This window comes from Bubalus kerabau, chromosome 10 (assembly GCF_029407905.1).
Source record: "Bubalus kerabau isolate K-KA32 ecotype Philippines breed swamp buffalo chromosome 10, PCC_UOA_SB_1v2, whole genome shotgun sequence".
NCBI classification, from domain to species: Eukaryota; Metazoa; Chordata; class Mammalia; order Artiodactyla; family Bovidae; genus Bubalus; species Bubalus kerabau.
This window is the reverse complement of record NC_073633.1, coordinates 15,635,905-15,879,697: the sequence shown is the minus strand read 5'-3', so window position 1 is coordinate 15,879,697 and position 243,793 is coordinate 15,635,905. Positions and strand designations below refer to the sequence as shown.

The 243,793-nt window shown below is 38.7% G+C and overlaps 5 protein-coding genes and 1 long non-coding RNA gene across 12 annotated transcripts; 3 read left to right on the top strand and 3 right to left on the bottom strand.

The window, feature by feature from the left end:
- Positions 1-1,764: 1,764 nt before the first annotated feature.
- On the bottom strand, positions 1,765-55,480 carry ERO1A (endoplasmic reticulum oxidoreductase 1 alpha). 2 transcript variants are annotated; one of them, XM_055536702.1, is made up of 15 exons: positions 54,939-55,477; positions 45,312-45,431; positions 44,424-44,507; positions 37,280-37,318; positions 31,777-31,853; positions 31,612-31,685; positions 23,587-23,707; positions 21,428-21,474; positions 12,824-12,850; positions 12,612-12,704; positions 11,502-11,748; positions 10,948-11,017; positions 6,543-6,629; positions 6,326-6,459; positions 1,765-5,104 (listed from the first exon to the last, which is right to left on the bottom strand). In XM_055536702.1, exons 1-15 carry the CDS (start codon positions 55,050-55,052, stop codon positions 5,044-5,046), a joined length of 1,395 nt encoding a protein of 464 aa, XP_055392677.1. In that variant the 5' UTR covers positions 55,053-55,477; the 3' UTR covers positions 1,765-5,043. The 2 variants fall into 2 exon arrangements, with proteins under 2 accessions (XP_055392677.1, XP_055392678.1); XM_055536703.1 differs by lacking the exon at positions 37,280-37,318 and having other exon boundaries at positions 54,939-55,480.
- A 3,059-nt stretch (positions 55,481-58,539) lies between these two features.
- On the bottom strand, positions 58,540-62,832 carry LOC129620396 (uncharacterized). The gene is made up of 4 exons (XR_008698511.1): positions 61,989-62,832; positions 61,662-61,833; positions 60,042-61,530; positions 58,540-59,378 (listed from the first exon to the last, which is right to left on the bottom strand). It is a non-coding gene; the product is annotated as an uncharacterized LOC129620396 (long non-coding RNA).
- Positions 62,833-67,324: 4,492 nt separating this feature from the next.
- Positions 67,325-92,311, top strand: PSMC6 (proteasome 26S subunit, ATPase 6). 3 transcript variants are annotated; one of them, XM_055536693.1, is made up of 14 exons: positions 67,341-67,510; positions 68,486-68,565; positions 68,657-68,696; positions 68,945-68,997; positions 71,882-71,949; positions 72,194-72,308; positions 77,239-77,326; positions 78,612-78,673; positions 78,756-78,879; positions 79,238-79,299; positions 80,720-80,840; positions 80,985-81,065; positions 88,140-88,211; positions 91,800-92,311. In XM_055536693.1, the coding sequence occupies exons 1-14, from the start codon at positions 67,384-67,386 to the stop codon at positions 91,916-91,918; spliced, it is 1,212 nt and encodes a 403-aa protein (XP_055392668.1). In that variant the 5' UTR covers positions 67,341-67,383; the 3' UTR covers positions 91,919-92,311. The 3 variants fall into 3 exon arrangements, with proteins under 3 accessions (XP_055392667.1, XP_055392668.1, XP_055392669.1); XM_055536692.1 differs by lacking the exons at positions 88,140-88,211; positions 91,800-92,311 and adding an exon at positions 84,910-85,388 and having other exon boundaries at positions 67,325-67,510; XM_055536694.1 differs by lacking the exon at positions 80,985-81,065.
- A 1,912-nt stretch (positions 92,312-94,223) lies between these two features.
- STYX (serine/threonine/tyrosine interacting protein) lies at positions 94,224-145,499 on the top strand. Of its 3 annotated transcripts, XM_055536687.1 has the most exons (11): positions 94,227-94,604; positions 109,571-109,603; positions 114,627-114,680; positions 118,239-118,336; positions 124,881-124,941; positions 125,335-125,371; positions 125,804-125,843; positions 125,936-125,986; positions 127,667-127,739; positions 139,225-139,318; positions 141,927-145,499. In XM_055536687.1, the coding sequence occupies exons 1-11, from the start codon at positions 94,548-94,550 to the stop codon at positions 141,998-142,000; spliced, it is 672 nt and encodes a 223-aa protein (XP_055392662.1). In that variant the 5' UTR covers positions 94,227-94,547; the 3' UTR covers positions 142,001-145,499. The 3 variants fall into 3 exon arrangements, with proteins under 3 accessions (XP_055392663.1, XP_055392664.1, XP_055392662.1); XM_055536688.1 differs by lacking the exon at positions 109,571-109,603 and having other exon boundaries at positions 94,224-94,604; XM_055536689.1 differs by lacking the exon at positions 125,936-125,986 and having other exon boundaries at positions 94,225-94,604.
- Positions 145,500-147,811: 2,312 nt separating this feature from the next.
- Positions 147,812-159,775, bottom strand: GNPNAT1 (glucosamine-phosphate N-acetyltransferase 1). 2 transcript variants are annotated; one of them, XM_055536690.1, is made up of 6 exons: positions 159,636-159,775; positions 154,418-154,585; positions 153,384-153,446; positions 152,097-152,224; positions 149,475-149,536; positions 147,812-148,173 (listed from the first exon to the last, which is right to left on the bottom strand). In XM_055536690.1, the coding sequence occupies exons 2-6, from the start codon at positions 154,569-154,571 to the stop codon at positions 148,026-148,028; spliced, it is 555 nt and encodes a 184-aa protein (XP_055392665.1). In that variant the 5' UTR covers positions 154,572-154,585; positions 159,636-159,775; the 3' UTR covers positions 147,812-148,025. The 2 variants fall into 2 exon arrangements, with proteins under 2 accessions (XP_055392665.1, XP_055392666.1); XM_055536691.1 differs by having other exon boundaries at positions 159,546-159,685.
- Positions 159,443-194,430, top strand: LOC129620734 (uncharacterized). The gene is made up of 4 exons (XM_055536469.1): positions 159,443-159,532; positions 159,565-160,116; positions 185,679-185,712; positions 194,265-194,430. The coding sequence occupies exons 1-4, from the start codon at positions 159,443-159,445 to the stop codon at positions 194,282-194,284; spliced, it is 696 nt and encodes a 231-aa protein (XP_055392444.1). The 3' UTR covers positions 194,285-194,430.
- Positions 194,431-243,793: the final 49,363 nt, after the last annotated feature.

Sequence of the window (243,793 nt, the reverse complement as noted above, 5' to 3'; positions counted from 1 at the left end):
TCTGGTCTTGAAAGAAGGAGTTGTTTATCAAATCAAAGGGCTATCGATCCCCTGTTCATCCTGCACTGAAGCACATGATGACAATTTCAAACCTTCTTTTTGGTTCACTAACTAGAAAAGAGAATTTCATTGCTTAAGTGTGTAATTCTACAGTGATTAGCAGTACTTGTTTTTATTGTTTCATTTGGACGGTCATTAATTTTGAAACTCTTGCCACTCATTATAGCTGGTAGTAGTTTTATGAAAGATGTAATTTATAGCTAAAGTGGCTTTTTTTTAAGCATAGCTGCCTTTTTTATTGTTTAAGTGTTTCTCAGCTATAAAATCAGTGTCAAACTGGTTATAAAAGTATAGCTGTGGCCAATGAATGTATTTATTTGTTTCACTAAGTTGTAACAAAACACTACTGTTAAAAATAAAAGTGTTTGTGCTTTTATTTGGAGGTCGGGTTTTCTTAATCTCTTTTAACAGACTACACCCGTTGAGTTTCTGTCATGTAAGGATAAGAAGCCTACCATAGGAAAGAGAAAAATACGTAGAGTTACAAATGACAGTTTACTTTAAGTGAGCTTGTCATTACAGATATTCCTTGGCTTGTCCTAAGTGAAAATGCATTGAATACAGCTGGCCTAGAACATTACAGCTTAGACTAGCCTTCCCTAAACATGCTCAAAACACTTATATTAAACTGCAGTTGGGCACAACCATCTAACACGAAACCTGTTTTGTAACAGAGTGTTGAATATCATGTAGAATTTATTGAACACTGTACTGAAAGTGAAAAACGAAATGGCTGTATTCGGTACAGAATGGTTGGGTATGGGTTGTGTACCCTTGTGACTGCGTGGCTGAGCGGGTGCTGTGGTGCTGCCATGCCCCAAATCATGAGAGAGGTCCGTACTGCATATCATTAGCCTGGGGGGAGAAACCAAAATTCAAAAGTGGAAGTACAGTTTCTATCAAATGTGTATTGCTTTTGCACTGTTGTCAAGTTGAAAAATCTAAAGTCGAACTATTGTATATGTGGATAACTGTACGTACTGAACATTGAGATAACCATGTACGACATTAGCTGTACACTAATTAGTATTACACACTAATTTGATATGAAATACCATACTTTAAAATACCAATGTTATTAGATAGTATGTGCGTAAGTGCTAAGTTGCTTCAGTTATGTCTGACTCTGTGACCCTATGGACTACAGCCTGCCAGTCTCCTCTGTCCATGGGGTTCTCCAGGCAAGAATACTGGAGTAGGTTACTGTGCCCTCCTCTAGGGGATCTTCCTGAGCCAGGGATTGAACGTGCGTCTCTTACGTCTACCTGCATTGGCAGGTGGGTTCTTTACCACTAGCGCCACCTGGGAAGCACCACCTGGGAAGACCATATTAGATAGTACATGTTTATTGAAACATTAAGCTAAGAAAAATCCTTGTGTGAAAGAACTTACAACACCTCTCTCCTTCCCCTTAGATTCTTAAACAGGTAGAAATTTATCTAGCTCATAATTCTGGGCAGCTTTTCTTTGATTATTCAAGAAATTCTTCAGTAATACTTTCCCCTGAAAAAAGAGTTCTTACCATTTTTTCCATAATAGGCCCCTTTCATAACTTGCCAAAACCACACCAAATTTCTAATATAGTTTCAGAAGCTTTATTGATCACCTAAAGTCCAGAAATCCTTGGGCGCCTATTGATTTACTGTGAAGAATATTTGGAGTGAAGGTATGATCACTAGCAATAATAAAGTTGTCGTTTTAAAAGCAGTTTATTCAACAAACATTTAATAAGTGTTCATATGCCAGAAACTATGCTGTGGAGATGCAAACATGGATGAAGTCCCTTTTCCTGCTCTTAAGGAGCTCACATTCTAGAAAGGAGACTTTACAAACAAAAACAATACAGTACAATAAGTGACGTGGTAGAGGTAGGTTGTAATTAGAGTGGTGACACAGAAGAACTTAGACGATCCTCCTTGGGTGGAGCAAGGGCGGATTCACAGAAGTGACCGCTGTGCTGGGCCTGCAAGGGTACATAGACATTTCCCAGGTGGGGAAGGATGGCTAGGGCACTTGATAGAGAACAGCAGGCACCAAGGTGTGGAGGCCTGACGATGCTGCATCTGAAGAATTCCAAGTCTGTTTTAGCAGAACATGAGGTTGGGGGAAACAGAAAGACCCCTATCAGAGTACTTTGTTCACCAAGGAAAGAGGTTTGGTTTCCTCCTAAAGGTTCATGAATTCACTGTGTGTTAAGCAGGGAGTAACATTGTGAGAGTGCTTCTAGAAAGCCCACTTTGGTAACACTGTGAAGCAAAAGAGAGGAGACAGGTTGGGTGCAAGGAAAAAGGTTTGTACTTTAGGGAAGAGCAATGAAAATGGAAAGACAGTGATATATCAGAGATACGGAAATAAAATCCATAGAGATTAGACACTGGCTGGACAGGGGAGTGGGAGGTTAGCCTAGAGAATGTAGATGATGATGGTTCTAAAATTAACCAAAGGAAGGAGCATAGGCATAAGAGTAGGTTTGGGGCAGAATAACTTTTTAAGATACACACAGGTGTCTGTGGGACAACCAAGTGAAGATGCATAGAAGGAAGATGGTCTGAGAAGTTTGGGCTAAAGGTACGGATTTAAGAGATCACTGAATTGGAAGGACTCAAGAGTGAGAAGTGGTGGTGCTGAAGACAGCAGGAATAAAAGCCTAAGGAATAACTTAAAGAATACATGAAAAGAGGCACTCAGAAGTGAGGGAAATACAAGAAACCTAGTGGAAAACAGATTTTTAAAGAAGGAGCTGTCAACAGTGTCAAATGCAGAAAAAAAGTCAAGTAAGAAATGGCTTGTGAACCAAACCATAGATTTAGAATTGGGATTTAGACTTCAAAAGACAAGATTGCTAGCTACTAAGAAAAAAAGCCAAATTTCAGTTAAGGGAGCAAGTGGAGGGGGACAAAGTGAAGGCAGGAATATTCTTTCCAAAAGTTTGGCTGTTAAAAAAAGAGAGAGAGTAGGGGCATAAGATGAGAGTTAGAGAGTTACACAGGCAAAATAATTTTAAAATAAATTTAAACCCCTCTACCAAATTTTCAGAGTACCACAAATGTCTTTACACTTCTATATTTGGTGCTCATTTCATAGTCTTTTGAGTCTCTAAGAATACTGACTTTATAGTAGGTTAAATATCTTTCTTTTCCTGCCCTATTCAAATTAGGGGGGAAAGGAAATAGGACATATATTATTAAACTTAGTTCTGTGATAATTAACTTAAATATATTGAATACATTTTCATACATTCACTCAAAAAATATTTATTGGATACCTACTATGTGCTTGACACTGTATCAGGCCGTAGGGACATAAAGAACAAAAAGTATACAGTAGTGTTAAGTAGCATTTCTAAGCCATTATATAAATAAACCCTGCTTTATTAATAATGTTACATCTCAACCTGATACACCTGCTAAGACATACAGAAAGAGCCCATAACTTTGAGGTATGCACTTCCTTTTTTCCTACAATTACCATGTGCTATAAATTCCTAAACCCCTTCAAATATTTTTATCATTGAAGATCTTTCCTTAATGAAGACTTCTAAAAATTACAGTTTAGTTATGGGGAGAAGAAAGAAATAAATATCACGTGCAAAACCCCAAAATTTTATGCCTATAACTATACAGCATAAAAAGGGTAACAAAGTTCAAAAAAGAATTTTAGATTGGAACTCAAAATGATTCCTTATTCTAAGGCTTATAGTAGTATATAGTTGCAGATATTTTTCCTGAAAAAAAAAATCATTGAAACATTATTCATATTACACATGGTTCAAAGGACATGATGCCTATAACTGACTCTTCAAGAGAAAAAAATAGTATATGCGTGTATATATACCGAGATAGCATGAGCGAGAAAGCAAATATGAACAATTAAGGAATCTGGTAAAAGAGTTCTTTGTACTGATACTATCCTGGAAACATTTCTATAAATTTGAAATTATATAAAAATAAAAAGTTTCCCCAAATTTTTACTCAGAATCAGGGAAAGTACTATGAGAATAAATATATAAATCTATTCAACTTTTCACACTGTTTAGAAACCCCTTACACCCTTGAATTATCATTGTATCTTTCTACACACCAAAATAAGCCAATCAAAATAGCAAAATAATTCTAAAAGTGATTTGTTTCATACCAATGTATTATAGGGTTGCCAAATAAAACACAGGACTCCCAGGTAAATCTGAATTTTAAAGGAGGAATAATTTTTGGTATATGTTTGTCCCATATTACATGCAACATACTTATATTAAAAAACTGTTGTATATCTGAAATTCAAATTTAACTAGGCATTCTGTATTTTTTTTTTTTTTTGGATTTCCCTGGTGGCTCAGACGGTAAAGCGTTTGCCTACAGTGCGGGAGACCTGGGTTTGATCCCTGGGTCAGGGAGATCCTCTGGAGAAGGAAATGGCAACCCACTCCAGTACTCTTGGCCTGGAAAATGCCATGGACAGAGGAGCATAGTAGGATACAGTCCATGGGATCGCAAAGAGTTGGACATGACCGAGCGACTTCACTTCACTTCACTTCTGTATTTTTATTTACTAAATCTGTTCACCTTAAATGTTGAACATTTAGGCTATTAATAATGGGTCATAACATTCTCTTATAAACACTTTTCACATTGGCCATATTTTAATTTATATTATGTCTTCTTACACAAAATTCTAGTTTGAGAGACTTAAAACATCATTTACTTAGATTTACCATATGTGAATTTGATAATCCTGATGATTTTACTTAATATTAAACATTAAAGGTATACCACATTATCAAAGTTTTACTTTTACTCACAATAATATTACACATAGATTTAACACAATTTAAAAAATTGTTATTTAAAACAACATAATTCCCTTTTACAAAAGCAGCTTTATATAAAACATTTGACTTAAGACTGTCATTGCTATTTATGCCTTTGAATGAAATTCCATTCTTTGGCCTCCACTGTCCAGAAACAGGCACTTTTCAGCTTGCTTTCGTTAATGAATATTTTGTAACAAGTTCCTGAAGTTTTCTAATTCTTTCACACTTGTTGAAATTCTGTAAACAAAATAAATTTCACTCAGAAACTATTTTAGATAACTTTTCTCTACAAGTTATTCACTTTGCATTTTCAGAACACAGAAAAAAATGTTAATTTATTTTAGCAAACATAAAGGTGCATAAAACATTTAATCTGTTTTGATGCACTTTTGTTCTTAATTTGACATATTAAAACTAAGATAACATTCCCCAGAAATCAGTTATTTTTAATTAGTCACAACTAAATATTAAAGTTTCAAAGTACAAAATTATAAAGTGCTTAAGTATTGTATTTTTAAGTATTCATAAGTATATTCATATGCTTATTATTTAAAGTATATAAGTATATACTTTATACCTAGATATAAAGTATAGGTATATACTTTATAAAGTACATAGCATTAAAATATGTATTCTAAGTATGCATAAGTATATGAACACTTAAACTAATCAATTTACCATATTTATTAAATATACAAAGAATCAAAGCCTTTGGACTACAAAGAGTGAGAACAGTAAACGTGTGACCAAATTGTTTTCACTAACTTTTAGTTTGTTATTTTAAGTATACTTTAGCTCTGTTCTCCACCATGAAAAAAGTAGCAAAATACTCAAATATAACTGTCAAGCTTTCGTGTACTAAAGAATGATTTTGAAGGTCAATTATTAAATCAATTTTTTAAGTGAAGAAATATAGTCTTTAGAAAATGTTAGTTTTTTTGTTTTGTTTTTTTTTTAATAAATCTCTGCATCCTTTAGGTATGATAGGCCAGGAGGAAATGCATCTGTACTTAAATTTTATAATGTAAGTTCCTAATTTTAAGCTTATTTTCTAATCATTTTGATGAAAATTATTTTTAAAAACATGATTAGCCTTTTTACACAATGGCAAATTCACAAATTTTATATGTATACCTACATTACACAACATGATTTTTTCTAGGACCTTCAAAAAAACATTTGGATAGCACATAGATTAGAAAAAGTTTACAAATTCTGTAAGATGAATACTGAAGCACTCAGTGAATTAATAATGATTACAAGAGTCAAGAGGTGATAATAAAGAATATCATCTAATGATTGCATGTATCTACAAAGTTAAAGTATTTCATAAGATCACAGAATTCTGTAGTGAGATAATTTCACTAAACAGGATATTTCTTACCCAGTTTTATCTGAGATCATATGTGTTGCATTAGACGTACTTGGCTAGCAAAAAAAATTTTGGTGCAAACTAACCTTCCAAATGCATTAAATAATGATACTATTTCTTGTCTGGTTAGATGGAATTCATAACTGGGTCCACTTTCTGGCATATTTGCAATAAGTTTCTCAGAAAACAAGATCTTCAGAGCAGTGCCCAAACCCTGAGTCTATAATAGAAATAAGAAAAAAAGAAAAATCAGAAAATTCCTTGTGCAGAGAAAGAAAACAGTATTGAGCTTGATATGCTTACCTGAAGCTTTCCCCACAGTCGACATTTCAAACAACCAACACAATCCATGATTCTTGAAATATTTCTAAAATGCAGTCGAAAATCCTCCTAAAAATAATTTAAAATTTTATTAAGATGTAGTCTATGGTCAAATACTAAGTATCTCTGAGTGCCTTCTATGTGCCTCACTGTATGCAAAGCACTGGAGAGCACCAAAGAAGGGAAGAAAACTGAAGTCAGTGTACACGGAACACCTCCTACACACCAGAATCTTTACACATACAATTGTATTTCACCTTCACCACAAATGCAAAAGTGAAAGTCACTCAGTCGTGTCTGACTCTTTGCAATGCCATCGACTATACAGTGCATGGAATTCTCCAGGCCAGATTACTGGAATGGGTAGCCTTTCCCTTCTCCAGGGGATCCTTCCAACCCAGGGATCGAACCCAGGTGTCCCGCGTTGCTGGCAGATTCTTTACCAGCTAAGCCACCAGGGAAGCCCAAGGTGTTATTACAATCTACACCTAATGAATTAAAAACATAAGGTCCAGAGAAGCTAGGTAACTTGCCCAAATTCCCATATCTAGTAAATAGCAAATCTAAACCCCAGGACTGCCTGCCTCCAAAACGAGACTATCTGTAAATATATACAAAGTAAATGAGTTGAAATGTTCTATTGTATGTGATTATTAACCACATGTCAATATCAGGAGAGGGGGCAGAGGTTGTATGACATCATTTACCAAAAAAGAAAAAAAGAAAGGGAGAAAGGAATAAATAATGGAAGGAGCAACAAGTAAAAACCTTTGGTTTCATAATAGTTAAATGAAAGCCCTTCTCTCTGGTATTAGGAAAAACAACCAGATCTTTTACCATTTATTATTATCATTCATACTTTATTATCATACAAAAATCTACAGAATAGAGTGAAATCCATGTACCCTCCACCAAATTTCAGAGAGAAACTCATTAAACTCATCCAAAAACAGTACGTCTTTAAGGGGTAAGGAAGAAAGAAAGGAAGCCAAGAACATATCCTTCTTTCACACCAGTGGAAATTATTAATTAATTCTCCAATGACTCCCCTGTCCTGAATTTATAGTGGAATCCCAGGCTTACAGTACTTGAAGCAGGAAATCTGACATACATTTCAGATGAAACATTCATTATATCAAATGGCCTATAATTTGATAATAATTTTGTTTGCTTGTTTTTATTGTGCTAAACCACACACTGAGCTCAATCAGAAGAGAACATAAGCAAAGATCTAAAAATGGGAATAAATCAGCAAAGACTAGAACCTACTATTCAAAGCAGACCTCAGTTCACTCTGGAGACAAGTCTTTCCCCAGATGCATCATTCAGCCTGAGACTGAAACAGTCAACAGATTGTAAAAGATTTATAATGAGGTCCCAGGTCTTATATCTTATTAATTTAATACAAAGCCCAAATTATTAATATTAAACGTTACCATATGTTAGCAATATTCTATATCGTGTATTTCTATACCCTTTAGAATAAGTAAGAGGTAATTCCAATTTTCAATTTTTAAAAAATATTTACCCAGAAATGTTACTCTAAGTAGATTTTTGGTGATTTGAGGTTTCCTTTAAACTTGTATTTCAACTTCAAATTAAAGAAAACTCACACTTTTAACAAGAACAACAGAAACAGAGCACTAAAATTACTCTGAAGTTGATGTTCCCATCCTATGAGGTGCTGACCTCTGGAGTATTTATAGTTAGTGTAAAAGTCTATAAAATCCCTGAGTAGACAAGTATTTGTATATAGACAGAACAAATAGCTCACATGTACACACTATAAATTTCCAAATGGATATAAATGTTATGGTCAATAAAACACAGCTTTTACTTTACAAGTATCAATAAATGCATGGTGGATTTTGGCAGTTATATTTTCACTAATAAAACACTATTATCATGTGGAAAGGCGTGAAAGCTCTTGACTTATACTTTTAAAGCTTGGAAGCCTCTAAACAATGGGCATGCTTTTGTACAGTGTCTAAACTCAGTATCTGAATCTGTGTTCACTAATTCAATACTTGAATGTGGCAGCTCTTGAGTCTTTGTATGACATATATGAAGAATAAATGTGGTTGCTTAACAAGAGTCAAACTAACATTGTAAAATTAAAACCAAGCACAAATGCTTAAATGAATGTAATATAAAAGAACCAAATTAATAAGCTAGAAATTTACTAGACTAGAACAAAGAGAAAATCCTTATGACTTCCACAAATAACAATCCATGTCCAATAACCTGAGTATATTCTAAAATTAACTCAGATTAGAAAAATGTATTATCCTTAAACAGACCCTAAATCACTTACAAATTCTCCTTGTTAATACACATAGTTTTAAGATCAATACTAAAAATTACAGTCAGTGAGGAGAATGATCAAACATTCTGTGGTTAAACACTGTGATCTATATTCAATGAAACCAATTGGCTAAAACACAATTCTCATCCAATTCTCAGATGTTTTATAAGCCTTCAAGTGAGATCGTATTCTGTGTTGAGGTGAACACTCAACACTTCTCTTTCATACAAGTCCTCTACTTACAACCATACACTGATAGAGTGTAAAGGAGACAAGAGATATTAAAATAAGCTTATGTGACTGTTCAAATCCGTGATGTTCCCTATAAACTACAATTTCAAAAAAAAGTTAGTATCAGTATCAACAAGTTTCCTTGGTGTTTTATTCTTTTCTTGTAAAAGGACTCAGAAAAATTATGTGTGAAATTTCATAGGATATCAAAGCTGAGTATTTCAGAGTTTTGATAAAATTAAAACAATGTGAGAAATATTTCTAATCTTCACAATATAAAACAAGTAGATGTCAAAACATTCTCTCCATAAACCAGCAAGTGTACTAAAAATAAGACAGATATCAAAAATAGTAGGGGGAAAAAAGTCATTACAGCATCTTCCCCCTCACTTCTAAGTTCCTGGAAGCTGTTTGGGAGGTTATATAAGCACTGAGGTATGTATTTCTAGCAAGAATGCTTTAAGTAGGAGGTAGATGGGCAGTCAAAAATAACTATTATCTAACAGCAAAAAAAACAAGAGTGCAAAAAGTATTTTGTTTGCAAGCTATAAAAAATAAGGTTCTTTCAATATCAAAAGAAAAACAAAATTAGAAACGAAGGTAGACTGTCATAAATATTCTGATGACACCAGATCAAGCCCACTTCTACTGAGGACCACCTGCTTTACTTACCTATACCTTTATAATTGAGAACAATAATATAATTTTATTTAAGTCTTCAAAGTGAAAGTGAAAGTCGCTCAGTCATGTCCAACCTTTTGCAACCCCATGGACTGTACAGTCCATGGAATTCTCCAGGCCAGAAGACTAGAGTGGGTAGCCTTTCCCTTCTCCAAGGGATCTTCCCAAGCCAGGGATCGAACCCAGGTCTCCCACATTGCAGGCAGATTTTTTACCAGCTGAGCCACAAGGGAAGCCCTTCTAAGTCTTCAAAAAGACTTAGAAATCCCTTGAGGATGGAAGACATCTCTCCCTTTAATGACAAAAATCACACTCTACACACAATGAGCATTTAATAAATCTTTTCAGTGAAATTTCTTATTTGTTGTATTTTGAGGCAAATAGGCACAAAGATGGTCTTGCCTGGAGTCATACCTCCATTAAGAGGCAAGACAAAGACCAGAACCCGTCCTGTGCGAGCTCAGGTCTTCTGTTCTTCCCAGGACTGCATGCTGACGGACCTGAATGCCTTTGTGTGTGCAGTCACTCACTGTGTCCGACTTGTCGTGACCCCATGGACTGTAGCCCACCAGGCTCCTCTGTCCATGGGATTTTCCAGGCAAGAATACTGGAGTGGGTCGCCATTTCCTTCTCCAGGGGAATCTTCCCAACCCAGGAATCGAACCCGTGTCTCCTGAATTGTCAGGCAGATTCTTTACCACTGAGCCACCTAAGAAGCCCTAGATGCCTTTAGTTCCCAGGGAATGATATGAATGACAAAGCAACACTATGCCCGCTCCCCCTAAAGAGCATCGTATAATTTAGCCAAAACTATTTTCAGAATTCTCTCCAGCAGAAGACAGTTTCTGCTTCTCCAGCTCTAGATCCCTTTCCTTTCATTCGTAAGCTCTATTTACTACACGAGAGAATCAGTGTGAAATGAAACCCTTCTGTAAAGAGTACATTCACACACACATTTCCGTTGTTATGTTGAAAACAACAGACTAAATCTTAAGTTGGACCTGCTTTTGGACTTCCTCTTATTCTTGAGGAAAAGAAAGATTATGACTCTGATTTTTTCTTATAATTTCAAGAAGTATATTTGGATTTACTGTCAAGAATAAAAACATGGCCTTATAGTCATATCTGCATGTGAGTTTACATTTAAAAATTAAAGTATAAAATTATTACCTTTAGTTTGTTTGCTTCTTTTTTATTCCCAGCAAAAAATGAATTCTCATCAAAATGCAAAGGAAATGACCTGCATTAAATAAAACATATTCTCTGAATAAAACAAAAAAAATAATCATTTTCATGTATTATAAAATATTAAAAGTCCTGCTAATACAACATTTTGCTGGTCAGTGATGAATAATACAACAGAGTAGAACAGATAGTAAAAATCAAAATTCTGATGCCCCCAACGAATTCTTATCCTCAATATACAAGCTAACTGTATAACATTAGGGCCCAAAACCAACCTGTTCAACTAAATATAAAAATAATGCAAGTATCAAATACCAAAAGAATGGTTCTTAAAACTAAAAATATGCACCTCTTAGTACAAAATCAAAATGAAAATAAAACCAAAACTCAATTTTAAAAGACCTATGAGCAAAATTAGCTTTTAATTATTTTTTAGATAATTTTCCTTTAAGTTGATTACTTAAGAATTTAATTTTGGATATCACTTGTCACTCTACTTATTAATATATAAGTTGTATGAGTTGTAATACACAATTTACTTGATTTCATGAAGTATTTCCAGAAGTAACATTTTGTTTTCTGCATCCTGATCTTTATTTCCAGTGAAGAGTTGAAAATCTGGGCGCTCAAAGAATGGAACCACTTTAGATAAAGCCCTTAATTCTATTAAGTAGAGAAAATACAAGTTCTTAAGCCTTCGTGGACCTTCTCCTTCAGTTAATATTCCATCAAATCGCTGTTGAAATTCTGTAATGTTGTGTCCCCATTTTTTTTCCAACCACGTATCTGAGAAGAAAGAATTAAATATTAAAAAGCGAATTTTAAAATTAAGTTTCATTGTACTTATATTAGGTTATTTATGCTTGAAGAAGCTGATTTTATTTTATATTTTAAAATGTATAATCAATACAACCATGAAAACTGCTTTACATAATTGAGCCTTTAACAGTTTCATATTAATATTTTATCTTCTAGAACCCATACTTAAAAGGAAAATAAACTCAATTACTTTACTGAGAAACCAGGACTAATCCAATCAAATTTCTGAATATAAATATATTCATAAAACCAAGATACAGAAGTCAAAGATGACTATCTGAAATTACTAATGAGTTTGAAGTCCTAATTAAAGTTAATATGATTTTGTTTCTAAGAAGTAAGAGATACTTTAATTCTAGAATAAACATGTTACTGATGAAAATCCAACATGCTCTCATTTTTCAACAGCCTTGTAAAGCATGAAAAGCAGCAAAAAAAAAAAAAAAAACAAAAACTCTTTTACCCATTAAACTGCAGGCCTGAAGCTGACATGCAAACATAAGGATTCAGATACAGTAGTGTCTAATGAAAACAACTTTGCTCTTAGCAGCTATTTCAATTCCCACAACAAAACAAAAGAACATTTCCAAAGTGATGTGTATGAGTTTGAACAGCTTCTTAAAAGAAAGTGAAGACTGCTAAGAAAAGGCTGAACTTTTCCTGATAATGTCCACAGTTCCCACATTCCTGATTACTGCCACCTAGGAATTAATTTTTCCTGCCTAATATTCAACAGGGCCAATCTTTTCCCATCCAGGTGAACACCAAGAACATTTTAAGAATATTCTAAATTAAGTGTGGTAAAGTGAATAAAAGTGACTATCATATACCTTGTAGAAGATACCGTGCACTCAAATGCACATTAATGCTTGCATGGAGGCCAGATATAAGTCTGTAAAATGCTCTTTTCTCTACGCAGAGACCTACAAAAGGTAATGTGGAAATAGAAATTTCATATGTGAAACTTGTAAGATATAAAATTAATTTTATGTGTATTTTAAAATGAAAAAAAAATTAACTTTGTTTAAAAGTGTCCAATTACCTTCTAGCCAACTGTAAAAAGTATTCTCTGAAATTAAAAGAAAAATAAGTCACAAGATTATAAAACTGCCAAAATATACATTTTTCAAAAGTTTTAAAATATTATAGCAAATTTGTGCCAAACAGCAATTTAAAGGTCCCAGTCTTGTTTGCAAAGGAGAAATGTTCTTGGTATGGATTCACTTTAAGCGCCACTCAGTTGCTCAGTCTTTAGAAGGCTTTAGCATTGCCTTAGGCGGCCCTAGCCTTATAACTTTCTGGATAAAGTGTTTTATATGAGGTCAAAACACAGAAATTAAATAGTAAACCTATATATGGAAAAATACTTAGCCTTAATAACAATTCATGTTATAAAAATTAAGAATACATTATATACTTTTTAAAATGAGAGAAGTCAAAATTATAAAATTTGAAGTATATTATTAGTCTATAGCTGATAGTATTTTATGCCATGCAATATTTCAAAAGAACAATTTAAGGAAATGTAACAAAAACCAAATATCACTAATATTCTATGATCTACAGCAATCACTGTTCATATACTTAGACCTGATAATTGCTCTTAGAATTATGCTCTAAAGAAATAACTCAAAATGGAGGTGGCGGGATAATACGTAGAAAGATGATTATGTTCTACATAATTTTTAAAACCTGAAATAACTAAAATGCACAGCAAGGCCTGGGCTAACATGATAGAATACTATGTACCAGTTACCATGACTGAATAATATAAGACTTAAAATGCCAAGCGTGTGGAACACAGATGATGCATGGAAAGGTTTGTTTGAAATAATATGTAAAAAGGCATAAGAAACATTATACCTATGTGAACATTCTATGTCTATATCTACTAGAGAGGACAAACATTGTACTATCTGGTCCTTTTCACCAAAGTTGTTTACAGTAATATTAATAATGAACCAAACAAGCATAAAAGTAATGGAAGAAATGACAAATAGAATAAACATGCATTTATATATTTACAGATTACATAAAAATTTAAAACATTTGTGTCAGAAAACTTTATAAACACAAGCAAAATGCAAACAAACTGAGTAAAATGTATGTTGCAAATGCAACAAAGGATAATATCTTAAGTGTATAAAAAGTTCATACACGAAATAAAAATGCCAAAGCACCCATTAAAAAGGGCGAGTAATATGAACAGAGAATCCATAAAGGAAAAACACAAATGGTAATAGCAGATAAAAATTGTTCTGTCACACTAATAATAAAAATGCAAATTAAGCATATCTTGTACAACACAGGGAACAAAGCAAATATTTTTAAATAACTATAACTAGAATACAACCTTTAAAAATCCTGACTCACTATGTTGTACACCTGAAACATATAATACTATACATCAACTATACCTTCATTAAAAAATAAGTTAAAATGCAAATTAAAACTGTAAAGACAGAACTTTAAAGAAGAAATATGAACTTAATTTAGAAAAGAGTCAGGTAAAACTAGATGGCACAATGACTGGAAGGGGTGTAAATTATTAGCACACCCTTTCAATGACAAAAAGGATCTTCTGGTCATATGTATCAAGAGCCTAAAATGTCCTTATCCTTTGATCCAGTAAATCCATTTCTAGAAATCTGGGTTGTTATGGATGAATGTTTGTGTCCCCCCCTAAAATTCATATGTAGAAGCCCTAAACTCCCCCTTTCTCCCCCCACCATATGATGGTATTTGGAAGTGGGTGTTTGGGAGATAACGAGGATAAGATGAGGTCATGAGGGTGGGGTCACCATGATGGAATCAGTATCTTTACAGCTATCTGTAAGCCTGGAAGAGGGCCCTCCCCAAGAACCAAATCTGCTGGCACCTTGATCGTGGACTTCCCAGCCTCCAGAACTCTGAGAAAATCAATGTCATTTATTTTAGCCACCTAGTTTATGGTATTTTGTTAGAGCAGCCTGAGCTGATGAGGACACAGACTGAGAAAGCAAGTTGACATGCTAATAATAATATATAAAATCCTAATCTATATATTACAAAAATATTAGTATAAACATGAAAATAATAATAATTATCAAAATGTTAGCAGAGAAGAAGTATGAAGTAGTTAAAAGCATAGACCCTGAATCAAACTGCCTGATTTGAATCCCAAATTCTGCTACTTACAAATCATATGGTTTTAGCTGAGTTGCTGAACCTTTCTGGGATTCATTTTCTGTCTATAAAAATGGAAATAAAAATCCTAAAAAAATGTCCTGGAATTGTTGGAAGGATTAAATAAACTCATATTTGCAAATTACTTTGAAAAGTACTGGCATGTCTTCTTAGCCATTATTAATGTCAATTATTTTGGGGTTGTGGGATTACAAGTAATTTGTTTCCTTATTGGGAACCTCTATGTTTTGGGTTTTGTTTTTTTTTTTTTAAGTTAGGACCTAGTCTTCCAAAGGAATTTTCATTTAGTTTTATAGTCCTGAAGTAGATTGTCTGTGAATATGATCCAGTTAGATAATCGCCTAATATGTCAGCTTTCATATTTTACCAGAATGAACACTTAAAATTACACTCATAAATAAGATGTTTTCTCTAAGGATAGCCTCTACAGGTTAACCATCTTTACTTTCATAATGAGACAGGTTAAGATCTTGAAATGGTATTAAAAAACTGAAATAGCTTCTTTTTTCTTTTTTTTATTTTAAAATGTTTATTTTATTAAATTTTTAAAAATAAACCCTTGTGTTGAGGGCTGACTTTCAGTAGATAGCAGTGAGGCAGCTGCTCTGCTACATACGAAACCCTGACCCAGAAGCAGGTCATCTACCAATGGTTCAGCCCCAGGTTCCCCATGAATGTGTGGTGCATGATGGGTGAGGGGGCGGCCGCCTTTCTGGCCATGCCCCATGGCCCAGGAGGAAGGGCGCTCTGCACTGGTGAAATAGCTTCTTTTAATGTAGCCAGAATATAGCACAGAACTGGGAACACCCAAGGTGGAATAAAGTTATTCATAACTGGAAATTATAGGATCACCACTAACAGTAACAAAATATGAGACACCTTTGCAAAAATAATCATACACTAAAGAATTTCTCTTCCAAATAGTATAGTTATGATTCAGTATTTTATTTAGCTGCTACCATTACTATACAATAAAATATAATAATAAAAGAAAAAGTTATAAGACTTTAAGATTCTGTTATCTAAAGCAACCTGTAAAAATAATGCTCAGAAGACAGAGAATATGGTGGGCTTCCCTGGCTCAATGGTAAAGAACCCACCTGCCACTGCAGGAGACATGGGTTGGATCCCTGGTAGGGAAAGATCCCACATGCCACAGAGCAACTAAGCCCGTGCACCAAACTACTGAACCCACGTTCTAGAGCCCAGGAGCCACAAGAGAAGCCACGGCAATGAGAAGCCCATGAACCACAGTTAGAGAGTAGGCCCTGCTTCCTGCAACTTGAGAAAAGCCTGCATGGCAACAAAGATCCAGCACAGCCAAAAATAAATAAATAAATAAATTTTTTAAAAAAGAAGAGAATTTAGAGTGAGAGAAAAGTGATCCTTTACATTTTAACAATCTCATCTAGCTCGAGTAAAACTACGTACTGCTGAGTCTTCTCATATTGCTAAACACATGGCCTTAAGGAATAACAAAAATCATTTCAATCTTATTCATAAAGCAAAAATACTCTCAAAAAGACACAGTAAATCTAAAATATGTTAAAACTTGGGGCACTACAATAATTTAAAGCGCTGGCAATGATATCTACACCCAAGAATCAGCACAGGCTTGGAAGACAGTAGATCAACGCTCTGATCATACCTCAGTTCAGTTCCGTTCAGTCGCTCAGTCATGTCCGACTCTTTGCTACCCCATGGACTGCAGCATACCAGGCCTCCCTGTCCATCACCAATTCCCAGAGTTTACCCAAACTCATGTCCATTGAGTTGGTGATACCATCCAACCATCTCATCCTCTGTTGTCCCCTTCTCCTCCTGCCTTCAATCTTTCCCAGCATCAGGGTCTTTTCAAAGGAGTCAGCTCTTCACATCAGGTGGCCAAAGTATTGGAGTTTCAGCTTCAACATCAGTCCTTCCAATGAACACTCAGGACTGTTCTCCTTTAGAATGGACTGGTTGGATCTCCTTGCAGTCCAAGGGACTCTCAAGAGTCTTCTCCAACATCACAGTTCAAAAGCATCAATTCTTCAGCACTCAGCTTTCTTTATAGTGCAACTCTCACATCCATACATGACCACTGGAAAAACCTCAGCCTTGACTAGATGGACCTTTGTTGGCAAAGTAATGTCTCTGCTTTTTAATATGCTGTCTAGATTGGTCATAACTTTCCTTCCAAGGAGTAAATGTCTTTTAATTTCATGGCTACAGTCACCATCTGCAGTGATTTTGGAGGCCAAAAAAATAAAATCAGCCACTGTTTCCATTGTTTCCCCATCTATTTGCCATGAAGTGATGGGATCAGAAGCCATGATCTTAGTTTTTTGAATGTTGAGCTTTAAGTCAACTTTTTCACTCTCCTCTTTCACTTTCATCAAGAGGCTCTTTAGTTCTTCTACACTTTCGCCATAAGGGTGGTGTCATCTGCATTAATGAGGTTACTGATATTTCTCCCGACAATCTTCATTCCAGCTGGTGCTTCATGCAGCCCAGCGTTTCTCATGATGTACTCTGCATATAAGTTAAATAAGCAGGGTGACAATATACAGCCTTGACATACTCCTTTTCCTATTTGGAACCAGTCTGTTGTTCCATGTCCAGTTCTAACTGTTGCTTTCTGACCTGCATACAGATTTCTCAAGAGGCAGGTCAGGTGGTCTGGTATTCCCATCTCTTGAAGAATTTTCCACAATTTATTGAGATCCAAACAGTCAAAGGCTTTGGCATAGTCAATAAAGCAGAAATAGATGTTTTTCTGGAACTCTCTTGCTTTTTCCATGATCCAGCGGATGTTGGCAATTTGATCTCTGGTTCCTCTGCCTTTTCGAAAACCAGCTTGAACATCTGGAAGTTTACAGTTCACATATTGCTGAAGCCTGGCTTGGAGAATTTTGAGCATTACTTTACTAGCATGTGAGATGAGTGCAATTGTGTGGTAGTTTGAGCATTCTTTGGCATTGCCTTTCTTTGGGATTGGAATGAAAACTGACCTTTTCCAGTCCTGTGGCCACTGCTGAGTTTTCCAAATTTGCTGGCATATTGAGTGCAGCACTTTCACAGCATTACCTTTTAGGATTTGAAATAGCTCAACTGGGATTCCATCACCTCCACTAGCTTTGTTTGTAGTGATGCTTCCTAAGGCCCACTTGACTTCACATTCCAGGATGTCTTGCTCTAGGTGAGTAATCACACCATCGTGATTATCTGGGTCGTGAAGATCTTTTTTCTATAGTTCTTCTGTGTATTCTTGCCACCTCTTCTTAATATCCTCTTCTGCTGTTAGGTCCATACCATTTCTGTCCTTTATTGAGCCCATCTTTGCATGAAATGTTCCCTTGGTATCTCTCATTTTCTTGAAGATATCTCTAGTCTTTCCCATTCTATTGTTTCCTCAGTGATCATGCCTAGAACCTTCCTATGGGTGACCCAGCAGATCCCAGATTCAGTCAATAAAGAAGAAATTTTCCCTGACAGAGGCCAGGAAATGCCTCACTTTCACACACACAAAATGTATGAGTGAATTATCGGAGTCTGAGGCAGCCTGTCTCTACTGTCTGATCCCAGGCACAGAGAGTCATTTTTCCTTTAACCTATGCTGTCCCTGTCAGCATCTTAGATAAACAAATAAAAAGTAACTTCTCAAGTCTCATGTGTGGGAAGAAAAAAGAAGTTTGCCCACAAACCTCTGAATATAAGCAAATTCATATCAGTCATGTATGATAAAGAAATTATACTTACCTTCACTTTTACCTGAAAAAAGAAAACAAAAGTTATATTATTGAAAACTCCTTCCAGATGCCCCTTTTAAAATGCTACACTTCCATTACTTTTAGTCCATCAGTTCACCCACACAGATACCATCTGAGAGTGATATGCTTGTGAATGCAACTCTTTCTGGTCATAAAAGGAATTACGCCTAATTTAACTAAATGGCCTCATTTCCAAGAGCCTGGATAGAGTAGTTTCAGCTTGTTCAAGATTTAATATGGGCTGACAGGAAAGAGAAATGTAATCTATCATCTAAGAGTACTCTTAAACATCTCAAGGACTCACAGTTATTTGGCTGTCAGAGCCTTTTTACTTATTTATTTATCCTATAGCTATAAGTCAGTGTCTGCTAAGGATCTGTGTTTTTGCTTCAAAACTCGCAGAACTGACATTATAAAAATTTACCTTATTCAGCAATATTTTTAAAGACTATGTGTAAGATCCAAATATGCACAGTCCAGCAGTTTGTATGCAGCTGCTCATTAAGTGCTGACAGACTGCCTTCATTTTGCCACTTTTATTTAATGCCATCATTTATTCAAGTACCAGATGCTCATTGCAAATATGTTATAAAGATATGACAAAGACAAAATAAAAAATATCATTCATAACTCCCTGTGCCCAAAGATAAATACCATTTACATTTTGGTAAGTGTCTTTTTTCTTTGTACACAGGATAGTGAGATATCATACTAATTATATTTTTATAAAAAAATATATTAATACATACTGTCTAATACCTGCTTCTCCTAAATGTGCTATTGATCACCACTGATATAAACGAAAACAAAATTTTCAGCAACATTAAGAATGGCTATATTCCACTATATAAAAATACCATAACTCATTTAACCAGTTCCCTGATGATAAATACTGATGTTGTTCCCATTTATCTTTAAAATAAGCAAAGGTGGTTAATTAACTTATCAGATCATAATGTGACTGACTTCACTTAAGAGTGAAGATCATCTCTTGCCTAGGAATTTGCATCTCATCTGATATTAAATCAATAGTTTCTACTGAGTACCATATGTGACTTCATAAGCCGTGTTTAAAGACATTCTTTCATTTCTAACCTAAGAATGACTAGTCTGCCAACATTTATGGAATGATGCAATCTCACTGCTTTCCAGAAGTAAATTTCTGTTTGTTGACTCTATAAGATCAGCAGTTTTTCAAATAAATTTTAAAAATGAAAACCATTCCACATTTGCTAAAAGTACATCAAAGAATTCATCAGTAAGCATATACTCAGAAAACACGGATATGTATTTCCTAGGGAAAAAGCCTGAAATCACACACTTAAAATGGTTTATTCAACAAACTATTCTGCCTATTATAGACTGGAAAGGTTTGTGACTTTCAATTTTACGTCCCCTCTGCACCTATTCAGTGCCTGCTGCTGCTGCTGCTAAGTCGCTTCTGTCGTGTCCGACTCTATGCGACCCTATAGACAGCAGCCCACCAGGCTCCCCTGTCCCTGGGATTCTCCCAGGCAAGACCACTGGAGTGGGTTGCCATTTCCTTCTCCAGTGCATGAAAGTGAAAAGTGAAAGTGAAGTCGCTCAGTTGTGTCTGACTCTTAGTGACCCCATGGACTGCAGCCCACCAGGCATCCTCCATCCATGGGATTTTCCAGGCAAGAGTACTGGAGTGGGGTGCCACTGCCTTCTCCAGTGCCTAACACATAGTAAATAGTGGATAATCATTTGTTGAAGGAACAAGTGATTTTCACTACTGTAGACAAGACCATTAAATGAGGAGGGCGATTTTCATTGATCATTTAACTATTCCATCTATTATGTTTCAGGCTCTTTACTAAGGGATGAAACCTAGAAATGCTACTCATATGTCCAAAGTACTAGGGAAGATTAACAGATACATGGTGGTGGTGCTGGTGGTTTAGTCACTCAGCCGTGTCTGACTTTTTGCAACCCCACGGACTGCAGCCCACCAGGCTCCTCTGTCTATTGGATTTCCCAGGCAAGAATACTGGAGCGGGCAGCCATTTCCTTCTCCAGGGGATCTTTCGACCCAGGGACTGAACCCGAGTCTCCTGCTTGGCAGGCGGATTCTTTACCACCGAACCACCTGGGAAGCCAATAGATACATAAATAGTAGTAAAATAATGCTAGCAAATGGAAAGAGCTGAAAGAGGAACAAAATAATACATAAGATCATTTTATGAGGAGAGAAAGATTACTGCCAGTTAGGGGAGATCAGAGAAATTGATGGGGTGGGCAAGGAAGCATTTAAGCCAGACCCTGAGTATAAGCAGAAAATGAAAAATGTTAATGAAATATAAAGTCAACTGAATTTGAAATCAGACTCCCAAGATATACAATAATTTCAAGTTTTAGGAAGAAGTGAGGCAGAAGTTTTTTGGATATTCATTGAACTAAAAGATGAGTAAAAATAACTGAAAGCCTGAACACACACATTCTGCAAAAATATATAAAAAATGTATAATTTAAACTTCATCCTATGATAGTCTAAATTCATTACGAAAATATTCCTTACTAAAGGGTAAATATTTTCAACACCAATTTCTCTGCAAGAATGAGTCATAACTTCTGTGAAAACAGGAATATATGATCTCAAACACTCCTGCCAATCCTTATCTTGCCTCCTCCTTCCTTCTAACCAAAGTTCACTAGCTGATAAATAACAGTGCAAATAAATTACTCACCTTGACCAGAAGCCAAAGGATTTAAAGGTCTTTTAATTGTCTGTGGCCTAGAAACAAAAAATTACAGTATAAAATATAAATATGTTACCCTTCATGCTATAATTAGTCAAGTAAAAGTGAAATTACCTCAGAAAGTTTTTTACTAATTATGTGCATGCACGTGTGCTCAGTCACTTCCGTCGTGTCCGAATCTTTGCAACCCCAGGGACAGGCTCCTCTGCCCACGGGATTCTCCAGGCAAGAATACTGGAGTGGGTTGCCATGTCCTCCTCCAGGGGATCTTCCTGTCCCAGGAATTGAACCGCATCTCTTATGTCTTCTGCATTGGTTAATAACTATATCTAAAATCAAGCTATTTTACTGATTTTATAAAATATTTCTTTTTTCTAACTGCTATAAGGGAGGATGGTTATTTGTTTTAGTGATAAAGTTTCTGATCGTTTCCCACTGTAGCAGCCAAAAAGTCATTTCATAATCATTTCTTCAAACAAAGGAAGATAAAAAACACCAGTCAAGCTCTTCTCCCAGTTACTAACATATTTTTATATATGTTATATACATGTGTGTGTCATAAAATATACTCATTTCAAAGACAAGCAGGAAAAAAAGGCAAATACTCAACACAAGCACTAAAATAAAAAGGGATAAAAACAGTTGTGGTTAGACTATTTTCCACTTTGATAATTTTAAGTCTATCAATTTGCTCTGTGGCCATCAAGTTTGTTATAATTTTAACAAAGATGGTTTTTAATAAGTTTTAGTAAGTTTAGAATAAGTTTTAACAAGTATTTAATAAGAAAAAAGAGAATAATGTCACTAAAATGTTTTTAAATCCCAAACTAAATTCATTAGTATCACTACTAGAGTATAGGGATCATTTTAATATTCTTTATTTATTTTACAATTGCACAACTTGAGACACTTTGAGAACAGAACACGTAAGCTATATTTTAACATAATTTTAGTGCCTCCTACACTGTTTATATTTTAGAAATATTATGCGGACAATGATATAAATCAATTAGGAAACAATAACTAATAACTAATACAAAATCTAACAAATACTTTAGTTGGGCTCTATTTTAGTTTATATTAAAAAATTAGGAAAAAACTCTAAAATAAGTCAATAAATTCTATAAATCAAACATTCCTAATAAGAGTCAAGAAAATTTAAATGAAACACATGGCAGAAATGAGTAAATAATGAAAACTCTCCACTTTCTAAATTGCAGAAATTCTGCAAGTCAAAAAAAGAAACTGCTGATCTCAAATGCTTATATTTTACACAAAAAGTAAAAAGTATTTTTGCCACACTTGGGAACCCCAGAAAATTTCCCAGAACTATCCCCACCTCTGAGATAGCATAACACCCATGTGCACACACATGTCCCTTCCAAAACCCAATAAGTACCCTGTTTACAGCCTAGAGGCCTACAAGTGGGTAAACTTGAAGCATGTCTCAGTCTCCCACTGTTCCAACTGACAGCTTCCACTGTAGTCAGTAGGAGGACAAAGAGGGTTCTTCCACTTACTATGTCTTTGGCACTAGACAAATCACTTAACCTTCCCAAGTGTCAGTTTCTCCATCTGTAAACAGTGATGACTAAACACCAAGTTGTTACAAGGACTAAGGAGGAAAGGCTTACAACATATTTAACACAACGGCACATCATGAGTGCTCAGATAGTACTTATTTATAATAAGTAATATTTTTCTCTGAAAAGAACGTAACTTTAATTTGAAAGCAGGTAAAATAACCACAGCAACAAAAAAAGAGGAGTATAGAGCACCAAAAAGAATATGCAGCTATATACCCTAATTTATTCCCTGCACTAACTATATCATCTCTCTGGCTCTAGGTTAGCTCACCTGAGATTCTATAACCCACTTAAGGAACATTTGAGAAATGCCTACAACACTCACATAAAAGTCTAATACTATTCTAAGTCTTTTAAAAAAGAAAGAAGTATTTGTTGACATGCATGTCTACATGTTTCCCCAGAGGGAAACTGGATTAATGAATGAATATGTTACTATGTCCAAATACATCCTTTAATAAAGTGAATTTGATTTGTAATTTTAAGTCATTATGATTCTGTTTGTTTATAAAGAGAAATGAGCACATCTTTCAGGAATTTTGAAAGGAAAATGACACATACTTAAAACAGTTTTCTTCATAGATGACATTCCATATCTTCCAAGCATCTGGTCCCTTGTAACCCGTGTAGCGCTCAGGATTAAGGAGCAAATCGACATATTCAGCATCAGGAGACTGTATATCTGTAAAACAAAATGTTTTATAATAATCTTTCTTTTTTTTCAGTTACCTTAAAAAGCTAGTATGACAGACTGTATTGCATTGATTCTAAGGCACTACAAATGTTAACAATGCATTTGGGACTTAAAAACACCTTTTAAGGAGAAAAATACAAGGGAAAAGAAGAAGGAAGAAAAACATCCACATTAAATTACACACCAGTGGCAAAAGCATCCTGCTTTTACAAAGGAAAAAAAAAAGAAATATGTGAATTACAGAATTTCACTTTCATGCATTGGAGGAGGAAATGGCAACCCACTCCAGTGTTCTTGCCTGGAGAATCCCGGGTCGCACAGAGTCGGACACTACTGAAGCGACTTAGCAGCAGCAGCAGCAGCAGCAGTAATTCGATTCCAGTAAGCTATCCAGGCAAAGAATATATGTACATTTCCCATCACATTAACCACAAGCAGTTCATAAGTAACTGAGGTAAGTGAAGACGTATTAGTACCACACAGTTTGTTACCAAATACTTCCTTTTTACATGACCACTACAAAGCTGTCCCAAAGGTATAATCCTAAATATGCAAAAAATTATAAGCAGGATGATATTTGTATCAGTATTATTTATAAAAGGGAAAATTAGAAGCATCCTAAATGTCCAACAGAGCAAAGCACAGGCTCTGGAGCCAGAGTACCTGGATGAGAAGACTGGATGGCATCATCGACCCAATGGACATGAGCTTGGACAAACTCTAGGGGCCAGGGACAGGCAAGTTTGGTATGATGTAGTCCATGGGGTTGCAAAGAGTTGGACACAACTGAGTGGCAGAACAACAAACGACCTACTACTTATTGACCTTGAAACCCTGAGCAAGTCATATAAATTCTCTATGCCTCGGTGTCCTCATTTGTAAAATGGGGATAATACTCATAGTGTTACTGTGAGACTTAAAGAAGTTTAAAGATGCAGAGTGCTTAGAACAATAATAAGAATAAAATAAATATTAACTAGTGGTATTAGAAGATCCTCTGGAGAAGGAAATGGCAACCCACGCCAGTATTCTTGCCTGGAGAATTCCATAGACAGAGGAGTCTGGTGGGCTATAGTCCACAGGGTCACCAACAGTTGGACACAACCAAGCAACTAACACTTCCATTTCCATTTCCACTGGTATTATGATATATAATAGACCACTTTACAATCAAGAGAACTATTAAGTACAAAGGCAACCTAATAAGATGAAAAGATAAGCACTACAGAAAAGATAATTATAGATATATATGAAAACCACACCAAAATTGGTGGGATATTGGTTTCTCATATGTTCTATAAATTTGTATAATGTATTAAAACTTTAAAATGAAACCAAAAAAATATGACCCCTAGTCCTCCAGTTGCCTTATGGAATTAGTTAATAATACAGTAATAACTAATCTATAAAGCCTAACAGCATGAACTAACAAAGAATGAGGAAGGGAGTGAAAATGGCCTCAAAGCAACCAAAGTGGATGACAAAAATCTGAGCCGAAAGGTGCTTACATGACAATCCATCGAGCTCTCTACAGTATCTACTTCTCATTTTAAAAATTAAGATAAAAAATAAATAAATAAATAAAAAATTAAGATAAACGAAGCTTGGTTATTTTTAACCCAATTCACAGTTCATTAGAGTCATAAATTAGAAGGAAATTTGCTTCTGGAAACAGCACAGTGATAGCACCTAGAAATAACTGAGAGTTCAAGGTAAAAGTAGCAATTAAAATAACTAGAAATAAAAATAAAAACTTTAAAAACAAATCTGTATGGAATCACCTAGTTTAGGAACAGATAACTCTGTTCATCTCAATTATTAATAGTACTATAGAGATTGCTTCAGTATAGCAAATTATAATAAATTTATAAAAAATAACACTGGCTTTCAAAATATATAAATAATACTCAGCATTTAGTATTTTAAGACAGAAAACAAACCACCAAAGAATGATTAAATTTTTAATATTCTGCCTCATTAGAGATAAACATTAGCTGACTCATAATTTTACTTATGACATACTTCATCTCTCTCCAACTTCATTTTATAAATTTATTATAACCATATTTTGCCAGATGACAAAAACTCAAATTTCTAATTAAGATTAGATGTCAACTACAAGAAAAAAACTATTAAAAATACAAACACATGGAGGCTAAACAACACGCTTCTGAATAACCAACAAATCACAGAAGAAATAAAAAAAGAAATCAAAATATGCAAAGAAACGAATGAAAATGAAAACACAACAACCCAAAACCTATGGGACTCAGTAAAAACAGTGCTAAGGGGAAGGTTCATGATAATACAAGCTTACCTCAAAAAACAAGAGAAAAATCAAATAAATAACCTAACTCGACACCTAAAGCAACTAGAAAAAGAAGACATGAAGAACCCCAGGGTTAGTAGAAGGAAAGAAATCATAAAAATTAGGGCAGAAATAAATGAAAAAGAAACAAAGGAGACCACAGCAAAAATCAACAAAGCTAAAAGCTGGTTCTTTGAGAAGATAAATAAAATAGACAAACCATTAGCCAGACTCATCAAGAAAAAAAAGGGAGAAGAATCAAATCAAGAAAATTAGAAATGAAAATGGAGAGATCACAACAGACAACACAGAAATACAAAGGATCATAACAGATTACTGTCAGCAACTACATGCCAATAAAATGGACAACGTGGAAGAAGTGGACAAATTCTTAGAAAAGTACAACTTTCCAAAACTGAACCAGGAAGAAATAGAAAATCTTAACAGACCCATCACAAGCACGGAAATCGAAACTGTAATCAGAAATCTTCCAACAAACAAAAGCCCAGGACCAGATGGGTTCACAGCTGAATTCTACCAAAAATTTAGAGAAGAGCTAACACCTATCCTACTCAAACTCTTCCAGAAAATTGCAGAGGAAGGTAAACTTCCAAACTCATTCTATGAGGCCACCATCACCCTAATACCAAAACCAGACAAAGATGCCACAAAAAAAGGAAACTACAGGCCAATATCACTGACGAACATAGATGCAAAAATCCTTAACAAAATTCTAGCAAACAGAATTCAACAACATATTAAAAGATCATACATCATGACCAAGTGAACTTTATCCCAGGGATGCAAGGTTTCTTTAATATCTGCAGATCAATCAATGTGATACACCACGTTAACAAATTGAAAGATGAAAACCGTATCTCAATAGATGCAGAGAAAGCCTTTGACAAAATTCAACATCCATTTATGATAAAAACTCTCCAGAAAGCAGGAATAGAAGGAATATACCTCTACATAATAAAAGCCATATATGATAAACCCACAGCAAACATTATCCTCAATGGTGAAAAATTGAAAGCATTTCCCCTAAAGTCAAGAACAAGACAAGGGTGCCCACTCTCACCACTACTATTCAACATAGTTTTGGAAGTTCTAGCCACAGCAATCAGAGCAGAAAAAGAAATAAAAGGAATCCAGACTGGAAAAGAAGTAAAACTCTCATTGTTTGCAGATGACAAGATCCTCTACATAGAAAACCCTAAAGATTCCACCAGAAAATTACTAGAGCTAATTAGTGAATATAGTAAAGTTTCAGGATATAAAATTAACACACAGAAATCCCTTGCATTCCTATACACGAACAATGAGAAACCAGAAAGAGAAATTAAGGAAACAATTCCATTCACCATTGCAATGAAAAGAATAAAATACTTAGGAATAAATCTACCTAAAGAAACAAAAGACCTATATATAGAAAAATATAAAACACTGATGAAAGAAATTAAAGATGACACAAATAGATGGAGAAAAATACTATGTTCATGAATTGGAAGAATCAAGAATCAATCTTGATTCATGAATCAAGAATCAATCAATATAGTGAAAATGAGTATACTACCCAAAGCAATCTATAGATTCAATGCAATCTATCAAGCTACCAACGGTATTTTTCAGAGAACTAGAACAAATAATTTCACAATTTGTATGGAAATACAAAAAACCTCAAATAGCCAAAGCAATCTTCAGAAAGAAGAATGGAACTGGGGGAATCAACCTGCCTGACTTCAGACTATACTACAAAGACAGTACTATCAAGTCAGTATGGTACTGGCACAAACAGAAATATAGATTGATGGAACAAAATAGAAAGCCCAGAGATAAATCCATGCACCTATGAACACCTTATCTTTGACAAAGGAGGAAAGAATATACAATGAAGAAAAGACAATCTCTTTAACAAGTGGTGCTGGGAAAACTGGTCAACCACTTGTAAAAGAATGAAACTAGAACACTTTATAATGCCATACAAAAAAATAAACTCAAAATGGATTAAAGATCTAAATGTAAGAAGAAACTATAAAACTCCTAGAGGAAAACATAGGCAAAACATTCTCTGACATAAATCACAGCAGGATCCTCTATGACCCACCTCACAGAGTAATGGAAATAAAAGCAAAAATAAACAAATGGGACCTAATTAAACCTAAAAGCTTTTGCACAACAAAGGAAACTATAAGCAATGTGAAAAGACAGCCTTCAGAATGGGAGAAAATAATAGCAAACAAAGCAACTGACAAAGAATTAATCTCAAAAATCTACAAGCAGCTCCTGCAGCTCAATTCCAGAAAAATAAATGACCCAATCAAAAAATGGGCCAAAGAATTAAACAGACATTTCTCTAAAGAAGACATACAGATGGCTAACGAACACATGAAAAAGATGTTCAACATCACTCATTATCAGAGAAATGCAAATCAAAACCACACTGAGGTACCATCTCATGCCAGTCAGAATGGCTGCTATCAAAAAATTGCTATCTCTACAAACAATAAATGCTGGAGAGGGTGCAGAGAAAAAGGAATTCTCTTACACTGTTGGTGGAAATGCAAACTAGTACAGCCACTATGGAGAACAGTGTGGAGATTCCTTTAAAAACTGGAAATAGAACTGCCATACGACCCAGCAATCCCACTGCTGGGCATATACACCGAGGAAACCAGAGTTAAAAGAGACACGTGTACCCCAATGTTCATCACAGCACTGTTCACAATAGCCAGGACATGGAAGCAACCTAGATGTCCATCAGCAGAAGAATGGATAAGAAAGCTGTGGTACATATACACAATGGAATATTACTCAGCCATTAAAAAGAACGCATTTGAATCAGTAAAATGAGGTGGATGAAACTGGAGCCTATTATACAGAGTGAAGTAAATCAGAAAGAAAAACACCAATACAGTATACTAACGCATATATATTGAATTTAGAAAGATGGTAACAATGACCCTGTATGTGAGACAGCAAAAGAGACACAGATGTAAAGAACAGTCTTTTGGACTCTGTGGGAGAAGGTGAGGGTGGGATGATTTGAGAGAATACCATTGAAACATGTATATTATCATATGTGAAACCGATTGCCAGTCCAGGTTCAATGCATGAGACAGGGTGCTCAGGGCTGGTGCACTGGGATGACCCTGAGGGATGGGATGGGGAGGGTGGTGGGAGGGGGATTCGGGATGGGGAACACATGTACACCCATGGCTTATTCATGTCAATGTATGGCAAAAATCACTACAATATTGTAAAGTAATTAGCCTCCAATTAAAATAATTAATTAAAAAATAAATAAAATACTGAAAGGCTATAAACCAACTAAAAAAAAAACAAGTCCTAAGTAAGACAAATGCTTACCTTATAGACTTGTTATAAGAAAAATAAAAATAATATATGAAAAAAAAAAGATTTACGAAATACCTATCCTCTACCTACCATTACATACATTATTTATTTCTTATAAAGCTGTCCTTTTTTAAAAAATACATTCACCCTCCTGTAAGAGAAGAAACAAAAACATGTGGACAAGTTATTCAGCCAAGATAACAGAACTCCATCATATACAGAGTGAATTACTGATTTGTGACACAAAAGTAAGCATGTAGCTTTAAAAGGACACTTTGGTAAAGGCATTCTCATTCTTTCTCTAATACTGCAGGCCTAATAAAAATATAAGTTGCCATGTTACAAGGTGAATTTTATCTCACATAGCAATGTTTAGGCCAAAGAATCCTTGCAGAAAAGATGGCAAAATTAGGGTTGGGAGAGCATTTTATCATCCTTTCCTTATTGGCCTAACTACTAGGTATAAGTCCACAGTTCTTTACCCAACACCCTTGGGCCCAAATGTGATTTGAAATTCAGAACTCTTCAGATTTTAGAACAGTAATATAGTACATGCAACATATGTTGAATATTATTCCAGCAGAGATTGGGGCAGCAACCTTTAAACAAACACATAAATATTTCTGTAGTTAAAAAAACATGAATATTCATACTGAGTGAATCTGCACTAAATTTAAGGAGAAAAATAGTCATTTTTCAAAGTTTCAGATTTGGGAATTAGAAACAATGGATTACAGACATGTATCTGCTAAAATGTGGTCATGGTTTTCATTAAGTAAAGTTTATGTACTTTTTTTCCCCAAAATAAAGCCACAAATTAAATACGAGTACTTTCCCTTTTTCTTTTCCCTTTTCTGGGGAGGGGGGTGTTTCAGATTCATCTTTTGCTTATAATTAAAATGATCTATATCATTCTTTTCACTGATTTTTTTTAAAAAATCATTAGTCTGTTCCAAAAGAAATAAAGAAGGATATAAAAACTCAACTCAGTTTAATTTTGTTTAGCCAATTAAAATGCTAACAAGTAAACTTACAAAAAAGGAGATACTAAAAAAAAAAATGGAAGACTGGGAGAATCTATAAATCTAATTTAAAAATCCATAAATCAAATGTTTCTAATGCATTATAGGACTCCCAGATTTTAATCATAGCAGAGCTCTGGCTTGGTTTTATTTAAATGTCACAGACATAACTCATGGTTCATTATTTTCTTTCCAAAAAACAACACAAATCATCATTAAGGAAAATATTTAACAATCCAAGGTCAGTATAACAAAGCAGGTTATACAAAGTACCTGTATATATTACAAAAGTTAAATATATATATTACTAAGTACACAGAACTGCAAACTCAGGAGGTGATTTTTTTTTTTCCAGAAACTGGGTTTTCTTTTTAAATTGTTTTATTGTGGTAAAATATACGCAACATGAAATTTGCCATTTTAACCATGTTTAAGACTACAATTCAGTGGCATTAATTATATTCACAATGTTGTGCAACCATCATCACTGTTTCCAAACTTTCCTATGATTTCAGAGACTGAAACCATTAAGCAATAACTCCCACTCTCCTTCCTGCTAACGCCTGGTAACTCAAAACCACTTCCTGCCTGTATCCGTTTGCCTATTCTAGGTATATCATGTAAGTGGGGTCATAGGACAGTTGTCCTTTTGCAGCTTGCTTATTTCATTTAGCCTAATGTTTTCAGTGGTATCCATATTGCAGCATGTATCAGAACGTCCTTTCTTTTTATGGCTAAATAGCATTCCATTGCGGAGAAGGCAACAGCACCCCACTTCAGTACTCTTGCCTGGAGAATCCCAGGGACGGGAGAGCCTGGTGGGCTGCCGTCTATGGGGTTGCACAGAGACGGACACGACTGAAGTGACTTAGCAGCAGCAGCAGCAGCAGCATTCCACTGTATGTGTATACTACACCGTGTTTATACAGTCATCTGCTGATGGATACTTGGGTTGTTTCCACCTTTTTGGCTGTTGTGAATAAGGCTGCTGTGAACAGGTTGTACAAGTATCTGCTTTACTGTTTTCAATCTTTTGGGGGTAAATGCTAAGGAGTTGACGGTTAAGTCACATGGTAATTCTGTGTTTAGCTTTTTGAGGAACTCCCAAATTGTTAGAAACTGAGGATTTTTTTCTTTAAATTATTTCAAAAGAATATTTTTCCTTAGGTACAATCTTAGCATGCATAGTATAAAAAATGTTATACCATCAACTTCACAGAAGTTGTCTGAGGAATCATCATGCTTGGTCCACTGAAGAACAGCCTTCTGTGTTTCCTCACTTTAAACAAAGAAAATGGAGTTACTCTCTTTCTTAAGTTAACATTTCACCTGAAAAAGTATAAAATACTACTGCAAATAAAACACCAAACCTCAGAGATTCATCCACAGCTCCAAGTCGTTCAGCTTGCTCACATTCTTCAATGAGATTATTGGCTTCTTCAGAATACTAGAACAAAAGGGAAAGAAAGAATTCAATTAATTGTATTTAAAAAATTTTTAAGAAGGCTGTCGAAGGAATTTGAGGTTCTTTTAGAGCTAGCATCATTCCCTTGGTTTCAAAACTTTACAAGAAAAAAAAAAATAAGCCTCACATTCCTCCTGCAGCTAAACTATAAGTAAAAGGCTTTGTTCTTTGTTTTGTTGGAGAACACAATTTACTATTATGTTTACAAAATACAGAATAATTTATAGTCCAACAACTATCAAAATGTCCACTAAGAAAATCTTTGAGGTTAAATAAATCAGTTGGCAAGGAGTCATGGGGCAGTGTTCCACTTTTCTAATGACCTAATTGTGAGCATCAGTTTTCTTTTCCATAAAATAAGTGGTTGGGCTAGATCATGTGCATCTACGATCTATTTCAACTCTAAATACCAGGATTCTAAAAATGCCCTGGAGGCTACCAAGTCTTATAAAAAGTACTCCAATATTTTTAGGTACTTAAAGTACATTCTTTAACAACCATATTTCTTTGCAAAGTCAAAGTCACGATACGTATTCTGCTTGCTGTGTACAAGGGAAGTAATATGGATCATGAGACTTCACAACACACCAGGCATCACTACCATACAGCTAGAAGATGACATTGGAAACAGGAGACCACAAATTCAATCACTCAACAAATATAAACTGAGTGCCTGTTATGTCCTTATTGTAAGGATGATCGTACAAATGACTGTCCAGACAAGGACTCTTTTGAGGATAAAAGTGAACACTGAAATAACTGAAATGACATAACTGTTTGAAATGATTTGTTTCATCTCATTGGTCGACCTAAAGACAATTCAACTCAAAAACTACTTTCAAAAATAAAATTATTTTTGTACATAATTAGGACTTCTCTGGTGGCTCAGTGGTAAAGCATCTGCCTGCAAATGCAGGAGACATGGGTTCGATCCCTGGGTTGGGAAGATCCCCTGGAGAAGGAAATGGCAACCCACTCCAGTATTCTTGCCCAGGCAATATCATGGACAGAGGAGTCTGGAGGGCTGCAATCCTTGGTGTTGCAAACAGTCAGACACAACTGAGCATGTGCTCACACATACATAATTAAGTATAAATGGGTAAAGGCATATGATGTATAACTCTTAAATGGTTTAAAAAACTCTATGTATTTAAGCATGCTAAGACAGTTGAGGCAAAATATTAAAAATTAGTGAATGTTTATAAAAAATGTACAAAATGTCTTTATATTAATCTTGCAACTTTTCAATAAGTTAAAAATTATTTCAAAATAAAAAAGTTAAAAATACTTAGCAAAAAGTAAACAAAATTTGTTCAAAAGATAACATACACTTATGTATTTTAATATACCTATCTATATTTAAGCAAAAGTTGTTTATTATTGATTACCTGAATATTAAAATGTAAGTTAAAGAAAATAACTATTCCTAGCTCCTATTTAATAACTTAGTTAGCTTTGTAAGTCACACCTGTCTCAAAACTATGTCAGTGGCATTTTTTCTGGAGAAAAATAATTTTTCTAAGATGCTTATTATTTTCAATGTTTTACAAAATTGCCCACAATCTTCTTCAAAGTTAATTTTAAGGTTAATTTGAAATCATCCCTACTTTCAACTGACTCTTCTCTGAAGATACAGTTTTTAATTGAGAAGACTTCCCTTCTGGTTCAGCTGGTGAGGAGTCTGCCTGCAATGCAGGAGACCCAGGTTCCATCCTTAAGTTGGGAAGATACCCTGGAGAAGGAAATGGCAACCCACTCCAGTATTCTTGCCTGGAAAATCCCCATGGACAGAGGAGCCTGGTAGGCTGCAGTTCATGGGGTTGCGAAGAGTTGGACATGACTGAGCCACTTTCACTTTAACTGAGAAAAATATTACTTCTACAGGTAAATATATGAAAATATTTTAGCCCACATATTTTCACAGTTCTATTCTTTGCCTCTAAGTACATCTCTTTAATAAATAAGACAAAAATCATCAAATAAATTATCTTCATTTTTAAATTATTTTAAATGTTTTGCAAATAGAAATGAAATTGTAAGCTTTCTTAATTTAAATCCATTTCAGGTCAGAATTTGGGCCTCCCTCATAGCTCAGAATATAAACTTATCCAGTTAAAAGCAAGAGTTCATCAAGAGGAGACTCTTCCCACAAGGGGAGAGTCTCCAAAACACAATTGTAAAATTTTAGAATTTAATCTAGTATACCATTTAAGCTATCTTCACTTAATATGTAAAGTTCTTTCCTACTTTTCATATCAATGAATATCCAGGTCTTTGTTTACAAGCTTTGTTATAATAAGTACAACTTGCTGAAGCTTCAAAAGCTGAAATTTGTTTTGTTCTTTTCTTTAAGCAGTCCACCAATAGATACTTTGAATAATGATTCTCTACTGATTTTGAAAATGCAACCAACATTTGGAGGGCTCATTTATTTAAAAATGATCAATATCAATGAAGGATTCTTGGACTATTAATAGCTCTTCAAAGGCTCAAGCATTTATAAAATTGGACTGATGATGGAGAGCAAAGTCCACTACCATGCTGAAGTAATATTTTATTCAGTATAAGCTTCATCCCCAAAACTTCATAGTCATTACTTAGTGTATATATAAATACAAAATCTTATTTTGTTTTTCAGCTGCTCAGTCATGTCCAACTCTGTTACCCCATGTACTGCAGCACACTAGGCTTCCCTGTCCTTCAGCATCTCCTATATATTTTGACAAATATATATATTTTGACAATAGTAATTGTCAAATAGATAGAAGTAGTAACTTCTACCTTAAGTAATAACATATCACAGCATGTCAGGATACAATTATGAATTATGTATGTACCTCAACCAATTACAATTCTGATTTAGTTAAGATTTCTTGATTTAGTAAGGACATTTCTTGATTTACCAGGACATCGTTTCTTTTTCCTTAATATTTTATTATCTGGCTGTGCCAGGTCTTAGTTGTGACGTGTGGGATCTTTAGTTGTGGCTTGCAACTCTTAGTTGCAGGGTGTGGGATCTAGTTCCCTGACTAGGGATCGAACCCAGGCCCCCTGCATTGGGAGCATGGAGTCTTAGCCACTGGACTGCCAGGGAAGCAGGACACTGTTTCATCAAAATTTAATATGTGTATCATCCCCACAAAACAAATACTTCATCTTCAACTTTGAACTTTAAATGAATTTATACTAACATTCAGTGACAAATGCTTTTCTTCAACAGAATGAACTTCTGAAAATTTTACTTTGAGCATCAACTGAATGAAAATAATCAAAAATTTCTGGGACTTCCCTGGTGGCACATTGGATAAGAATCCACCTGCCAATGCAGAGGACACAGGTTCAATCTCTCATCTGGGAAGATCACAAATGCCTCAGAGCAACTAAAGCCTGTATGCCACAACTGCTGAGCCCGCACTCTAGAGAAGCCCATGCAAAGCAACAAAGACCCAGCACAACCAAAAATAAATAATTTTTTTTTAAATTCTGGAATTAAAATTATTATTTGAAACAGCTGATGACGGCATCATTTAATTACACGCAAAGCTCTGCACTGGAGCCAACACATTAATAGCTATGACTTCATTCTTTGTGTATGAATATAAAATGCAGAATCAAAAATGATCAAAATTAGCTTAAATCTAACACGGAAAAAGTGCAGAACAGTCATTGCCTCTGGGGAAGGAGTATGGATTGACTGGGATCGGGTATGAAATAACTTTCTAGGGTAATAGCAATGTTCTGTATTGAAACAGAAGCCTAAGTTACAAAGGTGTATGCATTTAACAAATGCACACTTAAGATGTGTGCACTTCACTGTATATCAATTTTATTAAATGTACATGTAAGCAAATATTAGACTCTACTCAGTGATATACTTCTAGTTATATATATTTAGTTACTGACATATAGTGAGGGCTATGTGTACTGACGCTTACAACTTATTTGAAATATATCCAAAAAATAAAATGTTTTAATGGATGGCTAGAAGGATGAACAGATAGACAGATATGCAGTAAAGTGAGTTTATGAAAATGTTAATAGTAGAATCTAGGTGATTAGTATGACAGTATTCACAGGAAAATTCCTTCAAGTTGGCTGTATGTATGAAAATTTTCATAATAAAATATCATAAAATTTTAATTTAAAAGTTAGTCTAAATGGAAAATCACACATCCCAAAATGATATGTAAATGTATCGTCTGCAGCTGCACATGTTAAGCTGTCTTAGACACACTCTTCTTAAAACAACCACTAACTTACAAAGTAGATGCTCAGGCTTTGTCAGCAGATCTGTGTGTTTTGATTTTCATATGATCAGTGATACTTCCATGGTTCTTATGGATGGTAAACAATAACCCTTGTGTGAGTTATACATCGTCATCAACTGCTGTGAGAAGTGGAAATTCAGTACTTCATTTTTCATTAAACATGTACTTTCTTTTTCCTCTTTTAGTTCTTTCAGCCAAAAGGATTCACTGTAAAATTTTAAAAGTACTAAATAATAATAAGTGCTTGATTTGCACCATGCAATGAAGGATAAAGCCACTATAAAATAGGACTACTCTCTCTATGCAGGACTACTCATCCTCTGCTTCTCATACATATTTCTCATAAACTGAATCTATAATTTCCCAGGTTTTTCACTGACCAGTCAAATAGCACTTTAGGAGCTTAGGACATATAACAGGTATGACGCATACCAAGTGAAATGTGTGGAATATGTGTGAATCCTATTTGAAATTGACTATTAAGAGCTTCCAGGTGTCTCAGTGGGTTAAGAATCTGCCTGCAATGCAGGAGACGCAGGATATGCAGGTTTGATCCCTGGGTCAGGAAGATCCCCTGGAAGAGGGCACAGCAAACCTCGCCAGAAAACCCAGTGGACAGGGGAGCCTAGCAGGCTACAGTCCATAGGGTCGCAGAGTTGGACTGAAGCGACTGGGCTCACATGCACATACATTAAGGTATTTACGAAACAAGAGAGACTGGAACCCTGACTTTGGTTATGTAGGGTTTTTAAAGTATCATCTGTCTTAGAGATGCATACAAAGTATTTGTAAACAAAATGATTTATCTCAGACTGGCTTTAAAATAATTGGGAGAACGGAGTGGAAGGGATAGATGAAACAAGATTGACCGTATATACTGGTAATGCCTTAAGCTGGGTGACGCGTACACAATTTGGGGTTCCCCCCTACTTTTTTCTTTTAAGCTTTAATTTAAAAAAAAAAAAAAAAAAAAAAGGTAAAGAAAATGGAGGAAAAAAGAATTAGATCCGCTGAGTACACATAACTTTCAAGGAGTATCACTGTACGGGGGAGCAGAGAAGTGAGGTTTTAGTTGGTAGGGGAAGTGAGTTTTTTTAGTTTTGCCCAATACTAGACACATTAATAAGTATATATACAAACCTTGTAGCTTGCAGACTTAATTCCATCAGGAACTTCATCCTGAAAAAAATTTTAAAATGCTTTTAGATGACAGTTATTCTATCTTCTGAAAAAATATTTTATAGTTCTATGATTTATAAGAAGAATTCACAGAACAAATGACTAAAGTTAACAGGCTAATATTTAACTGAGAACAGTTAGGCAGTCTTTATATTATTTCTTAAAAATAAACAAAAAATTCAATAAGTCATGCTGTGGATTGATTACACATATTAGAGCATGGAAATATAAAAACAGAATCTTGGCCATTATTCTTCTTAATGCTCAAACTGTCCCACATTTGACCACTAGGAGACCAAGTGCTGGCCTGTGTCTTTTCTATGTGGCCTGTGTCTTCAGCTGCACTGGTGTCTTTTATATGTTTTCCCAGTAATCTTTTTTAAAAAAAAAATTTCTATTTATTTGGCTGTGCCAGATGTTAGTTGCTGGCATGCTGGATTGTTGTTTCAGCATGCAGGAACCTTAGTTGCCACATGCAGGATCCAGTTCCCCAACCAGGGAACCAAACCCAGGTCCCCTGCATTGGGAGCAAGAAATCTCAGCCACTGGACCACGGGGAAGTCCCTACCCCAGTAATCTTTAACAGCACTTTTTGTTTCTGTTATGACAAAATACTCCAGGCTCCTATATATTTCTTGTTCCAGTCTAGGAATCAACCGTTTTTTAAGGAACTCTAGTTCTTTTCAGAGGAAAATGGTACTAGTTTTTAGTTCTGTGTTGACCACTGCATAACACAGGATCTATCTGCCTATTCTCAATGATGCTGTAAGTAGAGATAATGACGTATGTAGGAGAGTGCTGTAAATTGCAGGGTCCTATTCCAATGCTAAATATATTCAGTGCAGTCCTGAAATAGATTCCAAAGGGAAAGACCCACACAGAGATGAACACTTTGTTGAGTACTCGTCTAGACTTTGAGATCAATGTATAGTCTTTTTCTATGACCAGATATTTAGATGGCTTCTAATTTTTTTATATAATAAACCAGGTCAAATTTATAGGTTGATTTCAGCAGAACTGACATTTTTACAATATTTAGTACTGCTTTATGGTCATCTTTGGACATCTATCCAATTATAAGTGAAAATCTTTGTAGAATTGCTAGGTCAAAGGATACGTACTATTTTTATTGGCTACATCTTTCTAATTAATCTCCAAAAGACTTATACACCAGAGTGTTCATTTCTTACTCCTGGACTAACGCTGATTATTGTTTTTCTTTTTCACATTGGCCAATTAATAATGGAAGTGAAAGAACATTGTTCTGATTAACTGTAAAGGTAATAAATAACTCTCGGAGAGAGTCCAGCCTCCATGGGCACACAATATGCCTCATTCAAATATTCTCTGGAATTGGGTGCAAATCAAAAGATGGGCATTTTAAAGCCCCATTGTTGTGTTGCGTTAGTCACTCAGTCGTGTCCAACTCTTTGCGACCCCATGGAATTCTCTAGGCAAGAATACCGGAATGGGTTGCCATTGCCTTCTCCATTGAAGCCCTGTATGAAGAACAGAATTTCAATTTTTTTATTATTTTTCTATCTCCACTGTGTCCCAACGTATAACCTGAACCAAGTATATACATGAACTGAAAAAAGAAATCAAAGTGTTGACAAAAAGAAGCTGGTCTTGGTTCCTCATTTAGCTCAAAAAGGTATTAACATCAGCAAACCTTCTGTAGTAGTGAGTTAGCCATGTTTAACCTTGTACATGTATTGCACATGTGATAATTGCACTGTACTCATGATGCAATGTCCTTTTTTTTTTTTCTTCTTTTGGCCACACCATGTGGTTTGTGGGATGTTAGTTACCCAACCAGGGGTTGAACCCGGGCCCTTAGCAGTGAAAGTATGAAGTCCTAACCATTGGACAGCCAGGGAATTCCTGCAATGTCTTTTTAAGATACACAATGAAGAATATAATAGTGAGATGTCAAGATTTCAGTAATGTACAATATAAAACGCTAGATGAGACATCTGATTATTTAGGCTGAAGCAAGTATTTCAAAGTATTTGAAATTATTTCTAATCACTCTTTAGTTGTGATAGACTGCCCTACTCAGGAACTATTAGAACTGAGACCAGGCTTGTCCTAAGAGGAATTAAAATGGCTCATTCCCTTGTTGTCATTTGGAGTGGAGCTCCTTGGTGTCTCTCTCCTCTACCCTCCCTTTCCTCTGCTCCTTGTGTGTACACCTTCAGCATATCTATTATTGGCTTATCATATCTGTATTGAAATGATCACTTAGTGTTTCTCTTCCAGTACTTCGTCATGACAAGTGCTCATCTTACATGCCCAGGTCCAGGTACATAGTAGACTCTCAAAAATATTCATTATTGAATAAAATTACATTCAATTGCTAATTGCTGGTCCTTCACCAGTTTCCACTCCATCTCATCTTTCACTCCCTACTCTCCACAATACTACCAATAATCTTTCTGAGTCTTCGGTCTAATTATGGCACTCCTCTGCTACACTAAAATATAAGAATATTTTTGGAGTGAATAAATATTTTCTGTTGTTGTTGTTGTTTAGTTGCTAAGTCATATCCAACTCTTTTGCTATTCCATGGACTGTAGCCCACCAGGTTTCTCTGTCCATGGGATTTCCCAGGCAAGAATACTGGAGTGGGTTGCCATTTCCTTCTCAAGGGGAACTTCCCAAGCCAGGAATAGAACCTACATCTCCTGCATTGGCAGGCAGACTCTACCACTGCACCACCAAGGAAGCCCAAATATCTTTAAAAAAAAAAAAAAAAAGACTTCTCTCCATCAAGAACCCAGTTCAGAAAAAAAAAGAGGGGGGAGGGTATTGGCATGAAAGGCACTTGACACCAGTTCTGCAGAAGGTGAAATAAGTAGGTTCTCTCAGTACAAATTGGTAGCTTTCACCGAATTATTTTATTTTAGCATTTCTGTGGACTCAAGTCAGATAATAAACATCTTACGGTTTAGCTTCTTAAATGCTCAACTTGGCTGTTTTCTCTAGGATTTACAGTGAAATGGATTTCATCTGTCAGTCTGTCAACCTGGGGATCAATAAGCTATCCCTTTATGCGACGTGTCTCTCAGATTGTCCTGCCCTCTCCAATCTTCTTCTGAAGGTGGCAACCCCTAGTTCTACACTGTGTTAAAATAATTACAAGTAACGCTGTTGCAAGATGAGATTCAAATTTGCAATAATTGCCAAACTGCTTGTTCTGACTAATGTTAATAATAGCCCATTTAATGGGCAAGTGCAATTAAATGTCTTTAATAAGAATCCACCATAGTTTTAGCATTTTAAAAAGCCATATAAAAAAAGTACTTGGTAAATGTGAATTTCCTCAAATACTTTTCCTATTACTAAATATAAATACTAGAATTAATGAAATAAAATGAAATGTTTAAATTGATATCATTTTAATGATATGCTCATGTTTTAAATTATAGCGACATAAGGTATTTCCTAAGTTAACCCTTGACTTTTCAAAATGCTGTCTATGAGGATTAAAATAACTAAAAACTTGCTTTTCATTCAGCTAATGATAAAATACTCATAAATAACACTTTACATTTGCCTTATTCCTCATACTAGACATGTATATATATCAATATTTACATGTATACAAATAAGCTGCTCAAACAACACTATCACTTCACATCCATTAGGATGGCTATTATCAAAAAAACAAACAAACAAACAACAACAAAAAAAAAAACAGATAAAACAGCAAGTGTTAGCAATTTTAGTGAAGTCATTCAGTCATGTCTGACTCTTTGTGATCCCATGGACTATAGCCTGCCAGGCTCTTCCGTTCACAGGATTTTCCAGGCAAGAATACTGGAGTGGGTTGCCATTTCCTTCTCCAGGAGATCTTCCTGACCCAGGGATCGAACCTGGGTCTCCTGCACGGCAGGCAGACTCTTTAACGTCTGAGCCATCAAGGAAGCCCCTGTGTTAGCAAAGATGTGGAGAAACTGGAACCCTTGTACACTGCAAGTGAGAAAGCAAAAATGGCACAGTCAGCATCAGTTCAGTCCAGTCGCTCAGTAGTGTCTGACTCTTTGCGATCCCTGGACTAAAGTACACCAGGCCTCCCTGTCCATCACCAACTCCCAGAGCCCACTCAAACTCATGTCCAACATGTCGGTGATGCCATCCAACCATCTCATCCTCTTTCGACCCCTTCTCCTCCCGCCTTCAATCTTTCCCAGCATTAGGGTCTTTTCCAATGAGTCAGTTCTTTGCATCAGGTGGCCAAAGTATTGGAGTTTCAGCTTCAGCATCAGTCCTTCTAATGAATATTCAGGACTGATTTCCTTTAGGATTGACTGGCTGGATCTCCTTGCATTCCAAAGGACTCTCAAGAGTCTTCTCCAACACCACAGTTCAAAAGCATCAATTCTGCAGCACTCAGCTTTCTTTACAGTCCAACTCTCACATCCATATGTAACTACCAGGAAAACCATAGCTTTGACTAGATGGACCTTTGTTACATCTACTACTGTGGGCAAGAATCCCTTAGAAGAAATGGAATAGCCCTCAGTCAACAAAAGAGTCCAAAATGCAGTACTTGGATGCAATCTCAAAAGAGACAGAATGATCTCTGTTTGTTTTCAAGGCAAATCATTCAATATCACAGCAATCCAAGTCTCTGCCCCAACCAGTAATGCTGAAGAAGCTGAAGTTGACAGTTCTATGAAGACCTATGAGACCTTCTAGAACTAACACCCAAGAAAGATGTCCTTTTTATTCTAGGGGACTGAAATGCAAAAGTAGGAAGTCAACAGATGCCTGGAGTAACAGGCAAATTTGGCCTTGGAGTACAAAATGAAGCAGGGCATAGGCTAACAGAGTTTTGCCAAGAGAACCCACTGGTCATAGCAAACACCCTCTTCCAACAACACGAGAGAATACTCTACACATGGACATCACCAGAGGGTCAATATCAAAATCAGATTGATTATATTCTTTGCAGCCAAAGATGGAGAAGCTCTATACAGTCAACAAAAACAAAACCAAGAACTACCTGTGGCTCAGATCATGAACTCCTTATTGCCAAATTCAGAAGATAGCATGGTGTTGCTCAAAAAATTGAACTAAGAATTACCAAATGATCCAGAAATTCTATTTCTAGGTATATACCCCAAAGAACTGAAAGTAGAGATTCAAACATAATTTGTACATCCATGTTCATAGCAGTATTATTCACAAGAGCCAGAAGGCGAAAACAACCCAAAAGTCAATCAACAGGTGAATGAATAAACCAAATGTAGTACACACATACAGTGTAATATTATTCAGTCTTTAAAAGAGATAAAAATCTAGTTCGTGCTCCAATATAGATAACCTGGAAAATATGCTAAGTGAAATCAGCCAGACACAAAAGAACAAATATTATAAAGATTCCCCTTATATATGAAGTACCTAGAGTAGTCAAATCCATGGAGAAGGAAAGTAAAATAGTGCCTTTCCATGGCTGAAGGGAGGGAGGAATAGGAATTTATTGTTTAATGAGCGTGAAGTTTCAGTTTAGAAAGATTAAAAAGTTCTAGAGATGGATGGTGGTGATGGCTGTATAACAGGGTGAGTGTATTTAATGCCAGTGAACTGTGCACTTAGAAATGGCTAAAATAAAATGGTAAACTTTATGTTATATATATTTTATCTCAACAAAAGAAAGTAAAATAAAAATATGTACTTTTAAAGGAAAAAAAATGCTTTCATTGAAAAGGATAAAATTCTCTGCTTTCAGAGTAGAATATTTCAAATTTTAACGCTCTCAGAACTCCTAAGCAAAGCCAGTGGTTTTGTTCAAATCCCTGCCAAGGAGGAAAATGAATACATCCTCAGAAAAGGGGAAAGACTGCATTTGTACCTCAATAAATTTCACTTTTTTAATACTACATACATAACTTTAGTTAAGACATAAGAAAAACAAATAATAAACCAAAAGGGACTTCCCTGGTGGTCCACTGGTTAAGAATCTACCTGCTAACACAGGAGACAGGGGTTCGATTCTTAGTCTGGGAAGATCCCACATGCCATGGAGCAGCTAACCTGTGCACTCCAACTACCGAGCTTATAGAGCCCACGAGCCTCAACTACTGAGCCTGAGTTCTGCAACTACTGAACTAGTGCGCCGAGAGCCTGTGCTCCACAACGAGCAGCCACCACATCGAGAGGCCTGTGTGCCACAATGAAAGTAGCCTCCACTTGCTACAACTAGAGAAAGTCTGCACAGCAACAAAGGCCCAGTACAGCCAATAAAAAATAAATAAAAATATCAAGCCAAAAGAACAATAGCTTTTACTACTCTCAGTAATAAATCAACAGATTATATTACCCATAAAACCTAAATTCTACTATTATGAAGACAGAATAATTCAAAATAGGCTTTATAGTCATAAGTTTAGAGTTTTAGTATGTTGATTTTAAACAACGTTATATGGTGATTGCAGCCATGAAATTAAAAGACGCTTACTCCTTGGAAGGAAAGTTATGACCAACCTAGACAGCATATTCAAAAGCAGAGACATTACTTTGCCAACAAAGGTCCATCTAGTCAAGGCTATGGTTTTTCCTGTGGTCATGTACGGATGTGAGAGTTGGACTATGAAGAAGGCTGAGCGCCGAAGAATTGATGCTTTTGAACTGTGGTGTTGGAGAAGACTCTTGAGAGTCCCTTGGACTGCAAGGAGATCCAACCAGTCCATTCTAAAGGAGATCAGTCCTGGGTGTTCATTGGAAGGACTGATGCTAAAGCTGAAACTCCAATACTTTGGCCACCTCATGCGAAGAGTTGACTCATTGGAAAAGACCCTGATGCTGGGAGGGATTGGGGGCAGGAGGAGAAGGGGACGACAGAGGATGAGATGGCTGGATGGCGTGACTGACTCGATGGACGTGAGTCTGAGTGAACTCCAGGAGTTGGTGATGGACAGGGAGGCCTGGTGTGATGCAATTCATGGGGTCACGAAGAGTCAGACACAACTGAGTGAACTGAACTGAATTGATATTTAACCTAAGGATTCAAATATTATTTTAGTTATATTGGACCCTTTCAAAAATTGCAATTATTCCAAAAAACATGACAGCTCTTAAATGTATAGACTGTTCTTACTGAGTGACAAGGCTTGACGGCACAATCCCTTCTTCCACACTGGTTGATATCATTCCAGAAAGGACATGGCCTTTTCAGGTTTACCTGCAAAATAAAATTAGAGAAAAGTTATAAAAATAAGAATCTCAAGATTGTAACAGACAGATGTTGAATTATGATACAATAACCTGGTCATGTTTTCAGTTGCAATTATTCTACTTCATCCATTTACCAGTTGTCAAGTTTCAGTGATGGTATAAACATGTAGCTGCTCTAAGCAAATTGGTAGACTTGGTCATAAAGACAAAATATGCTACTAAACAGTTCCTGAACAGATGGCAGCTGGGAGCCAAAGTAGTTCATGTCATCACTGCTCAACTTACAGTCTTATTTTTTTTTCAACTCACAGCCTTTCAATCAAAGTAATAACTAACAGAAAATTGTGAACACAGAGTGTTCTGCATAGTCCAGTGATCAGGTTTTCTATACTCTTTCAACAGATATCTCAAGATAAAACATCACAAGTTACTAGTTAAAATAATACTGGTCAGAATAAAGTCATGCTTCTTAAAAATACTTCTTTTTTAAAATTAATTGGAGCAAATCTGATGTTTTGGAATGTTATGAACAACTCACGACTTCATAACAATATAATAGTTTCTGTTCAGACTTCAATTTAACCAGCTAGATTCCAACACTAGAGTTCAAAACTCAGTTTTTGAAATTAAAAGTATTCAATGGGTCATTTCAGAACCATATGGTTCATTCTTATGAACTGTGTTTTCCTAATATAGCCTTGCTCAATTTTAAATAATAAACACAATTTTGAAGGTCAGTGATTCCTAAGAAAATGTAATTATCCATTTAAGCTTTAAGTATTCCTATACCACCCCACAAATTTTTAAATACCTTGTAATATCTAAAGTAGTCACTTTCCAGGAGTTTTTGAAGTCTTGGGAAAAGCCTGTAGTTATTAAATTTATCAATGGTTTCAACATCACAGGTACAATCATCCAAGTAACCACTAACCTGTTACAAAGAAAATGGAGTATTATATCAAAATATCATAGATGCAACAGAGTTTTTTCCTCACATGGTTATGATAAAAGAGCCCTTTACTCAACCAGCCCCTAACCTCTTGCCTCCATATAATTTTCTAAGCTGGGAGATGGCCATAATTGAGTAATGCTATTGCTCTTACTATATACCTATAGGAATGCAGTGGATACCATTTGTAGGGAGGGTGTACTGAGCTCAAAATGATACACATATTCCCAAAGAGTTGGTTCCCTGCAGCCACTCAGTATCCCCACCCCACTCTCCAGACTGACTGGGGGTGGGCTTCTAATCCAAAACGAGTCATTGTCTCCACTCCAGGACCCTGGAATTGAGGCTAAGAAGGAGCGATGTCTCCCCCGTCACTAAAGAAGTAAACTCGGACCGTGTTCCATCATGTGAACTGAGGAACACGTAAGCCAGCTAGCTGGCAGAGAGAGGAGAGATTCTACAAGATACACAAAGAAGCAGAAATCGAAGATGGAGAACATATGCTAGCTGAATTCCCTAGAGTTTGCCTGCTCCCACTTCTACCATCTTTCCTGAAGGCATTACCACCCTTGAATTCTTTGAGACCCAGTATTCCTATAATTCAGTTGTCTCTGTCTTTCCTTTTAGTTTCCAACAGGATGTGTAGGTCACAGACAAGGTTGGTGAATGTAAGAAGTGATACTGAATTTATAAGTGAAAGAATAATTTGTTTTAAGGATATAACAACCCTCAAATATTGGCCTTGATAAATTTTATAGATTTGAAATAATGCTAAAAATTACTTATCATCAGCAACACTGAGATGGCAAATTAACCACAAAGCCAATCCTGATCTTCAAATGCTTAAAACCAATGTCCTAATTGTATTTAAGAAATCAAATTATTAAATCATATTATAATCATATACAGTGGGAAAACATATTATAATCAGACAATGTTATCAATTGTGAAGGTAAAATTCTGAGATATTTATTTGGGATTAGGCAAACGTCTAACAGAATTAATTAAGCATTGCCTTAAATAAGTAAAAAACACATTATGGCTTTTTAAGTAACTTTTAAATTTTTTTTAATATACAGCATGCTGCAGAAAAGAGATCCTTAGACTTTGGCCTGAATATCTGCATTATAAACTACTCTGGATTATATTTTTGGGAGATGTATTGCCAATAAAATAATAACTTAAAAATCTATTGGTAAGGAAGCAAATAAAGAATAATTCATTGAAATACTGAATTTAGGTGTTCTCCTTTTGGAATATGTAAAATCCTACACTACCTTTTAATTTTAGAACATCACAAAACAGTAAGGGAAATTTTTCACCTAAGAAATAAGAATACTTGGAATGATGACAGCAATATTCAAGAGATAAGTTTTGTTTGTTTGTTTGTTTTTTATCCAATTTGCCCAGTCTTATTTGTTTTGGACTAAAGAATTCAGTTTCTAGAAATCTGAGCTGCATATTTTGTCACTGTAATAACTATTTTCATTTCATATGCAAATGTGTCCTTGTTTCCTGCTAAAAATTTTCTCAGTATACAATAATCTTACAATAATCTTAGAGTCCTAATTCTGGGTACCAACAAGACAAAAGTGCTTCTGTGTGTGTGTGTATAAGTTGCTCAGTCGTGTCCAACTCTTTGCAGTTCCATGGACTGTAGACTGCAGGCTCCTCTATCCATGGAATTCTCCAGGCAAGAATACTGGAGTGGGTTGCCATTCCCTTCTCCAGAGGATCTTCCGGACCCAGGGATTGAACCTGGGTCTCCTGCATTGCAGGCAGATTTTTTACCACCATGAAGGAAGCCCAAAGTGCTTCTAACATGTTACGCTATGCTATGCTAAGTCACTTCAGTCGTGTCCGACTCTGTGCGACCCCATAGACAGCAGCCCACCAGGCTCCCCCGTCCCTGGGATTCTCCAGGCAAGAACACTGGAGTGGGCTGCCATTTCCTTCTCCAATGCATGAAAGTGAAAAGTGAAAGTGAAGTCGCTCAGATGATTTGATTTTTCATGCCTCTTTCTTTTTGTGCTTTCAAGGCAAAACTTCTAAGAACATAAAATAAGCTACTGTTTCTCCCCTTGGATACAAATTATTACACAAAGAATAATAGGCACAAAGGCTGCAAAGGCCAAAGGGACAGGGGCCAGAGAGTCACATTAAATCACAAAAGAAAAAACACAAAAAGACTGAAGAAGAAGGGTTTGAGGCAATCCATTTCTCCCCCTGAGGAATTCATTTTTAAGGTAAAAAACTATCCTCCTGTCTTTTGGGAAGCTCCCCTAAGGTACCACTCACCCCCAGCTGGATTAACTGTCTCTCCTAAAAGCTCCCACCACACTCCACATACTCCTACACAAGAATGACCTCACTGTACTGAATGTATCTATATTTCACTCCCTCTCACTAGAGTTAAGAACCCTGAGAGCAAATTCATGTTTGTTCATTTTTGTATGCCTGGGACTGAGCACTGCATTTCTAGAAAGCACACAGTAGATGCTCAACAATTATTTTTGGTTTGTGTTGGTGAATAAATGAATGAAAGCTGTCCACTGTCACTCTGATTCACGGGAGCCCAGCACCGTGCTGCCTAATTGTAACTAGGCACTTTCATGTCACCTATACTGGAGGTGAGTGCCCCAGACCATGCCAGGTCAAAGGGCAGAAAGGCACTCACGGGAGAATTAAAGCAAGCAGCAAAGACAAACAAATCTCTGGGTCCAATATTCTGCTGATCGACATCCTAATTACAAAGAAAGTGATAAGAAGCTCCAAACCAGAAAGAAATACATGATACCTCCAAAGCAGAGGTGGATGATAGCCTAGAGGCCACTGAGAAGAGAAAGCAGGACAATGGTCAATTCAGAAATCTTCTGCCTCTTACCTTAGATATTAAGTGGGAGGTATTATCAACTACAATTCAGCTTGAAGGGCAGCTAAGGAGGTGGAACAGGGGTGACAGGAGCTTCACTGGATTGAAAGAGTCCAGCAAAGGAGAGGCAGGAAGATACTCGGAAATCCAAACCATCTGACTGTTTGGAGAAGCTTGCCAACAGGCAGCAGAACCTGATCCCTGGAAGGAAGTCTAGCAGGTATGATACCAGACCCAGTTCTAGAAATTAAAGAACCATGTATGTTACCAGAACAGTCTCAGGAAAAGTCTAAGGTAGAATTCCAGCTAATGGACCCAGGGCAGAACCTTGAAAATGAAGCAAAGCCCTATCACCTAAATTAAGACCAAAAGATGGGTGCTGATGTATAAGAAGGATGGCTTGGTGCTGTCCTTCAGAATGTGCTATGGGGGCATAAGTAACCACTATACTGTCTCCCAAAGTGAAACAGAACTGTGGCCCTACCATAAGAATTTGAATTTTTAAAAAAATGCACTCCCCTACCTGCTCCCACAACACACACAAAGTGACTGATGAATGTCAAAATGTGCAGCTCGCTGCTCTGGGCTTCAGGCAATAATCAGCCTTGGCGGGGCAGGAGGCCAAATGAATAGGAAGCAATGGAAAGGCCCTTGCTGAGGGGTGGTAGCTATATGGACTGAAGAAGGCCTAACACTATTCAATCCTGGTCTCTTAAGAGTAGGGAAGCCTTTGAAGGCCTTATATTGCTTTCTTCCAAGCAATCCAGCAATCCCCTTCTCGCACCCTCGAGGGGAGGCAGTGTGTAACAACAGGGTTAGCAGGCAGGCTCTGGAGTTAGGCCTTCTAGGGTTGAGTCTCATCCCTGATACTTCTTAGTTGTTGACATTCCCCATGCTTTTCAACCTAATGGCTCAGCAGTAAAGAGTTCACCTGCAATGCAGGATACTCAGGAGACCAGGGTTTGATTCCTGGGTCAGGAAGATCCACTGGAGGAGGAAATGGCAACCCATTCCAATTTTCTTGCCAGGAAAATCCCATGGACAGAGGAGCCTGGCAAACTACAGTCCATGGGGTAGCAAAGAGTCGTACACAATTGAGTGACTAACACTTTCAATTTCCTACAAAAATACAGTACAAAAATACTGAGGTAATAAAAATTTTGTTGGAATTTTTCCATAAGATACTATGGAAAAACCTGAATGAACTTTTTGGTGAACCCAACAGAATAGTAGTTCTCACCTCAAAGAGGTCATATCAGAATAAAATGACCTAGAGTAAAGCCCAGTAAATGCTGATCATTATTATTACCCTCAGTTCAGTTCAGTTCAGTCGCTCAGTCGAGTCCGACTCTTTTCGACCCCATGAATAGCAGCACGCCAGGCCTCCCTGTCCATCACCAACTCCTGGAGTTCACTCAGACTCAAGTCCATTGAGTCAGTGATGCCATCCAGCCATCTCATCCTCTGTCATCCCCTTCTCTTCCTGCCCCCATTCTCTCCCAGCATCAGAGTCTTTTCCAATGATTCAACTCTTCACATGAGGTGGCCAAAGTACTGGAGTTTCAGCTTTAGCATCATTTCTTCCAAAGAAATCCCAGGGCTGATCTCCTTCAGAATGGACTGGTTGGATCTCCTTGCAGTCCAAGGGACTCTCAAGAGTCTTCTCCAACACCACAGTTCAAAAGCATCAATTCTTCGGCGCTCAGCCTTCTTCACAGTCCAACTCTCACATCCATACATGATCACAGGAAAAACCATAGCCTTGACTAGACGAACCTTTGTTGGCAAAGTAATGTCTCTGCTTTTGAATATGCTATCTAGGTTGGTCATAACTTTCCTTCCAAGGAGTAAGCGTCTTTTAATTTCATGGCTGCAGTCACCATCTGCAGTGATTTTGGAGCCCAAAAAAATAAATTCTGACACTGTTTCCACTGTTTCCCCATCTATTTCCCATGAAGTGATGCGACTGGATGCCATGATCTTCGTTTTCTGAATGTTGAGCTTTAAGCCAACTTTTTCACTCTCCTCTTTCACTTTCATCAAGAGGCTTTTGAGTTCCTCTTCACTTTCTGCCATAAGAGTGGTGTCATCTGCATATCTGAGGTTATTGATATTTCTCCCGGCAATCTTGATTCCAGCTTGTGCTTCTTCCAGTCCAGCATTTCTCATGATGTACTCTGCATATAAGTTAAATAAGCAGGGTGACAATATACAGCCTTGATGTACTCCTTTTCCTATTTGGAAGCAGTCTGTTGTTCCATGTCCAGTTCTAACTGTTGCTTCCTGACCTGCATACAGATTTCTCAAGAGGCAGGTCAGGTGGTCTGGTATTCCCATCTCTTAAAGAATTTTCCACAGTTTATTGCTCTACCAGTGCTTAAATGTTTCCAGTGATAGGGATCTTAACTATTCCCCCAAAGCATCCTACAACATTGTTTTTTTAATGAACAAGATTAAAAAAAAAAAAAGCCAAGTTTGCGGTTAAAATTCTCCCAAAATTTTACATCTGTAGCCCCAAGGGAACATAGAACTGACAATCAAAAGTTAACTCCACTACTTTCTCCATTGACTTTGAGTGGTTTGAACCAAATTCCAAAATACAAAAGGCAAGGGAAAAGAAAATAACACTGGTCTGCTTGTTCTCAAGTTTTTGTATACAGGTATCCTTTACTTTGCAACAAAAGACAAAATAAAAAACACTATCAAAATAGTTTTATTTCCTAAATAGTTTTCTTGTGTCCTAAAAACTTCCAGTCCTACCATAGACTATTATTATTTTTGCAAAGCACTGTAAGAGTATACTCCTCATACTTGAATGAAACAGCTTTTAAAGTGCTCAAAATGTGCTTTACTTGGCAAAGAACTTTAGTTGCACTTAATTTTACTGAGTTTTGTGATCATTAAAACATACACACAAACACACACACATTCATTCGTTGACAGAGCAGACTGGAACAACTCAGTCAAAAGAAAGCGTAGACACACCAAAAAGACTCTATCCTGGGTAGTAGGCAACTTTCTAAGGACATAAAACACTAAGAGCAATTTCTGCTTTAAAGTCTTGGTCTTGCTATAACTAGAATCATTGTTAAATGACCCAAAGCATAGCAACCAACATGAAACACACTTTGCCACATGCTCTGTTCAGAAAACGCTGGAATGCAGGTGGCATTCGGAGCCAATGACATCTCTCCAATATAACTTGTTTCAAAGATCCCTCTGATTAACTTAAAATCCTGGGCTTATTTCTACCCACCACCCAACATATTTTCAAGTGTCTTTTCCATTGTCCTGCCACTCTGACTAACACAAACTTTTTTAAATTGACCTGAACAAGACACCCAGACAGGTAAAATACATATACATAGAGTCTATCCACAATGCGTCCCAAGCAAGAAATAATCCACTTCTGACGTAGCCATTTTGGATTATCCAAACTATTCCCCTTTCATTAGGCTGATGGAGATTTACTGAATTCAAAGAAGTGAACCTGAGTGTTTATTAGCACGAACTATACTGAGTGACAAAACATTCTGAGTATAAAAGTTTACAAACACATTTCTAATTAATTTCACTGAAAAAGGTGTCCATACTGCCTCCATACCTGGCTTCAATATCTCTTCTTGAGATGATTTCTTTAAAATGCATCCTGGGATTCTATGAATTGGGACTAATGTTCAGTTATATTCATTCTCTCTATGGTGCATAATGAGAAAATAATTGTCGAAAAGAAATAAACTCTGAAAAATCTTCACTTACTTCAAGCCCATACCTGCTACAATACTATTTTAATTTAAAGGAAGGGTGAGTCCTTATTTACAGGATTTTTACACGAAACTGTTCATGTGTTAGACTTCACTGACTTGTATACCAAAAGGTTTAAAAAAAAAAAGCCAATTTTCTGTGTAAGAAATTTTTTTTTTTTTTAACATTTTTTAACAGAATGATATGAGTGGCAGTTACGAGGGGGATGAGGAATGTACAAGGGAGACTCATAACTTCCAGACAACTGGTCAGTAATTGTGGACAACTAAACTGAAGCACTATTCTCAAAAGAACTTACAACATACGGTGAAAATGGTTTTACTAGGATGTGATGTCAACTAACAGGCATATGCAATAACTAAGTTTAAAGATTCACTGGGGGGGAAAAATGCATTGGGAACTATCAACCCATTTTTAATTAAGAATATACTTCAGCTAGTGTAGCATTCACATATTTGCTAAGCACCAATTATGCGCCTCATGCGAAGAGTTGACTCATTGGAAAAGACCCTGATGCTGGGAGGGATTGGGGGCAGGAGGAGAAGGGGACGACAGAGGATGAGATGGCTGGATGGCATCACCGACTCGATGGACGTGAGTTTGAGCGAACTCCGGGAATTGGCGATGGACAGGGAGGCCTGGCGTGCTGCAATTCACGGGGTTGCAAAGACTCAGACACAACTGAAGGACTGAACTGAATTGAACTGAATTATGTATCAGTCTGTGTACTCTGGAGTGGCAAGAATTGATACTAAATTGTAATTTTCTAATTAACTTTTTGATCTCTCCAAGTCTGTTCACATTAGGCCTCAATAAATGCCTGTTGAATTTAGTCCAATTATTTGTAGAGCTTTGCACATACTTCAGTGGCTTTCTGAGGTCCAATAACTACATGCTGCTGCTAAGTTGCTTTAGTATGTCTGATTCTCTGCAACCCTATGATTGTAGCCCGCCAGGCTCCTTCATCCGCAGGATTCTCCAGGCAAGAATACTCGAGTGGGTGGCCACGCCCTCCTCCAGGGGATCTGCAACCCAGGGATCACCTGTGTCTCCGGCATTGCAGGAGGATTCTTTCACCCCTGAGCCGCCACGGAAGCCCTAAACACATGCTGCCCTGGTTCAAATCAGAACCCTCATGTACAACAAGCCAGGCGCCCACGCAGCAGTGGTGAGGAGTGATGGTGTGGTAACAAGGCAGAAGTGGTAAGGACAGGCAACAGGAAGGAAGATAGGGCTACAACTAGCAACAAAAATAGAATCAAAAGGACTTTGTGGCCAATGCTAATAGAACCAGAGAAGATTTGAACTTTTATTGCCAAACCTTAGGTGAAAATTTGCTTTTTTAGTTTCCAGCATGGACAGAGGAGCCTGGTAGGCTGCAGTCCATGGGGTCGCAAAGGGGTCGCAAAGCTCGGACAGGACTGAGCGACTTCACTTTCACTTTTCACTTTCATGAACTGGAGAAGGAAATGGCAACCCACTCCAGTGTATTGCCTGGAGAATCCCAGGGACGGCGGAGCCTGGTGGGCTGCCGTCTATGGGGTCGCAGAGAGTCGGACACGACTGAAGCGACTTAACAGCAGCAGCAATATTTATTAACTAAAACAAAAAAAGAACACTGAGGATCCCCGCCTCTCCTCAAGCCCCAAAGAACATGATTTACTAAACTGTGAGCTCTTCAGGGCGAGAATTATGCCACTGTATTTCTGTATTACAAATTCTCAGATCAATTTACATTGTGTTTATAAATGTTTGCTGAATGGATCATTTGCACCTTCCCATTTCTTTCTCCATTTTTAAAATTTTATCTCTCCTTCTGATTTGGTCGATACATACATGTCGATATGTTTGTCTCCATTTTTCTCTTCACATTTATTTGTTACCATCCTCTTCCTCCTTTTCTCACCCCCATCCCTTCCATTACTGACCGTAATGGAACTAAATAAGTTAACAGTAAAATCTACTTAAAAGGAACAATTTGGATACCCATCCCTCAATGTTGTATAAAATGTAGTTTTTATCAACAGAAATCAAACAAAAGGTGACTTTTAATGACATTAAAATATCACATCTCGTGGATGCCAAAAACCTGTACTTTTCTTTGAATATTTTGCTCAAGGAATCCACATGTCTTACTAACCGAAGGAAATAATTATAATAATCTTGTAATCAAACTTGTACACTGAGGACCGGTCTCCCATTTGGGACCAGCAATACGGATGCAGCGGTTAAAGAGTTCCACTACACTCAGAAAAAGGAAAGGACACAGGGCAATAGCGGCCCCAAAGACCCCAGGCAGTTGAGCTTAAGCTTCGTGTGAAAAGCCACACGAAGCCATTCTCCTGCCTGACAGGAAGATCTGAGGGCAGCCCCCTTCAAAAGTCTGTCCTGACCAGAAAGGCTGGAGAAGGGACCCAGCAGAGGCACAGCCCACGCTGTTCCAAGCCAAATTGGAAGTTAAAAAGACCCAGGTTCTGTGAAAATAACAAATTGTGTGTGTGTGTGTGTGTGTGTGTGTGTTCTGTGAAAATAACAAATAGTGTGTACACAAACCAACTAGATAGAAAGAGACAGCGGTGCACCCATACCTCTCGCCCCAAGCCTGATCAGAAGCGCGGGAGGGCGCCCTGACATCGATTCAGGGTCTTCGGGTGGGGGACCTGCTCACACCAACCCAGGAGAGCTGCAGAGGACCCAGCCCCGGCCAGGGAGCAGAAGCACAGGGGGCTTCTTCCGTAAGGGTGGAGAAATAGACACATCTCCTGCGCCCCACCTGCCCGGGCGCGCGGGGCGCAGCGCAAGGCGCAGCCAGGGGTCCCGGGACCCGCAGCCCCGCCGCGCATACCCCTTACCTGGCAGAAGCACCTCTGCGCCGCCGTCTCTGGGGGCTGCTGCTCGCCGTGGCCCGAGCCCAGCAACCCCACGGCGACCAAGAAGCCGATCAGGAAGCCCCGGCGGCGGCCCATAGCCGCTCCAGCCTCTTGTCGTGCCGCGCCTCGGAATCCCCAGCGCTCGGGAGCAGGCCGTGCGTCCGCAGATGAAGCCCGCGCGGGCCAGCCCCTGGCCGCGCCCCACCTCCCGGCCGCCTCCCAGGCCCGCCCTCGTCTCTCCTTCCTCTCAGAAGCTGCCACCTCTCGCTGCAGCCTGCGGACGTGCCGGGGCGCCCGCGCGGGCCGCCCGGGACCTGAGGCCCGCTTCCTCCCCGCGCGTGTGGCTGACGCACCAACCTTCTTCCCGACTCCGCCTAGCCCGGAGAGCCGCGCCCGCCCCCGCCCCGAGTCCCCTGAATGCCCCGGGCTTGGGTACTCGACCAGGCTGCCGCCACCAGCCCTGCGCGGGAGTCGGGGCCCTCCCAGCTCCGAGAGCCCGAGCCAAAGCCGGAGTGGTCTGTGTCTCCCGGCAGGGCCCCGCCCCAGCCTCCTCATTCCTGGCCAATCCTTCCGTATCTCAATGCGAGGAAATCAAACCGTGAATTACGTGTCCACGGTGGCCCTGGCTGAGTCATAAAGCTGAAAAGGATACTTGTGATCATCGATACCAGGGCTACGTATGTTGATTTTCTAATAGTTACGTCAAAAGAGCAAAAAGAAGCAGGTGAAATTAATTTTAACAATAGATTTATTGAAACCAATATATGCAAAATATTTCAAAAAAAACCTCAATATTCAACGATTCATAATATATTTTACATTTTTAACTTTGAAATCTGTCATGTATTTTATACAAACTAGCCACATTTCATAGTCAAGTGTGGGCCGAGGTGGGAGATCACTCTATTTTATAGGAGGAAACAGGCCCAGAGAGGTGAGGGGATATGACCTAGGCCTGGCAGCTGGTGTGAGACAGCCAGGTCCTCTGAGATCAGCCCCGGGACTGGTCCGTCAGCTATTTTTGTTTGTTTCTTAAAGGATATACTTTTCAAGGTGAAACTGGAAAGCTCTCCAATGTCTTACACATTGCATTAAAAGTTAAAATATTTCCGTTTATTTTTTTGTAAACCATTTTTTGTTTTTTCTTAAGAAGTCATCACTTATTGACTTAACTCTAGAATATGGTAGACTTAAAATAGGTTTTATACTCCTATTCTTCTAACTGAGAAAAATAGGCATAAATTTATATACATATTAAAAATCACTTAATGTGATAGAGGTGAGACTCATACCCTCTGCTCTGTCCATCGATGCCAGTGAACATGTAATTAAAAAGTCACCAGTCATCTGATACCCTGGTGGACCGGAGTAGCTCTGATCCTAGTATTTACAACATGCTGCTGCTGCTAAGTCGCTTCAGTAGTGTCCGACTCTGTGCGACCCCATAGACGGCAGCCCACCAGGCTCTGCCGTCCCTGGGATTCTCCAGGCAAGAACACTGGAGTGGGGTGCCATTTCCTTCTCCAATGCATGAAAGTGAAAAGTGAAAGTGAAGTCGCTCAGTCGTGTCCGACTCTTCGCCACCCCATGGACTGCAGCCTACCAGGCTCCGCCGTCCATGGGATTTTCCAGGCAAGAGTACTGGAGTGGGGTGCCATTGCCTTCTCTTCTACAACATGCACGTTAATACAATCACTCTGTTTTTACCTGGAAAGTTGTCTTTTCATTATACTGTGTATGGGTTCTCATATCCCTCTAGGGACAGACCTAATTCATTCGATCCCTCATTATGGGTCTTCCTGGTTTCCTTTTCACCTGGTTCCAATGTCTAAATTAATTTCAATTCAATAAACTTATACTCTGCCGGAATGAGCCTGACATCAGAGATACAGAGATGTATGAAAACCAGTCCCTGCACGTGGATGGACACCCCATGGACTTTGGCATGTCATCTTTTATGACAGTTTTACTTTATGTCTCTATTACTGAATTGTGATCTCTTTTAACTCCCTAAACAGGGATTATGCCTGTGACTCCCGAAAATATTTGCATGCACTTGTAAAAATGAATGAATATATTTCACATGGCTAGAGTATTAACAGGCTTCACTGGTGGCTCAGACAATCAAGAATCTGCCTGCAATGCAAGTGACCTGGGTTCGATCTCTGGGTCAGGAAGAGCCTCTGGAGAAGGGAATGGCAACCCACTCCAGTATTCTTGCCTGGAGAATTCCATGGACAAAGGAGCCTGGCAGTCTACAGTCCATGGGGTCGAAAGGAGTTACACACGATTGAGCAACTTTCATTTTCAGAGCATTAATGTCTGAAGATTAAGCTATCAAAATGAGAGACATCATATGAAAACGGGGAAACTAAATAAACCCTAAAATTTCAGAAAGAAGCAATCTCAACATGAATCAGCTCTGAATTTCATGCTGATGTAATAGCCCGAAATTTGGAAGAGTTTAAAAATATCAATATTCCCATGAAAAAGGCTCTATTTCATGACTTAAAACTCTTGCCCAGAACAGATTTCTAGCAAACATATCAGAAACAATCACCATTTAAGATAATCTTTTTTACTTTATTGTCTGCCCCCGGCCCGCCTTATTGAAGTATAATTGACAAATAAAATTGTAAGATAATTAAAGAGTATATCTTGGTGATTTGACATACATAGACATTGTGAAAGGATTTCCGCCATCAAGTTAACACATTTATCATCTTACATATTTATCCTTCTTCCCTCCCTTGGTGAGAGTATTTAAGTTCAACTCTCAGAAAATATCAGTGATACATTACAGTGTTATCGACTATGGCTACCGTGTTACACAGTAGATCCCCTAACTTTATTCATCTTATAGCTAAAAGAATGAACCCTTTTACCAACCTCTTCCTGCTTTCCCCACCCTCTTGTCCCTGCCAACCACTTTTCTACTCTCTGTTTCTATGAGTTTGACCTATTATTATTCTACATATGAGTGATGCCATGCAGTACTTGTCTTTGTCTAGTTATTTGACTTAACACAAAACTCTCAAGGCCCATGCATGTTGTAGCAAATAGCAGGATTTCCTTTCTCATGCTAAATAATAGTCTGCTGTATATGTATACCACATCTTCTTTATTCATTTATCCATTGGCAGATACTTAGGTTGTTTCCATACTTTGGCAATTGTGAATAATGCTGGGTGAATGTGGAAGTACAAATATCCAGGGAATCCCCTATTTGCCCAGTGGTTAAGACACTGTGCTTCCAATGCAGGGGGCACCGGTTTGAGTCCTGATTGGGAAAGTAAGATCCTACATGCTGTGTGGTGTCAAAACCAAACAAAAAGAAGTATAGATACCCAGGTATAAACCCAGAAGTGAGATTTCTGGATCTTACTTTATTGTCTTGATAATTATAATTATTCCTTTCACATTTGTAAGGGATTTTAGATTGTATAAATGTTTTTACATATTTGAATGTTTTATACATATTACAAATATTACTGACATTTCCTTGAGGATTCTTTGGGTTGGTCCTTTGTGTGAGCTCACTTCTTCAACTCTGCCTGCTCTGGCATCATCTTGTCTACATTAAGGTCCATGATAACTGATTAGTCATCAAATAACTATTTAAAGAGCATCCACAGGGTACATAGTTCAACCTTGGATTTCTGAAAGTCCAGCCTCTCATTTATTATAACTTCACTAAACAGTATCAAATGTTTTAGAGATGAACAAGGTCACCACCTTGTTATTCTAATACTAGCAGTCATAACAATAACATAACTTAGATTTAATGTACACAGCATTTCTTGATGGAATTTTGATTACTCTGCAAATAACAGCTATTATTATTTTTTTAATGACCAAAGCAGGAAATGGCTTGAGGCCAATTTCTCAAAATGGGACATGGAGATTTTTGTAAGAAGCTTCTAGCTACATAAAACAATTTCTGACATTGAATAGACCAGAAGGAAATGATTAAGGGAAAAAATGTGGTCAAGGAAAAAGATTGTGATGATACACAAGAGGAAGAAAGGCTAAGTAAAAATCTAAAAGGTTTGTGCTGATATTTGGTTAGATCTATTTATGTAATATTTACTGAATGTGTGTGCACATGCCTTATCAGTAGACTTTCTGTTGAGCTGCTTGAGATCATCTGAGTTGGAGAGTTGTTTTGCTCAGTCGCTAAGTCACATCTCTTTGTCACCCCAAGGACTGTGGCCTGCCAGGCTCCTCTGTTCATGGGACTTCTCAGACAAGAATACTGGAGTGGCTTGCCATTTCCTTCTTCAGAGGATCTTCCTGACCTAGTGATCAAATCTGCGTCTCCTGCATTGGCAGGCAGATTCTTTACCACTGAGCCACCAGGGAAGCCCAAGTTGGGGAGAGCTGCCATCTAAGTTCTGTCATCATCTTCTTTACCTCGGGTTTCTGAAAGAGCAAACTATATATAGTAACTGACTTCACTTCTTAATTTCCTGTTCACACTTTAGCCCATTGTGTGCCAACTCCACCTTCCTACTCCTCTTTACCTGACCTTCTTATCACCAAATCCAATTACCATTTTTCATTGAAATCATAACAGCTTCATTGCTTTGACAAAGCTGATTCCTTCTTCCTTAGATTCAATTTTCTATGTGGCAAACACTCCAGATCCTCCTTATAGTCGTCTGATGTTATGTAACTGTCTCCTTCGTGGGCTGTCCCTGAGCCTTCCTTTAAGATGTGAGTCTTCCCCAGGATTCTATCCTTTCTCCAGTGCTTTTCTTTATCTATACTCTACCTTGGAGAAACTTGCCCAATCTCATGATTTTAAATATTTCCTTTATGCTACTAACTCCCAAATCTGTTTTTCCAGTTCAGATCTCTCCCTTAAGCTTCTGTGGAACACAGCCATCTGGTTTTCTCACATTTGATTACATTACCACGTACATATGTAGACAGCAAGAAATCAGGAATCAGTCTCAGTTTCCCCCTCTCTTTCACCTTCCATGATCTACTGATCAATCAAATCCCACCAGTTCTGTCATCAGTTTATTCCCTTCTCACCATCCTTATGACCTAGGACTAGTTTCAGCCCTGACTGTTGCTCACCTGATTTATTACAATATTTCCTTAACCGATCACCCAGCTTCTAGGCTTGTACTCTCAAAAAACAGTCTTCCCTGCTAACCTGATTTCTTAAAAATGTAAATTACATCTCTGTCTAAAATCTGCATGCTCTTGATCTGGTGCTTCTGAAGAATTAAATTCAAGATTCGCAGCACAACATTTAAGGTCCCCACTATTTCTCCAGCTTCATCTCCAACACCTCTCTGCCTTATAGCTAGTGAACTGCTATTATCCCCATAGAGACCTTGCTGGGCTTCCCAGGTGGTGCTGGTGGTAAAGAATCTGCCTACCAATGCAGGAGACATAAGGCATTGGGTTCGAGCCCTGGGTTGGGAAGATCTCCTGGAGGAGGAAGTGGCAACCCACTCCAATATTCTTGCCTGGAGAATAGACAGAAGAGACTGGCGGGCTACAGTCCATAGGGTTGCAAAGAGTCAGACATAACTGAAGAGACTTAGCACGCATGCACAGAGAGCTTGTATCCAGATGCCACATCTTTGCTCCCCCTATTTCCACCCCTGAAATGTTTTCTCCCCTGTCCCACACCCATCAACTTAATACACCTGGCTAATTCCTTTAAGGGGCTTCCCTTGTGGCTCAGCTGGTAAAGAATCTGCCTGGAATGCGGGAGACCTGGGTTTGATCCCTGGGTTGGGAAGATTCCCTGGAGAAGGGAAAGGCTACCCACTCCAGTATTCTGGCCTGGAGAAATCCATGGACTATACAGTCGGGCACCACTGAGCAACTTTCACTTTCACTTTCAACTGCTTACCTGTGGCGGATTCATTTTGATATTTGGCTAAACTAATACAATTTGTAAAGTTTAAAAATAAAATAAAATTAAAAAAAAAAAAAAAAGATTCAGCTTAGGCAGCTGCTACCTCCAGGAAATCCCCCCAACCCCTCCTTTATGGTTGTATAGATTCCTCTTCTTTGGTCTTATAAGAGCATATAATTGTGCCTACCACATGGAATTAAATATAACTTACGTATAGGTTTTCCACATTCAACAGGCAAGCAGGGAACTTGCCTTTGGTAGTCTCAGTTTTCCCAGCACTCAGCATTATGTTTGTGCTTCACAAGATGACCTCTGAGTGAGTTAGTCAACTTACAAACAAATTAACTAACGAACGTAAAAAGATACTAGCAGCATGAGATGTCACAGGGCAGTGTATGATTACAATCCAAACAACCACTTATAAACTTAGAAACAAAGCGATCATTTTGGGCAGAAGTAATTTTGGATCAGGGAGAGGACAGAGCAGAATTGGAATTGACAACAGAAAATTAACAAAAGGTATGGATGTGGGAAAACTGATGACAGTAGAATCTCAACTACTAATTGATTCATTAGAAAAAATAAAAAAAGGTTATCTAAAATTCATTTAGAAAACATCTCAAGATCAGGACTCTCCAGTCAAGAAACAAGGGTGGCTCTAGACTCAGCATGATTCCAAAGAGAGAGGAAATTCTAAAAAGAAAAAGTGTAGATTAAGTGAAATCCCTCCATGCTAAATGTTAAAACTCCTCCCCCACCTTCAGCAGACCACCTGTAATGCTCAGTTTCAAAACTGCAGAACTTATATACTTCTTTCCACTCACCTCATCACTCCTGATCCTTTTCTCTTCCATTCTAGAAGGCGACTGGAGTCCCTGGTGATCCAGTGATTAAGAATCTGTCTTCCAAAGCATGGGATGCGGGTTTGATCCCTAGTAGGGTAACTAGCAGGCTGAGACAAACAGCTTGTGTACCCCAGTGAAGACCCAGAACAGCCTAAAAAAAGAAAAATAAAAGGGGATTGGAGAATTTTCTAGGAATAAACAATGGCATCAAAAACAACAAAACAGCTGGTCCCCCCCACTCACACTACTGTTTTTGTTTTTACTTTAGTGCCTCACTCATTCTATGATCAGAAAATTAAAGCTCACCAGATTAAGGAAAGCCTCTAAAGTAAAATAGACCAAAATAATTGGGGAAAAGGGAACTTTGGAGAAACAGAGAGGGAAGAAAGGAAGACAATCAAAAAGCTATACCAGAATCATCAAAGTCATAAGAACGGGATTACATTAAAAAGAACAAGCAGGGAACAAGGAAGAGTTCTTGGAAACTAAATATATGGTAGCTAAAATAAGAAGTTTCAATAGAAACACTAGAAGAAATATTGATGGAATCTTCTAGATAGTGAAATAAAAAGACAAAGATGCAGAAATAGATAAGAAGAGATGGGGAAAAAATAGAGAATTAATTCAAGGAGAACAGTCTGACTAATAAGAGTACCATGAAGGGAGAACATACAAACAGAGGAGATAATCTTAGAAGTAATTCAATAAAATAACCAAAATGGAAGAATGGCTATCTAGATTCACTGCGCACACTGAATACCCAGTGGATAGAAAATTCTCCTAACAGAGGCAAAAAGTTCAGAAAGAAAACAGAAATCCTGGTTTCTGACAAAAGATTGAGACTCAGCAAGGCGCTGCAGAAGCCCTGGAAGACACAGGACAACGGAGCAAGGCCTTCAACATTCTGAGAATTTTATAGCCAGTTACAATGTTAAGTAGCAGAGCAGAATTAAGATATTGTTAGAGAGGAAGGATAATGTACATTTTTACTCCTTTCTCATAAAATCACTGAGAGGATATGATCCAACCAAAAAAAGGAATAAGCCAAAAATGAGGAGACCTGGGTATCAGGAAAGAGAAGATAGTACACAAGAGAGGGGTTAGGGAAGTTCTAGAAGAGAGTTATGCAGCATCCCTACAGAGCGCAGATTAGAGCAAGAAGACAGTGGCCTCCAGGAGGGGTTTCTCCAGGAAAATCAGGACAGGAGGGATACTTGATGTGACTCTCTGAAAAACACTATTCAGAGAAAAAGTGATTAAAAAAAAAAAACCCAACTAAACACTTTTTTAAATGAGGCAGCTTTTAATCACAGGAAGTTCAAAACAGTTTTACAATAAACCTAATGTAACTATAGCATATTGTTTGACTTGGGTGGCCTCATAATAAGATAAATACTGGACAGCAATTTAACCAAAACTTATGTATATTGTATATGGGAGGTGGAGGTAGGGAAAGTGGGAATCTGGAATAATACAAAGGTGCTGAGTCTTTATCTTATTAGGAAGTCAAAAGATAAATCCTAAAATTGATCTAACAAGAAATAACAGCATAAGCATATTACTTAAAAATGTGGTGGTAACCCCCCCCCCAAAAAAAACATGTTAAGGAATTAAAGAATGGATCTCAGGGGTAGAAAAGGATGGGGGAATGGACTCTTTTTCGATCTAAACCTCATAGTACTTAAAAATTTTTTATGTATTACCTTGATCAAAAAAGGGTATTTCCCACAAGTCTAGGAATTCCAACTTCTTGTTCTACCTCAACATTTTACTGGTCAACCATAGATGCATTCAATTAAGAGCATTCTGATAAGTATTTCAGGGTAGATACTTGAAGTGGCAAATTTCTAAATATTCTAGTGTTGTAGCTGGCGTGTGAACAAGAAAAAGTAGTTGCCACCTGCCTATCTGGTATTGTTTCCCAATTTCTCTCTAGAAAAATATTAGTTCTTATTGTATTAGTTATCCTTCACCATGTAACAAATGATCACAAAACTTAGTGGCTTAAAACAACAAACATTTATTATCTTCAGTTTTTGTAGGCACTGTTACTTGCCCATCTGGTACTGTTTCCCAGTTTCTCTCTAGAAAAACATTAGTTTTTATCGTGTTAGTTGTCCATCACCATGTAACAAATGATCACAAAACTTAATGGCTTAAACAACAAACACATTATCTTCAGTTTTTTGGGTCAGCAGTTCAGGAACAGCTGAACTGGGGTGCATGACTTACTTCTCATGATGTTGCAATGAAGCCGAGAGCTTCAGTCATCTGAAGGCTTGCCTGGGCCTGGAGGCTCTGCTTCCAAGATGGCTAACTCACATGGCTATTGGCAGAAGGTCTCAGTTCCTTGATGGCTGCTCCTTCCCATCTGAGTCTCTCCACATATCTGCTGATGTGTCTTCTTAGTGTGACAGATGGCTTTCCTCAGAGGGAGTGATTCAAGTCAGAGTACGGAGCAAGCCTGAATGCCTTTTAAGGCCTAGTCTCAATGCCTGTGTACCATCACTTTCACTTCATTCTATTTGTCCAAAACATGTTGCTAGACCCAGGGGAAGGAAATTAGGCTCCACTTCTTGAAGTGGGAAATATCAAAGCATTTGTGTACATATTTTAAAACCACAACACCTATCAATGCTACATTAGGTTAGGAGACTATCTGTAAATGATTTATTGAGGATCTAAGTACATCTCATCACTGTTCATTATGAAATCACTTTTAATGATCCTTTCCTCAATAACTAAGATATGGCCTAACTTCTCACCTCACTTCTTCTCTGTTCTGTAATATTTTAAGTGCCTTGAGAACTGATGACATTTCTTAGTGTTTTTGTATCACTGTATATCTATCACAGTGTTTACCATATTCACAAATTTATTCAGTAGTATATATATGTGTGTACGTGTGTATAGATGCTTTCAAATTGTGGTGCTGGAAAAGACTCTTGAGACTGCAAGGAGATTAAACCAGTCAATCCTAAGTGGTGCTGGAAAAGACTCTTGAGACTGCAAGGAGATTAAACCAGTCAATCCTAAAGGAAATCAACCCTGAATATTTATCGGAAGGACTTATGCTAAAGCTGAGGCTTCAATACTTTGGCCACCAGATGTGAAGACCTGACTCATTGGGAAACACCCTGATGCTGGGAAATAGTAAAGGCAAAAGGAGAAGGGTGTGGCAGAGGATGAGATGGTTAGACAGCATCACCAACTCAATGGATATCAATTTGAGCAAACTCTGGGAGATAGTGGAAGACAAAGGATATACAGTCCCTATGCACGTGTGTGTGTATAAAACCATCTTCTGAGGATACAATAATGAACAAGAAATAGTCATAGTTCTTGTTCTCTTAGAGTTTACAGTCTCCTGGGGGAAAAGACACATTTAATTGCATTTAAATATTTGAGCACACTTATGAATGTACACTTACCAATTAAGTTACATTTTCTGATGGACAGGGATAAAGTCTTAGAGGTGTATATAAAAAAGGAGCAGGACTGTTCTGTTGTAGGCATAGAGAAAATAGATAGGAAGTTCAGCTGAAGGGGAATTTTGCCAGATGGGTGAACAAGAGTCAAAGGAGTGTAAAATGTTGGTCTATGTTGAACTAACACACCAGTACTTATAAATATTTATTGAATTGAATCAAACTGAGGTGCCTTTTTTCTTCTTTGCCTCTTCTTCTCTTCTTTACTTCTTGATGTCAGAGGGGAAATACTCTGGTATGGATAGACTAGTTAGACCAGAATAATTGCACCTGAGTGGGAGAAGGGACTAACCCTGCTCAGTCCACCTTCCTTGTTTATTGTCTAACTGCAATTTCCAGTTATATTTGGAAAAAAACAGAATAGAATATTCACACAATGTCCATAAGATTTTTTCCCAGTAAATTCGAAGACATCTTTTATATTTTCTAATATTTTAATTTCCTAACAAAATTTTTGGTAGTTAAATTTACTTGAATTTGAACTTCATATGCATACACAGGATATACCTATTTAAATTCAAACATCAGAGCCGCTGGATGAGATGACAGCAAATGGAGTCGGGAATGCGACTGATTCTGTTGAAACAACTACAAATTCTCTCCAGGAATAATGCTGAGAAGAGGTACAGCAATGTGGATCTGTACCACAAAATTTGAGGTCATTACTACTCTTAAAATAAATAATTTAAAATAACACTATTGAATACTTGGGGCTTCCCTGGTGGCTCAGTGGTAAAGATTCTGCCTGCTAGTGCAGGAGATGCAAGAGACATGGGTTTGATCCCAGAGTTTGGAAAAGCCCCTGGAGGAGGAAATGGAAACCCAGTCCAGTATTCTTGCCAGAGTAAGATACGATTGAGCATGCACACATGTATTAATAGCTTAGAGGCACACTGTGTTATTTAATACTCATAACATCCCTATGAGATAGGTAAAACATTATACTCATTTTACAGAGATTTTTGAAAGATTCATTTGTCCAAAAGTGCAGAAATCTTATAGACAGTTCTATCAGGTTTCACATTCCTTACTCAGCCTACTTCATCATCTTTATCTTGTGCCCCTCATCTCCACAACTCATCCCTTCCGGTCTCATTGGCCTTCTCTCTGTTCCAAGAAATGAGCCAAGCCCCTTTCACCTCCAAAATCACTGCAGATGGTGACTGCAGCCATGAAATTAAAAGACGCTTACTCCTTGGAAGGAAAGTTATGACCAATATAGACAGCATATTCAAAAGCAGAGACATTACTTTGCCAACAAAGGTCCCTCTAGTCAAGGCTATGGTTTTTCCTGTTATCATGTATGGATGTGAGAGTTGGACTGTAAAGAAAGCTGAGTGCTGAAGAATTGATGCTTTTGAACTGTGGTGTTGGAGAAGACTCTTGAGAGTCCCTTGGACTGCAAGGAGATCCAACCAGTCCATTCTAAAGGAGATCAGCCCTGGGTGTTCTTTGGAAGGAATGATGCTAAAGCTGAAACTCCAGTACTTTGGCCACCTCATGTGAAGAGTTGACTCATTGGAAAAGACTCTGATGCTGGGAGGGATTGGGGCAGGCGGAAAAGGGGACGACAGAGGATGAGATGGCTGGATGGCATCACCGACTCGATGGACGTGAGTTTGAGTGAACTCCAGGAGTTGGTGATGGACAGGGAGGCCTGGCCTGCTGCCGATTCATGGGGTTGCAAAGAGTCAGACACGACTGAGCGACTGAACTGAACTGAACAGCATTTATTACACTTTGAAATCTTTTTTTTTTTTTAATCTTCCCACCAGATCAAATCCTTAGTACTTCATTCACTGAATGAAGAAATAAATCAATAGCCTACTCCTTCTGTACCTGGAGATCCTAGATAGTATTGTGTTATACCAACAGGTATACATCGAAAAGCCATCAGCGCTACTTAGAGAAATATGTATATTCTCTATTTTACTCTCATATTAATTTATTACATTTCTTTAGTGGTTCCAGGACAGCATGACTTAAAAACACCAAGGCTTCTCAGGGGACAGCGCCCTGCTCTACCCAGGCCGACCAGCAGAGGACGGTGTAGGTGGAGGTCTCCTTCCGCGGGCTCCGGCGCCCTAGACGCAGAAGTTGGAGAAGAGCAGTGAAGAGGCGGAGCCAACCCGAAAGGGCGGGGTCACCTGCGAACCTGCCCTTCCAGGGAGGCTCTTCTCCCTCGCCCCGCCCCTTCCCCCGCCCGGGCGGCCATGGCCATTCCCGGCATCCCCTATGAGCGACGGCTTCTCATCATGGCGGACCCTAGAGATAAGGCGCTTCAGGACTACCGCAAGAAACTGCTGGAGCACAAAGAGATTGACGGCCGTCTCAAGGAGTGTGAGTGCACCTTTCTTTCCACGTAATCTCGTACCTGGACCCGCTTCTGTCTCTGCCGAAGCGGAGGCCTTTTGCCGAGTTCGGCAATCGAGTCCCGGGGATGAGAAGGCCTCAGTCCAGGGACAAGGCGCTTTGTCATTCCGCCCAGTACTTGGGAAGCCGAGCCTTTTCGGGCGTGGAAATGATCTAGTCTGGTCCAGGTGACAGACAGAACATCCCCAGTTCTGAGATGAAAGTGGAAAATGACCCCACAAAGAGTGGGGAAGAAGTTGGTCAGAGATGTTTCCCAGGTTGAAGTGCAAGGAGTGCGGTGTTGGTGGAGCCCCGGGACCCGCAGCGGGGAGAAGACTTGAGTCAAAGAAGCTCAAGCAAGAGATGAGATTCTAGGGGGATTGGCTTGTTAGTGGAGTAGAAAACCGAACGTGGGGTTTAAGGGATAAGGCGTATCAGTCAGTAATAGCCCTTTTCATCTTTACTCGTGTTATGAATTGTACTGCATTAATTACACACGTTTCCCTTACCTCCTGAACTAAATAAAAGAGTTGCATTTTTTTCTTAATGCACCGTCACCGACGTAATGAATGAAAACCTTAACCATACTTCTGTGGAGCTTTATTTAGGTTAGAAAGCCAGAGGGTAACAGTGCATGTAAATAGATGAAGTGAGGACGGTCTAACTCTTATTCGGATTTGTAATCTCAGATTCGGAAATGTCAGAAGGTCAATATTTGTTAAGAATGTTACCTAAAATGTGCTCAAAGAAGTAAGTATTGCCGATCAAGAAAATAAAAATACGTGCTTTCCCTGAAATATTTCGTTTTGAAACATGTCATCTACAAACAGCATTGTTACTTTTGTGTGGTTTGATTCATTGGATATAAAATATATGTAAAGTGAAACAGACAAAAATTAAGATTTGGTGGCTTAAACTCGCAAAGATTACTTAATTCAAAATGTTCAAATTATATTATTTCAGTAAGGGAACAATTAAAAGAACTTACCAAGCAGTATGAAAAATCTGAAAATGATCTGAAGGCTCTACAAAGTGTTGGGCAGGTAGGTAATGGAGTTCGGGATGTAGAGGGTGATGGTGATTTATTTTTTTAAGCTCTTGGCAAAAAATAATGCTCTCTTTTTTCTTTATTAGATTGTGGGTGAAGTACTTAAGCAGTTAACTGAAGAAAAATGTAAGTGTATTAGATTGTTAGTAAAGACAAAAAGAGCAGGGTTATCTCCTTTCTGTCACCCGCTTTGAATGCTTATTGCTTAAATGATTATAATGAAGGTGGATGATATTCTTGCATAGACTGAGTTTTCTTTCAACTCTTGTCTTTTGGAGAACAGAAATAAAACTCAACGTGCCATCAATGTGGATATATTTAGTTTTTACTTTCTATGTTTCAAATTGTTTTTTCATTTCTTTTTTCCCCTTTAGTCATTGTTAAAGCTACAAATGGACCGAGATATGTTGTGGGTTGTCGTCGACAGGTAACATTTTATATTTGTATAGTGCTTCATAATTGACAAAAGTGCTTTGAGATAAGTTATTTAATTTTCCAGGAAGAAAAGTTAGAAATTATGCCCATAACTCCTGAAGGTGGCTTGTTCAGATATAGCTAATTATTAGCAAAGCCTAAACTCAAACCATGGGAGAAGGCAATGGCACCCCACTCTAGTACTCTTGCCTGGAGAATCCCATGGATGGGGGAGCCTGGTATGCTGGGGTCCATGGGATCGCTAAGAGTCAGACACGACTGAGCGACTTCACTTTCACGCATTGGAGAAGGAAATAGCAACCCACTCCAGTATTCTTGCCTGGAGAATCCCAGGGACGGGGGAGCCTGGTGGGCTGCCGTCTTGGGGTCGCACAGTCATACATGACTGAGCAACTTCACTTTCACTTTCATGCACTGGAGAAGGAAATGGCAACCCACTTCAGTGTTCTTGCCTGGAGAATTCCAGGGACGGGGGAGCCTGGTGGGCTGCCGTTTTGGGGTTGCACAGAGTCGGACATGACTGAAGCAACTTAGCAGCAGCAGCAAACTCAAACCATGGATTTGACTCCTGATGAAAGCTCAGCCGTGTCCGACTCTTTGCAACCCCATGGACTATACTGGCTATGGAATTCTTCAGGCCAGAATACTGGAGTAGGTAGCCTTTCCTTTCTCCAGGGGATCTTCCCAACCCAGGGATTGAACCCAGGTGTTCCGCATTGCCGGCGGATTCTTACCAGCTGAGCCATCCTGGTAGTCTACTTTTCTGCTTAATTGCATTAGCTCAGTGAACTCTACACACAGAGAAATCAAAGAATCTTAGAACTGAAAAATAATTCACATTATTTTATTTTAATGTCTCTTTTTGAAGAAGACTTAAAAGTATTAAATCTTATAAATTGCATTTTAAACGTTCAGAAATATTACTTACCAACTTTACTATAGGTTGAATTGATTTTGTGTGAATTGGTTTAGATTAGAATAAGCAAATGGCAACCCACTCCAGTGTTCTTGCCTGGAGAATCCCAGGGACGGCGGAGCCTGGTGGGCTGCCGTCTGTGGGGTCACACAGAGTCGGACACGACTGAAGTGACTTAGCAGCAGCAGAATAAGCAAATTGAGATAACTCCAAGTTTTATTTTGCAGTCAAAAACTGAGAAATAGATTTGAATTATTTAGTAACCACTGAAGCCAATTTATGTACTACTCTATTCTTTAGGAAATGCCTTTAGCAGATTTTTAAAAACTCATTGAAAGAGCTTTCTCTTGAGTATTTGTTATATCAGGTTTAGGTTTTAAAACATTGATCCGACATGGCTATAGAATGGAATTTTACCCAGGGACAAAGTTCAGTCTTAAGATTTTTGCTTACATATAAGTGGGATGATATTTTCTAAATCAAAATTTTAGATGCCTAATCCTATAAAGAATATCTATGTCCCTTTCAGGACCCTTTGGATGCCAGAAGTTGGCATTTACAGATATTTCATGACTATATGAGGGCAATAGAGCATTTGAATGCTGAAAAATATTAGAAAGGCCAGAGTATATATTGCCTATAGATATAAATGAAATAACTTCTTATTGATCTCTGTTTAAGCTCTTGTTTCAAGTACAGTAGTCCCTCATCCGTGGGGGATATGTTCCAAGACTCCCAGTGGATGCCTGAAACCTAGGCATATACCAAACCTATATGTGCTGTATTTTTTCCTATACATACATATTTATTATGATAAAGTTTCCATTTATAAATAAGGGAGGGGGAACTACTGTATCTGGGAAATACTTTTAGTTTAATCCATTATATTAAACCTAGTATTTAGCTTGCTTCCACTTCAAGTTGCTCTATCTTGTCCAACTCTTCCCAACTCTGTGGACTGTTGCCCTCCTCTGCCCGTGAAATTTTCTAGGCAAGAAAACTGGAGTGAGGTGCCATTTCCTCCTCCAGGGGATCTTCTGACCCAGGGATTGAATCCATGTCTCCTGCATTTCTCTCCTGCACTGGCAGGCAGATTCTTTACCACTGAGCCACCAGGGAAGCCTCTCACTTCATTTTAACTGGCACTAAATCCTAAACCAAGCACTCTCTGCAAAATTCTGTGAAAAGTGTTCAGTAATTTGTGTGATTCTGAAATTGTATTAACAAGCAGTTTTCTAAACTATTGAAAAATAACTTTTTGACAAACAGCTTGAGCATGATTGAATCTCTTTGGATAGATTCTATCCAGTTCTACCCAAATAAGTTACACTGCCTAAATATGCCAATAAATTATTTAGTATGATTCAACTTAACATAAAATATATTTACCGTGGTGTCTGACATGTAGCAAAGGCATAAATGAAGGTTGCTGGGATTTTTTTTATTCTTTAGAATTTTACTAAATCTCTAGAGGGAAACAGTGCATTTCTCCCTTATCTACTGTGATCATAGAGTATATTCTTCTCAAAACCATTAGTTTTTAAAATAAATTTAATGGACGTACTTGTAAGATGCTTTCCTTTCTTTCTTCACAAATGTTCACTAAGGAATTTCTGTATATATACTTTGCTACCAGTTTCCAAAGTCAAAAGTCAGTGCCTAAATCAAAATGATGAGCAAAACTATTAAATAGTGAGCCTTTGAAAGTAAAATATTGCAGTCAGTTCCTGCTTCAAAAACAAAGTCGTTGCCTCCTCAAATTTTGTGTATTAGGGGTTTCACAGTGAGATTGCACAAAAGGGCACTTTTTTAAGAGGCAGAACTGCATGTTGTTTATAATCTAATATTAGTGTTCTCTCTGAAGGGTAAAAATGATTATTTGGCTTCTAACTGTGCTCTTGTTAGACTGTTATACCCCCTTTCAAGTGTTTATGTGACACTTTCTGTTTTATAAAATTAGCTTGACAAAAGTAAGCTGAAGCCAGGAACAAGAGTTGCTTTGGATATGACTACACTAACTATCATGAGGTAGGTGTCTTATACTATTTAGTTAACCTTTTATTGTCGTGGAGGGAAGATTTTATCCAAAATAGATGCTTCCTGAGATCACTGAATATTTTGCCATTTTTCTGCTTTTACTAATTTCAGATTAGTTTAAACATGATTTTATAAGATCTCGTACACGTTCTTGTATAAGCAAATCATTTATACTTTTTGTAGGCTGAGGCAAAATACATCTTTTAAAAGAAAAGTACACACTTTATCATTACAGATATTTGCCAAGAGAAGTGGATCCATTGGTTTACAACATGTCTCATGAGGACCCTGGGAATGTTTCTTATTCTGAGATTGGAGGGCTATCAGAACAGATTCGGGAATTAAGAGAGGTTGGTAGTGTATGCTTTGTTCTCTGAACTTACCAAGGAATAGTACTGGTTTTAAAATGCCTGAAGGCCAGAGCCTGTGGTGTCTGGGTCTTTGGAGCCTGGGTGGCAGTCAGGAGGCTGAGAGGCAGATGGCAGCGCTACCAGCTCCTCTCCCTGCCCCACCTCTGTCCTAGTGGCCACGCCCTACCTGTGTGGTGGTAGCTGGGCTGTCTGTTAAGACGCGTCATGTACATTTGTATCAAAAATAAATAAGTGACCATGAAAAAGAAATACCTGAAGGAAGAGAGAGGATGTAAAACTACTTTGTCCAAATAATGTTTACTGAATATTATATAAATAGTATTTTTGCTGAGAGAAAAATAGCTCTGAAGCTCTAGCTATAAAAATTACAGGTTTTTTTCTAATTTGGAGATAATTTGATGTTAGAAAAACCTTACTCTTTTTTTTTTTATGACAAAGAAGGGGGAAAAAACTAAGAATAATTGACATATACTGAATATATTGAGTAATGGATATAATCCAATGCTCATGCCATCTGTTAGTTTGATGATCTTGTAATTTACTTGGGTTGGAGCACATTTGGATGGTGTGTGTAATGTAGTTTTTTCCCATAACCTCGTTATACTATTACCCTTATAATAGAGTAAGTTATCTGTGTCTTACATATTTTATTTTGTTAAAACTGTTTACTGTCATTTAAGAAAAATACTGGCTTTGGATGGCTTAAATGGTGTGCTGTTGTCCATGGGGTCGCAAAGAGTGGGGCACAGCTTAGCGACTGGACAACAGAAACAATTAAGTTCTTAGGTGAAGAATCAAATCAGGGTTGCCTTGCTTCACAGCACAGATAGCTTCTTAACAATTCTCTTTTAAGCAGATTACATTGTCCTACTGATTTCATCCTAATTTAGGATGGAGATACTCAGGAATGAATTTGGTTATTCAGAAAAGCTTACATTATCTGATTTCAGCACTTTAAATTTCCTCGAACTCTTATTAAAGGTACAGATTCTTAAGCTCTCTGCATGGTTTTGATGTAATGGATTAGGGGTAGAATCCACAGGAATTAGCATTGAAACAAGCATTCTGGGGGCCTTGCGTTACTGTCCAGTGGTTAAGACTCTGTACTCCCAGTGCTGGGACCCTGGGTTCCAGTCCTGGTTGGGAAAATGAAATCCTATGTGCCTCATGGTGTGGCCTAAAATGCAAAAATAAGCAAGCATTCCAGATGATTATGAAACCAAGCTTTTTAAATTTTTTTTTTAACCATACTTGAGGAAGCACAGGCTTAGGCATAAATAAAAGCCTGTTATTTTCACTTAGTAGTTAATGAAAGGGCAGAGAGAGAACTGGTGCTTCATGAAACACTGAAATTTTTTACAGTGGTTTCCTGCATCAGCCATAGGAGCAGAATCTCCCTCTCTCTCTCCTCTCTCTCACACACACACATAAACACACACCACAGACATGCAATCCATTTTCCATCTGCAGACAGTTGAGAATATTAATTACACACACACACCATGGACATCTGTAGACAGTTGAGAATATTAATTAAACACATACAGACACACACAGACCATGAACATGCAGTCCCCCTTTCCATCTGCAGACAGTTGAGAATATTAATTGCCCACAATTTTGGTATGTCTTAATCATACCTTAAGTGCAAAACTACTCAATAAAAGTTTCTCTCTCAAGTTACTGGTAAACAGTGGCAGAGTTCATTTTTTGGGGCTCCAATATCACTGCAAATGGTGACCTCAGCCATGAAATTAAAAGACACTTGTCCTTGGAAGAAAAGTTATGACCAACCTAGACAGCCTATTAAAAAACAGAGACATTACTTTGCCAACAAAGGTCCATCTAGTCAAGGCTCTGGTTTTTGCAGTAGTCATGTATGGACGTGAGAGTTGGACTGTGAAGAAAGCTGAGAGCTGAAGAATTGATGCTTTTGAACTGTGGTGTTGGAGAAGACTCGAGAGTCCCTTGGACTGCAAGGAGATCCAACCAGTCCATCCTAAAGGAAATCAGTCCTGAATGTTCATTGGAAGGACTGATGTTGAAGCTGAAACTCTCAATACTTTGGCCACCTGATGTGAAGAGCTAACTCATTGGAAAAGACCCTGATGCTGGGAAAGATTAAAGGCAGGGGGAGAAGGGGATGACAGAGCATGAGATGGTCGAATGGCATCACCAACTCATTGGGCATGAGTTTGAGTAAACTCCAGGAGTTGGTGATGGACAGGGAGGCCTGGCATGCTGCAGTCCATAGGGTTGCAAAGAGTCGGATATGACTGAGCGACTGAACTGAACTAGTTACTCGGACTGAAGAGTTTAAATTGGACAGTCAAATCCTCACCTTTTTGGTCCCTCACTTTGCTTTCTTTGAATCAGTCTTAGGGCATTGAGCTGACTGTGGCTCAATAGCAAGGAGAGATAATGGAAAGCCTTCCTCAGTGATCAATGCAAAGAAATAGAGGAAAACAATAGAATGGGAAGGACTAGAGATCTCTTCAAGAAAATTAGAGATACCAAGGAACATTTCATGCAAAGATGAGCACAATAAAGGACAGAAATGGTATGGACCTAACAGAAGCAGAAGATACTAAGAGGAGGTGGCAAGAATACACGGAAGAACTATACAAAAAAGACCTTGATGACCCAGATAACCACGATGGTGTGATCACTCACTTAGAGCCAGACATCCTAGAATGCAAAGTCAAGTGGGCCTTAGGAAGCACCACTACGAACAAAGCTAGTGGAGGTGATGGAATTCCAGTTGAGCTATTTCAAATCCTAAAAGATGATGCTGTGAAAGTGCTGCACTCAATATGCCAGCAAATCTGGAAAACTCAGCAGTGGCCACAGGACTGGAAAAGGTCAGTTTTCATTCCAATCCCAAAGAAAGGCAGTGCCAAAGAATGCTCAAACTGTTGCACAATTGCACTCATCTCACACACTAGCAAAATAATGCTCAAAATCCTCCAAGCCAGGCTTCAACAGTACGTGACCCAAGAACTTCCAGATGTTCAAGCTGGAGTTAGAAAAGGCAGAGGAACCAGAGATCAAATTGCTAACATCCGCTGGATCATCGAGAAAGCAAGAGAGTTCCAGAAAGACATCTATTTCTGCTTTATTGCCTATGCCAAAGCCTTTGACTCTGGATCACAACAAACTGTAGAAAATTCTGAAAGATGGGAATACCAGACCACCTGACCTGCCTCCTGAGAAATCTTTATGCAGGTCAAGAAGCAACAGTTAGAACTGGACATGGAACAACAGACTGCTTCCAAATCAAGAAAGAAGTACGTCAAGGCTGTATATTGTCACCGTGCTTATTTAACTTATATGCAGAGTGCATCATGTGAAATGCTGGGCTGGATGAAGCACAAGCTGGAATCAAGACTGCTGGGAGAAATATCAATAACCTCAGATATGCAGATGGCACCACCCTTATGGCAGAAAGCAAAGAAAAACTAAAGAGCCTCTTGATAAAGTGAAAGAGCAGAGTGAAAAAGTTGGCTTAAAACTCAACATTCAGAAAAGTAAAATTATGGCATCCAGTCCCATCACTTCATGGCAAATGGATGTGCGAACAGTGGAAACAGTGAGAGACTTTATTTTTTGGGGCTCCAAAATCACTGCAGATGGTAATTGCAGCCATGAAATTAAAAGACGTTTGCTCCTTGAAAGAAAAGCTATGACCTATCTAAACAGACTGTTAAAAATCAAAGACATTACTTTACCAAAAACGATCCGTCTGTTCAAAGCTATGGTTTTTCCAGTAGTCATGTATGGATGTGAGAGTTGGAATGTGAAGAAAGCTGAGTGTTGAAGAATTGATGCTTTTGAACTGTGGTGTTGGAGAAGACTGGAGAGTCCCTTGGACTGCAAAGAGATCCAACCAGTCCATCCTAAAGGAAATCAGTCCTGAATGTTCATTGGAAGGACTGATGTTGAAGCTGAAACTCCCAATACTTTGGCCACCTGATGTGAAGAGCTAACTCATTGGAAAAGACCCTGATGCTGGGAAAGATTGAAGGCGGGAGGAGAAGGTATGACAAAGCATGAGTTGGTTGGATGGCATCAACAGTGCAGTGGATATGAGTTTAAGCAAGCTCCAGGAGTTGGTGATGGACAGGGAAGCCTGGCACACAGCAGTCCATGGGATTGCAAAATGTCGGACACAACTGAGCAACTGAACTGAATTAGAACATTAAGAGCAGAACTTACGGTTTTATTAAGACCATGACAAATGGCAACCTAAGAAAATTTTAAATAACATTTCTTTCAGTGGCAGTTTTATCCTTATTTTTGTTGTATTCAAATGCAAAGTAGTGTGGATCTTTTTGGGAGTTTTTTGCTTAACTGATTTCTTGTAGTATAATTTTTTTGTTGATGCATAGGTTATATTCAGTGAAATTATAAATGTACAAGTTTTTAAATGTACAGTTCAAGTATGTTTTGACAGGTTATATGCCTGTGCAACCATCACTTCTGCTAAGGGTGTGGTTATTTTAACAAGTGTGTTAAATAAGTAGTACAAATTACCACATGCTTTTTTTTTAAAAATGAGTATTTTTATGTATTTATTTGACTGTCCTCATCTTAATTGTAGCATGCAAGATCTAATTCCCCAGCCCAGCCTTCTGCATTGGGAGTGTGGAGTCTTAGGCACTGGACCACCAGGGAAGTTCTGCCACATGCTTTTTAATTAATTTTTAAAATATTTTAAGCTCTTTAGATTTAAGAGATATCTTACATCTGCCTGATAAAAGACCTCTAATATAAATGGTTTTATATAGCACCGAATTCTAGATCTATTATGAATTATGCGTGTACGTAACAGCTCATATTGTACTTAAAATATTTGAAAGTATGTTAAAATGTTAACTAACTGTTTAAGAACCTGTAACTTCTTTTCTAGGTAATAGAATTACCTCTTACAAACCCAGAATTATTCCAGCGTGTAGGAATAATACCTCCAAAAGGCTGTTTGTTATATGGACCACCAGGTTGGTATTAAGCTTCATCTGTCTCAGTATGAATCAATGAATAAAACAATAAGATGGAAATATTTAATGTTGCCATTTCAGCCTTCATTCTGTTCAGAGTAAGGAAGCAACTGGAGATGTGTATCTATAATTTTCTTAGGCTTGCTTCGTCTTATGTTTCATAAGTATATATCTTAACATGTTGTGTGATTCTAGCCAGTATTCCCATGTGGTTCACAGACCCATGGGTATCCCAGAGATACTTTCAGGGCATCTGCAAGGTCAGAACTTACTCTTGTAATACTAAGATGTCAACACAGTGAAAAAGGCAGCTAACATCTGTGTTGATGGTTCAAGGCTGCTCATGATGTATCATGAATCAGTTAAGTCAGTGGCACAAAATGTTACAATAGTCATTGTCTTTGTGGCCATTCAACGTGTGCAGTATGAAAAGAGACCAGTTTCACTTTAAAATGTCCTTGATTAACTGGTAAAAATACGAACTTTTGATCCTTGAATAATGTCTTGTATTTTGTGAGGAAATGGAAAATAAAGTACTTCTGTTGCATTCTTAATAGGGTAGATATCTCCAGGAAAACCATTTGTGCTGTTATACAGTTGCCTGCTGATCGTTGCTTTTCACAGAGTGCCATTTTACTTGAAAGAAAAATTTACAATTAATTATCAGACTGGTTATTGGTAATCTTGCAAATATTTTTTAAGAAAATGAAGTTAGCCAATCATGTTAAACAACTGCCCCATCTGTAACCGTTGATAAAATTGGAACTTTTCACACGAAAATTAGTTTTTGAAAACTTTATATCTGGTACTATGAGTTTGACAACTTTCCCAGTGTGTTAATACAGGACAGGATGAGATTGGTGATGGTATTAGCAAATGTGATTTTTTAAATATTGTATAATGGAAAATGCCAGTATTTGGAAGATTTTAATAATCCACTGAATCAGTAGTTTCCAAATAGCCAATACTTAATATTACAATATCATACCAAAATAAAGATCCACTTAGTGTGTAGTATAGACCAATGGGATTTTAATATGCAAGTTTCCATCATAGTTTGTTAGTAAGTAGGGTTTGGTATATTTCTAGAATTATGTATTTGATTGGCTTAAAATAAAATTAGAAAGGATATTTTGAATAAAATGGAAATTCTCTTCAGGACTTAGCCTCCTTTTGCAAAATTTACTATTCAAAGAATTACATTCTTAAAAGCTTTTGAAAATTTATCTTATTTCCCCTCAAATTTATATTACTTTTCAAAAATTACTTCTTTTTTCATTCCCAGGTACAGGAAAAACACTCTTGGCACGAGCTGTGGCTAGCCAGCTGGATTGCAATTTCTTAAAGGTAAAGGGAAGATTCTTTGTGTAGTTGTTGAAATTAAATTTGAATTGTCTTATGTTTACCTTAATGTTTTTCCTTTAATCAGGTTGTATCTAGTTCTATAGTAGACAAGTACATTGGTGAAAGTGCTCGTTTGATCAGAGAAATGTTTAATTATGCCAGGGACCATCAGCCATGCATCATTTTTATGGATGAAATAGATGCTATTGGTAAGAATAACAGTTTTTAAAATTTATTTTAAACTTTACTTGAAAGTGTTAGGAAAACTTTTTTTAATCTAAAAGAAACTTTTCCATCTCTTTTCACCTCTAATTGCAACTTCTGTGAAGTAGCAAGATGAATTGAATGTTACTGTTTTTTGATTCTTAAAGTTTAACCAATCTTAATAAATAAACTTTAACATTGAGAAAATGAGAAACATACCAAAATAAATTCTATCAGTATAATTTTTGTTAATTAATTTTCATCTTAATACTTTAAACCCTATAACTATCATTTTCGTATTGTTTTCTTAAATGATGCTTAAAGAGGAAGAGTAACACATAAGTTTCCATATCATTATTTTAGGTGGTCGCCGGTTTTCTGAGGGTACTTCAGCCGATAGAGAGATTCAGAGAACTTTAATGGAGGTAATATTTGGTAAAAGTGGTTTAGAAGAAATCAGTATTTATAAAATGAATAAGTATACATTGGATATTTGAAAGTCAAAATATGTACAATGGTTTAAATGAAGAATGCACTTACATATGAAATTAGAAAATATTGCCAGGAATGAGCACTTTTCTCTGGCACAGTCTCTAGTAAGAAAATGAGTCCTAGAAAACAATAGGGATATCCACAGATTTTCATTTGATTTATTGCTGGTTGTACTGTTCTGTTTTTTGAGCAGACTGGCCATTTAATATTTAAATTGTATATTGTATTTATGTTGTGAATGTGATCTTATATTAGTTTTATAAAGATATTTTACAAGTGACAAATATATTAAAACTGATAACAGTAAATGAGTTGTGATTATGTATTAGGCTATTCTGAAAATTACTAATCCTTTCCTCTATTGTTGACAACGAAAGAAGGCTAAAATTGTTTTGATTATTGAAGATGGATGCTGGGATATTGAAATGTATATTAAAGCTTTTTCCCACTCTTAAGTTCTGTGAAACTGATGGCAAGATTTTAAACACATTTTCCAACTTCTATAAATAGATAGGTAGCGTAGGTAATACATTGTCAGTTTCTGTCTTAGTGGGGATATTGGAAAATTGTTTTTTATACATGTTTCTGGTCTGCTCAGAATATACACAGTAGTTTAAAATTAGTTGTAGAGTCTTTGAGAAGCCTTAAATTGAATTATTTTTAAAGCAACACATGCTAGTTTTATTCATGTAGCTGATATGTTATTAGCTAACATTTTGGGAATGTTAGACATGTTGACATAAAGAAATAGACATATTATTAGATTAGCTTTGTTTTAAAGATGTTATTGAATGCAGTTTTTTCCAGCATTTACTCAAGAAGACTTTAGAAATGGAAGGAAATATGTTAGGTGTCTCAGTATTTCTATGTATAATAGAATTATTTGAAAAGATATTTAATGGATTTATTATCAGGTTTGTAGAAAATCATTGTGTCCAGTTATGCTAATGTAAATTTTATATCTGGCATACCATAAGCACTTGAAATGTTAGTTATTATTTTTACTTTAAAACTAATTCTATCAAAAAATTCGAACATTGGAAATCAGATCCACATAGTTTAGTTTCATAATTTTTGATTAGATGGATGCCTTCAGATTTATTAGACCTAGTCTGAAAGCTGTAGAAAGGTATATAGTTAAATAATCTATCTTGGAACTTTTAGCATAAAAAATACATCCTTTTATGTAAGAAAAAAATATTCCATCAAATGATCATTCTGTACCTCATATATCTATCTGTAAGCAATGCATTTCATGGCTTTAGGCATATAAAAGTTCTGTCTTGAATTTTTTAATGGTTGGGATATTTTATAAAATGTACCTTTGATTTATATTCACAAATACATTCTTAGCTACTGAATCAAATGGATGGATTTGATACTCTGCATAGAGTTAAAATGATCATGGCTACCAACAGACCAGATACACTGGATCCTGCTTTGCTTCGTCCAGGCAGATTAGATAGAAAAATACGTGAGTTAAATTTCTTTGCCTGCTGTCCATTTCTCTTCGTCTATGTCTATTTCTCTATCCCAAACCTCCTCCTCACCCCCTACTCTATTTAACAAAGAAAAAACCTGACTGTAATAGAATTTTTTATAATTTTCTTATTTTCAGATATTGATTTACCAAACGAACAAGCAAGGTTAGATATATTGAAAATCCATGCAGGTCCCATTACAAAGCATGGTGAAATAGGTAAGGAAATAGCTTATTTTTTATATATTCACATTTAGTAACCATGAAGCAAAATACTACTGGATATTACCGATAGTCTGCCAAATTGAGTTTTAGATTCAGGAAACACGGTGGTCTTGAATTCAGCTAATAGTTATTGAGCATCTGCTCTATGCTGAGTTGTTCTAAGTGCCTAGGATATAGCAATGAACAAAACAGACAAGTTCCTGCCATCATATGACTTGTCAGGAGAGACAGGTGAAGTGAGTAAAATATTCAGTTGACTCTTGAGCAACGTGGGATTGAACTGTGTGGATCAGCTTATATGGGGATCTTTTTCTCTAGCAAATGCTGTAGTATTACCTCCCTGGCTTTGGTTGAATGAACAGATGCAGAATCATGGATATGGAAGGCTGACTATAAGTCATGCACAGATTTTCGATTATGCAGAGAGCTAATGCGTATACCCTTTGTGTTCTTCAGAGTCAACAGTCTAGTATGTTCAGTTCAGTTCAGTCGATCAGTCATGTCCGACTCCTTGCGAACCCCTGGACTGTAGCACACCAGGCTTCCCTGTCTATCACCACCTCCTGGAGCTTACTCAAACTCATGTCCATCAAGTCATTGAAGCCATCTAACCATCTCATCCTCCGTCATCCCCTTCTCCTCCCGCCTTCAATCTTTCCCAGCATCAGGGTCTTTTCCAATGAGTCAGTTCTTCGCATAAGGAAGCCAAAGTATTGGAGTGTCAGCTTTAGCTTCAGTCCTTCAAATGAATATTCAGGACTGATTTCCTTCAGAATGGACTGGTTGGATCTCCTTGCAGTCCAAGGGACTCTCGAGTCTTCCCCAACACCACAGTTCAAAAGCATCAGTTCTTCGGCACTTAGCTTTCTTTATGGTCCAACTCTCACATCCATACATGACTACTGGAAAAATCATAGCCTTGACTAGATGGACCTTTGTTGGTAAAGTAATGTCTCTGCTTTTTAACAGTCTGTTTAGGTTGGTCATAGCTTTTCTTCCAAGGAGCAAGTGTCTTAATTTGATGGCTGCAGCCACCATCTGCAGTGATTTTGGAGCCCCAAAAAATAAAGTCTCTCACTGTTTCCACTGTTCGCACATCCATTTGCCATGAAGTGATGGGACTGGATGCCATAATTTTACTTTTCTGAATGTTGAGTTTTAAGCCAACTTTTTCACTCTGCTCTTTCACTTTATCAAGAGGCTCTTTAGTTTTTCTTTGCTTTCTGCCATAAGGGTAGTGCCATCTGCATATCTGAGGTTATTGATATTTCTCCCAGCAGTCTTGATTCCAGCTTGTGCTTCATCCAGCCCAGCATTTCACATGATGCACTCTGCATATAAGTTAAATAAGCAGGGTGACAATATACAGCCTTGACGTACTTCTTTCCTGATTTGGAAGCAGTCTGTTGTTCCATGTCCAGTTCTAACTGTTGCTTCTTGACCTGCATACAGATTTCTCAGGAGGCAGGTCAGGTGGTCTGGTATTCCCATCTCTTTCAGAATTTTCTACAGTTTGTTGTGATCCAGAGTCAAAGGCTTTGGCATAGCCAATAAAACAGAAGTAGATGTCTTTCTGGAACTCTCTTGCTTTCTCGATGATCCAGCGGATGTTAGCAATTTGATCTCGGGTTCCTCTGCCTTTTCTAACTCCAGCTTGAACATCTGGAAGTTCTTGGGTCACGTACTGTTGAAGCCTGGCTTGGAGGATTTTGAGCATTATTTTGCTAGTGTGTGAGATGAGTGCAATTGTGCAGTAGTTTGAACATTCTTTGGCACTGCCTTTCTTTGGGATTGGAATGAAAACTGACCTTTTCCAGTCCTGTGGCCACTGCTGAGTTTTCTAGATTTGCTGGCATATTGAGTGCAGCACTTTCACAGCATCATCTTTTAGGATTTGAAATAGCTCAACTGGAATTCCATCACCTCCACTAGCTTTGTTCGTAGTGGTGCTTCCTAAGGCCCACTTGACTTTGCATTCTAGGATGTCTGGCTCTAAGTGAGTGATCACACCATCGTGGTTATCTGGGTCATCAAGGTCTTTTTTGTATAGTTCTTCCGTGTATTCTTGCCACCTCCTCTTAGTATCTTCTGCTTCTGTTAGGTCCATACCATTTCTGTCCTTTATTGTGCTCATCTTTGCATGAAAATGTTCCCTTGGTATCTCTAATTTTCTTGAAGAGATCTCTAGTATTTCTGATTGTATTGTTTTCCTCTATTTCTTTGCATTGATCACTGAAGAAGCCTTTCTTATCTCTCCTTGCTTTTCTTTGGAACTCTGGATTCAAATGGGTGTATCTTTCCTTTTCTCCTTTGCCTTTAGCTTTTCTTCTTTTCTCAGCTCTTTGTAAGGCCTCCTGAGACAACCATTTTGCCTTTTTGCATTTCTTTTTCTTGGGGATGGTCCTGATCTCTGTCTCCTGTACAATGTCAGGAACCTCCATCCATAGTTCTTCAGGTACTCTATCAGATATAATCCCTTAAATCTATTTGTCACTTCCACTGTATATTTGTAAGGGATTTGATTTAGGTCATACCTGAATGGCCTGGTGTTTTTCTGTACTTTCTTCAATTTAAGTCTGAATTTGGCGATAAGCAGTTCACCACCTGGGCCACAGTCAGCTCCTGGTCTTGTTTTTGCCAACTGTATAGAGCTTCTCCATCTTTTGCTGCAAAGAATATAATCAATCTGATTTTGGTATTGACCATCTGGTGATGTCCATGTGTAAAGTCTTCTCTTGTGTTTTTGGAAGAGAGTGTTTTCTAAGACCAGTGTTTTCTCTTGGCAAAACTCTGTTAGCCTTTGCCCTGCTTCATTTTGTACTCCAAAGCCAAATTAGCCTATTATTCCAGGTATCTCTTGACTTCCTACTTTGGCTTTCCAGTCCCCTAAAATGAAAAGGACATCTTTTTTGATGTTAGTTCTAGAAGGTCTTGTAGGTCTTCATAGAACCCTTCAACTTCAGCTTCTTCAGCATTATTGGTTGGGGCAGAGACTTGAATTACTGTGATATTGAATGGTTTGCCTTGCAAACGAAAAGAGATCATTCTGTCGTCTTTGAGATTGCACCCAAGTACTGCATTTTGCACTCTTTTGTTGACCATGAGGGCTACTTCATTTCTTCTAAGGGATTCCTGCCCACAGTAGTAGATATAATGGTCATCTGAGTTAAATTCACCCATTCCAGTCCATTTTAGATCACTGATTCCTAAAATGTTGATGTTCACTTTTGCCATCTCCTGTTTGACCACTTCCAATTTGCCTTGATTCGTAGACCTAACATTCCAGGTTCCTATGCAGTATTGCTCTTTACACCTTCGGACTTGACATCACCAGTCACATCCACAACTGGGTGTGTTGTTTTTGTTTTGGCTCCATCTCTTCATTCTTTCTGGAGTTATTTCTCCACTGATCTCCAGTAGCATATTGGGCACCTACCAACCTGGGGAGTTCATCTTTCAGTGTCCTATCCTTTTGCCTTTTCATACTGTTCATGGGGTTCCCTTCTCCAGTGGACCATGTTTTGTCAGAACTCTCTACCATGACCCGTCCATCTTAGGTGGCCGGTACACTCATGTGTCATAGTTCTTTGATTTAGACAAGGCTGTGGTCCAGATCAGTTTGATTAGTTTTCTGTGATTGTGGTTTTCATTCTGTTGCCCTCTGCTGGATAAGGACAAAAGGCTTATGGAAACTTCCTGATGGCAGAGACTGATTGAGGGGGAAACTGGTTCTTGTTTTGTGGGACAAGCCCTGGGACAGTGCTGAGTAAATCTTTAATCCAACTTTCTGTTGATGGGCTGTGTTCCCTCCCTGTTGGCTGGCCGCACTGTGGTGGAGGTGATGAAGGTAGTGGTGACCTCCTTCGAAAGGTCCCGTGCACGCACTGCTGCACTCAGCGCCCCCAGCCCCGCAGCAGCCACCGCCGACCCACACCTCCACCAGAGACTGGACACTCGCGGGCAAGTCTGGGGAAGTTTCTTGTTGGGTCACTGCTCCTTTCTCCTGGGTCCTGTTGCATACAAGGTTTTGTTTGTGCCCTCCAGGAGTCTGTTTCCCCAGTTGTCTGTAAGTTCTGGCGGCTTTATAGTGGGGTTAATGGTGACCTCCTCCAAGAAGGCTTATGCCATACCCAGATCTGCTGCACTCAGAGCTCCTGTCTCTGTGGCAGGCCACTGCTGACCTGTACCTCCACAGGAGACGCACAGACACTGTTCTGGCTCAATCTCTATGGGGTCTCTGGGTCCTGGTGCACACAAGGTATGTTTGAGCCCTCCAAGTGTCTCTGGTTGTATGCGATTTGATTTTAAACGCAATTTTGCCCTTCCTACCGTCTTGCTGGGGCTTCTCCTTTGCCCTTGGACATGGGGTGTCTTTTTGGTGGGAACCAGCATTCTCCTGTCAACAGTTGTTCAGCAGTGAGTTGTAATTCTGGAGTTCTTGCAGAAGATGAGTGTATGTCCTTCTACTCTGCCATCTTGACTTGCCTAATAACATAGTTACTGGATGATTATAAGTAGTATGGAGAAAAATAAAGCAAGAAAAGGGGAATAGGTAATGTCAGGAGCAGGTATGAACATGTATACAGTTTTGAATGGAGGTAAGGAGGGGGAAGCACAGGGAAGGCCTTACCAAAGTGATTTTTAAGTAGTGACCTAGAAGAATATTTGGGGGAAGATCATGCAGAAGGATCATCAAGTAAGAAGACTGTGAAGTAGATGCATTCCTGGAACATTCTAGGGCCAGCATTGAGATCAAAGTGTCTGTGGCAGAGTCAGTGGGACAGTAGCAAGTGAAGTGGGCTTCCCTGGTGGCTCAGCAGTAAGAATCTGCCTACTATGCAGGAGAGGTGGGTTTGATCCCTGGGTTGGGGAGATTCCCCTGGAGAAGGGCATGGCAGTGCACTCCAGTGTTCTTGCCTGGGAAATCCCATGGACAGAGGAGCCTGGGGGGCTACAGTCCTTAGGGTTACAAAGAGTTAGACACAACTGAAGTGACTTTGCAGCAGCAGCAAGTGAAATAAATCATAGAAGTAATGGGAATCAGGTTGTGTAAAGCCTTATTGAGGCCACTGAGTAGGAACTCTGGCTTTTGTTTTTAGTGGTATGGATACCGTTGGAGGATTGTGAGCAGAGGAATGATATGACCTTTTTATTATTTAACCTTCTATTGCAGAAAATTGGAAATACATAAAAGTAGAGATGAGTATAATCTTATCAAGTATTAATTCCCCCAGCTTCAGTAATTAACTCTTGGCCAATCTTGTTTCATCTGTAATCTCTTCTACCTCTTACTTTCTCTTTGGCTTTTTAAATTCCAGGCATTATATCATTTGTAAATTTTTCAAATTTCACTTACCTTAATTAAGATCATTCTGGCTACAGCTAGAGGGACAAGGATATAAACAAGAGGATCGATAAGGTTATTTCAGTAATGCAGGCAAAAGATGATGGTGGCTTGGTTTAAGGAGGCAGCAGCATCTTTTGTACTAATGTGATTCTCGACATGTTTTTAAGATAGAGGTCATAGGACTTGCAAATGAATCAGATGTAGGGTGTGAGCTAAAGAGAAGAACCATGAATGACATAGGTTTTTGATTCATGCAACTGGACAAATGGAATTGCCATCAATTAAATTTGAGAGGTAAGACGGGAAAGATTAAGTTTTAGAGGGAGAATGAAGAATTTTATTCTGGCAATATTTAATTTGAGATGCCAGTTAGATAGCCAAATAAAGATGTTGATTAGTAATTCTTGGTGCATCAATAGTTCATTGGAGAGGTCTGTGCTGAAGCCAGAAATATGGGTAATGTCAGCATAAAAATGGTTCTAAGGAAGTGACCATGGATAGAGAAGGGTTTTAAAAACTGAGCTAATTCCAGCATTAAGAAGTTGAGAGGAAAAACCATCAAAGGAGACTGAGAAAGGATAGTCACAGAGGTAGGAATTAACCAGGAACTGGTGGTATCCTGGAAGATAAATGAAGACATTATTTTAAGGAGGGACTAATTTCCTGTCAAATGCTGACAGTGGGCCTGATAAGACGAGTTCTGAGATTGGATTTACTAGGTGAGGATCATTGGTGATCTCATGAAAAGAAATTGGAGTGAGAGCCTTATGCAGATGGATGTCAGAGAGATGAGGACATGAGGCATTGAGTTCAGACGCTTCTTTTAGGAGTTCTTTAGCAAAGGGGAGAAGACCTGGAGGTGCAGCAGAAATGGAGAATAGGAACTGGGGGAGTTTTCTTTAAGATGGAGGAATTTACAACACTTTTTTTTTTTTTTTTTGCTGATGATAATGATCTAGGAGAGAGATAAGTGAAGACTAATTGATGAATTGTCTATGTGATTTCAAATAGAGATTCACATATTCTAGATTGCCTGACAAGGGTGTCTTATCACAGATTTTCACATTGTAGTAGCCTTTGTTGCCTCTCTTCTTCCTATCCTTCATCAAGTCTATAATTGCTTGCCCTAATCAGCAGCTCTTCAAGTCTGTCATGTGGACAGAAAGGTCACTTAGCTACTACTGTTATCATAGATCTCACCACTTGGAGCTTTCACAGAAACCAGAAAATCTAGCCAATAGTCATGCTAGCATTTAAAATTGTGTGTGGTAAAATGATGTCTGATGACTTATTTTTGGTGTAGTTTGTATTTATTTTAATGATTCAATTCCACTGTGGTTACAGTTGGTTTTGAATGTTCTGAATTTGTTCAAATTAGATACTTGGTTACAGTTTTAGAGTCATAACTTGACAGATACGTGAAGTTCACATGTGTTTAATTGTGCCTCTGTGTACAAACAGGTTAAGATGCTTTCAGATCTTGATTGTTTCTTGGTTTTAGAGTTTTAGAAGTACGTTTATTTCTGCTTGGTGCTGGTTTACTTAACAGAAGTATTGCTTTTAGTTGTTGATTTTGTGGAATATTGACACAGATGTTGCCTAGCTGACTTATTTCAAAGCAAGCTCTTAATTTAAATTTTCTATATGGTCATAAATCAAGTAAAGGTCTACTGTAACTATTTTTTTTTTTACAACTAATTTCCAGTATTTTTCTTAAACAGATTATGAAGCAATTGTGAAGCTTTCAGATGGCTTTAATGGAGCAGACCTAAGAAATGTTTGTACTGAAGCAGGTAAGGCTTTAAAGTACAGTTTTTACTCTTGATTTCGATTTGTTTAATTTACTAAAAATGTGCTGATGTTTGTCCAGATGCAGAGCCTGGACTTTGCAAGGTTTTGAGTGCTTGTTATTTTCTGGGAAATTGATTCCAAGAAGTAGGAGAGAACAGGGCAAGTGAGATGTGAAGAGGGAAGGCTGTTACAAGGGTACATCGCTAAAGTAACTGTTGTAGGCAGGAGGTGTTTGATTCTGATGAAGCTTCAGAGAAACATACAGAATTCTTTCCAGGATTGTCTGGCTGAAATATGGGAGACCAGAGCATTTATTTACCAGCTCTTATCCTCATTCCTCCATGGGACGAGATCCCCTTGGGAAAGTTAACTTCTTGGCACTTACAGATGCCTCTGGGTAGGGTATGGAAAAACATGTATGTGATAGCATGTTGTCCCCCTGGAGTAAGTCTGAGACCGTTCAGAACTGCCACGCCTGTGCTGGAAACCCAGCCGGGCCAGCACTGGGGGTCACTCCATCTGCTGCAAAATGGTTGACAGGCCTTCTGACACTGGTCAGCCAGTTTGAAAGCTGGATTTATGAGTTTTGTGTTCATACAGTTTGTGGAAATGTAGTAGTTTTTTAGTATGATTTTCTCTGTGAATTGTGTGATTTTTATTTCTGGTACCAAGTGGCTTTAAAACCCTACAGAGTCACTTAGATTTGTCCTCCACACAAAATTTTTAAATTAAAAAAATTAATATCTACAGTAGATTTTAGACTTTCATAGGTTGCATATGAACAGTTTTTAAGTATTACAATATGTGATTTCCTCTTGTTTTCATTTTACCTTTAGCCTTATTTTTACATTTCTTGTAAATTTACCAGTGTTTAAAGAGGCTGCTCAGACATGCTTCTCCATAGGAGTATCTTCATGGGTATACTGTGACTCAGTATCTAGATCAAAATCTGCAGGTCCAGAAACTCTGAGTAGAAGTCACAGTTAATTGGCTTATTAACAATTAATAATTGGCTTATTAATAAGCCAAAATATTGAGGTAAACTCAGTAACCTACACTAAAAGCAAAGCAAAAGTGAAGTCGCTCAGTCGTGTCGGACTCTTTGGAACCCCATGGACTCTAGCCTACCAGGCTCCTCGGTCCATGGAATTTTCCAGGCCAGAGTACTGGAGTGGGTTGCCATTTCTTTCTCCAGGGTATCTTCCCAACACAGGGATCGAACCTGGGTCTCCCACATTGCAGGCAGACACTTTACCAACTGAGCCACCAGGGAACCCCACAACTTAAATTATGACATTCTCCTTTCAGAATCTACATTGGACCAAATTATTAGAAGATTATTTTGGTGAAACTGAAATCCAAACAAAAGCAGTATCATAATCTTAAAAGCTGATTCCATTAAGTTATATTCTTTCCCCCACATTTTTTAAAGTTTATTTTTAGCTTTTTCCCAATAAAGAATTGTAACGTGTGGATTAAAATTTAAGCTTTTTATGCTTCTCATCTGGAGACAAACTGAATTTCTTTGGTTTTCTTTTTATTCAGCTTCAAATTTTTTTTGTTAACATATCTTTCTGTGAGTTAAAATATATTTAATTCAATTATAGTTGTCTTTTTCCATTCAGATCCTGAGATTATTTTTCTTTTTGAGAATGTATCTCAGATTCACTCATTCACTAAAAATTATTTGGAAACAGTAATATGCACAAGGTTTGGAAAAATAGCTTGCCTAATTAAATTACAGCCTTCTAAACAGGTTTTAAAACCTCACTATTAAAAAAACTAGTCATTTCCACTCACCTAATTTCTGAGGATAGCACAGAATAACTATTGCCAAGATTTCTTATGTAGAAATCTTAAAAGGGAAGACAGGAAGCAACCCTTGAAATTTTCTATTGCAATCCAGTCATTTAATGTTAGTGAAAATTCAGTATAAGCAGATGCTCAGTGAAAACAGTAGTAGGATTCATTTATTTAGTAGATTATTTTACCAGTTTTAACTTATCATGAAATTAGGTTTGTCTAAAAATCTGGGACCTACATCTATGACACAATTAATGTTTTTTAAAAACACATACAAATCTTTACCTCCTTGTCAAGTAGTATTTGACAAGTAACTTGTCAAAAATTTGAAAGCAAAAATTGAATTGTGGTATTTGAATATGAAAGTCATATTATCAATTTGTACATGCAAAAGGTAAATTTTCTTATGAATAATGCCACTGGCTTTTGTTAAAGCCTACTGTTGACTTTAATTCTTATTCTCTAAGTTTTTGATTATTAACAAGGAAAAGATATCAAAGTTACTGGAGTTGTTTTGTGTTTTCCCAAACCATAGATGGGAGAAGGCAATGGCAACCCACTCCAGTACTCTTGCCTAGAAAATCCCATGGACAGAGGAGCCTGGTAGGCTGCAGTCCACGGGGTTGCAAAGAGTCAGACACGACTGAGCTACTTCCCTTTTACTTTTCACTTTCATGCATTGGAGAAGGAAATGGCACCCCACTCCAGTGTTCTTGCCTAGAGAATCCCAGGGACAGAGGAGCCTGGTGGGCTGCCGTCTTTGGGGTTGCACAGTCGGACACGACTGACTCGACTTAGCAGCAGCAGCAAACCATACATGCACTCCCTCCTTCCAGGGGATTGCTGCATGTAGAGTTAGGAAAGATCTGCCTAAAATGTGTATGTATGTATTGTTGATAGTTGGGTTTTGTTTGATGGCTTCCCTGGTGACTCAGATGGTAAAGCATCTGTCTGCAATGCAGGAGACCTGGGTTCGATCCCTGGGTTGGGAAGATCCCCTGGAGAAGGAAATGGCACCCCACTCCAGTACTCTTGCCTGGAGAAATCCCATGGACAGAGGAGCCTGGTAGGCTACAGTCCATGGGGTTGCAAAGAGTCAGACATGACTGAGTGACTTCTCTTTTACTTTCACTTTTGTTTTTTCAAGATGCCATTGGATACAGGGACTATGTGAGCTGGAGTTAAGTATCCAGATAATTTTCTCATTGTTTCCTAATTTTTGGTTTGGAAAATAATGCGCACTATAGCTATGGAAATCAGTTGAACAATGATAGTGGTTTTTAACAAATTGGAACTGCTTGCTGAGAAGTAGTACATCTGGGTTCCTTCACATTTATTCCATAAAATAATATTACATTATTTACTTTTCTTTTAAAGGTTTTTAAATTGAGATATAGGTTTAATTGATATATAAACTAAATTGACATTTAGTCTCATGTGTACAACATAATGATTAAGTATTTGTATATATTATGAAATGACCACCACAGAAAGTCTAGTTAACATTCCGTCATCACACATAGAAAAATATTTTTCTCGTGATCTACTCTTAGCAACTTTCACATATAAAATGCAGTGTTAATAAGTATAGTCACCATGCTGTACATTACATCTCCAGGACTTACTTTTTTAAGTGGAAGTTTGTACCTTTTGACCACCTTCACCCATTTCACTTACCCTTCTTCGTTATTTTATAATAAATAATCACATATTAAATATAGCTTCATTATTTTATAATAAATAATCACATATTAAATATAGCAGTCATGTTGTTTTATTCTCCACAGGTATGTTTGCAATTCGTGCCGATCATGATTTTGTAGTACAGGAAGACTTCATGAAAGCAGTCAGAAAAGTGGCTGATTCTAAGAAGCTAGAGTCTAAATTGGACTACAAACCTGTTTAATTTACTGTAAGGTTTTTGATGGCTGCATGACATCTATTGGCTTAGTTTTAAAAAAGTTAAGGAAAATAATGTATGTATTGGCAATGATCTCATTAATAGCATATGAATAAAAATGTGTATGAATTTAACATTGTAAAAATTAGTAATTCAGTAATTCTGCTTTTAAGAAGTACAGAGGAAATTTGTATGTTTGTTAATGTTGCATTTATTGCAGCAGAAGTCAGAAGAGTATGTTGAAGCTTTTTGTATTTGCTGTGTGAGTATTTTGTAAAACCTTGAAAATGGTTTGACATAGTAGTACCAGGGAGCATTTCTTATGACTTATTTTATATCACTTGTTTTCCTCATCCTAAAAAGTTTAATAAAATCTGTTTAATTTAGTTCTCCTACAAATATTCTTGTCTTTTATAAGACTACACTTACAATGGTCTATTAGGTTCTTTAGTAAGTATAATAAACTAATAACCAAGATGAACTTGTATTTAGATCGTAGATTTTTGAACTTTAAAACAGTACCTACACTCAGTGTTCAAGACCATTTTATTACATGTAACATAGGGGTGTGTGTGTGTGTGAGAGAGAGAGAGAGAGAGAGAGTCTATATCTGTATATCCCTCCTTCCAGAAAGTCTTTATTTATTCTTTGCCTACTATGATTAGGCTGTATGATAGTTGATTGATACAGTACATGCACATCCATACCTTTTTTTTAAGATTATGATTAAAAGTAATGTTTGCTATTAAATGTGACTTGGTTTTCTTGATTTTTGTAAGATAATTTCCTTTTGAGGAGGTTTGTACACTCTTCTCAGAAAAATTTACACATATGTACACACAATTTTGCATATATTAAAACTTACGAGATGTATTATTTCCCAAGCTCACCCATGGACTCCATAGGTATCTATGGATACCAGGCTCAGAGTGTCTGATGTAGGGGATGTTGATGTCAGAAGTGTTCAAAACAAAAGTTCTGTTACCTATACACAATTCTTTCTCATATTATGTGGCAATTAAAGCTTTAACAAATTACAATAGGAAATCATCATTGGGCATCGATTTAGATTATGTTATTAAAGGTGCAGTTAAAAAAAAGAAACTGTCTTCAGTTTAGTAAACACTGAAGAAATGAGTATGACTCAGGTAAGTATAAAATCATTCTTCTAATAAAAAACTTGCTAGCAGAGTAATATGTACCTTTTTATAACTAAAAGAGAACTGTTTATAGATAGTGATAAAATGGAGCCCTCAAACTAGCCATTTAATACTCAAAATTATTAAACAGTTCTATTTATATATTTAGCGTGTTTCATAAATACGACTATAAAAAGTAATAGGATGTCAGGTTTCGGTCAAATATCAATGTGCTCTTTTTTATTCTTTCCATTGTAATTCACAGTTCAGTTATTGAATGATTTTCTAACTTTTTTACTTTAGTTGGGGGGGGTGGCGTTTTTAAAAGAGTAAGTTTGGTGTACAAATCTTGAATGTTTAAGTGTGGGTTCTTCCACTAATTTTCTTAATTAGAAAATTTTCTTAATTTTCTTCATCTGTTTAAAAAACAAAAGAGATACCATTTTCTCCCTAGGCCCAGAGAAAGTGTTATTATATACCTGAACTTTATAAACAATATAGTATTAACTGATTCAAACTCCTTTTAAAAAGATATCGAAAGACATATAGTTTATAGTTTACTAATACGTTGAAGTGTAATAAAGTTAAAGGAAGAGACCTTCAGTATTAAGTACAAATTAGTGAGCTATCAATTTTTCTTATTTAAGATTTTTTCTTGATATTTTCCAGTTGTCATATTCCCAAGTATTGTTAAAAGTACACCGTTTTGATTTGCTTAAAAGTGATAGTGTTTCATTCTCTGTGTAGCATTACATAATTTTCAGGTGAACTCTTCATTACTCTTTTGGTTATAACCTCACCAAGATTGCCCAAGATTCTCAAGACAGGAGAAAAATATAGTTTCCTTTCGTATGCCAGTTTATGGTGGCTAGGATGTCTTCCCGTTCTTACACCAAAGTAGGGATTTGCGTTGGATCCAGAAAGGGCATTGTCGTTTCAGATTATCCCACTGCCTTTCCCAGGACAGTCCTTCCTTCTCCCTCCTGCGGCAGCCCCACCTCCTCCACACCCGGCGAGCTCCCGCCCGGACGCCTTCGGGGCCCCGCCCCCCCGCGTCTGCGCGCTCGCGGAGGGGCGGGGCGGCGGCGCGCTGACACCTGGCGGCCGCAGTGGGGGCGGGCCGAAGGCAAGCGTAGGCTGGGATTGGCTGGGGCGGCGCGGGGACGGCGGGAGGGGGAAGGAGGGGAGACGGTTGTAGGGCTCGTGTTGGTGCCAGAGTCTGGGCTGCCTGAGGGGCGCGGAAGCACGGGGGGGAGGAAGACGGCAGCAGCATGGCGGCCGGATACGAGCCGCCCAACCCTCTTCCCGGCTGTCGCCGCCGCTGTTGCCGGAGTCGCCGGGACCCTATAGTCTGCGTGTGTTAGTTGTAAGCCCGCTGCCTCCCGGTCAGTCCTCCGGTCTACCTTTCCTTTCACCGCCACTGCCTGCCCGAGGGTCGGCCGGCGGGTAACTCCCACTCCTACCCGGCCCCACCCACAAACCCGCGGGCCAGGACCATGGAGGACGTGAAGCTGGAGTTCCCCTCGCTCCCACAGTGCAAAGAAGACGCCGAGGTGAGTCTGTCAGTGACTAACACGCACAGGCCTCAGTGGCTCTTCGCCGAGGGGCGGACCCCAGGCCCCAGCCGTCGGAGCTTTCACCTACTGCTACCCCTGTTGCCTCCTGAGGGCGTCTCGGGACCCCGGGGCGGACTCTCTCGCTCCGGGGCCGTCTGCCCCGACCACGGCTCCCGGCGTTCCTCTTCCCCTCCGAAAACGCCGGGGCCGGGTCTGGTCTACTTGCTTCAGTCCTTTTTCCCCTAGATTCGGCGTCGAGGACTTACTTGAAGTAAGGTAACCCTTTTATTGCCAAAGCAATGCAAGGGTATGTTTTAAATCTCATTTTGAGGGGTAATCTTTGGTGTCATCGATTGACTTGTGGGACACATGAGCCCACGTGTGGAATTGATGTGGGTGGGGCCTGAACTTGGAAGTGTGCCTTCAACAAGTTTCTAGAAGTTGTTGGTTTGTTTTGATTTGATTTGATTTTTGGTGTTCTTGAGGCAAGCCGTGATCATCAGAGTAAAATGTCACGAAACTAGCTCATTTGAATCTGAAAACTTCAATCAAAAAACTTGCCCTTTGGAGGGAAATTAATATGGGGAATAAAATTCTTTATAACTTGGTTTCCTGATTTCTAACTCGGGGTTCTTTTTATCCCATCTTACATCTTCCCTCCCTAACGTTTGTATTGAGTTTTCCCGCATCTATTCCTAGTTTAAAATTCTTTTATGTTATTGCTGCTGCTAAGTCATTTGAGTCGTGTCCGACTCTTTGGGACCCCATAGACGGCAGCCCACCAGGCTCCCCCGTTCCTGGGATTCTCCAGGCAAGAACACTGGAGTGGGTTGCCATTTCCTTCTCTAGTGCATGTAAGTGAAAAGTGAAAGTGAAGTCGTTCAGTCGTGTCTGACCCTAAGCGACCCCATGGACTGCATCCTTCCAGGCTCCTCCATCCATGGGATTTTCCAGGCAAGAATACTGGAGTGGGGTGCTATTGCCTTCTCCGCTTTATGGTATTGGAGACTACTAAATTAGAAATTTTCTGAAGACAAAATGCGCTCTAGTAGTCTCAAGAAAGAAATGTTAAATTGCTACTTTTAAGAGATCATTCAGTTTATGGCAGGTATTCATTCTATTGAATGTCTTCTTTTGTGGTTGGTTCACTTTTTTTGATTTGGGGGATCATTGCTTGTGATGATAATCCTTGAGAATTTCATGTTTTAAGAGATTCAAATAGAAAAAAAAAGAATTTAGGTTAAAAATGATTTTATATTTTTTCTTTTATATGGAATAATGTGAATGAAGAGTATGCTTTTATATCCTTGAAATGATTCAGTAATTTCAACACTAGGCAACCTTAGAAATAATGTAGAGCTTTCCCACTTTTAAGATGAAGAAATTGTAGCTTACTAAGAATAAATGGTATTCCTAGTGCACCTTGGTCTCCTCGTTCTCAATTCATTGTCCTTTTAAATACACCTCAATTCTTCCCTGTTCTTGTCTTAATAGTTCTAGTTTAAAATGTTTACAGACTTTGCATCTAATCTCTTATTGAATAATAATATATCTTATCCTTGCAAAGATTGTAAATTTCTTAGTGAGGAATACAGCTTACTTCTTTCCTGCTTGCTGCTTTTCTTGTGTTGGAGAGAAGTAATACTTAACCCTAGTACATAATGATATTCATATCATCCACTGAAAGCCAGTTCGTTCCTTATTCTGTAGCATTGGATGTTTGTTATCTCTCAGTTACAAGTGACAGAAACCAGAGGAGCTTAAGCAACAAAGAAAAGTAACAAAATCCAGAAAGTTTGGAGTTCAAACTGGTCTCAGAGACTTGACTAGATGGTATTAAAATGCAGCAGTACTGCCCCTGCCTTTCATTAATGCCTGTCTCTATTTACTGTCAAGATCTGTTCTTTTTCTTGGGCTTCTCCACAGGTATCAAGTTTGACCATCAGTTGCTTGAGGATCAGACCCTTAGAGCATTCACATTAAGTGGGGAAAGGCCCTTTTCTCTAAGCTTTAGTGTTCAAAATCTAGTGGATTGGCTTATCCTTGGGATCAGTCAGGAGAGCCAGGAAGGGGTGAATATAGTGAGGGATCCAGTCTAGGTCACATACTTCCTGGGCTGAGGGGACTGAAGTTTATCATTGGTAGCCCTCCCACCAAGATAATAGGAGCATTTCACAGAAGATGGAAGATGCTTTCTGGCCAGAGAGAACTGTAAATAATCATAAATAGGGCATCTAGTTAATTATACATGGTAAAGTGACTAATTGGAGAAGGCAATGGCACCCCACTCCAGTACTCTTGCCTGGAGAATCCCATGGACAGAGGAGCCTGGTAGGCTACAGTCCATGGTGTCGCTAAGAGTCAGACACAACTGAGCGACTTCACTTTCACTTTTCACATTTCATGCATTGGAGAAGGAAAAGTGACTAATAAAACAATGTTAATTTTTTAATTTCCAGTGAAATATGTAAAGTGGCAGATATTCTTACACAATTATGGTGACCAGCCAGCATAATTTTTTCCACATAGGAAGCACTCTCAATCACATTCCAGTCTTGCTTAAGTAAAAAAGAAATTCAAGTACAGTAATTTCAGTGAAGACTGTTAATGATTGATGTAATCAGGATATGATAACTTTATGATCCTGTCACCTCTATAAAAATATTACCTCCAAGTTTCTTGAAATACTGGATAGAGCACTCTTCCCAGAATGGTTGCTAGCAAAAATTTAGATCAGCTTGCAAAAAGAGCGTCATTGTTTAAAATTGCTGTAATTTCCTGTTGTTTTGAGGATGAAGTTCAAACCCTAATGTCATCAGCATGGTCCTGTGTGAACTGGCATCATCTGCCTCTCTTAATCATGTTATGAGCAACTCTGCCCCTTGCTCCATTTGGGCCCTATCTATAGTCACCTTCTCTCCGTTTCTGAAATGCTTCTATGTTTTTCCCCCTACCTTAGGAGCTTTAAGCTACAATTTTCCCCTGCCATGACTGCCAGCACATTCTCCTTGCCCTCTCCTGATTATTTATTTTTGGGCTAGATCCCACTTGAGGCATCATTTCTTCTGAGAAGCTTTCCCTGATTTTTCCAGTTCCTCGTGTCCACTCTCCCATCTCCAGATGAGTTCGATCCCCGGGTTTCTAAGCTTCTGTAGCACTTGCTGGACTTCCCCAGTGGCTCAGCTGTAAAGAATCTGCCTGCACTGTAGGGTACTCAGGTTTGATTACTGGATTGGGAGGATTTCCTGGAGGAAGAAATGGCAACCTACTGCAGTATTCTTACCTGCGAAATCCCATGGACAGAGGAGCCTGGTAGGCTAGAGGAGTCCATGGGGTCATGGAATTGGGAACCACTGAGCGACTAAACAACAAGAGTAGGATCACTCAAGGAACTTGTAAAAAATAACCAAGCCTGGACTCCTTTTCTGAGTTAATTGGTTTAAGATGGAACTAGATAATTCCAGTGGCAGGTTTAGAAATAACTGATTTGGAAGCATCTTACTTAAATACTTCTTTGTTTTTCCATATCCTCCCAACCCTCTCATTTTTAAAGTAAAAATTGCTTTTGGTCCTTTGGTTTAAGCAGAGCTTGAGCTAGGCCAGAAGGAAAGAGCTTACTCTGAAGAGGACCTGTTTTGGGGGCAGGGAGCGGTGAGAGAAACTATAATACTATTTCTGTTTTGTGAAGTGTCCCAGCTCAGGTATAGTATTCTGATTTTTTTTTCCTTAACTTCCCCAACCTGTTGTTTAAACAGTCCTCTTGGTATTTGTAAACATTATGTTTCAACCAGCCTAAGTTGGTACATTTATTTGTTTATTGGTCTTTGAACATTTTTATAGCATTTTTTCTGTCCCCCAAGTGTGATTTTATAGGTCATGTAATTGCATTTGCTTGAGAAGTAAGAAGAGAGCCTGAAAGATGTTTTAATATGTGGTATCTTCTAGCTCATATTGATTGAAGGATTTTCACTTGTGAATTCCCATCAGAAGCATGGTGTGTTTCACAATTAAGGATATTTTGGCTTAACTGGCTTGCTTTGGTTTGAGAAACATAGTTGGACTGCTTGGCTAATCAGCAGAGTTTGGGAAATTGATTCTACTAATTAATTATAGGAGTAACTCAAAATACATCTTATCAGTTATAATGAGAGTCTGCCTTATTAACACTACCATCTCTAAAGAGATGGATTTTTGAAACAATGTGGGCAGGCTGAGATTAAGATTGAATGTGATATACATGCAAGACTTGGTTATTAGATACATGTTCAGACAGATACATGTCTAGTAGAGCAAGACTGTGAGCATAAATGACTTTCAAAGTCCTGATCTAAAGGCAGAGTTGGTAGACAAGACAAGTTTAAGATTTGTTCTGTAGGTAGTAATCAGGCTAGATAAACAAAGAAGGTAAACTTCTGAAATGCTCCAAATGAAATTTTCTATGAGAAAAGACATTCTAGGTTTCAAAGGAACCATGCCTGTTACAACAAGTCATGTAACAAGTGCATAAGAGTAATTTTTATCTGTCTAGTGAATAGGAGTAATTTTTCATTCTCTTCTATACAGCTTGCTTCTTTCTCCTTTATTATCTCTTCTGTAAATACAGCATATATGTTCTATCGAATACAACCTTATGAGAAGCTCAAAATTTATTTGAAGCCTCTTGTTTCACTTAAAAATTCATGTAAATTTTGAATTCTATTCATATGTTCATGTTTGTTTTAACATGAATGTTCTAAGTTAGTGGTCAGTGAAAATATTTTTTCCTCGGGGTGGGGGGTGGGGTTGGGGGGTGGAATTTATGATAAAATCGACACCAGAAAGAAGCACATGTTTATCCTGTGGCTTTAAGTGCCATCAGGTATATTGCTTTATATTCCCTAGAATATATGTACACCACTTCTCTATATATGGTCCTCTGTTTTTCTTCTTTTGTCACACATAATGTAGAAATATCAGTTTTGGTAAATTCAGACGTACACATTTCTTTAATCACATCCTTTCTCACAACTCTGACAAGTTTTTTCAGGAATATAAGGCTGCTAGAGAATCTTTAAAAAAAAAAAAAAAAAACGATCCATAGAGTCTAGTGCCATGAATCTCCTCAATGCATATTCTATGTAGGCACTGTGCTCAATGGTTAAGGGTTCTGTGACTAAAATGACAAGAGTATTTGACTTGTTTAAAATTTTTTCAATATAAGAAGGTTATAATATATTGGTAAGTTATAAAAGCAGATAAACATTCCATTTGTACAGTTTGATTACATTTGCCCCTCTACTGGCTTGTAAATTATATACTTTTTTCTATTCTATTAATCTCTATAAGCTAATCATATTATATAGTCTATATTTATTAAAATATAACTATATGTTTGCTTATAGTTCCTTCTTACATTGAGAGACTATAGTGTAGTGATGAATAGAATGGACTCTATAGAGTCAGACTACTTGAACTTGAAGTCAGGTTATGTAGGCTCTCAGTGCCTAAAGTAGAAATGTAAAATAGAGACAGCAGTACTTTTTCTTCAAAAAAACATACTTTAGATGTTCTTTTAATAAGAGTCTGCTGGTAGTAGACTCTCTTTTGTTTGTATGGAATTGTCTTTTATTTCACTCGTGTTCTTGAAAGATGATTTTCTCAATATATATCCTAGACTAACAGTTACTTATTTCACCATTTTGAATGTATTACTCTTCTGGCGTTTCATTCTTGTAGTTGAGAAATCAGTCAGTTGAATTGTCTTTTCTTTATATGTAATCTGTCATCTTTGTCTGAATTCTCTCTCCTTTTGATAGAGATTATAAAATTTACATAGAGTATAATGCAGATATTATGTACAATCAGTGAGTTTTGTTAAATATATACACCAGTGTTTACTGCTTCTATCAAGATATAGGCCATTTCTCCCAACATAGGAAGTTATCTCATGTTTCTAAGCAACCCCTACCACACCCCACATTAGGCAAGGAATATTATGATTTCTGTAACCATAGTGTACTTTTGTCAGTTCTTGAACTTCATATAAATGGAATCATGCGAAAGAAACTGTTTTGTTTATGACTTTTTTCACTGATCATAGTATCTGTGAAGTTCATCTCTGTTGTGTTTATGAGTTGTTGATTCTTTTTTATTGCTGAGTACTGTTGCATTGTATGAGTATACTATGTATAGATGTTTGGGTTATTTGGGGTTATGATGAATAAAGCTACTTTGAATATTCTTGTACAAGTCTTTTTGGTGGACATATGTTTTCATTTCTCTTTAGCAAATCTTTGTTAAAAATTGCTCAATTAATAGAGTAGGTGTATTATTAGCATTTCATTTTATACTCGCATCAGCAGTGTTTGAGAGTCCCACTGGCTCCACATCAACACTGACTTATATAGTACTGTCACTTTTTAACATTAGTCATTAGTGGGTATGTAGTGGTTTTAATTTGAATTTCCTTAATGACTGACTAATGATGTTGAGCATGTTTTCATGTGATATTGGCCTTTTAATTATCTTCCATGAGATGTCTCTTCACTTATTTTCCCATTTTAAAAATTAGGTTTACACTTTATTGTTGGTATTTTGTATTTTGGAAACAAGTCTTTTGTTGAATATATGTACTACAAATATTTTCTTTCAGTCTATGGCTTCATCTTTTGTATTCTTAGCAGTATATTTCAGTTGATCAGAATTTTTTAATTTTCATTAAATCAAATTTACTAAATTGTTTTTCCTTTGTGCTTAGTACCTTTTGTGTCCTCTTTAAGACATTGTTCCTTTCCCAAGGTTGCAGATATTCTTCTATGTTTTCTTCTGGAAATTATATCATTTTTGCATTTATGTTTACACACAAACACATGTATACTTTTTTTTCATTCATTCAACAATTACTGAGTGCCCACTGCCTTCCCCAGGTGGCATTAGTGGTAAAGAACCTGCCTGCCAATGCAGGAAATGGAAGGTAGGTTTGATCCCTGGGTTGGGAAGATCCCTGAAAGAGGAAATGATGGCCCACTCCAGTGTTCTTGCCTGGAAAATTCCGTGGGCAGAGAATCCTGGCAGGCTACAGTCCATCGGGGCTGTTGAGAGTTGAACACAACACACAGGAGTCAAACATTGTTTGGGTCAAGTCTCATAGACCCACACAGAGCTGCATCTCTTTGATTGATTCACTGTGTGCCGAGCACTGTCATCAAGTAGATTACAGCAGTGAAGACACATGAGACATTTGTGTGTGTCTGTGTGTATGCACATGTGTGCATGTGTGGTCAGGATCAAAATTTATTTTATTTCCCAGACATTTATTCAGTTATTTCCAGCATCACTTGTTGAAAGACTTCTTTCTCCATTGAATTACATTGGCGTCTTTTCAGGAAAATTAATTGGCTGCATATATGTAGGTCTTCTGGCCTCTATTCATATTTTCCATTCTTCTATTTGCTTTTAGTCTGGAAAAAAAAAAATCTTCTTTCTGTGTTTGCTGTGCTGAGCAGTTTCCTCTTTTCCTGTTTACCTGTGCATTTCTTTCCCTTATGGGCTGCCTATTTCTAAGGTACCTTTAACTAGTTTTGGGAAATTCTTATTAATATTGTGTGTGATATTTTCCCTTTATTTTTTCACATCTCCTTCTAGAACTTAGATTGTATGGATGTTAGACCTTTTACTTCTATCTTACCTGTCTGTTAACTGCTCATATTTTCCAACTCTGGCTTTAGGTCATTTCACTTGTTTTGTTTTCTAATTCACAAATTCTCTCTTTAACAGTATCCTTTCTTCTGTTTAGCCTATCTGATGACTTTTCATTTCAGTTGTACATTTTCAGTTCTACATATTCCTTTTGGGTCTTTAAAAAATTGATTTCTTAATATTTGATTATACTTAAGGGTACTTTTTTTTTTTTTTTGCATTCCAGTCCCCTATAATGAGAAGGACATCTTTTTTGGGTGTTAGTTCTAAAAGGTCTTGTAGGTCTTCATAGAACCGATCAACTTCAGCTTCTTCAGCGTTACTGGTTGGGGCATAGGCTTGGATCACCGTGATATTGAATGGTTTGCCTTGGAAACGAACAGAGATCATTCTATTGTTTTTGAGATTGCATCCAAGTACTGCATTTCAGACTCTTTTGTTGACCATGATGGCTACTCCATTTCTTCTAAGGGATTTCTGCCCACAGTAGTAGATATAATGGTCATCTGAGTTAAATGCACCCATTCCAGTCCATTTTAGTTCGCTGATTCCTAGAATGTCAATGTTCACTCTTGCCATCTCCTGTTTGACCAATTTGCCTTGATTCATGGACCTAACATTCCAGGTTTCTATGCAGTATTGCTCTTTACAGCATCTTCAAGGCTGTGTATTGTCACCCTGCTTATTTAACTTCTATGCAGAGTACATCATGAGAAACGCTGGGGTGGAAGAAGCACAAGCTGGAATCAAGATTGCTGGGAGAAATATCAATAACCTCATATATGCAGGTGACACCACCCTTATGGCAAAAAGTGAAGAGGAGCTAAAAAGCCTCTTGATGAAAGAGGAGAGTGAAAAAGTTGGCTTAAAGCTCAACATTCAGAAAATGAAGATCATGGCATCTGGCCCCATCACTTCATGGCAAATAGATGGGGAAACAGTGTCAGACTTTATTTTTCTGGGCTCCCAAATCACTGCAGATGGTGATTGCAGCCAGGAAATTAAAAGATACTTACTCCTTGGAAGGAAAGTTACGACCAACCTAGATAGCATATTGAAAAGCAGAGATTTTTTTTTTGCCAACAAAGGTCCGTCTAGTCAAGGCTATGGTTTTTCCTGTGATCATGTATGGATGTGAGAATTGGACTGTGAAGAAAGCTGAGCACCGAAGAATTGATGCTTTTGAACTGTGGTGTTGGAGAAGACTCTGGAGAGTCCTTGGACTGCAAGGAGATCCAACCAGTCCATTCTGAAGGAGATCAGCCCTGGGATTTCTTTGGAGGGAATGATGCTAAAGCTGAAACTCCAGTACTTTGGCCACCTCATGCGAAGAGTTGACTCATTGGAAAAGACTCTGATGCTGGGAGGGATTGGGGGCAGGAGGAGAAGGGGACGACAGAGGATGAGATGGCTGGATGGCGTCACTGACTCGATGGATGTGAATCTCAGTGAACTCCGGGAGTTGGTGATGGACAGGGAGGCCTGGTGTGCTGTGATTCATGGGGTCACAAAGAGTCGGACACGACTGAGGACTGAACTGAACTGAACTGAAGGGTACTCTTATAGTAAATGTTTTATCATATCCACAAAGACAGCAATATTTTTTATTGTTGTAATTAATATCTGAAGTTTTTGTGGATGTGATTCAGTTGTATGGCTTCTGATACTGGCTCATTTCCTCCTTTTTTTTTTTAATGAATTTTTAAATTGTGAGTTCTTAGAACTTAACTTTGAATTATTTCTGATTTAGGTTTAGGGTATGTTCCTCCAGAGAGAAAATGCATTTACTTCTCCCAGGACACTACACAGGACCACTTGACATTAAATTTTCACTTGGTCTCACGAGTCAGACTGGTTAAGACCCTATCCCACTACTACCACCACCACCTACTCAGGCCCAAAGATAGGAGAGGCAGGGGTACTCATTTTTATGGGGATGAAGTAAGCTTCTACTCCCTCCAGTGTGTCTTCACGGAAGGTATTACCCTTTGGGAACCCAGTGTTTTGGTCATGATCTCGCTTTCCACTTTGAGCAGGTCCTAGGCTTTCTCTCAAGTGCAGTGCCATTTAAAGCCAAACCATGGTGAGAATGTGGAACAACTAAAACTCCCATCCATTGCTGGTGGGAGCATAAATTGCTTTTGGAAAACTTTTGACACTGTCTGGTAAAGCCAAATATAGGCCTACTCTGATTGTCATTTAATTGCCACATATATTCAAGAGAAATAAATGCATATGTCCATCAAAGGGCATATAAAAGAGTTTTCACAGCACCTTTATTCATAATTGCCAAAACCTGAAAGCTACTTAAATCTCCATGAACAGGAGAATGAGTCAGTTGTGACTGCACAGCAATAAAAAGGCATAAACTACTGACATACACAACAGCATAGATGAATCTTATAGACATTAGGTTGAGATAAACCAGACCTAAAATAGTACTGCTATATGATTCTTTCCTGGTGGTTCATTAGTAAATAATTCTCCTGCCAGTGCAGGAGATGAGGGTTTGATCTCTCGGTTGGGAAGATCTAGAGAAGGGACTGGCAACCCACTCCAGTATTCTGGCCTTGGGAATCCCATGGACAGAGGAGCCGAGTGGGCTCTGGTCCATGGGGTCATAAAAGAGTTGAATACGACTTAGTGACTAAACAACAAATGATTCCACTTACATGAAGTTCTAGGACAGACAAAACTAAAATCTGTAGTGATAAAGGTCAGTCTGAAGACAGGAGATACTGACTGAGAAGAGGAAAGAGGGAACTTTCTGGGATGATGGAAATCTCCATCTGAGTTGTGATTTTGTGGGTAGGTATATTTGTAAAGAAAGGCAATGCCAAAGAATGCTCAAACTACCACACAATTGCATTCATCTCACATGCTAGTAAAGTAATGCTCAAAATTCTCCAAGCCAGGCTTCAGCAATACGTGAACCGTGAACTTCCTGATGTTCAAGCTGGTTTTAGAAAAGGCAGAGGAACCAGAGATCAAATTGCCAACATCTGCTGGATCATGGGAAAAGCAAAAGAGTTCCAGAAAAACATCTATTTCTGCTTTATTGACTATGCCAAAGCCTTTGTGTGGATCACAATAAACTGTGGAAAATTCTTCAAGAGATGGGAATACCAGACCACCTGATCTGCCTCTTGAGAAATTTGTATGCGGGTCAGGAAGCAACAGTTAGAACTGGACATGGAACAACAGACTGGTTCCAAATAGGAAAAGGAGTACGTCAAGGCTGTATATTGTCACCCTGTTTATTTAACTTATGTGCAGAGTACATCATGAGAAATGCTGGACTGGAAGAAGCACAAGCTGGAATCAAGATTGCCGGGAGAAATATCAATAACCTCAGATATGCAGATGACACCACCCTTATGGCAGAAAGTGAAGAGGAACTCAAAAGCCTCTTGATGAAAGTGAAAGTGGAGAGTGAAAAAGTTGGCTTAAAGCTCAACATTCAGAAAACGAAGATCATGGCATCCAGTCCCACCATTTCATGGGAAATAGATGGGGAAACAGTGGAAACAGTGTCAGACTTTATTTTTCTGGGCTCCAAAATCACTACAGATGGTGACTGCAGCCATGAAATTAAAAGACGCTTACTCCTTGGAAGGAAAGTTATGACCAACCTAGATAGCATATTCAAAAGCAAAGACATTACTTTGCCAACAAAGGTCCGTCTAGTCAAGGCTATGGTTTTTCCTGTGGTCATGTATGGATATGAGAGTTGGACTGTGAAGAATTCTGAGCGCCAAAGAATTGATGCTTTTGAACTGTGGTGTTGGAGAAGACTCTTGAGAGTCCCTTGGACTGCAAGGAGATCCAACCAGTCCATTCTGAAGGAGATCAGCCCTGGGATTTCTTTGGAAGGAATGATGCTAAAGCTGAAACTCCAGTACTTTGGCCACCTCATGCGAAGAGTTGACTCATTGGAAAAGACCCTGATGCTGAGAGGGATTGGGGGCAGGAGGAGAAGGGGACGACAGAGAATGAGATGGCTGGATGGCATCACTGACTCGATGGACGTGAGTCTGGGTGAACTCCGGGAGTTGGTGATGGACAGGAAGGCCTGGCGTGCTGCGATTCATGGGGTCGCAAAGAGTTGGACACGACTGAGCGACTGATCTGATCTGATATTTGTAAAAATTATTTGAGCTCTACATTCAGATTTGGTTGTTTTAGCACTTCATTCTTACATCCATTTTAAGAGCCGACTCACGGGAAAAGACCCTGATGCTGGGAAAAATTGAAGGCAAAAGGAGAAGGGTGTGGCAGAGGATAAGATGGTTAGATAGCATCATCAACTCAGAGAACAGGATTTTGAGAAAATTGTGGGAGGTAATGATAGTGAAAGTTGCTCAGTCATGTCCAACTCGTTGTCACCTCGTGGACTATACAGTTCATGGAATTCTCCAGAATATTGGCGATTTGCCTGCAATGTGGGAAATCTGGGTTCAGTCCCTGGGTTGGGAAGATCCTCTGGAGAAGGGAAAGGCTACCCACTCCAGTATTCTGGCCTAGAGAATTCCATGGACTGTACAGTCTATGGGGTTGCAAAGAGTCAGACTCCACTGAGTGACTTTCACTTTCACTTTTTGGGAGATAGTGGAGGACAGAGAAGCCTGGCCTGCTGCAGTCCATAGGGTCACCAATAGTTGGACATGAGTTAGGCACTGAACAACAGTGCTGGCCTCATAAAATGAGTTTGAAAGTGTTCCCAGTTTTTTTGTTTTTTGGAAAAGTTTGTAAAGGATTGATATTAATTTTTCTTTGAACATTTGGTTGAATTTACCAGTGAAGTTGTCTGGTTCTGGACTTGTTTGTTGGGATGATGTTGATCAGTAATTCAGTCTCCTCATTGTTTCTTCAAATCTTATTATTGAGTTTTAAGAGTTCTTTTTATGTTCTATATAGATACAGTTTATATATCAAATACATTCCTTACAAGTATTTTCTCCAGTTCATGGCTCCAGTTTCAATTTTTAACTATGAATGCTTCTTATAAAGAACAGATATTTGTATCATGATGGAAGTCCAGTTTATTGAATTTTTTCTTTTATGTATTGTGATTTTGGTGTCATATTTAAGAAGTATTCGCCTAACCCAGTCACAAAAATATTCTCATATGTTTTCTTCTAAAAGTTGTTACTTTGGGTTCACATCTAAGCCTACAACATTTTTGTTAAGTGGAAGATATGAATAAAAATTTGTTTTTTATTAAAAAAAAAAAAGAACAGAAACATAAGACTGAAAAGACTAGCAGATTTTCTCAGGATGCTGTGTTTCAGTGTTTACTGCCCTTGCTGGGTTTGTGCTTTCTTATGTTTGTGAGTGTGTGTCTGTCTGGGGACTTTCCTTACTTCTTAGTTCATCTGTGCATTTAAAGGTACTTTTGAATTAAAGTTAACATGCCTCAGATTGGCTATCATTGGCTATGATACTGCCACTGTGCAAAGCTAAAGATACTTTGGAAGATATATTTTAACAGTCATTTTGTAGATGGTTTCTCAGGGTTTATAGACCAATTTTACATTGTTGAGACCAATTTTCAAGATTTGAAACAAAAAATGTATTTTGTTTCTCTCTATTAAAAAAAAAAAAAAAAAAGGAATGCTGATGGTCATTGTAGGAGTATATATTCTCTCTTTCCATTACAGAAGTATAGCATTTCTACCTTCTGTGTTAAAAATACTTGTCTGACTTGGGGAATCTGGATGGAGGGTAAAGGGAATTCTTTGTACTATTTTTTTAACTTTTCTGTAATTCTAAAATTTTCTAAAGAAATTTAAAAAACCTTTTTGCAGTTTTAACTTTAGAAACCTAATTACTATTTTTAATTCTGAGTTTTAAACCACTAAGCTAGAAACTTTTAGAATGTAGTCCATTTACAAATGAAGACTACCTGTAGTGTATTTGATTTCTCATTTCAATTTACTGTAATTGCTTTTTTCTTCTTCTAACTTTTAAAATATTTTCCGTTTTTGCCATTTTGCTTTGGCATTTTTCATGGAGAAGGAAATGGCAACCTACTCTTGCTGCAAAATCCGATGGACGATGGACGGAGGAACATGGTAGGCTACAGTCCATGGGGTCGCAGAGTCTCACACAACTAAGCGACTTCCCTTTCTAGCTATTTTATTTTGGCCTGCATTCCAAGAATGAACTCTGTACTGACGTAAAGTGTATCTTTAAAGGGACTTGAACTAGACAGAATCAAGCCCAAGTAAGATATGGGAAAGGCTATTTGATAAGCATCTAGCAGTTTAGATCAGGCATGGCAGATAAATACCTATCACATTCTGTTCTTTTTTCATCCGTTGCAGATGTTGCTTAATGATCACAGCACTCTTTTCTTCCTTGAATTTTTCTCCACATAGGGTTTAATTAATAGCTGTCTGAAAGTGAAAGTTGCTCAGTCGTGTCCAACTCTGCAACCCCATGGAGTATACAGTCCATGGAATTCTCCAGGCCAGAATACTGGAGTGGATAGCTTTTCCCTTCTCCAGGGGATCTTCCCTACCCCAGCATCGAACCCAGGTCTCCTGCATTGCAGGCGGATTGTTTACCAGCTAAGCCACAAGGGAAACCATGAATACTGGAGTCGGTAGCCTATCCCTTCTCCAGTGGATCTTCCCGACCCAGAAATTGAACCAGGGTCTTCTGCTTTGCAGGCAGATTCTTTACCAACTGAGCTATCAGGGAAGCCGATAAAGTGAAAGTCGCTCAGTTGTGTCCAACTTGGCAACCCCATGGACTATACAGTCCATGGAATTCTTCAGGCCCAAATAGTGGAGTGGGTAGCCTTTCCCTTCTCCAGGGGATCTTCCCAACTCAGGGATCAAACCAAGGTCTCCTGCGTTGTAGGCAGATTCTTTACCAGCTGAGCCACAAGGGAAGCCCAGTAGCTATCTACTGTCAGTTGATTAGAGGTGGCAAAATGACAAGGTGTCTGTTTTACATCTCTGATTTAGAGTATCATTTTTGCGAGAAACATCTGGAGTACCTATACTTTCAATTACTGAACTATTCAGTCTGTTATAAAGTAACATAATCATAATTTTGGAAGCCTGACTACTTAAGAGTCACCTTAATCGTTGTTTCTTGTCACTTAAATCTTCACATATTTATGAAGCTAGTTGATCTGCTGTGTTTATAGAATATTCGCCAAGTATAATGTATTTTTAAAAAATCCGTACACTTGTATATCACATCTTTGACCTTTAATTGGGTGACATTTTTCATAATGTTATTTACTTTTCTTATGTTTTCCTTCCATTTTTAAGGAGTGGACCTACCCTATGAGACGAGAGATGCAGGTATGACAACCTCCTTGTTTATTCCAGCCAACCTGTATTACTGTTACTATCATTATTAAATAATTTAACCTAATTTCACAAAGGATTTGAGTCCCATTGACTCATAATCTGTAGGTTCATCACTGAGTATTTTAAATATTAACATATTAAAAGTTAATTGTGGCTCTTAAAAAGATGGGAGATGAAATTTCTTAGAATCATTGAAATAGTTATATATGTATGTGTTTAATGAGTCACTTTGGTTTTCTTAATCTGAAAAATTGGGCACAGTATTTGTATTATTTCTGAAAGCAGTTTGCTTTCTGTGTTTGTGTGGTTTAGATAAACTCTGGAGAGTAGACTGTAAAGCAGATCACCATTTTGACTTAATTGTTCACATTTGTGTCTGATTTCCAGTCAACTTCAGTTAATTTAGTGAAATTCTCCAGAAGATTGAGTCGAATACTCACACTCTGTGGAGGAGGAAATGGCAACCCACTCTAGTATTCTTGCCTGGAGAATCCCATGAACAAGGGAGCCTGGAAGGTTACAGTCCATGGGGTCGCAAAGTGTCAGACACGACTTAGCAATTATAAAGATACAGAAAACAAACTAGTGGTTACCAAAGGAGAGAGAAAAGTGTGCTGGGACAAATTAGGTGTATGGGATTAAGAGATTAAAAACACCTATGTATAAAATAGCAACAAGTTTTTATTGTATCAGATAAAGAATTCTAGCTATTACTGTATAATAACATTTAATGGAGTATAATCTGCAAAAGTACTGAATCACTATGCTATACACCTGAAACTAGTATAATATTGTAAATCTACTATACTGAAGTTAAAAATTTTTTAATTTTAAATAAAGAATAAGCAGGTGAATTTTCCACAGGGAATTGATAAAGACTATTTTCTGGATGGTACAAACCAACATTTAATAAAGGGAATTTATGGAAAAAAAATACAGTATGGAATGAATGAATTAGTGATAGCTTGACATTGTACAGGAGGCAGTGATCAAGACCATCCCCAAGAAAAAGAAATAGAAAAAGGCAAAATGGTTGTCTGAGGAGGTCTTACAAATAGCTGAGAAAAGAAGAGAAGCTAAAGGCAAAGGAGAAAAGGAAAGATATACCCATTTGAATGCAGAGTTCCAAAGAATAGCAAGGAGAGATAAGAAAGCCTTCCTCAGTGATCAGTGTAAAGAAATAGAGGGAAACAATAGAATGGGAAAGACTAAGGTCTCTTCAAGAAAATAAGAGATACCAAGGGAATATTTCATGCAAAGATGGGCAAAGTTGGGCACAATTACCGGTGTCCAGCCCCGGTTGGGTCCAGGGATTCCCTCGGGAGGACGGCGTTGGCGATTAAAAGGATAGATAAAAGGAGAAAGATCAGAGGCTCAGTATAACTGGTTTACGTGGAAAGCCAATAAAACTTGTGACACCAGGCTTGCACTGACCACAGAGGCCATAGGCGCCCTCTCGAATAGCGGAAGGTGCCCCACCTTAGGCACCTTCTGGAGTGGGTCTTAGAAGCCCGGGCAAATAAGTGGTCTCAAGAGGGCCCCCACGCTCCCAATTATTTGTCCTGAAGGAAGAACAGAGAAGAAAAAGAAAAGGAAGCAAGAAAGAACGACATGGGGAGACCAAGCTTTGAGCAAGGCCCGTAGCTTTATTTTCAAAGGGAGCTTATATACCTTAAGTTGTGCATAGAGGAAGGATAATAGGGGGTGTAAAATCATGCAAAGTCAGCAGTCTTTGATCCTTATCGAGACCAGGCTTTCTTTTCTGCAGACTTATCGTATACAAATGGTTTAGGTGATTTACATCATCTTCTGGCCAGAAGGCCTGTTAACATTTTATGACTCTGATAAAGGTTTGTCAACCATAAGACTTATTTTCTCTAAGAGTAATTATTTTAAAGTTTGGCGCTATCCTCCGAAGGTGTTAGATAAAGTTGCATTCCTATAGGGCAGAGGTGCAGTGGGTTTACAACAAGGAAAGAATTTATTACCTTAAGGGTCTAAAGTTGTTAGCACCAAGGCCACTACTTATTTTTTTCTATATGCAAACTATATTAATTAATACACTTTTAAGGATACAGTACAGGGGATGTTGGAACTTGGTAGCAAGCATTGGCTCAACAATGAAATCTTCTACTAGTTCTATTCTAACAATTTCTAACTCTCCGAGAGGCTCTATACTATTTGAATATCTTAAGCTTCCCATGCCTCTTGGGAGGCTGTAAACAATCATATGCGTAGCTGTATGAGTCCAGATAAACCTGTCAAGCAAGTTAGAGAGCTATCTGAGGGGTTTGAATTGAAACACTCCTATTATGCCCAGGAGGCTAATTAGCTAGAGCTCTAAGTTGATTTCCTTCAAAGAAAGGTGGTTGGGGATAGCCCCCCCGTTAATGTCAGAGGAGTTGGTGAAAGTCGTAAAATAGTAAAACAGACAGATTCTGGTTTTGGGGTAGACGCTCAGGCAGATCCAGGGGGGCCCTCAAGCCCTGACCCACCTTGCCCGTCAGGGCTCTCCTGCATGACCTTGTCATGGATAGGAACTCCCGTGCTGGCTCCCGGCACACAATAAAGGACAGAAATGGTATGGAACTAACAGAAGTAGAAAATATTAAGAAGAGGTGGCAAGAATACATAGAACTATACAAAAAAGATCTTCATGACCCAGATAACCATGATGGTGTGATCACTCAACCTAGAGTCAGACATCCTGAAGTCCAAAGTCAAGTGGGTCTTAGGAAGTATCACTATGAACAAAGCTAGTGGAGGTGATGGAATTCCAGCTGAGCTATTTCAAATCCTAAAAGATGATGCTGTGAAAGTGCTGCAGTGAATATGCCAGCACATTTGGAAAACTTAGCAGTGGCCATAGGACTGAAAATGGTCAGTTTTCATTCCAATCCCAAAGAAAGGCAGTGCCACAGAATGTTCAAACTACTGCACAATTGCACTCATCTCACACGCTAGCAAAGTAATGCTCAAAATTCACCAAGCCAGGCTTCAACAGTATGTGAACCGTGAACTTCCAGATATTCAAGCTGGATTTAGAAAAGGCAGAGGAACCAGAGATCAAATTGCCAACACCTGCTGGATCATCAAAAAAGCAAGAGAGTTCCAGAAAGACATTTACTTCTACTTTATTGACTACCCCAAAGCCTTTGACTGTGTGGATCACAACAAACAAAAATTATTAAAGAGATAAGTATGCCAGACCACCTTACCTGCTTCCTGAGAAATCTGTATGGCAGTCAGGAAGCAACAGTTAGAACTGGACATGGAACAACAGACTGGTTCCAAATCATGAAAGGAGTACGTCAAGGCTGTATATTGTCACCCTGCTTATTTTACTTATATGCAGAGTGCATCATGCGAAATGCCGGGCTGGAGGAAGCACAAGCTGGAATCAAGATTGCTAGGAGAAATATCAATAACCTCAGATATGCAAATGACACCACCCTTATGGCAGAAAGCAAAGAAGAACTAAAGAGCCTCTTGATGAAAGTGAGAGTGAAAAAGTTGGCTTAAAGCTCAACATTCAGAAAACTAAGATCATGGCATCTGGTCCCATCACTTCATGGCAAGTATGTGGGCAAGTAGTGAGAGACTTTATTTTGGGTGGCTCCAAAATCACTGCAGATGTTGACTGCCACTATGAAATTAAAAGACGCTTGCTCCTTGGAAGAAAAGCTATGACCAACTTAGACAGCATATTAAAAAGCAGAGACATTACTTTGCCAACAAAGGTCCGTCTAGTCAAAGCTATGGTTTTTCCAGTAGTCATGTATGGATATGAGAGTTGGACTATAAAGCAAGCTGAGTGCCAAAGAATTGATGTTTTTGAACTGTGGTGTTGGAGAATACTCTTGAGAGTCCCTTGGATTGCAAGGAGATCCAACCAGTCCATCCTGAAGGAAAACAGTCCTAAATATTCATTGGAAGGACTGATGCTGAAGCTGAAACTCCAGTCCTTTGGCGTCCTTCTGTGAAGAAGTGACTCATTGGAAAAGACACTGATATTGGGAAAGATCGAAGGTGGGAGGATAAGGGGACAACAGAGGATGAGATGGTTGGATGGCTTTACTGACTTGATGGACCTGAGTTTGAATAAGCTCCAGGACTTGGTGATAGACAAGGAAGCCTGGCATGCTGCAGTCCATGGGTCGCAAAGAGTTCGGCTACAACTGAGCAGCTGAACTGAACCTACATAGCGAAACTTTTTGTTTCATTTTTCATCTCTGCCACTCCCAAGGTCAAGGAGTATCTCTCCTCAGGAATTCCTTGACCTCTAAAAAACCTGTTTCTCTTAGTGAAAATTCACTTGTTAAAAATATTTGATTACCAATGAGGTATTTTATTTGATGCTATGGGGAATGCAAATATGAGTAAAATTTAGTTTCTGCATACAAGAAGCTATTAAATCAAATCTATACACAAATAATTCTGATATCCCATAGAATTGAAGTATAAAATTGTATTAGTATATAGGGTATGATATATCCCTACTGAAGAGTTTCTATATTGAAATCTCATAGAATAAATTTTAATTCACGATTCAGATGTTATTTATTTAAATTGCTGAATCTTGTGCTACTTTTCATTTGCTTGACTAAGATTTTGTGTAATTCCAAAAGGATGATATTTTTTAATACCGGTTTTATTTCTAGACTGTAGCAGAGAATAGAAGTAAAATTAGAGGTATTTTAGTAATCGAAAAGACAACAATACTAATTATACTAAAAGACAAAAGTACTGATTCTCAGACTGCTTATAAAAAAGCACTATGGAAGTTCAAATACCTGACTTTTCAGAATTAATTTAAATTTTAAATGTGTCATCCTGTTATATAAAGCACATCTGCATTTCTCTTCCCAGTCATTTGCTCAGTGTTGCTAGAAAATTCTCCCTAAATAATAAACTTTTTAGCAAATTATTATAACAGCTATGAAAATACTTACATGGTACATGTTTTGTATAGATTTAAATTGCTGGTGGTAAATAGCTCAATATTTTTTTCTAGGAAATTCTGCCTGGTTTGTTTTTAGGCCCATATTCTTCTGCCATGAAAAGCAAGGTAAGAACTTTTAAGTTAGATTCATCAATAGACCTTATTAACCAACTTTTTCGGGTAAGTTTTTTTAGTAGAAAGAGTTTTGTTTGAGGAATTGTCCACTGATATTGCATATTAGCAGTAATTGTGACTCTGGAGTACCTACTTCTTTTCAAATTTTAATGGACCAGTGATTCTCAAGTGTTTAACCACAAATCACAAGTGAGGTTTTGTATTTTTATTTTCCTCATGAAATCCATGTGTTTAAAATACTTGCCCAAAATTGACCTTTAATAATTTATTTACCTTCCAAGATAACTGGAATTGCTAATCTGGATATTGGACATCTGCAATTGCTAATCATAGTTTCTGAGAAATATGAGATGTAATTAAATCCCCAAATAAGATTATTTTACATATTAGTTAAAGGGTAAAATAGAATGTGCGTGATGAGCATGTACAAATACATTCATAGAACCCACATATTTTAATTGAAATGACTCAAATTTTATTTCTGTTTTTCCAAACTATGGAGATCTAGAACCTCCAGGTTGTAAAGTATTGTATTATATATCTAGGTGTCCTGTATATTTACACTGAAATGTATTTCTTCAGTTACACAATTGAAAGGGTAGATCTCATTCAGATATATGTATTAATAGCAGTGTTACCAATTCCTAGAGGATTCAGCCCTATGAATTATGGCAATGCTAATTCGCTTTGAATTATAATGTAAAACATTATATTACAGATGTTTTCCCTAATACCCTGCCTATTTAGAAGTTGGTTTGATACCTGCATAGGTTTTTTTAAAAACTTTAGAGTTAAAAACTTTTTTGAAATAATTTGATAATATTTATGAACTTTAGGTGATGGGGCGTTTTGTTTTTTAAAGTTAATGTCGTTCATTTTGAAACTGGAAAGCTTTTTGACTGTTGAGGCATATCTAAGAATAATAGTAGTAATTTGATGGCCTGCAACTCAGTTGAGAAGGTGGGATGTTGATAAAAATATATATCTAAATAAGTACTTAGAAAAGGATATGGTAGATAACTATAGACTTAATTGTGATCTACTTTGTAAAAACAAAGTTATTGCCCAAATAATGTAATATTCACAAATACTGGGGTTCAAAATGATTTTAGACTATTTGCTTTTGGTATTCTCACTGTGCTTTATAAATATACATATTATACTCTTTGTCATATTAGTTTGTAAGTATTTGTTTACAGATACATTGTCTCAAAACCTCTTCCCTCCTAACTTCACCGTGGTCTCATTAGATTGAAGAAAAGCTTCTATGGCAAAATTTGATTATTTCCCACCATAAATCATTATAGTTCAGCCCATATTTCTTTTCATATCATCTTAAACAGTAATAGCGGAAGAATAATAGAAATAAAAAATTCTTAAGGAATAAGCTCCTAATAAACTCATTTAGTTTGGCCTATCTTTTATTACATTCAAATACAGTTTTAATAAAAGGGACATATTTAGGGTCTTTGTAGATAGTGAACTGTTTCTTTTTATAAAATTTTTTCTGTTTGCAGGTGTGAGATAAGGTTATAGTTTGCTTTGTATAAATAAAAGTCTGTTGAAAACAAACAAAAAATTTTACATGCTATTATATTTGGGTTCCGTCTTAAGGTTTGTTTTTACTTAGTAATCTAATGTGCCTTCCAAGTTTGTTCAAACAAACAGGTTTTATCCCTGATTATATATGTCTTTTTGTAGTTTCTCATATTAATAGAGTAGGTATGAAAAGTTCACATATCATAGATCAGTGATAGACAAGTGAATGAATATTGAATTCACTTTAGAGGTTCTATAAATGTGAATATGAAACATTGATTTATTATTAATCCTACCAAATTCTTAACCTCCTTTCCCCTGTCTCAGGATGTACTCAGGAAATACAAAGATAACTGAACTGTAATCTATGCCAGACATAGGAAATTTTGCTGCAAAAATTAACATTTAGAAACCACACTTTCTTGGCTTAGGCTGCTATAATAAAATACCATCGAGTGGATGGTCTCAGCCACAGACATTTATTTCTCACAGTTCTGGAGGCTGGGAAGTTTGAGATGAGGGCACCATCATGGTTAAGTTTTGGTGAGGGCCCTCTTCATGGTTTGCTGCCTTCTTGAGGTAGTCTCACATGGCAGAGGGATGAAGCTCTGATCCCTCTTCCTCTTGTAAGAGCACTAATTCCAGCATGGGTACTCCACCTCATAGCCTCATTTATATCTAATTACCTCCCAAAGGCCCCACAAACTAATATCATTACCTTGGAGGTTAGGGCTTCAACATAGGAATTTTAGAGAGACACAAGCATTTGATCTGTAACAAGTAGAAATTATTCTTGAACTTTTTTATGCATTATTAGTATTGCTGTTCTATTAATACAGAAAGGGAATTAAATATATAGGATTATAAACTGAAAATAGAAAACACAGGCTTATTAATAATTCTGATTCATCATGATTTGTTCATTCATTTCTTGAACATGTAATTATTGAACAACAACTGTGTTCCAGGCACTGCTTTACACATAGTTAGCATGAATCAGTGAACAAAGTCACTGATGGCATATATATTCTAACTATTTAAATAACATGTTGTCCGTAAATTTCACTGAAACCTATAGTCACTTACAAATAAAAACTTAACAGTTTTTAGAGTTATCATGTTAAATTGCTTTAAATATAGAGCCACAAAGCACCACAGAATACTTTGGAGTCACCAGTTTTAACTTTAGGAGAATTTTTAAAACCTAGAAGTTAGTTTTTGTGAATTGTATAAATTAATTCTGGCTTAAAATAGAAAAAGTGCACTGGGAGATGCAGAGAGCAGTCTAGAGATTTGAGCTCCAGCACTGCTATTAACTAGGTCAGAAATGTTGAATAACGGTTTATGTTAGAGTAGTTCTCTCTAATAAATAAGAATTGTAGCCAATATATATAACTGCCATTTACTAAAAAAACTTGCTATGTGTCCCAGCCACTATGCCAAAGATTATCTTATAGAATTCTCACAACTATTCAGTGAATAGGTAGTGTTTTCCTAGGTTTCACGTGAGAAAATTGAGCCACAGTGCTCAGGTCATTAGCAGAGCTGGAATCTAGAGCTTGGACTCCATAGCTCATGACTCGGTACGTAGCCCATACCTTTAACCACTATATAGTATTAAAAATAAATAATAAAGAGTATATAAATATAAATTATAAATAAATATAAAGTATGTTATACATAATACAAAGGTCAAAGGGTTAATATATATAATTAAGGTAGAGTATTGTTTCCCAAATAAATTATCTTTAAGGTCATATCAAACTCTAAAATTATAGATTTAAAATAATTCTATAAGCCTTTTGAGAACATGTAGTGTGTTTATCTTGAATCATTGAAATATTTTGCTGATGACTTTAAGCATGTTGTTATGAAATTAGCTTTGATTTCCTGTATTTAAAGCTCAGATGTGGCTATATTAACTATAAAGTTGAGTCCTATGTATTTTCAGATCTTAATTACAGTAAGGTGATGTTTTGTATTTCAAACTATTTCTCTTTTTTTTAATAGCTACCTATACTACAGAAACATGGAATAACTCATATAATATGTATACGACAAAATATTGAAGCAAACTTTATTAAACCCAACTTTCAACAATTATTTAGGTAAGAATTGTTGATATATAAAAATGTTATGGGTATCAAACATGTAATGTTTTTATTTTAAATTGATTTTATTATATTGGACTTCTGTATATATATGTTTTATAAAGATGGGTCATACAGTACATCATTTAAAGAATAAACTTCCCTTAAAATATTTTAAATAAGTAATTTATGCACATAATGTAGAATTTTAAATGTTCAAAAGAATGTATACTGAAAAGTAGTTTCCCTATTCCTGTCCTATAAATAGTCAATTCCCCTCACTACAAGTATCCATTGTTAACTTCTTTTTGAGTATCTTTCTGGAGTTATGTTACATATATATTCACAGATGAACTTAGGCTTTTAAAAAAAAAGTATGTATTTAGGAGATTGCTTCATATTATTACTTAGCTACATTCTTCTTTTTTTTTTTTTTTCCTTCATTGCATCTTCTGGCTGGTAGAACCTCAGTTCCCCGACCAACTGGGCCACATCAATGACAGCCTGTAATACTAACCACTAGCCCACCAGAGAATTCCTGTGTTATTCTTTTTAAGTAGACAGTAATCTATTGTATTACTCTACTAAAATCTATTCAAACTATCTCCTATTGTTAGACATTTAGATTGTTTCCAGACTTTTGCTAATGTAGTGACTATCCCTCTATGTCATTTAATTCATATGTAAATATATCAGTAGGATAAATTTGTAGTAGAATGACTGGATTAAAGAATGTGAGCATTTAAATTTTAATAGATGTTACAAATTGCCCTCCATTGAGTTGCATCAGTTTGCATTCCCAGTGCAAAGTGAATGACAGTGACTCCTTCCTTGGTATCTCTCTCAGACAGAATTATAAAATATTTTTAAATTTTTCCAATCTTGTTCATTTGCTAGTTCATGTCTGACTTTTTGCAATCCATGGACTGTAGCACACCAGGCTCCCCTGTCCTCCACTGTCTACTGGAGTTCACTCAAATTCATGTCCATTGAGTCAGTGGTGCTATCTTAACCATCTAATCCTCTGCTGCCCCCTTGTCCCTTTGCTTTCAATCTTTCCCAGCATCAGGGTCTTTTCCAGTAAGTCAGCTCTTCGCATCAAGTAGCCAAGGTATTGGAGCTACAGCTTCAGCATCAGTCCTTCCAATGAATATTCAGGATTGAGGTTTTTTAGGATTGACTGGTTTGATCTCCCTGCAGTCCAAGGGACTCGCAAGAGTCTTCTCCAACACCACAGTTCAAAAGCATCAATTCTTCGGCGCTCAGAATTCTTCACAGTCCAACTCTCACATCCATACATGACCACAGGAAAAACCATAGCCTTGACTAGATGAACCTTTGTTGGCAAAGTAATGTCTTTGCTTTTGAATATGCTATCTAGGTCGGTCATAACTTTCCTTCCAAGGAGTAAGCGTCTTTTAATTTCATGGCTGCAGTCACCATCTGCAGTGATTTTGGAGCCCAGAAAAATAAAGTCTGACACTGTTTCCACTGTTTCCCCATCTATGGCCCATGAAGTGATGGGACCGGATGCCATGATCTTCTTTTCTGAATGTTGAACTTTAAGGCAACTTTTTCACTCTCCTCTTTCACTTTCATCAAGAGGCTTTTGAGTTCCTCTTCACTTTCTGCCATAAGGATGGTGTCATCTGCATATCTGAGGTTGTTGATATTTCTCCCGGCAAACTTGATTCCAGCTTGTGTTTCTTCCACTCCAGCGTTTCTCATGATGTACTCTGCATAGAAGTTAAATAAACAGGGTGACAATATACAGCCTTGATGTACTCCTTTTCCTATTTGGAACCAGTCTGTTGTTCCATGTCCAGTTCTAACTGTTGCTTCCTGACCTGCATACAAATTTCTCAAGAGGCAGATCAGGTGGTCTGGTATTCCCATCTCTTGAAGAATTTTCCACAGTTTATTGTGATCCACACAGTCAAAGGCTTTGGCATAGTCAATAAAGCAGAAATAGATGTTTTTCTGGAACTCGCTTGCTTTTCCCATGATCCAGCGGATGTTGGCAGTTTGATCTCTGGTTCCTCTGCCTTTTCTAAAACCAGCTTGAACATCAGGAAGTTCACGGTTCACATATTGCTGAAGCCTGGCTTGGAGAATTTTGAGCATTACTTTACTAGCGTGTGAGATGAGTGCAATTGTGCAATTGTGAAATGAGCAGAATTGTATGGTAGTTTGAGCATTCTTTGGCATTACCCTTCTTTGAAATTGGAATGAAAACTGACCTTTTCCAGTCCTGTGACCACTGCTGAGTTTTCCAAATTTGCTGACATATTTAGTGCAGCACTTTAAAGCATCATCTTTTAGGGTTTTAAATAGCTCAGCTGGAATTCCATCACTTCTACTAGCTTTGGGCTTCCCAGGTGACACTGGCGGTAAAGAACCTGCCTCCCAAAGCAGGAGATATAAAAGACGCAGGTTTGATCCCTGGGTTGGGAAGATCCTCTGGAGAAAAGAATGGCAACCCACTCCAGTATTCTTGCCTGGAGAATTCCATGGATAGAGGAGCCTGGCAGGCTGCAGTCCATGGGGTCTCAGAGAGTTGAACATAATTGAGCAACTAACACACACTACTAGCTTTGTTCTTAGTAGTGCTTCCTTAGGCTCACTTTACTTCACACTCCAGGATATCCTGCTCTAGGTGAGTGACCACACCATTGTGGATATCCAGGATATTAAGACCTTATTTGTATAGTTATTCTGTGTATTCTTGCCACCTCTTCTTAATCTCTTCCGCTTTGGTTTGGTCCTTACAGTTCCTGTCCTTTATTGTGACCATTGTTGTGTGAAATGTTGCCTTGATATCTGTAGTTTTCTTGACGAGATCTCTAGTCCATTCTGTTGTTTCTTCTGTTTCTTTGCATTGTTCATTGAAGAAGACCTTCTTATCTCTCCTTGCTATTCTCTGAAATTCGGCATTCAGTTGGATATACCTTTCTTCCTTGCCTTTCACTTCTCTTCTTTCCTCAGCTATTTGTAAAGCCTCCTCAGACAACCACTTTTCCTTCTTGCATTTCGTTTTCTTTGAGATGTTTTTGGTTACTGCCTCTTGTACTATGTTATGAACCTCCATCCGTAGTTCTTCAGACACTCTGTCCACCAGATCTAATCCCTTGAATCTATTTGTCACCTCACTGTATAATCATAAGGGAATTGATTTAGGTCATAACTGCATGGCCTGATGGTTTTCCCCACTTTCTTCAATTTAAGCCTGAATTTTGCTATAAGGAGCTCATGATCGGAGCCACAGTCCATTCCAGGTCCTGTTTTGCTGACTGTATAGACCTTCTCCGTCTAAAGCTGCAAAGAACATAGTATGATTTTGGTGCTGACTATCTGGTGATGTCCATGTGTCGAGTCATCTCTTGGGTTTTTGGAAAAGGGTGCTTACTATGACCAGCGTGTTCTCTTGGCAAAACTCTTTTATCCTTTGCCATGCTTCATTTTGTACTCCAAGGCCAAACTTGCCTGTTATTCTGGGTATCTCTTGATTCCCTGCTTTTGTATTCCAGTCTCTTATGGTGAAAAGGACATCATTTTTTGGTGTTAGTTCTAGGAAGTGTTGCAGGTCTTTGTAGAACTGATTGTCTTCAGCTTATTCAATATCAGTTGGTTGAGGCATCGATTTGGATGACTGATGTTGAATGGCTTGCCTTGGGGACGAAGCAGGATCATTCTGTCATTTTTGAGGTTGTACCCAAGTACTGCAGTTTGAACTCTTTTTTTGGCTTTGAGGACTACTTCATTTCTTCTAAGGAATTCTTGCCCATAGTAGTTGATATAATGGTCATCTGAATTAAATTCACCCATTCCAGTCCATTTTAGTTCACTGATTCCTAAGATGTCAGTGTTCAATCTTGCCATCTCCTGCTTGACTGTGTCCAGTTTACCTTGATTCATGGACCTAATATTCCAGGTTCCTATGCAGTATTGTTCCTTATGGCATTGGACTTTACTTTCACTACCAGACACATCCACAACTGAATGTCATTTCCACTTTGGCCCAGCCACTTTATTCTTTCTGGAGCTATTAGTAATTGCCCTCTGCTCTTCCCTAGTAACATATTGGACACCTTCCAACCTGGAGGCTCGTCTTCCGGTGTCATATCTTTTTGTCTTTTCATAGTGTCCATGGGGTTCTTCTGACAGAAACACTGGAGTGGTTTGCCTTTTCCTCCTCCAGTGGACCACATTTTGTTAGAACTCTTCACTCTTCACTATGACCCGTCTCTCTTGGTTAGCCCTACATGGCCTTGCTGGTAGCTTCATTGCCTTATCGCAAGCCCCTTCACCACCTGATCTGGAGTAAATTGCCCTTCAGCTTTGTGATCTCCTGGAGTAAAAATTGTGTTGTGTAGTTTTAGTTTGCCTTTCACATTTATCTTAAAATGATGAGGTTGAGCATCTGATGGTTTTTAATGTTCTTTATTTTGGCTTCACTTAAAAAATAAAGCATATATTACACATGATACAAAGACCAAAGGGTCAAAAAGGTATGAGAGGAAAGGTTTCTTTCCTTCCCTAAACCCAGCTACCTAATTTATCCCTGGCTAGGAGGCAGGTACTGTTAACTCTTCTTTGGATATCATTCTAGAAGTATTAGTATAAAACCACATATGTTAGAAATCTTTTAATGTTCTGCTTTATTTTTGTAAAAATGAGAGCAACCTGAATGTCCCTCAGTGTAAAATACTCTAAAATATATTTTGTGAATACATAATAGACTATGTAGTCATGAAAAAGAATGAAATATTTGTGTATGTGCTGATACAGACTAATCTTTACAGTTTATTGCATGAAGGAAACAAGGTGCAGAGCCACATGTGTGCTCTCCAAGTGTTTAAAGTATGTGCAGTACATTAGGCATTACTCTTGTATAGGAAACTTCTGGACTGACAGACTAGAAACTTAACAGTGGTTATTTCTGGGAAGGGAAATTTAGGGTCTGGGATGGTAGGGAAAGCTAGTTTTCATTGCAGATATCTTTATGCTGTTAGAATTTTTTACTGTGCATACACATTTTTCAGTTAGAGAAAATTAGTTTTAAAAAGGGGTTGCATGTAATCTAAAATAGATTGAATTTTTTCTAATTGCAGAAGATACACTTGTTCTTTATACATATTTATGAAAATACAGAATGACACAAAGAGAAATATTTAAAAAGCCAGCCATAATTCCACAACCCAGAGGAGCTTGACACTAACATTTTGTTAAATTTCCTTCTAAATTTTTTGTGTTATGTATGTGTTTCATGTATACACAGGCTTCCCAGGTGGCACTAGTGGTAAAGAATCCGCCTGCTAATGCAGGAGACATAGGAGACACAGGTTCAATCCCTGGGTCAGGAAGGTCCCCTGGAGAAGGGCATGGCAACCCACTCTAGTATCCCTGCCTGGAGAATCCGCATGGATAGAGGAGCCTGGTGGGCTACAGTCCATATGGTGGCAAAGAGTTGAACACGACTGAAGCAGCTTACAGTGCACGCTTGCATGCACATCATGTATACACACATTGAGACTTGTATATATTAAAGAAAATGACAATGTTATATTTTAAAATGCCATACTATACCTTTCTAATTTTTGTTTTTAGTGCCAAATCGTCCTGGGTATAGCTTCTCTGTGATAAGTCCTGAATTTATTGAAGTTGCTACCACCAAAGTAATTATTAAAGCAATATTGACTTTACATTTTGATTTTATAACTCAATTACTTAACTAAGTTGTGTTAATAAACAGATGGTCTTGGATGGGTTAGAAATGAAAGTTTTCTTTGTTTTTTGGTTGGGGGTGGGGTGAGGGGAGCAGTTGTTGAGGCTGTATGACAAGGCTTGCAGGATCTTAGTTCCCCGACCAGGGATAGAACCCTGTCCCTGACAGTGAAAGCACTGAGTCCTAACCACTGAACTGCCAGCAGATTTCCAGAAATGGCAGTTTTTCACAAAATAAAGTAAGGCTTGTATATTGAAATGACTTATTTTAAATGTTTTTCAAGGTGTAAAATTTGAGGACAGGTTAGTTGTCCTCTGTTGTAGGTTAGTTCAAACAATGAATGTTTGACTCACGGCTCTGTCAGACTGCTGCATTCTATTTCCGTCGGTTTTTTCTCTGTCAGGCTTTGGTCTGTCTCTGAATTGTCCTCTGTAGGGTTGTGAGGAAGGGTGGCAGGGCCATCCAAAGAAAACTCTTCTAGTCTTAGGGAAGTTGCTAGAAATAGAAGAATAGCAAAGAGGAGAAAATAGGCAATTTTTGTCTTTATTTTCTAGATCTACTCTGATCTAGAGGAAAATTTCTTCCCGTTTATGATTTTTCTATTTTAAGAAGATAGATTTTTTTTTATATGTAAGATATCAGAGAAATATTAATGTGTTAACTGTTATTTAAGGCTTTAAATGCTGTGCCTTCAAGCATTATAAAATATATGGCTTGGTCCTTGGGAATATGATATTTTGAAAGTTATTTTCATGGTTGTCAAGAAACTTTTGTATTTTTTATATATGAAGAGTTTTATCTGAAAGTGTGCTTAATCACACAATATTCTATTTTCAGATATTTAGTCTTGGATATTGCAGATAATCCGGTTGAAAATATAATACGTTTTTTCCCCATGGTAGGTAACAGTATTTTAATATCATTTAATATTTATGATTTGCTTTCTTAATTGTGCTTTTAAAACTTAACAAGACATGATTTTCTCCTATACTGCTATTACTTGTAATGTCTGAAAATTGTGGGATTGTATTTTAAAGAAAATTGACTATTTTTAAAATCTTTTTTATGATCTCAAAATATTTGAGAAATTGTATTTCAGATTTCTTAAATGCAAAATATTTATTTAAACTTATAATAATGGTATTTGTATCATTTTGGAAATTTTTGATGTAATTTTTATTCAAATAAGCAGGAAAATATTTTCAGTATATTTTGTTTTGTGTATATATGTTTGTATTTTATGCTTGTTACTCCATATATTTTATTATAACACACTGTCTTTTTCCTTCAGACAAAAGAATTTATTGATGAGAGCTTACAAAGTGGAGGTAAGTAATTTTTCTTTCATTTAACTTATGTTTATTTTTAGGAAATTATTCATTATAGTTAATTTTTAGTTATTTAAGACTAAATTCATTTAGTCTTAAATGAATATGAAAATTATAATTATGTATAATAGACTTTCCAAATTTCCCAAAACTTACTTCATTTGGATAGACTTTCTTAAATATCTCTATAGAACTGTTTTCATATTGTCAGCTTTAAATCTTTTTAATCTAAAAGTCTATTGTAGTCTCCACACAGTTAATATAAATAAATTCAAGGATTTGAAAATTAGTAAGTATCCAAGTTGTGTATACAGAATACATAAAATGCTTAAGATAAGATTTATTTTACTGTGGTATGATACATGGTTTCAGTATATTTTAGCTGCTGCATCAGGTATCTTTCTATCAGAATAACTATTTCTTGTTTTTCAGGAAAAGTTCTTGTCCATGGGAATGCAGGGATCTCCAGGAGGTATGATGTTAGCAATAATCTTTCTTTCTCCAGCATTTAATTAATGAGTATGTTTTCTGTTTTTTTTTCTAAAATATTTTCCCCCTCTTTAGTGCTGCCTTTGTTATTGCATACATTATGGAAACATTTGGAATGAAGTACAGGTAAGAAAGTATTCTGAAACCTAGCCACAGTTTAAATTCTCATTAAAATGAAGCTTAATGGAGACAGTTTGGGCACTGGAAGTTAATAATCTCTTGATTTTTGTCATCTAGTTATGGTTGATTAATTAGTCCTTTTATCCTGTGATTAGTCTCTTAACTTCTGTAGCTGGTCTACCTTGTATAGATCCACTTAGGCTATTTTGTTACTTTATGAAGCTAGTTCTCTTATTATTTTAAAAACCCAAGATAATTACAGTTGGAGTAACCCATGGAAAACTGCTTGCTTACTACTAGGAAATTGGTTAATCTAAGTTTTAAAATTCTTATTAAACAAAGATGTAATTGCTTTCTTTGTTTAAAAGGTTAATTTATTATGTTTTCCTTTAACAGTAGTTGGGTGAAAAATTGCTTTAGAATTGTTTTATTGTCTATTCACAATTTATTATTTGTTTTATGCAAAATCATCTTTTCCAAGCATATTGCATAGACGAAAGGGAGAAAGAGGCTAATGTGCTTTTCACCCTAAAACAAAGCTGGCCAATGTACAGTATTTCCTTTCTTAGAGTGTCTTGTACAAGTTACAAATCTACTATAGTCATTGATACTCTTTCACTCATGTCCCAGACTGATCCATTACCAAATTCTGTTTTGTATCCTAAAATTTTCCTTGATTCTGGCTCTTTCTCATTATTGAATCTCCCTAATCAAGCTCTAGTCATGTTTCATTATTTAATCTCCCTAATACAAGCTCTTCCAGTAGTTATCATCGTAGTGGTCTTGTGTTTTCTTTCCTTCTCTAGTCTGTTCTGTTCTTCACACTGCAGTCAAAATGATTGTTTCAAAAGATAAATCATATTTCACCTTACCCTAAAAAGCTCTCAGAGGTTTCTGATCCTTAATAATTCTAAATGTGGCCAGTGAAACTTCACATGACATGTCTGTATCAACCTTCCGTTCTTATGCTGTGTACTCCGTTAACCTTGTCCATTTGAGCTGTGTTCAACATTGGATCCACATGCCTGACACATAGTGGACATTCAAATCTTTTATTTCATTTGGTATTTTTATCTTAAAATTATAATGGAAAATTTTGCTTAAAGGTGTTCTTAAATATTATTTGGATACAAATGTTTTGTGTTTATTTCATTGAAAAGATTAATGCTTGGTAGATTTTGTTTTATATATTTTTTTTTATTATTTGGTGCCATGTCAGCAATAATAGTGAAAATAACCTCTATTTATTGAGTCTCTGCCAGATGCCAGATACACTGCTGGACACTTTTATCTCAACAACACAAGGAAGTCCATATGTTTCTAATTTAACCAGTAATAAAATCTGAGCATGGAGTGTGTGTGACACATGCTATACATGATATGTTATACTTACTATCTTCCATATTCATAGTAGTGCTTAAAGATAGGAATTGTTATGATCCCCAATTTACACATGAAAAAAATAAACTTAGAGAAGTTGAAAAGTATCCCCTAGAACACAGCTGGGGAGCAAAGGATTTTCCCACTGCAGTTCACTACCTCTCTGTAGTACAAGCTGTCTGATTATGATTTTCTGTTTTAGGTAAATTGTTAGGTAAGTTCCTACTTTAGATAAATTCTGGAAAAATTGAGGTTAATTCATGAAATAATATTACCGCCTTAGTTTTCCTATTTTTTTGTTTTCAGAGATGCATTTGCTTATGTTCAAGAAAGAAGATTTTGTATTAATCCTAATGCTGGATTTGTCCATCAACTTCAGGTAACTTCTCTATTTTTCCTCTTTAAGTCAATCAGCTGCTGCTGCTCAGTCGCTTCAGTCATGTCCGACTCTGTGCGACCCCACCAGGCTCCCCCAACCCTGGGATTCTCCAGGCAAGAACACTGGAGTGGGTTGCCATTCCCTTCTCCAATAAGGCAGTCAGAAAGTATGATAATTAAAAGCTTGTATTCATATGATTTAGTTGTAGTACTTGGTAAATACTTAAAAATTGCCATAATCTCACTAATTTCTTTGTTCAAGTTTAAATCTATTTAAAAGTATTTTTTTTAAGCTGCCATTGACAAGATAGAAAGGATTAAAACCACATTGTTAAATCTAAAGTAAAGTAGTTGATCTTAGACGTGTCTTCCATTTTCCCTCTATTTTGATTACATACAGAGCATAAGAAAATTTTGGTTCTAAGTGTGTTACATATAGCAGCTTTTTCTATTTTATATGCTTTATCTTCTCCATGTTCTTTCACACTTTGATGATGTGTAGAAGATACACTAAAAAGAAAATACACCTGTGAATTATCTGATTAATTTTTTCCAAGATGAAAAATCGTAAGTCAAAGAATGTGCTCTGGCTGATTGCATCACTTATGCAGGAATAAATCTTACATTGAAACATCAAGAGCACTACAAAATGTGTTAGTTACCAAACTTAATTTACTTTGTTTTTATTTTTAATTCACTTTTAGTTTTTATTTCATTTTAAAAAGAGAAAAATAGTCATGATTAAAAAAATAAAAATTCAATAATGCTTAAGAAGAATACTTGAAAAGTAAGTCTCCTTAATAGTGTATCTTGAAGATTATATATAGCTCTACCTTCGTAATATTTGTGTGTGTGTGTGTGTAACACAGTTTTATGTGTATCACAGTTCCTTATACATTGGAGAAGGCAATGGCACCCCACTCCAGTACTCTTGCCTGGAAAATCCCATGGACGGAGGAGCCTGGTAGGCTGCAGTCCATGGGGTCGCTAAGAGTCGGATACGACTGAGCGACGTCACTTTCACTTTTCTCTTTTCATGCACTGGAGAAGGAAATGGCAACCCATTCCAGTATTCTTGCCTGGAGAATCCCAGGGACGACGGAGCCTGGTGGGCTGCCGTCTATGGGGTCGCACAGAGTCAGACACGACTGAAGCAACTTAGCATAGCATAGCATCCTTATACATGGAGCTTTAAGTTGTTTCCAGTCTTTCATGATTTTAAACAACATTGGAAAGAATGTCCTGATAGGTGTATCTTTGTTTACATGTGTGAATGTACCTCTAAGATAATTGATCAGAGTGGAATTGCTGGGTCAGAGGGCATTTGAAAGTTGATGTTGCTAAATTGCCTTTAAAAAGACTCCAGGAAACAAAGAGTACGTACTTACCCATACTTAGTCAATACCAACAGCAAAAGTGTTTCATGAAACTTTTGGACCATTGTTGTCATGGTGGTAAAAGTGGCAGCTGCTTGTAGTTTGCCCGTTTTTCTAACAGGTTGTTGGTCTTTTTCTCATTGGTTTGTAAGGATTCTTTGTAGAAAATTTATCTGTAGCCAGTGATTTGAAGGCTTCCCTCGTGGCTCAGATAGTAAAGAATCCACCTGCAATGCAGGAGACTTGAGTTTGCTCCCTGGGTTGGGAAGATCCCCTGGAGGAGGGCATGGCAACCCACTCCAGTGTTCTTGCCTGGAGACTCGGCATGGACAGAGGAGCCTGGTGAGCTACATACAGTGCATGGTATCGCAAAGAGTTGGACACGACTGAGCGACTAAAGCACAGCACAGCCAATGATTTGAAATGCCATTTTTATTATATACCAAATTTTAAATCCACACTTGAGTCTGTTTCTGACTTTGTATTTTGTTCCATTGATCTGCTTATTGCTGCATTTGTATCAAAGTTTTAAATGCTATAATATTTGTAAGTAGTCTGTATTACTTATATTAAGTCATTTAATCAAGATTTCCTCATTAATGTTCTTTCCGAAATTTTCCTGGCACGTTCTTAACACATATTTTGTGGTGTGAACTTTACTAGAAAGGGTGCAGAAAGAATAGACACCTTTAAATTTTTCAAAGAGTATGTTTCTAGGAGTATGTTCCATTTATTCAAGTCAATTTCTGTGTCCTTTAGTGTTTTAAAGTTTTCTTTGTATAAAATATATGTTTTTCTTATGAAATTTATTCCTAGCTATTTTCTTTTATTCCATTATAATTAAAATTGTTTTTTCAAATTTCTTTCTAGTATGTTTTCTAATTGCTTATTTTTTTTATAGGAAAGCTGTTTATGTTTTCAATTGGCAACCTTACTAAACTCTAGGAACAAATCTAAAGAATTTTCCAGTTGATTATCCTACATTTTCATCTTCAAATCATAATAATTTTGCCTCTTTTCTAATTTTTTTTCTTTCTCACTTGATGGTCATTTTATCAGAACAATTGGATAAGTAATAGTGGTGTGATATTCATACTTACTTTATTCTTGATTTCAATTTCATTGCTTTTATTATTGCACTGTGTGTGTGTGTTTCAGTGAGTATTTGCTTGTGCATATTTAAAAGGTTTTTTTTATCAGGAATAGATACTGATTTTTAACTTAAAACATTTTTTTATGAAATGACTCTAGTTTCACTCCTTTAAGTCATTAATATGGTGAATTAAATCACATAATGCTAGACTTAGACCATTCAGGTATGACCTAAATCAAATCCCTTATAATTATACAGTGGAAGTGAGAAATAGATTTAAGGGCCTAGATCTGATAGATAGAGTGCCTGATGAACTATGGAATGAGGTTCGTGACATTGTACAGGAGACAGGGATCAAGACCATCCCCATGGAAAAGAAATGCAAAAAAGCAAAATGGCTGTCTGGGGAGGCCTTACAAATAGCTGTGAAAAGAAGAGAAGCAAAAAGCAAAGGAGAAAAGGAAAGATATAAACATCTGAATGCAGAGTTCCAAAGAATAGCAGGAAGAGATAAGAAAGCCTTCTTCAATGATCAATGCAAAGAAATAGAGGAAAACAACAGAATGGGAAAGACTAGAGATCTCTTCAAGAAAATCAGAGATACCAAAGGAACATTTCATGCAAAGATGGGCTCGATAAAGGACAGGAATGGTATGGACCTAACAGAAGCAGAAGATGTTAAGAAGATGGCAAGAATACACAGAAGAACTGTAGAAAAAAGATCTTCACGACCCAGATAATCACGATGGTGTGATCACTGACCTAGAGCCAGACATCCTGGAATGTGAAGTCAAGTGGGCCTTAGAAAGCATCACTACGAACAAAGCTAGTGGAGGTGATGGAATTCCAGTTGAACTATTCCAAATCCTGAAAGATGATGCTGTGAAAGTGCTGCACTCAATATGCCAGCAAATTTGGAAAACTCAGCAGTGGCCACGGGACTGGAAAAGGTCAGTTTTCATTCCAATCCCAAAGAAAGGCAATGCCAAAGAATGCTCAAACTACTGCACAATTGCACTCATCTCACACGCTAGTAAAGTAATGCTCAAAATTCTCCAAGCCAGGCTTCAGCAATATGTGAACCGTGAACTTCCTGATGTTCAAGCTGGTTTTAGAAAAGGCAGAGAAACCAGAGATCAAATTGCCAACATCCGCTGGATCATGGGAAAAGCAAGAGAGTTCCAGAAAAACATCTATTTCTGCTTTATTGACTATGCCAAAGCCTTTGACTGTGTGGATCACAATAAACTGTGGAAAATTCTTCAAGAGATGGGAATACCAGACCACCTGATCTGCCTCTTGAGAAATTTGTATGCAGGTCAGGAAGCAACAGTTAGAACTGGACATGGAACAACAGACTGGTTCCAAATAGGAAAAGGAGTACATCAAGGCTGTATATTGTCACCCTGCTTATTTAACTTCTATGCAGAGTACATCATGAGAAACGCTGGAGTGGAAGAAACACAAGCTGGAATCAAGATTGCCGGGAGAAATATCGATAACCTCCGATACGCAGATGACACCACCCTAATGGCAGAAAGTGAAGAGGAACTAAAAAGCCTCTTGATGAAAGTGAGAGTGGAGAGTGAAAAAGTTGGCTTAAAGCTCAACATTCAGAAAACGAAGATCATGGCATCCGGTCCCATCACTTCATGGGCCATAGATGGGGAAACAGTGGAAACAGTGTCAGACTTTATTTTTCTGGGCTCCAAAATCACTGCAGATGGTGACTGCAGCCATGAAATTAAAAGACGCTTACTCCTTGGAAGGAAAGTTATGACCGACCTAGATAGCATATTGAAAAGCAGAGACATTACTTTGCCAACAAAGGTCCGTCTAGTCAAGGCTATGGTTTTTCCTGTGGTCATGTATGGATGTGAGAGTTGGACTATGAAGAAGGCTGAGCACCGAAGAATTGATGCTTTTGAACTGTGGTGTTGGAGAAGACTCTTGAGAGTCCCTTGGACTGCAAGGAGATCCAACCAGTCCATTCTGAGGATTAGCCCTGGGATTTCTTTGGAAGAAATGATGCTAAAGCTGAAACTCCAGTACTTTGGCCACCTCATGTGAAAAGTTGACTCATTGGAAAAGACTCTGATGCTGGGAGGGATTGGGGGCAAGAGAAGAAGGGGACGATGGAGGATGAGATGGCTGGATTGCATCACTGACTCGATGGACATGAGTCTCGGTGAACTCCGGGAGTTGGTGATGGACAGGGAGGCCTGGAGTGCTGCGATTCATGGGGTCGAAAAGAGTCGGATGCGACTGAGCGACTGATCTGATCTGATCTGATGCTAGACTTGTTAATTTTGAATCATTTTGATTCACAAATGAATCTCACTTTACTATGGTAGACTATATTCCATTAATGTGTTGCTAGATTCTGTTTGTCAAATTTTGTTTTTTTTTTTTTTAAGATTTTGGAATTAGTTGAATAAGTGATACTGGTTTGTAATTTTTTTTTCTATACTACCATCTTCTGGTTAGAGTGTCTGTCACGGTTTTCTCATTTTTAAAATGAAAACTTGCTTTCTCTTTATGTGCTCTAGAACAATGTAAATTAGATTGGAGTTACCTGCTTCTTAATGTTTGATATATAGTACCTGTGAAATCACTGGACCTTGATTTTTTCAATTTAATTCAGTTATTCATTATTTCATTCATTCATATATTTTGAGGGTGAACCAATTCTTGGACAGCTTTCTTCATTTGGTTAATGGCTAGGTCTGATTTTCTTAGACTGTTTAGGTCACTTTGGATGGTTTCATAATCTTCTATATAATTTCATTGGATTTGAGATAAAATTGAGGAAAATAATGTTTTGCATTTTTTGATATCTTCTAATTTCTTTGGTTATTTTTTTCATTCTTTTTTTCTAATTTTGTATATCAGTGCTTTCTTTTTCCCCTTTATCTGGTTAGTTTATATAATTTTTCTGTATTTGAATTTCTTCTTGCTTTGTGCTTTCCTTGGGTTTTTGTTGTTTTTGCTGCTGCTGCTGTTATTCTTTTGTGGATTTTCTCAGTTGCATGCTTAGTCGCTCAGTCATCTCTGACTCTTTGCGACCCCATGGACTATATATCCCTCTGTTCTTGGGATTCTCCAGACAAGAATACTGGAGTGGGTAGCCATTCCCTTCTCCAGGAGATCCTCCCAACCCAGGGGTCAAACTCGGGTCTTGAGCTATAAGAATTCAAGACTGTAAATTATCCTCTTAGCATTTCTTGAGCCATATGACTCATTGGAAAAGACTCTGATGCTGGGAGGGATTGGGGGCAGGAGGAGAAGGGAACAACAGAGGATGAGATGGCTGGATGGCATCACCGACTCGATGGACATGGGTTTGGGTGGACTCCAGGAGTTGGTGATGGACAGGGAGGCCTGGCGTGCTGCGATTCATGGGGTCGCAAAGAGTCGGACACGACTGAGTGACTGAACTGAACTGAACTGATTCTACGTATCCTACATAAATTTTGCTATGTAACGTTTTTATTCTTGTTATAACTTGATATTCTGTCATTTCACTTTTGATTTTATTTTTTACTTCACGTTTGAGAGTTTTTTTTCATAAATCATATAACTAAATTTTAAATGTTTTCTTTGTGGTGTAATAAACAGTTGTTATTATGATTATTGGAAAAGAAGATATATTCTCTGTTTTCAGGGCATAAAATTCAGTCTGCAGTCGTCCTTCTATATCTGTGAGGAATTGGTTCCAGGGCCACACACCCCCCTCTACTCCCTCACCATGGATTCCAAATCTTATGTAAAATGGCATAGTACAGTCAGTTCTGTGTATCTGTGGGTTCTGCATTCATGGATACAGAGGGTACATTGTATTTGTTCACTTCATCTTTTGGGGGCTTAGAGGTGAACTGAAACTCGCTTTATTCTGTTTCTGTTTACTTCTTTAATTCCTCTAGTTTCTTTGCCAATTTTAGTGCTGCATTATTTGGTAGATAAAATTCAAGTTAAATCTTCATTGTAGTTATATGTTTATTGTCCAGTTATTTTACTTTAAAATTAACCTTAATATTGTGATCCTTTTTTGTTTGCATTTGTCTTGTGAGTTTCTTCATTGCTTTTCTTTCCACCTTTCTAAATCACTTTGTTTTACATGCATTTCTTGTATGTGCCCTATGGCTGGATTTTTTTATTTTGATTTGTTACTCATATTTTTCTTTAATAGGTGAATTTATCCCACTTTTTTGTACTAAAAATGACATACACTTTTGTCTGTCATTTTATTTTCATATCATGCTTTCTCTTAAAATACATCTTTTTTGAACTTTTCACTATAAATTGATGAATTTTTTGTTGGTATTCTTTTGATTCTTTTAAATTTATAAGTTGTTTACTTCATGGGCACAGTCTAACTTTATAGTATATACATATGTTCCTTGAGTTATCACATTTAAATAACTATCAATGGATTTCCAGTATAAAAGATAAAAATTTATATACCTCTACTTTCCTCCTTCCCCTCCACAACCTATTTTGTTGATACCAATCTTAGTTCTAGGAGATACCGCTTACACTTTTAAAAATATTTAAATATGGTACCTTCTTTTTACTTAGCAATATAGGATCATCCACTTAAACTATGTCCTGTTACATTTCCTGGATTTTACTTTTTCTACATTGTTACAAATTATAATATTTGCATTCTATGCTATAACCGCATTTTCTCATTGTTCATGCTGAGTTCTATATTTAAGTAGGATTTTAGCTTCCTTATTCAACTCCTGGAGTTTGAACATTATTTTCAAGAAGAGTTCTTGGAAACTTAAGTCCTAGCATTTTGGAAAATGTTTTTCTGTTGCTCTTATGTTTGTTTTGGCCACACTGCATGGCATGTGGGATCTTCGTTGCCTGACCAGGGATCAAACCCATGCTGTCTGCAGTGGAAGTATGGAGTCTTAATCACTGGACCACCAGGGAAGCTCTGTTGTGTTTATGTTTGAATGGCACTTTGCTAGATTAAAAAAATTTTAATACTTTTTCTCTTAGGAGTTTCTACACAGACCTAACATTGAATAATTGTCCTAGAGAAGTCTGAAGGGAGCCTAATTTTTAAAATTCTTCCCTCTTAGAAGACTTGATTGGAGGGAGGAGGTGTTTTCTGGATGAGCATAGGATGCTTTATTAAGTATATCTTTTTGATTGTTCTATATTAATTTCCTTTTAGTCATAATATGCCCTTACCACTTAGAGAGTCACATCTTCCCTTATTACAGAAAGTTTTCTTCTAATACGTATTTGGCTATTGTTGTTCTTTTTCACTTGACTTTTTTCTCCCAGAGACATATTTTATATTGTTTTCTTTTTCCTTCCATATCTACCATTTTCTCTGTGTTTATTTTCAACTTTGTTTTTTTGTCTTTTGACTTGATTTTTGGCAAGCTTTTCTTTCCTTTCCCATGCTTTGTTGTTTCATCAGATGTTTATTTGACATTGTGTTAGCAGTGGCAGTAAAGCAGAGAACAAAACAGACAGAAATCCCTGACTTCATAAAACTTATTTTAATGAATTAGACAGTAAACCAACCTGGTGGGCTGCCGTCTATGGGGTCGCACAGAGTCGGACGTGACTGAAGCAACTTAGCAGCAGCAAACTAAAATATAGTAGGTCATGGAGAAGGAAATGGCAGTATCCTTGCCAGAGAAATCCCATGAACAGAGGAGCCTGGTGGGCTTCAGTCCACTGGGTCACAAAGAGTCAGACATGACGGAATGACTAAACCACAACAACACAAAAGTAGTAGATCATATGGTAATAGGTCACAGGAAAATAAGAGAGCCGTTAAGGTCATATAAAGAAGTGAGACATTAATTGCATTTTTGAAAGGTGATAAGAAAAGGCCTTATTGCAAAAATGTTATTTGACCATAGACCTGAAGAAATTAAGAGAATGAGCTATTTCGGTACTTGGGGGAAAGCATTCTAGATAGAGGGAATATGTGCAAGTGCCTTGAGATGGGAGTATGCATAGTATTTTCAAGAAGTGTGAGGAGGTCAGTATAGCTGCAACAGAGTGAGCAAATGAATAGTAATAATAGATTAAACCTGGGAGGTAAGGGGCCACGTGATAGGCATTTATAGGCCATTATAAATAAGGCCTTTGACTTTTAAGTAAAGGAATAAACTGGGTCATCTGTGTTAAATGTAGTATACCATGTATATATACTGTAAGGGTTGTTGGGGTTAGGGCAGAAGCAAGTACATGAATTATAAGGCTATGGAGTGATGGGAGTTAGGAGAGAATACGGATTTAGACAAAGGTGATTGTTGATGAAAAGAGATCAGATTCTGGATTTACTTGACAGTATAGCTTACAGAATTTGCTGTTGGATTGGAGAAGAGAGACTGGGATGATTCTAAGCCTTTTAGTCTGAACAACTGGAAGAGGAACTGTTGCTTACTTGTATAGGAGAAACTGCATGAAATTTGAAGGGAATAAAATCGAGACGTTTTTGGTCATGTTAAGGTTAAGAGAGCTATTAGATAGTGGGCAGGTCTGCACATAAGCCTGGAGTTCATGAGAAAGAACCTTATATATAGGGGTTTTCGGTATATGGAATGCTATTGAAAGCTTTAAAACTGAGTGAGATCACCAGACAAGGGAGTGTGGGTAGAAAAGGACTTCAAAAACAGAAACTTAATGTACTCCCAACATGTAGAGATTGGGGAGATGGGGAATCAGCAGAGGAGGCTGAAAAAAGTGACCAATGAGTTGGGAAGAAAACCAGGATGGTCTGGTGCTTGGGAAGTCAAGTGAAGAAGGCATTTTAAGAGTAGGAGATGATCCTTTGTTTCAGAGGTTGATAATAGGTTAAGTAAGGGCTGAGAACTGACATTGGGTAGGAGCACGACATGATCAGTGCCCTTGACAAACAAGTTTTTGTGGAATGGGGAGTATAAGCATAATGGGAAGAGAGGAATGTGAACAGCCAGAATAGATATTTCCAGGAATTAAAAGGGTAAAACAGAAAAACAGTAGTTGGAGGGGAAATTGGAATTAAGAGGGGCGTTTTGTTTGTTTTCTAATATGGTAGAAAAGGGCATATTTATGTGCTGTTGGGAACAATCCAGGAGAAAGAGGTACATTAATAATGTGCTAGAATTGCATGGTATGGTCCGTTCTCCTCTTTGTTGATTCTCTTACAGTCATTATTTCTGTGGTTTATTTTCTTTTTTCTATTTTTCTATTGAGCTCTAAGAGTTACGTCATCTCTTTCATTGTTACATTTCTTCCATGAGTCCTTTTATCTCTTCTTTGAACTTGTTTCAGAAATGCCGTATCTCATTGATTTTATGGAGAATTATTCACAATTTTCACCTGCCTCGTGTAATTTTCATGCAGTTTTCTTCATATATGGACTTTGGTTATAATGTTGCTTTTTTCCCCTTAGAAACACCTTTACATAAGACTTATATTGGTTCCTTTTTGATTATTGGTCATCTTCGAACTGGAGACGTTCTTCTTAGATAAGCCATTTTCCCAATAATAAAGTTTTGGGGAGAGATTGGGAAATATAGGCAGCTTAAATTTTCCCAGTTGTTTTGGAAGACTTTCTCACCAACAGTTTTTTCCAGTAGTATGAATCTACTCAGTGAGTGGAGAAAAAAAAAGAGCCCCGCTGTCACAGGTTTTTCTTGTTTAGGTTCATAACTACTACATGCACAATGGAGTCACCTGGGGAACTTGACCCATACCATTAAATGAGAATCACTGGCAGGGGGCAGCCAAGGAGAGGGGTAAGCTGAGTATATATATATTAGTTTTAAGACTTTTCAGGTGATCCTCAGGTATAGTCAGCCTGAGAATTAGTGATTTAGTTTTTACTTTTAGCTGACCAAGATTAGCAGATGCTTGGCAACAGTTTCTCCTCCACCAGGCTTGCTTCTTGCAAAAATGTCAGGTGTAGATGTTCACATTTTCCTTGATAGACCCACACATACTTCATACTATGCAGGGGCTTCTAAGATTTGTCTTAGGTCTGCCACCTTTTTTGGAGAACTCTAAGCACCCACTTTGTTTGATATATGCAGCCAGGTATTTTCTGTGCATAGCTTAGTCTGGTTCCATTTTTTTAATGTTATTGTGAAATATAATACACATACGTAAGTGCATAAAGTGTAAACAAACATCCATGTAACTACCATCCAGATAATGAAATTGAACATTTTTCAGAATTCCAAAAGTCCTCTTGAGGCCTCTTCCTAATTATAATTCTTTCTTCTGTCATAAAGGTAGGCACTGTTCTTTTTTCCTTACTCTTCTTTCTCATATTCAGGGTTATCGATGTTTTATAGTTTCATCAAATCAGGAGTTCTCTATATATCTTGTTCTATCTCTTCCCTTTAAGGAAAGAAGGTACATGAATGCCTTTATTATTTCATCTTTAACTGGAAGTCGAGAACTATTGATTTTAAGAAATTAGAACCAGGTATATACTTGAACCAGATATATGCTTGAAGATTGAAGGTGGGAGGAGAAGGGGACAACAGAGGATGAGATGGTTGGATGGCACCACCAACTCAATGAGTTTGAGCAAGCTCCAGGAGTTGGTGATGGACAGGGTGCGCTCAGTGGGGTCACAAAGAGTCAGACATGAATGAGTGACTGAACTGAATATACATGAATCCATTAAGTACTTTGTATTAGTCTGATTTTTTAATATTTTATTTCATTTTCTTCTTAAGTCAGAGATCTGCCCCAGTGGCAGGGAATATGTTCTGATTGCTAGTTCAGTGTGTGATACCCTAGTGCAGGCTATTGGCTTGATTTGATTTATAGTCTCATCAGTATATATGAAATTATAAGAATTTTAAGCATTTCTCTTACAGCCATATGGCACTGGAGTTTTCAGTATAAACTAAGAATACCAGTAATGCATGCATTAACCACTTTTTAAATTTCATTTTGTTTTGGGTATCCGAGAATTTAAATGTATACTCAAGTTAATTGTATACTCAAGTTAAATGTATACTCAAGTTAATTAAAATCTTTTCTAGGAATATGAAGCCATCTACCTAGCAAAATTAACAATACAGATGATGTCACCACTTCAGATAGAAAGGTCGTTATCTGTTCATTCTGGCTCCACAGGTAAGGATTTTTTCATTTTGGAGAAATTTGGGGAGATAGATGATATGAAAAGTAGAAGAGAAGATGCATCTGTCACTCATTAGCAAGTTACACTGAGCAATTTAAATTGTTTAGAAACTTTTGGATGGGCTATTGAATTAAAATAATTTCAAATTTTAATTTTATAATTAATTACATATTATACTGAGCTTCTGTGTGTATGCCACGAGTTAAGTAGAACATGCTGGTTGGAAGATCAGATTTCCATTTTGTTGAGCTTTAAATCTTTAAGTAGTTTAAAGTGAAAGTGTCAGTTGCTCAGTGGTGTCCAACTCTTTGTGACCCCATGGACTGTAGCCCACCAGGCTCCTCTGTCCGTGGAATTCTCCAGTCTGGAATATTGGAGTGAGTTGTCATTCCCTTCTTCACAATTAAGTAGTATAACTGTGTTGGAAAGATTAAAATAATAAGAGGGGTCTGGTACTGGAGGCCCTAAATACACTTAGGTGATCTTATTGAAAATAAAAGGTGGCTAATAAGTGAAAGCAGGGTGACTCAGTTTCTCTCTTGCCATAAATATCTGTCCTTTTTTCTTCCCTATTTTAGAATGTTTCCTCCCCCATTTAATGATCCAGGCATGCTCTCAAAATCTTTTAACTTTTACATTTCTCTCCAAGACCTTGCTACCCTTTTTTGTCTCCTTTCTTTTTATTAGAGCATTCATGGAATTTATTAGTTTATTATTTTTGTCTCCCAGAGTTCCTTTCAGTCTTATTTGCACCAACAGCCTTTTAAGTTAGGAAAAATAGATTACATACCTGGTTAGTGTTGGATCTAGAAATTGAACACTGGTGATCTCATCCACAAGTCCAGCACTATATTGTACCTCCTTAGTGATGAAACTATGTAACCACACTTCAAGCTTAACTTCCTACTTGTCATTGACTCTTTAGTTTGCAACTTCTATGTAATCATTTTCCAAAATGGGAGGGTCTGTTTCTTCAGTAACAAAAATTCTTTCTTTTTATAATACCTTTAATCTCAGTATAGTTCAGGTCTGTATTGGCCTCCCATCCTAAATGTTCCATACATTGTGGCCAGACATATTTTCATGAAAGATAATTCTAATAGTGGTTTTCTTCTTGTATAAAAGTCTTCATTGGCTTAATTTTTTACTGAAGCAAACACATCACAGATAGTAATTAAAGGCCCTTTTGATCTTTATTTGTATCTCTCACTGTACCTCTATATATGTACTGCAGAAAACTGAGCTACTAATGGTTTCCCTTGTATCTTCTATTCTCCACCTAGAAAGCATCACATCCAGTCTCTCCATAAAAACTTGGTTCAAATGTCGTTGCCTCAAGTAAACATGATGATTAACTTATTCTTCCTCTAACTTCTAGTTATTCTGCCATAGAACTTCATCTGTACCTCCTCACTTTCTGCCTTGAATTAGTTAGCTGTCTCTCAACCTCCTTTAGTAGAATGCAGATGTAGCACTGCATCTGAATCTGTTATAACAGCTGTATTTAGACTTAAGGCTTTCCAGGTGGTGCTAATGGTAAAGAGCCTAACTGCCAATGCAGGAGACATAAGAGACACAAGTTCAATCCCTGGGTCAGGAAGATTCCCCTGGAGGAGGGCATGGCAACCTGCTCCGGTATTACTGCCTGGAGAATCCCATGGACAGAGGAGCCTGGTGGGCTGCAGTCTATAGTGTCACAAAGATTGGACACAACTGAAGCGACTTAGCATGTATGCACACATTTAGACTTATTTTAATGACTAGCATATTTTCTTCTTTATTCCATCAGTACTATATTTCTGTTCTTTTCTTATTAATCTTGTAGTGAAATACTAGTTTCCCTTCGGAATCCAATCCACCCTCTGGACTAACATTAACCATGATTTAGGACAACTTTTAGGGCATAAGTTTATGGTGATGTAATTATTTGGCAGATAACACAGCAAACCCTTTACCAGTTCAGTTGTTCCCTAAAGTTTTCCTCCATTGAGACTCAAATTTCTTGATTATGATTGTTGGGCATATACAATCCCACACATACTCTGTGTGGGAAATTCCTGTACTAGCAGACTGTGATATGAGGAGTAGATAAATTCTCTTATCTGCTACATGCCTTCCTTCCAATTCTACACTTGTTGATAACAATCAGTTTCACTGGAAAAACATTTTTGACAGCATCTGTGAAAGCAAAAGGATAATTACATCTACAAAATAAAATTATACAAATTATAACTTCATAAAGTTATATGAAGTTCATAAGTAATATGTTCAGAGTCACATGTTTATGATGGATGCCTAGAAAATGGTAACCAAACATTTATGAACCATTATTTTAAAAATTAATGTTCATTATATAAAATACCTTAATAATTATTAAGAGGGACGATGTCACGAAGATATAAAGTTCTTTGGGTTATTTGTAACAAAAGTATTTTATCAGTACAAAGGTTTACTAAAAATTCAGTCATGAAATTTTCATTGTCATATATATATATGATAACACTTCATGAAAAATGAAGCCTTTCCTAGCTGTAATTCTAATGAATGAATTTATTTAAGTTCCCATTATACCATGTGTTGTGTTCATGCAATAACTTTTAGGCAGTTTGAAGAGAACACATGAAGAAGATGATGATTTTGGAAACATGCAAGTGGCAGCTGCGCAGAATGGCTGATTCAAGAGCAGCATTATAGAGGATGTGAATTTCTATTTGAGGAGAAAAATACTACAGACAGTAATAATGTAAGATGGTAAAAACACAAGTAGTTTCTTTTCAATTATATGTTGCTTCCAGACGTGTTTCTCTGCGACTTGTTGAGCAACATTTTAAGATGTTGGACTTCTGCAATAGATGGCACTGATGGTTTTACTTTTTTTTTTTTTTTTTTAATTCTTTACAGTTTTATTATAAACCAAGAATTTTGGACTTGCAAAGAGGTATTATTGCAATAATGCACTTTTCATACTTGAAATTTATTTGTATGATATAAAGTTGTTACTTTAAACAAAATGCAAGTTAGGGGGGATTTGTTTATAAAATCTGGGTAATTTATAACAAAAGAATTTCCTAAAGTTTGCTAAAAATTCATTTTATGTTCTACATATTACATTTTAAAAATAATTTTACAGTTCAATTTTATGATGGAGCCTCTTACAGAAACATTAACAAATGTAGGAATCTGCCACATTTCTTTTTTAGTATAATTCAATAGTTTATCTTTTAATTTTTTAAACTTCTTGATCCCTTATTAATAATCTTTAAATCATGACAGCCAACTGTCCTTATTTTAACATGATCCAAGTATTGCTTCCTTTCCTATTACCTTCCTAATTTTATTCTGTAGAAAGAAAAAGTTTAATGAACAAAGGAAAATGTTTGCTTTGTAATACCAGATGTTCACAAATACAAGGAGAGTCTTAAACTTTCAAGTGACTTTCCTTTAGCGTTCTTAAAAGCCAAATGTTCTGTTTCTTCTTTTCGGAGTCATGTAGCCCATTTTTTCTTTGTCCAAAATGGTTCTAAATATAATAAACCAATGTAGCACTATTTTTCCTAAACAAAGCCCCAAAAAGAAAAGTGCCTTGCTTCATTAGAAAAAATAAGTAAATCCTTATGACCTCTAAATTAGTATGTAGAACAGTGAAAAGTTTTGAACATTTTTCTATAATTTTTTTTAACCATAAATTAATTTAAACTGAAAGTCTTAAGGCTTGAAGAAACCTGAGTAAATTATTTGGAATATGGAACATTTTACTCCTTCATTTTATGTTGTCTTAATGATTCTGTGAGATTGTTCTGGCTCAGACAGTAACTTTTCTTTGAGGATGCATTTTTTGTAGAAAAGTGATTGTGGAAGACTTCAGTGTATACAAATTAGTGTTGTAATCAGTTCTTTCTTTACATTGAGTTAATCCAAATTTCCCCCATAATTTGCATTAGCAAAGTCACTTTATGGATCCTAGGTTCTCCATGTTTTTATTTATACATATAAAAATTGTTCTTAAAAAAACATTTTTACTATTTTAAGTATGATGTTGGGGAGGAGAGGAGTGTTTTAACTTTTTATAGTTGATGATTTAGGGTAGCACGAATGAAACTCCTTTGTATTTCATTTTTCTCAGTCCTCTCTTGAGGTGCTTTACTGATGAGAGTGATTTCCATACCTTCCTTTGGTACCAAGAGGTACCACATAAAGTAACCTATTATACCAACTTACCTACTTTGCTTTCCTCCCTAAGGTGAAATAATACAGTAAGTTTTTTTATCCAGCGTAACAGGAGAGTGGAAGTGAATCAAAACTGCTTTCTTAATTAAGCGTTAATTCTGTTGACCCAGGTGGTTTTCTTCTGATTCCTCTTCCCTTCCCCTATTTTACCACCCTGAAAACAGCATATTGTCAGTCCCTTGAGGTCTTGTATTCTGTTGTATGATTGGTGTGTTATATCATTGGGTGTGGTGGTCTAGTATAGTCAAGATTTGCATTGAGTGTTCAGAAATTCCAGTTGGTAAAGTGCCAGATAACACAGCTTCCCTGTATATAGATTACTATTGGGTAGGTCAGCAAAGATCTCTTTTGCAAACTAATAATCTCTGATGCTCCTTCCACAAAAACTGCTTAAAAGAATCTTCCTAATAGTCCATTTAGATTTTAAAAATGAGACAGTTAAGATTTTCTAAATTAATTTCTTAAAATATACATATCTTCTCTAATAGTCTGGCCAAGGATACAGGTTTGGTTATTGAATTATATTTGGTAATTTTCCACTTTTAATCACTGTAATTTTTATGTTGTCACTAAAGTGCCTGCCCAGCACTGTAAAGACTCACAGACACTAGAAAAGGGGACTTCATTTTCTTGAGTACAAATTAATATGGACAAAAAGTTTAACTTTTCTCTCATATAAGAACACTGCAAGTTTGTTTTGAGTATGTTCTTCCATCCAGTGTTCAACTGGTTCTTCTGGTAGCTCTTCCTATTCTTTTTATTTGGTTCCGTTTCTATAATTCCTCTATTTCCTTTAATGTTTTGTGATAGCTAATTATAGTACATTTAACCAATCATGATTTATTTTATAGAATATTTGAATAATATATGAGTGACTCAGCACCCAATTATAAGCATTAAATATTAATCTGGGCACAGAATTTAAAATGATATCACATCAGAACATAGGAAAACTGCTTTATTGTCCATTTTGAAAGTATGAAACTTAAATATTGAAAATATTCAACTAGAATGGCAGTATTCTTACCTTGTAATTTCAGTCCATTGGTCTGTGTTAATTTCATATCAGATGTATAAAGAGCAGTTACCTTTGTTTATTTGTATCTACTCTGTGGTGGAAATGTTAAACCATGATAGCTTTTGCTACCAACTTTCAACCACTTAACTTTCAGAGCAGTATATTTGTTTTGGGAGGATTTTGTGCTTCATCTGAGTTTAGAAGTAATGTCAGAAAATGTTAAGCATGTCCTTTTAAAGAAAATATAAGGTTTCTAATTGTCTTATTACCATGGTAATTTAAGTGAATTTAGAAGTATTTAACTGCAATCTTGAATTATAAAGTTGGGATGCATATATAGAGAGATATATCAAAATCTCAACTTGATGTAAAGTAAATGAGCAGTTACCTGGCGGATTTTTTTTTTTCAAATAACTGTTTAATCCATAATTCCATAACAGACTTAGCTTCACCTCAATATTTTTGTCCATTCATCAGTGCTCCAATAAGAAAATGATAGGAATAGCTGAAAATTACTAAAAGATTTTATTTTATTTTTTATTTATTAGAAGAATAAGTTGCTAGGGTCTTTGAATGCTGGATTTTTTTTGTCTTACCCATCCATGGCAGCTAAAAAAAAAAAAAAATCACTCAAAATATTCAGGTTTACATGTTAGCTCTCTCTCATAGGGAGTTGCCATACCTCACAGTTCAAAGTGTATTCTATAGATCAGTAACATTATACTGACATGTAATTGCAATTTACTATGCAGCAAAAATGATTCAAGAAAAAAATAACCTACAGTGTCTATTTACCTTTGTATAGACAATTGCTTAAGTTACTCTGCTTTTAACATTTGTACTTGGATAAAATGCTTATGTATGTATAGGAATGTCACAGTGCAAGATGCTGCTAGCTCAGGCACAAAGTATTAAAATTATTTTGTGAATATTGGTGGTTGTATTAAAACTGTTGTGCCATTATACCTCAAAAAAGATTGAAAAGTTCATTTATACTGCTTATGCCATAACCGCTTTACTTAGATTGTTGTCTTCTAGGTAAAAGTAACCCAGTTTTAATCCCGCACACAGATTAAATCTGAAGGACAAATGAACATTGGATAATGAGAAGCACTTAAGGGTATTTTCTAAAACACTGTGATTACACACATAAAAATTAAGGTCAGAACAGGGAGGTCCCAAGTTTAGGCTCAAGATATTTTTTAATGATTATTTGAACAAGTTGGGAGTTGAAAGTGAGGGAATTTGTGTCTGAAGGCAGAGGTAAGGCCATTCATAGAACAGCTTCCAGCTCATTTTAAAAAATACTTCTTGCTTTTAGTTTTCCCCTTGTTAGCCTACCTACATAATACCCTTCATCAAATCTGAGATGTCATCATCAGCATCACTACACCATCTTTTTGATCCCACTAAAAGGCAAAAATATTGCTGAATAAATCATGACAAACAATTGATCATAAAATGCATCCAGATTTCCAAATGTTACATGTAAAAAAAGATGTGCATTTTAGTCAGTAAAATACAAATATATAAAACACATGGAACAAAATAAAAATCACAACTGCCACTTCATTATACCTTTTCAAAAGTGAAGAGTACTCAAAAATGTATTACTGAAATGTATCTGTGCAGTTTTTTTCATACTCAAGTTTACCCACAGGATGCCTTAGTAAAATCAAGCTTTTCTGGTGAAGTACAGCTACATGCAGATCATCAATTCCTCAGTGACACAATTTTTATGTGTTATACCTTACCTACAACTTTTGTTTCCTATGGGGGGAATTTAAGATAAGACTGTAAGAACATTATTTAAAGGGATTTATTGAAATAGCCAGCTTATATTACTTCACATTGTTTAGTGGTAAGAATTATAATAAAACATTTGCCTTTTATTAGGGTCCCAGCCATGCAGGGATCTTAGTTCCCCAACCAGGGATCAAACCCATGCCCCTTGTACAGGAAGCAAGGAGTCTCAACCACTGGACCACCAGAGAAGTTTCTATTAGGTTTATTTTTTAACATGGGTTTTTAATTACCAGGATATACCTAATAAACCTACTGTTACCAAGGTTATAGGACTCCTTTTTCTTAAAAAGCAAAATTAGTTTTGTTGCTTTCACTAGGGACACACCAATTCATCTGCCTAGGTCATCAGCAGGTAAGTAGCACACCCTCTATTGGTAAAGAATTTCTATTATTTAGAAAGTTAACTAGCTTTACTGCATGGAGGGAAATAGGAAATCTAGTTGAACCAGGTGTGGGTCAACAGGATGAGAAACAGGTGGTTTTTACGTTCTATGTTCCTTTTACAAAGAGTACACAAAATTAAAATTTTACTAACCCTGACTCGACCTAATAATTTCAATAGACAACTCAAGAACTTAAGCACAGAAAACATTAGGATTCTAACAAAATTATTCATATGAACAGGTTTAATGTAACATGGAATGCAGAAGATAAGAACCAGTTGTGACGTATCTAATTCTTATTTACTTAAAAAAAAAAATTAAAATCAAAATAGGATAGTGACCAGAATAATAGTACCATTATAGTCACATTAAATAGAAAAGCTTCCATCAACATTTTAAGGATGTAATAAATGTAGTATGATACATTTTAAAATGTTCCACAACTTTGTAATCCATTTTTCATAAAAATGTTAGAAGACAGGCTTTGGACACCCCATGGAAAAATGAGAAATAAGGTTAGAAATATATAATATACCAGGATTTATTTACTAACTCACTGTTAAAAAGTACCTTATATTTCTCTTAGATATTTAAACAAATGAATAATTATTATATTTCACATATAAGACGGGTAGTACTTCAGCTACATTAGAATTATAACAACTTTTAGATGTATATTTAATTGTCACATTTTATAAGTTAATCTTCATTTCTACTTCTTTTAAAGGCTCACCAGGTTGTCTGCCAGTACAGTATTAGGATAGGCAAATGTTGGACTGTACTACATTTAGTTATATCTAACATCCAATTTCATGTAACATGTGAAATGACACACCCTTAAGTGGTATTTAGATATATTTCTTTGAAACAAAAATATTAATTTTATGAATGTGATAAGAAACAATCTTATTCACTGTATGCTTTTTTTCCTTTAATGAGCAGTACAGATAGCAGACATAACTCCTTACTACCTATACTCTGACCACTAGGAAATGAAGCCAAACTTTAGAAAAATACAATGCAAGAAAAGATTCAAGTTAAAAATATACTCCTTTGGTTAAAAATCATCCCCTTAATAATTTATTTGTAATCTAAATTCAGCATGTCCCACCAGCCCAAAGTAATCTTCTAAGTGTCATTATACTTGTATCACAATCCAGTATTTATGGAGGTCACCTGGTCGCAGCAACAAAATATTTTAACTCAAGGAACAGAGTATAGCCTTGCTGCATCAGCTCCTTTGATAGATGTCTTTCTTAAAAGATTTTACTTTAGAAACCTCCGACACATGTAGTTTTCTTCAGATACTGTATATCCAAACTTTTTATAGAAACCGACATTTTGTGGTAGACATTCCAGGGTAATCTTATAACAGTTCAGTTTCTTGCTTAGCAAAGTTAGGGTTGATAATAACCTGAAATTTTAAAAAGGGTTGAGGGGAGAGGCATAGAGCATTTGTTAATAAAAATGGATATTAACAACAATGTGAGTGAATAGTTTACAAAACTTTGTTTACATTACAAATAGGTTTATATCATGGCCTTTCTCACTATATTCATTTAAAATTCAAGTTACAAATATATAAAGCATTTAAATCACCCAAAGCATTTTTTTTGTTCCAAATATACTTTATGTAGTAATCTCTGGTCTATTAATAAAAAGAAAACTCAACCCAAACCCTCTTTACAAGCAGATTTTAAAATTAATGTTAACACCAAAGACTGGCAGCCTTTTGAAAAATATGGCCAAAATTAGCCTTTGTATCTAAATTCTATTCATACTATATGAATGTTGAATGAATGAACTATATCAGTGTTGAATAGTCAAAACTATTCAGTCAACATTCCCACGTAAAGTGGATAAATAATTGCTTTGTTCTTTATTATTTTAAAAGCTACCTAAATATCTGTGAAAGAATGTATCAGGTTACCTATGGATTTAGTCTAATTAATATGAAGTGGAAACAAAAACATATACATCTTTATAAATTCTTAAAGAATCCAAACCAAGTATAAAAATGTGATTCTAACTGCCTTGAGAGAAAACCAGGAATTTCTCATGTTGCCCATACAGAAAAAAACCTCATCATTCTGAAGACAGAACCTCTTGCTTGAAGTTACACAATTATAAAAGGTATGGCTAAGTGAATGTGCACCAGAAATACTAGAAATTGGTCTGTTTTGTTCACTGATAGGTATCAAATACTTTGAATAGTATCTAGCACATGTGCTTAATATTTACTGAGTGAATTCCTTAAAACTCAGAAAATATTAAAAAGCAAATTCTAACCTATGAAAGGTAAAAGACTTAGATAAATGTATAGAGGATTATACAGTGAAGGCCGGTTCTAAAAGTCATATGACTGAGAACATGTCCTTTGTTTTTAAACATGATAGACAAATTACTTGACTCACCAGAAGTTTCTTCTTCCTAGTAATATGAAAAAGTGCTACTATTAAAAGTTAATAACTTAAAGGTGTTGGCTGTTATAACAGTACAGTTCCAATTTCCAAACTTTATGGCAAAAATTATATATAAAAATACTTTTCACTAAATTCAGTCTAAGCTATAGAGTGAGAATGGGTTCATAATTAATGACACTTAAAAAACTTAAAACAGGGAAACATTTTTAACAAGTATCTTGGCAAGAAAATGTAAATTGAAACACAGAGAGTAGCTGCTTTATCCAGGGTTACCTTGTTTCTGCCTACTTACAATTTGCCAAGCTGCTTTCCTCTGCATTCATCACTAACAACAACATCTTCTACTCGTCCTCTCTGAAAATATACACAATGTTTAAAAGACTAAGCATGTAGGTTTTGTTTTCAGTTAAATCAACAAATGATGGTAAGAATTCATTGATAAATGTTTTATAAACCTTAACTTCAAAAATTGCAAATTTTTAAAACTTATTATAGAGGAAATAATATAGTGAATCAATTTGTGGCCTAATTCACCCATATCCTGAGCCATCCCATCCTATTATTTTAAAACAAATCTCAGAATCCACATCACCAAAATGTAATCTTGTTACTAAAGGTACTACATCCATTATCCTATTTCTGCTTAAAAGCAACTTATTTCAGACATACAAATACAATATACTAATTTCTAGTACAGAAACCACACCAAAATTCATACCTCACAGAATACATTCCAAGTGTTTATCATATTCTCACTGGGTTATCTAGATCTTGTTTTCTTTACTATTTCCTGTGAATCATGAGGAGTGAAGGGACTCTACAGGCATTAGAAGGGTCATGATTAGAACATGTTATTCTGAACCCTTTACCACTGGGAAACTGATGGGAATTTGTGTTAAAGTAGTACATTCCAAGTATCATTTTTGAAAAAAATTAGCATTAGTGATTCCAAACACTAATTCCACAAATTCCACAATGCTGACTTGATTTTTCTACATCTATACCAGTTCTCTTCAAGAAAATTAGAGATACCAAGGGAACATATGCAAAGATGGGCTCGACAAAGGACAGAAATGCTATGGACCTAAGAGAAGCAGAAGATATTAAGAAGAGGTGACAAGAATACACAGAAGAACTGTACAAAAAATATCTTCACGACCCAGATACTCACGATGGTGTGATCACTGATCTAGAGCCAGACATCCTGGAATGTGAAGTCAAGTGGGCCTTAGAAAGCATCACTACGAACAAAGCTAGTGGAGGTGATGGAATTCCAGTTGAACTATTCCAAATCCTGAAAGATGATGCTGTGAAAGTGCTGCACTCAATATACCAGCAAATTTGGAAAACTCAGCAGTGGCCACAGGACTAGAAAAGTCCGTTTTCATTCCAATCCCGAAGGCAATGCCAAAGAATGCTCAAACTACCGCACAATTGCACTCATCTCACACACTAGTAAAGTAATGCTCAAAATTCTCCAAGCCAGGCTTCAGCAATATGTGAACTGTGAACTTCCAGATGTTCAAGCTGGTTTTAGAAAAGGCAGAGGAAGCAGAGATCAAATTGCCAACATCCGCTGGATCATGGAAAAAGCAAGAGTTCCAGAAAAACATCTATTTCTGCTTTATTGACTATGCCAAAGCCTTTGACTGTGTGGATCACAATAGACTAGAAAATTCTGAAAGAGATGGGAATACCAGACCACCTGATCTGCCTCTTGAGAAACCTATATGCAGGTCAGGAATCAACAGAACTGGACATGGAAGAACAGACTGGTTCCAAATAGGAAAAGGAGTACGTCAAGGCTGTATATTGTCACCCTGCTTATTTAACTTCTATGCAGAGTACATCATGAGAAATGCTGGGCTGGAAGAAGCACAAGCTGGAATCAAGATTGCCGGGAGAAATACCAATCACCTCAGATATGCAGATGACACCACCCTTATGGCAGAAAGTGAAGAGGAACTAAAAAGCCTCTTGATGAAAGTGAAAGAGGAGAGTGAAAAAGCTGGTTTAAAGCTCAACATTCAGAAAACGAAGATCATGGCATCTGGTCCCATCACTTCATGGGAAATAGTGGAAACAGTGTCAGACTTCTATTTATTTGGGCTCCAAAATCACTGCAGATGGTGATTGCTATGAAATTAAAAGACGCTTACTCCTTGGAAGGAAATTTATGACCAACCTAGATAGCATATTAAAAAGCAGAGATATTACTTTGCCAACAGAGGTCAGTCTAGTCAAGGCTGTGGTTTTTCCAGTGGTCATGTATGGATGTGAGAGTTGGACTGTGAAGAAACCTGAGTGCTGAAGAATTGATGCTTCTGAATTGTGGTGTTGGACAAGACTCGAGAGTCCCTTGGACTGCAAGGAGATCCAATCAGTCCCTCCTAAAGGAGACCAGTCCTGGGTGTTCACTGGAAGGACTGATGCTGAGGCTGAAACTCCAATACTTAGGCCATCTCATGCAAAGAGTTGACTCATTGGAAAGACCCTGATGCTGGCAGGGGTTGGGTACAGGAGGAGAAGGGGACGACAGAGAATGAGATGGATGGTATCACTGACTCAATGCACAAGAGTTTGGGTGAACTCCGGGAGCTGGTGATGGACAGGGATACCTGGCGTGCTGCGATTCATGGGGTCGCAGAGAGTTCGACGCGACTGAACTGAACTGATACCAATTCTAACACCTTACAGAACAATTTTTAGCAAACAATTCATATTAATAACATTTTCTGTCTCACAACTCTTAAGAGAATGGGAAAATGACTAAGTGATTTCTAGAAAGCAAAACTATTCCAGGCTATATTTTGCTCTCCATTTTGCAGTAAAAAGCAGTGGGAAAACAGACTTGTCTGATGGAAACTCAAAGTTGATATCCATTTTACTCATAAGCATTAATGTGAACACATACCTTAGCACAGGAATGGATGAATTTATGTTCTATTATCAGAGTTGCTGTAGCAACTATCTGGCCTAAAGTTACATCTTCCACAACTGTAACATAGTAATCCCCAGATTTCTTCATGTGCTCAAAAGATTCTGTGGAAATTGGAAAAGTATGTTATATGGACATTAAACTTTATTAGGTACCAAAAAAAAAAACTAGAATTAGCCAAAACAATTTAATGAATATTTAAAGCTATTTTACCACAGTAAATTACAACTTTGTGTCTAGAGAAAATGTCAAGTTATTAAGCATGACCATGTATTTGAAACATCAGCAGTCAGTACTGACTAGAACATAGTCCATACGTTTAAAAGATCTGCTAGCAGAATGAAGGAAGGCTAATACAGCTATTTTATAATCTGACAAAGTTTTCAGTTTTCCTCTTGTGATCCCAAATGTTTCATGATTACATGACCCGTTTTATAAATACAATCATCATTTTTGTTTGCTTTGAAAATACCCTGTGAAATAGATAAAAAATAAGTCTCCATTTCCCAGTAATTTTTCCAAAGCCACATAGCAAATAGGAGCAAAAATGGAATAAAGACCTTCTCCTCAAACTGACTCATATTGATGAAATAACATGATTTCTCATCTAGTATTCCCACAAAGAAGAATTTAGGAATAAAAACTGAGCCCAAGAGTATTAACATACTGTTTATTTCTACAGTTGTATTCTAGTAATGGGTCTGAAATGGGAAGAAATAGATTCAAAGAAGGAAAACAGAATCACAAAATAATAACCTTCATTTCAAGAGGGTCATATAGAGTACAAAATAAAATTACCTATTGAAGAAAATGAAGAAGTTAGGAAGACAGTGTTAAGAGCACTGGGTGGAGTTAGGAAGGTTGTAGTTTTTTCCTTACCAACAACTCCCTGTGATTTTGGGTAAGTCAATTGACCCTTCTGGGTTTCTATCGTCACATATTACATTTTTTGACAACGAAGTTTCTGAGAAATAACCTAACTACGTGAAAGGAAAATACTATAATGAAAATCTCTAAAACTGCCACCCAGGTCCTATGCTATAGTAATTATCTAAAAATAGCCAGGTATTTTGTAAAACATAGTAGTAGTTACTTTTGGATTCTAGAATAGATTGGCCACATTAAACAAATAATAGCTAATTTGTTATTTGAATATTTTCCAGCTATTTGAACAAAACAAGTAGACACTGAACAGAGTTTGAAACAAAAATATAATCTTGTTTCATTTCTTTTTCTTCAGGAAAAAGAGGCTGTAGGACTTACTCATAAATTGTTCTGGGTTGACAACTCCAGTCTCTGTCAGCTGACCTAGTACCTTAAAAAAACCTAGTTTTGAAAAACAGATTTCAAGTCATGAGAAGAGCAAATATATATTAAAAGAAGCAATGTGTCAAGCTGGTGGGCATTATTTTTTCAAAACTTTATGTAATGAACCATTCTTAAATTATTTTAAAAGATTAAACAAACCCATTCTTTCTATATAATCAATATGTAAAACAATAATAGATTTTACTAATGTTTTTGCCTGCATAAGATTTTTGGAATAGTGCTGACCTTAAGACTCAGTATATAGAACCAACATATACAGTTTTAAATGTAATTTGCAGTAGATTCAAGGCAAGGGATGTCAAATTTTCCCAAATATATGCTTTGGTTTTACTTAAAAATGCAAGATTCTCATTATGACCAAATATGATATTATTTGTAAAATATAACATTATTGAGACAAGTTTTTTTTAAAGATTCCTGATTAATGTTATATTAATATGAACAGCATAGAACTTTGGGAATCTTAACTTTTATATACTGAAGAACTGATTTGACCAAAATAATTTAAGATTTCCTGCCAAAAAAATGAAACTGTAAAAAGTTGATTTTTGGTTACTGAAATTTAAGGATATTATTTTGGAGAATTTAGATATTAAAAAAAGGAATACATGTAGACAAAACCTTTTGCAACTCTCCGAGGCAAATTATCTTCATTCTCATTTTCCATCCAGCTTCTTAAGAGAAGATTCTTACTTTTGTGTCATTATACAAGGTAATTTCCCCCTTTTTGCTGCTTAATTAGGAAGGAGCACTGTTGTATATAAGTCATTTGAAATGGTGTAATACAGTACTGTAGTACAGTAATATCTGGCCTATACACATTGTAATTAAGTTCTCAGTCACTTTAAAATTTAAGCACAAAAAAGTAATATGAAAGTCAAATATTTAAAAAAAATTAGCAGCATCATCATGTGGAAAAAACAATGCTAATTATAAGTCTAAGTAGCATTTATAAACTTAGCCCATACCTCTATTTAAATCAGCAGTACAAAGAGGCCTCAAAACCAAACCTTCTCCAGGATGTGTTGGGGAAATGGCTGGAGAAAATGTAGCTGTATTCTGACTCCAGTCCACTTCTTTGAGTAGACTTGGGTCAAACATAGGAGTTTCATCAGGTTTCATCTTTGCAGTAAGATCTAAAACAAAATTTTAAATGTTAAGGCATTTTATTTAATAGAAAATTTTTGATTGGTAAGATTGTCAATTTCTTAATAAAAATAAATGGCACTTAGAAAAATCTTTAACAGGCATGCAAGATACTTATTTTAGTCTATCCTGAATGTAACATCAAATGCCACAGCTAGATCTATATAAAAAACTCAGAAATTCTGTCATATAGTAAATGAACGACTAAATTTAGAAGTTGTTACACTTTTAAACTCCATTTTTCTAACAGGGCTTTTAAAATTTTTCCTATGGGCCAGTGCTACCAGCGTAGCATTTTGAACATCTGACTTTTAAATGACTTTTTTTTTTTTACATTATTGGATTAAGGAATAATTTGTTGGTTTTATCTGATACTAAGGAAGACTACTGAGCATGTACCTTTAAAAAAAATATGAACCATGAACAGAAGATTCTCTGCATTCACTGGAATATTTGGTCTCAGCTACGATAAATTCACACTAAGTATCTATTGGATTTTGTTTTCATAGCAGGTTTTCTAAAAATCTAGAAGTTGCTCAGCTGCATCTAAGCAACTTTTTAAGAATAGCCTGTGTTTTTCATGCTATTGGAAAATGATCAATTATGGTATTTTTCTCTCTTTTTTGAACATTCAGAAATGGTCAGGTTCTTATTAGGTGTAGTCTTAATAAAACTGAAACTAAATGAAAGCTATAATGCTAGAATGAAAAACATGAAGCATAGAAACAGGTTGGGGGCACACTTCTGTAGAAGAGGATTGCTGGAGGAAACAGTCTTCCAAATAATTACCAGGAGACTGTGTGGTAACACTAAACTTTCATTTCTAACACCACACCCAGTTAAACCAGAGTTGATCCTTGAACAGCACGGGTTTAGGATGCCAATCCTCCATGCTGTCAAAAATGCGCAGTAGAAAATTCACATATAACTTGTACTCCGCCCTCCGTATCTCTGGTTCTGTAACGGGGGATTCAACCTACTTTGGAATGTGTAGTACTGTAATATTAATGAAAAAAATCTGTGGGTAAGTGGATCCTTGATGTTCAAGCCTATCTTATTAAGGATCAACTGTATTCTATTTGATACCTGCCTCTAGTTCTTTGAAACAGAATTTAAAGACAAAATCAATCTATATGCATAATATACTACCATAAAACAAAGCAATACAGGAAAAAATTAAAGTCCACTTAATAACAGAATAACTTCCACCAATAACCCAACTCGCAGATGTTCTCTTATTTCATAAATCACAGTATGTCTAAGGGCAACTACTTTTAACTTTTCCATAAAGCTAGATTATATTGCATAACCCAATGTAACTATATAGGGAATGCTGCAATCTAGCAGAGGCTTTGGGAAGGTAGTGTGGTATAATAATAGAAGTTATTATTTGTTCAGCACTTATTATGTGCCAGGCATTGTTCAAAGAACTTTACACATTACTCACTCACTGTAACAATCCTAGAATACTGATGATGATTATCTCCATGTTAACAGATGAGGAAATGCAGGTGTAGACAAGTAACTTGCCCAAGGTCACAAAATTATAATACCAAAGCCAAGACTGAAACGTAGATGAGGAAAGACCATGAGCTCTAGAGTCAGACCTGATATTCAGATGTCAACTGTCTGATCATGGCCGTGTAAATTAAACAATCTGTTTTGTCATTTGTAAAATGGAGATGAAACTGTTGAAGAAATGGCTTAGTGTATACAAACACCTAACAGTACCTCGCACACTACACATGCTCAACAAGATATAATTTAGCTACTAATTTAAAATTTATTTTTGTATATGTTCATGTTAACTTTTCTTTTTATATATTCATTTTTTTCACTTTTAAATTAATTCATGAGTCACACTGCTGGGTACAGCGGCTACAAAAAGGTTATGCTTATGTTAAACTGAAAACATTCTTGGAAAGGAAGAAAACTTGCTCTAAACACTGTGCTTGGATCTAAGAACAGTAAGGAAAGGAAATTGTGATGATTAAAACAATCATTCATAAAATTTAACCAGCTTATGGTCTATTTGGGGACTTCCTCGGTGGCTCAGCAGTAAAGAATCCACCTCCAAAGCAGGAGATGCAGGAGGCTTAGGTTTGATCCCTGGGTCAGAAAGATACTCTGGAGGGGGCATGGCAACCCACTCCAGTATTCTTGCCAGGAAAATCCCATGGACTGTAGTTGGACTTGACTGAAGTGACTGAGCACACACCCATGGTTCATGTGAAACAGGTTTTTTTATAAGTAATTTTAGTGCATGCACTTTAGTATTTGTTCCAGATAATTGGGCCCCTGATTAAGGTCTTGATTACTCTAATCTGAAAGAAGGGGCTTCCCTGATAGCTCAGTTGGTAAAGCCGCCACCTGCAATGCAGGAGACCCCGGTTGGATTCCTGGGTAGGGAAGATCCTCTGGAAAAGGGATAGGCTACCCACTACAGTATTCTTGGGCTTCCCTTGTGGCTCAGCTGGTAAAGAATCTGCCTGCAATGTGGGAGACCTGGGGTCGATCCCTGGGTTGGGAAGACCCCCTGGAGAAGGGAACAGCTACCCACCCAGTATTCTGGCCTGACCAAAGAGTTGGACATGACTGAGCCACTTTCACTTTCATTTGGGCTTCCCTTGTGGCTCAGTTGTTAAAGAATCAGCCTACAATGAGGGAGACTAGGGTTCAATCCCTGGATCCGGAAGATCCTCTGGAGAAGGGAATAGCAATCCAGTCCAGTATTCTTGTCTGGAGAATCCCATGGACAGAGGAGCCTGGCGGGCTACAGTCCATGGGTTGCAGGGTCATACACGACAGAGCGACTAACACACACACAAAATTTAGTCAAAGCAGCACTCATAACCTATATTTGGAAAATAAGAATTTCAGGCTAGTTAAAATTCTTAAAGCATTCTGGATAGAAGTAAGAATCCATATCCTTATCACAATCAAAAATTAATATCAAAATGTTTATATGAGCTATTTTATAAAACAGCCATACTTAAGGTTACCATCTTTTATTTTACTATGTCACCATGTAGTAAAATTCTGTTGGTGTCCAATTAATATATTGAGCAAGTTAAAGTAAGATGTGATTTGATACTAAATTTCAAAAGATTTTAGAAAACAGCAAAATTGTTAAGTTTATTTGGTTTGCAAAAGATAATTTTCAGGATCTTAAAGTGCCCCCAGGTACCACATTAGGAATTTGAAGCCGAATTCCATCATTATCACTGGAGTCTTATTTGGGATTTTGGGTTTTTTGGCCAGGGGTCGGGGTGAGGGGTGTGCTGCTTGTGGGATCTTAGCTTTCCAACCAGGGATCGAACCCAGGTCTATGGCAATGAAAGCACCAAGTTTTAACTGCTGGACTGCCAGGGAATTCCCTTGTTGGGGTCTGTCTGTGAAGATTTTAGACTAATTTTAAAAACAACCCTAACTGTTAAGTATTTCTCAAAAACCTTTTGTATTTAAGTTAGCATGTATTTAAAGCCCCTTAATGCCTAAGATTAGCACAATAAATGCCTAGTGAATGAATAACAAATGGTACAAGACTTATCTGGAGGTCATTCAGAAAATCCAGAAGAAAAAAAGATTTCCAAACTGCCACAAATTATATCACAAAAACCATACGGCCAATTCATTTTTACTAAGATCACATCAGTTGGTTGACCATTCTTTGGACACAATTTCAACAGGTTTCTCACCATCTTTACTAATACACAAGGGGATGAGCTGCTGCTAGGAACAAGCAACTGAGAGCAACAAGTAATAGATACTGGGAATGAAGATTTCAGAAGTTGATAGAAAAATTTAAAAAACAATCTAAGGTCAAATCTAAACTTGTCTTTATATCTCATGAGCTCTTGGAGCATTACTTTATTTAGTACACGGTTAAAGCAGGAAGGGGACCTTGTGCTGTTTGAGACTTTGGGGTTCGTCTACATACATTTCATAACAATTTCAATTTGAATTTTGAACCTAAGAACACTTCATTCACTGATGATTTTAATAGGCCTGGCTATATTAAATTATGCAATTACACTTCAGTTGAGAATTTTAAAATTTCTTGATAGTTTATTTGATCCCTATAATTTAGGCATTATTCCCAGTCTATCCATGAGCACACTATAGCACGTGGAGCTTTCAGGACTTGACCTCAAGGTAATAGCCAATGAGTGAATCTTAAATCCTCCAATGTCGTTCTTGCCCTACAGTATCATACTCAGTAGAGGCCAATCCTTACATCATCGTGCCAGACTGGGAGCTATTTCCCCTATTCTAAAAAATGTCAGTGAATCCTGCCTAATGAAACTGACCTAAATGATTTCCTGAGATCCATTCTAGGATTCATTCACGAGTGTATATCCTAACAAAACTAGTCGCCCTTCAATTTTGTATGGCATTTAAGAGTTCGATTTACATAAATGTTAGCTCCTGTAAGAGAAGTCACAATACTTAGTGTCTCTAGAGGGTAGAATTCCCCCGGAAGAGACAAAGGATGTCCGTCTTTCCCACAGTGAAACCCCAATTTAATCAGTGCAGGAGGTGATCTTCGGAGCAGAATCAGGTCCTCAAGTGGCTCCTGAACGCCGTGGGGTGCTCCTCCGAAGGGAACGGGGGAACGGGGGGGGCCAACAGCGTTCATGCCCATTTCAAAACCGAAGGCGGCAGAGACTGAACAGCTGTTTCAATCCCCCACGTTAAAGCTGCCGAACGGAGTCAATTTCACCCTAGTCTCTGCTCCTGCCTTGCTAAGGCCACCTCCTGCATGCCTGGACCACTGACCACCATCCCTAACCTCTGCTCCAAGCGTGCGTTCGCTCAACTTGCTCCAAACTGCCCTCTACGCCCCCATGTGCACCCAGCTGGCGAAGATAAATGCCTGGATCCCCGAACGGAATCTGCCCCCGCCCCTCGCCGGGCCTAGCTCGCCTCGCCCGGGGGTATAAGTCACACCTGTTTGATAAACCTGAAGGTAGGCCCAACCCGGCACTCAGGGCATCCGGTCCGGACCTGCTCTCTCTCCCGACCCCCAGACTCGCTCACCCGCAGAGGTCAGCAGTCTGCGCTCCTCTCCAGGCTCGACGGATTCTCACCCACCCGGGTACACTGCACTGGATCCGGATCCGGCTTCAGAGCCAGCCCCACCTCTTCCCGCCTCCCGCGCTACAGTCCGCTGCACCTCGGCCGCTGCGCTCGCAGCCGCCAAGACGTGGCAGCACCAACGCCTCCAGCCCGCCCCTGCCCGCTTACGCAGGGCCGCGAGCAGGGGAGGGGGAGGTGCCTGCGGAGGGGGCGGGGGCGAGGCCCGGAGGTCGGGGCGGAGTGGAGGCGGGACCTGCGGCTGACGTCAGCACGTGGGGCGGGGCCGGGAGGCGGTGGAAATTTCTCTGGGACTCCACCCGCCCGGCGCGCCGGGAGGAATCCTCATCTCGGCCCGCACTTCCTCGCTTGTCAGGCTCCCACTACGGCCTCGGTGTCTCGGTTTAACTGGAAAATAATCTTGCCTCGGAATCAGCTAAGCACTGTAAGTGGTGACTAGGGTGTGTATCTTTGATTCGGACACCAGTCTCAGCGCCTTGCCCTCTTGTTTGCCCCTTGTTGCACCTTCCCTTCAGTCAATTCATTCATTGATTAGGACTTCGGGTACTCACTGGAGGCTCGAAGCTCCTCATCCCCAGTTTTCTGAGTCACAGATCCTGCCTCTGTGAGGTAGAGTCCCTGCATTCTACTCCAAGACTGCGTTTTAATTCCCGCTCAGACTCTTTTTGGATGAACACGGTGACTCTCAGCTGCAGCGACTTTGCGTCCCAGAAGGCAATTAACAATGGGTGGTCATTTTCAACCTTGAGTCTGGGAGAGAAGTGTTACTGTCCTCTCACATGATGATAGAGAGTGATGTGGGTAGAAGTCAGGGACGCTGCTAAATGTTTTACAGTATACAGGACAGCTCCCCACAGCAAACAGTGACCTGGCCTCAATGTCAGTATTGCTAAAGTTGAGAAACCCTGGATCAGGAGAAGAAAACTGACTTCTCTGACTTCCCACCTCCCAAGCGACTTACCTAACTAGCAGGTGTCCTCATTTCATAGATTGGGAAACAACTTCAGAGATGTTAACTACTTTACATAACCAAAGTTATATAGCCAGTAGCTCTTCTTCTTTGTCTTGTACCATAAATTTCAATTTATTGACTTTGTTTTTAATACTGTTCAAAGGATTAGCATTTTCTGCTTATTTGTGAGACTTAAATTTCAGATAACTTTCTGATTGATGTATTCTCAAACCTTCAAATACCTCTCTCCATCCTTGTTTTTGCCTTCATGTATACAAAACAATTAAGATATAAACAAAAGTAAACACTAATCTTAAGAAAGGGGCTTCCTAGGTGGCACTTGTTCAATTGCTCAGTCGTGTCTGACTCCTTGAGACCCCACGCAGCACGACAGGATCTTCTGTCCTTCACCATCTCCCAGAGCCTGCTCAAACTCATGTTCATCAAGTTGCTGATGCCATCTAACCATCTCGTCTTCGATCATCCCCATCTCCTCTTGCCTTCAGTCTTTCCCAGCAATTGGTCTTTTCCAATGAGTCTGCTCTTCCCATTAGGTGGCCAGAGTATTGGAGCTTCAGCTTCAGCATCAGTCCTTTCAATGAATATTCACGAATGATTTCCTTTAGGATTGACTGGTTTGATCTCCTTGCACTCCAAGGGACTCTCAAGATTCTTCTCCAGCACCACAGTTTGAAAGCATCAAATCTTCAGCGCTCAGCCTTCTTAATGGTCCAACTCTTACATCCATACATGACTACTGGAAAAACCATAGTTTTGAATATACAGACCATATTTATCGGCACAGTAATGTCTCTGCCTTTTAATACACTGTCTAAGTTTGTCATAGCTTTTCTTCCAAGGAGCAAGCGTCTTTTAATTTCATGGCTGCCATCACTGTCTGCAGTGATTTTGGAGCCCAAGAAAATAAACTCTCACGGTTTCCATTGTTTCCCCATCTATTTGCCACAGTGATGAGACCAGATACCATGATCTTTGTTTTTTGAATATTGAGTTTTAAGCCATCTTTTTCACTCTCCTCTTTCACTTTTGTCAAGAGGCTCTTTAGTTCCTCTTCACTTTCTGCCATTAGGGTGGTATCATCTGTATATCTGAAGTTATTGATATCTCTCCCTGCAATCTTCATTCCAGCTTGTGCTCTATTTAGCCCAGCATTTTGCATGATGTACTCTGTATACAAGTTATATTTAACTTATATAGCAAGGTGACAGTATACAGCCTTGATATACTCTGTTCCCAATTTGGAACCAGTCCATTGTTCCATGTCCAGTTCTAACTGTTGCTTCTTGACCTGCATGCAGGTTTCTCAAGAGGCAGGTAAGGTGATCTGGTATCTCTTTAAGAATTTTCCACAGGTAAGGTGGTCTGGTATCGCTTTAAGAATTTGACCGTGTGTTTTTGTGATCTACACAAAGGCTTTAGTGTCATTAATGAAGCAGATGTCTTTCGTGAATTCTCTTGCTTTTTCCGTTATCCAGCGGATATTAGCAATTTGATCTCTGGTTCCTGTGCCTTCTCTAAATACAGCTTGTACTTCTGGAACTTCTCAGTTCATGTTCTGTTGAAGCCTAGCTATAACGATTTTGAGCATTACCTTGCTAACATGTGAAATGAATGTAATTGTGCGATAGTTTAAACATTCTTTGGCATTGCTCTTTGGGACTGGAATGAAAACTGACCTTTTCCAGTCCTGTGGCCACTGCTGAGTTTTCCAAATTTGCTGGCATATTGAATGCAGCACTTTCACAGCATCATCTTTTAGGATTTGAAATAGCTCAGCTGGAATTCCATCACCTCCGCTAGCTTTGTTCTAGTGATGCTTTCTAAGGCCCACTTGACTTCACACTCCAGGCTGTCTGGCTCTAGGTGGCACTAGTGGTAAAGAACTTGCCTGCCAATGCATGAGATGCAAGAGACATGGATCCCTGGATCAGGAAGATCCCCTGGAGAAGGAAATGGCAACCCACTCCAGTATTCTTGCCTGGAGAATCACCATAGGCAGAGGAGCATGGTGGCCTACAATCCGTAGGGTCGCAAAGAGTTGGTCACAACTGAAGCAACTTAGCATGCATGCAATAAAGAAACATACAACCTTGTTTTCTTTCAGACTTCTGGCCCTATGTTTACAACAGGTTCCCCCTGAGCAAAAGAACCCTGTGGATTTTATAATTTATCAGTGAAATAATCAATTACAAAATTGATCACAAGCCACAGGAGTTCTAAGAGGTACCCCAGAAGATCTGCATTCAAGACATACTACTCCCTGATTGTACCATGGGAACCCAGTTCTTCCTCAACAGTCAGATTCAGTCAGTCTGGCCAGACAGTGACCCTCTTTTCTTTGACTGTCACGATGAGCTCAAGGTAGCCCAGTGACAGTATCAACTTATAGTTTAATAGAACCATTGATGTGTCCTCTAATGATTTTTTTAATGGTTTTTTTTTTTTTAAAGAATTGGCATAAAACGTATTAAATATTAGTTTTAGGTCTTCAACATGATGATTTTGATATATGTATTATATATGTGGGGAAGTGATCACCACAGTAAGTTTAGTTAACATCCATAAACCTCACATTATTGCAAATTGTGTGTGTGTGATGAGAATTTAGGATTTGTTCTCTTAGCAACTTTCAGATATACAGTACAGTGTTGTTAACTATGGGCTTCCCGGATGATATAGTGGTAAACAATCTGCCTACAATGCAGGAGATGTGAATTCAGTCCCTGAGTTGGGATCCCCTGGAGAAGAAAATGGCAACCCACTCCAGTATTCTTGCTTGGGAAATCCCATAGACAGAGGAGACTGGCAGCCTATAGTCCACAGTATCACAACAGAATCAGGCACAACTTAGCAACTAAACAACAATTGTTAATTATAGTCACCATGTTGCTCAGTTCAGTCACTCAGTCGTGTCTAACTCTTTGCAGCCCCATGGCCTGCAGTACACCAGGCTTCTCTGTCCATCACCAATTCCTGGAGCTTGCTCAAACTCATGTCCACTGAACCGTTGATGCCATCCAACAACCCTCCCATCCTCTGTTGCCCCCTTCTCCTGCCTTCAATCTTTTCCAATATCAGGGTCTTTTCCAGTGAGTCAGTTCTTGCCATCAGGTAGCCAGAGTATTGGAGCTTCAGCATCAGTTCTTCCAATGGATATTCAAGACTAATTTCCTTTAGGATTGACTAATTGGATCTCCTTGTAGTCCAAGGGACTCTCAAGAGTCTTCTCCAGCACCACAGATCAAAAGCATCAATTCTTTAGCACTCAGCTTTCTTTATAGTCCAACTCTCACATCCATACATGACTACTGGAAACACCATGAAGTGAAGTGAAGTCACTCAGTTGTGTCCGACTCTATGTGACCCCACGGACTGTAGCCTACAAGGATCCTCAGTCCATGAGATTTTCCAGGCAAGAATACTGGAGTGGGGTGCTGTTGCCTTCTCCAGGGGATCTTCCCAACCCAAGGATCGAACCCGGGTCTCCCGCATTGTAGGCAGACGCCTTACCGTCTGAGCCACCAGGGAAGCCGGAAACACCATAGTGAAAGTGAAAGTGAAGTCACTCAGTCATATCTGACTCTTTGTGACCCCATGGACTGTAGCCCACCAGGCTCCTCCATCCATGGGATTTTCCAGGCAAGAGTACTGCAGTGGGTTGCCACTTCCTTCTCTAGGGGATCGTATCTTCCTGACCCAGGGGTCGAACTCAGGTCTCCTGCACTATAGGCAGACGCTTTACCGTCTGAGCCACCAGGGTAGAAGAGTGATCCATAGCTTTGGCTACATGGACCTTTGTTGGTAAAGTAACGTCTCTGCTTTACAATATGCTATCTAGGTTGGTCATGCCTTTTCTCCCAAGGATATATTTTTTTTTGGTGTTAGTTTTAGAAGGTCTTGTAGGTCTTCATAGAATCATTCAACTTCAGCTTTTTCGGTATTAGTGGTTGGGGCATAGACTTGGAAAACTGTGATATTGAATGGTTTGCCTTGGAAACAAACAGAGATCATTCTGTCGTTTTTGAGATTGCACCCAAGTACTGCATTTTGGACTCTTTTGTTGACTGTGAAGGTTACTTCATTCTGCTAAGGGATTCTTGCCCACAGTAGTGAATATAATGGTCATCTGAATTAAATTCACCCATTCCAGTCCATTTTAGTTCACTGATTCCTAAAATGTTGATGTTCACTCTTGCCATCTCCTGTTTGACCACTTCCAATTTACCTTGATTCATGGACCTAACATTCCAGGTTCCTATGCAATATTGTTCTTCAGAGCATCAGATTTTACTTTGATCATTAGTCACATCCACAACTGGGCACTGTTTTAGCTTTGGCTCAGCTTCTTCATTCTTTCTGGAGCTGTTTCTCCAGTGTTCTCCAGTAGCATATTGGGCACCTACCAACCTGGGGAGTTCATCTTTCAGTGTCCTATCTTCTTGCCTTTTCATACTGTTCATGCAGTTCTCAAGGCAAGAATATTGAAGTGGTTTGCCATTCCCTTCTCCAGTGGACCATGTTTTGTCAAAACTCTCCACCCTGACCTCTTGGGTGGCCCTACAAGGCTTGCCTCATAGTTTCATTGCGTTAGACAAGGCTGTAATCACTTGTTAGACAAGTGATCAGTTTGGTTAGTTTCCTGTAATTGTGGTTTCCATTCTATCTGTCCTCTGATGGATAAGGATAAGAGGGTTATGGAAGCTTGCTGATGGGAGGGACTGGCTGTGGGGGAATCTGGGTTTTGCTCTGATGGGCGGGGCCATGCTCAGTAAATCTTTAATCCAGTTTTCTGTTGATGGGTTGCTTCAAAATCACTGCAGATGATGATTGTAGCCATGAAATTAAAAGACTCTGGCTCCTTGGAAGAAAACTATGACAAATCTAGACAGCATATTAAAAAGCAGAGGCATTAGTTTACCAACAAAGGTCTGTATAGTCAAAGCTATGCTATTTCCAGTGGTCATGTATGGATGTGAGAGTTGGACTATAAAGAAAGCTGAGTGCTAAAGAATTGATGCTTTTGATCTGTGGTGCTGGAGAAGACTCTTGAGAATCCCTTGGACTGCAAGGAGATCCAACTAGTCAATCCTAAAGGAAATCAGTCCTGAATATCCATTGGAAGGACTGATGCTGAAGCTCCGGTACTCTGGCTACCTGATGGGAAGAACTGACTCACTGGAAAAGACCCTGATGCTGGGAAAGATTGAAGGCAGGAGAAGGGGATGACAGAGGATGGGATGGTTGGATGGCATCACTGACTCAATGGACATGAGTTTGAGCATGCACCAGGAGTTGGTTATGGACAAGGAATCCTGGCTTGCTGTAGTCCATGGGGTTGCAAAGAGTCAGACATGACTGAGCGACTGAACTGAACTTCTTCCAAGGAGCAAGCATCTTTTAATTTCTTGGCTGGAGTCACCATCTGCAGTGATTTTGGAGCCCAAGAAAATAAACTCTCACTGTTTCCATTGTTTCCCTATTTATTTACCAGTAAAGTAATGGGCCCGGATGCCATGATCTTTGTTTTTTGAATGTTGAGTTTTAATCCATCTTTTTCACTCTCCTCTTTCACTTTTATCAAGAGGCTCTTTAGTTCTTCGCTTTCTGCCATAGGGTGGTATCATCTGCATATCTGAGGTTATTGATATTTCTCCTGGCCATCTTGATTCCAGCTTGTGCTTCATCCAGCCCGGCATTTCGCATGATGTACTCTGCATATAAGTTAAATAAGCAAGGTGACAATATACAGCTTTGACGTATTCCTTTCTCAATTTTGAACCAGTCCATTGTTCCATGTCTGGTTCTAACTGTTGCTTCTTGACCTGCATGCAGGTTTCTCAGGAGGCAGGTTAGGCAGTCTCGTATTCCCATCTCTTTAAGAATTTTCCACAGTTCCTATGTTGTGTGTGTGTGTGTTTGCTAAGTTGCTTCAGTTGTGTCCAACTCTTTGCGACCCCATGGACTATAGGCCACCAGTCTCCTCTGCTTCAGTGTTGGATACATGTAAATCTATAAATGCTATATCTTCTTATTGGATTCACCTCTTTATCATTCTTCTTCATCTCCTATTATAGGTTTGTCTTTAAGTCTTTTGTCTGATGCAGATATAGCTACCACAGTTTTCTTTGGTTTTTGTTTGCATAGACTATTTTCGTCACTTTTTGTCTCTGTGTGTTCTTAAAGCTGATGTCTCTGGTAGACAGCATATATTTCAGTCTTGTTTTTGTTTTGTTTTTTATCCATCAGCCATCTATATATTTCAATTGGAGAATTTATTCCATTTATATATAAAGTATTAATAAGTATGAGCTTATTGCCATTTTGCTGATTGGTTTCTGGGTGTTTTGTAATTCGTTTGTTCTCTTCTTCTCTTGCTCTCTTCTGTTGTGATGGGTGATTTTCTGTAGTGGTAACCTTTAATTTCTTTATCTTTTGTATACCTACTATAGTTTTTTGCCTTGTGGTTATCATAAGGCTGACATGAAATATGCTATATTTGTTAACAGTCTATTTTAAGTTGATAATAACTTAAGTTTGCACACATTCTGAAGCTTTACCCCCTTCACATTTTATATTTTTGATTTCACAATTTGCATCTTTTTATCTTGTGTATGCATTAACAAATTACAGTAGTTGTAGTTATTTTCCAGGTTTATAACTGACTAACCTACCACCCTTACAACATTAGATTATTCTGAATTTAACTCCATGTCATTAAGTCTTTTTCTGGGATTTTATCTTGTTCTTTTCTTTGGAACTAATTCCTCTGTGTTTTCCATTTTCCCTGACTGTCTATATTGGCTTAATGCCATGTCTCAGTCTTGAAGGAGTGGTCTGATTCAGAAGATGGAATTTCTTCAACCCTGTTGTAGCTCATGCCTCTCACTTAAACCTTTGTGGTTATCCAAGCAGCCTTCTGTGTTCTTACAGGCTCCCAGTAGTTGAGGATCTGCCAAGATTTGTCTGCATCCCAAAGGGGAGGATCTCAGTCAGCACCTAGAGGCGGACTAAACGGAAGCCAGACTCTCAGGCAGCACACTTTAGTATGTGAATATTTTCCTTCAGGGGAGGACTGGTAAATGAATCTGTCTGCTCCCTCTCTGCTGAGCCCTGAAGGGATAGCCAGTTTAAAACTTTTTTTTTTTTTTGCTATCATCCCATTGAACCCATGAACACAGGCCCACTGGTCACTGGTGCCAGACCTCTGAGGGGCAGTCACAAAACCCCAGGTGGCAGATGTGTGCAAAAGCGCCTTTCTCAGAGACACGAGCAGTATAGAGCGGGGCACAGAGACAGCATTAAGGTGGCGCCCACTGGCCTCCCTAGTCTGTGGAGAGGAGGGTAGTCATCCCCTCTGGCCACAGCTATTAACAGAGCTAATAGTCTTCTCTCATAGAAAGACTGGTCAGTTCAGTCTGCTCCCTCCACCCTGGGCCTGGGAAGGATAACTAGTGAAAAGGTGTTTCTCTGTTTGTTACAGTCCGGTGAGACCCTTGAACAGAAGCCTCACTGGCCACCAAAGCCAGGAGAGCAAGTGGCATCCTCCGGGCAGCAGCCACAAAACCTGGGGCATCAGACATGCTCATGAGCCCCTTTCTGAAAGATCCCGGCAACCTGGACGAGGCAGGAGGAGAGCGGGAAGATGAACCTACCAGCCTCCGTGGTTTCTGGAGAGCAATAGTCAGCCCTTGGAAGCATTTTAAGTTAGAAGCCTGTCCCTTGGGCTTTTAAGGTTAGTGACTAGCCTCTTTCATGGAAAGACTAGGTTCATTTCAGTCTGCTGCCCCTGCACTGGGCCCTGGGGTTTAACCACAGGGAATCCACACAGTCTAAGATCTATTGGATTAGTCTGCTATAGCCTTGTGGGTCTCATGTCTGCAATCCCTGTTGGCTTTCAGAGCCGATGTTTTGGGGTCCATTTCTCAGGTGGAAGTCTTAAGAGTTGGGATACCAGCAGTGGGGTCCAAACCCTTCAGTCCTCTGGGGGAAGCTGAGTTGTGAGTTCTCTGCTGGTTTTATGTCACTGCACGCGATGAGGTTTATGGTGAGATTGTGTCCCACCTACCCATTTAGATGTTGGGGGGTTTGGTTCATCTGATGTGTATGAGTTGCTCAGTTAGTTTCCGGATGTCTTTCAAAGGAAATCAGTCTGTGTGTAGCTAAAGATTCAGTGTGTCTGTGAGAGGTGGTTTCAGGATTCTCCTGTGTTGCCATTTTGAAGCAGAAAAACATTTTTCAGTTTCTTATAACAAATGCTGCATCACCAACATTCTTGTTGGGTTGGGTAATGATATTATGTGGGAAAAAATGAATATCAGTGATTGAATTGAAAAGTGATTCAGGATGTTGGATTCAGTGAGAAGTTTTAAGAATACCTTAACCGATTTATTTTCTTCATATTTTTCTCTCAGTGTATGCACAAGAACTAGATATAATGATCCATGTTTAGTTAAGTATAAAGGACTCTTTTACTAAGAGTTAACATTCCAAAGAAGTATGTGTTATAGAAGAAGAAAGTGTGTTATAGTTTTTAATTGGCCATATTTTTCTTTCTTAGTGGTTTATAATAAACTAGTTTTTTATTATATACCAGTAAGAAAAACTAATAGTGCATCTTACAGTAGGTATATCTTAAATAAATTGCTTCATTTGGTTCTCAAATGAATACTGTAAGATCAGGCAAATGAAATTTGGGGAATTTTCATTTTCTTACTGGTGAGGTTGTATTTTATTTTATACTTTTGAACCTAACCTAAAAAACTAGTTCAGAGATTTGTTTTCTGTAACATTCAACCACAAACTTAAAAGCATTTTTACTGTTGAGTAGATCATGTTCCATAATGACACCTGTCTTAAACTGGGATATTACAAATGAAAGATGAAAGATGGGAGTTAAGCATAGGTGTTTTATGCATGGAGTCAAGGAACACTCAGATATGACAGAAAATCCTGGATAGGAAGCAAAAGATTAAGGCTGGGAGAAATGTGGTGGTATGCAGTGTATCTCAGGTCTGGTCAAAGTGCTTTCATGACATTTATTGTTGCGTTATAGATTTAGGTCTTCTTCTTGAATCTTTCAAAGGTGGTTCATTTCTCCTAAACTGTGCCTTCAGACTATGTAGCTGTCAGTTTGCCTGGATTAGTAGTCAAGTTCTTCCTTCTATGCAGAAGAAACCAATTCTGGAAGGATTATTAGTTTACAGAATCGGTGGGAAGCCTGGTGAGAGCCAAGATCAGACAATGATGATAGAAGCAGCCAGTAGCCCAGTGAGCTGCTCAGAATCTGGGACGGCCAGGATTTTGGCCTTTCAGTTTCCTCCTGTCCAAAGTCAAATGTTGTTCAGTTCCCGAAATGGGGATTCAGATCATGGGCAGCCAGCAAAGCTACTTATACACTGTATTATTATATATTATGCCATATATGTTTTAATATCACTGAACAGAGCAGTTAAAAATACATTTAATATAGCCATATTTAGCTGTAAGGAATTATTTTTTATTGCATTTTTTTTAAAGACCACTGTTAAATACAGTTGTTGTTATTCAGTGGCTAAGTCATGTCTGACTCTTTGCAACCCCATGAACTGCAACCAGGCTTCCCTGTCCTTCACTATCTCCTGGAGTTTGCTCAGACTCATGTCCATTGAGTCAGTGATGCTATCTAACCATCTCATCCTCTGCTGCCCCCTTCTCCTCTTGCCCCCAGTCTTTCCCAGCATCAGGGTCTTTTTCAGTGAGTTGGCTCTTTGCCAAAGTATTGGAGCTTCAGCTTCAGCATCAGTCCTTCCAATGAGTATTTATTGTTGATTTCCTTTAGGATTGACTGGTTTAATCTCCTTGCAGTCTAAGGGACTCTCAAGAGTCTTCTCCAAAACCACAATTGGAAAGATTCAGTTCTTCGGCACTGAGCCTTCTTAATGGTCCAACTCTCACATCCTTACATGACTACTGGAAAAACCATAGCTTTGACTATTGGACCTTTGTCAGCGATGTGATGCTTCTGCTTTTTAATATACTGTCTAGGTTTATCATAGCTTTTCTTCTAAGGAGCAAGTGTCTTTTAATTTCGTGGCTTCAGTCACTGTCTGCAGTAATTTTGAAGCCCAAGAAAATATAGTCTATCACTGTTTCCATTTTTTCCCCATCTATTTGCCATGAAGTACAGTTGACCCTCTGTATCTACAAGTGTGCATCCATGGATTCAACCAAATATGGAGCAAAACCTTAAAAAAAGAATTCCAGAAAGTTCTAAAAAGCCAAACTTGAATTTGCCACGCATCGGCAACTATTTACATAGCATTTGCATTATATTAGGTATTATGAGTAGTCCAGAGATGATTTAAAGTATATGGGGAGGATGTGTATAGATTGTATGCAAATAACATGTCATTTTATATAAGGGACTTGAGCATCTGCAGATTTTGTTATCCCCAAGATAGCCCAGTTGGAACCAACTTGTTGCAGGTATTGAGGGATGACTTTCCTGGAAAACCTGCAAAACATCCCCAGAACTACAACATTCATCCTGCTGTAGGCATGGCCATTTTTATTAATTCCTTCCTTGTGGCTGGATGGCATCACTGACTCGATGGACGTTAGTCTCAGTGAACTCCGGGAGTTGGTGATGGACAGGGAGGCCTGGCGTGCTGCGATTCATGGGGTCGCAAAGAGTCGGACACGACTGAGCAACTGATCTGATCTGATCCTTGCCAAAAGTTAAAATATATAGGAATATTATTCTCCTAGAAAAAAATCCAGTTTTTTATTATGAAATATAAAATGATTCCCTTGCTGAAATTCATCTATAAAACCAGGCATGCCTATATGGATGGTAGAGAGCCATTTTTAGATGTTTCTTAATTACACCAAACTCCAGTGGTCACTTGACTTCCATCTTTGAATTCACAGTCTTCAAGTATCTAACGCGTCATTTATCTGTTTGCTTATTGCTTACTGAAAAGGTAATGAATGATTATTTTAAAATTTGCAACATTACAGAAATGCAGAACAAAGAGTAGTAAGTCCCCATAACCCTGCTCTCAGGGATAACTCCTGTTAACAGCTTGGTAGCTTGTACTCCAAACTGCCTGGGTTCCATTTCCAGCTTCTGCATTTAGCTGGCAGCCTTGGACTGGTTATTCACCCTCATGCTGCCTCACTTTCCTCAGCGTGATAGTAATGCCTTATGGGGGTTCGTGAGGGTTTTAATAAGATAATGTGTAAAGTGCTCAGTGTAGTTGCTGGCATATAGAAAGAGGTTAATGAATACTAGTTTTTCTACATGTATTCATCTGGATAAGCTAGACTATGTCGCCATTAACAAACAGCCCCCAAAATCTCAGTGATTTAACACAGCAAAGGTTTATTTCTTGCCAGTGCTACGTGTCTTACACAGATTGGCAGGACCATTTCCTCATGCAGTCATTCAGAGACCCAGGGTACTGGAGAGTCCACATGCTGCGGTCGCACCCTGGAATACAAGGCCCCTTTGGTCACTATAGCAGTGAAAAGAGACTGTAAAATCTCACATGGACTTTTTACTGCCTCGGCCCATAATTCTCCTCTTCCAATTGCAGTTTATTGGCCATAACTGCAGGTAAGCTGAGAAATGTGGAGTGAGGTGGGTGAGTGAGAGGTAGTAGACCTCTGTCACAATCCCCTCAGCATGGTATATTATTATTATTTAAACTGTGATGTAGTTTTCTATTTCTTTAAACTTACCATATCATGGACATCTCTCCATATCAATACAGGTTCATTTGTTAATCATTAAGCCCTTCTGTGTGCCAGGCATTGTTCTAGGTATGGGGTATACCAATGAAAAAATTTGATAATCTCTGTCTTCATACAGTTTAATGCATTGCAAACAGGAAGTGTAATATTGTTAAGTATAATATGTTAGAAGTAATAAATGTTATGATGAGAAATAGGGACAAATAGGGATGTGTTGGGAATACAGTCTTTAAAAAATTTTTATTGGAGTATAGTTGCTTTACAATGGTGTGTTAGTTTCTGCTGTACAGCTAAGTGAATCAGTTATAGATACACGTGTATCTTCTCTTCTTTAGATTTCCTTCCCATTTAGGTCACCACAGAGCATTGAGTCAAGTTCCCTGTTCTGTATACAGTAGGTTCTCATGTCTATTTTATACACAGAAATGTATATTTTATCAGTCTGTCTCCTAAGTCATTCTACTCCTCCTTCCTCCCTTGGTAATTGTAAGTTTGTTCATAAGTTCATCTGTACCTTTTTTTGGATTCCACATATAAGGAATATTATACATTTGTTTTTCTCCTCTTGACTTAGTTTAGTAAGCCTATGACAGTCTGTAGGTCCCTCCATGTCTCTGCAAATAGCACTATTTCATTCTTTTTTATGGCTGAGAAATATTCCATTGTCTATATGTACATGTCTTCTTTATCCATTCCCCTGTCGATGGACATTTAGTTGCTTTCATGGTCTGGCTATTGTAAATAGTGTTCAATGGACATGGTGTGCATGCATCCTTTTGAATTATGGTTTTCTCTGGCTATATGCCTAGGAGTGGGATTGCTGGGTCATATAATAGCTCTATTTTTAGTTTTTTAAGGAACTTCCATACCATTTTCCATGGTGGCTGTACCAGTATACATTCCCACCAACAGTGTAGGAGGGTTCTCTTTTCTCCACACCCTCTCCAGCATTTATTATTTGTAAATTTTTGATGATGGCCATTCTGATAAGTGTGAGATGATGCCTCCTTATAGTTTGTATTTGAATTTCTCTGCTAATCAGTGATATTGAGCATCTTTTCATGTGCCTATTGGCCATCTGTATATCTTCTTTGGAGAAGGGTCTTTTTAGGTCTTCCACCCATTTCTTGTTTGTTTGTTTTTTAATATTGAGCTGCATGAGCTGTTTGTATATTTTGGAGATTAATCCCTCATTAGTTTTTTTGTTTGCAAATATTTTCCTCCATTCTGAGGATTGGGGATACAGTTTTAAGTAAAATGATCATGGAAGGCCTATATGAGGTGACAAGGGCTTCTCTGATGGTTCATATGGTAAAGAATCTGTGTGCAATGCAGGAGTCCAGGGTTCGATCCCTGGGTTGGGAATATCCCCTGGAGAAGGGAATGGCAACCCACTCCAATATTTTTGCCTGGGCAATCCCATGGACAGAGGAGCCTGGCGGGCCACAATCCATGGGGTGTCAAAGAGTCGGACGCAACTGAATGACTAACACTTTGCCTTTTACTGAAAGGTATGATGAAGTAAGTTTTGTGATTATTTTCAGAGGATGAATGTTCCAAGAAAATAAAATGATGTGTGGTTTGGTGATGTGTACATGAAAATGCATTTTTCTATATTTGTATGTGTTTAAAGTTTTCCATGAAAAAAATTAAAAACAAAAAAGTAGCCATGACTCTTTTGTAACCCCATGGAGCTTGCCAGGCTCCTCCTCTGTTCATGTAATTTTCCATGGGTTGCCATTTCCTCCTCCAGGGGATCTTCCCAACCCAAAGATTGAACACACATCTTTGTCTCCTGCATTGGCAGGTGGATTCTTTACCATTGGCACCACCTGGGAAGCTAAAAATTTAAAGGCATGAGCAGGTGCAAGGAATGGAATTCTCCAGGTAAGAATACTGGAGTGGGTAGCCATTCCCTTCTCCAGGAGATCTCAATCCAGGGATTGAACTCGGGTCTCCCACATTGCAGGAAGATTTACTACAGTTTGAGCCACTAGGGAGGTCCAGTTGTAAGACTCACATCTAAATTTTATGTCTGCATTTTGGAAAAGAAAAATCATGATAGAAAATTTAACAGATCTTCAAAATTTTCTAAAAAAAAAAAAAGGGTTTATCAATTTACTTGCTCAGAAACAATGTTGTAACTTGTTTATTTCTCTGCATCCTCACTAACTCTGGGTACTGTACAGTCTAGCATTTGATTACATTTTGCTTTTTATCACTGCATACTTGTATATGTTAGTCTTGTTTTTCTAATTATTTGTTAAACTCTTAATCATTACTTTATTATCTCCCTTTCAGTCATTCCTTTAACATGTTTAGACATATTAGAAATTCTCTGTGGAAATTATGGAATGAGAAATAAAACTTAATGATGACTTTGTTAAATACAATATCAGTCACTAATCATTCTCACAGCATTTTGCTATGTTGAGAATGTAAAAGAAAAAAGCAAGCCACATCAAATAATATATCCACAAGCGACTTGAAAGTTTTGAGGATTAGAGAGCTCAAAAATACTTTAGGCACTTTTTTCAAGTAATTGGCCAGTGTAAGGTACAGTTGAATAGAGACTTTTCTTAGCCACATACTTGCCATGATTCTTCCACTAGAAATTTTGTTCTTTCAGTGATTTCCTTTCTGTTGCCATAGAATTAGGCTACGTTATGCAAACATTTGAGTAAATCCTGTCAGTTTTTCCTTAAAATGATCAAGAGTCTCAACAGTTAGATGACTATGATTGAAACAAAAAATGAAATCAGCCCAGTTTGGCCCAGAGTTTACTGGATTGTCTCACACTTACTCGACCAGATTGTGAGGGCACACCCAGACCCCAAGGAGGAGTGTCTGAGAGAGCACTCACTTAGAACCACCCTGCATTTAATGGAAGTGGTGACAGGCTTGGTCAAGCAGTGAGTAACTCTTGTCAAATTGGTCTGCTGTTAGTCACACAACTGGAACATCATGTTTAGAGGAAAATGCATGATGCTGCTTGGAAGCTATGTTGGAAGAGCTGTGGCCAAAGAAAAGAGAATTCAATCTAGAGAGAACTGCACTTCATTGACCCAGATGACTTGGAAGTCTGATGCATAGAGTCTTGTTTTCATAACTTAGTTCACCCTCGTTATGATGTATTCTGTGAGGCAGAATCTCTATTTTGAGAACAGTGTTGTTACCTCAGAAAGGAAGGATGACTACATTATACTGACATTCAGTTGGAAACATTTTTAGGATTTAGAATCAGACTATCTACTCACCGGCCTTATTTAATCATGAAAACAGCTTTAGAATAGTGGCCATACCTCAATGTCAAACACAGAAAACATAATAGCATCATTATAATTCAAAGGTCGCAAAACTGCTTTGAGACAATAAACAGTTATTTTGATCTCTGAACTTCAATTTCCTCCTGCAAAACGTGGAGACACAGATTATCCTCCTTCTATATTTTACTGGTATGGTTTGAGTATACGAAAATCCCAAGCCTGGTTCTTCCAGGCAGAAACCCGAACAAAGGGAAACATAAAGAATCATAAAAGAACCATTCATATGGTTCTCATGTGTTCCCTATGTTAATTACTAATCCTCCTTTGAAGGAAGGATTTCCTTAGATTTCTACCTGAGGATAGAGCTTTGCTTGATTCTCCTCTAATATATCACAGATTCTCTACTCAGTGATCATTTATTCAGTCTTTGGTGTGTTGATCATTTGCCAAATATTAAGATCCTACCATGTACCAAGAAACAATGCTAAGGACTGGAGATCTAAAGAGAAATAAGATAGACAACTTCCAGCCCTTATGGAACTGATAAGAGAGCAAGGGACACCAGTGTTACACAAGTATCTATAAATGCACTGAGATTATGCAGACATAGTACAGGGTGATGTGGGAGCTTTCAACCTATTTCGGAGATCACAGTGGATTTTTAGAGATATCAAAGCTAAACAAGAAAAATGAGGAGAAGTAGGCTAGGTGAAGAGTAGAGGGGAAAGTGGTTTAGGCAGAGGCAACGGCACTGAATTGATTTTGAAGTACTGTGAGAGGAAAGCCAGAGGGGCTGTGGTGAGAGGCAGGAGTCAGTTCTCAGGGGCCTCACTGAGGGCTTCGTCTGTATTCTGAGAGTGATGGGAGGGAAGCCATTGGAGTTCCCTATTTATTTATTTTGTTGTTTTATATGTTTAAGCAGGGAAGTGACATGGTCACCTGCATTTTTAAAAGATCATTCTAGGCACTATGTGCAGAATGGAGGAGATGATCCTATACAGATACATGTAGAGAAAGCAGTTAGGAGGCAATTAGAGGAAATAGATTAGGAAGTTGGTGGAGAAGAGGAAGAAAAAGTGGACTAAGTCAAGAGATACTTATGAGACAGAGTCAATAGGATTTGATTGTGAAGAAAGGATGAATCAAGGCTGACTTCTAGATTTCTGGCCAAACCGAATGGGTGGATGTCATTTATTTAAATAAAGAATCCTGCAAAAAAAAAAAAAAAAAAAAAAGAATCCTGGAAGAAGAGAAGGTTTGGGAAGGAGAGTCATGAATCATAATTGACCAGCACATAGCATACACAATAAGACATTTAGAATACAAAAACCTTAGGATGCAAATTACATATAGATATACAAATATAGGTTCTCATCAAATTATGTTCATTACTTAATCCCAAGTCTTGCTTTATAAGTTCTGGATATTTATATCCTTTTAGTGGTCGCTTACAGTCCTATTCATGAGTATTTTATGTCCTTTTAGTCTAGGCATTCGGGCTTGTACTATATTGCACCAAGTCTACCCATTCTTATAGAAGTCTTCGCAGGCGGCTCTAGTGGTAAAGAATCTGCCTTCCAGTGCAGCAGGTGCAAGAGACTCAGGTTCGATCCCTCGGTCAGGAAGATCTCCTGGAGAAGGAAATGGCAACCCACTCTAGTATTCATGCCTGGAAAATTCCATGAACAGAGGAGCCTGGCGGCTTACAGTTTATGGGGTCACAAAGAGACAGGACTGAGCACGTGCACACACATACGTGCACACATTTTCTTATAGGTTCTAAAACTGTTGTGAAGTCAAGTGGGCCTTAGGAAGCACCACTATGAACAAAGCTAGTGGAGGTGATAGAATTCCAGTTGAGCTATTTCAAATGCTAAAAGATGATGCTGTGAAAGTGCACATGCACTCAATATGCCAGCAAATCTGGAAAACTCAGCAGTGGCCACAAGACTGGAAAAGGTCAGTTTTCATTCTAATCCCAAAGAATGGCAATGCCAAAGAATGTTCAAACTACCGCACAATTGCACTCATCTCACACACTAGCAAAATAATGCTCAAGATTCTCCAAGCCAGGCTTCAACAGTACTTGAACCATGAACCTCCAGATGTTTAAGCTGGATTTACAAAAGGCAGAGGAACCAGAGATCAAATTGCCAACACCTCCTGGATCATCAAAAAAGCAAGAGTTCCACAAAGACATCTACTTCTGCTTTATTAACTATGCCAAAGCCTTTGACTGTGTGGATCACAACAAACTGTGAAAAATTCTGAAAGGGATGGGCATACCAGACCACCTTACCTGCCTCCTGAGAAACCTGTATGCAGGTCAAGAAGCAACAGTTAGAACCTAACATGGAACAACAGACTGCTTCCAAATCAGGAAAGGAGTACATCAAGGCTGTATATTGTCACCCCACTTATTTAACATATGTAAAGTATATCATGTGAAATGCTGGGCTGGAAGAAGCACAAGCTGGAATCACGATTGCTGGGAGAAATATAAATAACTTCAGATATGCATGTGACACCACCCTTATGGCAGAAAGCGAAGAAGAACTAAAGAGCCTCTTGATGAAAGTGAAAGAAGATAGTGAAAAAGTTGGTTTAAATCTCAACATTCAGAAAACTAAGATCATGGCATCCAGTCTCATCACTTCATGGCAAATAGATGGGGAAACAATGGAAACAGTGACATTTTATTTCCTTGGGCTCCAAAATCACTGCAGTTGGTGACTGCAACCATGAAATTAAAAGACGCTTGCTCCTTGGAAGACAAGCTATGACCAACCTAGACAGCATTTTAAAAAGCAGACGCATTACTTTACTGACAAAGGTCTGTCTAGTCAAAGCTATGGTTTTTCCAGTAGTCATGTATGGATGAGAGAGTTGGACTATAAAGAAAGCTAAGCACCAAAGAATTGATGCTTTTGAACTGTGGTGTTGGAGAAGACTCTTGAGAGTCCCTTGGACTTAAAGGAGCTCCAACCAGTCCATTCTGAAGGAGATCAGTCCTGAATATTCATTGGAAGGACCGATGCTGAAGCTGAAACTCCAGTACTTTGGCCACTTGATGCGAAGAACTGACATTGCAAAAGACCCTGATGCTGGGAAAATTGAAGGCAGGAGGAGAAGGGGACGACAGAGGATGAGATGGTTGGATGGCATCACCGACGTGATGGACATGAGTTTGAGTAGGCTCTGGGAGTTGGTGATGGACAGGGAAGCCTAGCGTGCTGCAGTCATGGGGTTGCAAAGAGTCAGACACAACTGAGTGACTGAACTGAAAACTGTAATTTCTTGTTTTCTCTTATCTTGACATGTCTCATATAATATCTGATTCATTTGAAGATCACTCCCACAAATTGAAGTTTCTTTTTTTACTATACTTTTTTTCCCCATGACCTTCTAATAGACTCAAACACTTTCTACCCTCCAGCTACTAATCTTCCCTACATTTTACCAGTTTCCAAAGCTGAACAAAAAATGAGAAAGCTATTATGAAGCTTCATCACAAGCTACTATGCCAAGTGTTGCTGGGGGACAGTAATGAAACAGGACTGAACTGAATGTCTATAAATCTTCACAAAAGATACAGCTAAAAATAAGAATATAAGAAGGTTGAAAATAAAAGCATGAAAAGTATATATCAAGCAAACAGAAAAGCTAGTATAAATCTATCACTATTAGAAAAAGTAAGATTTTAAAGCTAAGAGCATTACTAAAAATAAAGAGAGTCACTAGATATAGGAATCAAATCAGCAGAATCAACAGAGAACTGTAGAGAAGTCCCACAAATTATAATGAATGATTTTAATACCAATTTCTCAGTGGTAGATCAAGCAGACAAAAAAAAATCAAAAAATATAGAAAATTCAAATGAAACATGAATATATTTGATTCAGTGGACACATAGAACATTCCACCCCAAAACTGCAGAATACACATCTTTCAATGGAATATTTGTGACCATATATTGATGTATAAAGGAAGTCTGAACAAATTTCAAAAGAATGGTATCATACATATTGCTTTCTTTGATCACATTGGGATTAAATAGGAAATATGCACTGAAAAAACATGAAAAGCTTATGTTTGGAGACTAAGAAACATACTCATGAACCACTTAGGAAATAGTGGGAATTTGAGAGTCTTTAAACTGAATGTTAAAATGTTGCATATTAAGAAATGATGGGGATTGCTGTTTCTATACTTGATGTAATAACTGATGTTAGGCTTTGCTAAGTTGCTAAGTCACTTCAGTCGTGTCTGACTCAGTGCGACCCCATAGACGGCAGTCCACCAGGCTCCCCTGTCCCTGGGATTCTCCAGGAAAGAACACTGAAGTGGGTTGCCATTTCCTTCTGCAGTGCATGAAAGTGAAAAGTGAAAGTGAAGTCACTCAGTTGTGTCTGACTCTTAGCAACCCCATGGACTGCAGCCTACCAGGCTCCTCCACCCATGGGATTTTCCAGGCAAGAGTATCGGAATGGGGTGCCATCGCCTTCTCCGGATGTTAGGCTTAGCTTCGTGCCATAAATGACTATGAAAGTGGCAAAACACAGAAGATGACTGCTCTCCGGCAGTGGACAACAGCACAGGTCAGTGATCCTTAAACACAAGGGAAACGTGAAGTGACCTTTATGATTGCCTTCCCTTTTGGAACAGGAGCACTTTTTGTTGTGTGGAGCAAGAGGTGGGCCAAAGTGCAGAGCAGTCGAGTAGAAGAGGCAGAGATCAGATTTGAGTTGCTGAGGTGACTGCAGTTTGTGAGCCAGTACACCCAAAATGATGGAGCTGTGAAGAGGGGAATCTCATAGGAGGTTGTGTTCAGGAGTGTGGCTAAGTACTTGACTGCACATATATAAGTCAAGGCCATTGTGAGATCAGCCAGGAGTGACTATTAGGGGACTGAGAACTTAACAGAAACACCATTGCTGGAAGATTGTGGAGTTCCAATACATCCAGACTGGAGGGATCTTATTGAGTAACTGGGCATTCAGTTGAAACTCCAGTAAGGTCCATGCCTTAAATTAAGGACAAAACCAGAATAGGATCAGGGCAAACAAGTGTAATCAACAATGTGCCAGAAAAAAACTCAACAAGCTTTAAAGAAAAACAGTATCATAGAGTTCCTCACAGTGTAACAGCCAAAATTGTTCCAAGCACAGGAAGAAATTATTGGACAACTAACTCAAGAAACAAGGGATTGTGACCCTTAATCAAGAGATAAGGTAGCCAATAGAAACAGATATGACCCTGGATGTCGGAATAAGTACACATAGACTTTAAAACAGCTTTTACAAATACATTGTTCAAGGGTTTAAAGAAAAAGATGGATTTTTTCCTTGAAAAATGTGAGTAAACAGATGGGGAATCTCAGCAGAGAAATGGAAACTAGAAAAACAGAACCAACTGGAAATTTTATAAGTGAAAAGTGACAGCTAGACAGAGCATTGAGGGAAACTTATTGTCTTAAATGCTTCCATTAGAAGTGAAGAAAGGCTAGCAATTAATGCTCAGTTCATAAAACTTAGGAAATTAGCAAAGAAACAGCAGAATAAACAAAATGTATGTGAGGAGACAGTAACAGTAAGAGAGGAAAGTAATAACATAGTAAACAAAGGTCAACATGAGGCCTTTGTTGTACAAGGCCAATGTAAGAATCATAAAAGCAGCAAACTTCTAGCAAGATTCATCAAGAGAAAAAAGAGTGCATAAGTAAACAATAATAGGAATGAAAAAGGAGGCTTAGAAATGTTTCCAACATTAAAAAAGATAAAAAGATATTAAGTTTATGGTAAAAACTTTGAAAATTTGATTACAATTGGTAGTCTTAGAAAATATCTTCCTGCAGCTATCTCTAGAAGAAATTGAATCTCTGAAAAGTAGTTCTAAAAAAAAAAAGAAAAGTAGTTCTATAGCCATGAAATACATAGTGTGTGTATATGTATGTATGTAACTTGTCAAGGTGTATCTATAATTTACATATAAGAGCCAAAAATACACTCGTGAAGAAGAACAAGATGGGGAGAATTGCTTTACAGATTACCTTCTTAAAATCTTCAGTAATTAAGGAAGGGTGATGCTGGTTCAGGATAGAAAAAAATGACCAGTGGAACAGAATAGGATCCCCAAATAGAGCCCTGCCTAGATGGAGAGTTGATTTGTAAGAGGCTTGCTTGGTGGGTCAGTTGAAGAAAGGACTTTAAAAAAAAAAATGTTAATACAATTTAGATGCATGACTTTAGAGCCCTACCTCCCATGTGCTAAAATAAATTCCAAGTAGATGAAAGGTATAAATGAGAAGGGCAAAAAATAAAAGTTTTAGAAAACCATATAAAAATATTTTATGGCTTTGGAGTCCAAAAGCATTTGGAGAACTTACACTTCCCAACTTCAAACTTTACTACAAAACTACAATAATCAAGACAATGTGTTTTTTGGCACAGAATAGACATACAGACGGGCTTCCCAGGTGACGCTAGTGGTAAAGAACTCGCCTGCCAATGCAGGAGACTTAAGAGACGCGGGTTTGATCGTGGGTCAAGAAGATCCCCTGGAAGAGAGCATGGCAACCCACTCCAGTATTTGTGCCTGGAGAATCCCATGGACAGAGAGCCCTGGAGTGCTACGCTCCATGGGGTTACAGAGTCGGACATGACTGAAGTGACCTGGCATGCACGCATGGCACAGACATACAGATTAATGGAAGAAAATGGAGAATCTAGAAATAAACCCTTACGTTTGCGGTCAACTGATTTTCCACAAGAATGCTAAGACAATTCAATGGGGAAAAAATTGTCTTTTCAATACATGGTGCTGGGAAAATTGAATATTCACATGCGAAAGAATAAAATTGGACCCTCTATCTCAACTATACGCAAAAATTAACCAAAACTGATCTAGATCTAAATGTAAAGAAACTATAAAACTACTAGAAGAAACATTGGAGTAAATTTTAGTGACCTTGAGTTAGTCAATAATTTTTTATATATAACACCAAAAGGACAACTGATAAAAACATAAATTGGATAAACTGGATTTCATCACAATTGAAAGTTTTATAGGGAAAACTGTACCATCAAGAAAATTTAAAGATGTCTCATTTAAAAGAGAAAATATTGGTTGAGGGTGGCAAAGAAAGCCCTCTAGCAGCACATGAGATGCAAATGCTGGCAGTTAGGAAAGCAAGTTCTATTAATATGGGGGCCTCAAGGCGCATGGGCTGGGCACCAGTAGTACCTGCAGCACAGTCCCAGGCTCTCTTCAGTAGTATTAGGCAGGCCCGGTCTTGGCTGGGGTTTCTGCATCAAGTATATATCGCCTGAGGCACAAGGCTTATGTGCTATCCCTGTATCAGGGCAACTGGCCCAGGAAACAGAAATAAAAAGAGTGAAGGAAGGAAGGAGGGGGGGCTAGTATGAAATTGCATTATGGACCTGGCCATCATTACATGCCAGAGGTTGCTAAATCTCTTGGAATAGTCCTTCAATTCTGTCGCTCAGTCGTGTCCGACTCTTTGCGACCCCAGCAAAGACTGCAGCACGCCAGGCTTCCCTGTCCATCACCAACAATCTTTCCCAGCATCAGGGTCTTTTCCAATGAGTCAGTTCTTTGCATCAGGTGGCCAAAGTATTGGAGTTTCAGCTTCAGTCCTTCCAATGAATAGTCAAGACTGCTTTCCTTTAGGATTGCCTGGTTGGATCTCCTTGCAGTCCAAGGGACTCTCAAGAGTCTTCTCCAACACCACAGTTCAAAAGCATCAATGCTTCTACACTCAGCTTTCCTTATAGTCCAACTCTCACATCCATACATGACTACTGGAAAAACCATAGCCTTGACTAGACAGACCTTTGTTGGCAAAGTAATGTCTGCTTTTTAGTATGCTGTTTAGGCCGATCTTAGCTGTTCTTCCAAGGAGCAAGCGTCTTTTAATTTCATGGCTGCAGTCACCATCTGCAGTGATTTTGGAGTTCCCCAGAAATAAAGTCTGCCACTGTTTCCATTGTTTCCCCATCTATTTCCCATGAAGTGATGGGACTGGATGCCATGATTTTAGTTTTCTGCATGTTTAGCTTTAAGCCAGTGTTTTCACTCTCCTCTTTCACTTTCATCAAGAGGCTCTTTAGTTCTTCTCTGCCATAAGGGTGGTGTCATCTGCATATCTGAGGTTATTGATATTTCTCCCGGCAATCTTGATTCCAGCTTGTGTTTCCTCTAGCCTGGCATTTCGCATGATGTACTCTGCATATAAGTTAAATAAGCAGGGTGACAATATATAGCCTTGATGTACTCCTTTCCTGATTTGGAACCAGTCTGTTGTTCCATGTTCAGTTCTAACTTGCTTCTTGACCTCCATACAGATTTCTCAGGAGGCAGGTCAGGTGGTCTGGTATTCCCATCTCTTTCAGAATTCTCCACAGTTTGTTGTTATCCACACAGTCAAAGGCTTTGGCATAGTCAATAAAGCAGAAGTAGATGTCTTTCTGGAACTCTTTCGCTTTTTCAATGATCCAACGGATGTTGGCAATTTGATCTCTGGTTCCTGTGCCTTTTCTAAATCCAGCTTGAACATCTGGAATTTCACGGTTCATGTACTGTTGAACCCTGACTTGGAGAATTTTGAGCATTATTTTACTAGTGTGTGAGATAAGTACAATTATGCTGTAGTTTGAACATTAAGGAATAGTCCTTATGAAGCCTTTAGAAGCCTTTGGACTTTTGCACCTAAAGACCCAAAAAGCACCTGAGTACAATTTTTAAAAGAATGATTTTAAAAATTTTAAAAGAATGATTGATTTTCTCCCAAAGGTAGGTAGTTGGTATCTGTAAATTAAGATCCTCCTAGACCTCATTTATATCTCAGGTTCCCTTTAATCAACATCCAACACAGAACTGGTGGAAATGAATAGCAGGAATAATTGAAATCCATAGAATAATAGCTACCATTGAGTAAGCACATGGCAGTTTTATATAACGTCTGATCCTCACAAAGTAGCTTTTGTTATACTGATTTTATTAATGCACAAACTGAGTTTCAGCTAATTTAAGGAACTTGGCCAAGGTCACAAAACTAGTAAGAAGCAGACCAGGTTTGGGAACCAGGTCTTTTATTTTTTGTGTGTGTGAACTCCTAAAACAATGCTTTTTCTAGTATCCCATGAAGCCTCCTAGAAGAAAGGATTGAGATTCCTAAATCTCCTTTTAGCCAGTACTCTTTAAAAAAAGGTTATTTGTTTTTAAAAAGTAGGTCATTCAAATACATGGTGCAAAATTCAAGAAATAACAAGAGCATCCCGTGAAAACTCTTCTTTTAACCCTGTCCACTCACTCAGTTCCTCTTTTCAAGAGCAACTAATGTTACCAGTTACTTGTGTATCTTTCCCAAAGCATTTATAGAGAAATATAAATGTTCTTTTTCATATGTTTAACAGAATGGCACCCTACTCCAGTACTCTTGCCTGGAAAATCCCATGGGTGGAGGAGCCTGGTAGGCTGCAGTCCATGGGGTTGCTAAGAGTCGGACACAACTGAGCGACTTCATTTTCCCTTTTCACTTTCATGCATTGGAGAAGGAAATGGCAACCCACTCCAGTGTTCTTGCCTGGAGAATCCCAGGGACGGGGGAGCCTGGTGGGCTGCCATCTATGGGGTTGCACAGAGTCAGACACGACTGAAGCGACTTAGCAGTAGCAACAGAAATAACAAACATACACACTAGTCTCACCTTGGGTTTTTGTTTTTTTACTGAACATCTTGGAATTCACATCCATATTCCTACCCAAAGCTTAGCTAACACTTTGAAATACTCTCATCACTGGACCTTTTATTATTAAAGAATACCAGAGGTAGTATACTAAAATTTACCTGCTGTTTCCCTTGTCCTGCTTATCCACTCCTGAAAGAATAAACAGAAGCAAAATAGTTAAGAATCAGGCAACAGGAAAGGAATGGAGAAACATGAAATGCAAGCTCAACAGTGGCTCTTAAAAGACTTCTTTTGTTTTTTCTCAGGTTGCTTTGGCCCTAATGCATCTGCAGTTTTCAGGTGTGTTGCATAAAGTAACTTCTGTTACTGTTCCCTACTGTGTTTTTGTTCATATGCATGAGTGGAATGTGATTGTGTATTTGTCCTTCTGGCATCTCAGACCATCTGGCCCCCAGTATTCCAAGATGAAAAGATATTGTGAAAATGAGTGGGAAGCCTAGATCGTATTCTCCAAATTTCATAGTCCTAAAGTCTCCATCACACAGTGTGGCACTTGATTGCATTTAATCTAATGCTTTTCACTAGTTGTTTCTTTTATCTAGAGTATTACAGCCTTCAGGGCTGAGACCATACCTCACAGCATGCTACCAAAGCCAGAGTAGGTGCATATTAGTGAGTCCTAGAGGACAGAAGATAGATTTTGTGATCTTGATACTTATTTCTGTATTGACAAGATACTAAGAGAGCTGCTTGGGGATGTGGGGAGAGGTGAGGATGGAAGTAGATTGGAATCACAGGAAGATTTCTTGGGATAAATGTGCTAGTTCACCCACATTCCTATCAGCATCTCAGCTGGAGGAGGGAGAGAAAGAGAGAACGTATTTTGAGAAAGCTTCTTAGGTGATTCTCATAGTCCTCCATCCTCATACCCCTAATTCACAACTGTGGCTAAGAGAAAGGAGAGGCACAAAGCCTCTCAAATATCCTCTTAAGCTGAAAAGCATTAAACAATTTATTTTTAAAATACTTATTTATTTATTTGGCCATGCTGGGTTTTAGTTGTGGCATGTGGGATCTAGTTCCCTGACCAGGGATCGAACCCAGGCCCCCTGCATTGGGAGTGCAGATGTGCAGTCTTAGCCACTGGACCACTGGGGAAGTCCCTTAATTTATTTTAAAGGGAAGAAGATGGGGTTTTCTTTTTATTTCCTAATTTTCTTCTTGTCATCATAGTAGTGCACAGGAAGAGCAAACAGTAATAGTGAAAGCTGCCTATACACATAATCTAAGAGGCTCAGATGGCTGTGTTTGTGGTTTCCAGGTATTCTAATTTGTTTGGTTAAGGTTGTTCTATCTTCTTTGTCTTTCCTTCCCAAAAGATTCACTCAGAAAAATGTTAATGTCTAACAACATATACACTAATATTTACTAATTTTCTAATTCAGTGCTTCCTAAACTTAAGTGAGCACCATGATCACCTAGAGGATTTGTTAAAGCACAGATTTCTGGAATCCATTCTCAGATTTTCTGATTCAGTACATGTAAGGTGGCATCTAAGAATTTTCATTTGTGACAAATTCCCATTTGATGCTGATGCTGCTAGTTTGGGGACCACACTTTGAGAATGACTGTTCTGGTGACTAATTTCATACTTACCACTGTAGAGGGGGAGGGAATCCTAGGAACTAATAAGAGTGATTGAGAATGACAATCACAATACATGTCAATAGGAGAAGATGTTGTAATGCATATTAATGAAGAAGAAATGCTCTTTTAGCATAGTCAAGTCCAGAAGTGTCTCCAGCATTCAGATGAGATTTCTGTGTAATGAGAGCTTTTGACCTAAAACATCCTTCCAATGTGAGAATTCTCATTAAAAAAAGGGGGGGGGGGCAGAAGGAGAAGCTTACCACCCATCTTGATGTTCTTTTTTCCCAATCCAGCATAAAATATGTTATGGATACACTTACTTCTCTATCTTTATTGTCATGACCCTGTTCCTAATTACAATCATCTCCCAGAGATCAAATTGCCAACATGCGCTGGATCATCAAAAAAGCAAGAGAGTTCCAGAAAAACATCTACTTCTGCTTTATTGACTATGCCAAAGCCTTTGACTGTGTGGATCACAACAAACTGTGGAAAATTCTTAAAGAGATGGGCATACCAGACCACCTGACCTGCCTCCTGAGAAATCTGTATGCAGGTCAGGAAGCAATAGTTAGAACTGGACATGGAACAACAGACTGGTTCCAAATAGGGAAAGGAGTTTGTCAAGGCTGTATATTGTCACCCTGCTTATTTAACTTCTATGCATAGTACATCATGAGAAACGCTGGGCTGGATGAAGCACAAGCTGGAATCAAGATCACTGGGAGAAATATCAATAACCTCAGATATGCAGATGACATCACCCTTATGGCAGAAAGCGAAGAACTAAAGAACCTCTTGATGAAAGTGAAAGAAGAGAGTGAAAAGTTGGCTTAAAGCTCAACATTCAGAAAACTAAGATCATGACATCCAGTCCCATCACTTCATGGCAAATAGATGGGGAAACAGTGGAAACAGTGGCAGACTTTATTTTGGGGGGACTCCAAAATCACTGCAGATGGTGACTGCAGCCATGAAATTAAAAGATGCTTGCTCCTTGGAAGAACAGCTATGATCGGCCTAAACAGCATATTAAAAAGCAGAGACATTACTTTGCCAACAAAGGTCTGTCTAGTCAAGGCTATGGTTTTTCCAGTAGTCATGTATGGATGTGAGAGTTGGACTATAAGGAAAGCTGAGTGTAGAAGCATTGATGCTTTTGAACTGTGGTGTTGGAGAAGACTCTTGAGAGTCCCTTGGACTGCAAGGAGATCCAACCAGTCCCTCCTAAAAGAGATCAATCCTGGGTGTTCATTGGAAGGACTGATGTTGAAGCCTACACTCCAATACTTTGGCCACCTGATGTGAAGAGCTGACTCATTTGAAAAGACCCTGATGCTGGGAAAGATTGAGGGTGGGAGGAGAAGGGGTCCACAGAGGATGAGATGGTTGGATGACATCACCAACTCAATGGATATGAGTTTGAGTAAACTCCGGGAGTTGGTGATGGATGGAGGCCTGGTGTGCTGCATTCCATGGGGTCGCAGAGTCGGACACGACTGAATGACTGAACTGAACTGAACTTACCTGGATATTCCATGGTCTCCCAGTAACTTGCCACTCAAAATGTGGTTCATAGACCAACAGCATCAGCATCATGTGGGAACTGAGTAGAATTTCAGGCTCTCAGTTCCCTGCCCCCCATGCAAGAAACAGCACTTTAACAAGGTCTCTAGTTTATTTGTGTGCACATTAATGTTATAAAGCAATATACGTAGCTGTTCTATCAGTTTTCACTTTTCAGTCCATTCTCCTCAGCTGGAGGGTGACCCTTTCAAAACAAATTAGATCATAATGTTCCCCTCCAACAAAACCACTCTGATGGGGTCCCATGGCTCTTGAAAGTCAAGCTCAGTATCTTGGCCCATAAGGCCTAAGGTGAGCCAGTCTCTTCCTCTCTAATCCATCCTCATCCTGTGTCTTGTTCCTCTCTCTCTCTGGGCTCCAGCCAGACCTTACTTCTCAGTTCTCTCACAGATCAAGATTGTTCTTACCTTCCAGTAAGTTGTTCCTTCTACCTGGAATGTTCTCCCCCAGCATCCACTGCAAATCTAGCTCCTTCTCCTCTTTCAGCTCTCAGCCTCTGCAGGGAAATCCACCTTGGCCTTGTGATTAGAGCTCCATTTCCATCATTATTTATTTCCTTCATAGTACTAATTTATAATCATTTCATTTGTTGACTCCACCTTGAAAAAAAGGATTAAGCCTCTCATGGTCCCAGTGTCTGGCACCCAGTATGCACTCAGGAAATATCTACTCAAGGAATGACCCCTTATTTCTTTACCAAGCAATGGAAAATTGGGCTGGAGGTGGGGAGTAGCCTTGGATTTTAAAGATAACACAGGAGACGGCCTGTGTGTTTTGAGGGAAAGGAAGGAAGTGGGGATTTCAAGAAAAAATGAAGGACAGAAAAGGTGGAAGGATGCAAAGGGAAAATTTTTGTTGGTTGAGGCATTATCCACGTGGGGACACTCTGACGGGACAGCTGGGTGGGCCCACTTCTCCTGTGAGGTGACACGGCTAGGTGATGAGTGATTTAGGCCATTAGTTTGGTGCATGGTCCCATCACTTCATGGCAAAAAGATGGGGAAACAGTGGAAACAGTGGCTGACTATTTTTTTGGACTCCAAAATCACTGCAGATGGTGATTGCAGCCATGAAATTAAAAGACGCTTACTCCTTGGAAGGAAGGTTATGACCAACCTAGATAGCATATTCAAAAGCAGAGACATTGCTTTGCCAACAAAGGTCCATCTAGTCAAGGCTATGGTTTTTCAAGTAGTCATGTATGGATGTGAGAGTTGGACTATAAAGAAAGCTGAGCACCAAAGAATTGATGCTTTTGAACTGTGGTGTTGGAGAAGACTTGAAAGTCCCTTGGACTGCAAGGAGATCCAACCAGTCCATCCGAAAGATCAGTCCTGGGTGTTCATTGGAAGGACTGATGCTGAAGCTGAAACTCCAATACTTTGGCCACCTGATGCGAAGAGCTGACTGATTTGAAAAGACCCTGATGCTAGGAAAGATTGAAGGCAGGAGGAGAAGGGGATGACCGAGAATGAGATGGTTGGGTGGCATCACTGACTCAATGGGCATGGATTTGGTGGACTCCGGCAGTTGGTGATGGACAGGGAAGCCTGGTGTGCTGCATTCCATGGGGTCGCAAAGAGTCGGACACGACTGAGCGACTGAACTGAACTGATACTCACCACCTACTCCCAGCCTCTTGTCAGCTGAACAGTTAGCGTTCAGTGGTCTGAATTTGAAATCGTTGGCTACCCAGACAGAGAAGGAGGGAAATAGGCTTCCACTTCCCCAGCAGCCACCTAAGATGCGCTCAGTGCCAGTACCAGGGACACCCAGAACCCCACTCTTTGTGGAGCTGTTACTCAAATGGTTAAACATATTTGTAACTAATGCTTTTCTCTCACTTGTCAAAGGATATCTCCCTTCAGTCTTTCCCCACTTGCCCAGATTTTCTTTTAATACAGTGATACAGTTCTCATGTGTGCTACTACATCATGTGTTGTGGTTGATGAAGTTAGTTTGAAGATTAGAATGCTGATAGATTCCTTAAACATATGTACTTCGTTCTGTTCCTAAACATCTTGAATTTCTGAACTAACAAGAAGACATACTTCATTCATGTGTCAGTTTTGTTCATGCTGACTTCTAAAGTACTGAAAAGGCGGTTGTGAGTGGTACACCATAAATAAGGTAGTGTGGGTTTTATTCTGTACTGGTCACTTAGATTTTTATAGAGAAAACCTGACGTGGTTATAAATATCTCAGCCAGTTATTCAGAACAGCGTTTTTCAAACTTGAGAAACCAACAGCCCTCACGTCAATGCTCCTTGTAGATCTCTAAGAGTCTGTCAGCAGAGGAATGTTGACTTAATAAGCTAAAAGGCTTTTTATATAAAAATACTTTTTAATTGTGAATTATGATGAGGGATAATTTATAAGTGATAGACAACAGTTTTAAAAACAGTCAGGGATTTGGGGATCCTAGTTTACAAAATCTTGATCTATGTACATAGTTCATAGTTGAGAGAGTGAAGACATAGTTACTCCTCATCACTGATGGAAAAACAGTGCCATAGGCTTGTCTGTCTCCCTCGACTAAAATAAATAATCATTAAAACAATGTGGAAAGTTCCCTAAAAGAAGTGGGAACAGTAGACACTTAACTCTGAAGGTGATAGAAATTTTCCTGGAGGATGTGACATTTGAATCAAGTTTGGAGTTTATGCAGGACTTTAAAAAGCAGATGAGAGAAGGAAAAAAAATCCATCCCAGGTGGTAAAAAAACAAAAACCAAAAAACATTACATGCAAAGGTGGAGATGACAAAGATCATGACTTACTAAATAACTGCAAATTGTGCAGAGTATTTGAAGTGCAAGACACATGGGGTAGTGGTAGGCAGTGAAGCTATAAAGATAGAATTTAGACCTCCGAGTTCCTGTACTTCATCCAGAGAAAGGTAGACTTAATGCTGTAAGTGATGGGGAGCCCCTGGAAGAGTTTAAGCAGGGTGCTGAGGTCAGATTTGCACTCTCAGGAAGTGTACACTGCCAGCAACATGGAGAATAAATTATATAAGGGAGACAAAACAGAAGCTTGGAGACAAGAAGTTATTGTTATGGCTCTTCATGAAGATGAGGAGTATCTGAACTACATTCAAAGAGGAATGAACAAGAGAAAGAAATATTTAGACATATTAATGGAGTATAATTGCTAGGACTTAGTAAAATTTGGATATGACTATGAACGTGAAGAAAGACTCAGAGGTGAATCCCGAGAGTCTGTCTTGGATTACTGAGTGGTTTACAGTGTCATTAAACAATAGGAGGAAATAATGAGAAACTGGTTTGGGAAATGAGCTGATGGTTTAGTGTTGGGTATGTCATCTTAGTTGCTGGGAGATGTCTATAGATAGAAATGTGAAACGGGTTCAGATAGGAGATCAGGACTAGAGAAAAAAGATCCTGAAAATTCTTAGTGATCCCTACCATTGTAAGGTTGCTGTCCATACTCTTAACCTTATCAATGGGCCTAGTAGTTCAAGTTCAGTTTGTGCATATAGATGAGGTTGTCCAGTGAGAATTATAAACCATGAGAAGAAAGCCAAAACTGAGACCCTGAGAAACACTAATGTTTAAGAGAGGGATGAAGGAAAAGAACCTGCAAAGGAAAATGGGAAGTAGCGAGGAAGAACAGGTAATATCAGCTGCCTTGGGGATGGGAGAGGGTGGGGCCAAGAAAAAGAAATATAAATGAAAAAATTGGAATGTTTTAAGTGTCAGAAATTAGTAGGTACTGATGGGTGATTTGGAAATTTGTATGTTACCTCCAAACTGAGTAGCTGCACGTTGTCACAGGAATGTAGCCCTGATGTCAGATATTTTGATTTTTTCAAAAGACATCAGGAATTTCAAGTTTTATGCCAAATATTTTCTTACACAAATGTTTATTCCAATTAAAGCGCAAGCAAAAACTATGTATAGCCATACTTGGTAGGATATTTGAGGTAAGAAAACCAAAGAATGGCACCATCATTGGATATACACTGTGAGAATACTACCTATCTGTAGCCAGCTTCCCTGGTAGCTCAGTCAGTAAAGAATCTGCCTGCAGTGCAGGAGACCCGGGTTTGATCCCTGGGTCAGGAAGATCCCCTGGAGAAGGAATTGGCAAACCACTCCAGTATCCTTGCCTGGAAAATCCCATGGACAGAGGAGCCTGGTGGGCTGCAGGCCATGGTATCGCAGAGTCACACTTATCTGTACAAAACTGCTTAGACAAATCAAAACTGTAAGAATTGTATCTGATGGTGCCATTTTCTGGGGTTAGTCTACCAAACGTACACCACTGTCAAAACATCTGAAACTATTAAAAAGAATGGCTATAGATTTTAGGTTTTTTATGTATCAGAATGTATAAAAAGAATTTTTCCAAGATGGAAGTTTCTGATGAATTCTATTCAAATGATCATTTATTACTATTTGCCATATCTGACTATTACCTCTGCTCAATATAGCTTTTGTTTGCTCTCTCTTTTCTGGTAGAGCCAGATAGTAAGTATTTTAGGCTTTGTGGTCTCTGTCGTGACTGTTCAACTCTGCTGTTCTAGCACAAAAGTAGCCATTGACAATATGTAAGCAAATAGGCATCGCTGGATTCCAGTAAAACTTTATTTATAAAAGCAGGCTATGCAGCACTGTTTACAATATCTAAGACATGGATGTAACCTAGATGTCCATCAGCAGACAAATGGATAAGAAAGTTATGGTAGATATACACAATGGAATATTACTCAGCTATTAAAAAGAACTCATTTGAGTAAGTTCTAATGAGGTGGATGAAACTGGAGTCTATTATACAGAGTGAAGTAAGCCAGAAAGAAAAACACCAATACAGTATATTAGTGCATATATATGGAATTTAGAAAGATGGTAACAACAACCCTATATGCAAGACAGCAAAAAAGAGACACAGATATAAAGAACAGACTTTTGGACTCTGTGGGAGAAGGCGAGGGCGGGATGATTTGAGAGAATAGCATTAAAACATGTTTATTACCAAATCTGAAACAGATGACCAGTCCAAGTTCGATGCATGATACAGGGCACTCAAAGCCAGTGCACTTGGACAACCCAGAGGTGTGGGATGGGGAGGGAGGTGGGGGAGCGGTTTGGGATGGGGGACACATGTACACCCGTGGCTTTTTCATGTCAATATATGGCAAAACCACCACAATACTATAAATTAATTAGCCTCCAATTAAAATAAATAACTTAATTTTTTTTAAAAAGGGACACTAAGCTTGGTAGTCAAAATAATCAGGTACTTCTTAAGACATCACTTTTTATGAATGTGCCAGCGGCTGGAGGGGTAGCATAAGAATATGAGCAGGAGCTTTGGGGTAGTCTGAGCTGTACCTGAATTCCAGCTCTGCTATTTCCCACGGTATAACCTTAAGCAAGTTACTCTGTCCCTTCGGTCCTCAATTTTCCCATCTGTAAAATGAGGCTGATGATAATCTCAGTGAGTGGTTGATTGACATGGTGTCTGTAAAGCTTTTGTAGTGTTTGTCGTATGGAAAATACCAAGTGTGGATGATGGTTTATTAGCACCAAACACTACTGCTACCCTATGAGTTATGTTTTCAGGAAAGTTTTTTCCTCTTTTTCAAAAGCGGTCTTTAAATAGTTTCAACTAAATGTGTTCCATTTTCAGAAATCCACACTGAAGAATAAGAGCTGTATGAAGACAGTTATCTGTGAGAATGTTCACCATGCTGTTACCTGTAACAGAAAAAAGGAACCTGTGTAAATTCCTAAATTTATTTCACGAATTGGTGAAATAAATTATGGTACACCAATAAAATGACTAATCAGTCTTCCAAAAAAAAGGAAAAAAAGCAGGGGATGGGCCAGATTTGACCTGTTGAACTTCCACTCTACTGGAAGCATACCTCTGGGAGAATCAGTGTTCTGTGAATATAGGTAAAGCCAAAGAAAATACAGGGAGAAAAAAGTTTATCTTTCTTTCTAAACTCTTAAAGAGCTTAATGCACACAAATGAGCAGAATTAGCTAAATGTCCTTTTCCATATTCACTAATGTTTATGTAGCTTTTATTGTAAAACAGATGAAATTAACTTTTATGGACATGAAGTGATCACTTTTGCATTATCAGGAGATCTGGTGGCATTAGCACTGAAGTTAAGTGTGGCTCAGCTGATAAAAAATCCTTCTGCAATGTGGGAGACCTGGGTTTGATCCCTGGGTTGGGAAGATCCCCTGGAGAAGGGAAAGGCCACCCGCTCCAGTATTCTGGCCTGGAGAATTCCATGGACTGTATAGTCCACGGGGTTGCAAAGAGTTGAACATGACTGAGCAGCTTTCACTTAAGTCAAAGTAAAAGGGGCTGGGACAAAAAATGTGTATGCCTGTGTATATAGTATATACACATATATATTATGTGTGTATAAAGAGCACATATATTTTATATATATATATATCAATTTCAGTCCTTTTCTGGTTCAGAACTTGTTACTTTTTTCTATGTCTAGTGATTTTTTGTTTGATATCATAGATTATAAATGTTATGCTATTGAGTGTTTGCCCTCTGTTGTCTCTCTTCAAAGAGTTCTAAAGTTTGTTTTGGCACAAGATTAACTGTTAGGTTACTTGTGGATTGACCTGATATTCTTGAGGATTATTTTAAACTTTGTTGGAGTGTGCCTAGAATAGCCTTTAGTTTAGCTTTAGTAAGAAGCCGTGACCCACCCTGGGGTTTCCGTTGATTGCCCTATGGCTCAGTGAGGCCTCTCTACTCTGGCTGACTAGAACTTGAACAGCGTCTGACTCCCTGTGTGCAGAGAAGTGTTCGTTTACATAGTCTGGTAGTCGTTCTTTGCCCAGCTGTGTGGAATTTCACCCTGTGTTTGTGCAGACTGGTGTTCAGCCAAAGATCAAGACCTCTGTGTGGATTTTGAAAGTTCTCTCTCTGTATAGCTCCCTCCTCTCTGGTACTTTGTCCCACAGGTTCCAGTTCCCTCCCCTCCTTGAAACCCCGTCTCTGTCTCCTTAATTTCATGAGACCACTGTGCTTTGAGTTTTTCTTTGCTGTGCTGTAGTCTCAAAGTTGCCACCGTGTGGGACACTGGGGCATTTTATTTTCCTTCTCTCAGTTATCTGTCTTTCCCTGTCGTTTGCAAACAGTTGTCTCATATCCTTTGTCCAGGTTTCTGGTTGTTTACTGTGGAAGAGCAAGTTCTGTGCTACTGACTTCTTTATGATCAGTAGTGGAGCTCAGCCTCTTTAAGATGCTGAATCCTCCAATCCTGGTGTATTTATTTGGGTCTTCTTTGAGATTTTAGATAAGCTTTTCAAATTTTCTCCCTAAATTCTCTAAATTTAGGGAGAATCTAAAATTTAGAGCTTGATTTATTTCCAAGTTTTCAAACTTTTATGTCATTGCAAATGGTATTTTTTAAAATTATTTTTTACCTACTAATTGCTAGTATAAAGGAAAAAATAAAATTTTCATATTGCTTTTTCTATCCTACAGTAATGTAGTATACTGATTTTCCTATACAACAATTAATTTAAGTATTATTTTGAATTACTTAACTATAATTTTCAAATAATTAATGATAGTTTAGTTTAATTCAAATCCTTATATATATATATATATATATATATATATATATTTTTTTTTTTTTTTTTTTTCCTGCTGTCCTTCACGGTTTAAGAACTACAGTGTAAGGACTTCCCTGGCCATCCAGTGATTAGGACTCTGTGCTTGCAATGCAGTGGATGTGGGTCTGATCTCTGGTTGGGGAACTAAGATCCCACATGCCGTGTGACATGACCAAAAAAACCCTACAATGCAGTGTTCAATAGATGTTCCTTTCTATTTCTACTTGACTAAGATTTTTTTAAAGTCATAAATGTTGAATTTTATTGAACACTTTCTGCATCTATTGAAATATTTGTATGCTATTTCACTATAATTTTGTAAAGTACATTGTTTGGTTTTTATTTCAATGTGAAACCAACTTTTTACATCTGAAAAAAAACCAACTTGGTTATGTTACATTTCCCTTTTAATACTGTGCTTGGTTTGCTTTGCTATTATTTTGCTAAAAGATTTCTGCATTTGTATTTGTGAGTGAGATTGTCCTGTACTTATCCTTTCTCTTTCTGTAGGTTTTCATTTATATGTTACACTAGCCCCGAAACATTTTGGAATTAGTTCTTGAATATTTAATAGAGCTTGTCCAGTAAGCCATCTAGGACTGGAGTTTTCTTTGTAAAAAGTTTGAACCTCTTTATCTCTGGTAGGGCTTTTTGCCTTAAAGGTTTTTTTTTTCCTCTCATATTAATATGCCATGCTAGCTATCTTTGGTTATATTTACAAAATGTATATAGTTTAACATCTTTGTACTTGAAACTTTTCTGTCTTATGTTTTGGGTGTCTTTCTTTTGCAGAGGGTATCATTGTTTTGTAAAATGAGTTTCTTTTTGGCTGTGCTGGGTCTTCATTACTGTGCCAGGCTTTCTCGCTCTGTGGTGGGTGGGGGGTACTCTCTGGTTTTGGTGCATGGGCTCCTGTTGCGGAGCATGGTCTTCAGTAGTTGCTGCTCTCACACTTAGTAGCTGCGGGTTTGGTTGCTCTGAGGCATGTGGATCTTCCCAGACCAGCGATGGAACCCATTTCCCCTGCATTGGCAGGTGGATTCTTAACACTGGAACCACCAGGGAAATCCAGTGGGTTTTTTAATTTTACTTAGTCTGATGATCTAACCTTTTTGTTGGAGCATTTAGTGCATTATCATTAAATATCATTTCTCATATATTTAGGTTTAAATCTGTCATTTTACTTTATGATTTTTTGTACAATATTTTTCTCTTCTTTACTGAATTCTTTGGGCTTGATTAAGGTTTTTGGTATAATCACTCCATGTTTTCCCCTTTATTTGAAAGGTATAGTGTACTGCTTATCATCTTTAGTGGTGACTAGAAATTTTAACAGGTTTATTAACTTACCAAAGTCCTAAAAAGCAATACTTTTATCTTTGGTATAACATAAGAACTTTAGACTATCTTAACTTCATTTATCTTCCTCCTTATTTATCTTATTGTTGTTGCATATTTTAATTCTCTCTTTTCAAATTTTGCTCCATAAGGCAATATTATTATATTACATCTGTACAGTATTTACCAATAAATTTTCCACTTCTTTTTGCATCTCAGAACATACAGACAACTCCTTTAGTTAATTTCAGTCTTCATGAGTTCTTTTCTGCTGTTTATTTCTGTTGGTTCTTACTCATGAGTCCTTGTTTCTTGTGTGCTGGTTTTTGTTTTTTTTTCCCACTGTAGGCTGCTCATTTTCCTGAAAATTATTTCTGGCAATTCTGTGAGGCCTCTGATTAAGGTGAATTCCCTCAAAGAGTCTTGTACCTCCTTCTACCAATCCAGTCCCATTTTAAAACTGTAGCTTGTGGTGTCAGAAATCATCAGGTGGTGTTTTAAAGAATATTTTAGATACTTATTAAGCATTTTTAATTATCTGTGGGAGGAACTGTCTGTACAAACAAGTATGCAATATTGAAATGGAAGGCATTATTTGTATTTTCTTCTGAGTTTTTAAATTGTGGTAAAATGTACCTAACATAAATTTTACCATTTTCACCATTTTTACATGTGTTCAGTGGCTGTAAGTATGTTCACATTGTTGTGCAACCATCACCGCCATCTATCTCCAGGATTTTTATCATCTGGCAAAACTGAATGCAACTCTACCCATTAAGATTAACTGTCCTGTCCTCTTCCCCAGCCCCTGGCAGTTACCACTCGACTTCCTGTCTCTGTGAAATTTGACTAGGTACTTCATATGAGTGGAATAATATGGTATGTTCCCTTTGGGATTGGCTTATTTCAGATGTCTTTCATCTATGTTGTAGCATTATTCTTCTAAGAGTTTTAAAATGATTTCTTTCACAGTCAGATCCTCAGTGTACCTAGGATTAATTTGTGTTGAGCTGTGGGGTACAAATCTAAATTTATTCCACAATGGATATCCTGTTGTCCCAATACCCTTTATTAATTATTCCATCCTCTTCATATTGATTTGTAATGTCACCTGTCATATATCAAATATCCATATAAATATAATATAAGCCTGTTTCTTAGCTGTCTGTTTTGCTCACTTGGTCTATTTATCTTTTCTTACACCAGAAAATAGTATTAGCTCTTAAGGCTTGAAAGTAATTCTTTTTTTTTCATGTGTTAATAATTTTAAAACTTTTTTTTTTCATTATCCTGAATCCATGATCCATTTTATTTTTCACAAAGCACTTTATACATTTATGATAATAGCAAACCTTGATCTGTTATTTAAATCCCATTTCAAAAGACAGAAAGTATTTCTTAAAGTACGGTAAGACAAATCCATTTACTAGGTCTGGGGGTTCCTAGCCTCACTCAGGTCACAGGGAGCCGCCCGCAGTCCTGTAGGTGAGGGCTGAAGAACAGGATCATGGCAGCATCTGCGGGCCTGGAGTAGAAGCTGCCTGCATTGTTACTTTGCTTGTGCCTTCAGGTCTTTTGGGCTTAGTTCAGATGTATTGTTTCGATGTGATTTCTGGCGATGGCTCAGGTTAGAGCTAAGTGGAGGAGAAAGTACCCACATCATGGCACTGCTTAGACTCAATAGTCTGCCCCGGTCCACTGTTTTTTCAGAGCTTAATAGCTGCCTCAGGAGTTAAAAACATTCATCATATCCCTTGAGCAAATATTTATCGAATGCCTACCATATGCTAGCACAGTGTGTATAGTAACAACCCACACAGTCTCTGTTCTCATGAAATTTATATTCTAGTTAAGAGGGAAGCAGTCATTTTTTTTTGTTGGGTTCAGCGCTTTACTAAAAAATGCGTAAGGCCTTCTACATGATTATTAATGAAATTTGAGCCTATCGGCCTTTGTTCTCTATAGTTTATGTATTTCTGGGGACATGAAGACATGTTGATTTGAAACGTGCTCGATTGCTGGTGATGAAATCTTCAAGAATCATTCTGTATCATAGTGTACAATAGGTACTTGGTGTACTGGAGGTATTCTGTACGCTTCAGGGCTTTGTGGACTTGATGAAAACCATGGTCAGAAAACAGTCTCTCCATGATTAAAACATAGGGTCACTCCCTGGCTTCAATTTCAGAGAAAATAATGCCTGGGTTAAAAATGCAGGTAGCATCAAAGATTTCCAGTGATGGCGCAATGAATCTACTTGAACTTGAAGAAAGTTTTGGTCTATGGAAAGGTATGAAGTCTGTGGATGTCCAGTTGCTGTTAACATCTAGAATATTACAACACTCTTGTTTCCACACTGATACTAAGAACAGCTTCCTCTTTGTAACCCACTCTGGAACTGCACTGATTCCATCTGTACTTTCTAAATTATGTTTTAGAAAGGACACTTTCTAAAATGTTTTAAAACACTTTCTAAGTGTTTTAAAGAGCACAGTATTCACTCACAAAAATGTACAGATACCTGCATAACTGAAGCCAAATTTATGACAGCAAAAAAAAGCCCTGCAGGAGTCTGCCACCAAAAAACCTTGGCACACTCTGCCTCCCTGCACCCTTCCTGAAGATGCCTTACTCCAGAAAATGTCTCTCTTGGCTTTCTCAGTCTGTGAAGTGGGATGGTTTAAAAACAAGAGTAAATTCTGCATGCAGTTTTACTAATACCAGCCTAATGCAAAGTATTCACACAAAGAAGTAACTGAAAAATTGCTTCTTTGGATACATGTATGCTGGCTCAGGGGAGGGTACTGGTAGGAATTTCTTTAAACAGGTTTAAACTGTTTCCCTTCATAGACAACCAAAAAGGTATTACAGCAAATTGGTAAAACCCACATAAGATGAATGGCTCCATTGTTCCACTTTATAAAGTTGGCTTTATTCAGCAGATTCAGCTAGCAACTGGAAGGCTGAATTATACATTTCTGTACAAAATTACTATGATGAATATTTATCATGGAAACTATGAGTTATTTCAGATTCTTCACTCATACATCATAGAAATTACAGTATTCATGGTAAAAAATCATCATCTTTCTAAAACAGTTGTTTGATGGATAAGTCTCACAAGATTCTACAAGAGGCTGACAAAGTATCAGAGAATATTTTAGCCCAATAAATGACATAAATGACTTACCTTCTTACCAGGTAATACTTATCAAAATATCACCAAAATTAGGCTGAAATTGTTGCAGTCTTGTCACCTCTTTTGCAATGTTCTGTGTATGTGTTTTCAGGGATTAGCCTGCCGTAATTCACAAAGATTAAAAAATTGTTTGCTATTTGTATCTATATTGTTAGGTGAATCTGAGTTCTCAAACTCCTATGACTCAAAAAAGAGAAAAGAAAGTGCTTAAATGCTAAACTTATGCTTTCTATTGGCTACCATTTAGTTTGTGTCCCATATTTGTATTTGATATACCCTGTAGCCTGACAAAACAAATGGGAAACTCTTTCCTCCTTGATGCTAAATTAAAAATAAATTTTAATATTAAAACAAAAATGGATCTAGTGAATAGAAGCAAAGTTGGCATAAATTGTCACTGTTATCCTGTAACAGGTCACTGGAGGCAGCTAAGGTGGACGGCTCCAATGTTCCCCCCAAAGTGCCTGGAAAAGCAGGGGGATGCAGAGAGGGGCTGCCTCTGCCTAGGTGCGACATCACAACACATTAGGTCCTTTTCCATCATGTTTTTAATTGTAGTTTTTCCATCAGAATGGACAAGTACACCATGTTCCATTTATTTCATATTAGGACCTAGTATGTTCAAGGCTCTGTGCTAAATTCTGTGAATAAAATGGTGAATAAGTAAAATATATCCAGTGTTCACAGTTAAAGATTTTATCACCATTTGACATAGTAGCAAAAGCTATAGCAAGTTTTCTTGTGAAAATTAAACCGGAAGGCCTGTGTAACCTAGTAAGCACCCAATAAACGAATGCAACATAAATTGTGTGCAACCTGTAATCCTTGATAAGATCTTGTTTGGTTTTTTAACAACTATAAAGGATCTCCTTGGAACAATTATGGACATTTGGATTTCAGGTAGATATTAGAGCATTCTTGTTAATTTTCTTGAGTGTGACGGTTACACTGGGTTATGGAGAATATCATTGTTCTTAAAGTTTTGCTTGAAGTGTTTAGGGGTAAAGTGTTCTGATATCTGTCACTCAGTTTCAGTGTTTCAGAAATAAGTGTAGTTACATAAAGAATGGTAATAATGGTTAAAGGTAGGTGATAGGTGTATGGATGCTTATCATACTATTCTTGTATCTTTTCTGGATGTTTCAGTTCAGTTCAGTCATGTAACTTACAAAATAAAATATTGGGAAAAGCTTTTAGTCCATTTTGTCTTCCCTGTTAAAAACAATGTACGATTGTGCAATTCCCCAACGGGAATCTATTCCCAAAAATATGAATTAGAAATTGGAGACTGTACAAATTTAAGGCAGTTTCAGAAAGGATTTTTGTTGTTTTTCTTTTAAATCCAAGTTACATCAGTCAAGGATAAACTCAGATCTTAGGCAACACTTTCTGAACTTTGTCACAATAGTTACTTAACCTTTATTTGTCCGAGCTTCATTTTACCTCGTACATTCACATTTGCCAGAGAAATTGTGTCTTCATACCCACCAGCAAGGTACTTGTCACTTAGTCCATTCAAACGTTCCCAATATGGGAGGCCTAGAAGGTGGGAGGCTGGACCAAGGCCTTCAGGAGATGCAAATTCACTTGGTGAGCTTACAGCTTAATTGGAAGGTTAAGCATGATGAAGCTGAAGAACACACTCAGAACAATCTAGAAGGCGCAGATGAAACCAGTGCCGTTCCAGAGAGGGCTACAAAGAGGAAGCTGTCCTTAACAGCAGCGTGGAAACAGAGCGCTGTAATATTCCAGATGTAAACAGTGATCGGACATCCATAGACATCATACCTTTCCATAGACCAACATTTTCTTCAGATTCAGGTAGATTCAGTGCGCATCACGGGAAATCTTCGATGCTACCTACATATTCAACCCAGGCATTATTTTCTCTGAGTTGAAGCTGACACTATGTTTTAATCATGGAGAGATTGTTTTATGACCATGGTTTTCATCAAGTCCACAAAGCCCTAAAGCATAAAGAATACCTCCAGTATACCAAATATCTATTGTACACTATGCTGCATCATATTATCTAGTAATCATGACATCTGTGGGCCTTAGAGTCAGACTTAAGATAGTGTCATGGTTTCTTTCAAGCAATGCCAATTTTCTCAAGGTTGATCCCCTAAAAAAGTGACAGTAGGAAAAAAATGAGTTAAATTTGCATAGGAGCTAAGAAGTTTTGCAGATGCTGTGACAGATTCATTTTAAGAATTTGATCCTCTATTGTAGAGACTATGAAAATTCCAATATGTTTACTCAGGCAACTTCTGCTAACATAAAATTTATTAACTTGATATTTTGCTGAAGACTAAAGATTCTTTAACTTAGGGAAAATGTGTAAAAGTATTTCTTTTTACCTCTAGGTGGTGCTGTGTATTGTTTTATGTTAGGCACAAGACTGCCTACTTTTGAAGTGTGTTTTATTTTACAGGTGAACACACTGAGACTCATTGAAATTTTGTCTTAAAGAAAACTTGATTTGAGGCAGATCTTCTACTTTTTTTTTTTGTAAAATGTTTATTGTATGGTTTATTTGAGGAAAAATTAGTCATCCCATCATTATTTCATACAGTTCTACGTATACTGTTTGTGACAGGTTTAAGAATTTATTTTACTTTGTTGATTCATAAAAGTTTCTTTAAGATGTTCTAAAAGAAAATAATTTGTCCAATTTAAGTGACAATAGATTGTAAGGAAAGATAATAAGCTATCATATACATAAATATATATATATATGTACATCTAAATACTTTACTCAATGGTTGGAGGATACAAAGAGAAAATATAAATTGCTAGTAATGATGTAAAAATAATTAAAACTCATTAATAATCAAAACTGAAGAGCAGTATAGTGCCTCTTTTTCCTCTCAGATGAGCAAAAAGTTTGTAATGTTCATCCTCAGAGATACGAAGGCATTGGTAAGACAGGCTCTTTATCCACTGGCAAAGAGAGTGTAAATCACTGCAACTTTTCTGAAAATTAATTTGACAGATGTCAACAAGAACTTTAAGTTGTTCAAACCGATCTAGTAGTTCAAAGTCTAGGCTCCTCTCTGTAGGAATAATATAGGAATGTGGACAATGATTTATTTATTTATATTTTTAACGAATTGTTTGTATTGCTAGTACCTAGAAATACAATTGATTATTTATCTTTGGCTGCTCTGAGTCTCCGTTGCTGGGCACGGCCTTTTTCTAGTTCTGGTGAGTGGGGGCTACTCCCTAGTCATGACGCGTGGGCTTCTCCTTCAAGTGGCTTCTCTTGCTGTGGAGCACCAGCTCTAGGGCACCAGGCTTCAGTAGTTTGGCATGCGGGCTCTAGAGCATGGGTTTAGTACTTGTGGCTCACAGGCTTAGTTGCCCCTCCGCATGTGGAATCTTCCCTGACCAGGGATTGAACCTGTGTCCCCTACATTGGCAGGTGGATTCTTAACCACTGAACCTGCAGAGAAGTCCTATTTATTATTATTAGTTTTTGGCTGTGCTGGGTCTTCATTGCGGTGCATGGGCTCTTAGCTGCAGTGCACAGGCTTCTCTAGTCACAGTCTGTGGGCTTCTCTCTACTTGTTTAGTGGGTTTCACTGCTCCATGGCCAAAGGGATCCAAGTTCCCCCACCAGGGATTGAACCCTTTTCCCCTGCATTGGAAGGCAGATTCTTAACCACTGGATCACTGGGGAAGCCCCTGGACAATGATTTATATACAAAGATATTGGTAATAGTATTATTTATAAACATTTATACATAAGAAAATCATTATATAAAGTGGGCTTCCCTGGGGGCTCAGATAGTAAAGAATATGCCTGCAATGCAAGAGACTGGGGCTCAATCCCTGGACTGGGAAGATCCTCTGGAGGAGGGCATGGTAACCCACTCCAGTATTCTTGCCTGGAGAGTTCCATGGACAGAGGACCCTGGCAGACTACAGTCCATGGGGTCACTAAGGGTGGGACACCACGGAGCGACTAACACTCACACTTTTTGATATACGGCAGCCATTTACAAATTATTTGCAAATAATTTTAAATGACAAGAAGAGGTTCATAATACTTTACTGAGTTAAAGATGAGGTTAAAAATCTATGGACATGATATTATCTCGTATAAAATATTACTGCATTTGGAGAAAAATGATGAAAAACATAAGCATTGATAAAGGTCATCTGGATGTGTCCCAAGAAGAATGAGTGCTTTTCTTCTTTTTCTCTCTGTCTTTTAAGTTTTCTGCAAAGTATACTTTCTACAGAAGTACAATAAGTACATTTATAGACAGAAAAAAAATGTTATTTTTTTAAAAGAAACAGGTAGCGTTTTAAATGATTTTGAAACCTGTTGCTCTACAGGTCATCTGAGGCTGGCAGCTTTTCTGCCTTCCTTGTTTGTTCCCTTGAACTGATGGTCAGAGGGAGGAAACCCTACCACATCACTTCCACGGAATTCCACTACCACAGAATTATTACATACGTGCCACTCGCTTTCCCTTTTAACTCTCTGATTAAGAGTGACATTTGTAAACTCCAGAGCCTGACATTCATTTTGGACAGTAGTGAATAATCACCACATCTCAACAAACTTCCCTGAATGTTTGTTGTCCACTTTTCTTCTTCAGCATTTTCTTTCTCTTTTCTTCATTGTATTCTGTGGTTTTTATTGACTCAGGTTTTGAGATCTATTTTTGTGCCTTATAATGCTTGTAAAGTTTTCTAACTGATATAAAGGTCACATATTTAGATATTTTGCTAGCTGTTCCTTAGTTCATACTTGAGCTGGTTGACTGAAAGGTTCTCAGTTTAATTGAAACAGCCTCTTGTTAGTTCCCAATCCACAACTTAAAGCCCTTCATTCTTGTCATTGGAGGAAATGTTAGCTCATCTGAACCTTCCTTTCTTAATTCAGATTGTTTTGTAATGACACAACTCTTAAAAAGCATATTTAGGGTTATATAGTGAGAAAGGACTAGAAGTAAATTGTGGGAGACCTTGACTTTTGTCCTGGGGCTCAGTTAGAAGGACAGTGAGGAATGAACTGGTTGAACATTTCCATCTGGCACTGATTACTTGTGTGATCTTTGGAAAATTATTTATTCTTGATTTCCTTGCCTATAAAGTTAAGGTGGTGGCCCAGATGACCTATGACTTAATCTGACAGAGGAGCAGCATATTTGAAATTGTGCTTGCAAGGAAAAATCTGGGTCACCAAGGCTCCCATACATTTAAGGTTCCTTCTGATTCTGAAATGTTTTTCTGGTCACAGTGTTCCTTTGAAACCACACAACTCAGGTTGGGACTTGAATCCACTGTCTTTTAATTAATCACATGCCTGAAGTTTCAGGTTCTTTATGTCTCAAAGCAGAAGAAATTCAAGTATTGTTGGCCTAAGAGGCAAAGTGATAGTTAAGAAGTTGATTTACTGAGAGAGAGACATACTCCATAGACAGAATGTGGGCCATCTCAGAAGGCAAGAGGCCCCAAAATACGGGGTGGTTAAGTTTTTTTGACCTACAACTTTCATAAACTAATGAGTAGGACGATTATTCCAACAGCTTTGGAGAGAAAGGGCAGGGATTTTCAGGAGCTGGCTACTTGCCCTCTTTTCTGCCTTTTGTGGTCAGCTTTGGAACTGTCATGGCCCTGGTGGGTGTGTCATTTAGCTGATGTATTACCGTGCGTGTATAATGAGGCTCAAGGGCCACCGGAAGTCGAATCTTCCACTATCTTCCACCTAGTTGGCTCTAACCAGTTTATGTCATATCCTCAAGGGCTATTTCATCCTGTTTTTTAAAAAACGTATGTATTTTTTTGACTGCATGCCCAGCATGTAGGATCGTAGCTCCCTGACCAGGGATTGAACTCTTGCCGCCTGCAGTGGAAGCCTGGAGTCTTAACCACTGGACTGCTGGGGAAGTCCCTACTGCCATTCTTTTAACGATTGTGTCTTGTCCTGTTTCACCTGTAAAACCTTCATAATTTCACGTTTATCTACAGTAGGTGCCTTGTGGGTCCTTGTCTTTCAAGGTTTTTCCCATAGTTTAGAGGCCACTGTTTGCTTTTATTTCTTAGTTATTCAGAGAAGGAAGTATTTAAGTGTTGGAGCTGGTGGCATAAAAGCTGCTACTAAAGCCCTGGAATAATATCTTGTATCAGCCACAGCCATGAACATGTCTGGAAGGGTACAGCAGCATATGCATGAATGTTCCTTTATTTTACCCAGGGATGTGTTAGCAGAAACTCTTAAGTATAGCCATTCCCTAATCCTCCCCATCCAGGACCTGCTTTAAAGTGGAAAGAACACATAGATGGTATGATTTGAGGGGACGCCAGGCAGGATGCTTCATTCAGAAATGCTTATTCCACTGCCTCTTAAGCCAACATTATTAAGCTTAACTTTGGCTCTTGAAAGCTACCACAAGTGCTTACAAACACACCTTTCAAAAAATGGAAAGAAATCTTATCTTAGAAGAACAGGAACATTCATAGAGTACAGTGGGTTAAGTTCAAACTAAAACTTTCAGTGAAACATTAAGAAAGATATTTCAGTGTATATTTCCTCTGACAGGAGGCCAAAGTCATCTACTTCTCACCCCACAAATAGCACATTAACATCTTCACATTTCTCCCTACTTGTTCCTGGGTTATCAAATGTACCATTCTTTAATGCTCAGTCACAAAGTTTACTGTGAGTAAGCTGAGAGTTCTCAGTTTACCTGTGTGTGTGAGTTGCTGTTGAAAAAGATTTCAGATTAAGATTTCCTTTGTGCCTGTTTTTAGAAGTATTTATTTGGTCTGAGTCATATTCCATTTTTGGTGTGTTTATAGGCAAACTTCTTACACTTGTCTCTGGGTGTTTTGTTTAACTACATTTAAAGGCATTAATAATGAAGTAATGTTTAAACAAGAGATTATGAAAATGTATTAAATACAGGGAAAATTTTTATACCTTTTGATTGTAAATTGTAAGCAATGAACAGCTTTATTTTCTGTCAAAGTTTTAGCGTTATAATCTATGAACATAGTGTTATATAAGCTTATAACATAAACTTATACTTTTAAACCGTTTATATTAATTGGTGAGGAAGACAAAAGTAGATTCTGAGAAAACAGAACTGTGAGCATCCCAGATGAAGCGTGTGACCTTGTTTGGCCAGAGCTTACCTCGTGAGGTTTATGATGTGCTTGACCCGTTTTGTTGATTTTTCTGTGATTCTTCTGCCTCCTGTTCATTAAAAATATTCTCTGAAGTTTTAGACACTTATCCATTTGTTCAACAAATTCTGTCTTACTCACCTACTGTGTTCTGGACACTGCTTGTACCTGCAGCTATGAAGATAAGGAGTCCCTCTCAGTGTGAATGGGTGACAAAGACAATGATGACGTGATGATTCACAAAATATGCTTAAGATGCCAAGAGGTTCCTGGGAAGGAGCTCCTGGTTCTGCTGGGAGAGTCAGGGGAGGCCTTTCCGAGGAGGGAGCACACCCTCCCTAAGGAGTACACGCCCGCCGTCAGGAGCTGGAGTGGGAGGAAGCAGGTGTGTGTGGTGCGCGCTGGGCTGAGGAGCCCTGGGATGCTGGCCGCAGGGCCCTCGGCCTGCCTGAGAGGTTCTGGGAAGGTGCTTGGAGAAGGACCACTAAGGGAGGAAAAACATGGAATAGGGGAATCTTCCAGGAGGTCCAGGGCACAGGGGTGTTTGCATACTTTATTTAAGGAATGACAATTAGCTCAGAAAGGCCAGGTGACAGGGTTTGTGAGGGGAGGTGATGAGGGAGGGTGTGGAATTTTAACAGTAGCTAGAACTTAGTTCTTACCATGTGCAGGGCACCATTCCAAACCCTGAGCATCCATTAGATCCTTTACTCCTCATATAACTCTATGAAGTTACTAGTATTATCTCCATTTTTCAGACGAGGGCATTGTGGTGGCATTAAAATAGTTCCACAAACTTTTTAATCTGCTTCCCTATAAGTAGACCCTAATTCCTCTCCCCTTGAGTCTAGGCTGGCTAATGACTTGCTTCCAACTAATAAAATATAACAGAAGTGACAGTTTGTGACTTCTGAGACTAGGTCACAAAAGGCATTAAAGTCTCCTTCTTCTTTTTTGCTGTCTCATTCATTCTGGAGGAAACCAGCAGCCATCTGATGGGGACACCTAAGCAGCCTTATGGAGAGGCCCTCATGCTAAGAAATAGATCCCTCCTGCCAGGAGCTTCCTGCTGTCTGCCCCTTAAGGGAGCCATTTTGGAAAGAAAGTTTCCATCTGGTCTTCAAAAGACTGCAGCCCCAGCCTTGACTGCAATCTGTGTAGTGCGGCTGCTTCCAAATTCCTGATCGCCCAACGTCTCTGGGATAATAAGTATTTGTTCTTTCAAGCTACTAAGTTTTTTTCTTCCTTTATGGCTGTGCTGGGTCTTCCTTGCTGTGCGGGCTTTTCTTTAGATATGGAGAGCAGAGGCTACTCTCTACTTGTGTGATAATGCCTTATTACGGTGGCTTCTCTTGTTGCAGAGCACAGCCTCTAGGGTACTTGGGCTTCAGCAGTTGCTGCACCTGGTAAGCTACTAAGTCTTGAGGTAATTTGTTACACGGCACTAAGTAACTAATATATACACTGAAGCATCACACATTAGTAACATTTCCGGGGTCACATACGTTATAAGTTATGCATTTGAAATTTGAACTCAGGCATTCAAACTTCAGGCTCTATTCACTTCAGCTATACTATTCTGCCTTGAAAAGTAGGTGGGCCTCTTTCTCTGGCGATCTAGTACTTATAATATTTACACTTATACACACACACACGCACACTATCTTCCTTTCTTTCTGTTTGTTTTTTTTAGGACTTGATAGTGATAGGAAACCTCCTATCACTATCCAATACACAGCAGCTGTGTATTAGAAAGATCCTTTGGTGCGTAGGCCTGACTGTAAGGAGCTCTAACTGGAATCAGGAAGAATAGTGTCAGGTGATGGGATAATCCAGATGGGGAATGTGAGGTCCTGAACTAAGGCATGGGTTGGAAAGGATTAGGCAGGTTCAAGAACTATTTCGTGGGTAGACCTGAAGGACCCTAACATGGCTGACGAGGTATTTGTGATGCTCGGCTGTGAGAGGGCGGGAAGTCACTGGATAGATCTGGTGCCGTGGTGGGTGGGTGGGTGGGGAGGAGGGTGCTGACAGCTGGTAGAAGAGTAGGGGAGGGTTGTGAGGAGCTCTGCCTTGGCCTCGGTGCAGTTGAGACATTTAAGTGATACCTGAGAGGTGGGGTCCAAGTGCCACTAGAGAGGTCTGAGCTGAGAGGGGGACCCGGGAGTCCTCAGCCCTCCTCTCAAGGATGCTGACGTGATGGCATGGACCGCTGCACCCTGGGAGAATGTGTGGAATGAGAGGACGAGAGTCTATTCAAGGAGGCCTGGCCTAACCTTGACAGGGGCTGGGCAGAGAGAGGAGCCAGAGAAAGGAGAACCAGGGAAAATGGCATGAGAAAACGTAGGGAGAGAGAGGTTGGAGCAAGAGAGTATTATTCCAGTGTCAGATGCTGCCTCTGTATCTGATAGGTGCCACTTTCCAAGTCCTTGAAACCTGACCACTGTGACCTCTAGGCCTGCCCCTAGAAAGAGCACTGCCTCTCCCCCATGGGCATCTTCCCCCAATGCCGCAGGTTGAGGCACCCCCGAAGGCTCCCTGGGGAGCTTCATGTGGTTGCCTGGCCTTGGCAGATCAACTTACTTAACTCATTTCAGTTCAACCAACGTTTATGTAAAGTTGAGCACATAACAAATGATTTGTTGGATGACTAAATACTTACTAATAATACATGCAGGACACTGGTAGGGCAAGGCGTTACCCTCTTCACACGTGCAAAAGTAATATAAGAAGATTGCTCCACAAGTCCATTGACTTACTAAGTAGCTGCAGATTTTAATGAGGGCTTGATATCTCCTATAGAGACACAGAATTTTGTTTCTGTTGTGGAACAACTATTCATGTTAATAACAACAGAAAAAGGAGGCCATTGAAATTTTTCCTAATATTTTACTGTGCCTACAAAGGTAATCTCGAAAGTTAACATGGATTATTAAGCTGAAATTTTTAAAAGGGCGTCTTTAATGAAATAAGCTTTTTTCATCTCCAGCTGTTCTAATGGCAGCTTCCTGGTTTAGCTGACAGTCATTATTTTTAAAAGTTGTATTTAACTGAAATGTCAGTACTTAAGCTTTCTCTTCGTGATTAGATATGGTGATTAGAGTCTCTTAAAATTATGCTCGGATTTTCTATTAGGAAAACCACAGCAGAGCCATGACACAATAGGTCCATAATAAAGTTTCAAAGGTCTGATAACTTTTATGTACTAAATACTGAATTTTAAGAAATTGAATTCTGTGACTTTCCTATTAAAGGCAAGCAGAAGTTTCCCACATCTTTAAATAATTAAGACAAACTTTTACTGAGTCCAAGCTTGCTCTTATCGCTGCATGACGGGTCAGTGAATTCATTGAGAGGTGAGGTGTTGAGGCAAGGAAGAGATTTTAATCAGTGAGCCAGCTGACTGAGAAGAAGGCAGGCTAGCGCCCCCAAATAAACATCTTGTCAGGGCCTGGTTGCCAGGTCCTTTTATGAATCAGAGATGGTGGGGAGGTGAGGCAATAAAGAAAAAGACTATTCAGTCCTTGCAAATGTCCCTAGAATGGCAAGCCTCAGGCAGGGGAACGTGTTAGTTTCACTTCCTACAGTCCTTCTCAGGTGGGCCGCTCAGGTTGCAGGCCATTTTGTATGCTTACAGTAACAAATAGGGTTAAAGTCACAGAAGCAAATCCAGTGTAAATTTAACACTTCTGGGTTACACTTCCAATAGCAAAGACACACAACCAGAAAAATTCCCAGCAAGAGGTTAAAGCTGGAACAAGATGTGGTACATATATACAGTAGACTATTTCTCACTCATTAAAAACAGCTACTGAAATTAGGGAATTAAGACACCGTTAGCCACAGGGATGGACCTTGAAGGATCTAGGCAAAGCGAAACCAGGCAGGCAGAGGAAGACTATGCTATAGGATTTACCTTCCCAGCAGAATACAAATAGACACACAAGGCAAAAAATTTACAATCCAAAAAGAGACTCAGAGAATTCAAAGACAAACAAAGGGTTCCAGGGGAAAAAAAAACGTGAATGGCCTTGAATGAATTAGGAAGTCCTTACCCTCATAGACAAGAAATGTGAATCTGTAATAGATAATCCACAAGGAATATTCTTTTCTCTCCTTCCATCCTTCCTTCCTTGCACAGATCCACAGAAATCTGATTATCTTAAGAGATAATCCACAATAATTATCTAAGTTTTCTCTGTGTATACACAGAAAAGTATAACTGAGATAGATAATTCAGAAGGACCTGATGTTCAGCACTCTTCTCATCCTTCTATGGCAAAAAAAAAAAATAGAGATACCCCACCCCATAAATACATAGGCCTGAGTCAGGAGGCTGTACGCTGACAACAATCCCAAGACTGCAGATCGAGTGTACTGCACTGCAGCATCGACAAGATGGGAAGAAAAGGAGAGAAAAGCAGTGCCTACTCTCTTATCTCTGCCCTCCCTGACTTGGGATGCTGTCACGTCCCTGGAGCCTGGACCGGCTTGAGTCCCACTGCTGAACTAGGGATGGTTGACACAATCTGGCGGGGTGCCCTTGGTTGACCCTTTTAAAGGGCTAGTGTCTCCTACATTCTGGCTGGGACCAGAGTCCCACGTGGCATCAAGGCTTCAAGGGATTTGAAGGCAAGGTTCAGCTAGCCTCGACCTCTCCTGGGGCTGGGGGTCCCAGCTCAAGCCTCATTCCTGAGGGTGCAGCCTCCTAGCACTAACACCTAAGCACCCTCAGCAGTGTACTGAGGTCCTGGGAAGATTCGCCAGGGCGGGCTGTTTGTGTGATGCTTTAGGGGGAAAGATTACTGAGATGCAAGCCCTTTTGGGTTAGCTCAGCCACATTCCTCCCAATTTCACTGCCCAAGAAGCAAACTTTCCCTAAGGTTTTTGTTACCCCAGGAACCAAAGGTAGGCCTGAATATTGCTGCTACCCTGTGGACATTTTCTGTAACTACAACATTTTCTCTGGTGTTCACTGGCAACTCAAATCACAGGGCTGGATTTCTGTTAATGACAGAAATTAACATTACCCGCCTCAGGAAATGTCCTGGGGCAGGTAATGGAGAAGTAAATTCCAAAACCAGCTGAGTGAGTTTCAGTAGCCCAGTTGTCAAAGGCAAATGCTCCTGACAACCTTTTAGGAAAAATAAAAAAGGCCAAAACAAAGGCAAACCTCCACAACAAGACAACATGCTGCTGCTGCTGCTGCTAAGTCGCTTCAGTCGTGTCCGACTCTGTGCGACCCCATAGACGGCAGCCCACCAGGCTCCCCCGTCCCTGGGATTCTCTAGGCAAGAACACTGGAGTGGGTTGCCATTAAGGATCCCTAATTGCTGGAGGAGTGCCATTCAAAATGACAGCGGGAAATCAAATCCCTCCAGGCACAGTGGTCAGCATCACCAATCTACAACCGATAAATGTGGGAGAGCGCCTGGAGGAAAAGAATCCTCCTAAGCTATCTCTGAGAATTTACATTGGCAACAGTCAGTAGAATGGACAGTTTCTGAATGCCAAAAAAAAACCCTCTCAGAGAGATTAAAACTAGGATCTGACATTCCCACGCCTTGGCCTATATCCTGAGAAAACCACTGATCAAAAGGCACGGACACCCCAACAAAGCTTCAGCCCTGCTTCCGATAGCCAAGCCACACTACCAGCAAAATCGGCAATGAGGGACTAAAGCTAAAACAAGGTGTGGTACGTGTACACAGTAGATCTCTCACCCATAAAAACCATCGCTGAAATTAGGTGACTGTTCGAGTACTAGCCACAGGGGTGGTCCTTGGAGGGTCACACACTAAGGGAAGTCTGTCAGGCAGAGGAGACCATGCTGTATGAGGTACCTTTCAGGCAAAATAAAAGTAGACATACAAGGCAACACACTTACAACCCAAAAAGAGACTGAGAATTCAAAATCAAACGAATGGTTCCAGAGAAACATAAGTGACAGCCCGGGGATGAGTTAGGATATCTGTGCCTATATACATGAGAAATCTGTACTGAAATAGATAATCCACAGTGATTATCCCCTTCCTTCTGTTGCAGAAAGCAGTAATCAAGAAACCAAGCACCACACTCGGAGAGTTAGAAAACTCAGGTTTATTACACCGGCGGGCCCAGAACTCTAAGCGCTGAGCCCTGAGCAAAGGGGTTGCAGAGTTTTTATAGACGGACTATAGTGAGCAACACTACCTGCTAATAAGCTGGTTTAAACTAAGGGGTTTTGTGTGTGTGGGAACAGCAGTCAGGATGGGGTGGGAGATGCCTGACCTTTACACAGACAGGCATGGTTAAGCCTGCAGGGACTGGGCAATTGCAAAGAGCAGGACAAGGGTGAGTGAGATAAGCTCCAGTTCCTAGTACTGTAAGTCCCGACTTTCTGAGACTACGTGACCTACGTGATCCAGACTTTGCAAGGAGAAAGCTGAGTTACAGAGTCAGAAGGAGCAGGAGGTTATGTAAAATTCTAACTTTTCCTCTTCATTCCCCGCTCTTGATGCTTCTATCACTTGTTGTAGAAAGCATCATCTCATGTTTTGGTAGGACATTCAGAGCTCTGCATCGTTTAGGGGGCTATATTGAGCTATTACCATTTGTAACTTTATAGATTTAATCCGAGAACTGGGTTATGAACTGGGTGATTGCATTGAGAACACAAGGGCCAAACAAAAGTGCTGCAAAGAGTATGAGAGAGAGGACCTATTAAAGGGAGAAGCCACGATGCCAGCTCCAGATTTTGTTCCAATTAGCCCAGGAATTGGCTAGTTTCTCTCTCCTTTTTATGATTTGTTCCCTTAGCTTTTGGGCCATGTCCCTGACTATTTCTATTGGTTTACATAAAAGCAGCATTCTTCATTCAAGAAGAGGCAGAGTCCTCTCTTTTCAGTTGTCAGTAGGGCTGCTGCTGCTGCTGCTGCTGCTAAGTTGCTTCAGTCGTGCCCGACTCTTCGCGACCCCATGGACTGCAGCCCACCAGGCTCCTCCGTCCATGGGATTTTCCAGGCAAGAGTACTGGAGTGGGGTGCCATTGCCTTCTCTGGTCAGTAGGTCTAGCCCTCTCCTATTCTGTAAAACCAGAGTCTTACAGTTCTGTAAAGCCAGGGAGTCTAGTTGGTCCTGTAACAAAGAGCACAGCAATAATACCGATTAGGGATACAGGCCAGGGTTGACAATGAAAATCCATCGATATCTTGATAGCCAGGTCCTCAAGCTTACTCCATGTGTTGACCAGCCAGGTGCCGGAGTGTGGCTGGGGCAAGGCTGAAGAATCCTCAAGCTTCTGCTGTGCACTGACTAGTCAGCTTCTGGAGTGGCTACAGCAGAGATCAGCATCCTTTGTAGGTGAGGGCTGTTCTCTTTGGAACCAGACCTTGGGGAGTTTTTTGGGGTCCTGAACTGTTTTCCAGGTGTCTTCATCACAGGAAGCCGCTGCCTTCTTGACTCTGGTATGGTAGATCCAAGGGATGACGCCTGTAACTTTATCAGCAGTAGGGGTTGCCAGGACGACCGTGTGAGGGCCTGTCCAAACTGGCTTAAGTGGTTCCTTCTTCCAGTCTTTAACCCATATCTCATCTCTTGGCTGATAGGGATGAACCCAATTGCCCAAATAAATGGGTGTCCTTTCTAAGGTTTCTTGGGCTATATGGCAGAAAACTTTTCCAGGGCCTGGAGGTTTCGGGACATCTCCAGGTCAGCTAGTTGCTGGTGGTCTCCCTTGAGCTTTTCTATCACTGGGGGTGGTTTCCCATATAAGATCTCAAAGGGAGACTAGCCTGAGGATCTCGGGGTGCATTTACAGAGGGAGATGAGAGTCCGCAGAATGATGAGGCAGCTTGTTCTAGCATTGTCTGGGTGTTGGCTGGGGGATATTCTTGTCGTACTACTACTTGGAGAAACGAACTTAACAAGAAAGTTAAAGATATTTGGCCCAAAGATTAATTGATGTAGGAAAGCTGCTGAGGGGCTATCCAGGAGAACCAGGTCCAGACACTGATTCATGACATTAGTGTTTCTCTAGGTATGAGAAGATGTAAGAATTTGGACTCATAAAAATCTTTGCCTGAAAATATCTGACTATCTGAAGGCCTGTTTTTTTATTTTTTTTCTTTTTTTCCCAGAGCACAGAGTGCCTTATTTTTTGTCTCTATCCTGAACTCCTTTCAAAGGGGTGTTGAAGGTCAGCATCTTGTAGTGGTCATGATTCAATCTTTGTAGAGGCAGCCGGCAAGGGCCAACTTTCAGTCAACAGGGCCCCTTCATAGCCACATATTTGACCATGTTGGGGCATTTCATGGTCGTTGTGGTCCGCGGTGCTGGGAAGGCTCACTCCCAGGTCTAACAAAGATCCCACTGACAGGCCACTCAGTGTGTTGTCACTAGACCAGGCCTTGCAAGTAACAGAAGTCTCTGCACCATGCCTGTCTTCTAGCCTCTTGGTCCACGGCCTTTCCTCTTGCTGCTGCTTCTCATATCTAGAGCTACATTATTACCATTATTGATCTCCTATGGAACTACATATCAGCATTTTATCACAGGCTCACTCACACATTTGGTAATGTAAGAAATAATCTTCTGAAACAAGCTACATAGAAAATAATATAACTAGCTGTTATTAGTAAGGTCACAAGCAAGAATTTAAGTCAAGAACTTTCATTGGGTATAGCCTGGTATACCCCAGGTCATCCGACTCAGTTAAATGATAATAGCCAAGTGTTCATCTCCTGGTGTACAGCATGGAGCATCTGACCTTTATCCAAAGACTGGTTACTGAGACAAGCTTTAGAAACAATCTTAGAGTGTCCTTTTTAATAACTTAATTAAATCTTTTAGTGATGTAACATAACAAGGAACTATTTCAGAAGTGAGTGTTAGTAAGCACAGACCTTAATTAACAAAACTAGAAGTTAATATTCAGTGAAACATAATTTTTTCTTTCTTTCTTTCTTTCTTTTTTTTTGAGAACTCATTTTGAGGGCATTAACACTGTAGCCAGGGAAGTCTTTAACCCATCAAATAAAAATGAGGTCTGTCAAGGAGCCGGGAAAAGCCAAGTGGCCATCCTGGATTTCCTATAGCCCTGGCTCTTTGATTTTCAGCTGTTGTTTATCCATTTTTAATTTCCTGATTTAGGAGCAGACTATTGCCATGTTTTAAGGACATCTGGATAGCAAAATTCTAACCGTGAGGAGTTATTTTTTGTAGAAGCAGAATGAGCTTTGTCTACATGTCCCGCAATCTTAAATAACGTTTATTTACTTTACCAAAGTAACAAAAACATTTTAAAAACAAATATAAATCACTTAAAGACAAAGAGATTCATAATCTGTTACCAAAAGCTGCATTCTAAGAAAACTTTGTTCTCTAAACAGAGAGAAGACCAAATTCCAGTCTGGTACCAGCTTACTGTTAATAACAAAATTTGTTTATGTGCTTAATCTTAGAAAGTCTTTCCCCAAAATCTTGAAGAACCAGCAGTATTCTTCTAAAGGCATGAGAGTAAAACCATAGAAGCATGTTTAAAATCTGATTCTATTGCAATTGACAAAGAAACCTGGTCATAACAGTTTAATACAGTATCAGGGCATATCAGATGTATATGAAGTTCACGTAATTCTAGGATATCTATATTAGTAACATCAACCATACAGTATAACCTGAAAAGATTTATCACCCCTTCAACACTACTTATGTAATTTAACATGTGCAGTGAACCCAGGTAGCTTAATAGCTCTCTGGGATGTCTCAGAGGCCCTCCGAAGCATCCCAAAGTTAGTTAGAAGTCAAGTTATTTAGGAAGCTTTGTCAATAAATGTCGAAAGGGTTTATAACAGTCAGGTAGGCTCGTATAAGTTACTGTGAAATAATAGTCATTTACTTAGCCAAAGTTAACAAAAGATTTCAAAGGTAAATATAGAACAGATCAATTAAGAGGTAAAGAAACTTAAATCTATTATTAAAAGCAGTTCAGCATCTGAAGAAAGTATGTCCTCCTAACACAGAAAGACCAAACTCAAGTTTTTGCACCAACTTACTTTAAACTCATTTATGTAAACTTAATTAAATTTATTTTAAACTTAGTCAGTCCTAACCATGCCCCAAACTTTTTTTCAGGGTCCACTTTCCACCAACCTTTTAATCACTTTCTGTAACAGCCACCTGTAAGTCAGACCTACTGTCTTTTCCCCTTATAAAATAGAATTTTATTTTTTTATACCTTCTTTACCAAAAACATACACCCTACTTTCCTTACTAGAGTAGCAAACAAACATTAATACTAGATATTTAATATTGAATATTTTCCAGTTCATGTGCATCTGAAATTTATTTAGGTTAATTTTTCTTGTACTTGGAATTGTTTGATTTATAAGCACTTACTTTTGTTCAGGCCAATTAAATTAGAACTCATTTAAAACTTCAACAGTATTATCAGAAAAAAACAAAAGACATACACTGAAATATACATAAATCCAGACAGTCAGACAGAGAGAGATCTTACAGTTTTCTGTTTGAGATTTAAAATATCTCTTTGACACCTTTTTTTTTCTTTGCTTGAAGTTCTAATTTGCCCAAGGCTGAGGTCTTAGGCAAAGTGGGTTATGTATTTCAAGGACCTGGAAAGGGTTAACTTCAAGCTTTTTCCTAGGCAGGCTTTTAACAAGCTAAATATTTTTAATTGCATATGCAAAAAGAATTGGTTTTGCAGTTTCCAAAAAAGAAAAATTTCTCTCACTCCGTTCAATCAGCAGTCATGCACTCACAATCTTTCAGAGGCTATCACAATGCCTCCCTTCTCCCAAGTCCCCAGGTTTCCTTAACTGTTGCTCCCTTCCTGGGAGCTCCAAGGAGGTTATCAGTCACAATGCCTCCCTTATCCTGAGTCCTCAGGTTTCCTTAACTGTTGCTCCCTTCCTGGGAACTCCAAGGAGATGATCAGTCTCCTCTCCTACCCGATGGGGTAGGACGTGACTGGGGACTGGCCCTGGGGCCTTACCTGATCCTGTGGCCATTCCTGGTGAGTTGGTCCATCCCTCCAATGAGTCCAGTTGGGACTCGGCTGTCTGGAGAGTCAGAACACCAGTCTGAAAGAGACCCCGGAATACTGTCAGGCGGCAAGCCTCCTTGTTCATCTTGGAGTTCCTTTGCTCCAGCCCAGCCGAGCCACCAGTCCAATGGCTCAAGGGGCTGGCATGGTTGGAATCTCGCTGGGGCCTCCAGAAATGTTGCAGAAACCAGTAATTGAGAAACCAAGCACCACACTCGGAGAGTTGGTGAACTCAGGTGTATTATGCTGGCGGGACCAAGGAGTTAACAGTCTAACCTCTGAGCCCTGAACAAAGGGGTTACAGAGTTTTTATAGACCAGTGAACACCACTAGCTGCTAATAGGCTGGTTTAAACTAAGGGGTTCTGTACATGTGGGAACAGCAGTCAAGATGGGGAGGGAATACCTGACCTTCACATGGGCAGGCATGATTAAGCAGGTTTTCAGGGGCTGAGCAATTGCAAAGATCAGGACAAGGGTGAGTGAGATAAGCTCCACTTCCCAGTTTTATAAGTCCCCACTTTCTGAGACTACGTGACCCACGTGATCCAGACTTTGCAAGGAGCAAAGTGAGTTACAGAGGCAAAACGAACAGGAGGTTATGTAAAATTTTAACTTTTCCTCTTCGCTTCCTTTCTGCCTCCCATATATAGACAGCAGTCTGTATCTCTAAAAACAGAAATCTGTATCTAAGAGATAATCCACAAAAATTGTCTCCTAACTTCTTTATATGAGATACATAATTCACAAGGACCTGATGCTTGGCTCTCTTCTTGACCTTCTATCTATGTTAAAAAGTTCAAAACCGCAATAGAGATACACCATGGATACGTTATACCTGAATCCAGAGGCTATACACTGAAGACAAGCACAACAGTGCAAATCGACTGTCCTCCAACATAGCATCGGCATGATGCTAAAGAAAAAGAAAGAAAAGCAGTGCCTGCTTTGTTCCCCTGATCTTCCTGACTTGGCGTATGATCCATCCTGGAGTCTGTGCAGCTTGGGTGTCCAGGCTAGACTGCTGTGTTCTTGAGACAGCCTGGCAGGGTGTTTGTTGAGCCCTTGTTAAGCATGTGCCCTGCTGTGCTCTGGTTGGGACCAGAGACTCGAGTGGGATCAAGTTCTTGAAGACCTTGGGGGCAACAGTCTCCTAACCTCCATGGCTCCTTGTGCTGGAGTTCTCAGCTCAAGCCTCCTTCCTGAGAGTGTAGACTCCTAGGCACTGAAGCACAGTCAGCCAGGTGCTGTGGCTTCCATTGGGATCAGTCTGGAAGCCGTGTGTGTGTGTGTGTGTGTGTGTGTGTGTGTCTTCCATTGGGATTAGTCTGGAAGCCGTGTGTGTGTGTGTGTATGTGTGTGTGATGCTTTATGGGGAATAAGTAGTGAGACACAAGCCCTTAAATGTTCACTCAGGTACTTTCCACTCTATTTCACAACCCTGGAAGCCAGCTTTGCCTAATGCTGAAGCTGAAACTCCAGTACTTTGGCCACCTCATGCGAAGAGTTGACTCATTGGAAAAGACTCTGATGCTGGGAGGGATTGGGGGCAGGAGGAGAAGGGGATGACAGAGGATGAGATGGCTGGATGGCATCACTGACTCAATGGACGTGAGTCTCAGTGTACTCCGGGAGTTGGTGATGGACAGGGAGGCCTGGTGTGCTGCACTTCATGGGGTCGCAAAGAGTCGGACACGACTGAGTGACTGATCTGATCTGATCTGCTTGCCCCAGGAACCAGAGTGGGCATCAACAGGTGCCGCCACCTGTGGACCTTTTCTGTAACTACACCTTGACCAAAGGCATTTAATGCCACCTCCAATTCACAAGGGGGCCGGGGGTGCTGTCAATGACAGCTTGCCTCAAGAAAGGTCTTGAGGTAAATATTAGAGAAATAAATTGCAATGGAAACAGTGAGAGACTTTATTTTGGGAGCTCCAAAAGCACTGTAGATGGTGACTGCAGCCATGAAATGAAAAGACCCTTGCTCCCTGGAAGAAAAGCTATAACCAACACAGACAACATATTAAAAAGCAGAGACATTACTTTGCCGACAAAGGTCTGTCTATTCAAAGCTATGGTTTTTCCAGTAGTCATGTATTGATGTGAGAGTTGGACTATAAAGAAAGCTGAGCACCAAAGAATTGATGCTTTTGAACTGTGGTGTTGGAGAAGACCCTTGAGAGTCCCTTGGACTGCAAGGAGATCCAACCAGTCCATCGTAAAGGAAATCAGTCCTGAATATTCATTGGAAGGACTGATGCTAAAGCTCCAATACTTTGGCCACCTGATGCAAAGAATGGACTCATTGGAAAAGACCCTGATGCTGGGAAAGATTGAAGGCAGGAGAATAAGGGGATGACAGAGGATGAGATGGTTGGATAGCGTCACTGACTTGATGGACGTGATTTTGAGCAAGCTCCGGGAGTTGGTGGTGGACAGGGAAGACTGGCATGCTGTAGTCCACGGGGTTGCAAAGAATTGGACATGACTGAGCAACTGAAGTGAACTGAAATTGCAAACACACCCAACTTACAAGATGCCAATCAAGACATAAATTTTTCCACACATGCCTAAAAGAAAAAAAAAATGAAAGAAAAAATACCCTAACCACCACAAGACAAGATTCTTAGTATCCCTAATTATTGCAGGAGGAATGCTAGTCAAAATGACAACCAGAAATCAAATCCCACCAGTCAAGAATGACTATTCTCACAAGTCTACAAACAATATATGTGGGAAAGAGAAGGGAGGAGTGGGGAACCCCCCACATGCTTGGCCGAAGGAACACTGGTAACAGCCACTAGAACTGACAGCCTCTGCGTAGCAGGAAAAAAAAAAATTCAAGAGAGCTAACCCTAGGATCTGACATTCCCACATCTCAGCCTATATCCTGAGAAAACCATTATTCAAAAAGTCACATGCACCCCAACATTCACTTCAGCACTACTTAGAAGAGCCAAGACACAGACCCCGCAAAATGTCCACTGAGAGATTAAAGCTTAACAAAGACCTGGTACTTACAGACAATGGACTATTATTTAGCAATGAAAAACCGCCACTGAAATTATGAATCATTCCACTTGTAGCCATAGAAATGGATGCTGGAGGATCACATACAAAGCGAAATCAGCCGGACAGATGAAGACAAGAGCGTGTGATGTCCCTTCTAGGCAAAATTTAGAAAGAGATACAAAGGAACTAAGTTACAACACAAAAACTGACTCTGAGAATGCAAACACAAGAATTTTTTGAAAATTAAAAAGGCCAAGGAATTAATTAGGAGGTTGGAAATAACAGATATTTGTGTCTATACTAGATACTCCACAAGGACCTAGTGATCAGCACAGGGAACTATGCTGACCTTCTGCAAAAAACCTCTGTGGCAAAGGAATAAACAGAATTTGTATGTATGTATATGTACGTATATGTCATAAATGAATCAGGCAGCTATACACTAACAACAAACAGAAAACTGCAAAATTAATATACTCCAACATAACACAGGCATGAAATTAAAGAAAAGAAAAGCGTCGCCTTGTTTATTCCCTCCAACCTTCCTGACTTACGCTGCTATTCCATCCCTGGAGCCTGAGCAGGCTTGGGTCCCATCGCTGGATTGGGGTGGAGTCAATACAGCTGAGCATCGAGCCCTTAATTGAGACCCCTCTTAAACGTCTTCTGTCTGGTTTCCCTGACTGAGACCAGAGTCCCTAGTGCTTCCCAAGGATGGGAACCCGACCCTCTATCTTCCAGGACCTTGGAAATGTTACCTAACTCCCAGGACCTCTGGTGCTGGGGTCCCCAACTCAAGCTTCCTTCTTGAAAGTACAGCCTCCTAGGCCCCTCAGCAGAGTACTGTGGCCCCGGTTGGAAAGAGTCTGGAGGGGAGGGGTGAAGCTTTAAGGGGAAGAAGTGAGACCCAACCCCTTAAATTGCTCAGGCACATTCCATTCCAATTCACAGCCCAGGAAGCCAAGTTGCCCAAGGAACCAGAGGTGGCCAGGAAAAAGTGCCGTCACCTTGTGGACACTTTCTGTAACTACAACTGCACCTCCATGCTTACTGGCACCTGTTTCTCTAGCGTTGGGGTCTGTTAACGACAGCTGTCCTCAGGACATGTCCTGCGGCACAAATTGCAGAAATAAATTCCAAACACAACCGGCTTTCAGAAAGCCAACTGCCACAGGTAAATTTTCCTCACGCTGTTCACGGAAAAAACTAAGACTCAAACTTCTACTACAGGACAAGATGCTCAGGCATTCCTAAATACTGCAGGAATGTCAATCAAAATGAAAACAAGAAATCAAGTCCCATCAGAGCATCCTCAGGAGGCTACAAACACTAAAGGCAGCAGAGCCTGAGGAAAGGGAACGCCCCTACACAGTAGGTGGGAAGGCATGCTGACAACACCCAGTATAATGCAGTCTCTGAATGCCTGAAAATACACCATCAAGAGAGGCTAGGTCTCAGCTCAGTCACTCAGTCGAATCAGGCACTTTGCGACCCCATGGACTGCAGCATGTCAGGCTTCCCTGTCCATCACCAACTCCCGAAGCTTGCTCAAACATGTCCATTGAGTTGGTGATGCCATCCAACCATCTCATCCTCTGTTATCCCCTTCTCCTCCTGTCTTCAATCTTTCCCAGCATCAGGGTCTTTTCCAATGAGTCTGTTCTTCACATCGGGTGGCCAAAGTCTTGGAGCTTCAGCTTCAGGGTGTCCTTCCAATGAATATTCAGGACTGATTTCCTTTAGCACTGACTGGTTGGACCTCTTTGCAGTCCAAGGGACTTTCAAGAGTCTTCTCCAACACCACAGTTCAAAAGCATCAGTTCTTCAGCACTCAGCTTTCTTTAGAGTCCAGCTCTCACATCCATACATGACTACAGGAAAAACCATAGCTTTGACTAGATGGACCTTTGTTGGCAAAGTAGTGTCTCTGCTTTTTAATATGCTGTCTAGGCTGGTCATAGCTTTTCTTCCAAGGAGCAAGTGTCTTTTAATTTCATGGCTGCAGTCACCATCTGCAGTGATTTTGAAGCCCAAGCAAATAAATTCTCACTGTTTCCATTGCTTCTCCATCTATTTGCCATGAAGTGATGAGACTGGATGCCATAGTCTTAGTGTTCTGAATGTTGAGATTTAAACCAACTTTTTCACTCTCCTCTTTCACTTTCATCAAGAGGTTCTTTAGTTCCTCTTCACTTTCTGCCATAAGGGTGGTGGTGTAGGGGGAGCATGTAATTTCCTTGGTTCTGTCTTGCTGCAGCAAAAATTTGAAGTGATGGATGAATCGGTGTTACAGCTCAGTTTTCACAGGAAAACCGAAGGATAGTACATCCTCGAGGAGTGAGGCCGGGCTGACCCAAAAGACAATAGAGGCCTCAATCCTTCTAGGCTTCCTCCTTTTATACACTTGTCTTCTCCCCCCTCAGCCTGCCCTATGTAAATTGGGCTAGCCAGGAGGGCTGTTTGTTTTACCTGAGGTCTTCACTCTGGTCCTGGACCTTCCTTTGTTCTATTTTTGTGGACTCTTTTTTTTTTTTTTTCCTAGTCTAACTACCAAACAGTGTCATCTGCGTGTCTGACATTATTGATATTTCTCCCAGCAATCTTGATTCTAGCTTGTGCTTCATACAGCCTGGCATTTTTCATGGTGTGCTCTGCATATAAGTTAAATAGGCAGGGTGACAATATACAGCCTTCACGTACTTCTTTCCCAATTTGAAAACAGTCTGTTGTTCCATGTCCAGTTCTAACTGTTGCTTCTTGACCTGCATTCAGATTTCTCAGGAGGCAGGTAAGGTGATCTGGTATTCCCATCTCTTGAAGAATTTTTCACAGTTTGTTGTGATCCACACAGTCAAAGGCTTTAGCATAGTCAATAAAGCAGAAGTAGATGTTTTTCTGGAACTCTCTTGCTTTTTCCATGATCCAGTGGATGTTGGCAATTTGATCTCTGGTTCCTCTGCCTTTTCTAAATCCAGCTTGAACATCTGAAAGTTCACGGTTCATGTACTGTTGAAGCCTGGCTTGGAGAATTTTGAGCATTATTTTGCTAGTGTGTGAGATGAGTGCAATTGTGCAGTAGTTTGAGCATTCTTTGGCATTGCCTTTCTTTGGGATTGGAATGAAAACTGATCTTTTCCAGTCCTGTGGCCACTACTGAGTTTTCCAAATTTGCTGGCATATTGAGTGCAGCACTTCCACAGCATCATCTTTTAGGATTTGAATTAGCTCAACTGGAATTCCTTCACCTCCACTAAGTTTGTTTGTAGTGATGCTTCCTAAAGCCCATTTGACTTCGAGTTCCAGGATGTCTGGCTCTAGGTGAGTGATCACCCTATTGTGATTATCTGGGTCATGAAGATCTTTTTTTTTGTATTGTTCTTCTTCTGTGTATTCTTGCCACCTCTTAATATCTCCTGCTTCTGTTAGGTCCATACCATTTCTGTCCTTTATTGTGCCCATCTTTGCATGAAAAGTTCCCTTGGTATCTCTAATTTTCTTGAAGACATTTCTAGTCTTTCCCATTCTTTTGTTTTCCTCTATTTCTTTGCATTGATCACTGAGGAAGACTTTCTTATGCCTGAATAAGACATTTCTGAATGCCTGAAAATACACTATCAAGAGAAGCTAGGTCTAGGATCTGACATTTCCGCAATGATAAATCCATCATTCAAAAAGGCACATGGACCCCACCTAGCACTGCAACATTACTCACAACCAACAGAGAGACAGCAAAATCTTCACCAATAGATTAAGCTTAAACAAGATATATATGGATGATATACATATATATGATGGACTATTAGCCATAAAAACCAAGACTGAAGTAAGGAAATTATGCCACTGGTAGCCACAGGGATAGATCTAGAAGGATCATACCCTAAAGGACCTCACGCAGACAAAGGAAGCCAATAACACAAGATGTCCCTTCTAGGCAAAATAAAAAAGATGAAACAAAAAAAAGAATTTACAACCCAAAGACAGACTATAAGAATTCAAATTCAAACCAAGAGTTCAAGAAAAAAGTGAAGGGCCTGGGATGAATTAGGAGGTTGAGACTAATATAGACACAGAAATCTGTATCTGTAATAGTAATCCACAAGGATTATCAGCTTCCTTCCTCCCTTCCACATATACACAGAAACGTGCATCTCTAAGAGATACTCCACATAGACCATTTTCTTCCTTCCTTCCTCATATACACAGAACACTGTATGTGAGATAGATAACCCACAAGGACCGGATGCTCAGCACATTGCTCAACCTTCTGCAATAAACTCTATGGCAAAAAAAAAAAAAAAAAAAACCACCCCAAAAGATTAGACATGTTCCATGGATACACCATACCTGAATCAGCCGACTGTACACTGACATCAAGCACAGTGGGCAAGTTGACTCTACTCCTGCTTCATCGGCATGAAGTCAAAGGAAGGGAGAAAAAATCAATGCCAACTTTATTGTTTCCAGCCTCCCTCATTTGGGCTTCTATGGCATCCCAGGAGCCTGACTAGGCTTGAGTCCCAAGGCTGGACTGAGGTGGGGTCCAAACAGCCTGGCAGGGTGCCCTTCATTGAGCCCCTTTTTAGTTATTATTATTATTTCTGAACACCTTTGAAAATCACAACCATCTGCTTGTCTCAGCTGGGACCAGAGTCCCGAGTGGGATCAAAGCCTGGAGGATCATGAAGGCAGCAGTCACCTAGCCTGCACATCTCCTGCTGCTGGGGTTCCCAGCTCAAGCCTCTTTCCTGAGAGCGCAGCCTCCTAGCACCTAAGTACCCTCAGCTGGGTGCCGTGGTTGGGTGCTGTGGTTGGGGTTAGTCTGGCAGTCGGGTGTGTGAAGCTTTAGGGGGAAGAAGCAGTGAGTCACAAGGCTGCAGTTATTTTGCTCTGGCACATTCCACTTCAATTCACAGCCCAGGAAGCCCACTTTCCCTGAGGCTCTGGTTATCTGAGGAACCAGAGGCGGTCAGGGGAAAGTACTGCCTTGTGGAGACTTCCTGTAATGACAACCACACCACCTGTTCAGTTCAGTTCAGTTCAGTTGCTCAGTCGTGTCTGACTCTTTGCGACCCCATCGACTGCAGCACGCCAGGCCTCCCTGTCCATCACCAACTCTTGGAGTTTACTCAAACTCATGTCCATTGAGTTGGTGATGCCATCCAACCATCTCATCCTCTGTTGTCCCCCTCTCCTCCCACCTTCTGTCTTTCCCAGCATCAGGGTCTTTTCAAATGAGTCAGCTCTTCACATCAGGTGGCCAAAGTATTAGAGTTTCAGCTTCAGCTTCAGTCCTTCCAAAGAATATTCAGGACTAGTTTCCTTTAGGATGGACTGGTTGGATCTTCTTGCAGTCCAAGGGACTCTCAGGAGTCTTCTCCAACACCACAGTTCAAAAGCATCAATTCTTCGGCTCTCAGCCTTCTTTATGGTCCAACTCTCACATCCATACATGACTACTGGAAAAATCATAGCTTTGACTAGACAGATCTTTGTCGGCAAAGTAATGTCCCTGCTTTTTACCATGCTGTCTAGATTGATCATAGCTTTTCTTCCAAGGAGCAAGTGTCTTATTTCATGGCCACAGTCACCATCTAGAGTGATTTAGAAGCCCCCTAAAATAAAGTCTGTTACTGTTTCCATTATTTCCCCATCTATTTGCCAGGAAGTAATGGGAGTCATGTATGGATGTGAGAGTTGGACTGTGAAGAAAGCTGAGCACCGAAGAATTGATGCTTTTGAACTGTGGTGTTGGAGAAGACTCTTGAGAGTCCCTTGGACTGCAAGGAGATCCAACCAGTCCATTCTAAAAGGAGATCAGTCCTGGGTGTTCTTGGGAAGGAATGATGCTAAAGCTGAGACTCCAATACTTTGGCCACCTCATGTGAAGAGTTGACTCATTGGAAAAGACTGATGCTGGGAGGGATTGGGGGCAGGAGGAGAAGGGGGACGACAGAGGATGAGATGGCTGGATGGCATCACCGACTTGATGGTCGTGAGTTTGAGTGATCTCTGGGAGTTGGTGATGGACAGGGAGGCCTGGCGTGCTGCAATTCATGGGGTCGCAAAAAGTCAGACACGACTGAGCGACTGAACTGAACTGTATGGGACCGGATGCCATGATCTTTGTTTTTTGAATGTTGAGTTTAAACCAACATTCAAATGTCTTGGGGGGTTGTCAATGACAGCTGCCCTCAGGCCATTTCCTGGGGTGGGTGTTGCAGAAAGAAATTCCAAACACCATGGACTTTTCAGGAAGACAACAGCAAAGGGAACTTTTCCACACAACCTTTAAGAAATAATACAAAACCCAAATCTCCACCACAGGCCAAGATGCTCTGCATCCCTAATTACTGCAGGGATGCCATTGAGTAAGAAGAACCCCCTACACAGTCGGTGGGAACGTAGTCTGGCAAAACGAAGGATAGTTGACAGTCTCCGAATGCCTGAAAGTAAACTATCGAGAGAGGCTAAGCTTGGGATCTAACACTCTCCCATCTGGTCTTAGATCCCAAGAAAGCCATCTTTCCAAAGACACATGCACCCCAATGAGTGCTGCAGCACCACCTACAAGAGCAACGACGATAAACAGCAAAATCCTCACCAACAGATTAAAGCTTCAACAAGATGTGCTCCGTGTGTACGATGGACTATCACTCGGTCATATCAAAACAACGCTAAATGAGGCAATTGTGCCCCTGGAAACTGATCGGGCCTACATGAGGGCTCGTGGTAGAAATGGCTCATTATGTTGACCTCACAAACAAGAATAAAATCACAGTGACCCTTGAGACTGACCAAATTGCCCAAATGGCATTCTGTTTACCCGCTGGCACCTACCTTCTCAAAGCTAGGAGACCACAGGATTCCAGACCTCTGGCTATGTGACCACAGGACTCAACTACAGGCTAAAAATTAACCATCCCTTCAGAGAATTTTTCATTGGCAGGGTATAAGGAAGACCCCATCAGAAAGGGAGGACACTGGTTCTTCTTAACGGCCAGTCACCCTCTCATTTCCCTCTAATAAATTTCCTTTTCTTGCCTGACTACCCGGCTCACTCTCTTTTTCTCTGCACTCGCCTTGCATTCTGGTGCTGAAACCCGGGAAGGAAAATCCACCGCAACTGGGTTTCAGGAGCCCACCTCCGGTGGTCCCCTCCCTTGGACCTGGCCAAGAAACTGAGACAAGCTCCTGGACAGGACCATCCACTTGCCTTGCTGGACTGACATCCACCGGCCCACATTTTATCCATCTATTTCAAGGGTGAGTGAAATCCCATTCCCTCGGATCCTCTCTCTCTCTCTTGCCTCGTTTCCAAGCCCTAGCACTAGGTGGGAGGATCTCCACGGCCCTCGGGCCCTTGGCCTTGTGCTCCATCTGACTTTGAAATAGGGGGCATCCATTTCAAAGCAGACTATTATTACTCTCTGAGAGGGTCCTGAGAACAGGGATGCCTTTTCTCTCAGACCTTTCTCACTCTCCCTCGCCCTTGTCTACCCTTCCTATTCGGCCACAACGGGAAATTCTCAGTCCCAGCCCTCAAAATCTGCTCCTCTAGGATGCCTTCTTTGAGACCTAAAAGCCTTGGGCTTCCAAGGGGAGATCAGACCAAAAAGACTTATTTGCTATTCTAACACTGTCAGGCCACAATACAGACTTGATAATTGGTCCCAATGGCCAGAAAACAGAACTCTCCATTGTAATCCTCTACGGGACTTCAGTAACTTCTGCCACCACATCAGCAAGTGGTCAGAGATCCCTCATGTCCAGGCCTTCTTCACTTCACTTCTTCGAACTTCCCTCTGTGAATCTTGTTCTACTTCTCAGACACTCTTAGCCCACTCTGGGCCACATCCTCCTCATACAATGTCTCCTGATCCCTGTTCAGACTTTTCTTCTTCCTTCGATCCTTTTCAACCACAGTCCACCCCCTATTGCTCCCAATCCCCTGGCAGCTGCTCCAGATCCATTTTCATAGCATCCACCTTACTCCCCCTCCTCCCTCCCTCCTTCTCAAGCGCAGGCCTCCACCACCCTTCCCAGCCCCCCTCCCCAGCCTGTGCCTGAGATAAACTCTGAGACCTCAGCCCCACCCTCTACTGGAGGGTCCCAAGGCTTTACCCCGACCTCCCTAGATCCCCTCCCCATATCTGGTCCTGAACAACTTTAAAGCAGGAAACTTTACAGCAGGACCCCTCTCCTTACCCTGCTCCACTCCTCCTGTATGGGAAGCAGCTGGAGCAGAAGGCATTGTTGGGGTTCATGTCCCATTCTCCCTCACCCATCTATCTCAAATCCAAAAGCAGCTTGGCTCTTTCTCTTTAGACCCTGATAATTATCTAAAAGAATTCAAGTATCTTACCCAGTCTTACAACTTAACCTGGCATGATATTTACATCATACTTTCCTCCACTCTTCTCCCAGAAGAGTAGGAACGAGCAAGGCAAGCCTCTCAGGCACATCTGATGAGATACACAGGACAGATGACACTAAGCCCACAGGGGCCATGACTGTCCCCCGAGATGATGCCAACTGGGATTATCAGGCAGGGAGACCTGGAGGAGCAGCCCGTAATCACATGGTTGCTTGCCTCATCATGGGCCTTCAAAAGGCAGGACATAAAGCTTTGATAAGCTCCAGCTAATAACTCAAGGACTAGATGAAAACTGGGCACAATTTCTAGCCAGGTTAACGGAAGCCCTACAAAAATATACAAGATTAGACCCCACTTCAACAGAGGGCGTCATTGTCCTTAACAGCCATTTTATCTCCCAGTCATCCCCAGATATCCAAAAAAAACTAAAAAAGGCAGAAGGCCCTCAAACCCCTCAACAAGACCTTTAAATTTAGCCTTTACGATTTTCAACAACCAGGAAGATAAGACAAATCTAGAGGAGGCCCAGGGGGATCAGGTTAAATGCCGCCTATTAGCCACTGCCCTACATGGCTCCACGTCCCCACCAATCAACAAAGACGGGAAGCCCCTGGGCCTTGCTTCAACTGCGGCAAAGATGGTCACCGGGCCCTCTCATGCCTAAACCGAGGCCCCCTCCAGGTCCGTGTCCCAGCTGTGGCATAAAGGGATATTGGAAGGTCAATGGTCCAAATCCCCCTCCAGGGATCCGGACATCCCCTCCTGGTCCCGAGCAGGAGTCCTGTGACCCAGCTCTGCCCAGCCTCCTTGGACTCACTGCTGAAAACTGAAGGTGCCCAGGGCCTCGACTCTCATCACCTCTATGGAGCCCAGGGTAACTTTCTCAGTCTCAGTTAAGCTGATCCCTTTTCTCATTGACACGGGTGCCACTTACTCTGCTGTGCCTGCATACTCTGGAAAAACCAAGGTCTCTCAGGTCTCCATTACAGGGGTTGATGGTTTAATATCAACGCTATGAATAACCGAGCCTCGACTTCTTTGCACACTTCAAGATACCCCATTTTCCCATTCTTTTCTCATACTCCCAAAATGCCCCACTCCTATTCTTGGAGAGACCTTCTCTCAAAATTCAAAGCCTCTATTACTGTCCCAGGCCCATCTTCTGATCTAGCCTGGCTACTGCTCCTCAACCCCACCTTCTCTTCCCCCACCCCATTGCCCTCCTCGTCCATAAACCCCATAGTTTGGGATACAGACAACCCATCTGCCACCTCTCACCGTACTCAATTCATATCTGCCTCAAAAATCCCTCTAAATTCCCCAATGAACCACAATATCCAATCCCCAAAAAACATCAACAAGGGTTAAAGCCTGTCATCACTAAACTCCTACATCAGGGTCTCTTGTGCCCAAGCCACTCTCCCTATAACACCCCTATCTTGCCCATCAAAAAGCCAAATGGCTCCTATTGCCTGGTCCAAGACCTGAGAGTTATCAATGTGGCTGCCATCCCCATATACCTAGTAGTTCCAAATCCCTATACTCTTCCCTCGTTCCCTCTTCCACTACCCACTTCACTGTTCTACACCTCAAGGATGCTTCTTTACCATCCCTTTACACCCAAACTCTCAAGACCTCTTTGCCTTTATCTGGACCGATCCAGACAATCATCGCTCCCAACAGCTGACAGGGATAGTCCTCCCACAAGTCTTTTGTGATAGCCCTCATTTCTTCGGCCAAGCTCTAGCATCAGACCTAGCCTCTCTTGACCTTACTCTGAGTGCTGCTGCTGCTGCTAAGTCGCTTCAGTCATGTCCGACTCTGTGTGACCCCATAGACGGCAGCCCACCAGGCTCCCCCCTCCCTGGGATTCTCCAGGCAAGAACACTGGAGTGGGTTGCCATTTCCTTCTCCAATGCATGAAAGTGAAAGTGAAAGTGAAGTCGCTCAGTCGTGTCTGACTCTTAGTGACCCCATGGACTGCAGCCCACCAGGCTCCTCTGTCCATGGGATTTTCCAGGCAAGAGTACTGGAGTGGGGTGCCATCGCCTTCTCCCTTAATCTGAGTACTGTCCTCCAATACGTGGATGATCTCCTCCTTTGTAGTCCTTCACTTACACACTCTCAACAACACACTATACAACTCTTCAATTTTCTAGCCAATCGAGGCTATTGAGTATCTCCCATCAAGGTTCAGCTCTTTCTTCCTAGAGTTCACTTATCTTAGAGTCCTTTTATTACCAACCAAAAGATATATTACCTAAAGATAGAAAGTCTTTATAGATAGAAAGTCCCTTATATCTACCCTACCACTCCTTTCATCAGAAACAGAGATCCTGTCCTTCTTGGAGTTAGCTGGATATCGACACCTCTGGATTCCTAATTTTGCCCTCTTGGCACAACCCCTGTATCAAGCCACCCGAGAAGATCTTTCAGAACTAGAGCTAATATCAAATATCCATTCAGCCTTTAAAACCCTTAAGCAAGCCATTCTCTCAGCCCCAGCTCTGGCACTTCCTGACCTTTCTTGCCCCTTCATACTCTACTGAGAGACACAAAATTGCCCTAAGAGTTTTGAGACAAAATTAGGGCCCCTCCTTCACCCCTGTTGCTTATCTGTCAAAGCAATTAGATGCCACAATTGGAGGATCGCGAGCCTGCCTACCTGCTCTGGCAGCAGCTGTGCTCCTCACTCAGGAAAGTAAAAATCTTCCTTTTGGAGCACCCACTATCATTCGTTCACCACGTGACTTTAAGGACCGTCTCACAAATCCATGACCCTTCTATCTCCTTCACGCTTTCATCTAATTCATGTCACCCTTCTTGAATCTCCCGAGTTTTCCTTTGAACTCTGTCCTACTCTCAACCCTGCCACCCTTATCCTGAATTCTCCTGAGCCCCCACCCATACTTGCGAAGAGGCATTAGAGGACCTGATGCCCCATTTCGCCCACATTTCCCCAACACCTTTAAATAACCCTGACTTCACTTGGTATACTGATGGCAGCTCCCCTACCACATCAGAAGGAAAAAAGGTAGCTGGGGGTGCAGTTGTCTCTGACGCCGAAATTATTGAATCCCTACCTCTCCCCTCGGGAACCTCTTCCCAAAAGGCAGTACTTGTTGCGCCAACTAGAGCACTTACCCTCACAGCTAACAAGACAGCAAACATATACACTGATTCTTTTCACATCATACACTTACATGCTGCCATCTGGAAGGAGCGAGGGCTCCTATCTGCCAAAGTTTCTCCCATAACTAACGCCCTGCTCATACTCCAGCTTTTAAAAGTAGCTAATATGCCAACTGAAGTAGGCATCATACATTGCCAAGGTCACCAGGGGGCCTCAGACCTCATTTCATGGGGCAACGACACCGCAGACAGAGAAGCAAAACAAGCCTCACTCCAATCACCAGCTCAACAACTTATAGTAATCTCCAACGTAAAACCCCTTCACCTCCCCGAAGAAAACACACGATTATTACAAGAGGGAGCACAACTACAAGCAGACTGGTTACAAAAACAGGGCTGCTCTGCCCTTCCCCAATCTCAGGCCACACAGATGCTTACAGACGTTCATCAGGCCCGTCAAGTAGGCACCAAACCTCTTTATCATCTCTTAAGACCTCTTATGGCATCACTGACTCGATGAGCATGAGTTTGAGCAAGCTCTGAGAGTTGGTGATGGACAGGGAAGCCTGGCGTGCTGCAGTCCATGGGGTCGCAAAGAGTCAGACATGACTGAGCAGTTGAACTGAACTGAAGACCTCTTATCACCTATCCTAACACTCTTTCACTCCTACAAGTCACTCACTCTTGCATTATCTGCTCCTCAGTCTTACCACAGGGGGCCCTAAAGCCTATTCTCTCACTCTCAACACGTCAGGCTTGAGGGCATATCCCAGGAGAGGACTGGCCAATTGACTTCATGCACATGCCTACAACACGAAAATTAAAACTCATGTTCACTGTCAGAGACACTTTTTCAGGGTGGATTGAGGCTTTTCCTATGAGATCAGAAACTGCCTCAGAAACTGAGTAACCTTTCTCATATAAGAAGTCATCCCCTCGCTTTGTCCTCCGACTCTCTCTCCAATCCAATAATGGGCCGCTTTCATTTCCCAAATCACTCAACAAGTAGCTCAATCCTTTGGCATAACCTGACAACTAGATATTCCTTACAGACCCTCCCCATCCCACTAATTCTTAACTGACCGCAATGGGCAATTCATTCCTCTATTAATAAGTATAGGAATAGCAGCTGGGATTGGAACAGCGACTGCAGGACTCACAACCTCTTTAAATTACTACCAAAGCCTTTCTAAAGACCTTACTGAGAGCCTAGAAGAAATAGCTACTAGCCTTATCACTGTCCCAAACCAGCTAGATTCCCCACAGTCGTGGTCCTCCAAAACAGAAGAGGATTAGACCTTCTCATGGCAGAAAACAGGGGCCTATGTCTATTTTTGGAGGAAGCATGCTGCTTCTACACCAACAAATCAGGCATTATAAAGAAAGTAAGTGAAAGTCTCTCAGTTGTGTCCGACGCTTTGCAACCCCATGGACTATACAGTCCATGGAATTCTCCAGGCCAGAATACTGGAGTGGGTAGCCTTTCCCTCCTCCAGGGGATCTTCCCAATCCAGGGATTGAACCCAGGCCTCCTGCATTGCAGGCAGATTCTTTACCAGCTGAGCCACCAGGTTGTAAAGGAAGCAGCAAGAAATAAGACAAACAGGGCCTCTAGAATATATAAACACCTCAGTCATTCATGGGAAACTGGTGAAGCAATTGGAATTGGTTGCCCTGGGTCCTACCTTTGCTAGGCTTTCTTCTTCTGCTTACCCTTATTTTAACTTTTGGCCCATGTTTAATGTATCTTTTTTCAAAATTTCTTCAGGACCGCTAATGAGCATTTACCAACTGAACTATCCATGAGCTACTTCTAGCTCGCTCAAAAATTTTGACCCCACACAAATCCCCTTGACTCACATTCCAGACTTTTCTCATCTCACCCTGATGTGCCCCTATCCTGCAGGAAGCAGTTAGGGAAAATTGACCTTTGGCTTTTATCCCAAATCAAAAAGGCTGAATGTTAGAGTCTATTTGGGGGTTCATGGTAGAAATGGCTCATGATGTTGACCTTGCAAACAAAGAATAAAATCACAGTGACCCTTGAGACTGACCAAATTCCCCAAACAACATTCTGTTTTCCCACTGGCACCTACCTTGTCAAGGCTATGAGACCACCGGATTCCAGACCTCTGACTATGTGACCACAGAACTCAACTACAGACTAAAAATTCACCATCAGAGAATTTTTCATTGGTGGGGTATATGAAAGACCCCATCAGGGAGGACACTCGTTCTGCTTAAGGGCCAGTCACCCTCTCTTTTCCCTCTAATAAATTTCCCTTTTCTTTGCCTGACTGCCCAGCTTGCTCTCTTTTCTCTGCACTCGCCTTACAGTAGCCACAGGGATAGATCTAGAATACTCATACACTAAGGAAACTCAGCCAGCCAAAGCAAGGCAATTACTCAAGATGTCCCTTCTAGGAAAAATAAAAAGAAAGTGAAAAAAAAAAAGAGCTAATTTACAACCCAAAGAGGTTTTATTGAGTCCCAGCTTGTTCTGCTCACCACAAAGTGATGTCTCTGCTTTTTAATATGCTGTCTAGGTTTGTCAGAGCTTTTCTTCTAAGGAGTAAGCATCTTTTAACTTCATGGTTGCAGTCACCATCTGCAGTAACTTGGGAGCCCAAGAAAATAAAGCCTGTCATTGCTTCCACTTTTTCCCCTTCTATTTGCCATGATCTTGATTTTTTGAGTGTTGAGTTTTAAGCCAGCTTTTTCACTCTCCCCTTTCACTTTCATCAAAAGGCTCTTTAGTTCTTCTTCACTTTCTGCAAGTAAGAGTGGCTTATCTTTAGGAATGCAACCTATCACATTAAAGATCAGAGGGGTAAACCACTGTAATTTCTATTAAGAATTACACTTGACATCGAGTGTTCTGCCTATGTTTTCCTCCAAGAGTTTTATGATTTCTGGTCTTACAGGTAGGTCTTTAATCCATTTTGAGTTTATCTTTGTATATGGTGTTAGGAAGTGTTCTAATTTCATTCTTTTACATGTAGCTGTCCAGTTTTCCCAGCACCATTTATTGAAGACACTATATTTGCCCCACTGTATATTCTTGCCTGCCTCCTTTGTCAAAAGGCAGACTTCCCTACTGGCTCAGACAGTGAAGTGCTTGCCTACAATATGGGATACCCTGGTTCAATCCATGGGTCGGGAAGATTCCCTGGAGAAGGAAATGGCAACCCACCCCAGTACTCTTGCCTGGAAAATCCCATGGACGGAGGAGCCTTGTAGGCTACAGTCCATGGGGTCACAAAGAGTTGGACACGACTGAGCCACTTCACTTTGTCAAAAACAAGGTACCCATAGGTGCATGGGTTTATTTCTGGGCTTTCTATCTTGTTCCATTGGTCTATATTTCTGTTTTTGTGCCAGTACCATACTGTCCTGATGACTGCCACTTTGTATTATAATCTGAAGTCAGAAAGGTTGATTCCTCCAGCTCCATTCTTCTTTCTCAAGACTGCTTTGGCTATTCAAGGTCTTTTGTGTTTCCATATGCATTGTGAAATTTTTTGTTCTAGTTCTGTGAAAAATGCCATTGGTAATTTGATAGGGATTGCATTGAATCTGTAGATTGCATTTGGTAGTATAGTCATGTTCATAATATTGATTCTTCCTACCCATGAACATGGAATTAAAGACCTAAATGTAAGAGCAGAAACTATAAAGCTCTTAGTGGAAAACATAGGCAGAACACTTGATGACATAAATCAAAGCAAGATCCTCTATGATCTACCTCCTAGAGTAATGGAAATAAAAACAAAAGTAAACAAGTGGGACCTGATCAAACGTAAAAGCTTTTTGCACAGCAAAGGAAACTATAAGCAGTTGAAAAGACAACCCTTGGAATGGGAGATATAATAGCAAATGACACAACTGACAAAGGATTAATTTCCAAAATATACAAGCAGCTCATACAACTCAATACCAGGAAAACAAACAACCCAATCAAAAAGTGGGAAAAAGACCTAAACAGACATTTCTCCAAAGAAGACATACAGATGGCTAACAAGCACATGAAAAGATGCTCAATATCCCTCATTATTAGAGAAATGCAAATCAAAACCTCAATGAGATATCACCTCACACCTGTCAGAATGGCCATCATCAAAAAGTCTACAAACAATAAATGTTGGAGAGGGTGTGGAAAAAAGGAAATGCACTTGAGCTGTTGGTGGGAATGTAAACTGATTACAGCCACTATGGAAGATGATAATGGAGATTCCTTAAAAAAACTAGGAATAAAACCACCATCAGATCAGATCAGATCAGTTGCTCAGTCATGTCCGACTCTTTGCAACCCCATGAATCGCAGCACGCCAGGCCTCCCTGTCCATCACAAACTCCCGGAGTTCACTGAGATTCACGTCCATCGAGTCAGTGATGCCATCCAGCCATCTCATCCTCTGTCGTCCCCTTCTCCTCCTGCCCCCAATCTCTCCCAGCATCAGAGTCTTTTCCAATGAGTCACATCTTCGCATGAGGTGCCCAAAGTACTGGAGTTTCAGCTTCAACATCAGTCCTTCCAAAGAAATCCCAGGGCTGATCTCCTTCAGAAAGGACTGGTTGGATCTCCTTGCAGTCCAAGGGACTCTCAAGAGTCTTCTCCAGCACCACAGTTCAAAAGCACCAATTCTTTGGCACTCAGCCTTCTTCACAGTCCAACTCTCACATCCATACATGACCACAGGAAAAACCATAGCCTTGACTAGACGAACCTTTGTTGGCAAAGTAATGTCTCTGCTTTTGAATATGTTATCTAGGTCGGTCAAAACTTTCCTTCCAAGGAGTAAGCGTCTTTTAATTTCATGGCTGCAGTCACCATCTGCAGTGATTTTGGAGCCCAGAAAAATCAAGCCTGACACTGTTTCCACTGTTTCCCCATCTATTTCCCATGAAGTGGTGGGACCGGATGCCATGACCTTCATTTTCTGAATGTTGAGCTTTAAGCCAACTTTTTCACTCTCCTCTTTCACTTTCATCAAGAGGCTTTTGAGTTCCTCTTCACTTTCTGCCATAAGGGTGGTATCATCTGCATATCTGAGGTTATTGATATTTCTCCCAGCAATCTTGATTCCAGCTTGTGTTTCTTCCAGTCCAGCGTTTCTCATGATGTACTCTGCATATAAGTTAAATAAACAGGGTGACAATATACAGCCTTGATGAACTCCTTTTCCTATTTGGAACCAGTCTGTTGTTCCATGTCCAGTTCTAACTGTTGTTTCCTGACCTGCATACAAATTTCTGAAGAGGCAGAAAATACCAGTCAGGTGTTCTGGTATTCCCATCTCTTGAAGAATTTTCTACAGTTTATTGTGATCCACACAGTCTTTGGTGTAGTCAATAAAGCAGAAATAGATGTTTTTCTGGAACTCTCTTGCTTTTTCCATGATCCAGCGGATGTTGGCAATTTGATCTCTGGTTCCTCTACCTTTTCTAAAACCAGCTTGAGAACTGTGTAAAATTCTGAAAGAGATGGGAATACCAGAACACCTGACCTGCCTCTTGAGAAACCTATACGCAGGTCAGGAAGCAACAGTTAGAACTGGACATGGAACAACAGACTGGTTCCAAATAGAAAAAGGAGTACATCAAGGCTGTATATTGTCACCCTGCGTATTTAACTTATATGCAGAGTACATCATGAGAAACACTGGGCTGGAAGAAGCACAAGCTGGAATCAAGATTGCCAGGAGAAATATCAATAACCTCAGATATGCAGATGACACCACCCTTATGGCAGAAAGTGAAGAGGAACTCAAAAGCCTCTTGATGAAAGTGAAAGAGGAGAGTGAAAAAGTTGGCTTAAAGCTCAACATTCAGAAAACGAAGATCATGGCATCTGGTCCCATCACTTCATGGGAAATAGATGGGGAAACAGTGGAAACAGTGTCAGACTTTATTTTTCTGGGCTCCAAAATCACTGCAGATGGTGACTGCAGCCATGAAATTAAAAGACGCTTACTCCTTGGAAGGAAAGTTATGACCGACCTAGATAACATATTCAAAAGCAGAGACATTACTTTGCCAACAAAGGTTCGTCTAGTCAAGGCTATGGTTTTTCCTGTGGTCATGTATGGATGTGAGAGTTGGACTGTGAAGAAGGCTGAGTGCCAAAGAATTGGTGCTTTTGAACTGTGGTGCTGGAGAAGACTCTTGAGAGTCCCTTGGACTGCAAGGAGATCCAACCAGTCCTTTCTGAAGGAGATCAGCCCTGGGATTTCTTTGGAAGGACTGATGTTGAAGCTGAAACTCCAGTACTTTGGGCACCTCATGCGAAGACGTGACTCATTGGAAAAGACTCTGATGCTGGGAGAGATTGGGGGCAGGAGGAGAAGGGGACGACAGAGGATGAGATGGCTGGATGGCATCACTGACTCGATGAATGTGAGTCTGAGTGAACTCCGGGAGTTTGTGATGGACAGGGAGGCCTGACATGCTGCAATTCATGGGGTCACAAAGAGTCGGACATGACTGAGCGACTGATCTGATCTGATCTGATATGTATATCTATGGCTGATTTATGTTGAGGTTTGACAAAAACAACAAAATTATGTAAAGTAATTATCCTTCAATAAAAAAATAAATTTAAAAAAGTATATTAAAAAAAGAATTACACTTGAACTAGTGTAATTAGGCTACAAAGAAGAGATGAAAGTCATAGGAATTGGAAATAAGAAATACAAAACCATCATATATTGTATACGATATGATTGTGTCAAAAATCCGAACAATTTTTAAAATAAATTTGAATTTAAGATGATCTCTGGACATAGGTCAGTGATCCATTGTATTCCTTTATAAAAATAAAAAGAAATTGAAAACAAAAGAATTTTAAATATGATTTACCAAAAATGCATAAAAGACCAAATACCTAAGAATAAATCTAGTACAAGTTAGACTGCAAACTATAAAATATTATTGAAGAAAATTAAAGGGGAAACATTAAAAACCTAAATAGAGGAAACGTCAGATTTGTGGGTTAAAAATTTCAATATTATAAAGCTATCAGTTCTCCCCAGATTGATCCATAGATTTAATCTTAATTAAAATCCCAGTAGAATGCTGCAATAATTTTTTTTTAATACCAATAGAAGTTGTTGTGGAAATTATCAAGATGGCTGTAAAATCATGTGGCAAGTCAAAGGGTTTAGCATGTCCAAGCAAGAAGAAGAAACCTGGAGAATTTACATCATCATCTATGGAGAATTTTTATTATAAAGTAATTAACACAGTAGGAAATTGATCCATGGAGAGAACTGAGGGAACAGGATTGAGAATTTAGAAGGAAATACATACACAGAGAGAATTACCTGATTTATGATAATAGGGACGATGTAATGGAAAGAGTGACTGGTTCTGGGTTGATTGGCTCGCTAAGGGGGAACAAAAGGCCCTGAAACCCAGCATTTAAAAAAAAAAAATCAATGTATTCCAAGTGTAAAAGTGAAACATGGAATCATGTGACTAACTGCCTGGGAGTATTAAATATGCCATAAACATTGTTGTATTATATTGCTTCCCCATTTCTGTTTATGATGTGTGCATGGGTGCTCAGTCATGTCTGACTCTTTGAGGTACTGGCTAACTGAATGGAATAGTGGTTTAATTCAAAATAAGAACTGGAGTATCACAGTCTTTGTTGTATAACTCCAACTATATCATTATTAGTCTTTTTTCTATAGACATCTTTAAGTTCAGTTCAGTCGCTGTCATGCCCAGCTCTTTGCGACCCCATGAACTGCAGCACATCAGGCCTCCCTCTCCATCACCAGCTCCCAGAGTGTACTCAAACTCATGTCCATTGAGTCGGTGATGCCATCCAACCATCTCATCCTCTGTTGTCCCCTTCTCCCACCTTCAATCTTTCCCAGCATCAGGTTTTTTTCAAATGAGTCAGTTCTTCACATCAGGTGGCCAAAGAATTGGAGTTTCAGCTTCAACATCAGTCCTTCCAATGAACACCCAGGACTGATCACCTTTAGGATGGACTGGTTGGATCTCCTTGCAGTCCCTTGGACTCAAGAGTCTTCTCCAACACCACAGTTCAAAAGCATCAATTCTTTGGCGCTCAGCCTTCTTCACAGTCCAACTCTCACATCCATACATGACCACTGGAAAAGCCATAGCCTTGATTAGACGGACCTTTGTTGGCAAAGTAATGTCTCTGCTTCTGAATATGCTGTCTAGGTTGGTCATAACTTTCCTTCCAAGGAGTAAGCGTCTTTTAATTTCATGGCTGCAGTCACCATCTGTAGTGATTTTGGAGCCCCAAAAAATAAAGTCTGGCACTGTTTCCACTGTTTCCCCATCTATTTCCCATGAAGTGATGGGACTGGATGCCATGATCTTCATTTTCTGAATGTTGTGCTTGAAGCCAACTTTTTCACTCCCTTCTTTCACTCTCATCAAGAAGCCCTTTAGTTCTTCTTCACTTTCTGCCATAAGGGTGGTGTCATCTGCATATCTGAGGTTATTGATATTTCTTCCAGCAATCTTGATTCCAGCTTGTGCTTCCTCTAGCCCAGCATTTCTCATGATGTACTCTGCATATAAGTTAAATAATCAGGGTAACAATATACAGTCTTATCGTACTCCTTTTCCTATTTGGAACCAGTCTGTTGTTCCATGTCCAGTTTTAACTGTTGCTTCCTGACCTGCATACAGATTTCTCAAGAGGCAGGTTAGGTGGTCTGGTATTCCCATCTCTTTCAGAATTTTCCACAGTTTATTGTGATCCACACAGTCAAAGGCTGTGTGGTATTTAATGAGGTAAGCCATCCATTGATATAACACATGTGAATAATAGGCATTCTACTTTAAATTATATACTAATTGTATTAGAATGGTTTAAGAGAAAAAAAAACCTTTACAATGCCTTTACAAATGTTGTCATCTTTATGCATTTCTGTACACCTAAGAGGAACTCAAGATGCTGTATTTTCTCCATCTAGAAAGATCTGCTTTCTCTTATCCCTCTATGGTATCCAAGAAACCTTTCATGGTTATCCTGTCCTAAATTGCATCAAGGACATGATTTTTGCTTCCTTCCTGAACTTCTATACTCTCTGTACTTGTTGGTCACTTATCAAACACTACCGTTCTTTGTCAGAAAATTAAAGTATTAGTCATTCAGTTGTGCCTGACTCTTTGCAACCCCATGGACTGTAGTCCCAGGTTCCTCTACCCATGGGATTCTCCAGGCAAGAATACTGGATTGGGTTGCCATTCACCTTTTCCAGGGGATCTTCCCAAACCAAGAATCAAACCTGGATCTCCCACACTGCAGGCAGATTCTTTACCAACTGATACACCTAGTGTAGTATAAAGCTGTGTGGCTCCAGATGAATTTAAACCCCTTTGCTGAAGGTAGAAATCACACCAACCTAACAATAATCTAACATTATATTTTGGACATAGCATAATTTAACTGACTAGTTACAAAGACTGATCAAGATTGAGCTAAGATCTAATATATGAAACAAATCTTCAAATATTAGGAATAATATCTCTTGAAGATAAAAGTTGTAATTAACTTCCAAGTAATGGAAGTCACAAGGAAATCTGAGGTTGAAGAACAAAAATAAAGCCTATTCACAGAGTGAAAGTTGCTCAGTCGTGTCCAGCTCTTTGCAACCCCATGGACTATACAGTCCATGGAATTATCCAGGCCAGAATACTGGAGTGGGTAGCCTTTCCCTTCTCCAGGGGATCTTCCCAATCCAGGGATCAAACCCAGGTCTCCCTCATTCCAGGCGGGCTCTTTACCAGCTGAGCCACAAGGGAAACCCACTATTCACAGAAGTCTGGGTTTAAAAAACAAAAATGAAACCTATTCAAAAACAAATAAATAAAACTGCTTATAAACCTTCAGAGATGGTAGAATGCTAAAGTGTTGTGAAAAATCAAACATACTCCATTTAGTTCCTGACATATTCCAAAAAGGCAGCGAGGAGATCCAGTAGGTTTCACCAACTAGTCAGTTGCTAAGCAACTCATCATTAATATGGATGTAAAGTGCCTTGATAATGATAATGGGCATCAGAGGATGTCCTTGCATTAGTACAGTGACACAATCATAGAGAAATGCAAAAATAAAGAAGGATAAACCCAGGTGGTCCTCAGATGCTAACCTCAAACAACAGACCTTTAAAAAGATCTTATGTCTTAGCACAAATATACATACTGAACACGTGACCATTTCACAGCAGATATTCTTCATTATAGAAGTACTATACAAGTCACAAGAGTACTATGAAAACAATCTGAGTAATGACGTGCTTAAAATAAAAATCTTTATTTCGATGTCT

Coding starts and splice junctions, on each gene's coding strand:
- LOC129620734 (XM_055536469.1), top strand. CDS start 159,443: ATGTGCACCCAGCTGGCGAAGATAAATGCCTGGATCCCCGAACGGAAT. Junction 160,117..185,678: donor CTCGGAATCAGCTAAGCACT/GTAAGTGGTGAC, acceptor GTTTTTTCTCAG/GTTGCTTTGGCCCTAATGCA. Junction 185,713..194,264: donor AATGCATCTGCAGTTTTCAG/GTGTGTTGCATA, acceptor TTCCATTTTCAG/AAATCCACACTGAAGAATAA.
- STYX (XM_055536687.1), top strand. CDS start 94,548: ATGGAGGACGTGAAGCTGGAGTTCCCCTCGCTCCCACAGTGCAAAGAA. Junction 114,681..118,238: donor CTTCTGCCATGAAAAGCAAG/GTAAGAACTTTT, acceptor TTTTTTTAATAG/CTACCTATACTACAGAAACA. Junction 118,337..124,880: donor AACTTTCAACAATTATTTAG/GTAAGAATTGTT, acceptor TTCTATTTTCAG/ATATTTAGTCTTGGATATTG.
- GNPNAT1 (XM_055536690.1), bottom strand. CDS start 154,571: ATGAAACCTGATGAAACTCCTATGTTTGACCCAAGTCTACTCAAAGAA. Junction 152,225..153,383: donor CAACCCAGAACAATTTATGA/GTAAGTCCTACA, acceptor CAATTTCCACAG/AATCTTTTGAGCACATGAAG. Junction 148,174..149,474: donor GGAAAGCAGCTTGGCAAATT/GTAAGTAGGCAG, acceptor TTAAAATTTCAG/GTTATTATCAACCCTAACTT.
- PSMC6 (XM_055536692.1), top strand. CDS start 67,384: ATGGCCATTCCCGGCATCCCCTATGAGCGACGGCTTCTCATCATGGCG. Junction 68,697..68,944: donor GCAGTTAACTGAAGAAAAAT/GTAAGTGTATTA, acceptor TTTCCCCTTTAG/TCATTGTTAAAGCTACAAAT. Junction 77,327..78,611: donor TTTGTTATATGGACCACCAG/GTTGGTATTAAG, acceptor TTTCATTCCCAG/GTACAGGAAAAACACTCTTG.
- ERO1A (XM_055536702.1), bottom strand. CDS start 55,052: ATGGGCCGCCGCCGGGGCTTCCTGATCGGCTTCTTGGTCGCCGTGGGG. Junction 31,854..37,279: donor TTAAGTCTGCAAGCTACAAG/GTTTGTATATAT, acceptor CTTTTGTTCTAG/TATTCTGAAGAAGCCAATAA. Junction 11,749..12,611: donor TGCACGGTATCTTCTACAAG/GTATATGATAGT, acceptor CTTTCTTCTCAG/ATACGTGGTTGGAAAAAAAA.